This window comes from Triturus cristatus, chromosome 4_1 (genome assembly GCF_964204655.1).
Source record: "Triturus cristatus chromosome 4_1, aTriCri1.1, whole genome shotgun sequence".
NCBI lineage: Eukaryota > Metazoa > Chordata > Amphibia > Caudata > Salamandridae > Triturus > Triturus cristatus.
In genome coordinates this window covers 1,167,339,873-1,167,585,838 of record NC_140585.1, presented here as the reverse complement: position 1 = coordinate 1,167,585,838, position 245,966 = coordinate 1,167,339,873, and the positions used below count along the sequence as shown (strand labels likewise).

The window sequence follows — 245,966 nt, the reverse complement described above, 5'->3', positions numbered from 1 at the left end:
CCCATGGACATTTTAGGACATTTCCTAGTGGTAACTTAAAAGCATTAAAGAGAACAGATTTACGCCTGGAAGAAGTTTTATTCTGCCAAGTCAATCAATCAAGCATTTATAGAGCGCGCTACTCACCCGTGGGGGTCTCAAGGCGCTGGAAGGGAAGAAAAGGTGGGGGGGGGGGGGGGGGGTGCTGCTACTGTTGGAAGAGCCAGGTCTTGAGGTGTTTCCTGAAGGTGAGATGGTCCTGGGTCATTCGCAGGTGTGCGGGGAGGGAGTTCCAGGTAACGGCTGCCAGGTGGGAGAACGATCTTCCACTGGCGGTGGTTCTGCGAATCCGTGGGACAGAGGCGAGGGCGAAGCTGGCGGATCGGAGCTGGCGGGTGGGCATTTTAAAACCGCACTCACAGGATGCAAGGGCAGACCTGTAAGCGATTTACAGTGCTACTTTAGTGGGGGTAAGAGTGCTTCAACCATTTCACAGGCCCTGGGTACATAAAATACCACGTACATTGGAATTATGGGTAAGTTAATTGGACAAATCCGGTGCATTTCAATTTTAAAAGGAGAGTACAAGCGCTTTACCACTGGTTCGCAGGAGTAAAGTGTGCAGAGTCCTATGGCCAACAAAAAAAGGTTCAGCAAAAGAAGGCAAAAATCTGGGGTGACCTTGCATAAAGGGTAAATTTACAACAAGGGGTCGAAAGAAGAAGGTTTATACTTTTTCTTCATTCTGGGTGCAACAACCCGGGATTTCTCTAATCCTTTGAATGTCCTAAGGGTAACACTCATCGACAAGGGAAGGAACTGGAGTGAACGCTCCGTCCTAAACAGTGTCTCTACCAAGAGGTTGTTCTCCTCAGGAGTGGTGTGCATGTCAACCTTGTGGTAGAATGCAGCATGCTGAATGACCTGCAGGTTAGGTAGTGATGTTGTCTGGTGGAGAAGCCCAGACTGGGACATGCTTACGGTCAAGATTTCCTGGGGACTCTGCATCATAGTGTCCCAGTAGTCATCAGTGGGTAGAGTTGTGGGTTGACATCCTCTATTGGGGAATAAGGACTCAAGTGACCCCTGAGGAGATCTAGACGGATGAGTCATGGGTGTAGTGGTGGAGGTTTGGGTGGAGGTGAAAGACTGGGGGCCTTGTCAATGAGAGCATTATTGGACACAGAAGCCAAAGGTTCGGAAGAAGGATCTGGTCCAGGCATATCCTCAAAGGCAATCCTTCGTTTCCTTAGCACTACTGTGGTGCCATTAGAAATCCACCCCTGTCTGGGGATGGATGACAGCAGTCTTTTGTTAGTCACCGAGTTTGTCTTCTGGGCACGATTGATGGGAGGGGACGTCTCCTGAAACTGCATCCTCCTGCTCTTTGGCAATGAGGCAGTCGACTTTGCCGAACTCTGGTGTTTCATCAAAAGATCGCTGCACCTTGAGCTGGGCCCATCATCTGTTTCTCTAATGTCAAAGGGTCTTTTTGCCCCTGAACGGGACTCAGAATGTGCAGCGGGTGTTGTGCTACGGGAAGAGACACAAATTGCAGACTCTGTGTGGCCAGTCTGGGGATATTTTGTGTGGCACAGAGGGCTTTTCCTGAACAGTGTCTGTTCCATCACTTCCTGCGCCTCTTCATTCTCCTAAGTCATTACAGAAGGGAAGGAGCCCAGAGCGGTGGTGACATCGACTGTTGGGCACACAAGTTTTGCTGACCATCTCTGATGTGTATCGAGAGTTAAGAAGGAATGAGCCACAAGGACTTTTTCCAATGATGGGAAAGTAGAAGATAGGGTTCCAGTGACATCGAAGGTGTCAAGTCTGGAAGCTGTGTTGAAACAAGTCCGAACCAATGGGAGAGTAAAACAATCTAACAGTGGAGCCATGTGCATTGTCAACTAAGGGTGGACTCACCCTACCTCAAAACTCAAAAGACATCTTTGAACAAAATCAAGCTGCAAAAGTCTGAGACCAACACTACTAGCTGGTAGGAATATGCAAAGCATGTGTATGTACAGCCACACATACTACGAAGAGCCCTATCAATGCATTCTGTACTGCACTCATCTTCTATCTAGTGCTGAATGGTCCTTTTGCACCAAAAGAAGTGGAATCATTGTGGTGCCTCTGGAGGCAGAGATTACAGACCCAGCGCTGGTTCAACCACAGGAACGCACTATTACAACTAGGGCAGAATTTGAATTGCGTTCTCCCTGCCCTCACAACAGCCAGCCATGTATGATCAGGCCACTGGAACTACCAAATGTGTCAGCAATTAACAAACAAACAGTAGACATTTCTCAATCTCCTGGTGGGGAGAGGGCATGTAAAAAAATAAATATATATATAATGTACACACACACACACACACACACAACCTCCCCCCACCCCTCTCCCCGCCAGGAGATTGAGAAATGTCTACTGTATGCTTATTAATCATTTACATATTTGGGATATATTTATATATATCCCGTCACACTTACTTTCATTCTATGCAACACATCAGGAAACTGTTGCACCACGTTTCCAAATATGCCATTAATATGTGCTCCAGTCAGGAGGTTTGGAGTTTGGACTAGTATTGCCATGCAGTTTAACCTATGCAGACAGAGTGCATTTTTCCATCACCGTGGCCCAGCCCTCACAAAACAGATGACTCAGTCACTTGTTCTTCCCAGAACAAGTGGACTAGGGTAGAATTTGACATCCACATCGTCACGTCCAACACCCCACTTTTATGCATGCTGGCAAAACTAAAAAAAACTTTTAGCAACTCACCCTCCCCCCTTTTCTCACCCGCTGGAATGGATTCAGCTAAGATTCCTTCTTAGTAAATCCACTTTCTTAGAGGCAGTCAATGCACAGAAGTGTCCTTCAAAGGCATACATTTACTATCACAATCTACAAAGAATTGGATCAGTTGAGATGGAAGTCCCAAGCATGCGCATAGTCCGTGTTCTCCTGAAGCTTTCCGACCGACTCTGTTCCTCCAACCAGGATCCAAGAGGGAATAAACAAGCTCCCGAAATAGCTACGGGCAGCATATCAACAAGGTTTGACTGACACACACACCGACACACACACGCTAACACACACACACACAACCGCACCCTCCTAAACACAGCAAGAACACGAGAGCGTTGTTAACTCAAATACACTCCGACAGACAATCTTATAGACATGATCCTTTAGTGTAACTTTAAAAACTACATCCAGATATACAGACTGATTAAAAACAAACATGTTACATTTGCCTCTGTTGAGGAGAAACTCTCCAGGGACGAAGCACATCCCTTCCTAAACAGGCCCTGCCACGTCGATCTACAGCTGCACCACTAGTAATACCACCAACAGTACAATGGTAATTCAGATAATTGTGGGTGATAACATGTAGATCTACTATTATCATAATCCACTGTGGCAGACTCCCTAATTGGCACACCAACTTTTTCAGTCAGATTTTCTATGTAGGCGCTAGATGGTTTCTGTGGCAGTGAAGTTACAAAGGCATTTCAATGCAAGAGTGAAATTTAACAAAACATGATAAAACACTAAAAATGGCAACGTGTTTTTAACGTCAGCAAAAGCTTAATTAATTCTACAAGCCCATCACCATCCCACCCAAAGAAGTGTACATTGTGGTGAGAGTCTGAGCTCTGGTAAACGTACCCAAAATTGATATAATGGAATAATGTTTCATGTTCTCAGCCCACCGTCATTTGGGAGAAAACATGGGAAACATGTTGAACAATACGTGTGAAATAAAGACAGTCTAGGACAGTTTACATGCCTGCCCTTAGGTTATATTCAGCAAACTTGTTAACAAGTGTCGCCAATGGTAGACATTCCTCACTAGAAGTATCACCAATTGTATTGGGGGGAGAGTAGTGAAGGGAAATGCTTTTCAAATAGGAGTTATGCGACATCATCCTGTATCTCAGTGTGCATTATAGTGCATTAGGCAATCATCCTTCAGTAAACTATATAAACAAAAAAAACCTTAGGTCATGTACAACCCACATTTGTTACAATAGGTATGTCACATTTAAGTGTGAAAACTACATTTGGCTGAATATGAAGTATTGTAATGGTTTAAAAGAACTACCACATATAGCAGTATGGGTTAATCATTGTGCACATAATAGCAATGAAATGTATAAGGACACAGTCAAACTGGCAGAGGTGCTTTCTCCGACCAAGAACGCCTCATACTATGTTCACATTTTGTAATAAAACGTTTGAGTTAAAAGGTACATTAAAAACAAGTATGTTTCAGATTAGAGCACACAGATATGCCAATCTCAGCCATTGTTTAAAAAGGGGGTAATGGAGTGATTTTGATCAAGGGGGATGCTTTCTTACACAAGTTGAAATAGGTTTCAAACTGATTAATCAAATGCTCAGCTTCGCTCTACAGAATTCAAACTGCAGTTTGGGCTGCATGAAAACAAAATATAAAACCCCTATATTTCTTCATAAAAATTAAATAGCAAAGGTCAAAAATGAAAAGTGTTCTCCAAGCACAGTCAGGGCAGACAGTTCTGTGTGCAATTTCAAGTAAGCCCAAGACATAACCTGGGTGCCCACTGTACACATACGGTGTTTTCTCCACTACGCAATAAGCCAAGCAGGATGTGGAAGCAAAGCTATCGCTTTATAATTTGGGAGACAGAGGCCAGTTCTACTAGCAGCATTGCCTCTGTACTAACACTTTTTGTAGCGGAAGGTGGGGTGGAGGTAATTGGCAACATGTCTGGATGTCGCTGGCCTTTGTCAGTGTTCACTTGGGGTCGCGAGGCCGAGATTGAAAGTACTTCTGACACGTCAAATTCCAAGATAAGGTATGTGTGTGGTGAGTACCCAGCTTCATGCTTATATATGTGCTGAGGAGTCGGTATCCAGAACCCAACACTGAAGGAATGCTATTTGTTCTGGAGAAGTGTTTGGAGTGGGCAACACCTCCAGTACTAAATGTTTAAGACTGGCATTCGAGACACACAAGAAGTCCTCCTTCTTCCAGGATAAAAAGGTCCGATCCGGAATCCGTTCTATGAGTCACAGCTTGGGAGGGACTCCACCTTCGAGATTGGATATTGAGAAGCAACGCTGGCTCCACTCAGAACCTTAGAGGGGACGGAGGTTATCAGTCCATCCTGCACAAACAATTAGCTGAGAGGCAGTCTTGGAAGATCAGTTGATAACAAGCGTGTCATCGTCCACGGAAGATCTGCTACGGAGGAAGCAAAAGAAAAAAGATCTATGACAGCAGTTCTAGTTATAGAAGCTTGACTTACAGCCATACCCACCTTCTCATCAAAGTGCATACCCTTTTCATTGTACTAGATGTGCCCTTCTCCAAGAGGCCTCTACAGTTCCTACTTCCCCAGAAAATACTAAAATTCCCAGAATCCATTGCATCAGTACAAATGCATCGCTGTCAGTCATCTTGCAGTCTACCATGCACTGCACCTTAAATTTCCACCATAAGTTTAAATACCAAGGGCTTCATTTTCACTGGATCCATTCCCTTCCATTCTAATTGAATCCTTAGCAGTGGTTCTACCATCCATTTCCCCTTAACATTCTGCATCTGTCCATACAGCCCATCTGTTCTTCATGAATCTTTGTAGCTTTCCACTGTATTCTAACAGAAGTCACCATGCTTCATGATTGTTACATTCTTGATGGGACATGACTACATCAAGCACTGGCGCAAAATACAGAAAACCTATTATTAGATTAATTAAATCTGTCAGTGAATATCAGTGAAAATAGACACCTAGCACATCTGGTGAAGAACATGGAACCTTCAGGCTCCACCAGTGGGTGAAGGAGCAGCCACTGCTATTGGTGATACCCAGGACTCTTGTCTTCACACTCAACTTTGAAATAGACAACCTAAATTACAATGCGGACTACAACAAGACCACTCCTACTACCATACCTCTAAAGCAAAAGGTAGGCCCTAATATCGGGGCCAGAGAACATGCACAGTAGCCAAAGCCTACTTCAGAACATTTCCACCATACACCAAACCAGCTCAATAGATACCCACAATACAAAGGCTTGTTGAGATCCTTAACTACTTTAGGGGCAAACGCTGGATGGACAAATTTCCCGGATCAATAAGAAAGGAATAAAACAAGGTCTCACATCAGCAGGTGGTACAATAATAAACTCGACACCGTCGTGAGATGTGAAAGGAATCTGACACTAGTATGTTTACAGTGACATGACGAAGACATGGTGCAATGCAAATTCTATAGAACATATGACAGATATGAAAAAGAGAAAAGAGCAAGACAGTGTCAACCACATTAATCAGAAAAGGTGACTGAATGAAATATCCAATGCCTCACGCAAACTAACCAAAACTGAAGCAATAAGAAAAGGAACCATGATGAACAGCTACATACCACAAAAACTCCATACCCATTGAAATCAGAATAAAAAAATGTCCACGGGGACATAAAGAACTCATTAGACTTCCCCAGCGCTCATTTCTCCACTATGCTTTGTCACTTCATTTAGTGCCCTCAAACTCAAGCTGACACCGGAGGTAAAGCTGCTGCAGACATGAAGAAATTCTCTTGTATAGTTTGAGCAAGGCTTCTCACATCACAGATCTCTTCAATGCATCAATAGCCAAGGGGATACTGTGTTGGTTGGAAAAGGATTTTTATCCGGTTATATTTTTTACCCAAAGGTTTTTTTAGGTTAAGCAGTTGGTGGGATCTTCTGAGTTTATGATATAATAAATACAACAGAAAAAGACCTTTAAAAGAGTAGACTTGTATCACTGACACAGTCTTCGACAGGTTCCAATCCTTCCGTCTCAATCAGAGTCAACTAAAATGGTTCACTGGTATAAAACTTACATATGGGTTCCACAGGGCCCTGCCATCTCACTACTACTTCCCGACAGACACATGCTCCCACTGACCTTAACAACTGAACAATTGCACCTTAAAATTTTAAATGTATGCCAAAAACACTTCTTTTCACATTTACCGGGAAATCAAAGATGGAAATTTAATCTGACATCAGAGTGTGCCTAAACCACACATCGCCAGGTAACGAAAGCTTTGCATGACTGAAACCAGAACTACAATGTGATCACTGGACACAACGAACAGCAATGGCCTTCCTGTCAAGAGGTCTCTGGCCTTACACATTACCATTCCTAGTCCAATGAATGAGGGACCTGTGTGTAACATCTGATGCTGCAAGGGGGTGTAAAATGAGTCTGCTTTCAAAAGCCACAAATTCAAACAATATTATTGCTCTTTCAAACAAAACTCCAAGAGGAGCTTGCCAGCCCTTTGTCACAACAGACTTGCAATGTGGTCTATACAGGGTTCTGAACTAAAATGGAAAAAATTAAATGGGACTACATGAAACTTGCATTAAAAGCCCTCTATGATCTTTCGTGGAAGCTAAGTTCGGCGCAGCATGAGCAAAGCATATGGAGTTATGGTCTAAGTCACACGTAAAGGCATGGCACATGCTACATTCCACCGAGGATGCCTGTTCTGCTGATAAAAGTTAAAAATCTTGACAGGAAACATGGGATAGAACTGTCTGGGAGATCAGAGAACAGAACTATGCAAAACTCTCTTCCAGGCCTGGTAACGCAACCAAACTACCTATTCTTCATGGAAACACTAAAACCAGAAGAGTGGAGTCTAACCGATCACTAGGAGTCAAGGAGCCTAGAAAGTAACACAGGATTGCTATAGTGACATACAATAAATCAGCTTCATATACTATCCATCATTTACTTTCCAGAGTACCACTTTGCCCCCCAAAAATGTAAAATCTACGTGCAACTGTCTGTTGAACATTAACATATCCTAATCACAACCTTATTCTGTAATTCAGCACTTATAAAAGGTATCTACCACCCTGTGAACCCATCCTAATGACTGCTTAACCTGTAGATGAGTCATCCAATTTAGAATCTAGTACAGCTGATTCCGAGACAGAGAATCAGAATAACCAACCGTGCACCAGATTTCCATTTAGTGTAGATATTCCTGAAAATCTTGCATTTCAGTAGCTCCTGGCTCTGCTTCCCACCCCCAATTCTGGCACATTTTCAAGATCATTGACCTTCAGTGCATCAGAACCCTATGATAAGGGTGGATATAACATACCGTTGACAGCAGCAAAACATGGAACAAGCAGAGGTGCTTGGATTTCGGAATTTGCCAGATCCAGGGCTGTCCTTACACTCGGCAATGTACGCATAAAGGGCAGTCACCTGCTTGTCTTCCATGCTCTGGAGCTAGAATAAAGAAACAACGTAAATAAGCAATTCAGATTGCGGACTGCATTGAGCATAAAACCAAGGAGTCATGGTACATAAGAGCCTCACCCAGTGTGTAAATAGTTAATGTTCCACCTAGAATCACTACTTATTACCATCAACAGGTGCCTACAAATTAAACTAAACTCTTATGATTCTGATCAAAATTAGAACCAACCCCAAAAGATGTTCAGAACCACATTCAGCTAGCAAGTCAACCAAGGCGCAATGCTATTGGGATGCCTGGTGGAAAGAAATGACCAGTTTTTCCTACGTCTGATAAATAAAAGTTAATTACCAGTATCACCACCATCTCCTGAAGAATGCTTCACCCTAACCATCCAACTGGAAAGTGTCCAGACATAGGTCAGCTACATGAACAGATCCAAGATGATGCCGGGTCAGAGTGCACTACAGAAATCTTCTCAAATGTATGATAGCCCACATAAGGCTCTTCCTATTAAATATGTAAAGAGGCTAAAAAAGTTTAAATACATTCTATAAAGTGTTCTTTGTTTCTTGAATCTGATGGTTGATACCATCATGCATAAATTCAGTTACTGCTTTTCAAAGGCATTATGGCCACTAAAATATGGATTTGATAGCTGTTTTGGGGAATGACTGCTAAGTGCCTTCTAATAATTTGGAGGCACACGCAAGTCTCAAGATGGCTATGCACGATTTGTGCAGCAAGCCAGCCCACACTAATGTCCCAGTCTTTCAGAATGGAATCAAACTTACATTATGGACACCAATAGTCAGCAAAAAGGCACTGGCAGGAATGGTTCATATGGGGGATTGAGTAGACTGAGATAATAGAAAAACTAATTCAAACTCTTTGTTTGCCTGTATTTTAACATCATTGTGGAATAGCTTCACTACCGCCTTTAAAGTGACTGATTTTGATATTTCATAGAGCCCTGATGCATTATCTCATAACAAACAGATGTGACATAACTCACCCTGTCAGACGCTCCAGCTGTGCCATGCAGGCCTCTAACCCAACCTTAAAATGGCATTGTGTCATCCCAGCAAGGAAAACTATTAACCATCCTGTTAACCATCTTGTTACTTCACAGTTGCAACAAACTTAACTCTCACCACACCACTACTAGCCTAGAAGCCAGCAGCAGTAACTTCAGCTGCATCCATCTGGAAGCAACCTGTCCAGAGCGGCAACTCCAATCTGGTGATCCCTCTAAACTCTCCACGCCAACTAAGCTAGAAAAATAATTTCATTTCTTATGACGTTCAGTTTTAAGGGCCTACACAATTAATATAGCAAACACCTTGCTGGATAAAGCAATTAAAGTATTCACTAATCAGAACAAACCATAATTTTCTTTCTTGCACCAAAAAGTACACAAATAATATACATCTACACCACCAGCCCCACAACTGTAATGCTAACACAACATACAACCAACCAGGCACTGGTTGGTATTTAGAGCAAGGATGCCCTGTGCCCTGCTTGCTGGTCCTGATCTTGATTAGAGAATGGTGAGACAAAAAACATTATTTTGCCCTCTCTTGGGGGCTCAGAGGGGAAGCGAGGAGCATTCACTAAACATCTTGTCAAGCCAGTGGCTCAAACAGGGCTGATGAGCAATGTCTCAATCACATCCGATACCCCTGCACCACACTGGGTCTGGTCATATAGGTGGACAGCTATCAACATACTCACCTTAATAGTTTCGTAGGAGCCAGTGATTACGGCAATGAAGAGGCTGAGCACCATATAGATAAAGAGGCTGATGAAGGTGTAGAGGTAGACCTGGCTGAAAAGCCACACCAGGTAACTGTTCTGCTGCATCTCTGCAAACGTTACAAACATGTCGTCACCATTGATGAGCGAAAAGAGGCACTCTGATACCATGGACAAGGAACGGAACTGCAAGAAATGAGAAGGAACACGTAATTGTATAAGAAGCACACAGAGTGTGGAGGGGAGACAAGGCTAATCTGACACTGTGGACAAGGAGTCTAACTGCAAGAAAAGAATGGGGAAAGGTCAGTGTAAGGGAAGCCTGGCAGGGATGCACAGAGCAGAAGCAGACACCCAAGCAATACGGATAAGGAGTGAAACTACAAGCAAAGAGAAGATGTGTCATTAAAGAGCAACTGACATTATAAATAAGGGGCAGAACTGCAACTTAAGAGATTGGGCATGTCACTAAACAGGAAACAGCAAAAAGGTACATTGAGAGGGAGAACAGGGGCATGCAATTGTAAAAGAAACCTCGAACAGATGCATGGGGAGGGAGAAAATGGCACTTTGACATAGACAAGAAGTAGAACTGGAAGCAAAGGTAAAGAGGAGGGACAAACCATTATAAAGGAAACCTCCTGGAGATGCATGGAGTGTGAAAACAGGGCCCCAGGACAAGAAGAAGAAAGAGCAGAACACAAGAAAAAAGTGACTCCCCAAATATCACCCACTTTCTCTGAATCACCACGCCCATTAGACAAGCCAAAAACATCATGTCCCAATTTACAAATCTAATCATGAGCTAAATGTAGCTTTGAATTGATCATCATGACCATCCTGCTGAACGGGAGCAATCATTGGCACTCACTACTCGGGGGGAAGAGAATGGAGGGGGTGGGAGGCTGAGGTGGGGTTATAAAAGATCTGAAGATTCTGTTAGGCTAAAACATCAACCAGTCAAGCAGCTCAATACAATGCGCCAGGAGACAGTTTCAGCATTTTATGAGCATGTCAGTGGCATACCAGTTGAAGCAAGGTGCCCAAAGCCTACAATGCTCCAGGACAAAGCCTCCACCACAGACTGACAGTTTTTCCCCCAAAAGGGTGAGTGAACTTATGTTAAGTGAAGCAGGACAGTATTGTTCTCTACAGCTGTAAGGAGAACATGTTAAAAATGTATGCGTAATAATGGGAAACATCTGAAACATAAGCACGTATCCCAGGAGGTGGGAGGAAGCATGTAAATCCGCTACAAGCTACAAAATTTCTGGTAATATTTACCACTTGCAGCATGTGTAGATGTAGATCACATGCTTGGTTAGACTGAAAAGGAATATGCTACTTACCAGTATGCATCTGTTCTTGGCATGTAGAGCTGCAGAGCCACACACTTAGGATAAGATCGCCATCTGGTGTTGGGCTCGGATGCTTGCAGGTTGTTGTTGTCTTCGGAAGAAATCTTTTGGTCACGAGATAGGCGACTCCTCCCTTGGACTACAGTGCGCATGGGCATCCACTCCATCCTCAGATTGTTTTTCGCCATGATGGGAAATGATGGAGTGTGTAAGAATAAGAAAGGATGTCCATGTGTAATGTCTAATTAAGACAATGCTGGAACAGATACAGGTCCCGGGGAGGTGGGCGGGCGTGTGTGGCTCTGCAGCTCTACATGCCAAGAACAGATGCATACTGGTAAGTAGCATATTCCGTTTGAGGTATTTGAGCTGCAGATCACACACTTAGGATAGACTATACAGCAGTGTCTCACCTAGCGGTGGTCACCTGTATCGGTTGCAGCAGTTTGGAATAAAGTTTTAAGGACAGCCTGACCCACAGAAGCTTGTTGTTTGGCTTGTACATCAACACAGTAATGTTTAGTGAAGGTGTGTGTTGTAGACCATGTGGCTGCCTTACAAATATCTTCTAAGGGAATGTTTCCTAAGAATGCCATGGAAGCCCCTATTTTGCGTGTGGAGTGCGCTCTAGGGGAACTGTTAGAGTGCGTTTAGCTTTTTGGTAACATATATGCATACATTTAACTATCCACCTGGCTATCCCTGATTTGGAAATGGGGTTGCCTTTATGTGGCGGAGAGAAAGCAACAAACAATTGTTTGGTTTTGCGGAAAGATTTGGTTCTGTCAATGTAATACAGCAGAACTCTTTTAACATCTAAGGTATGAAGAGCTCTTTCAGCTACCGAGTCCGGATTTGGGAAGAACACTGGTAGCTCGACTGATTGGTTAAGATGGAATGGAGAAATGACTTTTGGCAGGAATTTTGGATTTGTTCTAAGAACCACTTTGTTATGATGTAGTTGTAGGAATGGTTCTTGTATGGTTAAAGCCTGGATTTCACTTACCCTTCGAAGGGATGTGATAGCAATAAGGAAAGCCACTTTCCATGTAAGGAATTTTAGTTTGCATTTATTCAGAGGTTCAAATGGGGGACCCATGAGCCTAGTGAGAACAATATTCAGATTCCACACTGGAGAGGGTGGTAATCTGGGAGGAATAAACCTTTTAAGACCTTCCATGAAGGCTTTGATCGCAGGCACTTTAAATAGTAACAAGTGTTGTCGATTTTGTAAGTAGGCTGCTAATGCTGCTAGGTGGAGACGTATGGATGAGTACGCTAAATTACATCTTTGCAAGTGTAGTAAGTAGCAAATGATGTTCTGGATGGATGCATCCAGTGGGCGTATATCGCTGTTAGTGCAGTAAATGGCAAATCTTATCCATTTTGCAGCGTAGCAGGCTCTAGTAGTAGGCCGTCTGGCCTCCTTTATGATATTCATGCAGTCTGGTGGTAGGTTGAGGTAACCGAACTCTAGGACTTCAGGAGCCAGATCGATGGTTCAGTTGATGTGGATCGGGGTGTCTGATTTCTCCATGGTTCTGGGTTAATAAGGACGGGGAGAGGCGCAGTCTTTGGTGTGGAACTAGAGAGAGTTCCAGTAGTGTTGTGAACCAGGGTTGACGTGCCTATGTGGGAGCTACTAGTATGAGCTAGAGAGTGTTGCCTGAGCTTGCGTACCACGAATGGAATGAGTGGGAGAGGCGGAAAAGCGTACGCAAATCTGCCTGACCAGTTCATCCATATCTCTTCGACTGTGGGTGGGGAAACCTGGCGGCGATGGTTGGGCACTTTGCGTTTTCGTGTGTGGCGAACAGGTCTATGTCTGGTTGGCCCCATTTTTGGAAGAATGGGAGTAGGACTTGTGGGTGTAATTCCCATTCGTGGATTTGTTGGGTTTGTCGACTCAACAAATCGGCAATCTGATTGTGAACTCCTGGAAGGTGTTCTGCTAGCAGGTAGATGTTCTGGGGAATTGCCCATCTCCAAATGTTCTGTGCGAGCTGGGACAGTTGGAGAGAATGTGTGCCTCCTTGTTTCTGTATGTAATACATGGCTGTCATGTTGTCCATCCGGATGAGGACAGTTTTGTTCTTTAGATGTAATTGGAATGACTTCAATGCTAGAAACACTGCCAGTAGTTCCAGGTAATTGATATGGATCACTTTTTGTTGAGTGGTCCATTTGCCCTGAGTGGTGTGTCCTAGGAGATGGGCTCCCCACCCTGTGAGAGATGTGTCGGTTGTCAGCACTATCTGTGGAAGAGGCTCTAAGAACGGCCGCCCTTTGGACAGGTTTATGGTGTTCCACCATTTTAGTGAGCGATGTGAGCGACTGTCCACTAACACCAGATCCGTAAGTTGTCCGTGAGCCTGGTTCCGCTGACGTGCTAGACATTCTTGCAAGGGTCGCATTTGAAGTCGTGCATAAGGCACAATGAAGATGCATGACGCCATCATGCCTATGAGTTGCATGAACACTCTTGCTGGGAGAGAGTGTTGGGATTGAAATTTTAAGGTGAGAGCTTGTATATTGGCTATCCTGGCTGGGCTGGGATAAGCTATGGCCTTGGAGGTATTTATGATGGCTCCCAGATATTGATGTATGTGGGAGGGTTGTAGTTGAGATTTGGGATAGTTGATGGTGAATCCCAAGTTGTGTAAAAGTTGAATAGTTTGGTGAGTGTGTAGAACGCATTTGTTGAATGAATTGGCTTTTATGTACCGATTTAGGAGTCTGAGGTCGAGTATGGGTCTTAACGTCTCATCTTTCTTGGGGATTAGGAAGTATAGAGAGTATACCCCTGTGCCCTGATGTTGGAAGGGAACTGGCTCTATTGCGTGTTTTTGAAGCAAGGAGAGAACCTCTTGCTTGAGGAGTGAAAGATGGTCTGGCGACATGGGACGCTGTTTGGGTGGTATATGTGGGGGGATTTGCGAGTTCCAGGCAGTAACCATACTGGATAATTTGTCTTACCCACTTGTCTGTTTTAATGGAATTCCAGACAGGTAGGAACTGTAAGAGTCTTCCCCCGACTGGAGTGGAATGGTCTGGGGGGAGTGGAGGAAAGTCACTGTTTAGTGGCGGGGGAGGTGCGAGTGTTGGTATTGCCTCAACCTCTTCCCTGTTGTTTCCCCTATATCCTCCTCTAAAATATCCTCTATTGGGGGATGTTTGTGTAGAGGTTTTGAACGAGGAGGAGGTGTCTGCTCCAATATTTTTGGGTACTCCTCTGTAGAAGGGGCGTCAAAAGGAGCCACGTGGCTGTGCAGACTGCAATGCTCCCATGGACTTAGCAGTCTCGGTGTCTTTCTTCATTTTTTCAAGTGCAGTATCTACTGCTGGTCCAAACAGTTGCTCTTGGTTAAATGGTTGGCTAAGTATGGTACTTTGTACTTCTGGCTTAAAGCCTGAAATACGTAGCCATGCATGGCGTCTAAGAAGTACGCTTGTATTGATTGCTCTAGAGGCAGTGTCTGCGGCGTCAAGTGCACACTTAATTGAGGCATTAGAGATGAGCTTTCCCTCTTGTATAAGGTCATTTGCCCGGGTCTTGTATTGGTCTGGTAGGTGTTGTATGAGATCTTCTAACTGATCATAGTGAGCCCTATCATAGCGTGCCAATAGGGCTTGTGTGTTGGCAATACGCCAATGGTTAGCTGCTTGTGCTGCTACTCTTTTGCCCGAGGCTTCTAATAGTTTGGATTCTTTGTCTGGGGGCGGTGTATCTCCTGTCGTTTGGGAGTTGGCCCGCTTCCTTGCATTGGAAACCACCAAAGAATCCAGAGGGAGCTGTCCTTTAATATAAGAAGGATCTTCTGGGGCAGGTCTATATTTTTTTTCGATTCGAGGGTTAAGTACCCTAGCCCGTACGGGGTCCTTAAAAACTTCTGTGGCGTGTTTTATGACCCCTTTAATCATAGGTAAAATTTGAACTGATTTTTGAGATTGCTCAAAAGTGTCTAAAAGGAAGTCTTCCTCGGGTGCATCTGAGTGTATGGTGACGCCATGGTAAAGTGCTGCTCTGTGTACTAGTTGTCCAAACCCGGAGTGGTCATCTGGAGGTGAGGGTTTGGAAGGGTATGTAGTAGGATCAGGTACATCAGGCAGAGGGTAAGCCCAGTCGTCCAATGGTACAATATCCGGATTTGTGAAAGGATCATTAAGATCATCCGGATCCCCCCCTCCCCCTAGGTCATCATCATCATCCTGTGGAGGTGGTGTATGTGAAGGAGATGGTGGAGGTAATGGTGGTGGAGGCAGGGGGGGGGGGGTAAGAGGTCGTACAGGAGAGGAAGGAGGAATGGGTGAAGTGGCTGAGTCCTTCTTCTTTACAGGAGCAGGAGAAGGTGTTGTGTCAAGCTTCCTTTTCTTACATGGCACAGCAGTGACATGTCCAGTTTTTGGATTAAAATAGATCCTTTTTTGCGTTGGATCTGGGTGGAAAAGTTCTTGGTCTTCAGGAACAGGCTTTGGCGCCGATTTTTTCGGTTCCGATCTATGTTTTGGGTGTTCGGTAGAGTCTTTAGGAGGTGTAGTATAGACCTTAGCCGGTTGTTTCGGTACCGATGAGGGTTTCGGTGCCGATGAAGGTTTCGGTGCCGATGAAGGTTTCGGTGCCGAAATGGGGTCTTTAAGCTTGGGAGCTTTCGGTGCCGGCTTGTCTACGGGCCTCGATGGTTTCGGTGCCGGAGCCGGCTTCGGTGCCGAGAGGTCTTGTGTCTTCGGTGCCGAAGGTACAATAATATGTTTGCTCGGGCCAGAGCCACCTGAAGGCTTGTATTTCTTCGGAACCGAGCCGGAAGGCAGGGCTTCAGAAGGTTGTTTTCGGTCGCGACTGGGGCCAGCTGGCAAAGTCATGACCAATGCCTTTTTTGGAGGGGTTGGGGTAGGGGCATCGGTACTCACACGTTGCCCCGGAGTAATGGGGTTGTCGGAGTCGTCTGCTTCTGATATAATGTGAAGTTCCTCGGAATCTTCTTCCTGGACATCGGAGTCCTCATCAAAGATGTCCTCTGGTTCCGGAGCTGGTCTGTGTGCCATGATATGGCGTCGAACTCTCCGATCCCGAATGGTCTTCTTGGATCGGAATGCGGCGCAGGCTGGACAGCTGGACTCGTCGTGTTCCGGCGACAGGCACAGGTTGCAGACCTTGTGATGGTCACTGTGCAGGAATTTTGCTCCACATTGGGGCATTTTTTAAACTGCGTCCTTTCCATGAGCCGCAGGCCTCACGGCGCGGATGGGTTTAATCGCCCGCGTCGACGTCCGGAACCGGCCCGATGAATTCGATGTCGAGTAAAGGTGTATCGAAGAAAACTATAAAGGTTTTTCGCTTCGAAAAGCTTGGTTTAGAATTTTTCTACCGGAGTGGAAAAGTTTCATCCGAACCCAATGGCGGAAAAAGCAGTCTGAGGATGGAGTGGATTCCCATGCGCACTGTAGTCCAAGGGAGGAGTCACCTATCTCGTGACCAAAAGACTTCTTCCAAAGACAACAACCACCTGCAAGCATCCGAGCCCAACACCAGATGGCGATCTTATCCTAAGTGTGTGATCTGCAGCTCATATGCCTCGAACACAGTATTCGCTCTATAGCAGTTGCTTGCGAGCATGATTGTTTGGAACAAGGTTCTAATGACTGTTTGTCTGACCATTATTTCTTGTTGGGCAGGAATGTGTACAGTACAGAGTAATGCTTGTAAAGATGTGTGGTGTAGGCTTTACGGATGGCTGCAAGCAATAAATTACCAAGAAAGGCCATACTGGCTCTTCTGTGTGTGCAATGCGTTGTAGGCACAGCATAAAGTGTTTATTGGGCTTTAGCAAAACAAACCTGAATACACTTCACTGTCCATCTTGCAAGCCCGACTAAGAAACAGAATTACCCAACTGGGGTTTAGCAAAAGCAATAAACAGTTGTTTTGTTTATATGTTTGGAGTGATTGATACATGCACTCAGAATGTGTATAATATGCTCTCTCTACAACTGACTGAGGGGGTGGAAAGAAGATCAGTAGGTTAATAGTCTGATTTACACGGTACGGGGTACTATCTTCAACAAGAAATTCTAGTTTACCCTCTGGATCAGTTGATTTTTTAAATGAACTTGAATGAAAGGCTACTCCATTGTTAGCAGCTGTCACTACACTAACTCTAAACAAAGAAATAAGCTTTTACAGTAGGCCTATGAGCATCCCGCAAAATGAGCATACACCCCTCAGGAAGTTGCAGATGTTTAGAGACTTGGATCTCAGATGCAAAATCTTAAGATACATTCCCTTGAGATTTGGGTGCCATAGTTGCCCCCGATGCAGCGTCAAAGTATGCTCTCAGGATAAAATCTTGTGTGGCTGAATGGACATATCATGGTTGTCTCACCCATGTTGAAGCAATAAGAATTAGTCTCATGGACGTTTGTCTCATTTTCCTCACAACATACAGAATAAGTAGTAGTGGAGGAAAAATGAATGCCAATATTCCTGAACATTTCACCCACAGAGTGGTGCAAGTAGGCTGCAGACATGGGTACCTAAAGGCAAAGCTTGAGCATTTTGTGTTTAAGGTGGTCAACTTATCAGCAAGGGTGTTCTCCATTTCCGATAGTACTCCTGAAGCACATTACAAGTTGTTGTTCTTCCACCATCTTAGATTGTGCTGAACTGTACACCTTCCCACTGACCTGTCACTTGTGACCATTGCCTGGACAGACACTCCAGCAGCGAGTGCATATAAAGGCAAGCATTTTGTGCTAATGCAATTCAAGATGCCATCAAGCCCACCGCGTTTTGAATTATGCGACAGGGGAGGAACAAATTATGCGACAGGTTTGACTAAATAATGCAGCAACAAAAGGAAAGGAATATGCTACTTACCAGTATGCATCTGTTCTTGGCATGTAGAGCTGCAGAGTTGTACACTTAGCATAGATCGCCATCTGGTGTTGGGCCCGGATGTTTGCAGTTTGTTTTTGTTCTTTGGACAGTCTTTGGAAGTCACGAGTTCGGTGACTCCTCCTTCGGTCCGTACTGCGCATGGGCTTCGGCTCCATCCTCAGATTGTTTTTCGCCAACAGGGAAATGATGGAGCGTAGTAATAACAGTGAGAAACCCATGTGTGTTGTATCTAAATAAGATGTACTGGAACGGATACAGGTAGCCGGGGAGGCGGGTGGGCGTGTACAACTCTGCAGCTCTACATGCCAAGAACAGATGAATACTGGTAAGTAGCATATTCCGTTCGAGGCATATGAGCTGCAGATTGTACACTTAGCATAGATTATATAGCAGTACCCAACCTTAGCGGCGACCACCGGTATCCGTTGCAGTGGTTTGAAAAAGTGTCTTTAGTACAGCCTGGCCCACCCTAGCTTGCTGCTTGGAATGCACATCTACACAGTAATGTTTTGTGAAGGTGTGCGGTGTAGACCATGTGGCTGCTTTGCAGATGTCATCTAAGGGTATGTTCCCTAGAAAAGCCATCGAAGCCCCTAACTTTCTTGTAGAGTGGGCTTTAGGCGGAACAGATAATGTTCTTTTTGCCTTTTGATAGCAAATTTGTATGCACTTTACAATCCACCTAGCTATCCCTGATTTAGAGATGGGGTTGCTTTTATGTGGTGGAGAGAAGGAAACGAACAATTGTTTAGTCTTCCTGAAGGGTTGCGTTCTTTGTATGTAGTACAGCAAAGCCCTTTTAACATCGAGTGTGTGTAAGGTCCTCTCTGCAACAGATTGAGGTTGCGAGAAGAAGTCAGGTAATTCCACCGATTGATTGAGATGGAAGGGGGAAATGACCTTGGGCAGAAACTTCGGATTTGTGCGAAGTATGACTTTGCTGTGATGTATTTGTAGGAAGGGTTCCTGGATAGTGAACGCTTGTATTTCACCAACCCTTCTAAGGGAAGTGATAGCTACAAGAAAAGCTGTTTTCCAGGTGAGAAACTGTAGCTCACATTTATGCATTGGTTCGAAGGGCGGACCCATTAGTCGTGTAAGAACTAAATTTAGATTCCATACAGGGGAAGGTGGTGCCCTGGGAGGAATTACTCGTTTAAGGCCTTCCATAAAGGCTTTAATAGCGGGCACTCTGAAGAGTGATAAATGCTGTCTGTTTTGTAGATAAGCAACGATCGCTGCTAGGTGTAGGCGTATGGATGAATATGCCAGGTTACACCTGTGAAGATGGAGCAGATAGCATATGATGTGCTGTATGGATGCATCTAAAGGGTTGATTGTATTGTTACGGCAGTAAATTACAAATCTTTTCCACTTTGCGGCATAGCATGCTCTAGTGGTAGGACGTCTGGCTTCCATGATGATGTTCATGCAATAAGGGGGAAGGTTAAGGTATCCAAATTCTAAGATTTCAGGAGCCAGATCGCAAGGTTGAGCTGAGCTGAGCTGGGTCCGGGTGCCTGATTTCTCCATGGTTCTGGGTTAGGAGGCATGGGGATAGGTGCAGTTTTTGATGTGGTACCACTGATAGTTGTAGTAGTGTGGTGTACCACGGCTGCCTGGCCCACGTCGGAGCTACTAGAATGAGTGTGAGGGAGTGTTGTTGTAGCTTCCTTACCACTAATGGAATTAGTGGGAGAGGTGGAAAGGCGTATGCAAATCTGCCTGACCAGTTCATCCATATCGCATTGCCCTTGGACAATGGGTGTGGGTATCTGGCGGCGAAGCTTGGGCATTTTTTGTTTTCGTGGGTGGCGAAGAGGTCTATCTGAGGATGCCCCCACTGTTGGAAGAATGGGTGAAGAACATGTGGATGCAGTTCCCATTCGTGTAGTTGTTGCGTTTGTCTGCGGAGCAGATCTGCCATGGTGTTTTGTACGCCTGGAACGTGCTGTGCCAGGAGAAAGATGTTTTGAGGAATTGCCCATCTCCATATGCTCTGGGCTAAGCGGGAGAGCTGGGGAGAGTGTGTCCCCCCCTGTTTTTGGATATAATACATTGCAGTCATGTTGTCTGTGCGAATGAGGACTGCTTTGCCCGAAATCTGTTTTTGGAAAGATTTTAGGGCTAGAAAGATCGCCAAGAGCTCCAGATGGTTGATGTGGAGCGATTTTTGCTGTGGAGTCCATAGACCTTGCATTGTGAGGTGTAGGAGGTGCGCTCCCCAGCCGGAGAGCGATGCGTCCGCTGTTGGAATCACCTGAGGAACCGGGTCCAGGAACGCCCGCCCTTTGGAAAGGTTTGTGGTGTTCCACCACTGCAGAGAGTAATGTGTGCGGCCGTCCACCAACACCAGATCCGTCAGCTGACCCTGGGCCTGGTTCCACTGTTGTGCTAGGCACTCTTGAAGTGGACGCATGTGGAGTCTTGCATGGGGCACTATGAAAATGCAAGACGCCATCATTCCTATGAGCTTCATAAACACTCTTGCTGGAAGAGAGTGTTGAGGAAGGAATGTTTTGCGTAAGGCTTGAATGCTTGTGATTCTGGCTGAGTTTGGATAGGCAATACCCTTGGAGGTGTCTTTAGTGGCCCCGAGATATTGCTTTGTGTGAGATGGTATGAGGTGGGACTTTTGGTAGTTCACCGTGAAGCCTAGCTGGTGGAGCAGTTGGATGGTGCTGTTTGTATGTTGCACACATTGGTGGTAGGACGCGGCTTTTATCAGCCAGTCGTCTAAGTAAGGGAAGACGTGAATATGTTGACGTCTGAGGTGTGCTGCTACTACCGCTAGGCATTTGGTATACACCCGTGGTGCGGTGGTGACCCCGAAGGGGAGAACCGTGAATTGGTAATGCTGCCCGTCCACCACGAACCTGAGGTACTTCCTGTGAGAGGGGTGTATTGGAATGTGAAAGTATGCGTCTTTCAGATCCAAGGTAGTGAGAAAGTCTCCCTGACAGAGGAGCGGGAGGACTTGTTGTAGGGTGACCATGTGGAAATGGTCGGAATGTATGTAGGCATTTAGAGGCCGGAGGTCCAGAATGGGCCTGAGGGTCCCGTCTTTCTTTGGTATTAAGAAATATAGGGAGTAGACCCCTAGATTTTGCTGATTGACGGGGACCTGCTCTATAGCGTGTTTTTGGAGGAGGGAGAGTACCTCCTGTTTGAGCAGTGTGGAATGTTCTTGAGACATTGGACGGTGCCTTGGTGGGATATTGGGTGGGGTAGATGTTAGCTCGAGACAGTACCCTGACCGAATGATTTGGGTCACCCATTTGTCCGATGTTATGGACTCCCATGCGTGGATAAAGTTTTGTAGCCTGCCCCCGACCGGAGTGGGATGGTCTGGGGGGAGCGGAGGGAAGTCATTGTGCGGGTGGGGTAGCAGAACGGGTGGTGTTAGTTTTGCCCCTGTCCTTGTTGTTGTTGCCTCTGTAACCACCCCTTTGGTTGCCCTTTGAAAAGGTATTTTGAGGAGGGGACTTGTAGGAGGTAGAGAAGCCTCTGCCTGTGCCACGAAAGGATGAGCGTCGAAAGGAACGTTTAGAGGCTTGTGTTTGGAGTGCCCCCATAGACTTTGCTGTGTCTGTGTCCTTTTTCATCTTTTCCAACGCTTCGTCTACCTTTGGCCCAAAGAGAGTTTGTTGGTCAAAGGGGTGATTTAGTATGGACGCCTGGACTTCAGGCTTGAATCCTGAGATCCTGAGCCAGGCATGGCGACGAAGCAGGACACTGGTATTTATGGCTCTAGAAGCAGTGTCGGCTGCATCGAGGGCACACTTAATGGAGGTGTTTGTAATTAGTTTACCCTCCTGTATCAGGTCATGAGCCTTGCGCTTGTGTTTTTCGGGAAGGTGTTGCATAAGAGCCTCAAGTTCGTCGTAGCGTGCTCTGTCATAGCGCGCAAGTAGCGCTTGTGTATTTGCAATGCGCCACATGTTTGCAGCTTGGGAGGCGGTGCGTTTGCCAGACGCGTCTAGAAGTTTGGATTCCTTGTCTGGCGGTGGGGCTTCCCCTGAGGACTGGGAGTTAGCCCGCTTTCTAGCTGTGGAGACAACTAGGGAATCTAAGGGAGCAGGGCCCTTAATGTATGCAGGGTCTGTGGGTGCCGCCTTGTACTTTTTCTCTATTCTAGGGTTCAGTACCCTGGCCCTGACAGGGTCTTTGAACACCTCTGCAGCATGCTTGGTGACACCCTTAAGCATGGGCAAAATAGACGTGGATTTGTCCTGAATGTCAAATGTGTCCAGTAGGAAGTCGTCTTCCACTGGTTCGCTGTGCATGTCCACCCCATGGTAGTGTGCTGCTCTCTGCACTAAGTGATGAAACCCTAAGGAGTCCTCTGGAGGAGACGGCCTGGATGGGTATAGGTCGTCCTGAGGCATATCAGGTATGTCAGGGTTGTGGTAGTCTTCCCATGGGTCTGGGGTCCCCGGTGGAGTGGGGTCCATTGGGGCGTCCGCCGGGTCATAATCCAGGTCCCCGTCATCCGGATCTGGGGACGGGGCTGGGGAGTAATGAGGTAAAGGTGGCGGAGACCTGGGAGGGGGAGGGGGTGGAGGAGGTGGAGGAGGCAGAGGAGGAGGTAGTGGGGAGGGCACTCTGAGAGGAGAAGTAGCAGAGTCCTTCCGTTTGGGTGGTGGAGGAGGAGCCGGAGTGTCAAGGCGTCTTTTCTTGACAACTAAAGTTAATAGCCCAGTCTTTGGATCTTTAGATAGAGTCTTTAGCAAAGGGTCTGGTGTAAACAGAGCCAGTGGCGTCGAATCGTCCGCTGGCGCCGATGATTTCGGAACCGAGGGCATCGATGGTTTCTGTGCGCCATGCTTTTTTGGGGCCTCCGGTTTTTTCAGCGTCGAAGGAGTTTTCGGCGTCGGTGCCGACGGATTTGTGTTTGGTCGGCACAGAGAGTCCAGGCTTCGGCACCGGTGGCTTCGGGGTCGAGCTGGGTATTACTTTCTTCGGTGCCGGATGCTGTTTTTCGGCACCAGGCGTCGGCTGGCTCGAGCCCGAGCTGCCGTGAGACTTTTGAGGCTTCGACACCGGGCCCGAAGGTGGGGTGATAGAAGCTTTGTGCTTGGTTTTACCCAGGCCTGCAGGCGAGGGTGTAACCTGAGTCTCTTTGGTTTTGGGCGCGGGGGTGGGAGGGGGTACAGTACTCACGACCCGCTGCGCCGGTGTGATGTCCTCCACATCGGAGTCGTCGGCCTCGGAAGCGCTGACGACGTCATCCTCCTGCTCGGTGTGTAGTTGCCCCGAAGCTTCGGCGCCGTCTCCGAAGATGTCCGGTGGAGCTGCGGACGATGAGTGCGCCATGGTGCGTCGAGCTCTTCGATCCCGGATGGTCTTCTTTGATCGTAAAGACTTACAGGCGGGGCAGTCTCTGACCTCGTGTTCTGGAGAGAGGCAAAGGTTACCCACCTGATGGAGGTCGGTGTGGGGAAATTTAGACCCACATTTTGGGCACTTTTTGAACAGAGTCCTTTCCATCGGCCGGGACCGGAGTCGAGGAGGGCCCGAAGGCCGGTGCCGATGTACGGGATGGAGAAAAGTGCCGCTTCGAGAGATGAAGATGATGATGAAGAAACTCGAAGAAACGAGGATTTTCCGTCGAGGCTGGAACCGTAGAAGTTCGAAGCTGGAGCACGAAGTATCACATCCGAGCCCGATGGCGGAAAAAAACAATCTGAGGATGGAGCCGAAGCCCATGCGCAGTACGGACCGAAGGAGGAGTCACCGAACTCGTGACTTCCAAAGACTGTCCAAAGAACAAAAACAAACTGCAAACATCCGGGCCCAACACCAAATGGCTATCTATGCTAAGTGTACAATCTGCAGCTCATATGCCTCGAACATTATGTTTCACCTCACTAGAACCACTTTGACAAAAATTTTGAAAAAAGCAACAGAAAGATGACTAGTCTACCGTTGTAAGGGGCCTTACGCTGTGTAGCAACATGTGTTGCAGTGTTTTTAATAACATTTGATCTGTTGGAGCTCAAGATTGACTTTTTTGCTGAAATCTGCAGATTACGAAGTAGGTGATAGAATATTTGGCAAATGCCACAAATGCATAATTATGCAGATAACACGACAGTCGCAAAATCGCATAAATTCGGTGGCCCTGATCCTACTCAACAATTTCATAATCATTATCACTGTCAGAGGACACAAAGTCTGGTAATGGGAAAGGAGCCCTTCAAATGCAATCACTCTTGGTTGGGTTAGCTTTGCCGGGCACTCGTTCGTTGTGGCTCCCAAGAAAAGTCTTATCTTTTATAAGCATAGATGTCATTTTTGGGCATTATCTGTCAATCCCAGTCTGTGCAGAGGCAACACCACTTGCTGAGTGTGTGGAATGCATTTTTGATGGCTGCTGCTCTTTATCACCCAGTTACTGAAGACATTAATGACACCTGTAGTATATCAATAGGGGGGAGGGAAAAAGAAGCAGAGGTCCATTCGGCTTCCAGAGGTTAGTACAAAAATATCAGGGTGGGGAAATGGACCACTTGTCCTGTGTACCAGGGTCTTTTAGTTTACGTGGTTGGGCATCCTTAAAAAACCCTCATATACGTACACTGGCGCAAGGCGGTATATCTTGATTCTCCGCCGTAGTGTATCGTGATAGCATGATCATTGGGCTTTTTATTGTCCAAATGCTAACCTCCCCATGGAGGAAGACCAACTGGTTGTGCAGTAGTGGTCAGAAATAACGGAACGAGGGCGTGCTCGTGCTCTGTGAACTGTGATGTTAAAATTCCTGAAGTCAAATCCCGTGTCCTTTATTCTTGGGGTACTTGACAAAGGGAAATTAAAAATGGTGTTCGTGCATGTGAATAAACTTAATTATTAGTTTAATGCACTGGTATGAATCTAGTGTTATCTGGTCAACATGTTTCAGCCCCATGCAGGGTCTAGAGGCTTTCGTCAGGACCAAAAGGTGAAGTGGGGGGCTTTAGTAAGCTCTCCACTATTATTCTGGAGGTGGAGATAAGTACTCACCACCTTCGATTTAAGGAGGTCAGACCGATTGTATCTGCTCCTGTAAAGACAATCATGGATTATATGACAGCCTAACGTGATACTATACAATGCTAAAACGATATTCAAGTGCTCTTTAACCTGTTGACATCAATATCATTAATCGATGGTCTGCGATGCTGTCGCGCTTTTATTCACTCACCACATGGTGCACGCTTATTAAACAAAGGGGGGGTGGCTAACTACAGAAGGGTTTTGTGAACGTTATCTCGGTTCTTTTAATGGTGTGGTTCTTAGTTGTGTTGAAAAAGGCCGCTTAAGTAGTGCGGTTAGTTTATCGTTATTGTTCTCATAACAACTCGTTGTCCTATGATAAAGCGAGCCGTGGTTGTTAACTAAGCAGTTTAGTGTGTTGTGTCGCAATATAAGCTTGTCGGGTGATATTAACAAACTGAAGGTTCAGTGCAATGAAAGCGTAAAACAATGTGGACTCACGGCGTAGCCGTTTGCTGATACAGCGTTAAGAAACCAGAACTAAGAAACAAAGTGTCTTGGTCATTTACCTTGTTTCGCAAGTTGGACATCTTCATTCAGGGTGTCAACTAAGAACCACACCATTAAGAGAACAGAGATAACGTTCACAAAACCCTTCTGTAGTTAGCCCCCCCCCCCTTTGTTTAATAAGCGTGCACCCTGTAGTGAGTGAATAAAAGCGCGACAGCATCGCAGACCATCGATTAATGATATTGATGTCAACAGGTTAAAGAGCACTTGAATATCGTTTTAGCATTGTATAGTATCACGTTAGGCTGTCATATAATCCATGATTGTCTTTACAGGAGCAGATACAATCGGTCTGACCTCCTTAAATCGAAGGTGGTGAGTACTTATCTCCACCTCCAGAATAATAGTGGAGAGCTTACTAAAGCCCCCCACTTCACCTTTTGGTCCTGACGAAAGCCTCTAAACCCTGCATGGGGCTGAAACATGTTGACCAGATAACACTAGATTCATACCAGTGCATTAAACTAATAATTAAGTTTATTCACATGCACGAACACCATTTTTAATTTCCCTTTGTCAAGTACCCCAAGAATAAAGGACACGGGATTTGACTTCAGGAATTTTAACATCACAGTTCACAGAGCACGAGCACGCCCTCGTTCCGTTATTTCTGACCACTACTGCACAACCAGTTGGTCTTCCTCCATGGGGAGGTTAGCATTTGGACAATAAAAAGCCCAATGATCATGCTATCACGATACACTACGGCGGAGAATCAAGATATACCGCCTTACGCCAGTGTACGTATATGAGGGTTTTTTAAGGATGCCCAACCACGTAAACTAAAAGACCCTGGTACACAGGACAAGTGGTCCATTTCCCCACCCTGATATTTTTGACATTAATGACACTACATCTCAAAGGCAGATTAACCAATACTTGACAATTGGTAAACACCCTCCGAGCTGTTGTGACCCCCAAAGGGTTGTACTTCAGTCCTGTTTGCTGCAGTGGAACAGTTTCTTTTGCACCCTTGTTGAGTAGTGCTCGAAGTTCCTGAATGATGGACAACAAGGTGGAATGTTTGGTGGTGTGGTTTGGAATGTCAGGCAGTAGCCATGATGGACAACTGATGTGACCCACTTGTCCAGGGTAATTTCCTCCCATCGTGGAAGGTATAACCTTATTATTTATCTGAAATGATGTGTGATCAGAGGGAATGAAGGGCAAGTCACTTTTTGAATGTAGAGAAGTCCTTCCCCGAAGAGGCACCTGCATCGGAGGCCTCCTTTGAAGAATATTTTGGAAGCCTGTCCCTGCTGAAAGAACTGAAAGTTGAGGCACTGCATTGTTGCTGCCGACTGGACACTTCTCATTTGCTGGCACCAAAAACCAGGTGTGTCGATTTGGGTTTGAAGTACCTCAGCTGTCTATGTGTCCTTCTTGATTTTCTCTAGCACAGACTCCACTTGAGTCCCAAAAAAGTGTTCTTCATCAAAAGGGTTGTTAATGAGGTACAGCAGTGCCTTTGGGTGAAAGCCTGAGAGCCTACAAGAACTTCCTAATATGATACGTAAGTTTTTAAGTAAAAATACTTTGCAATATTTTCAGAACAGTTCAATGTTATCCTATGGGGAAAACAGTTTTGCGGTTAACCAGGTAAGTACACAACTTACAGTTCCAGTCTTTGGGACTCAAGGTCAGCAGCGGGCAAGGAATAGGCAAGTACCAACACTGCACCACCAGCAGCACAGGTGCAGCCGGGTGCAGAGGTAAAACTTTGAGTTGGGCCCAATATGTTTCAATGGAGACTGGGGTTCCATGTAGCCACGCTGCCTGTGGGTAAATGGACCGGTTGCAGGGGCCAAGTTTTGGGTGTTAGGACCAGCACAGGGGGGACACAAAGCAGCACCACACATACAACACCAGCGGCACAGGAGCGGCCGGGTGTAGGGTGCAAACAGAGCATAGGGCGCTCAATGCAACGTAGGGTCCAGGCAAAACACCATCAACAGCACAGGCAAGTTGAGGTGTTGGGGTTCACAGGGACGGCAGTTACCCTTCAGATTCACTCTGTGAGCCCCGTCACAGGGGTCAAGAGAGGCCGTGGGTGTTTGGTGCAGAGTGGGCACCAGTCACAGATCTGCCTGAATCTAGAGTCTGTTGTTGTTTTCTTCTGGACAGGTCCGCGGTTTACAGGAGATTAGTCTTTGTTGAAAGCTGCAGTCCTCCTATGGTTTTCAGAGGTTGCTGGCTGAAAGACTGGTCGCAGGTTCGTAAAAGCTGAAGACAGGCCGGTAAGACTGGGGCCAATTCAGTCATCGTCTTCAGTCTTCTCTGCAGGGTGGTCGTCTTTCTTCGTAGGTCATCTCAGATCTTGTTTCCAGGTCTGGGGGAGCCTCCTAAATACTAAATTTAGGGACGTTTTAGGGGCGTAGCAGGTAGGGCCAATGGGCACCTTACCTGGAGTGACTACACCGCCAATTATGCTACCCTCCTGTGGGAGGGTGCATAGACCTATCCCTGATTGGAAGGGTCCCATCATCTTCAAGATGGAGTGGACTGAAAAGTGTAATTAACTTCGCCTCCTCCACCAGAGAGGAGGAGTTCGCAAAGGTGGGCACATCTCCCAGCCTTTCTAAGTTTTCCTGCTGTTTTTCCCACCCAAAGTGGGGGTGTACACTAGGGGCTGCCATCTGAGGCTGGTGGGTGGCACTGCAAAGGAAGCAGGCCTTTGAAGCTTCCCTTTCGAGTACTGGCCCATTCTGGGGGAGGAGGTTTGACACTTTGGCCCAGGATGTGCATGGTTTCTGGTTACAGAGAGCAGAGGCTCTTCACCCGGGGGTCCATAAACAGGTCTGTATGTGACAGACTGCCTAAAGCCAGTCAGTGCCCACACCAGGGTCAGTAGTAGTCAGGGGGCACCTCCGAGTACATGCTTCATTAAATCTCACAGGGGCATCAGAGTGGATTTATTACAAGGAGCTGTTTAGTACCCAACACTCCTGGGCTCAGTGAAGCCATCATGGTGATCTGGAACTCGAGTTGTCAAGTTCACAGCCCATCTAGTCTCTATGGCTTCCCTGGCACATACAATATTAAGGAATAGACCCTAATACCATTGGGGCATATCTGCTCAGGCAGATATGAGCACACCTGGGATATAGCGCACCCTGCCCTAGGGCTGGTAAGGCCTACTAGAGGGGTGACTTACCTAGATCTTAGGCAGTGTGAGCAGGCAGGTCCATTGTCAACTTGGCCATTTTTTCACCTTACAGGGACATGGTCAGAGTGAGGGATCCCAGGGGACCCTCTTTAGCCTCTAGGCCCTAGGTACTCAGGATACCACTTACTAGGGACCTACAGGGGGCAGAAGTGCAAATTGTGGGTATGTTTTTAGGGAAGAAAAACTGGTACTGGGAACCAGGACAACAGGGACCCAGTAGTCTACAGTCTACTCCGCCACTTGCAGTACTCCGCAGTGTTATTTTGTCACTTGGCGGAGTTCCGGGTAGCGAAACTCCGCGAACTACACCCAGGCCTGAGCATAAGTACATTAAAGTTAAACGGTGGGACCCGACCGTGTTACGAGGTGTTGCTGGGAGGACATGCACGCTGAGAGGCCTTTAGCGCTTACATTTCAACCGCTTAAGTGTCTCTGCTTCAGTTGCATTTAACACCTTTTAATGAACGACAATGTGGCAGTTGGGTGACTTGCGAGAGCAGAGACATGGATTGGGAAAAGAGGCAGGTCGTTGTTTTGATGCAAGGAGGGTTTTGCATTTGAATGGGAGTGGGTGAGGACGTGAAGCACACAGCAATGCATGAAGCTACTGAAAAAAGACTTGTCCGTCGCAGAAGTCCCTGCCCGCACAACCCACCCACCTCTGGAGTCAAACTGTCTAAGGCAGCCCCTGCCCGCACTCACCACCGAGGGGGCAGGGTGACAAAAGAGAACATTAAACTGCCTAGTGCCTTCAGCGCTACAGAGGTATTGAAGGCCGATTTTAGAATCGCTTTAGCCTCCCTTGCTGTGATCCACAGGCTGGCAGCTCAGCTCTGAGTGCGTTCGCACCACAGAAGTATCATTTTTTATTCTGTTCCAATAATAACTTGCTTTATTAAGCGCTTCATTACCACATGCCTGTTGTTTCGAATCGCCAATAAAGGCCAGGTGTAACCATTAACCCCTGTAAAATAGTTCTTAACTTAGCAACTCTATAATGCTTGGAGTGGCCTAGCCAGGAGTCAAAAATCTGATCGTCAGAACATGGCATGTAATGGGATTACATTTAATGCTCTCTACATCTCTGCCAGGGTAACGACTCTGTCTGTGACAACCAGCTGCCCCCGTCAAGCTCACTGTACCTCAAATATGACCTAGCAATGAAGGACACTGCAGTGTGCGGAGAGGAACTCAAGTAACTTTGGGGTTGGTGTACTGGGATCCGCAGCAGCCAGGGCGAGCAGGTGCTGTTAACTGCTGGGGAGCTCTTAATGCAAGAACGGCTGCACAGCCCCAAAGCCGGGAATGAGTGTCTGAACACCAAGGTGTCTGGTGGAGCAGGCTCAGGCGCTGTTCATCGGTGCAACTAAACTCTGTGATGCCCATAAACACAGCCAGATGAATACACGATGTGTGGGTGATATGTGCAGGGAGAGGGTTGGTGGATGCAGTGGTCTGGCAGGGTTTGTAGGGAAAAGGTTCCCCAAAATAAATACATCGAAAATACATCGACACACTGGGTTATTAATGAATCTAAGCAGTCCATTAAGGTTCACAAGTAGAGGAAGTGGACTCTTTTGTACTATAGGATTTATAGAGCGCGGGGGCCTCAGAGGCATCCCAGCGCTAAGAGAAGGAAGATCAGTCATCTCGAAATCAAAGCTAAAAGAGCCAGGTTTTAGCGGTTTTGCGAAAGTGCAGCTCATTGTCTAAACACCCAATGGCAAAGGGAGGAGAATTCCAAAGCCTGGCAACATTGAACCGAAAGGAGCGTCCTCCTTTTCTGGCTCTTTTAGTTGCAGGAACAGTGACCAAATGTAGGTTGGAAGACCGGAGGGCCCTATTAGGGGTGTAATGAGTGACACTACTCACGGCATTCACACACTAGCAATCACACACTACTAATATACTAATAGCACTCTTAGACTTCACAAACTAGAAGTCACAAAGTACTGGAAGCGCTCACCTCTCACAGACTAGAAGTGGCACTAGAAACAGCGATCTCGCATCCCTCACATAAAGTAGAAGCAAAGTCAATTAGTATGGCTTACATATTAACTCATCTCTTGGCACGTTAATACGTTTTTGGTATTGTGGATAAGTGGGTAGGTGGATGCAAGAACAGATGAAAAGATGCATGAATGCAAGAGTGACAGTGCACAGATGAGTGTCTGGATGGAAGGATGACAGACTAATTGGATGGAAGCAGCCAGGCACTTTCAGTTAGAAGCCTGACACATTGTATTTGCCAATGCTTTCCTCATATGGCCACAGCATCCCAGACTTCATACTAAGTTTTACATCCTGCAGCACTATCGCCCTCTTTTCTGAATCCAAGACAAGGATCGGGAAGATTAACATCTATGGGTGTTCATGGTGCAGGTTTAAGGACCACCAAATTCCATAGGTGTTCAACCATAACCAATGCTGAGTGGCAATCCAGAGGCATAGCCTACTGAGCAGCTTCTGAGAACGAAGGTCTCGGGGTTCCAAGTGGAGTATGGTGCAAAGCTAATACTTAAATAATGAACTTACCTTTGCCAGTTTCAAGCATCTTTTCACATCTTTCAAACAAAAGTGGACCTGAATATGAAAGGGAGACCCACACTGTTTGTCCCAGTATGTCTTGCACAACAATCTTTGTTAACACTCGTCACTGCATTAATGAGTAACTTCCAAGTATAACTTCTGTATTTGTAGAACTATATTCCAGCATGGCAAGATCTATCAAGCAGACCCTGGCGAGAAATGGAGGGGCAAGGAGTTAACATCAGATGGTCGGATAAATCTCAGGGTAGAAATTCAGCTGTACACAAAAAGTCTTGACAGGACAGGACTTGCAACATGATCAGGCCATCAGAGAAAGTAACGAAAAGTAGTTTCAATGTCTGGTCAATTCACTGTACAAAGTGTTGTAGAGGAACCTGAACAGCTACAAACACATGAAGGGATACAAGTTGGACAAGAAAAGCCATCAACTAAGAAGCGACCATATGAGTGACAATAAAACAAACCAATGGTGAGCAGCAGGCTTTAAGAGCCTGTTAATTCTTGCCAAGCCCACAAAAGGTCTGCATGATCTAGCAGGATACAAGTATGTGAGACGGCATTGGTCATTGTGTGGTGTCTTACCCTAGCATAATCTGAGTGTAGAATGAATAGACAAGTGCCGGCATTGCGCCCATCTAGAGAGGCTATTTGGCATGCTATGGCCCAAGCCTGATATATCAGCAAAGGCAAGGGACAGAAGTGAGCAATGAGTCAGTCTGCAGAATTGTAACTTCCATCGAACAATCCCAGGGAACAAAGTGGGGCATTCTGCAGGGTCTCACTGGGTATACCACCACCTCCAACTTGATTTAGCCTTAGAGTAAAAACTGCTCCTAGCCAGCGGGGTTCCGGCTGATAAATTCTTACCTTGGCATGGTACGGTCCCAACACAATCCACCCACAGAAGCAGTAACCCAGGTAGATAACAGCAACACAGCAGCAGAAGCGGATGACGTTTGGTAGGGCAACACGCATGGTGACAATCAGGATCTGATGAGAAGAGGAAAAAAAAAAAAGAATGTGTCTGGGCACTTCTGAGTTCACAGAACAGTATGCACAGTTCTTAAGATCTTACAAAGGCACAGTCTCACCGAGACACAAGTACACTTCAAGGGGAAGGTGACGTGGGAGAAAGGCAAGGGAACCCAGAGTAGCAGCTCTTCGAAAAAAAACCTCACGACGGTAGACATGATCTACTACATAAATAATCTGATTACAATATGAGGAATAGTCAGTGGAGTCGGTGACACTCATAATATATAAACAAGCATTTACAATGCAATGGTCTCGGCATTGGTAAAGTTAGAGCTATTGGCATGGTTCATGACATTATTTTTGTTTATGTTTTTGTTATTAAAACATTTAAAGAAACGGCATTGTTATTTACAATTCACAAAGCAAGTTCTTGAGCAGGTCCTCGTACGCGTGGGGATTTATGTGTGTAGTGCAGGATTCACTGCTGGATGGGCCCTTTATAATCAGCCCTTATTCTTAGCCGTCTGGGACTGTTACTGGAGTTAATGCTATTTTTCCCCAGAATACACATGTTGACATTCAGATGACAGGTATGCTTTTCCCTATGGAAACACTGCGTGCTGTGTAGACGCGTGGTTCTTTGTACTGTGTGGATTATGATAGACTTACGTATGAGACTTCAGGAGCATCCTTTAACTCCTCAATATTAAGTTTGGACCAGATGCGATTCCTCTTAGTAACCGGTACAGGAGAGTGATAGGCATGGCAAAGCGCAGCATCCGCATTTAACACCCACTGGCCTTTCTTTGGCCCAAGAGCAAGCCAATGCTCTGTGAGTCAGGGTGGTTAAGTCTCCCAGCCAAGGATTTGTATTCAGCACTGAAGGTGGCAGAACTGGTTTTAAGTCAATTCTGGCTCAGGCAGCCTTAAGTAATTTTTTTATAAAGGTAATTTTCTGCTTAAGTTATCTAAAATTTGATTTCATCATTAAGTCAGATTGTAAAAATAATCAGAAAACTACTGTTTTGCCCGTTCCTCAGTGGAGATGGGAAATAAAGAGTTTGATCCGACTCGTACCTATACGAGAAAAGTGAAGTTCAGCCTACTGACTTAAACAGCACTTGACTTTTATTTAACTGTGAGGGCACACTAACCCCAATAGGTGGTGTACCCTAATTTTATTATATATTAGCACCCTGATCTATGGGCTAACTAGGCACACTTTACTGGTGATTTATGGTTATATATAAAAATAGCTTTTTTCCACATAGCAAAGGCAGTTTGTCATGTGTCACTGCAGTGCATTTAGGTATAAATGGTTTTTACCTGCATTTAGTTCTTTAAGTAACAGCCTCAAGGTGGCCAAAACAATTCCATGCATGCCTCCCATTAACATGAGAGCCACTCCCTCCTCCACGCCCTCCGTCCTCGCAGACAGAACCTGGAATCATTGCCACCCTAAATAAGTCCTCATTGTCCACCCTGATTTATCAAACACATTACTGGGGCTGAAAGCTATTTTTTGACCTGAGAAACTATATAGTAATAGTTTTCTACCTTGGAAATGACAAGTATCTTTATCACTCTGAGTCTACTGCAGTGCATTTAAACTGCAGCATAGGCAGCGAACAGTGGCACTGCTGGCCGAAATATGTTAAGTCACTTATGTGGGTGGTGTGAAAATACACTGCAGCCCATGTATGACGTTGAACTTTCCATGCCACACATACACTTTAGGTACCATTTACAACGGACTTATAGGTAAGTTACATAGGCAAAATAAAGAGTTTCAATGTACAGCACATGTTTTAATTGGGATGCAAGGACACTATATAACTAGTTAGCAGTGGTCAAAGTGCACAGAGAGGCAACAAATCTGGGGGTGACCTTTTAGAAAAATGCAAATTTGATACAGTCCAGAATTGTTTAACTCTATTATGAATCTGTACCCTTGGCACACTAATGAATGAAAACTGCTCCACCTTCCATCACATCTCCCATAATTAGACCCGCTTGGTCACGTTTGATGTTTCCTACATGAAACTGTGCCTAAGCGAGGCTTCAGTTAAGGTTACCTTTGGTAGTGAGGGCCCCAGAGTAAACACTATGCCCAATGCTCGCAGAGGCTGCATCCGATCCTGGACCAGGTTGGGTCACACATCTAATATCTATATAGACGACAGGATGTGTGGTACTCTTAAAAACTGTAAAATGTTGATAACCCATAAAACACATAGGGAATAAAACTCTCAGAAATATCTGTCATTTAAAAAAAATCTATCATAATTTGCTTAAGGCATTTCAAAAGTAGGGAGAAAAACTGGTAGATTGGAAGGCATTGAGAGCTGAAACCCTGAGTCTATGCCCTAGGGGCAAGGCCGAACAGTAGCGAAGCAAGGGTGCCATCGCCCCTAATGCAAAATAGGGAAATGGGCCTCCAGTGCCCTAGTTTGGAAGTTAAAAAAAGAAAAAAACTATAACTGACCTGCAGTGGGCCCCTCAGTCCTCTGGGCCCGTGTGTTTTGACTTGCAAATGGTGCACTATTGATAACTAGGCCCCTGGAACTAGCAATGTCACACCTCTACCCTTCCTTGTACTGATGAGGGACAAAATATCCACTAACTGTAAAGACTGCAGCAGATTTCAGACGACAGAACATATTGAAAAATAATCAGCCCCGAGGCGATGCACATGAGAACAGTTACTATCTGCACGGGGCTGGCAGGGTGATGAGAAAATGTAATATTAAAGAGAACATTTACTTCAAGCCTAAAGATAACTGTTCTATCAGCTTCACTTTTATTGTTCAACCTGAGCTTCCGAACTGTGTAAAAATGTTTTACTACTTCCATAAATCTTACAAAGAAGCAGGGGCGCCTGGATTGCTACAGAAGTGGAGCGCTGCTATTCAAGGAGTGTTATACCCGTGGTATGTGTATTATAACGTCTCCATGAACCAGAGGCGCAACTAGAGCCAAATTTCGGGGGGGGGGGGGCTAAGCAAAAATTTCGGGGGGGGGGGGGGGGGGCTGAATCTTTAAACAGTCAGCAGAGTGGCGCTGATTTCGGGGGTGGGGGGGCTGAATCTCGGCAGAGTGGAGCTGCAGGGGCTCTTAGAAGGGGTGAAACAACAGTGAGGCCTCATTAACATGTAAATGGTCTTTTAAAGACCTGTGAAGTGCTCGGGCGCGGCTTTGTGTGTGCCTGCGAGGCTGTCTCATCCCGGGCTGCCGCACACGACGGGGTGGGGGGGCTGAAGCCCCGTGAGTCCAATGGGTGTTGCGCGCCTGCCATGAACTAATGCTCTTGGCTAGTCAGGTCTGTAGGAGTATCAACCGTTGTTGCAGGTTGCATGTAATACATAATGTAATAATTTTTAATGGGAAAAAAATTATAAAAAGAGGTTAAAAGATTCACGAGTGCACGCCACACACAGATGTTTGCAGGGTGGGCTAGAGCGCAGAAAGCAGAAATGTGGTGACCGTGCGCATTGATTTGCATCGCAATGCCTGCATGTGTCTAAGTTGTGCTTTTAAGCCGAGTATCTCTCATATGCGATTACATACAAAGGATTTGCACTGGAAGCACAAGTAAGACACGCACAAATGTGAGTCCCGTGGCAGCAGTTGCACGTCAACAGCGCGGAAGCAGTCCCACGTCTACCATGTGAGGTTCGCTCGGGGAGAGAGAGGGCGCCTCTCGGCGGCCGACATATCCCGCCAACTCAAAGACAAAATTAGAATCCAGGGGGCAGACGCTCTGCCATGGAGATACCCCCTCCCAATCTCGCTGCTTCAGCGCAGCCGCGGGCTGACCGGACTGTGGAAGAGGGGCTCGCTAGTGGCGAATTAGCACTTCCTGGCACAGTGCCATCATGTGGCACAAAACCGTCAGCATTGTGCCCTAAATAAAAGTATTTTAAACAGTCCCCAACTGCCCCAGGCAGCCCAGAAAGCGAGTTTGTATCTCGCCCCGGCAGCAATATCCCCGGCTTTTAAGGAGACCAGGATCCGCAGGAATTTAATTCTATCCTCCCTGAAACAGATGTATCCACCAACCAGCCCTCCACGAGATGGGCCTGGCGGCGAGGGTGCGTATCGCGTTCACCCAACCGCACTGGATGTTTTCTGTAGATCAGACCGCCTTCCCATAGAATGGAATCCCAGCTTTCAACAGTGGTTACGGACGTCACATTTTTTCAAGTAAACAGGCAAGAATAGTGAAACCCCTGGTATACCTCGTCCTCTAGTCCCCACAGATCTCACCCCTTCGCTCTGCATGTGTATTCAGCCAGTCTGGGTTAATATCGTTACTACGATTCATGCACGAGCCCGATTTCTAATTGTTGCTTTCTCAAGAGGACGCGCCCTCAATTAATCTCACTAACAGGAGCAAACAGTGAAAGCCGAGGGCACCGGAAGACAGCACCGCCTTTCTCCGAGGCAGAGTAGAAATGCCTCGGAGAAACGCAGCCTCCTTTTCGGATTCGGGGGCGTGTTTTGCTGTTGTCTCCTCCCTGAGACTTTTCGCAAAAAACACGCCCCCCGATCCGAAAAGGACGGGGCATGATTGGAGTGACGGGACCTCTTCTCCAATGGCTGGCCAGCATTTACGAGGCCAGCCAATGAAGAACAGGGCAGAAGAGGGGCGGGTTCAAGCCCCTCTTCTCCCAAGTCATTAAATCTCCGGACTTCCGGTCTGCCGACCGGATGGTCCCGAGACCTAAAAAGGCTGCTGAAGCAGTGTGTGTCTGTCTCCGGCGCTGTTGGCTGAGAGCTCCTTTACAGGCCTGCTACCTAGTAACAGCTTTTTCCTGTGCGTTCCCATGGAGCAGGCGCACCCCTAACTGAGCACTTCAGGTGATATGCCAACATCAGTTCTGCCACCTTCCTTTCCGTGACCCCATCTCTAAGTGCCTTCATGTAAACCAGCCTGCACTAAAGCAGCTTCAGCCCTCACACTTTTCTGCTTTCCCTCTTAGTCCCCTTGCTTATGCGGCGTCTTTTTAACAGGCGTTGACTCTGTCCTGAAGCCCTGCAGCTGTAAGAAGTGAAAATGGACAGTTACGTTTTACATACCCTATCTACTGGTCCCCAACAGGCCAGAAAAAATACAACTAAAAAGTGAGATGAACTAATACTATTATTTGATTTAGTGGATAAAAGCCACATGCTTAAATAAACCCAACCAGAATCCATGCAAAGGGCTAACACAGGCTGGCAGGATCTTTTCTTGTAAGAAACTAGTGCCCAATTTCTAGCTTTAATTTCTCCACCAAATTCACTGTGCTCACCCGTCTGCAACAGGCTTTTCTGTCAGCTGTGTGACAGGGATACAGACAGGCGGGTATCTGGTGGTGTGTACGTGGGCTTTACTTGCAGTAAAATAAACTCATGTCTTCTTGCAGGTTTGTGGAGAGATTTTAAGCATATATTGGTAAGGGAGATATGCTAGACCTTTGGGAAATAACTTACATTGTACTTCTGGAAGAAGCTGAGGTAGCGTATAACCCCGACCCACACCAGGAGCGTGGATGTGCCCAGCAGGATACTGCACACGTCGTAGCTGGCAAAATTCTGGAAAGAAAACACACAATAAGGCTTAACGGCTAAAATATTGATGAGCAGACCAATGACAAAAGGGTTGTTGAGTATTGGGGGGGGGGGGGGGAGGGTGCACAGGGCTATTTGCTCGGATCCACCCTATGTGATTTGAAAAGGGGTAGTGAGGGGATACATCCAGGTGCGTAGTTTAGATTTCTGAAAATCATGCTGGCATATAATATTTGAATACATTATATGACAAGCAGGGCACATGAGAGGGGATTAAGGGGCAGTGGTAAGGGAGAGGATTGCGGATTGGTGGGAGTACTAAGTGAGAGAAGGACTTTCAAAACAGAGACGAGAGAATGTGCGTTTTTTTGATGGAGTGCGCATGCAAAAATACGAGGTGAAATCCGACAGACACCTCACCGTAGAAGACTGAAAGCACCTGTATCCAACTATTCATCAAAAAAACACATTAGGGGGTTTAACACCCGAGACAACCCCCTAAACCTACACCCCTAGATACATCCCAATTCCTTACCACCACTGGGATAGTCCACCCAAAAGCAGAAGGCTCCCTGGAATACTGAAGAGGAAAGCAATGGAGGATGGCCACCAACATGAAGACACCATTGTTGAAGTGAATATTGCAGCATGTTTCACATACACAAAGTGTGGCGCTCCTCAAACACACACTTGGTATGCAGAGAAGGATTTGCTTTTTCAGTAAACAGTGCTAGAGTGACAAGACTCAAACAGTGCTCCAACAAGCACATCCGCCAGACCAGGATGGGGATGCTGTTCCAGGACATTTCCCCATGATATGAAGAGCAAATGACTGTCCTAGAGTGACGCATGCAGGCAGCGATGGTAATTCAAGATGGCTCACTTGCCATTCCTCACCTTGGACTCTATCCCAATCTTCATCACCGTCCCAGTCACCGTCAGGATGTCGCTGATGATGAGGAGCATGTACCAGCCATTCACAAACTCCAGACGATCAGAAATCGAGATGCCCTGGTTGTGCCGAGTCAGAAAGAATTTTGCAAACTCCTAGAAAAGGTGCATTTCAAGAAATAAATTACTTGACTTGAGGATTACGTTACTACGCCACCAGGAGCCGGTCACTCCACCGTACCTTTGAAAGTCCAGGCCCCCACAATCCGGTGTGCAAAGATGCAACTAAAGGAAACTGTAGTTGTGCAGGTGAGCCCTCTCACCTCAATGGGTGAAGACCGTGCAGCTTCAATTATCCAAGACTGATTCAACCCTCCTAACAGTCATTCATTGCATATGCCTGTACAAAGGAATCCAAGGTTACGTTACCAGACGGCCTCAGAAACCAATGCATTCCTCCGGAGACCGCGCCGTGTCAGATATTGACATGGTGGGAACAGTTAGAACTGGAAATGAGGGTATCTGCAGTCACAGATACTATAAAGAAAGTAAGATCTGGAGCCCAGCTACTGGGCCAAGCACTACAATGAATGAATCTGAACAGCACGAAGCGCTGAATGACCTGCGTGGACTGAACTACTGGAGCATAAGTGCCTGCAAACAACCTATTTTCTAGATGACATTGCACTAAGTAGTAAACCGTGGTAGTTCTGCACTGTGTACTTTAAAGCAAGCAGCTGCTACAGGCACCCGGCTCCAGACAGAGTCAGACACACAAGGACTGAACTTTTCACACAAAACTTGGCCTGCAGGCTGCAGCAACACTCCTAACCACCATCTCCCTTCAGGTATCTGAGCAGTCAATTCCCCCCCCCCCCCCCCCCCCATCTGCCCACTCAGTACTTGTAGTTAACAGTACAACAAGCTGGAAAAGTACTCTCTAGAAATGCACACAAATGCATGCCCGCCCGCAGTGACAACAAGACACAGCCAGCAATAACATGACCATACAGTGATCTTTGTATAAGAAAGCTGGCGATACCTGCCACGAAGCACATGCACCATGCAGCAGTGCGTCCACAGAAAGGTGCAAGAGCACAGGATGAAGGGGGTAAGATCCGGGTAAGTATCTAACACGCAGCACAGGCTTATATGGCAGTGAACCCACAGAAAGGTGCAAGAGCACAGGGTGAAGGACAGGATGCGGGGAATAACGACCAAGCAGCACATGCATACTGTGGCAGCTCACCCCAGAAAGGTGCAAGAGCACAGAGTGAAGGGCAAGATCCGGGTAAGTAACTGCCAAGCAGCGTTTGCATACTGTGGCAGCCCACCCCAGAAAGGTGCAAGAGCACAGGATGAAGGACAGGATGCGGGAAGAACTACCAAGCAGTGCATGCATACTGTGGCAGCCCACCCCAGAAAACTGCAAGAGCACAGGGTGAAGCACAGGATGCGGGAATAACTACCAAGCAGCACATGCATACTGTGGCAGATCTCCCCAGAAAACCGAAATAGCACAGGGTGAAGCACAGGATGCGGGGAATAACTACCAAGCAGCACATGCATACTGTGGCAGCCCACCCCAGAAAGGTGCAAGAGCACAGGGTGAAACACAGGATGTGGGGAATAACTACCAAGCAGCACATGCATACTGTGGCAGCTCTCCCCAGAAAACTGCAAGAGCACAGGGCGAAGGACAGGATGCGGGGAATAGCTGCCAAACAGCACGTTCAAACTTTGTGCTTGCTTTCTTCTGGGGCAGCTGCTACTAAAGGACGTAGCTCTGGATGTAGTTAATGATCACCAAGCAGCACACACAGGCTGCAGCAGTGCTCATGCAGAAAGGATGTAGCGCACATAGTAAATACAGGATGAGGTAAGAATCAACATGCACTACTTACATGCTGCAGCACCAATCCCCTCAAGATGGAGCGAGCACACAGGATAAAGGACAGAATGCAGACAAAAATCACCAGAATGTCAAACGCCAGTCGCAGATGGTTGTCTCCTGTAATAGAGGTAAAAAAAAATGTTAAAGTGTTGGACGTGAGTATAAGTTTAAGGAGTCACAAACATCCTCAACCTTTGCAATATCAATAGGGATCAGCAGGAGAAAGGGTCCTATGAATAGTTTACTTTTGCTGCTGCTGCTGGTTGGCAAGAGCTAGCTGCCTGATCTGTGTGTGCGCATGCGGCAATAACGACACCTTGTGACCACAATGAGCAGAAGATTTTGTGACGATTTAGTCGAAGCTTGCTTAAGAGAGACGAGCAGAACAGACTAAGGAGAACTCTAGAAACACTTGCTTGATTGGTACAGGACAAGCCCAGATAGGAATACACGGAGGGCTGAGACTTTGGGGGCTACAGGAACAAAAGAGCGAGACCGGAGCTAGTGGCATATCTTAAACCAGCATAAATTCGTTTTTCACACATGCAGAGAGAAGGAAGTGGGCTAGAGAGAGGAAATATGCAGTGGTTAAGTTACACCAAGCAGGAGTAAAACACTGCGTTAGGCGCATGACCGCAAAAGGAATCACAGCCACAGGGGAAGTTGCATCTGAGATGGATGGGGCTGCAGACAGCTTTGTGAATTTGTTAACAACACAACGAAGCAGCACACAAAAGGAAATGACCACAATAAGAACAAAACAGGGCAGCAGAGTTCAGCAAGGGCTAGCTAAGCGCTTTTGGTGCCAAACATCAAGACTGAGCCTACACCAGTCCAATCCACGTAAAAATAAAGTACAGAATCCTGGGGTGTTTCCCATGCCACTTCACACTAATTAGACTGAGCAAACGCTGTAATAGACGTTAGATCTACACAGAGCCAAGCACTGTGCTTGCTTCTGAAGGGTAAAAAAAAACATACATACTAACCCGTAGCTCGATAGAGTTAAAAGCAGAGTTTGCATAAGAACGGGCCCTCTTTCCTAAGACAGTTAAGAGAATAACCGTGACTGATTGGGCTCGGACGGTGAGCGGCCCCCTCCTCAATGACAAATCAGCAGCTCCTACCGTGCGGTCAACGACTGGAAGCCCTATCCCCTTTTCTACCTGCTCGCGATTAACCATCGGCAGTATTAATCCTACTGCTACCAGAGACCCCTGGAATCTCCTTTCCTAGTAGGGCATAAACTGCCCCGCCCGCTGACGCCCCCTTACCGTGCCCGTACACACTGGGGTCCTTGCACTCCTTGATGTGCGCCTGGTTGTCCAGCAGGATCTTCACGCGCCCGCTGTGAGCTTTGTTGTCAAAAGTGATCTGTGGGACGAGACAAAACAAGGATTCCAGTTGTTTCAGCAGGAATTCAACCACGGCACATAGGAATGTAAACAATTTCCACTCAATAATCTAAAGCCTTGTTTGTGTGTGTGTGTGTGGGGGGGGGTCGATTAGACTTATGTTTGCTGAAACAGAATGACTGGGCCTCACTGAAATTAATATGTCCATGCGATGACCATTCAACACAAAGTAACATTCACATCATGTTCTTTTGTAATCTGTATACCAGCCCGAGGAAATTATTTCTTCTACCCTTACTTAAACGCTGGGGAATAAGAACATGTAAACCTGCATATTTAAAACTTTTGCTTTTAGAAGATGTGGATGTCATCTTTGCTGTTTCTCGCTTTTTAATGTCAGTGATGAAATTTAGAAACTCAATGAGTTAACTAATACTCGTTAATATTGACTGATTAGTGTAAAACAAGGCCCCTCATCCAAATGACTGCTGTAGATTTTAACTTTTGGAGAAATGTTTTATCCATTTTTGTAATTTTGTTCATATGAAAACTGTTCTTAAATTATCCGCATAAATTGTATTTGTATGCTTTTATGATTTATTGATAAATCGAATAAAGCTTATATTTGATTTGATTTGACTTATGTAAATAGAAACAGTTCTGCAGAATAATATGTGTGATTGTGGGATCTGTAACGAAAAGGTCTGCCCAGAGGGATCTGTTTCTTTGCGCGTTTTGTCTAATCTATAATGTGTAGAGCTGCAGTGTTTGTGTAACCCCAGTGCTAGCTCAGCAGCACAAGGAAGGGAGGGTGCATGATTGGCATTACAAAATGGGAGGTTTGCACTCATATCCAGCACAAGGCACAACACAGTTCTGAAGGCACAACACAGTTCTGTTTCATGTTCTTTCTACAGGACAGGCACCATTTCTACAGGGTAATTGCAGCAGGTTGTGAAGATGCTGGCTTCTATGACGTGTGAAGGCCCTGCACCTCGCTGTCATCAGCCTGGTTAAGTTGTACTCAGGGAGAGAACAGAGGGGCAGGCCCTGCCTCAGGGCCGGCTTTAGGGCTGTGCCTGGTGCGGTAGCACTGGGCGCTGACCTGTGGAGGGGGCGCTGTGACCTCAGGGGGGTGGGGGGGGTGGGGGGCGCTGTGTTTAGCAATATTTTATGATAGGAGAGATATGGGGCACTTTTGCAGGTGGTAGTGAGAGAATCTGAGGAGGCGGTCCTGGGAAGGGGGAAACAAAAATTGTCGCACCTGGCGCCACCAGCACTAAAGCTGGCCCTGCCCTGACTAGAAGCTTCCCTCTCTCTAACAGAAACTGTTGGCACACCCTTCTCCCCCACCATTAACCCAAATAACAGTGCCCAGGACGGGTTAATCAGCAATCCCTTGCAAAAAAAGTTTACCAAAGAATCTTTCACACTTTTATTTTTTCAGAACCCCATCTCCCCCCCTCCCACCAGCCATACCCCATACCAAACTTACGGGGAAAAACCCAACCCAATCAACTAATGTTCAAGCATGAAAAACACATCAATAATACCAAAAACAACGCCAATTGAAGTGGTGCGTCCGCACATAAGGGGTGGCAACACCAAGCCGCAACTCCATTGTATTGGCACAAAAAAGACTATGAAAAACCATATCTGACATCCAATCCCAGGGGTGAAGATAGTGAATAACAATTTAAGTATACAACGGTCTATACCAGGTAGTACAACGAGCACATGGTGCAGGTCCATTAAACACTGTACATGGGGCACTGAGTGTGTTCAGCTAGCTGCGAAGAGATCTGTGCTGGTACCAGAGCTCGGAACACTCTGCGACGGGGAGGGTGTGTTACGCTGCCACCCTGACTTGGAGTAGGTCTGTCAGAATTCCTGGGCCTCGTGAGGGGAATCAAAAATACAGGATCGTCCATCCACATAGAGTCACGCGGGGTACAGCATCCCGTACCGTAGACCCAACTTGCGAAGGCTCGCTTTCACTCCGGTGTATTTCCTCCTCGCCTCCTGCACCATGGCCGTGAAGCCCAGGTACAGGGAGATGGCAGAGCCCTGCCACTCCAGCGCACCCTCTTCACGAGCCATTCTCAGAACAGTGTCCCAGTCTCTGAGATTGAGCAGATGTGCAATGATCGGCTCGGCAGGCAGCGATGGTTAGGTCGGGGCCCAAGAATGCGGTGCACACGCTCCACTACGTATGTAGTGGTGAAGGACTCTGCTCCGAACATGTCGGTTCCATAAACCTGTCCAGTCGCACTGTACTTGTAGATTCGGGCACACCCATAAAGCGGACATTATTGCAGCGCCCCGAGCTTCCAAGTCCTCATTCTTTACTGCAACAGCTTTAAGGAGCTTCTCCATGTGTTCCAGCCGCCTGGTGGTTTGAGTTGTGCCATCCTCTAGGTCCGAAATTCTCCCTTCTGCAGTGGTTAAGCGACCCTCTGGGTTATCGACCGCCCCCCCACCCCCCACAACTCCTCCAATATCTTATCCAAGCCATCAAAGCGTGTATCCAGGGCCCAAAATCCAGCCCTCAGTTCCGCAAAGACGGCATCAGGCCCCCCGATTTCTGCAGTTGAGGATCCACCCCTCCTCCACCATGCTTGCTTGTTTAGTGGCTGCCGTGCTTCCAGGTGGTTTGAAAGAGTGTGCTTTGTTTGGGGTCCTTACGACCCATGCCACACCCGCTAGGCCCCACCGATCATGTGGTGCGAGCCTGCCCCAGTAACTGGGCTCCTGGGGGTGCACCATGCAGGTTAGTCTTAGATGCCCACCGTAGTGACATGCTACGTGGAAGCCACAGAGCCCGTGCTGAACCAGGGGAAGGGGAGGACGCTGGCAAACTGTTGTAGTAGAATGGCGGTGGCGGTCTCTTCTGGCGCCCAGAATGGCTGATCCTTGTGGTGAAGGGGGAGGGAGCTACCAAGCACCCACACGACGCACCCGGCCCGCCGGCCGGCTGCCAGGCACACCCGCGGCCCCTACCGCCACGGGGCCTCAGGGGGTGTGCTCGCCTGTCTGTGGGTAGTCCAAACAGCACACACCAGTAGCTCCCCTCCACCGCCCCTCAGCTGGAAAATAGGCGCTCACCGCAGCCACACAGATAGGATTAACATGCCCCCATTGCCCTAGGTTATGTTATTTAGATTTGTAGTGCGCATACTCGGATACTCCGAGGTGTGTCCCGGCGAGAGCCTTCAGGAATGCGGGAATCAAATGAAACAAAGAGAAATAGTTTCAGTTTGTTTTTTTTAAAACAGAAAGGGTTCCTAAATGCTCCGGAGAGCAAACGGCAACGAGTTCCAGGCTAAAGCAGCTTTCAGGGCAAGGGAACTGCCACCCATCCTTTACAGCCGGAAACGAGGAACATGAGCCAAGAGTTGTGTGGTGGAGCGCAGATGTCTCGCAGGTGTATAGAAAGAGAAGAGCTTTCATAGGTAGTAGGGGCCTGAGGCATGAAGTGCGCGGTGAGCTCTAACTAAAGACTTGAATTTAACCCGTTTGGCTACGGGCAGCCAGTGTAGGGCGCGCAGATGTCTCACGCTACTTCTGACGGGGATGTTGAAAAGAAGCCTGGCTGCCGCCTTCTGAACAACCTGCAGTTTGTTAAGCAGATATCCTGTGTTGCCAACATGCAGGGCATTGGCATAATCCAAGCAGGATAAAATCAGGGATCGGGTGACAGTTTCTTTAGCGGCCCTAGGAAGAAGTGGAAGGAATTTCAGAGGCTTTTAAGTAGCCCTGAACAGTTCCCAGCTAACTTCTTGATCTGGGTCGTGAACGTAAGATTCTCTTCAAACCAAATACCAAGGTTCTTGGCGGGTTGCCCCATTGAGGCTGACATAGCGAAATCAGACGGCCAGAGTGTTTCTCTAAACTAAGGAGGAAACTTTACATACAGTCAGATTTCGGATTTCTCCTCCTTACATTTAAGTTGTGCAGAGGCCAGCCACTGAAAGACTGGTCAAACAGATTTATCGGAGGAGGTGGAGCACTCATTTTTCTCCCATGTGAACAAAAGCTGGGTGTCGTCAGCGTAGGCAATGATTTTGGCCCCCAGATCCTGGGCCAATTTGACCAAGGGAGTGACATAAATGTTAAAAAGGAGGGGGCTCAAGGAGGACCCCTGAGGGATCCCCGTAGTCACCCACTATGGTGATGAGGGGGGGAGCCATACCGGTTGCATTCGGTCCTCCAAAAAGGATTTGAGCCAGCCCCAATCAGTGCCAGATATGCCAATCTCAGCAAGTCAGGTAAGCAGCAGCGAGTGAGGGCCAGTGTCGATGCCACCGAGAGGTCAAGCAAAATCAAGGCTGCCCTCCCGCCAGCATCCAAGCAGTTTCGGATGGCCTTGGAAACTTCCACTAACGCCGCCTCGGTGCTATACGAGGCCCTGAACCTCGACTGGGCCGGGTGTAAAAGGCCCCAGCTTTCAATGAACTCAGTCAGCTGTTTAGTAACTACATTTTCAAATACTTTTGCCATGCTGGGCATAAGGGAGATGGGCTCAGAGGATCAAGCGATGGCCTTTTTTACTAGAGGTAGAATTTTGGCCTGCTTCCAGGCTGCCAGAACACAAGCCTCCTGAAGGGACAGGTTATCGAGTCTGTTAACTTCCAGGTTAACAGGCTCTGCAACGTCGGATAAGAGTCTGGAAAGCCTGATTTCAGGCTCTTAAGGATTCTGAGTGAGCTAAGCAGGTCGATAGAACCAAAGGCGGACAAAGATTGAGAGGGGAAAAGAGGTTGAGTCCCTGATGTCAAGGGCGCATCTGTGTCCCCTCTGCAGGAACTGAATGATGTCTATATCATGCGAATTTTAGCCATAAAAAAACTGGTGAGATTTTCACACCAGGCGTTCGAGGATGGAAGCAAACAAAATTGGGCTGTGGGCGCCATAAAGCTCTGAGCGAAGGAAAAAATGTCCTTGGTGTTATTCCTGGCTAGGTCAATATGTGCCGAGTAGTAAAGGCTTTTTGCACGGGCTATGGCGGTGTAGTAGGTTTTTTGTTTTGTCCTGAGCATGAGCTTTGCCAAAGGGCAAAATTCCTTCCACCAACCACGCTCCAATTTCTTGCACTCCTATTTTAAGTCCTTCAGACTAGGCGTGAACCACGGTTTAGAAGGAAAAACCCTGGAATGCTTATGGGGGGTGGCAGGGGATAAGAGACCCACTGTTTTTGGAATCCAGCTTGTGAAGCAGGCGAGGCACCCTTCAAGCTCATTGGCGGAATCGGGTCTGGAAGCAGCCAGGGCCCAGCTAAACGCTAGCGTGTCAATTTTGGCGAGGGCAGGTTCACAGTGAAGCCGTGGCAGGGAATTGATGCCAGCTGTCGCCCAGGAGAAATAGGTCAAGAAGTGGTCAGACCAAGATACCGGGAGAGAATCTTCAACAAGGGAAAATTCAAGCCAATTAGGTCGAGGATGTGTCCCCCAAAATGCGTCCGGAGGCTGACCCATTGGGCGAGTTGGGCAAGGCTCACTGTATCTAGGAATTCTATAGTATCCCCAGCAACTGCCTGGTCAAGGTGTATATTCAAGTCCCAAAGAACAATATAGTGGGTGAAGCGAAGTGCCTATAGATTATAGAGCCTCCCATGGTAAAGTGTGCCGAGAAGCTGATGCTAAAATCCAAGACTTCACATTGCCCCCACGACATAGCCTCACCCGATGGAGGACCCACTTGTCCCTATATATAATAGCCACCACTCCCCCCTGAGCGGTCCGCTCTAGAGACTCTGTATCCGTCAGGGATAGCCATTGCAAGTGTGGGATTGGAAAATTCATCTAGCCATGTCTCTGTAATAAACAGGAGATCAAGTGGCTTGTCCATGAGGAGGTCAAAAACATCTTGATGGTGCTTCCTGAGCGAGCGAGTGTTAATCAAGGTAGCGTGAATTAAAGGCCTCTGCTTGCCCATACTGGACGGGGCACTGGGACGAGCTGAGTCGGCAATGTCAGATCCTAACCCAAAGCCACAGGCTGAACAAATGGAGTCATGACACACGAGCAAATCCCACCTGCTAAAATGAGGGCAAGGGCGAGAGCAGAGTGTCTGCAGTTGTTTGCTAGTTTAGCACAACCTGTTCACAAATTGGGGAACGTCACAGGCAGCGTGGCTGGCGCAGGCTGCTTCCAGGCGCAAACGGGCTTGCCTTAGGTGTGCCTTCAGCGCGCACGCTATACGTGTCCGCACAGCGCGCCTAGGTATATAAAAGTTCTGCCAACAACTAGAGAGCGCAGTGCCCAAACATGACGTCTCTAGTTGTCATGCAGGAGAACTAGGAAGAGGTAGCCACACTGAGAACAGTGCAGCAAATTAAAGCAAAACAGCGGTAAAACAGTTTTTAAAAAATGGCTATGATGGAAGTTAAAATGAATATTAAAACTATTGTGCAAGAGTAGCAGCAGCAAAGTGTGCAGAAAAGCGCTAATTAAGGTAATGATCGGAACAAACCTTCAAGGCTCTATGGGGGAGGGGGGGGGGGGGAGTGAGGCAGTACATTATTTCTGAGGTCCCCAGGGTGTCGAGGAGAGGGGACATGCAACTCTGTGTGCCCAAAGATTAATTCCTGTAGGCGTGGTCCCCAGGCTTGCCCGTGGCCCCTGTCGCTGTGGGGCCTCGAGCGATGTGCATGCATGCCAAGCAACAAGAGCACAGCGTGCTATGGCAGTTCCCCACCTCCTCTCCCTACCCCCACCTTCCTGTTGCAGTCGTGCACTCCGTCTCCGGTTCCAGCTTTTTCGGATGCACGGCAGCGCCAGCTGCGCGAGTCCCTGGCTATACCTACTCCAGCCAGGCCGCGACAGCGAGCGGCGTCTTCTGTCGGTGTAATCCTACACTGCACTGCACTGCATAGGAGGCCTCCGACGGGTGCTGGAACTGCTCCCGAGCTCTCACACACCATCTCCAGTTCATCAGGCACCTGGATCTTCCCCCGGGCAGTCTCTACGCCATGGAATCGCGGCGGAGCTTCAAGCCAGCACGACCATGTTGGTCGGCGGCTTGGCCACGCCCCTCCATCTTCCACACTTCAGTGTCTAGGGTTACACCCTTCTGCTCAGCAATAAAGACAATGGTCATATCACAAACAAAGCCACAGGTCTAAAGTAAACGGGAGGTCAGATAAGTGACTAGCTGTACTCTTACACGCAAAGGGAAATTTCCTTTTAAGGACGGTTCCCCTCACACACCAGAGGTCTCATGCTTCATCATAGGGGTGCCTCCTCGCGTGAGAGACCTAGTCTCCACGCGGGCTACAACCCACTTGCTGCGAGGGAGGAGCTCAGGGATGTTTTTATTGGAAGGGGGCAGGTGTACTAAAACCCAATGTGAGCCTGGTGTGTTGGAAAAGGTGCAGTGCTGTAATGTGAGTGATTAAAACTGGCTACGGGTTAAGCTATGCTGCAACTTTATTCAGCTATCCGGTGTCAGGATTAAAAACAGAAAATAGCTGGTAACGCAGGTGCTGTCATTAGAGGCATCTGTGTTAGTGCAAGACCAACATGTTTCAGCCAAGGGACCTCAACTAGTGACACAGCCTCCTTCAGGGTCAATAGATAAGCTACTGCAATAAATAAGCTGTACCTGCTCCTCCTAGGCGGCATCTGATTAGCCTGCCTATTTAACGACAACAGCTCTGAGGCACTGTTCCCCTGCTCCGCGGACGTGCGCCACCTGGTCTCTGGATTTCACAACTGGTGGTCAGTGCCTCTACGCCGCCTCGCCGTCAGTTTAGCGATGCTCTGCTCCCTCTCGAGGTTGCATTGAGTGCAGGCAGCGTGAGCCCATCATTGCTCCCTCCACTTGTCCTCCTCCTTTCTCCACCCCTGCGGCACCCCCACCAGAGTTTGCTCTGCCACGAGCATTGTCAGCGTGAGCTCACACTGCCCCAATGCCTTACCGCCAGTGGAGTTAGTTCTTTTCCTTACGATGAACCAGTACCCCACTTCATTGGCAGTTTAGGACCATTTGCTGCTGATCCCTGCACGGTCCTCCATTTCTCCCCTTAAACAACCCTTTTGCTGCCCGGCCCTGCCAACGGGTGTCCAACTTTCCCCGCCTGACGGGTCAGACATCTCTGAACCCCCTGCCTCTCTCATGGTTTTCCTGGCCTTCAGGAAGGCCCTCGCAACAACCAACCCCCAACCCCCCCCCGAACGACACGCAGACTGTATTTGCGGTCCTAGTCGTGTACACCCATCTCTGTTCTTACTTCAGTTTCTCTGAGGCAGTGAGGTTGCTCAGACATGCAGAGTCGCCCTACTTCAATAGGACAGATACATTTCAATCCCCTGGCTGTTTGAGTTCCAAACACTGTCATTGCGTTCTGTCTCAACTTCACTTTTTTTTTTGTTTTTAATGCTACAAACCTTCATTGACCGGTTTTGGCGTACGTACCATATGGCTATTATGCCGGGACAGATGTGGTGAACTTTATAAACCTAAATTGGTGAGTCACGCATTGCAGTTTATTACACATCGTTCTAATATGTGAATGTGTTTCAGTGTACTACTAAATGGGAGTATGTTGTACTCACAATACACTTTATCTACAATTTTGTATGCAAATGTGACATTTTCTTGGTTTCCACTATAGGTTGTGCATTGAACATACTGAACAGCCGATTTACTGGTTAAGTATTACACCATTATTTTTTGCACATGTTTTATCATGTTTTTTCATGTTCTGTACACTTATTTATTGCAGTAGCTGAACTATTGACCCTGAATAAGGCCGTGACGCTAGTTGAGGTCCCTTGGCTGAAACATGTTGGTCTTGCACTAACACAGATGCCTCTAATAACGACACCTGTGTTACCAGCTATTTTCTGTTTTTAATCCCGACACCGGGTAGCTGAATAAAGTTGCAGCATAGCTAACCCCGTAGGCAGTTTTAATCACTCACATTACAGCACTGCACCTTTTCCGACATACCAGGCTCACATACGGTTTTAGTACATCCGCCCCCTTCCAAAAAAACATCCCTGAGCTTCTCCCTCGCAGCAAGGGGGTTGTAGCCTGCGTGAATACTAGGTCTCTCACGCAAGGAGGGGAACCGTCCTTAAAAGGGAATTCCCCTTTGTGTGTAAGAGTACACCTAGTCACTTGTCTGACCTCCCGTTTACTTCGGAAGCTTGGCCTTGTTTGTGATATGATTAATGAGTGGGGAGGTGGCCCACGCAGGTCCTTAAATCTCCTCTAACCCCCTTGTATGATTACTTAATGGAATAAATAGTACCACAACCTTCGCCTTGTACAATATAAAACAAGGTGCACTCCAAAAGTGATCCTGCTGATCTCATCCTCATATACCCAAGGAGTCCTGCTCCCATGCGCACACAATACACAACATGGGCTCAACATGCATGCAGGATATCAGTGCAAATGTCTGCTTGTCTTATACAAGCGGAACTTTACAGAAGTGGAACCAGGAGGTACCACACTCCCCCTGAATCAAAATGTCTGTTCAGTACTACAAACATAAAAACTTTACACTGCCACCACCACTAAACATTGAAATCCCCGGGCATGACACTATCCACTAGAGGACATGCCTGGTGTGGCCCTTCAGGTCTCTGAACCAGGCTCTGGACCTCAGAGTCAAAGGAGTGGCCTAGGCCTCAGCGAGCACTCTGGATTGTCATGTGCGCTAGGCCACAAAATGTTAGAATACCAGATATCATCACATACATGCGAGTCACTCAGGACAGGGGTACATGTCAGATTATCACCCAGGGGAACATTCCTGTCCTAACACTGGCAATCACACTTGAGGCATCACTATAGTTTCCAGCCAAGTCCACAGCTGTCCATGAAGCAGTATCTTACAACCATGATTATGTAAGACTGTAGTGATTGTCTTGGGACTCCAGGAGCCCCATCATCTGATGCATGTTTTGGGCGCATTTGTGAAGTCATGTGATTTACTGCAAAGTCTGTGGTGAGGTGAATGAAGGAATTCTGCTGTTGTCACATTGTGAATGTTTCCTTTCTCTCCCATTTCCCCAGTTAATTCCCACAATCTCCTCTGTTACCTTTGTGCATGGTGATTTTGTAAAAAAGAATTTGAGGGTTTCATGGGCGGAGATTGCATATCTCCTAAAATTGGGCAAACAAGTGATTTTATTTTCAGGATGTGCATTTGTTTGACATTCTCTTTATTCAAATTTTTTTTTCTTCATAAAAAGCTTTTCTGTGCTAAACGTTATTCTGGTGTTTATTGATTTTGACATCTTTCTAGAGATGTCTCTGAATTCTACGCACCTCAGAGTTTGATGTTAATTCACAAGAGGTTTTCCGCCGGCCTCATATCTATGTAACAAATACATGAAGGGGATAGATAAATTGGTATACCCAACGTCTTGAAGAAGAGGGTGATTTATGAAACAAGTTCAACCTTAAAAAACGCATCTCTGTACAATCTTGAGTTGACTCAAACGTAAAAAAGATTACACCTTTATGTTCCGAATGTGTCATTGCAAAGTTTACTGGCTTACAATGCCAGATTTATTCAGTAAGAACATACTTTCATCACCACCAGCCAGCCCCCCTTGGCGCTATCTCAAAATGAAGCTTCTAACACAGTCATTTGTAACTGATTTAAGTGTTTTATACTGTAAAGATTTTAAGCAATCGTACGGCTAATAAAATGTACTTACTTAAAAAAACGGATTTAACACTGTTGATAAATCAGATTAGACATTTCTTTCCAAAAAAACAGACTAAAATCTATGCTTCCAAAGGCGAAGGTAAGGGAGGAGAACAAAGTCAAACAAGAGGCAATCATGCACTTAAAATGATCTCCCATGTGGAGCGGATCACAAGTGCAGTACTCCACGTGATCTCAGCTAATCATTCACTGTGCTTGGCAAACTGCCTTGATTTAATCTGCAAATCAGATTCTGAAATCAATTGTACTTATCAGAATCTCACATGAATGCAAACTACACCATAAATTATCCAGTATAGATGGCCTCTAGTCCTAACTCGTTATCCTGTTCTAAAAAAGGCCTTTAAGACCAACAATCACTCGTCACAAGCTTGGTTACAAGTCGTTCTATTTCACTCTCTGAAAAAAAGCACTTACTCTCCAGAATGCTAGAGTTTGATATGGAGCAGACAAGGATACAGACAGTGCAACCTCAGATAACACACACCAATGTAAGTGGCACAAAAGAAGCATTCTTCACTGGAACCAAAACCCGCGCGGGCTCATAACATGTCTCTCACTTACATGTAAGGCACTGACAACAAACTACCGTGGTGGCTCTCAGTACCCACTAGAAGGGCCATGGTAAAGGCGTAGAATCCACGAGACACCAATTTGATAACTGTGATCAACCTTGAATTTAAAATAAACGTGTGCAAGAAGGCCAGCAATAGTAGAATTTTACACATACCAATAGGATACCATAACTACCCATTTGTAAAGGGCTGGTAACACTGCCCAACACTTTTTATTTAACCTTGTGTTCATATAATTCCCATTATATATTGAGCGGCTGAGATTACACAAGGTGTTCCCAGACACACGTTCTTGAAGTCGGCTGAATAGACCCACTGCTCTCCAGTAACCACCATGGCTGTGGTCCAACCGCATCTTTTTCTCAAAGGACCCTAGCCTCAAATCACAAATAAGCACTGCTACATAAGTTTGTGCTCCAGCCAATGGCGTGCTTCTTTCAGGGCTGACCGCGCATGGATTAAAAAAACAAATATATATAAAAAAGAAACGACAAGAGGCTGTAGGCAATCCATCAGAAGGGAAAATGTTCCACCAAATTACCATTTGTAATGCAGACGCGAAGCCGTCGATAAGCAAAATCATAGGGTTTGCGACCACATAAAACCTTTTTACTATTTATGAAAGCCCATTTAACAGTGGGAAACGATTACAAGTCGTAAAATGCCTTAGGCAACCCTGTAAGAATCAGATAGGAGGGGGTGTGAAAGGGGCACCCATCCTCCCATTTGTGATTTGGAAAGTGATTATCAATGGCTCGTGACGGATTGCAAACCACTGATCAGATAGCACCACCTCTAAAGGGGTGGTATCTGATCTGCATTTGGGAAGGCTGTCCTTGAGGGACAGTTTCCTCTTTCAGAATTGTGCCGGCAGCTTCACTGGTGCAGGCAGTGGTCCACAGATCAACTGCCTGCTATTACTGATGTGCTCCTAGACAGGAAACATTTTGATTATTTTTCTTTAAGCAGCACCAATCCCTATAATGGACGTGGGCTCTTTTAACAAAGATGGAAATGCCAAAGCCGGACATTTGCGGAATCTTGAAGGCCTCCATCCCTAAATTTGCAGCCCATACTGGAGGATGGCTCGGTAAAGGGTGGGGCGAAGGTCGAAAATTGCGACTTAATATTCATTAAGCAGGTCATTTTGCCACCCCTTCCGAATGGACAATTTGCAATGTGACGAGTCAGTAAATATGCTGCATCGCAAACTGCAATCCCAAATTACAATCCCTGTATTGGGGATAGTACATCAGCCCCTATTAGCTAAAGCAGTAATAATATTTCATTACTTCTAGACGTAGTAGTCAGCCACATTACGTTCATTAGCTGAGCAGGATCCACAAATAACACTGGAATAACCAGTCTATAGATTTGGCAGGATGATCACATGGTGTTAGAGCCGTCGATTTTCCAAAAGAACTCAACCTACATTTATTGAGATGCCCCATGTAAGTCGCTCATTTCTTCCTTAAAACTACCACTGCCTGAGTCACCCATATGCCTTTTCTAGCGGTGTGCTCAGAATTTAAAGCAACAGCACATTTTTACCATTAAACTCTCATGTCCCTGACCCCTATACACCATGCTTTTTAACTGCAAGCTATATCTGTCCACTGATAATGTTGTATCATGCATTCTTCTAGCCCATTGACAATCAATCAAGGATTTATAAACCATAGCAAATCACTCATTATTGCTGGGATTGTCAAGAATAAGGAATATGCTACTTACCAGTATGCATCTGTTCTTGGCATGTAGAGCTGCAGATCTACACACTTGTGCATAGATCGCCATCTGGTGTTGGGCCCAGATGTTTGCAGTTGTTTTTCCTCTTGGAAAGTCTTTGGAAGTCACGAGGTCGGTGACTCCTCGTTTGCATCGTATTGCGCATGGGCTTCGGCTCCATCCTCAGATTGTTTTTCGCCAGCAGGGAAATGATGGAGCGTAGTAATAAACAGTGAAGATGCCCATGTGTGTTGTAGCTAAATAAGATAGACTGGAACAGATGAAGGTAGCCGGGGAGGCGGGTAGGCGTGTGTAGATCTGCAGCTCTACATGCCAAGAACAGATGCATACTGGTAAATAGCATATTCCGTTCGAGGCATATGAGCTGCAGATTACACACTTGTGCATAGATTATATAGCAGTATCCACCGTTAGCGGCGACCACCCGTATCTGTTGCAGTGGTTTGAAATAATGTTTTGAGTACAGCCTGGCCCACACTAGCTTGTTGCTTAGTTTGCACATCTACACAATAGTGTTTAGTGAAAGTGTGCGGTGTTGACCATGTAGCTGCTTTGCAGATATCATCTAATGGGATGTTTCCTAGAAAAGCCATTGAAGCCCCTATTTTACGTGTAGAATGGGCTTTAGGGGGAACGGATAGCGTTCGTTTTGCTTTGTGGTAGCAAATCTGAATGCATTTGACAATCCACCTAGCTATCCCCGACTTGGAGATGGGGTTGCCCTTGTGTGGTGGAGAGAAAGAAACAAATAGTTGTTTGGTCTTACGGAAAGGTTGTGTTATCTCGATGTAGGAGAAGAGTAAGGCTCGTTTGACATCTAGTGTGTGTAGAACACTTTCTGCAACAGTTTGTGGTTGCGAAAAGAATACTGGTAGTTCTACAGATTGGTTTAGGTGAAAAGGAGAAATGACTTTAGGGAGGAATTTTGGGTTGGTACGGAGAACAACTTTGTTATGGTGCATTTGTAGAACAGGTTCTTGAATGGTAAATGCTTGTATCTCACTGACCCTTCTGAGGGAAGTGATGACTACGAGAAAAGCGGTTTTCCAGGTTAAAAATTGGAGTGCACATTTGTGCAATGGTTCGAAGGGAGGCCCCATTAGTCTGGTGAGAACGATATTTAGGTTCCACACAGGTGAGGGTGGCACTCTGGGGGGAATTATTCTTTTAAGGCCTTCCATGAAGGCTTTAATGGCAGGTGATAGATGTTGCCTGTTTTGTAGGTAAGCTGCTATAGCTGCGAGGTGCAGGCGAATGGACGTATAGGCTAGATTACACCTTTGTAGGTGGAGTAAGTAGCCTATGATGTGTTGAATGGAGACGTCTAGGGGATTGATGGTGTTGTTGTGACAATAGACAACAAAACGTTTCCACTTGGCGGCGTAGCACGCTCTAGTGGTGGGTCGCCTAGCTTCCTTGATGACGTTCATACACTCAGGGGGAAGATTTAGATACCCGAATTCTAGGACTTCAGGAGCCAGATCGCAAGGTTGAGCTGAGCTGGGTCCGGGTGTCTGATCTCTCCATGGTTCTGGGTTAAGAGGTGTGGACAGAGGCGTAATTTTTGATGCGGCACTACAGATAGTTCCAGCAGTGTGGTGTACCACGGTTGTCTGGCCCAAGTTGGAGCTACTAGGATTAGTGTGAGGGAGTGTTGCTGTAGTTTGCGCATCACTAGTGGAATGAGTGGGAGAGGCGGAAAAGCGTACGCAAATCTGCCTGACCAGTTCATCCATATCGCATTTCCTTTGGAAAATGGGTGTGGATATCTGGCGGCAAAGCTTGGGCATTTGGTGTTTTCGTGGGTGGCGAAGAGGTCTATCTGTGGATGCCCCCACATCTGAAAGTACGGGTGTAGAACTTGTGGGTGGAGCTCCCACTCGTGGATTTGTTGTGTTTGTCTGCTGAGCAGATCTGCCATAGTGTTTTGGACTCCTGGGACATGCTGAGCTAGGAGAAAGATTTTCTGGGGTATGGCCATCTCCATATGCTCTGTGCTAGCTGAGAGAGCTGTGGAGAGTGTGTGCCGCCTTGTTTTTAAATATAGTACATGGCTGTCATGTTGTCTGTGCGAATTAGGACTGCCTTGCCTGAAATCTGTGTTTGAAAAGATTTTAGGGCTAAGAAGATCGCTAGTAACTCCAGATGGTTGATGTGGAGTAACTTTTGTTGAGGTGTCCATGTGCCCTGCACGGTGAGATGTAATAGATGAACTTCCCAGCCGGAGAGCGATGCGTCTGTGGTTAGTACTATCTGGGGAACCGGGTCCAGGAACGGTCGACCAGTGGAAAGGTTTGTGGTGGTCCAACACTGCGGAGAGAGATGGGTGCGACCGTCTACCAACACCAGATCTGTTAATTGACCCTGGGCCTGGTTCCATTGGCGCGCTAAGCACTCTTTGAGAGGACGCATCTGGAGTCTTGCATGAGGTACTATGAAGATGCAAGAGGCCATCATCCCTATTCGTTGCATAAACACCCGAGCTGGAAGGGAGTGTTGTGCTATGAATTTTGCGCGTAGAGCCTGAATGCTTGCAATCCTAGCAGGATTGGGGTAAGCTAGCGCTTTTAAGGTGTCTATAGTGGCACCTAGATATTGTTTTATGTGGGATGGTTGTAGATGGGACTTTTCGTGGTTTACCGTGAAGCCTAGCTGGTGAAGTAGCTGGATCGTGGTGTGTGTGTGTGTTTTACACACTGATTGTATGAACTGGCTTTTATCAACCAGTCGTCTAGGTATGGGAAGACATGAATGTGTTGTCTTCGCAGATGTGCTGCCACCACTGCTAGGCACTTGGTGAATACTCGTGGTGCGGTTGTGACTCCGAACGGGAGCACTTTGAATTGGTAGTGTTGGCCGCCCACTACAAATCTGAGGTACTTCCTGTGAACGTTGTGCACTGGAATGTGGAAATAAGTGTCTTTTAGGTCCAAAGTGGTGAGGAAGTCGTTTTGGGAAAGCAGCGGAAGTACCTGCCGAAGCGTCACCATATGAAAATGGTCTGAGTGTATGTATTTGTTCAGGGGCCGAAGGTCTAGGATGTGCCGTAGAGTCTCGTCCCTTTTTGGTATGAAAAAATATAGGGAGTAGACCCCCATATTTTGTTGGTTGGTAGGAACGTGTTCTATTGCCTTTTTGTCTAGGAGGGAGATTACCTCCTGCTTGAGTAGCAGTAGATGTTCTAGTGACATTGGGCATTGTCTGGGTGGAATGTTTGGGGGGGGTAGATATTAGTTCTAGGCAGTAGCCTGACCAAATTATTTGTGTTACCCATTTGTCTCAGGTGATGGTAGTCCAGACCGGAAGGAAATGTTGGAGTCTGCCCCCGACCGGAGTGGGATGGTCTGGGGGAAGTGGAGGGAAGTCATTGGGTAGGCGCGGTGGCAGAGCGGGCGGTGTTTGTTTTGCCTCTGCCTTGGTTATTGTTGCTCCTGTAGCCGCGTCTTTGGTAACCCCTTATAAAGGTGGACTGAGTAGGGGATTTGTATGAAGTGGAAGCGGTGTCTGAGGAGTAGCCTCTGGATGTGCTCCGAAATGAAGAGCGGCGAAAGGAGCGCCTGGGAGGGTGAGATTGTAAGGCTCCCATGGATTTTGCCGTGTCCGTGTCCTTTTTCATTTTCTCTAGGGTGTCATCCACTTTTTGGCCAAACAAATGTTCCTGGTCAAAGGGATGGTTGAGGATGGAGGCTTGTACCTCCGGTTTAAAACCTGAAATCCTTAGCCAGGCATGGCGACGGAGGAGGACACTAGTATTGATGGCCCTAGAGGCTGTGTCTGCTGCATCTAAGGCACAACGTATGGAGGTATTAGTAATTGTTTTGCCCTCCTGAATTTGCTCATTGGCCCTAGCTTTGTATTTATCAGGGAGATGGTGCATTATGGCTTCTAACTCGTCATAATGGGCCCTGTCATACCTCGCTAGTAGTGCTTGTGTATTGGCGATACGCCATATATTGCCGCTTGAGATGCAGTACGCTTGCCTGATGCGTCCAAGAGTTTAGACTCTTTGTCAGGTGGTGGTGCGTCGCCTGACGCCTGTGAGATGGCCCTTTTCCGTGCTGTGGATACTACCAGGGAATCTAGTGGCGCTGGCCCTATGATGTAGGAGGGATCTGTTGGGGCGGCTTTATATTTCTTTTCAATGCGCGGGTTAATGACCCTGGCCCTGACTGGGTCCTTAAAGATCTCCGGCGCATGTTTTAGAACACCTTTAAGCATAGGCAATATGGAGGTGGTCCTATGTGTGGTGTCAAATGCATCTAGGAGGAAATGCTCCTCCACTGGGTCGGTATGTAAATCTACCCCGTGGTAGTGTGCCGCCCTTTGCAGTAAATGGTTGAACCCCAAGGAGTCTTCTGGTGGAGAAGGTCTGGAAGGGTAAAGATAGTCTTGTGGGACGTTAGGGATATCAGGGATATTATAATCGTCCCATGGGTCTGGGGATCCTGTGGGAGTGGGGTACCGTGTAGGTATATCTTGGGGCACATCCCATATGTCATCATATGGATCCCCTTGATCATCATCATCCGGGGATGGGGTCTGGGAATGATGAGATGGGGGTGGAGAAGGTGGAGGAGGTGGTGGAGGTGGGGAAGGTAGTCTGAAAGGGGAGGTAGCAGAGTCCTTCCTTTTTGGAGGTGGTGGCGGAGCAGGCTTCTCTAACTGTCTCTTTTTGATAGAGAGCATCAAATGTCCAGTTTTGTGATCCTTAGTTAATGTTTTTTGTAAGGGATCCGTGCGAATAGTTCTGGGGAGGTTGGTTGGTCCGTCGGCGTCGAAGGCGTCAGGGCCGTTGGTTTCTTAGGTTTATTGGTGTTGGTTCGTTGTTTGGAATCATGCTTGGAAAGCTCCGATTGTTGAGTAGGTGCCGAGATGGATTTCGGCTTCGAAGTGTCGGTGCCGGTGGCCTTGTGTGCTTTTGTCGGTACCGAAGATGGGGTCGGTGCCGAGGAGCTGGGTCTCGACCCAGAGTGTTTCGGTGTGGGGCTCGGTGTCGAGATGGAGGCCGGTTTCTTTTTCGGTGCCAAAGAGTGTTTATCGGCTCCGACGGCGGGCTGGCTCGAGCTCAAGCCGCCCGAGGGCTTAATTGGCTTCTTTACCGGTCCCAAAGGTGCGCTGTGGGAAGCAGTGTCTTTGGTCTTGCTTAGGCCCAAAGGCGAAGGCGTGACCAAAGCCTTTTTCGGTGCCGGTGAGGGTGTGGGGGGGGGGGTAGATTAGTACTCACGAACCTCTGTGCCGGAGTGATGTCCTCCACATCTGAATCATCGGCTTCGGATGCGTTGACGAGTCCCTCGTTGGTGTGTTGTTCTGGAGCGTCGACGCCTTCCCCGAAGATGTCGTCCGGGATCGCCGTCGAGGAGTGTGCCATGGTTCTTCTGGCTCTTCGGTCCCGAATAGTTTTCTTGGACCGGAAAGATTCACACGCCGGACAGTCTCGAGCCTCGTGTTCAGGGGAGAGGAAGAGATTGCACACCTCGTGGAGATCGGTGTGGGGGAATTTGGACCCACATAGAGGGCACTTTTTAAATGGAGTCCTTTCCATTAGCCAGGACCGGAGCTTGGGTAGGCCCGAAGGCCGCCGTCGACGACTGGAACCGAAGGTGTTGCCGATGAGAGGCGCGTCGAGTGGGGAGATCGCGATCGAAACAATACCGCGAATTTGGGGTGCGGATTGCGTGTCGATCGTCAAACTGGAAGCTGTTCGGAACTGGAGCGCAAAGATTACATCCGAGCCCGATGGCGGAAAAAAACAATCTGAGGATGGAGCCGAAGCCCATGCGCAATACAATCCAAAGGAGGAGACACCGACCTCGTGACTTCCAAAGACTTTCCAAGAGGAAAAACAACTGCAAACATCCGGGCCCAACACCAGATGGCGATCTATGCAAAAGTGTGTAATCTGCAGCTCATATGCCTCGAACACATATTTACTTGTATTTTTTGTTCATAATACACTTGCTTTGATGCAACAGTTACACGTCATCGCCCAAACATCAATATGTAGGGGAAGACCCCAAGGTTTAGCAACAGTCTGAGCTAGAAGGAAAACAAAGACAGCAGGAAACAGTCACTGCCTTCAAGGTATAGGATAAGGCGACCAAAGCGCTGTACATGGTGGCCCAAAAGGGTGCTGATACAGAACAGTTCCTGAATATGTTTAACTTGAGATGGCATGAAAACAGTAGGGTAGATGTGGAGAATGTGAACACTGAAACAAGTCCTAGGCTTGGGGCACTGCTGCAACACCAATATGGGTAAGAAGTTGAGATCACAGGGATGAGATAGCCCAAAGACAACACAAGCAGCACAGACATATTTCCAATCTCATGAATTGAACACCACCACTCGAGACATGCTCTTGCTCTCCTGATATTTCAGATACCAGTAGTGAAAACCTCAAGACAGCACTCCTGGTTTCATGAGAATAAGAAAAATTGAAATTTCACAAAAAAAAAAAAAATCATAGAAGCATCAGAGTTCTTCCTATAAGACTAGAAACCACTGGTTCATACATGGTGTTTCACAAGAACTCCAAGACACCTTATCAGCTACTGAAAGACATATACTAGTCACCCCAAAAGACTCTTAACCACCGGTCTCGTAATCCTCTGGCCACTAGCAACCATGAACTCTTATTTCTTCACCAGGAGAAACAATCCTTTGATTTGTAGACAGCGCAGTACACACTTTGATCCAGTACTTCTCTTCTTACCACCACATCTTCGGTACGGTGGCCCCATGGAGAACATGCAAAACTAACAGACAGGACAATAGTGGAAGCAACAAAAAGGCTTTCAATACTTTACTCCGAAAACAGCTCTGTGGACACCCATCGTGGCCAGATTCCCATTCATACACTGAACAGCTGAGCACAAAGTGCTGCAGTCAAGACACACTGTAGGTCATTGAATATTTCCTAGTTGCAGCTCCAAAATAAGGAACAAACTCTCTCTCGCCATTATTACAGGAGGCACCTATTTCAGTTTAATGTCTGGCTTCTACAAAAACGCTTTCTCCTGGAGGTCAGTCTGAGAGTAAGCACTAAAGTCGTTAGAAGATCATGGGATTGAGGAAGAAGAAGAAGAAACATGTGAGACCCACATCATATGGTCAAGTGTGGCAATCCTAGTCTCCTGGGGTCAAAGCGTGGAGTGCAGTAGTATCAAGTGCAGTGGCATAGAGTCAAGTGGCGCAGAATAGATAGTGGGGTAGATCCCAAAGGTGCAGAGTAGAATACAGTGGCGAAGGGTGGGGCAGAGTTCAGTACAGAAGCCTAGAGTGTAATGGCGTAGAGTAGAGTGGTGCAGATTAGAGTGCAGTCGCGTAGAGTGGCATAGAGTAGATGAGTGGCGTAGAATGCAGTGGTGCACCGTATAATAGAGTGGCATAGAGTGCAGCGGAGTAGAGTGGTGCAGAGAAAAGTGGACTGGTGTAAAGAGCAGTGGTGCAGAGTAGTGATGCAGAGTAGAGTGGCATACAGTGCAGTGGTGCAGAGTAGAGTACAGTGGCGTAGAGTGGGAGAGTGGAGTAGTGTGCAGTGGCATAGAGTGGTGCAGAGGAGAGTGCAGTGGCATAGACTGGAGTGGTGCAGAAGCATACAGTGCAGTGTGTATAGTGGTGCAGAGCAGAGTGGCAGATAATGCGGTGGCATATAATAGAGAGGATTAGAGTGTAGCGGCGTAGAGTAGGGTGGTGTACAGTAGAATGACAGAGTGCTGTGGCATAGAGTGGTGCAGAGAAGAGTAGAGTGGCCTATTGCTTGTAGTGGCACAGAGTAGAGAGGGTAGAGTGGTGACTAGTGGTGGAGAGTGGAGCAGAGTGGCATAATGTGCCACGGCATAGGGTAGAGTGCAGTGGTGTAAACTAGTGCAGAGCAGAGTGCAGTGGCGTAGTGTAGAGTGCAGTGGCGTAGTGTAGAGTGCAGTGGCGCAGCGTAGAGTGCAGTGGCGCAGCGTAGAGTGCAGTGGCGCAGCGTAGAGTGCAGTGGCGCAGCGTAGAGTGCAGTGGCGCAGCGTAGAGTGCAGTGGCGCAGCGTAGTGGCTCAGCACAGAGTGCAGTGGCGCAGCGTTGAGTGCAGTGGCGCAGCGTTGAGTGCAGCGGTGTAGTATAGAGAGTGCAGTGGCATAGTGTAGAGTGTAGTGGCATAGTGTAGAGAGTGTAGTGGCATAGTGTAGAGAGTGTAGTGGCATAGTGTAGAGAGTGCAGTGGCATAGTGTAGAGAGTGCAGTGGCATAGTGTAGAGAGTGCAGTGGCATAGTGTAGAAGGTAGGGGGTTGGGAGGGAACAGAAGCTACATGGGCGGGGATGAAGACAGCCTGAAAACACCAGCACTCATATGGAGTGCTTTAAACCAAAGAAAATAGTAGCTCCAGAAACGAGAGCAATGGATGGACACAAGTCCTTGCTCCAGGGGATACCCACATACAAGAAGACAACGCTTGCATGCCGTGACAAATAGGAGAAGAGGAAATGAGAGAGACTTTGAAGCTAGCAAATGGTAAGCTATAGGCGGGCTGTAAGCCCACTGTATATAAACAACATGTCTTGCAGAGACAACGCATACACAGTCTAGACGAAACCTAAACAACGTAAACAAAAACATGTCACTTACTCTCTTCACACACTGGTGTTTTCACTCTGCCGAGATGTGGCTGGCACAAGGACAATCCTAGTGTTTGCTGTATGCCAGAGGGCACTGACGGTCCTGTGGGGGTATGTGGTAAAGGGCTGGCTTGTTGAGATTTGTGGTTTGAACATGGAGTGAATGGTGTGCAGTCCTCTAAAAATATGACACACATCATGCTCCAAAGACACAACCCGGGACATGACCTCACAATGCAGCCTTCTGTCGGTCAGCGGCATCAAAGCCTAGGGCATTGTTTTTGACAATTTAAGTGGAAGAGCCTCGACCCCATCAGACCTCTGCACATTTCTACTAAAGTTTCCCTCTTTACATAGAGCACATTCCACTTTAAAAAACTAGTAATAACCCAGACAACTTTTCCAGCACTCCTGTAGAACGATAAAACCCCTCTCAATGGGAAAACTAGCTCGCTCTGTCAAAGTACCTCTAGCTAAGTATTGAGACTACCACTGGTGCATCTCAAACATGACCAAGGGCACACACTATTTATGCACACACAACCGCAGCATCGGGTCTAAACCCTATATTTAGCATAACTTACTAGAAAATCATTCACTCGTACCACTGAACCTCAATCCCTCTCAGCACTACCCACAGCTTTTGAGAATTAGCAGTCAAATTGACGCAATACATCCATTAAACCAGGGTTCTTCAAAGTCAGTCCAGGAGGGCCGGAGCCATGCCAGATTTTTAAGATAACTACATTTATCTAAATGTGGATACGCTAAAAATCTGACATGGATCCGGCCCTCCAGGACCAACTTTGGAGAACCCTGCAGCAAACAAAACGGTTTGTTCACCTAATGCACCTTAGCCCACAGCACAAGCAACATTTACTCTTAAGTGCTTGGTTACTGCACAACTCTGCATTGGTACACAAATCCAAACAGCACAAGTCATTATTCCACCAATAGAGCCCCAACCACCTGCACAGCTCTACCACACAGCACTGAACAGAAGCACCCACTGATATGTCTGTACTGGGATCACACAGGTCTGCAAATGTGTCTCTATCTTGATCCAACTTCTCCACTAGCTCTGCTCAAAAGCGGATTCATAGCATTCTGAATATTCCTTTAGAGGGCCAAATGTGGGATGTTAAAAGGCAAAAGGAGGTACTGTTTCAATAAAAATGCAACCTAAGCCTGGCATCCACGTAGAACTGCAGCATGGAATGCATCACAGATACCACATTTACAAACAGAAAAAGCCACATGTGAATGTGGGCCATGATGTGCAAGCGCTCCGTTGCTGCACAGTGCCGACATGCCCTTGTAGTACTTACAGTGATGGTGAATGTGTAGCAGTCGGGGATCTCATTGTTTATGATGGTCTGAATATTAATAGCCTTAAGCTTGAACTGGATGGTGACGTTGATGAGCCTGCAGAAAAAATACACTATTCATTAAATCAAAGAATATTCAGAGTCAAAGCATATTTACAAAATTAATAAACCAGAAACATTTCCATAAATTACAAATGTAGATCCAGAAAACAATATGATAAAAGTTATTTGTTACAGGTTCCCCAGAAGAGAAAGTAGCAGTTTGAGGCGCGACAGCATTTGAGCAGAGATTAATCGCAGAACTAGAGAATTATGGAAGCTTTCCAACATCAGTGCCCACAACATAAAACAGCCTCCTAGTAGAAGTGAAAAACTACAAATGTGAGACAAGTGAAAGTGTTCTTCGATCTTCGTTCTGATTCTTGCGAGTCAGACAAAAGCATTACAGTACTCTAAAGAGCCCAGATTGGGGAACACAAGGATTTTAGAAAGCATTCATAGGAATAATTAGGCACATCATATGGAATAAATATGACATTCACAACCAGAAGCTGATATGCTACAGAGATTAGACGAAAAACTAAGGGGCAATAAATTACCAAGAATAAATAAATGAGCAATGCAGACGGAGAAGATGAGGCCCAATGGACGATAAAGGTGAATTCACCCACAGGAGCTGGTGCAGCAGAGTAAATCAAGGTTAAACTAAAATCCGGAAGATGATGTGTCATAGTGCAGTAGAGAAAATTTAGACCCCTAAAGACTATTCCACAGCGGATAAAGGAGAACCCATTGAGGCCAGCACAATTCACAGCAAGGAACTCTTCACCGTCGTGAGGGAGTTCACAAATCCCGCAGCCACTGAGAACATCACACCTTCCCAGGAACTGGGCAACAACCTCACAGACTACTTCCATGACAAATTCTTGGCCATCTACGAAAACTTTGCACGCCACCCCTTCGCCCCCGCTGACCGCATCAACCAGCTCACACCGACAAACACAAATCAAGAAAACTTGCTCACCCACTGGAACCTCCTCATCACGAAAGATACTATCTCCATGATGAACTCCATGCACTCGGGGGCACACATGGACCCCTGCCCCCACCACGTCTTCAACCTCGGAAGCAAGACAATTGGGGACGAGCTGAGGGAGTTCCCGAACACCTCCATCAGCGTGGCCTCCTTCCCTGAGGAGTGGAAACATGCTAAAGGAGGTCCCTCCTAAAAAAACATCCGTCGACCAAGCCGAATCAAAGAACTACCCCCTCGCCATATCTCTGATCCCCTATCAGCAAAAGTTCTCGAGAAAGCAAATAACTAGCAGCTCACCCAACACCTCAAAGACAACAACCTCCTGGACCCCTCCCAATCCAGATTTTGAGCTAACCACAGCATCAAGAAAGCTCTGTGCGCAGCCACTGACATCAGATTCCTCCTGGACTTGTGAGAAACGGCAGCCCTCATCCTCCTGGACCTGTCAGCTATGTCTGACACGGTCTCCCATCACATCCTGCTCAACAGACTGACGCATCGTGATCCGGGGAGACGCCCTCAAATGATCACCGATAAAGCCCAAAGGATCTGTCTCCCGCCGTTCACCTTGGAGCCCATGAAGATAATCTTTGGAGTCCCCCAAAGCTCGTAGTTCAGCACCACCCTCATCAATCCCCTACATGATCCCCTGGCTGACACCATCAGATCAAAAGGACTCAACATAATCTGCAACGCTGATGACACCCAGCTCATTCTCTCACTGTCCCCTCCACCACCAAAGCCAACTTCCACAGATGCATGATGAACGTTGCAAACTGGATGAAGGACAATTGTCTCAAACTAATCACAGACAACATGTAAGTCCTTATCTTTAGGAACACCACCTCGCCATGGAAAAATGCATGGTGGCCTGTGGAACTCGGCCCACCCCCATGCCCCAACAGTCCACGCCCGCCCGCCACCTCACCATCACCCTGGATAGCAAGCAATCCATGAAGAAACAAGTCAACGCAGTCTCATCCGCCTGCTTCCATACCCTCCACAAGATCTTCAAGTGGCTCCCAGTCAACATCGGAAGGACCGTCATGCAGGCAGTCATCACCAGCAGACTGAATTATGGAAAAACACTCTACATAGTAATCACTGCACTCGTCCTTAAGAGACTCCAGACAATACAAAACTCCGTGGTAAGACTCATACTCAACTTGCCCAGAAGGACCCACATCACACCACATCTCAAGGAACTACACTGGCTTCAGATTCAGAAGCGATGCCAGTTCAAGATGCTGACCAACGCTTTCACAATGAATGGCCAGCATACATCAACAAATGCCTAACCTTACACCAATCAACCAGACACCTTCGATCCACTTCCCTCTCCCCCCACAGACACACCACTGATCCACCGTACCACCAATGGAGGACACTCCTTCTCGCACCTGGCCGCCGCGGCATGGAACAACCTCCCCCTGTACGTCAGGCCTGCACTGTCCCTCCAGCAATTCAAGAAAGAACTATAGACCTGGATGGTTGACTGATCATACCACTATGCAGCAGCCAACATCTTCAGCGTCTTGAGGCACTCATGGGTGATTTGCAGCGCTCTATAAATGTTTGATTAATAAAGGTGGAGTAAGCTTCATTAATTGCCTTGAAGGCAATGTAGGGTGACAGAGAGACTTGGAGTAGAGTTGTTCTGAGCAGCCCCCTCTTCGACATGTAGTCCGCTAAGATGAAGTCTGTTAAAATGGGAAACTAGCTCTGGGGTCTGAAAACTTGCCCACTGAATGACTCGCTGAAACTGCGAGGGAACGGTGCTGTGTGGACACTGCTCAGCATAGCACATCGTAGAGTAGAGCTGGTCTGGGAGAACGTGAAGAGAGGAAAACAGACCGGCATAGATGAGGTGGCTAGATCAGATGGCAGCCTGATAAGCAGATGTTCTACAAGAAGGAGCAGCTGTCATCGCAAGTGAGACAGAAGCTGATCCTGGATCATTTTGAGGAAGGAATGGAAATCTCTGGCGTTTGAAGGGGCTCACGACAGTTCAGACTTGTTGAACTGGACCGAGAGTACCACAGAGCGAAGATTATGAGGAGACAAGAGTTGGTGGCTGGTTGCACCCTGGGTATGGAAAGGCACTCTTCACCTCACCTGAACTGGTTCTGCCTTGTAAGGGCTGGCCCTTTTCCCTTCCTCTCAGTCACTAGCCAGACCGCCCCCTTTACCGCCCACCAAAAATGAATAGACCTTCAGGTGCAAGTAGATTCACACCACTACACATACTGTTCCATTAACAGCATGAGAGGGAAAGAGTTTTTTATTGCTTGAGTGTAGAGCATCTGGATGCTAGTAGTGCTCTGTGTGTTGTGCGCATCTATATAACGAAGCCACTGGGATCCATCATGGATGGCCTTGGTTTAACGTGGCACAAGGTGGAGGATGAAGACAGGTTCCCCAGATACAGGAAGATTTTTGCCTGCATTCCTGTAGCTGTAGAGTGTAGACCAAGTTACTAAAGTGAAAAAGGACGAAGGTAGGGCTTCCCTTAGAAATTAAATGAGGACCTTGTTAACAGAGGGCTGCCGACCGGTCCTTCCGAAGCACTGGCATTTGGTAGATGGCAGAGGTGAGGAGTTGGACTGTTTCTGTATGGTCAAAATGTGAAAGTTTCTAGGGCGGGCCTTCTTTTTCGTCTGCTTCAGAAAGAATGAGGACAGCCAGGAGCAGAAATCTTGTACTTCATTGTGCCTTTAGTTTGGATACTATTACTGACTGCCACCTCCCCCTGCTACCTGCTGATGAAGACATCACCTCACACAAAGCCTGGATCTAAGTAACAGCCAGGTAAAGACACATCCAAAAGAGAACCAACACAAACTTGTTCTGATGCTTTACACAATTGTTATACATCCCGTCCGTAAAATGTGTATAAAAATGGGAACCAAACCACTCCACTTTGCTCCAGTCCCAAGATCTTCCGGACCACAGAAGTGTGTTCCACAGGGTTCTGAAAGAACTAGTTGTAGAGTAGCTAGAATGTTTTATGTAAAGTGGAATATGGAACTGAGGGACTGGAATGTTTTCTGATGAAGAAAGGGGAGTTGGAGTAAAGAACCTATAAGAGGATGCTGGACGCAACTTAATGGAGAAAAAAAACTTCATAACTAACCACTTAATGCGTGGTGGATCTTTACACTAGTGTCTGTCTGACAGCAAATCTCCTAGAGATCAGCGAAACCGGGAGTGACCCCGTGCTTCTGTAGTAAAGGAAGATACAAAGTCCTTCTGTATGGTTGAATAATCCTTTATTGTAGCTTGGTTCTAAGATAGGTGAGTAGGAGAGGATAGAAGGTACAGATGCAGCCCCACCAGGAGCAAGCTCCTAACAGCTCAGCCTGAGATGATCAACTGACACACTAAACACAGAGGGGCACTCTGGCATTCTATGATGTCATTATACATTCCAACAGAGCAATACAGTAGGAATAGCAGAGAAGTAGTTTACTACACATCCTCCTTCCTTGGGGAACAACAGCAGAAATAAAGAGAAAGACAAGTTAGATACCTCAGAAATAACATTGACATAAATTGAAAACATTGAGATGCAAATACCTAATGGTGTAGTACATGAGGTATCGGGAACAACACTGGCATGAAAAGAAATGCATTAAAATGCAAAACATCATTGAATGCATCAAAATTGCAAATGTCAGTACTTCACGCCCCATCCCCCTCCCTTGGGTAAAGAAATAAAGAACAAGGCAAGACTTGGGTGGAAAAACCAAAGCAACAGAGAAGGGTGGTCACCCCCACAGTCTACCCGTAAACGAGTACACCACCAGGCAATCACCCTGGAAGACAAGGGAACAACCGCCCTTACAACTTTCCCATAAAGGGTATGCCAGAAAACAACATCTCCAATAGAAGAGTACCCAAGGGGGTATAAGTGACTCTAGATGACAGGAAAAGTGCAACCTCCCAAAGAAGAATACACCAGAGAGTAAACACTCTGGGAAAAGGACAAAAGTTCCCCTGATTAGGGTAGGCGGCATGCTGACACTTACAATCCGTTAAGAGTAACGGAAAAGGTCTAAACACTAGAGAGAAACTTCCCACTCAAAGTCCTATGAACGTGACATCCTTGGCCTCAAGTTCCAAGCAGGAAGACATTGACTGGAGCATAGTGTCAACATGAAAGGAAAACCCATGGTAACGCTAGGAATTAAGCCAACAACCTCCACCAAAAACAAACAACACAACCTCCTCTAAGTAGGGTACACTACAGGGTACTCACCCTGGAAAACTAAAACTACGACCTCCCCTTAAATAGGGTACACCGCAGGATACTCACCCTGGAACACTGAAAACTAAATTAGAGGCATTGACTACCCCCACAACCTCCCCAAAGAAATGGGTATTGACATGTATTTTGTTAGAAAGGGGATTACATTGCACACCTGGCATAGTGTCAACATGAAAGGAAAACCCATGGTAACGCTAGGAATTAAGCAAACAACCTCCACCGAAAACAACACCACCTCCCCTAAATAGGGTACACCACAGAGTAATAACTGTGGAAAATAACACAACCTCCCCTAAGTAGGGTACACTACAGGGTACTCACCCTGGAAAACTAAAACTACGGCCTCCCCTTAAATAGAGTACACCGCAGGATACTCACCCTGGAACACTGAAAACTAAATTAGAGGCATTGACTACCCCTCAACCTCCCCAAAGAAATGGGTACACTCTATGTATGAAGACTAAGAAATTAAAGGCATTGACTACCCCCTCAACCTCCCCAAAGAAATGGGTACACTCTATGTACAGAGACTAAATCAGGACACACACCGTCTAAAGGCACACTACACTTGTGAGCTGAACGGAACGCTAACTGTCTCACAACACACTTAAATTACAACTAAATTAGAGGAATAAACGCACCCACAACTTCCCAAGAAACACCACAGAATAATCACCATTGAACACCCCAGGGTGCTCGCCCTGGAAAACCACCCAACCTCCCCTAATACAGGTACTCAGAGGGTACTCACCCTGAAAAGACGAAAGCGACAACCTCCCCTCAATAGGGTACACCGGAGGGTACTAACCCTTAAAACCCCACCATGTCTGAAATGAGACATTAAACACCCCCCACAACCTCCTCGAAAGGAAATGGTACACTCAGTGTTCACTCACTCAACACACATCATGAAAATTGAGTAGGAGCACTGGGGCGCTACCCGCCCGCTACAGACACTATGTTATGAAGTGAATTTACACACCAAAACAGGAAATGCAATAATTATAGGCATAATGATCAAGGAAGAAATGTTAGGCTCCGGTGAACGATCTTTCACCCGAGGTCTCCACGCAAGGCTTCCTGCAGCTACCAGCATACAAAGTAGAACACTAGGATTCCTTCAGTGTGCAATCTCTTGGAACAGGAAAGACTGTATGAGTCCGCAAACAGACAAAGTAAGGTGATAGCACTCACCAAAAGTCACACAGCCACAGTACCTGCCCTTTCAAAAGTGTGCAATGGCTCGCCAGGGAGACTGTTCCTCAAATAACAAAATGTTCCACACAACCTTTGTCCACTCCTATTTCTGAGATGACCTTTTTTCCCACTCCTTGATCTGGTACTATGCTTTCCCGATATTGGACTGTCTTCTAGACCTGGGTTCTGCGTCACAATCTTGGAGTATCTCCCCTCTGCTATAAATGACTGGTAGTGCGGCAAAAACAGTGAGGGCAAATGAGCTGACAACTTTTTTGGCCCCTCCTGGTTCTTGGACCTTGGGACGATCTTATTCTCCTCGTGGTACTGTGACGGACCTTTGTCCCCTTGAGGTTCCAGGCTCTCTGCTCCAGTTCTTGGATTCTCCGCTGCGGTTCAGCTCTGGTCTCTCTATCCTAGACCTTTGTCCCCGTTGTGGGCTCTCTGTCGTGGTTAAGATCGACTGTGCCAGTACTGGGCTCATTGACCGGGTTCAGAACTATCTGTTCCTGGTATTGAGCTCCTTTGGACTCGTTAACCCAGTTCTGCGAGCTGTTCTCAGATGTTGTTGTGAGTGACGTGATGTACAGTAGCGGGTGTGGGAATAAATTAAATTCGAGCAGCAACATCTAATGGACTCTGCAGATTGATAAGAATGACGCTTGTTGGTCTTGATTCCTGTCACTGTGGTCAGAACTAGATCTGATAGATTCATGCATATTGACATGTATTTTGTTGGAAAGGGGATTACATTTCGCACCTGGATCCCTGGTGCACCAGTTTTGTTAGATTATTTATTACTTATTGGACTGCCACCTTTGCTTCCTGTTCGTTCAATCCACTATCTTCCGTGTTTTTCCAAGCTCTCTTTACAATAAGAGATTGCGGTTTGATCTTCAAGAAACAACTTTAATGCACTTTGGCAGAGTTTCCCCATGTTCTGCTTTAAATTTCTCTAAACTTAGATTTCACCAAACTTAGTTTACTCGTCTGTTCAAAGGAATGCTTTGTCCTTGGCGTCAATCGCTACCCTTAATGCACGCTACCCTTAATGCACGCTGCACTTAATGTCTCTTCGGCTTATAAGTAAGCCGCCTGCTCAAGTCTCCTTTGGATAGGTATGCAAACAACTCTTGAAAGAAGAAAAAAAACAAAAAAACAACGAGGCTAGTTTTAATGGTTGGCACGAGACTAGCACTGGATGCACGTTCTTACCTTCCTGAACAATCGTGCATCTGTCTCGATTGCACCTCCGCTTCATACAGCGTGATCACTCACTAAAATTCCGCTGCAACGAATGATATCAGTGCAGTGAAAGTTGACACTTACGTTGACGGGCCCACACTGCATCAACGTCGCTCCATGGCAACGCCGCATGACAACACCAGAGTGTGCCGGAGTGACGCAAGAGAGCGTGTGACACCACTGTCTGGCAACGTTTCAAACATGCTGAGATCGCGCAAGAGAAAGCACGCACACCCGGCAACCGACTCACGATTTTGGTGGTGAGATCAGGAGTGTCTCTTGAGGGTTTCCGCTCTTCTCTCGACATACGCCAAAATTGCCAAACAGTCTCAAACACCACCAGGGCTCGAATTTTGCCCGCGATCAATACATTTCAGGAGCAAGTTGTCACGAAGTTTGACCTTCACACTGGGGCCCGAACTTAGCTCCAAATTTACTCCGTTAAGAATGTCAATGTCACTGCAACCAGGATTATTTAGCGTCGGGGTAGACTTTGCTCTCGCTCGGTACTTACACAGTGTAGGTACACCATCTTGTGGCCAACATTTCATATGACACATGCAGTGAGGAACACAGACAGACCAGCAGTTGACTCAGTCGTGGCGAGTTACTTGTAGAGTACTTGCTTCTTCATTTCTTTTCTTAGTTTCTTTCTTTATTTTCTTAGTTACACCACAGTAGACAAACGCCCAGGCTGCAGGCTGTCCGGATGGTACAGGACACTGGTGGGGCTGTTCAGGGCGTTTTACAGGTTGGCACAGATGAATTCTCAAGTTTCAATTGACGTGTTGAAAGTCTTTGATGTCCTTGGATCCTTGTCCTTCAGTACCACAGTTGTCCTTACTCCATACACAATGCGTAGGTTCAAAATCGTCGCCAAATTGTAGTAAAGGAAGATACAAAGTCCTTCTGTATGGTTGAATAATCCTTTATTGTAGCTTGGTTCTAAGATAGGTGAGTAGGAGAGGATAGAAGGTACAGATGCAGCCCCACCGGGAGCAAGCTCCTAGCAGCTCAGCCTGAGATGATCAACTGACACACTAAACACAGATAGGCACTCTGGCATTCTGTGATGTCATTATACCTTCCAACACAGCAATACAGTAGGAACAGCAGAGAAGTAGTTTACTACAGCTTCCTGTTCAGTTCCCCTGGTTTACTGCACTTCAACTGTTATACATAACATATACAATACTTTGTGTCTGCTGCCAACATTGTAAACTTAACAAGCATGGTTTTCTAAATATGGTCTGGTCATACAGAGTGGTGATGGTTTATTGGTCAATAGTAGTGGGCAAAGGGAAATTAGTTTACTTCAGCACTAAAAACATTTTATCCTGTCTAGGCGGAACCTAAAAAACGTAAAAGACATGCCACGTATCGTTTTCACACACTGCTGTTTTCACTTGGCAGAGAAGTGGCTGGTACAAGGACAATCCTAGTAGGATTGCTGTATGCCAGACGGCACGGACGGTCCTGTGAGGGTATGTGATAAAGGGCTGGCTTGTTGAGATTTGCTGTCTGAACATGGAGTGAATGGTGTGCAGTCCTCTAAAAATATGATATTCATCATGCTCCAAAGACACAACCCAGTACATGACGTCACAATGCAGCCGTCTGTCAGCGGCGTCTAAGCCTGGGGCATTGTTTTTGACAATTTAGGTGAAAGAGCCCGGACCACATCAGACCTCTGTGCAATTCTAAGAAAGTTTCACTCTTTACATAGAGCACATTCCACTTTACAAATCTATTAATAACCCAGGCAGCTTTTACAGCACTCCTGTAGAATGATAAAACCCCTCTCAATGGGAAAACTTGCTAGCTCTGTCAAAGTACCTCTAGCTAGGTATTGAGGCCACCACTGGTGCATCTCAAACATGACCAAGGGCACACTATTTATGCACACACAACCACAGCATCATGTCTGTACCCACTATATTTCACATCATTTAATAGAAAATCATTCACCCGTACACTGCATCTCAATCTCGCTCAGCACCAACGACAGCTTTTGAGAATTAGCAGCCAAATTCATGCAATACATCCATTAAACCAGGGTTCTCCAAAGTCGGTCCTGAAGGGCCGGATTCATCCCAGATTTTTAAGATAACTACATTTATCTAAATGGGGATATGCTAAAAATCTGGCATGGAGCCGGCCCTCCAGGATCAACTTTGGAGAACACTGCAGTAAACCAAACAGTTTCTTCACCTAATGCACCTTAGCCCACAGCACAAGCAACCTTTACTATTAAGTGCTGGGATACTGCACAACTATGCATTGGCACACAAACCCAATCCAAACAGCACAAATCATTACTCCACCAATAGAGCCCCAACCACCTGCAGCTGAGACACAGGGGGGTATTTGATACATGTCTGTGGTGCTGGGTCTCTTACCGGCAAAAAAGAGGAGTAATGAAATGCTGGTTGCAAGACAAAGGTCACGTTTATAAATCCTGATGTACAGACCTAGAAAGTAGGCTATCGCCATCAGATGCATTGAGTTAGCACTGATGAGAAATTGATGATGACCCAAATAGTAGAAGAGATGACTGATAATGTGATTCATGGAGTAGAGGAAAACGTCGGGCCTAAACTGTGTCATTATCCTGCTGCTATTGTGCCAAAGTGATTCTGCATGGCCTAAGAGAATGCCATGATATTTGCGGAAGACACCAGGACCCCTTACAAAAGGTGCCTTCTAAAAATATGTATCAAACATAAACCGCTGCAGAGTCTACTGAGCATTACATCGTGATATTCATGTCAGAAGGTAATAGGATAAAGAAAATAAAGCTCTACTCATGAGATCTATAAAGTCACAAGATGCAGAGAACATATGTGAAATTCAAACCCAGATGATGAAATGTCTCAAGATTAGTGTAGAATTCAGATCCAAAAGAGTATACGAAAGGATAATTGAAGTAACACTCGGAACCAGATGATATCGCAAGGAGCAAAAACTAGGACTGTCATGTACAGAAGATATATGTAAGTGAAGTGAAAAAAATTAACATTCAATCCCTTGATAACTATACGTACAGCATAGAACAGTACAAGTAATATCTGGAAAACAATCTGCAAAGTGAGTAAAGGAGAAATTTACTTGCAAAAATTAAAATGCACGATGAGGAATTCAACTGGTGAAGGAAAATAGGAGTGGACTTCAGTACACGATATGGAATTAAGCACAAAGAAGCAGCTAAAACTCAGGAGATGTACCAAGATGAAAAAACGAGTAATGACAATAAAAAGCTATGCTACTGTGAATAAAGGTGAAATTCAGACCTAGACCACTCACCAAAACATGTTTATGGGGGCATCAACCAGTGAATTTTAGATCTAGAACAAGATTAGGTTTGCTTAACCACACAGCCCAAATCCCTGCAAGCATTGCACAGGGATTACATAAATGTTTTTGCTATGCTTTCTAAATCCTACTTGAAAACCGCATTTTACACGAACGTTCAAAATAAATATTAAGATAGTCTTAAAACATTACCATTTACAAAGTAATTTCCTAAGAGACCTGCTTGAATGTTGCAATCATCGCATTCAATGCAGATCCCCCTTGTTCATTGCCCTTTGGAAGGCTTACAGTCATGCAGCGAGAGGTACTTACTTGTGAAACTTGAGCGTGAGGTTGCTGTAAACTGCTGCATATTCATCAGGAGATGAAAGATGCGCGAAGGGCTCCACTCCAATGCAGTCTGCAGGGGTTGGGGGGAAAATATGTAGTGTAAGAGGTAACTCATACTACAATCCCGCAAAAGATAGAGGTCAGAAACTCCCAGCAGGCTGCCCACTTTGACAAACTGTTTGCTCTTAAGGCAGCAGAATCTACTAGGTCTGGAGCTGAACTCTTGTTGGAAGTATCACTACTCAGACCAACAAGACTTTGTGGACTACGGCTCCTAGTTAAAGGAAGTGCCTGGCATTTGTCTCACTATTTCAGACTAAATACTGCACCATATATGATCTCTCTATAGCTCCACTCACTCATCACAAAAGGGCAGTTTGTGGTGTGCACGGATACTCCTGCTGAAGGATATATGGGATAAAGTACCCTCTGCTGTACATTATAAGGATATTGCATGTTGAGTAGTTTCGTGACCATATAGAGGCCGGAGGCCAACTTTCTTTATAAGGTTGTGAAACTCAGAGACGACTTGGAATATCCTTCCAAAGTATGGCAGAGGGTATGTTATTCCTTATAATACATGTACACACCGCCACCCTTCCCACCAATTGTTTGAATCCCTGGGTTCCACCCCTTTCATATGAAAGAGTATGGGTACAGACACGAAGAATAAAAACAGAATGGGTTTTGAGAAACTTAACACACCAAAAAAACATTTATCCATTTGTTCCAAAACAGATTAATATCAGTTTCATCTAATTCAGATGAAAAATGTGGCAGCTTAGGATGTATGGAATATTCTGAGGTTTTATCTTTCTAGTGATGAGCTTTAAGATGCAAACAACAAATGTTGTGATAAATATCATCTCAGAGCTGATCACTGTTAGAAAAGAAACCAGAAGAAAGAAAAGCCATTTCTCGAGCTGTTTTTCAAACTGTAGATGTAATTTTACTCTGTGAACTGCGTTTTATCCTGGCTGCTGGAAGGAGGCATTAGAACACCCCAATTTAAATGCAATCATTTATTACAGTATAGTAGCTATGTCAAGTCGTTATTACAGTTGACTAAAAAAGTTACAACTCCATAGTAATAAGAAAATTAGAGTGGGCCTTCATACAGACACTGCAGAGCCCTGTGTATAATCCAGTTTAATCCAGTCTGGATTGGAAAATTACAACTAGAGGTCAGGATGAGGGTTGGTAGGAAACTACAGCAACACTGATCGTCATTCATGGCCAGCAGCACACAGAAATACAGCCGAAGGTGCGAGGCTGTTAACTAGTGGACCACCTCTGCGCAAGGATGGTCACTCAATTACATTTTAATTCAAAAGAAAGAGCATTAAAGCTCATAGTGAGAGGTGGAATTGTATGCTGCATTTTTTTTTATTGTAGCTTGTGATACACGTGATGTTCTTCCCAGTGAAAGGTGACAATGTGGTGGTTGGCTCTTTCACAAGCAAAGCATTGGGGATAGTTCTTACTGAAAAAGTGCAAGAGGCTGACTCACATGGAGAGATGGTGAGCACTGTTGGTTATTCCCAATGTGTTATGGCATGTGTTGAACCTCGTACACACAACAGGGCTAATGAAAAAGTTAATTCAATACCTGGAGGGTTGAGAGGATTCTGGGTCAGAGTAACAACTCGCAAGTTAAATCAATAAACCTCGACAAAATTACTCCAACTAACCATTCAGTGGTCAATGAAGATGCACTTTGATCGGAAGATGTGAAGAATGAAGTGTGGGGATATATGTGTAACTTCACCGTGAGGTGAGCAAGGAAACAATTCCTTTTTGTTTAGTTACCCTCACACACCCTAGTGGTGTCATGCTTCATCATCGGGTCACCCCGACGCCTATAAGTCGGGGAGGGCTCGACCACAGTGTTAGGAGCTCTTTGGAGAAGTTGAAGACCAGGGGGGCTGAAAGATAAAACACCTCAGTCAGATCCCCATTTTCCCTTTATTCTTGGGTCTGCCTGGGTTATTAAAAAATCTTTAAAAACAGGTCAGATGGGAGTGTTCTGGTCCTATGACCCTAGTGCCAACATGTTTTAGTCCATAAGCGGCCGTGAAGGTCCTGGACTTTCTTCAGGGCAATGGTTGACCTTCCTGGGGAACAGAGAAAGGGAAGTCCCTATCCTGTCTGTAAGTCAAGGGCAGAGTAGCTGCTCCTTGTATGTGTGACAGATAATTAATCTATCATGCGTAGTACTCCATCTGTAAAGAGAACAAAGAAATACAATTGTATGAGCACATAGTGGTAATTCCAAAATGCTGTTTCCCATATATGTGCTTTGGAAAAAGACCGAGCCCACATGTGCCTAGTGACTGTGACATAGTGGTGTTCAACCTCTTCCAAACATGTGCAACTCACATCTGTATTTGTACATAATATTGCTACGTGACAGATTATCGTGTGGTGGCGATTTTGCTCGCATACTGACACTAACTTCATGCCAGATGGTGCGTGTTACCAAAATATAAGTCACTGTATCTCAATCTCATTCATCACTCACTCCGTATCCATAGTGAAGATTTTTTTTAAAAAATATAGCAATGTGTGATTGCCATCACAAACACTCTCCAAATACAGTATACACAAACTTATGATCTTACCCAAACTTTGGAGAGTCACCTTATCTCAGGGGACCGTATGGCCTGTAGGGGTAGCTCTGTAGTCAGACCGTGTAGTTTGCCCCACGGGGGAGGGAGAGGAAGTGTAAGAATCTAATTTAAGGGAACTGCTCCAAGAGACGCCGCCAAAAGGCGGCGCTCCATGTGAGGGGAACTTAATGAAATCCCGCGTCCCTGCGTTCTCACGCAACACTTACTTCATCAAGAGTCCTGCCCCGCCTGCTAACCTGCTTGATTTCGGTCCCCGACTTGTGCAATACGATGGCGGAGACTGGCGTATTTGTACTTCCGTATAGTGCGGGAAGTTGCTTGTCAATTGTCAGTGACGCCCAACGCATGATGTCTTCGCGTCGTTGATACGAAGCGTGCGTTACTGCGGGTTCATGGGAAATGTAGTTATGAGCGTCACAGCTAGTAACTAAAGGTAGTCCTGTATTAAAATCGGCACATAGATGCAATATAAGATTGCCGTTACCAGGCAACGAGACGTTTAGGAATTGCATCGGATGCATATGATGTTGGCATGCGTGGGTGCCACTGGTTTCTAGGTACAAATATCAATTAGGGCGTATATGTATAAAACGGGGATGTGTTCATTACAGGTCACAACTAATTACAGGTGTAGTGGCATTCATGACGCCCACTGTATTAGTATATTCTGACATTACCCACCCCACGGAGGCAGTGGGTCATGAAGAGGTAGCGAGAATATAGAGACCCTAATGGAAGGAGAGAAAGGTCATTGGACGATTCACCTATTTAGTTGACTCCAAGGTATGCAGTCATTAAGACCCCTTTCATGGGTCTTCAAACGATACACCCACCGCTACTCTCGTTCAAGGAGTTTGCGCTGTAGGTTACCAGTGCTTTTGACCTTCTCTATTACAGTCCATTTGATTTCTGTATCTTTGTGCATTTACTCTTTGTAATGTGCTGTGAGTTTAGTCGCTGTCACTGCACGTCGTATCGTGCTCCCGTGTTGGCTGATGCGGATTTTCACTTTACAGCTGGTCATTCCGACATACATCAGATTGCACGGCACTTTATTAGGTAGACCACTGCTTCAGAATTGCAGTTGGTGTGTGATCTTTGTTCCCAAGGCGAGTGTAAGCCTAGATCCAGGATTTGTGTGTGTTCTGTGAAGGGGCATGCTACAAAAGACCCGCAGGGGTAATGTCCCGTGACCGATGGAGTGTTCCAAAGTGTCAGCTGATTGGTGGTTATAGGTGTCAGTGTATCAGTATGTACAAGTGAATCTCTCAAGCTTGTGTTTTTCTTAAATGAGAACATAGGTTTCTCGTAAGATAGTTTGTTAGATGTTAGTATGGACCATTTTTTGTTGATTCTTTTTTTCACGTCATTGAATGATGAGTTGTACGTGGTGACGCATATCAATTGATCAGGCTGTGTTTTTACATGCGTTTCTAATAGGGCGTCTCTTGGAGTGTTGCGTGCTCTTTTGTTTGCTTTCTCTATGATCTTGGTAGGATATTTCTTTTGTTTTAGTTTTGCTGCTTCTTTCCTGTAGGTATGCAGATCTGACTGAGGAAATATATAGGAAACAATTATTATAATAACTGCGGCGATGTACCAATAGATCCAAGTCCAAAGTCAAGCATAACTATCACACTTGAAGGTTCAGTTTAACAATTCATTCTTTAATGTTTTTGTGAATTTATACTTTTTTTTGGTTTTTCTTTTTCCTTATTTATCCAACACAATATTCATGTACGTGACATTATGACATCCTAACATGATATATACAAAATTAATTCAAGATTTACAATTTATCAAACGATAATATTTTCTGTTTTCAATTGTATTGCAAAAATGTCAAACAAACTTAATACATAATACACATGGCTATTTTTTATCTATTCCAGTCTACGCGCGTTTCGGCGATCAGCCTTCCTCAGGCAGCCATGATATTCAAGAGTTCCTAAAGCATAATAAAGAAAAAGAATAATCTATGACCAAATTGTACATCTACCGCATTAATCAAGTGCATTTAGTATTAAAAATGGCCCTATATTAGCCCTATACATTTATACATTTATATACATTAGGATCTCATCTTCCTATTTACACATTGATATTTTGAATAATAATCATCTCAGACCAAGAAACCATATGTGTCTCTATCAAACATTTTTACAGTTGTAATCCATTCCCAACGACAAAAGTTTACACCCATAGTAGCTAGTGACCCTGTAAATCTAGTATGCCTTAATTAAACATTGCTGCAATTTTAGTCTTTCTCTTGGATTGTGCTAAAATCTAGAGTGTTATATCAATGGTGACTAGTGACCCATTAGAGATGAGGAATAATCTCATATCCGTCGCTTCATGTGCCTACAAACAACTGGAGACTTCAACATAATTTGTAAACCAAACTAACTTTTAGCTTTATACTAGACTGTCGTTACCTGATGAGTATTGAATGTATCTGCTATCAGGGATCCCTCTGTGTAGCAGATGTTCATCGCTATATTTTTGGTGGCGTTTAGAATAACCGCATGCTATATATCCATACTTTTTTGTTGTTGGGGTTGCTTTACTAAAGAAACGAATAAAGTAGATTGGTATAGTATTTACTACCAGAATTGAACTGAAGGTTACCTATCTAGATAGCTAAAAAGTACTTACTTAGGGCAACACCGTTGTTGTACACGTATTATAGTATTGTTCTGATTTCAGATGAAAAAATACAGTCAAAGTTGCTCCCTGCTGAACTTACAGCGTGTTTACGTGGGTTCTGTTCAGGGAAATATAACGAATGGTGTGTTTTAATATTTTATCGTTTAAACTTGTTGCTGTAATTTAAACTTGTGTGTACGTGTTAATCTTGTCTTACCCGGTCAGGTCGGCTGTTTTTATATTGTGGCGCTAGTATCGACGTAGGCGTTCAGTATTCCAGCAACGTTTTTAAAAGTTTAGCGGTCCTACTCAGTCAGACCTATGAGCAAATAATGGAAGTTAGTCAATGTGCCCCGATTCTGAAAGTTTTAGTTTGTTTTGTTATGTTCCAAAAAACGCGCAGCTAATTCCCCATTATGGTCGCGTAACACTCACCTCGTCCTCAAAGTCCTTTCTCCCAGTTGCCAGCCAATCATAAAGGTAGAAAGGGGACTGGTGATTGTAGCGCTGCATATATACTCAAACATGCTCAACCATTGGTCAGTTTGCTATGTCAATTGCAATCTGATTGGTTGGCAATCAAGCCTCTATTTTGTTAACCGAAAAGGCTTGGAAATGTTCTGTACGGATAGAAACAGATTTTTGATGCGTTCATGGCGTTGTTGTAATGCATAAACCACTAAATTTAAGGTCTCTAATTATATGAGTCACTAAACCCGTCATTCGCCACTGTTTATTAGGGCCAAAATCGACATCAAAGATTACAGAATATTCACTAGCTAGAACAACACTAGTTATTATATCGGATGGCTTGACTCCATGGTATCTCACTGTTCAATCCTCTCTTATAGGCGTCCAGTGAGAAAATCCAAAACACTTCTCTCCTTTTGCGGATCTCAGTGCCTTGTGTTCCACTTATGTTGATTTTTTCGAGGATCAGCCATCGTATATTTTTTGTAGTATGTCTATGCTCAATAAAGTGTTGAACCAATGGCGCTTGGACCTTTTTGTTTTTGATCGCTGACCTATGTTCCGTCAAGCGAGTTGCCATCGACCTTGATGTTTCCCCTACGTATGGTTTTTCGCAAGGGCACAAGATGGCATAAATAATGTTGGTGGATTTGCAATTAGTTAGACACTGTAAGTTTATTTCAACTCCATTTATGGAGTATTGTCTGACTTCCAGAGCTGACTCACAAGCTAAACAAGACCTGCATTTAAAATTTCCTTTGACAGGCGGTAGGCCATCAATAGTAGTCTGGATGGTTGTGGAAATTTGTTTTGGCATACGTGATCTTGTTACTAGATCTTTAAGATTTTTGTTTTTGCGGTATGCGAACATTGGCCTCGGTAACTGTTCTGATTCTGCTCTTGTTGCATTTAAAATATGCCAGTTTGCATTGATGATCTGGCATATGCTGCCATTCATTGTGCTATGCCGTGTCACCATAACTAGTCGGTTCTGCTCTTTGGGGGTTTTTTTTCTCAATAGGCTTTGGCGATCATAGTATCGAGCTCTTTTGTAAGAGTCTCGTACTAATCTTTTGGGATATCCTCTGTTGGTCGTAATCACTAATCCTTCTGCAGTTTACTGATTTTGTTCTGCATAAGGTAATCCTTGTGTTCACTTATTTCTTTGTTCACCTCTTCAAGTTTCTTTTTGTATAGAGTTAACTTAATCTCTGTTATCTGCGAATCCTCGCTGATTTTGATTTTCACCAGTAGAGCGTCAGAGAGGCGTTTTGGATTTGGAAAGGAGATATGGCTAGTCTCAATGATTTCAAGATCTGGATCAACAATCTGAACCTCCAGCTTCATTTTACCATGAATATGCACAAAGAAAAAATCTCTTTCCTGGATGTCACCTTTACAGCCACAGAGGGCACCCCTGTAAGCTCCCTTTACACCAAACCCACTGATAAACAGCCTACTAAGGTTTGATAGTGCACACCCACGCTCTCTTAGAGAAAAACCTGCCAGTAGGCCAATTCTTGAGGGGGCGCAGAAATTGCTCAGATCTGCATACCTACAGGAAAGAAGCAGCAATTCTCACCACTAAACTAAAACAAAAGAAATATCCTACCAAGATCATAGAGAAAGTAAACAAAAGAGCATGCAACACTCCAAGAGAGGCCCTATTAGAAACGCATGTAAAAACACAGCCTGATCAATTGATATGCGTCACCACGTACAACTCATCATCCAATGACGTGGAAAAAATAAATCAACAAAAAATGGTCCATACTAACATCTAACAAACTATCTTACGAGAAACCTATGTTCTCATTTAAGAAAAACACAAGCTTGAGAGATTCACTTGTACATACTGATACACTGTCACCTATAACCACCAATCAGCTGACACTTTGGAACACTCCATCGGTCACGGGACATTACCCCTGCGGGTCTTGTGTAGCATGCCCCTTCACAGAACACACAAAAATCCTGGATCAAGGCTTACACTCACCTTGGGAACAAAGATCACACACCAACTGCAATTCTGAAGCAGTGGTCTACCTAATCAAGTGCCCGTGCAATCTGATGTATGTCGGAATGACCAGCTGCAAAGTGAAAATCCGCATCAGCGAACACAGGAGCACGATACGAGGTGCAGTGACAGCGACTAAACTCAGCACATTACAAAGAGAAAATGCACAAAGACACAGAAATCAAATTGACTGTAATAGAGAAGGTCAAAAGCACTGGTAACCTACAGCCTAAACTCCTTGAACGAGAGCAGCGGTGGGTGTATTGTTTGAAGACCCATGAAAGGGGTCTTAATGACTGCATACCTTGGAGTCAACTAAATAGGTGAATCGTCCAATGACCCTTCTCTCCTTCCATTAGGGTCTCTATATTCTCTCTACCTCTTCATGACCCACTGCCCACGTGGGGTGGGTAATGTCAAAATATACTAATACAGTGGGCGTCATGAATGCCACTACACCTGTAATTAGTTGTGACCTGTAATGAACACATCCCCGTTTTATAAATATATGCCCTAATTGATATTTGTACCTAGAAACCAGTGGCACACACGCATGCCAACATCATATGCATCAGATGCAATTCCTAAACGTCTTGTTGCCTGCTAACTGCAATCTTATAATGCATCTATGTGCCGATTTTAATACAGGACTACCTTTGGTTACGAACTGTGCCGCTCAGAACTACATCTCCCATGAACCCGCAGGAGCGCATGCCACGTTTCAACGACACGATGACATCACGCGTTGGGCGCTAACACCATATGAATCACATGTATTTCCTAAACATCTCGGACACATGATAGATTATATAGTATTTTAACCAGACGAAAAAACAACTATCTCATCGTTAACAACACATGAGAAGGGAACTTTCCATTGTTGCCTGTTGACGTTGATTTTTAAAAACGCATCTAGGTTCCGAATTCCATACGGGACTATCTTTAGTTACTAGCTGTGCCGCTCATAACTACATTTCCCATGAACCCGCAGTAACGCACGCTTCGTATCAACGACGCAAAGACATCATGCGTTGGGCGTCACTGACAATTGACAAGCAACTTCCCACACTATACGGAAGTACAAATACGCCAGTCTCCACCATCGTATTGCACAAGACGGGGACCGAAACCAAGCAGGTTAGCAGGCGGGGCAGGACTCTTGATGAAGTAAGTGTTGCGTGAGAACGCAGGGACGCGGGGTTTCACTAAGTTCCCCTCACATGGAGCGCTGCCTTTTGGAGGCAACTCTTAGAGCAGTTCCCTTAAATTAGATTCTTACACTTCCTCTCTCTCCCCTGTGGGGCAAACTACAGGGTCTGACTACAGAGCTACCCGCACAGGCCATACAGTCCCCTGAGATAAGGTGACTCTCCAAAGTTTGGGTAAGATCATAAGTTTGTGTATACTGTATTTGGAGAGTGTTTGTGATGGCAATCATACATTGCTATATATATATTTTTTTTAAACTTCACTATGGATACGGAGTGAGTGATGAATGAGATTGAGATACAGTGACTTATATTTTGGTAACACGCACCATCTGGCATGAAGTTAGTGTCAGTATGCAAGCAAAATCACCACCACACGATAATCTGTCACATAGCAATACTATGTACAGATACAGATGCGAGTGGCACATGTTTGGAAGAGGTTGAACAACACTATGTCACAGAGTCACTGGGCACATGTTGGCTCGGTCTTTTTCCAAAGCGTGTATATGGGAAACAGCATTTTGGAATTACCACTATGTGCTCATACAATTGTATATCGTTGTTCTTTGTTCTCTTTACAGATGGAGTACTACGCATGATCTATCTGTCACACATACAAGGAGCAGCTACTCTGCCCTTAACTTACAGACAGGATAGGGACTTCCCTTTCTCTGTCCCCCAGGGAGGCCGACCACTGCCCTGAAGAAAGTCCAGGACTTTCGCGTCCGCTTATGGACTGAAACATGTTGGCACTAGGGTCATAGGACCATAACACTCCCATTTGACCCGTTTTTAAAGATTTTTTAATAACCCAGGCAGACCCAAGAATAAAAGGGAAACTGGGGATCTGACTGAGGTGTTTTAACTTTCAGCCCCCCTGGTCTTCACCTTCTCCAAAGAGTTCCCAACACTGTGGTCGAGCCCACCCCGACTTATAGGCGTCGGGGTGACCCGATGATGAAGCATGACACCACTAGGGTGTGTGAGGGTAACTAAACAAAAACAAGCATTGGCATAGCCAATAGGTCTCGCCTTTGGGAACTTATAAGTGTTTAGCCATGCAACAGTTGCATAACTAAATACTTATATGGTCCCAAAAGCTAGACCTATTGGCTATGCAAAGCGGCCGCGAAAGTGAAAGTGATCGCAATCGCGATCACATCAAACATCAAAGCGGCCGGCCGTGCGGCCGCGAAAGTGAAAGAAATCGCGGTAAAGCGCGGCGCGCGCGCCCGAGCACATGCACTGTAGCTCTAGGCTGGCCTGGTAGCACTTTTTGGATCCCCCTCAATAAGTCTCGCCAGACCAGCGCATGCGCTGGGTCAGGCGAGACCTAATGAATTGTTTCCTTGCTCACCTCACGGTGAAGTTACACATATATCCCCACACTTCATTCTTCACATCTTCCCATCAAAGTGCATCTTCATTGACCACTGAACGGTTAGTTGGAGTAATTTTGTCGTGGTTTAATGTGTTGAACCTCTCCACTGTAAGACAGCAGTGGGAGGTTAGTTCTCGGAGAAATGGTTCAGGAGACTGGCTCTTACTACAAGATGGGTTTCTTCAGCTTAGTGGAGGGACATGGTAGAAACTTCATTTTTCGCTGGGTGACAGACAGCGCGGAGGTCCAAGTTTTCAAAGTGATATGTAGCAATACTTTCAGATGCTAGCAGTGTGGCCTTCAAAAGTCCTTTATGTTATTCACTGCCATACAGTACTTCTTTCATGAAGTACTGTGAATTAACATGATCCTGCTTTTTATTGCCGGAATACAAGTAGTGATTCCAGCAAGGGTGGGAAGATATTTCATATACTAGTGCAAAATTTCCATCCAATATAGCAATTCTTTTACCTGAAATGATGCTAGGGTCGATGCTGAATGTGTCATTAGCTGGGTCGATGCTACCTTTCCGGTAGTACTGTTGGCATAGCAGGAGAGCAGACTGATTAGGGCCATTCCCGTGAACATATGCATAGCGCCCTGTCGTCTCATTTGGAAGAGCCAGATACTGGAAGGAGAGAGAATGAAAGACTTTGGTGAGGATAATAAGCTGCACAGAAAAAGAAGATGGTTAACTAGCTTATGATACAAGTCTTAACACCAGGGCTGAAAACATGCCCCCCCCCCCAAAGTGTAGCTTATCAGGCAGAGGAGACGCTTACCTAGCTCCAAATTTACACACTAATTCCATAACTGGTACAGCATGCCTTCATATTGTACGAAAGTGGCTCTGTATATACTGTTCCCAAATAGGTACAGTGTGCACAGAGTCTACACTCCCCAGAGGTTTGGCAGAGGTTAAAGTTACATATAACCTTACTCTCTAAAGTGGTAGCTTGGTCGAGCAGTAAGGCAGTATCAGAGGACAGTGTAAAGCATTTGTTGTAAACACTCAGTCAGCAGATAGTCTCACACACTCAAGAACTTAACTCTAGGCCAATGGTTTTGTATAAAAATATATTGTGTTTTATTTTAGAACCAACAATAGGTATCAAAATATACTTTCTCAGAATGAGATGCTCTAGATAAATACTTTCAATATGCAATAGACTTTTGAATGCAATAGATACAGTTGTTGCAATAGGCAACACAATTTCAAACACAATATAACATTGAGCTCAATGGGAATTTCTAGTTAAATGCAATTGATTACTTTTTGGATTACTTTTCTTACCACAGGACTGGATCCTGGATTCAGTCCTGGGACAGTTCCTGTAAACAGTTGAGTAAAAACGTTTTGGTTACATTAGTGATTTTTAAGGAATATTATTGTATTTTAAAAGTTGACACTTAGAAACTTTTTCACATGGAATCACCAATGTTATCCTATGGGAGGAAATTCACTTAGCAGGTAAGTGGGGTTATGGTTACTTTTTCTAACTCAGTGTTGGATCCTGGATCCAGCACTTGGGCATCTCCTGTAAACAGTTGAAAGAATTCGTTTTTGTTATACAGGCGATTTTTAACCAATATTTGTAAGTTTGCAAAATCGACAGAAGAATTTCTGGTGAAAACCAGGCAATGTTATCCTATGGAAGGAAAATCAAGTTATAGGTAAGTACGGTTATAATTATTTTTCAGGGTCAGTGCTGGGCACCAAGATCTAGCACTGGAATCTCTCCTGATAACAGGTGAGTAAATTCGTTTTTGTAATTTGGCTGATTTTAGACTAATATTTTAAAGTTTCAAAACTCGACACTGAAGAATTTCCAAGTGAAACCAGTCAATGTTACCCTATGGAAGAAAAGTGAGTTATCGGCTTTTGGGTAAGTACTCGACTGGCAGAGTTAAGGTTCTGGGCATAGACTCAGGGGTCTCCCAGGGTCAGGTAAGTACAGTTGTTACACCCTCAGCGGCACAGCGGCAGCTGGGTGCAGAGTGAGTTAGGCCCAATGTTATCCTATGGGAGGCAAGGGGCCTTTGGTTGATGGCTGCTGGCTAGCAGGCCACGCAGCTGTGGGAGCTGGGCTCCTGGTCACTTGCTCAGGGCAAATGGGGAAGTAGATTAGGACAGAGGTTGCACTGCCAGGGGCACTCGGGCAGCTGGGTGCAGGGTGCTTTTGAGCCGTCGGGCGCTCAATGGATTTCAATGGAGAAGCTCAAGAACGAAAAAAAGGCTGCAAGCTCGGGGACGAAGATTCTTCAGGTGCGACCACCACTTCAAGAGGTAAGTTGGGTGGTTGGAGGATAGGTAGGCACCCAGGAGTTGGGCACAGGGGGGCGCTGGGTGCAGGGGTGCCTTTTGGTGTCGGGAAATCTTACCCTCTGCTGGTCGCGGTTGGAGGGGTCCCTGGTTCTGAGGCTGCAGGCGTCATCAGGAACGTCGAGGTGGGTCCTTGGGTGCAGGATTCGGGGTCACAGTCGCCGGGGGGGGGGGGGGATGTCCTCGTGGTCTTTGTTCACTCCGGCACAGGCCAGGGTTGGCGGGTGCAGAGTGTGCAGGGTTCGCGATTCCTGGCTGATGCCAGGGGTCAGTTACTTGCTTTGAGCAGTACCACTGCTCGTGGGAGTCCCAGGTAGTTAGAGTCACAAGGCAGTCAGGTCCTCCGGGGTTTTTGAGGTTGCTGACCACTGGAGATGCCGGGGTTTAGCAAGAGCAGGTTCGAGGGTCGACAGGCCGGTAGGGCTGGGGAAAAATCAGTTGGTGTCTTCCTCTTGTTAGCAGCTACACGGCAGGTCTTCTTGTTCCTTGTTCTTTCTTGTTTCGGAATCTGGATCTGAAGAAGGAAGGTATAGGGTGCCCCTAAATACTACATTTAGGGGCGTTACAGGTAGGTAAAGGGCAGGGACCTCGTATCCTGCCACTCTCCTGTGGGAGGGGGGCAGTAGCCTAGTCCTGTTTGGGCAGGGCTTCCCAGCTTCAAGATGGTGAGAGCCCGGAGATGTTGAGACTCTGTTTTGTTCAGCACCCAGACACTCAGCCTGCAAAGGCAGTGTGTGTGTGTGTCAGGGTACAGGGCTTCTAAGGGTGGCACAATAAGGGTGGCACAATAAGTGCTGCTGCCCTTAGGGGCCTTCTCTGGTCACAAGGTCCTGGGTACCTAGGGTACCATTTACCAGGGGCTGACATGTGACCAGAGATGCCAATTGGGTTTTGGCTGTTAGGCAGTTTTTAGGGAAGGAATACAGGACCTGGGCACCTGATTGGCAGGAGCCCAGGGCACACCAAGGAAAAGTGCATCAGTTATCAGGCAAAAAGTGTGTGTGTGGGGGGGGGGGGGGGGGGTTACTGCAACAGAAACCCACTTCCTTACACATATTGCATATAATCTATTCATCACAACAAGGAGAAGCTCAATCTAAACACAGAAAATATGTTACCAGGTTAGAAGGCCTGGATCTCTGCAGTCATATGGACCAAGACATTTAACCACGTCAGCACACACAATAATATCATAAGGATAGAAAGTGTTCGTCTCACCCTTCTGAATATAAACAAATGTTGATCCTGCGAGGCGCTCAATGTACTTATCATATGTATGTAACCACAGACAGGAAATGGTGCCTCCCATCTGCAAATATCAGAATGAGGACAATCGCCTACTCCACAATGCATTCATCTTATTAGCAGGACTTAGAAAGAATGTCTTCCAGTAACAGACATCAGAATGAGGAACTGCTAAATGAGGAACCTCCTTGCGATACACACCCCATGGTACTGGAGCAAGCAAATCTACCCCCCTTCTACAGATATCAGATTGAGGAGACAGTGAAGCTCCTCAGGATGGACACACACACGGACAGCACTGGCGAGTTTGACACCATCCTGAAGATATCAAAACCAAGCGACACTCAATCACCTCACGGTGCACGAACACTTTCATGGCAGCAGAGAGCGTACCTTCATAAAGCGTGCACAAGATATTCTAACTGCTCACGATACACACAATACCGGTGCTGGAAAATTTACCTCCATGCTACACATCACAGCAAGGCAATACCGAACCAGCTCACAATATGTAGACAGCAGGTGCTGGAGAAGGAGTCTCAGATATCGGGATGGGAAGTGAATAGGGGGAGGGGGGGGGGGGGGGGGTAGACACTGGAAGTTGAGCCGCAAACAAAGGCTTACAGAGATGCTAGGTCCAACTTCACAATCCAAATTATTGTCTCTTTAGGAATCCCATAGGAAGGAATCCATCAAGGGGTTCTGTACATAGACCACAACTTAACATCCTGACAGGTAAAGGCAGGTAATGTTTCCAGCTTATGCCAACTCAAACAAGGTTCATTCCGGTCATCCAGTACATGAAAACATAACTCAGCATAGAGGTGGACCCTGTGAAGCTAACCTTATTTGGTGTTCTGCAGTTACAATTCAATGATTTTGCTATTGCTGATGACTGGCATACAAGGCTGAGCAATGTGAAGTAGAGTTGTGGTATTTCATTCATTATTTATAGAAATAAGATGTTCCCTAACATCAAATTTCACTGCTCAACACGCTGTTTATACCTGGAGATGGAGACACCTTCTCCGATCTCACGGATGACAAATTTGCTCTTTGCGTCCCCTGGGACCCAAGGCCTTCCATCCTCTGATCATAGATATTAAAGACTCTCCACAGTAATGACTCAGAGGCTGGGTTATAACCCAGGATCAGGGACTCATGTGGGGGCCAGATATACCTCTCAGATCTCAATCAGGTCAGTAGGGATGCAGCTATCGTCCTTCACCGTAGACAAAGGGCTCGCTGTTTATTAGGAGCCCAGGTCAGCCAATGATCATAGACAATAAAGAATCATAAGCGCCCAGGACTCACTATTCCTGATCCCAGGTATCCTCTCCTCTACTTCTCTTCTCATTCCTGCATAGAGGTACAAGATCACGGGGAACTGAATGTTTAATCAGTACAGAGGCTCACATATCTGATGTCATCCACACCATCCTGTACAACTGCTTTACAGACAAAAAGCTTTAACTCCCAAAAGGTTACATGTTGGCCAGAGTCTTCACTGTGACAATTGTACCCATGTGCAAGCAGGTGCGGAGGACATAAGAAGCTTAGTTTTTTCTTCGCTCAGTCGGAAGCCTCCACTCACAGATCAGTTCTGTTTAAAGTGGTGGACATCCAAAGATAGTAACATCTCCAAAGACAGCACCCAACTCAGGTTTACCTGCATCATACCTAGGGCTCCAGGTTTTACGGTAGTTATTTTTTTGACATTTCCGTCTGTATTTATCCATACTTATTTTTTGCCAATTTTATCTGCATTTATCCATATTTATTTTGGGTTTTGTGGGAAAATTAAGCTGAAATTAGTATATTTCCACATTTATTTAACGGGTAAATATGCACTCATGCTTGAATGCCTACTAGGTTTAAATGTAAATCCCCACAGAAGATAAATTAATGCAACGTTAAGAAAATATGCATATTTTAGTATCAATTTTGTGCAGGTCTACTGCTGTTAAATCCTCTTACTAAGATACCTTACTTTTTTAGCCCCCTTACCTATCAATTCACACAGCAATTGGCCTGGCAGTCATGGCAGACAGCTTACCGAATTGCTCAAAAAGCAATCCAATTTCCGTTTTTATCCACATTTAAAAATAAATACAGACAAGAAAAGAAATGTTTTGTCTGTATTTATGTGTACAAATCAGTAAATACGGAAAACAGGGAGCCTTAATCATACCTTCACACGAGGACGGCTGCTGAAACATTGCGAAAACAGAGGATTGGAATGCACTACACACTCCATTTTGAAAAATGGAAAGGGCTACTGTTCCGTGAACTACTTTCCCGTTACTGTTACCATTCAATTATTCCAGTTTTAGTGATCCTAGCACGAAGTTATGACCCTCAAATGACTATGCTTTCAAAGTAAATAAATACGCAGTGATGTGTCGCAGGAAGCACTGCTAATATGTGAATGACAACTAAATGCGCTTTCTTCTACTAACCTGCTTTGTACTTGATCACGGTAATCTGCGTCCCCATGAGGTACACTAATAGTGCAACCAACACAATTCCACACATTTTCTGAGTCCGAGAAACACCTCAACAGCCTTTGCAGGACACGTCCTCTACTACCCCCAGCATACTGCCTTTGAACTCGTTCTGAGTTGCCTTTTTTCCTCCAAGCAAAATTATTTGTTTCTAGCCGACTCCCCTATCCTCAAAACCGCCACACTTTCTACACAACTGTGACGCTATAGGTCACTCCCCCATTAAAAAAAGTATTTGCCCCTTTAAGTGAGTATCCTTCACTTGCCACCTATGAACAGACATTTATTCCTCTGCCACTCCTCTTTGAGTTTGGGTTGAAGAAAAACAACCAATAGTTCAGAGAGGTAAAGGGTGAGGATGAGGGACAGGAGTCTCTTGAGAACAGATACTACAATAAATTAAATAATCTCCATTAACACTTTCTCCTAAACATGTGGATTCTGGTAGACGCTCAAGCCCAGCTGCTTGGCCGATTATGATAGAAGAGTAATAATTTGCAGGGCACTGTAGTGAATGATAATTAGTGCAGCTGTTACCATGACAGGTGCACCACAATTAACACTTGCAAGTACGCCACCATTAACCATCTTTAAGTACACTGCTAGTACTACTTGCGAGTATTCTGGTGCTACTGGCGGAGCAAGACCCCCTCTCACGTTAAACATATTGCCTCGGACTTCAGAGACCTACATTAGGCACCAATATCATTCATGCCCAATCGAAGTTGGTCACCTGGGTCTACAAAAGCCCGGCGGAGCATCGACTCGATACTTGGCCTGCCGCTTGAATCAGAACGTAAACAAGCGTGACTCGCCTTGTCTGGTTGGTGTGCCTCTAGTTAATCACCTAGGGTTGGAAAATCTGTAAGCGTGGTGTTAAGCATAAGGTTAATATCAAAGGCTAGGTGCGAGTTCTTATGCCATGCTCATGTCTTCTGATAAGCAGCCAGTATGCTTTATTTTATTGTGTGTGTGTGTGTTAAATTGTACTGAGTTCATATTTTCCACTACAGGGTATTTGGTTGTCCTCTGGAGCCAGAAGGAAAATCATACTTCTCTCTAATGGCCAGTTTTGAGCCTGATCGACAAACTGACTCATAGGTGCCCAGCAGGCTGGGAGCTACCCATACGATGTACTTCCTTACACTACATCAGCCTGCCAATAAGGAAGTGACACTTTGAAAGCGAGAGCTACTGAAAGAGTAAATCGGGGTCACAGTGAAATACACATACTGAGGAACCAAGAAAAGGAAAACCTTCAAACCAATAACTTCCAAAATTCGATTTTAAGTTTGACAGGCTGAGGAGCGGGAAAGAGTGTGTACTGAGTAAAGTCAGTGATCCTACAGCACCGAGGCTAATGGACAGTCTTGATGCGGCTGGTAGTGCTGGGCTGTGATCAGTGTCTGGGTGTCAATGGAACTGTAGGGAACCACAGGAGACCCGCAGAGAATTGCTTAATAAGGTATAAGAGAAATACAAATTAATGTATCACGTTGCCAAAGTTATATTCTCATTTCCCTGCAGGCCTTGCCCATGATGGTTCAGCTGACGTAAGCAGCTTTGAAGTGGTTAACGCCGATGTAAGGGATATCCTTTTATTTTTGTCTGTGCATGCCCAGCCACAAATGGAGTCATGCTGCTGTGTCAGCGGACGATTAGTGGTACAGCTGACGAGTAGTGTTTACTCTGAATAATGCCCTGATGTGAACCACTAACACTAGGGTGAGTCGACCTACCTACCTTTTCCACAGTTGGTGAAGTCACATAAACAAGAAAAGGCTGTGCGCGGAGCATAATGAGAGCTTTGACATCATTCTGTCAGCCTAAAGGAGGGCTGTCCAACATAAGCAGAAGAGAGCTGGATCCTCGTCAGACATTCAGGGTAAACATACTATGTTGGACCAGGACATGACAATCCCTTTTCACTTTGAACTTATTTGAATGTCGCAAAAGAAAAGAAAGTGACAGAATTCTGAATACATATAATAGCTTGGAGAAGCACATACAATCCATTCAGGGATACAAGCTGCTCAGCCAGAGGCAGCAGCATCAAAGCCCAGGAAAACATATAGGCGTGCGCCCAGTTAACTTCGTTATTTAACAGAACACATGGTTATAATACATCGGAATGTATATGGGATGAACAGGTGTGTCCAAGATGTCTGAACTCGGAACCCTGACTTGTGCACACACTCAGATGAAAGCGGAGGAGACTCAAAAGTTCAACGAAATATACATTGTACGCTCATATTAAAAACCCTGCAATTTTATTCTTTTCTGTCAACCCTTTGCATTCCAAGCTTTATCAAGTGCAAAAACATGATGGTGTAAAAAATTGGATTATTTGGGGTGGGCGGAATAATCACACCCATGTCAGGGTAAACCCTCCAAGTCACTAAATTAACCTGCAGAAAGCAAATGACCACAAACAGCAGCAATAAATGGCAACATCCAGTGAAAACAATACATGGAAACTTCCAGGGACAACCCAATTAGGAGTTAAAATCGGAGCCCGACTTTGACAACACTGTACAGGTCAAAGGAACCGCAGAAGAGGAACTGGGTTAGGAGGGAGTTTCCCCGACACAACAATAAGGTGAAGCACGTGGGAAGCCCCAAGGTTAGCGGGCGATGGATTTCCCACGAGCCACCACCGTCCACCTGAGAGGTTAAGGACTATCGGGTGCTGCCCGACTTCCAACGGAGCACTCTTTCGGGGCGGGCTCCCGCTCCTCGCTGGCAGTGGAAAGCCCTTTCCGCCGACCCTTTGCTGTTTGAGTGGCTCCTGCTAACCCCAGATTTAACCTGTTAACTGCTGGGTTGGCAGCCCCTTTCTGCGACCTAAAACAAAGCCCGCCCCTAGCCTTGCTCCGCCTGTTTTCCTCCTATTTCTCTGCTGCGTCGAGATGCTTTTAAGGCGGCTAAGGGAAAATAACGTTGTAAATAAAGGAACTGTTTATTTTCTTAATGTATTCTTCTTTTCTTTTTCAGCCTTTCTCTGTTCTGTGCGGCCTTTTCTCGTGTTGAGTAATATTTGCTGTAGTGGTTGGAGGGTAGACGGTGTTTCATGTTAAACTATCCAATGTGTGACTCATTCATTCACTAAAGTTCATTTTACCATGTTTTTCACTAAAGTGTTGCTATGCATCTTGACTATTAATTATAAAAATGTCTGCTATTAACAGGAGCACGCCACCATGCTCTGAAGGTGCCATGTATTATGCTTTTTGATTGCTTAACAGTTACCTGTTGCAGCAATGCTGTTTGCGGTTTCTCGTGCTTTTGATTTGACTTTCCAGGGCTTACCCACGGACATGCACACCTGAGTCAGAGAACATGTGGCACAAGGGCAGGAAGCAGGGGTCTGTGTAGCCAGGAGATGAACCAGTCCAAGGAACAATGGGTTATCTGCGAGTGATATACTGAAGCTGCTGCGGGGACTGATAAAGGCGGGCGGGCTTAGTCTTGCTTAGTGTAAGGAAGCCAAATAAATTGAAATAGGCCTGAAAGGGCGCTGCTGTTTAGGTGCTTTATGGTGGGTTGTCGGCACACTAGGGGGGGGGTTCCTCCGTGCCAGGAACCACAGTCCCCAGTGTTGTCAGGCTGGCTTTAATATGCAGTTATTTCAGGAGGATTGTAAAAAGCTGTATCAGTGTGCAGATATCTGATAAACAACTAAGCTTAGCCAATAAGACTGTACTCAACTGTATAAAGGCATCGCTCTAACAAGTGTGAACAGTGTGTTATTTTTTTTCCAGAATTCTGCAGGCAGGCAGAATTGGTTTGGGCTGGCTTCCTTTCAAAGTAGCTCTTTATACAGTTCTGTGGACATGGCCTTTGTGCGGGGTGATGCTTCTCACAGCGGGGTAGTCTCCAACCTGGAACACCCACAACAAGCACAAAGAGGGGTGAACTATCTGCATCTGGCTATGAAAAGCCATAAATAGACAAAAGGGTGGTTCTACTTAGAAGACCCTTCTCACTCTGAAAAACAACCTGCAGCTGCCTTTACCCCTACCATCTACCAAGATACAGTGCCACAGGAAGGACCTAATCAAATTTCTATTAGAGCCATGTCTCCTTTGTCCTCACTTCAATGTCTAGGTCTCTCATCGTCTGCATCCTAATACACTTCCACTATCTGGGGGAAAAAACATCAAACCCAACTTGTGCACAGGAACAGGCCAGGGACATTCAAAAGAAACCTACAGACCTTCATCGCCCTGCTTCACTCATACATACAATGCATATATTACAATAGCCGCATACACTAACACGTACAACATACACTTGGATGAGGGTAAGTGACAAAACAGGTTATAAATCTGAAGGCACATTGGCAAGACGCTCTCAGCCAGTGCCAAATATACCTATTTGGCAAGTGAGTGAAAAAAACTTTAATGTACAGAATAGTAAGACAAGATCTTCAAAATGAGACCTTTTCTTTTCCTGCGACAGCTTATGCAGCAGAAAGACCTGTGCCAGGGTTGGAATCCTCCAGACTGTTTAAAAGAAGAGAGCCCAGGCTATCGCTCTTAATGTTTAAATGATGTGTACACTTGAAATTACATGTTTAAACTGCCTGCCCCGGATATGGAGCACAATGTTAAATGTTCTTGGTTACTCTCTGTTTGCTTGCTATCTCAGAAAGCCTTCTCCCATTATACTCCTAAAACCCTCCATGAAAAATTGACCTTTCTTTAGAATGACCCTCTCCTAACTTTCCATCTTCAGAATGCCTTTGATTTCCAATTACAGCCTCGTTTCAGGTTACCACCAGTCTGCCTTAATCCTTCTTATTTGAATGATGCAATTGGCTTATTTCATAGATCACAACCTCTCCTCTTTAAAACCCTATCCCCGGTAATCTAACATTACCTAATCTCCGCCAGCTTTCTATCGCACCAACCATTCACCTAAAACCACATAGCCCCCACTAATGAGCACACCAAACTGGTAATAATATATCACACAGTAACTGGAGTATGCATGCGATTTTTTTCCTGGAGAATACAGGACTAATCACTATAACCAATAATAACCACTTGATTAACCGCTAACTTTGGGTTCCGGAGAAGCGTGCTATTTGCCATTGAGCACATTAAAGCCTCATCAGGGGTATTAAGAACTATATTAATCCAATTACAGGTACAACTTAATGAGCTTTGTCATAATAACTTCACTACTTCTAGCTAAATTATAGTAGCTTCAGACAAAGACAAATGATTTGCTCCAGCGATGCCACATCTTAGCCATAGTCTACAACCTTGCAAGTTCATGCTTTTAACTTGCCATGAACCATCAAACCGCAGCAGTGGAATGTACAGTAGCCTAAATCTCATATACTTATTTTTTATAAGTGGTTTCAAGGCAGAAGGTAAATAAGCCTGAGAACCATAAAGGTACGTATCTCAGCATGTTTAAAGAGGCTCACAGGTTGCTGAAACGATTGTTAAACATCATGGTCTTCTTTGTAAGTTGTTTACGTGACGCCAAACTCATTGAACAAAGCAAACAGAGAAGGAAGGCCGTGTTCTGTTATGAAGTTGGTGAAAATTTTCACATTTAAATCCAGGTTGCCAACTTGTTTTTGCTTCAATTCAGAGAAGATGAACCCTTTCAGAGTGCTGAACGGAGCATTCGCACAGACGAAGAAATAATTCAAGACAGCACCAGCATGCCATAGAGTGAATAACAGACTTAACTCCAATCTAATTAAACAATGTGGAGTTGCAGACGTTAGTTTCAGCAAAGATCAGATAAAATGGATATATATTTTATTCAAATTACTTATGGAATTTGGTTTCAGTTCTGGAGATGCATAGAGAAGAAAAGGATTTAATTTGGCATTCAGAGCATTCAGTGAAGGAATTATATCTCTTTCCCCATATAGCTGAGCAAAGCACTCAATCGATTTGGTGACAACAGCCGTACAGTCTCTCTTCTTTGCCGCATTTACATTCACAGATTACTTGTCATCCATTGGGATACCCAAATAGTTATATCCAGTGACCTGGTCAATTGGTTTGTCACCCAGTGTCAGTCTTAAGTTTCTGACTTTGGTTCTAAAGGCCACGATTTGTGTTTTGGCAAGGTCAACCGTAAGCCGATTGTTGGAGTTAAAAGACACAAGTTTGATAGTTGGTATTCTAGGCCGGCAGGAGTTAAAGAGAAGATCACGAGGTCATCAGCATAAGCTAAATAAGTTATGGAACATCTATTGAGTTTGGGAGGCATGCTTTCTGGGCCTTCCAGGTAGAGGTCTGCAATATAAAGAAAAAAAAACATGGGAGCGAGAAGGCACCCTTGTATGACTTCATAAAATGTTGTCATCTTTGAAAAGACATGGTTACTTGTAGAGAATTTATTTGCAGCCAAGTGACACTGTATAATGCCAATACGAAATATAACTAGTGATCAATACCCCAATCCAAAGAGCTTGGCCAAGAGACGACTTCGATCCAATTTGTAGAAGGCAGTACTGTAATCAATAAAACCAACATAATGGGGTTTCCCCATGGTAATGGCGTAGATGATTTACAGGGTTCAAATCACAATATTATCTATTGGGGAAAATCTTTTCTTAATCCAGTTTGATTCAACAGTAAAAGACCAGTATCCAACACCCAGGAGGTAAACATTTTTTGCAGAGATCTTGCCATCGGCATCCAGAAGCATACTAAGGCGATCATTTCTCATGCCCTATTCTATAAATAAAATTCACAATAAACCTCTTCCACAACAGTGGAAACAGGCCCACTGACAAAAAATTATTAAAAAAACATGAAGTAATGTGATTCATAATGTTACATCAGTTTTAAGGATGCACAACTGGAATCCCAATCGGGCCTCCTGCTCATAAGGGCCTGCTGCGTTGTATTAGTCTGTATACTTCTACTTGAGGAATGGAAAGCATAGTATTACACTTGAGGCTCAATGGCTCTTGAGGTATCTGGTTTATTTGCAAACAGGACTCACATATAGATTTCCCATTGAGTGTTGGTAATGAAGAAATAATTGTTTGCCTTGCAATCTTGTGCCCCAAGACAGACCAAAGACAAACTTTTACTAGGATGATTTGAGTTGATGGCCTTCTTTAGGTCGGTCCAGGCCATGTCGACCTGAATTGCTTTGATATTTCTTATTCTAGTTTTAGAAAAGTGTTTAGCATGTTTGATCCGCTTATTGCGACGGCCAGTAAAGGTATTTTTCGAAAACTTCCCAGTCTGCCAGTGATGCAATTTGGCTTTTGTGATTTACCAGCCATATGAATTCCTTGGGCGAATATCTGATCCAGCATTAATACTGCCCAGAAAGGTTGAAGAAATAAAGTTCAGGATGGCCAGGAGGAGCTGTTCCCAGTCAGATATCCAGGGTTAAATGGATTGAACAGCATTTGCGATGGACACCAGGTAGTGAGTTATGAAGGGCTCAGTGCTAACTGAAGAGAGCTTAAAATTAACATCATGGTTCCAATGAATACACAGTTTCTTGATTAGAATGTTCTTGTTGGACGAAAGGATTGACATGCCTAATATTGGTCGAAGGTGAGGCTTAGTGTGAAATGCTGTGGATTATGATCATTCTCCATTCTGGATATAATTTCAAACTCAAGTCACGGCTCATGTGAGCAATGTGTAAGAACGTATAATCAATAGTTGTTGAGTTATTTCCTATAGTAAAGGTTGGTTTGGCAGGCCGGTCGTTTGCAAATCTGCCATTTAATGACTAGAACCCATTGTCCCAGAGTAGGTTAAACAAATGGCCCTCACTGCTACTTCCAATTTTTTTTATTTCCTGTAGTATGTGTGATTGAGTGCTTGGTATGAATGTGAAAAGGGTGGGGGTTTGATGTTCTGCTTTAATTCATTCCTCTTTGAGTTTGATGAAATTGTAAGATGAATAAGCTTTGTATTTTGAATGTACTTTGAGGAAGTAATTATATCGAATGTACATATCAATGACGTTTGTCTATGTTTCTGTCATGAATTTTCTGTGAACAATCAAAGCTAATGAAATAAAAATATTTTTTGAAGCAACGGTGGGTTAGTAATGATTAAAAGATTGATTCTTTGTAACTAAATAGGCTAGCAGATTCTTGAGTGTATATTTTGATGTGCTGCCCCCTGTGCCAGAGCCTTAAGGAAATACCAGAGGTACCTTTCACTAAATAGCTTTTTAAAGTTTGGTCTTATTTGTCTTAAGAGAAGCGATGTTAAACACTATATCATATTATTGAATTATCCGCCATGTCCATAGGTCTGTACAAGAATACGTTGTTGTTAAAATCCCCTATAATAACCATGTTCGCCCAGGAAAGCAGCAATTCTAGCACCAGTTTTGCTTAAACCCCTATGGAACAGAGCAGACAGGCTTAACTCAGGGCAAGGTGTTCACTTATTTATGGAATGCTGAAACAGTAATAAAGTCAAAATGCAAAACAATCAAAATCCCAAAGTGAATTATAAAAATAGAGTAAAATGTAATACACAAAATTACCGCATTCCAATAAGAGGAACCAGAGAAATGAATTTTAAAAGTTTTAATTAGAAATAGCGCTAAAAAGCATCTATGGTAGTCATTGGTTCTAGCAGACTAGGATCTAGATGCAATTTGTGAATGACCGAGATGGAGCACAAGTCAGGTACACCATTCAGGTTCATGACGGTCAAAGACTTTACCATCTGACTTCGAAGTAGTATTCTTCTTCCTCCTCTTCGTCAGCCGGTTCTGGGGTTGTAGGAACCTGTAGTTCCTCAAGGTCTCTTTCGGGTAGTGTCAAGGTTTTCAGCGGGATCTTGAATTGCCTCATCGAAATCTCTCTTGCACTGCAAGATACTTGCCATTTCGTCTTCAAGTCTTTTCTTTTTCTTCTCGAGCTCCGATGCTGGTGCTTCTGCGTCGAGATTTTCGGGCTCTCTCTTGGCGGTCGTCGACGTTTAAGTCGAAGCCTGCTTTGTCCTCTCTTTTTTCGACGTCGAGGAGTCCTTCTCGTGACTGCTCTTCGACGACTTGGTCTTATTGAGGGTTTTCACCGTCTGGGAGTCCCTGTCAAAGGAACAGACGGACTCCGTTTGTTCTTGGACGCGCTTGCGGTTGTCGAATGCTCCGATGCCGGGGCTGTTTTTGAGGACTTAGTCACTCTTTTGGGGCTCGGTGAACTGTTTAGGGGTCGCTGTTTCCCTTAACTTCTTCAGAGTTCTCTTTTCGGCATCGATGACCTAGACGTGTGCGTCCTCCTCGCCCTTTGGCGACGTTGTCCTCCTCCTCGCTGGAGAGGCACAGGTCTCGAAGCGACGGTGATGGTCCTTGACCCTGCATGTTGTAATTCGCTCTTCTTTGCCTTTCCCTCACCCTCAAGGTCTTAAGGGTGAACGCCGAGCACGCATTTCAATTTTAGGAGTGGTGGTTGAGCGGCAGGCAAAGGTTACAGACCGGGTGGTGGTCCATCTGTGCGGACTTGTGGTGGCAATTGTCGCAGAACTTGAATGGTGTCTGGTCCATTACAGCGCCCAGGGAGCCCATGAGCTCCTGTGTGCGCATTCTCCGTAGGATGTTGAAGTTTTGGTGTTTTACCCCCTTCTCTGCGTCCCGGTTCACCGTCTCGAAGGCCGGTGTGTCGATAAGTTGTTTTCCTGCTTTTCTAAATGATTTTCGTGGATTCTTCTCTCCAAAGCTCCAGAGCTCCTTCTGTCTCCATCCAGCACATCGACGTCACAGAAGGACACCAAATGGTGGTATGTCAATGCCCACCAGGCCACGAAAAAAAAAAAGAAGAAATACTACAATTCCGGACCCAACCACTAGATGGCGGAATGATGCATAGCATAGTGAATCCAGAAAAGATTCACGCTGCAAAACTAAATTGGTATCCTGTTCTTTCTCTATCAAGTGTACCCCAAGTGTTATTTGTGAACCCAGCAACAGAGGTCAGGTAGGACAAATGCAGGGTCCTTCAGCAGTCAGAAAGAGTATCCACTAGAATTGTCCTGGCGTCTCTTCTCTCCCTTTTAAGAGTGCCCTTAGTGTTATATATGGCTCAATAGACCTGTCAGGTAGAATTCGACACATAAATTTCAAAAGGAGCCCCATAGCCCACCCTTCATATTCTGTGGAGCTCAGCAGAGTCATCTTCGCCCATTAAGGTCAGCCTAGTGTTTGATCCTGTGAGGCATCATTTGTTCACACCTATTACATGTTACTTTTTTCTTAAACGTGATTTCACCATTGAATTTAATTTTTTATAATTAGTTGTGTAATTATTGTACTAGCTGGTCCCATTGCTGAGATAGTGTTATAATTTAATATTGCTTCTCATTGTCTCTATAAACCAGACAGATTTCCTACAGCGAAAATAGCTTTTGGGTTAAGTCACTTAAAAAAAAAAAAGTATGCATTTATTTATTGAGTTTTCCATACTTCAACATAGTACATACATAAACATTATAGCAATTCCACAGTGCATAGGTATAAAGCACACTCAAAACAGTGCAACTAAGCAACCTCACCACAGTACAACGTATACATTGCCCTTTGTTTTTGCCAGTCCCATAGATAGCAAGAAAGAAATGGTACTCATCAAAGCTCTGAGCGTTGCAGGTGCAGACTCCATACCTGAATGCATCTGACACTTTTCATTGCAGTACATCAGGGTGTTACAGAAGATATATCCCAACAGGACTCCAAATATCCTTGGGTCTTGAGGCGATTGGCAGTTCCTCAGCATAAATGTTTAGTTGCTCCTTACAATATGCAATGTACTTAAACCAAAAGACCACAGTAGGCGCGGCTCTACCCCCAGCATTTAGCCACCACTCTTTTCGCCAGCAGCAGCGAAACAGCCGGCAATCTACGATTGCACACCTTTAAGGCCGTACAGCAGCCCAGCAGACACATCACCAGAGTACATGGCACATCTTCCATCAATATCTTAGTTAGATGTAGTGTAACACTACCCCAGAATCTAGACACGAGGGCACTCCCAGGCTAGGTGTTTCAAATCCGCATCCACCACCCCACATCTCGAACATCGGGAGTCCTCCCGCAACCCAAATCTATGTACTCTAGACAGGGTAAAGTACATTTGGAGTAAGAACTTGAAATTAATTATTCGTAAATTACAGTTCGCCGTGAGTCGCCCAGTCAGCGTACAACATGTCGTCCAGTCCTCCCAGGATAAAGGTTCAGTCAATTGCGCTATCCACTTATCATACGCCCCAGAGGTGACCGGATGGTTCTCCTCCATTGATGCTCTGTATAGCCTTGTTATCAAGCCCCTTCTGCAAACCCGGTCAATGGCATCTGAAGCGCCTTCAACACCCGCGGTTCCGCGGGATACTCCGGTTATTCAGCCCGCAGAGCCGCCCGCAATCTTACATGTAAACCCCAGCATTGTCAAATAGGCTGTCTTGGTCGTGAGATCTCCCAGAGTGACAAAAGAGCCGCTCTGATACATACCCCCCCAACTTAGTTGTCCCAGCTCCACCCAGTAGTTCTAAAGCCTTTGGCTCCTGAGTTACAGAGATACCTGAGAGCGAGCTAATAGGCAATGCTGGCGCATTTGGCGCATATAAATGCTCCCTTCCCACTCTAGCCTGTAGCCCCTTCTATGCTCGGGCAAAGCATGTGACCGTATTGATCTCCACCTTGGAGTTTAATGGCAGAGTACGGAGCAGCATGGCTATTAGTGGAATTGGGTGAACGTCATCCGCCTCCACCACCAAGTGAGGAAGAAAACTCTGCGGAAACTGCCAATAATGAGCAAACTGAGCTTGTGCACATAGGTAATATAGTTGCATGCCCGGTGCCTCAAACCCTCCCCTCTCATATGGTTGCGTCATGACATCCTAACTGCAGCGTGGCTGTTTGCCAGCCCATGTCAAAGTAAATAAGCACGACTGCAGTGTTTTGAAAAAAGCTTTGTTCTGTATGATAGGGATATTGACAAAGAAGTACAGAAATTTCGGTAGAATATTCATCTTGATCACAGCGATCCTATCCGCTAGAGAGAGCGGCAACCTTTTGGGTCAAGTCACTTTAAGGACATGTTAATATTACATTTCTGTATGTCCTAGTTTTAAATCCCAAGCACTATTCCATGTGGGCTACAAGACTACATAGGGTGACGTTATTAAAAACAAAGGTTTCTACCTGTGAAAATGGGTGTGACAGGTTGCAGTGCGTGTGTGCACTGTTAGTCAGGGCACCTTAAGTGCTGCAATTTCCAGGCCCTGAATTCATTTTGTACCATATACTAGGGACTTAAGGGCAATTTACATATACCAATTTTGAGTATGCCAATTCACCCATGTTTAAAAGGGAGCACAGGCACTGGTTAACAGGGGTAAAAGGCACAGAGGTCTAAAGCCAGCAAAACAGATAGGGATAGAAATAGGTGAAATATAATTTCTAACAAGTGAGATCACTTTACGAATGTCTACAAACTGCAATTGTTTGTATCCAGCGAAGGCACGAACGAGATCCTCTTAAGTGATAGGATGCGTGCTTCAAGAGTGCTACTGGGGCAAGTGTGCCACAGGGGACAAGAAAAGTAAGCCACTGGAAAATGCAAGTCACTGGGGGGGATGTCAAGGGCACGTGACTCACATAAGAACATACATAGTTAAGAAGAGAGGCGTGCATGTGGGCCTGGAGGCACAAGGATTTAGGGTAGCAGCAGTGGGAAAGTATGGCAAACACAAATATTTGCAAACACAAAGCATTGCAGGACAACCAAACTATGATTTCACCTACATGATGGATGTAGGAGCAGAACAGCTGCTCTTAAAGTATCAAATCCATGGACAAACCCTTGTGCCATTCAGTGTTTTTCTCACATGACATATCCACTAACATCAAAACTGGTGGATGACATCTTTCATTCAAACTTGATTTAGACTGATCAAGTGATGCCCGGTTAGCCACTAAGGCCCCACCATTAAGAAGATATTAAGCACAAACATTTTACAGTGACTGAAGTGTAAGACAAAAAGAAAGAACAGAGAAAATCCTACAGTTCTTGCCCTGGTGCAAGGAGAAACATTCCCAGGTCATACACCAATGCCATGAAGGCGTATGGTGTACTTCACCAACCCAAAGCCATGACTAAATCCCATAGTAGTTGGAAGGCCAATTCTGTACTTTCCCCTAACTATCCAGAGACCAAGGCTGCAGCTCTGCCCCTTCTACTTACTTGATCCACAGTATACTTTATGTAATCATAGAAGTCACTCCGTGTGTAAATGGCGTACGTGTCATCTGAGCCGTCTGTGTAATCCTTCAGGAACAAGTGCCGGAAGGCAATAGTGTTCTCTTCTTTGAACGTTACCACCATCTGGTTGCTGAGTCCAAAGAGAATAAGCTGCAAGAGGGGTGGAGAGAAGGATATGCTAATATTAACTGATACACAAGGTGTGAGTCAGATTAAGAAAACATCAGTTAAAGATCAATGGCACCGAAATTAGGACAAGCATAAGTAAATCATGTGGAGAAACATCAAGCTGAACCAAAGAAAGAAGCACACAGGAGGCCAGGCTAACATATAAAATAGAGTATTTACGTTCTTCATTTTGCTAAGCATCATTGTGACATTGCAAGCTTTCTAAAGTGCAAAAAGAACAGAATTTAGGAAATATGGTCCATCACAAGAAACAAAGTATTTTGCACAAAGTTAGCCTGAAGGACAGCCAGCGTAATATAGGAGTTTTCTGAAGAGTAGGCGGTAGGGCGTGGCCCCTATCCCCTAAGAAACAAACCAAAAGCTTAGGAGTCATTACAGATGGAGAGCTCTCCTTGGACCCCAAATTGGAGCAGTGATCACCTTGTGCTTCTTCATACTTAGAACGATTACAAAGATATCTATGATGCGCAAGCGGGATGCCCTAACTACAGTAGTAATTGCCCTTACATCTATGCTGGACTCCGCAAACTCAATATACATCAGCCTACCAAAGATCCTACTCTACAGACTGCAGATGGTTCAGAATCACTTACCTAGAAGCTGCCAAGTCACCTCTCTGTTGAGGGACCACTGGAACAGAGAATCAAATTCATAATATGCTGTATTACTTTAAAAATCCCTGAATGGCAAGGGCCCCATGTTCTTAGCCAACAGGATCAACAAATACTCCCCAGCTGACGGTCTTAGCTTTTCGTCACTCAACCTACTTCTCATCCGAAGATTCAAGAATGGAGCTCAGTTTTGTGGTACAAGCACCATCTTTATGGAACTCTTTACCCAGGGGCAACTCCTCCATTTGAGAGGAAGAGCACTGCCTGACTGAGAAAGCCCCAGGCCGTCAACCCACCTGTCCTTAACTGAGTGACAGGCCAGGGCGGGACCAGTGCTGCCGTGCTAAGTGCCAGCAGGAAACAGCTGTGCTCTTTAAAATGCGCATGTCTATTTGGCCAGCCGTCTTGCGGCAGCCAGCCAGACATGTGCATTTAAACTTCTCCAACCTAGCTGTCTTAGACTGCTGGGTTAGAGAAAGGGTAGGCCTCCAGTGCTCTTAGAAGAGCCGAGTGAGGCCGCTCCTAACAATCCTTGAGCTGGTCTCATGCTGGCAAGAGCAGCGCCAGGATTGATTAGAGAAGTTTTATGCTGGGTTGGCGCCTAGCCGAAGATAAAAGGACATTGCGTTGGAAAGTAAGCGCCACTGTAAATACCACCGACTGTACGCTTTCGCTGAATGATCTTGGATCATTCAGATAGAACCTAAACACTTGGCTCTTAAGACAAGCTTATCAATAGTGCTAATCACAGTGGTGTGTGTTCCCTCTGGATAATTTACCCGATAGCGCCAAGAAATCTTTGCTGAACGTGTGTACTAAAAATTTCAATTAACGTAGCATTACCATAACAGGGCTGCACTTTAAGCCACAATATGCAGCATTTCAAAGTACATTGCTTCACCTTATTGTATGCACATCTGGAGCTCACTTGGTGAACTCTACCTTTATTTTGATGTCCATCCTTATCCAAGGCTCCTGGTTTCAGCATGCAACAAAAAGACTAGTTATTGGAAGACTGAGCTGCTATGTTAACCCTGTGTTCCATAGGAATAATTTTACATCATGTTTAATGTCATTTTCTTCCTTATGTTGAGCTGCACTTTTGGTACCCTTGGGGTTTTTGAAGCAGACATATGGAGGTTGTTTTGCACCCGTCTAGGAGAGGACTGTTGTGAGCCAGACAGTCGATTATTCGTGCTGTTGTCAGATGCTCTCGGTTTGAACAGGTGGGGACCCCAACTACCTTTGGGAGGGCATTTCACTCACATTCAAATAATAGTGCCCAGTTTCTTTACGTCTTATATGGGGTGTCACCATGAGCAAGTGTGGCAGAGGAAATGGAGTACTTATTACTCTCTTTATTTGAGTTACACTCAATCAAGTCATTAATGACATAGGTGGTACAATAGGTGGTACAGGCATTCAGAAGTGATGTTAGACTATCCAGATCTGCATTTATAGGATGGTGGAAAAGTCAGGATTCCAGACCGTGCACTTGTACCTACAGAAAAAGAGGGAGCAGGTATGACAGTGGTCCCATGGGAAATATCTCCTGAGTTAACCCAAATTGCCCTGGAGGACTACCATAGGCCATTTACTATCTACTTGTTGTTGCTTAGAAATAATGAGACAGCCCAGTCCAGTTAGGACCTCAAGCTCCCACTGAAATCTAAAGCTGGTGTAGGAGACCAGTGTCATAAGCCAAATACAAGTAGGGTGTGTGCAGTCTCACCAGGGCACAGAATACCCCCGGAACACTTGCAAGTGCATGCTTGGCTGATGCATCAGAAAACAGATTGACCCTTAAGTTGCAAAACAAGAGTGGTTTTACACATTATAGGGGATTACCTATCCAGCATCAGGCATATTTGGAAGTTATGGTAATATGTTACTTGTGTCAGCCACTGAACACTACGCTGATAGGTGTGCATTAGTTCAGTGATATCAGATGTCAATGTCATGCCAAATCCCTTCCGAGAAGATGCAGAAAGGCAGCTGGCATCAGTTGGGATGCTTTGTGGTTGTTTGCTGCATTCATCACATCGTCCCTGATCAGAGGACTTAGATTGGTAGTGAGGATTGAGGGAAGGTGGGTTTAAGGAATGGTAGGGTGATATACATATGGGTAGCAGAGTTGGGCTAAGTCCCAATATCGTCATCCTTGTATGCTGAATGGCTGCACTTTTCGGGCTCTGGTCAGCTGCCACCTGGGGAATTCCACATAACCCAGACATTTCTGAAAACTAGACACCCAGAGGAGTCCAGGGTGGAATGCCTTGCATGGATCCCATAAGGTTTTCTTACCCACATTGCCCTGCAAACCTCAAATGTTGCCTACACTTGCACACTTACCTTACATTTCGGTGACGTAAACTTCCAAAATCAGCAGAAATCCGCTAAATTCCTACCATCCAGCATTCCTTCACCGGTCCCGATAAAAATGGCAATAGCCTCTACCACAGACCACCTTTAACAACTATGAAATGACTACAGCGGATTCAGAACTCTGTTGCCAGACTACTCTTACATATAAAACCACAAGTCCTCATCTTCCCTGCCTTGAAAGCTCTACATTGGTTACTGGTTGGCAGGAGATCCAAGTTCAAGCTGCAATGCGATACATGAAACAGGACCGCTCTTAAATCAGATATAAAATCACAAAATGCATTCAACAAAGGAACCTCCTCTCTAGTATGGCACCTCGCCTCAAAATGCAACTTTAATCTACGTATATTACCTTTCTTATAATATATACCTTCCATGTATTTATGATATACCTTCCATGTACTTAAGTATTGTTATATTTATTACTTTGCTTCTAATTCAGCATATCCAATGCACTACCCTATAGCTCTCGCGTTATATCCTCTACCTCCACTCAGACTCATCTCAAACCTCATTCTACTACTCTTTCCAATGCACTACGATTTTCACACCCTATAGCTCAAATAACAGCATAACATGTCCACCGCTCAAATCAAATTAATTTCATGTTTCCCTACACTAATTCACCACTAATCCTTTTTGGGTTCCAGAGTAGCCTGCTACTCACCGAAAGGGCTACAACACCTCATCAGGGGAGCAAGCGCTATATAAATGAAAACCCTTACCTCTTCCATCCCTCCACTATCCTTTTCAATCTAAATTGCAGACTAACAAGCCCACCACTCAAATAAATTTTCATATTTCCCAAGACTGACTCACCACTAATACTTTTCTGATTCCGAAGTAGCGTGCTACTCGCCGAACAGTGCTTCAACACCTCATTAGGGGTGGCAAGCGCTAAATAAATGCAAACCTTTTCCTCTTCTGTCCCTCCACTATTCTTCACAATCCAAATAACAGACCAACATATTCACCACTCAAATTAATTTCATATTTGAATATACTAATTCATCACTAATCATTTTTGGGTTCCGGAGGAGCGTGCTACTTGCCGAAAAAGCGCTTCAATGCCGAATCAGTGGTAGTAAGCACTATATAAATTCAATTACAATACATGAATGACAATAGCACGTCAGAAGGTCTTTTATTTTGTTCACAAAGATACTGGAATGTAGAAATTTACACAAACTGACTTAACACTGTTCTATTTATTACAGCACAGACAATACTAGTTGTGTCCCATTTTTCAATCATGCCCTTTGACCAGTACCTGAATGGTGACAATGAGAATCTTGATCACTTGCAACACCAACTTGTAAGGTTTCCTTCCTTTTGCGCGAAACTTATCACAGGGGCTCATAAAGAAATACTTGAGGCGCCGCCGGAGGACCTCCTCGTCAGGGTGCATATGAGGTGGGGTCAGACCTTGTTTCTCTCCCATGTAACAGCCATAGTTATTCACCCCAGTTAGGAGACGCTCTCGCTCTGTTAGAGAAGAATAAATGAACGGGTGCAGTGAATTACAATCAGAAAAGTAAACAAGTGTTCTCTTTTGAGATCCATATTATAGGAGTTGGATCAGAAGTCTCACTGTAGAAGAGAGACAGGGCAGAGGTTATTGTGAGTGTAAGCGGGTGAGAAAGAAACAAGAAAGTGAGAATATACCGCATTCATTCACCTTGAAAGCACTTTTCTCATAGCTTGCTTGATCCAAGTAGTCGGCTCACTTTCACCCATAGGTGAGCCAGTGATAGAAAGGGCCTTATTTCTCTCACCAGTGGGAGGCTGGGCCTTTTCATTTACAAGGACAAGCACAGAAACAGATTGAAGCAAAGGTAAGACAAGCATTTGCAATGTAGAAGGTATCGCATTTGTTAAAGTTAAAGGTGTTTGTGTTGAAAATAACAATGTTTTTTTATTCACAGTGGCGTTATTATATTTGTATACCACTATTGCCAATGGCATAAAAAAGCAAAAGTCAAAAACATTGTCCTTTTCAATGCCAACAGTTCTAACTTTAACAAATGCCAGACCTATTGTATTGGAAATGCAATCGGTCTCGCAATTGTTGGAGTTGGAGTTATTGGCATTTTAATGCCAATGTTTTCTACCTAGCCATGTTGTAGGGTGCAGTACCATATGTGGCCAAAAGAGGTTCCATGTCGCCTCTTTTGGCCACACATGGTTCTGCACCCTGCAGAAGATATGGTAAATCCACACTACCCATAATGCATTGCATGCAAGACAGTACCACAAGTACATTCAAATAGCTATGTCCATATATACAATTAGTAGCTTAGAAATGCGACAAAATAATTATTGTATTAATTCCGGATTAGGGATTTTTTTTCAACAGAGTTTTATATAGCCCGAACTTGACCTGAATCAGGGATCAGAGAGCTTTACATAGCACCAGTTACGTTACATGAGGACACACATTCATTTTTGTTAGGCACGGGGAGATTAAGTGATTTGCCCAGAATCACAGGATGTTCAGCGTCATTGCCGAGACTCAAACCCAGTTCCCTAGATTCGAGGTCGACCGCCCTAGCTGTTAGGCCAACTCCTCTCCACTCTGGGTGGAGCTGATGAAGGGAAATTTATAGAATGTCTCATATAAATGTGAAATGTGCTAGTGAGTAAAGTAACCACTGACAGCCTTGCTTAGAAATAAGTGCGTTCTGCCTGAAGAAAATAGTGCTCCAAGACTGTAATTAAAACCTAGGGAGTAACAACACATGTAACAGAGGGTGTCCTAATGGAAGGTTACAAGACGAGACAAGGTGCTGCTAAGGAGGGACTACTAAGCCTATTGACCAAAGGACAGGGACAGAAGCCAATTAAAACAAGCAAAAATGCAATAGGTCTCGCCTTTCCTTAACTTAAAGCCATTTGCTTTGCTATACAATACCATTAACAAAGCAAATGGCTTTCACTTAAAGGCGAAACCTATTGCATTTTCAATGCTTGTTTTTTCAGTCTTGGCACTGTACTGGGGTCGGTGACAGTAATGTCGTCTGCTTGCCCACTTTTTTCTCGGCTCCTTTCTTGGCATCACCTTCTTGTAATCTTTAGAAAAGCGGCACTCTTCTTGCCCACTGGGTTTGCCCTAGTCACCTCGAAGTTATGAGCACGATGGGTAAATACGAGTCTATACAGACCATTCAATCATTAGCCTCTCTTTAGAAACACTACCCCCCCCCCTTTCTTCGGGCAGGTAAGTCGTGCCATTTCCAGGGAATTCCAAGGTTAGGAGACAGAGACGACCGTTGACATGACAACGTGTCAGCCCCTACGCCTAACCTACTCCTGCTATTCCTCTTTTTACCTCACCTGATTGTGCCCCATAAGCCTCATCTGTTTGTGAGTTGCTGGGCCTCAACTATCCGCGCTGCCAGATGTCCCTCACTGCCCCTCCCATGCCCACATGTTTTTAGTCTATCACAAAAGGGGGTACTATCAGGGCTTGTTCAACGGAGTCCAGAAAACTTGCCCATGCCATACATACCCTAAAGAGTATGCTGTTCCCCACGAAGTAAGTGGACAAAATGTTACAGAGGCGGAAGGAGGGGAATCCTCGTTTTCGGAACTGGAGTCCTCACACACCCAGCAAGCTAGGTGTCATGCTTCATCATATGGACTTGCTCCTCATCGGGTCGGCACTGCAATACCAGACGGGCACCCATAAAGGGGCTCTTTGGCGGAGAACGTTTGTTCCTTGCCGTATGGTGCTGTGGGTGTGAGGGCCATAGGGGACAGTGTAGATGTGAAGGGGTGAGTGGTGTTAAAAAAGGCTGGATAATCCAAATACATTTTTATTGGGGTGGTTATCCACCTTATTAAAAGAGAAATGGAGTGGCTGCTCTCTGGCTTCATGGTCCAGCAGTGGAGCTACGCTCAACTCGTGGTCAACATGTTTCATGCTTCACGGCCAATACTGATCCATAGCATTTCATCAGGACCTAAGTGCTAAAACTATCTACAGAGGATGGTGGGTGGAATGGTTCCTACCTACCACTCTTCACAGGTGCGAGCACGGTGTCCCGCCAATCCTAGTAGTAACCTAAAAAAGAGGGGGGTGACATGGAAAGCAGTGTGAAGTTACCAGATAGAAATATCCAGTATACAGGTCATGTCATCCCACATGCCTAGTAACAATTGTCCATCCAGTGAGTGCAAAGGGGTCAAGGTAAAAAAACATGTAGTGACAGACAGGGTGACTGAATTAAAAAAAACGGGTAGCTGGGTGAGAGACAGAGACTAATGTATATAAAAATGGTCCCCTGATAGGTGAGTTAGATTGTTGGCTACTGCTCCCTATCTGGAGGGAAAAACTCACTCCAACGGTCTTGTCAGCTCCAGACACCAAAGTTGTGGTGTCCTGAAGCACAGGGGGTGAAATAAACCAAGTATCGCCCTTCATAGTTATTAAAGGTTTCTATGGGGCCAGGCCCGGAAAAATGTCCCAATGTAGTGGGGGAATAGGCAACCTCACAGGCTTAGAAGTAATGGGGTCGGAGGGCCCCCCCGTGGGGCAGAAGCATACTGTGGTATCACCGGCGGAGCCAACCCATGCCCGGAGGCAGTGGCAGCCCGCCCGGGTTCCCCACCATCTGCTGCCGTACCCACGAGAAAAACCCTCGCATTGTCCGCATGTATATCCCGGCCGGGGGCCGTGCACTATAGTGGTTGCAAATCCACCCTCCAAACAAGGACCTGGGGCCGGTGCCGTCTGAATGCGGCCACTGCTATCAGCAAAGCACTCGCCTGTCCAAATGAGGACGTCTGCCGGAAACCTACCCAGCAACGAGCCGAACAGCCGGAAAATCCCACGGCTGCCACTCGTGCAGTGTTTTGTAGTCCTGCGCGTCTCCCGCGGCACGGTGCGCAGCTGGGCCGGCGTCCCCCAACGTAGAGTCACGTGGTGCATCGAGCGCCTAGGCTGACTGCGCTGGGTCCACTGGCTGAACAGGGCGACCATCTTAGAGTGTAGAGACTGGTCATAAGAAGTCTGTCATAAAGACCAAGACCGAGTGTGTAGTTACACATGCTTCATGAGCATCATGTACCTGAAATATCTCTTGTCAACAAATCAAAGTCGGGGGTGAAACCCAACATTCCGCGGACGTGTAGTCTAGAGTAGTATGTGGGCCGAGTATGGCTGCACATTTAAATGGGCATCACTCACCTGAAGTACCCCTTACCACTAACTCCTAAATCGGGAGACCACACCCAACAGTCCGCACATGTGGTCTTGGGTAGTAAGGTGAAAGCCTCCCATCTGTAGTAATACACTGCGTGGGGAATGAACACCATGGGCTTTGTGTGTTCAAGTTACTCAATAAAGTCATAGAATTGGGGTTGAGTGTTAGTAGTGTAAAATATAACCACATCTATAACAACCGATCCGTTCATGAACCCAAATACACATATGGTGTCCAATGTGAAAGGAGATGGTGGGTTCCCAAACAAGGGGAAGGGATATATCCACAGTGCCCACAGTTATCTATTCTGAGTGGTCATACACCGGTAGCGGCGATTGGGCAAGTGATTCTCACCGGAAATACTAGCCATACTGAATTGCATGTTAGTCAGGTGGTAGGTGTATGTCTACCTCCCTGCCAGCGCGGCCCAAGGTATATCATCATTAAGGCCGATCGTGTTGGTGGACAGGCGGTGCACCCACCTCTGTTCAATTCTGAAGAGGGCATGTTGTGTAATCACCGGGTGTGCCTCAAGTACCACCCATTTCAAAGACTCTGCAGGGTGCTTAAGATCTTTACAGTGTGTGTACATTTTAGTGGTTGTTCTCATACACCGCACATTGCTCTTATGTTCGGTGATGCGTATCTTGACAGGTCTCATCGTCATCCCTACATATTTCCTATCGCAAGGACATGTGATCATGTATATACACTTCGATGTGTTGCAGTTAGTGTGTCGCTTGAGCTTCCATAGGAATGTGCCAGTCAGCGCGATCTCCCTGACGGAGCTGGTCTACTCGCACACCGAGCACAACCAACAAGGGTGGTGTCCCATCACTGGTGATAGGTCCCAGAGGATTCTCTGGGTTCCCTGCTCTTTGGTTTGAGGCCTGGTGTGAATTAAGATATCCTTCAGGTTTTGAGTACGCTTGAAAGCAAACCTAGGTCTTGGGAGGTTAAGGTCCCCTGTATTCACTATTCCCCAATGCTGATTGATGACCCTCTTGATCAGTGTAGAGTGCGATGTGTAGGATGTGACACGTTATGGTTTCAGCCTGATCTTTGGTGTTGGCCTGTAGAAGTGATTCACGTGGATTATTCATAGCACTCGTGTAAGAGTTCCTGACCTGGTGTGCCGTGTAACCTCTTCCCTTAAGGTTGTGTTGTAGGTTCTGGGTCTCCGATTTGTAGTCAATCAGGGTGCTACAGTTCCTCCTGATACGGAGGAACTGCCCAAACGGCAGATTGTTCCTGAGGGCCGTGGGATGGTGGCTGTTATACAGGAGGAGACTGTTCCTGTCTGTAGCCTTCATGATGACTTCCTCCTCGAATGTGGCCATGTACAGGCAGGCCACACTAGTGGCGAACGTGCTCCCCATGGAAGTCCCCTGGGTCTGATGGAAAAGCTGTTGCTCATACTCAAAGAAGTTTTCCATGAGTGCCAGTGTAGCACATCCCATAATGAAGGAGACCGGAATGGGGGAGTCCCATTCCTCCTTCAATAGACTGGCCTCAACGGCTTCCAATGTTGCCTGTTGATGAATATTCGTGTACAAAGCCTCCACGTCCAATGTCACTAGGAGGTCTACCCCGTTAAGGCTTTCAACGTTGTCAATGAGGCGGAGGACGTCAGTAGTGTCCTGCACATAGGAGGGTATCTTTTTCACCAAAGGCTGGAGGAAGTGGTCACAGAACCTCGACAGGGGTTCAATAGTGACCCTATCCCTGACACTATCTGCTTCCCTGGAACCGGTGTGGGTTTTTTGTGGATTTTGGGGAGTGTATAGAAATATGGTGTCAGCCTCATTCTTGGTGATCCAGCCATTGTTCTCAGCTTCGAAGACCAGGGCCGTTATCTCTGAGGTTAGTCTAGGTGTAGGATCTGTGGAGAGAGGTGTGTAGTGTCCGATATTTCCAAGTTGGCGTCTACACTCTTTATCGTAATCCACAGTAGATTGAATTACAGTGGCCCCGCCCTGGTCTGCCTGCTTAATGGTGATGCTGCTGTCATTAGCCAATGTCATAGCTGCATTCCTCTCTTCGTTGCTGAGGTTGTGGAAAGGGTGCGTCCTAGGTAGAGTGGACAGTTCTTTAAGTACTGCTACCCCGAAAATCAGAATCTCGGGTGGTACCATGCTGTTATTTGGGGTAAAAGTAGAAGGGTTGCGCAGACCGGTGTCGCCGAGGTCGGGCGAGACGCTGTCTTGAAAGAAGGCCTTGAGGCGCACCTTCCTAAAGAATTCCTGTACCTCGCCCAGTTCACTAAATTTGTCAGGTTTATGGGTGGGGACAAACCCCAGACCTTTCTCAAGGACTGTCTTCTCGGTGCTAGTTAAGGTCCTGTGCGGTAGGTTGACAATCAAGCCCTTTTCCCCTTGCTCATGCTCCTGGTTTCCACTGAGTGTGGGGTCTGGTCTTGCCACTGTACTCCCTTCTGTGCTCCTCTGCTTCGCCCTCTTCCTCTGCCCCACCCTCTGCCTAAAAAAGGTGGGGGGGTTGTTCATTGGGAAGTATTGTGGTGGTCCTTGAGGGTACATAGGGTACTGCCATGGGGGCAGAATCTGTCCTTGGAAAACCGGGCCATTGTTATAGTTGGGGTACGGCTGGTAGTTGGGTCTACGTTGGTTAGGGTTGTCCCAGCTCCCACTACTCGAGTCGCTATTTGTGGAACCCCTTCTGCTGGTGTCAGAGCTATCGGGAATAGCTGTTCCTAGGTGCAGCATAATCATCCTTCAGATAAGGGCAAACTGTCTCCTTGTCAAACTTAGCTACATCCTTTTGCAGCTTAGTAACCTTCTGTTTAAGGAGGTACTCCCTATTCTCAGAAATCTCATTGTTTATCTCCGTTAATTTGGAGGAGAAGGCCGTTTTGGGGATCGAGGACTTCAATGCCGCCTCAGCCACCTGTATTCTGGTCAGCAGGGCATCGGCCAACCTCTTGGCGGTGTTAATGATTAAGACTAATAGGTCTTTGGTGCACTTCCAAGATACTTGGCACCAGTCTTTTTTGAAGGGACCATCCTCCAGGAAAATCCTCGGTAAGATGTTGACTATGAGGCCAGGGGGTGCAATGTTTGCTCTTAAATACTCTGTCATGAGGGCCCCATGAAGAGTAAGCCTTAACAGGGTAGACCTCCTAGAGACATTGGACATGGAGGCTTTGTACACGAATATTCCTCAACAGGCGACATTGGAAGCCGTTGAGGCCAGTCTATTGAAGGAGGAATGGGACTACCCCACTCCGGTCTCCTTCATTATGGGATGTGCTACACTGGCACTCACGGAAAACTTCTTTGAGTTTGAGCAACAGCTTTTCCATCAGACTCAGGGGACTTCCATGGGGAGCACGTTCGCCCCTAGTGTGGCCTGCCTGTACATGGCCACAGTCGAGGAGGAAGTCATCATGAACCCTAACAACCCCAACAGAGCGAATCTGACTCTGTGGAAAAGGTTCATAGATGATATCCTCATCTTTTGGAGGGGCTACCAAACAACTTGTGAGGCGTTATGCCGATGGGTCAATACACAAAATACGTACCTTAAATTTTCCAACACAATATCAGACACAACTATCCCCTTCCTGGACTTAAGGATAAGACTCACCGATGAGGGATTGAGCACAACACTTTATAAGAAGGCTACAGACAGGAACAGTCTCCTCCTGTATAACAGTCACCATCCCACGGCCCTCAGGAACAATCAGACGTTTGGGCAGTTCCTCCGTATCAGGAGGAACTGTAGCACCCTGACTGACCACAAATCAGAGGCCCAGAACCTACAACACCACCTTAAGGGAAGAGGTTACCCGGCACACCAGGTCCGGAACTCTTACAAGAGGGCTATGAATAATCCACGTGAATCACTTCTACAGGCCACCACCAAAGATCAGGCTGAAACCATAACATGTGTCACCTCCTAAACATCGCACTCTACACTGATCAAGAGGGTCATCAATAAGCATTGGGGAATAGTGAACACAGGGGACCTTAACCTCCCAAGACCTAGGTTTGCTTTCAAGCGTACTCAAAACCTGAAGGATATCTTAATTCACACCAGGCCTAAAACCAACGAGCATGGAACCCAGAGAACCCTCTGGGACCTACCACCAGTGATGGGACACCACCCCTGTGGGTCATGCTCGAGTGCGAGCATACCAGCTCCGTCAGGGAGATCGCGCTGACTGGCACATTCCTATGGAAGCTCAAGCGACACACTAACTGCAACACATCGAAATGTATATACATGATCACATGTCCTTGCGATAGGAAATATGTAGGGATGACGATGAGACCTGTCAAGATACGCATCACCGAGCATAAGAGCAATGTGTGGTGTATGAGAACAACCACTAAAATGTACACACACTGTAAAGATCTTAAGCACCCTGCAGAGTCTTTGAATTGGGTGGTACTTGAGGCACACCCGGTGATTACACAACATGCCCTCTTCAGAATTGAACAGAGGTGGGTGCTCCGCTTGTCCACCAACACGATCAGCCTTAATGATGATATACTTTGGGCCGCGCTGGCAGGGAGGTAGACATACACCCACCACCGGACTAACATGCAACTCAGTATGGCTAGTATTTCCGGCGAGAATCACTTGCTCAATCGCCGCTACCGGTGTATGACCACTCAGATTAGATAACTGTGGGCACTGTGGAAATATCCCTTCCCCTTGTTCGGGAACACACCATCTCCTTTCACATTGGACACTATATGTGCATTTGGGTAGATGAACGGATAGGTTGTTATATATGTGGTTATATTTTACACTACTAACACTCAACCCCAATTCTATGACTTTATTGAGTAACTTGAACACACAAAGCCCATGGTGTTCAATCCCCACGCGGTGTATTACTACAGATGGGAGGCTTTCACCTTACTAACCAAGACCACATATGCGGACTGTTGGGTGTGGTCCCCCGACTAGGAGTTAGTGATAAGAGGTACTTCAGGTGCGTGATGCTCATTTAAAATGTGCAGCCAAATGTGGGACTTTAACAAGGAAATACATCGGGCTCATCGTTTTCCTTTGATACCCCCCAAACGAACGCAGAATTCAACATAATACCCTCGTGCGTTCCTTGTTAATTTCGGAAATTTCCTGCTACGTGAAGCTGTTTTTGATCTTGCACGCCCAACAAAAAAAAAAAAGAGAATTCAAAGACTTTGCGTTCTTTTGCAGACCAGATTTTGCCCACACTACGGTCGAAAGAAGGTGGAGGATGAGACAATTATTCACACCGTTTGAAAAGATTGGGGCTACTGTTTATTTGCAGAATCCTGCACGATTAAAGATTATCTTTAAAGGCAACACAAGAAGCTTTACCAGCGAGATCCAAGCAGAAGCATATTTAAGAGAAATCTCAACCCTAGCAAAAAAACAAACCTAACAAATAACTGCAACCTCTCTGAACTTTCTAATCCAAACTTAGCTAGATATATGGGGACGGTTAATTAAAAAATATGATATAAACGACTACTAGGAGGGGTGTACAGAAATATACATAGGAATGCTACATAAATCAGGTCAGCCGCCGTCTGCTGCCCCCTGATTACAATGATGTCCACAACCCGGCTCAGCCTGAACCGGGTAGCCTCACTTAAGGGAATTGGGGGGTGGGAACCGGGGGTGGGGAATGGGACACGGGTTTTTTTTCCTATAATTACACATTCAGTTTATTTGTTTTATGGGGTTCGGGGGGGGGGGAAGCAAGACAGGGAGGGATTACAGACGTAATGATTTGGACCGGTAAACCGATACTCTTAAAAGCTTCAAAATGAGCGAAATTAAAATCTTAACCATTAATATATGTGGCCTAAATGACCCAAATAAAAGACAGAGAACAGCCGTAGGTCTCAACTCAATCGGGGCAGACATCGTCTGTCTCCAGGAAACTCATATTGAAAGGTCACAAATTTCAGTTTTAAAAACTCTTGGATACAAAGTGATCACGGCGACAACTCAGAGCAATAAAACACGGGGAGTTGCAATTTTAGCCCGTAGCGGGGGGTCTCCAATTCGGCAAATCAATAGAAGACAAATTTGGGCGTTGGGCAATCACCGAATGCAAATATGGTATGGGGAAAAAACTAACCATCTGTTCAGTATATGGGTGTGTTGATGATGACCCAGGACCTTTAGAATTCTTATCTAATGAACTGGCCCATTGGCCATTACCTTTGATTATTTGCGGCGATTTTAACTTCAATCTTCCTCAAAATTGGGCATTGGGGTGCAATAAGTTTAAGTATGTAGGTCGAAATCCGAAAGTTTTCAGAGCACTTGATGAATTATGTCATACACATGGTTTATTTGACTGTTGGCAATTGAAGAACCCAAATAATCCAGGCTACACCTTTTTCTCAAACCCACATCTCAAATTTGCAAGATTGGACTACATATTTGCTTCACATGATATAGCCATACATAGCTCTATTGATCGACTACCCAAAGTGTTGTCCGATCACAACCCTTTAATTATATGTCTTGACACCTGTAAAATAGAATCTAAACACAATCGGTGGACTTTTGAAAGGGCACTTCTGTTGAACACAGAATATTGTAAAGTTATAGAGAAATGGATTCCCGAATTTCTAGAAAATAATCTTGGCAGCGCATCACTTGAAATCGTTTGGGACACCCTCAAGGCGGATATTAGAGGAGAAACTCTGAGGTTTTCTATTAATAATAACCTAGAGGAAAAGCAAAAATTAAAAAATCTACAAAATGAACTAGCCGAAAAAGAGGAAGAACTTATTACGGCAATCCAGCATAATATTAATATTGAAAAGGCAATCAGGGATGTAGCCATTTCCAAAAATTTAATAGTAGAAGTGTTCTCTAATAAAGCAGCTAGGAAAGCTACCCATTACAAACAAAAAATCTATGAGATGGGGGAAAATATCGGTCATCATCTTGCAATTCGGGCTAGACAAGAACAAACCGATTGTAACATTAAAGAAATTAACGATCCGATTAAAGGCCTCATTCAAGATCCCAGAGAAATAAGAGACTGCTTTAAAAGATACTATTCAGATCTTTATACAGAAACTTGTAAAAACCAATCTCAAATTGATGATTACCTGGATACGGTTATATGGACCGAGCTTTCCCAACCCGATAGAGATAGCAATATTTCGATCCATTGCGGAGCCTCAGCTAGGCTATCTATTAATAGTCTTCCCCCGGGCAAAGCAAGTGGGTTTGATGGAATCCCCTCTGAATTTTATGCTAGATTTAGCAAACAGTTAAAAGGGATACTTACAATGTTGATGTCCCAGGTCTTTAATGGTGGACGGCCACCAGGATCCTGGGCACTAGCAAAAATAATTGTATTTCCAAAGAAAAATAAAGACCCAACTGAACTAGGGGCTTATCGTCCAATAACCCTAATCAACAACGATTCCAAAATCTACTCTAAATTACTTGCCAGTCGGATTGCCCCACTTATACATAAAATTATATCGGGTCGGCAACATGGATTTGTTCCTGGCAGATCTACCATCGATCACATACAGAGGGTTATCACACTCTTTGACATCACCGAGGTGACAGGAGACCCTATGGCACTGATATTACTCGACGCTGAAAAAGCGTTCGATAGGGTCTCCTGGCAATATCTATGGACAGCCATGTCAAAGAGTGGAATAGGGGAAAACTTCATCAATGCAATTCGTATGATGTATCTTAATCCAGAAGCAGCAGTGATGATAAATGGTGACACATCAGAAAATTTTAAAATAACAAGAGGAACGAGGCAGGGCTGTCCCTGCTCTCCTTTGCTTTTCGCTATATTCATAGACCCTTTTATTCGGAAGCTAGAATCAAACGTCGCAATAACACCGGTGAGGACGCCTCATGGGGACACAAAAACATTAGCATATGCTGATGATATTGCCCTAACCACAACCAATCCTACCAACGCAATACAATTAATTGAAACAGAGGCTAAACATTTTGGCGAAATCTCAGGTTATAAATTAAATGAAAAAAAAACTCAGATAGTTATTAATAATCAAATTAATTGTGCTGATGAAAGGATCGTTGAAAATGCGACCTATTTGGGGGTAAACATGACAGCTAATCTCAACAATCTAGTTAGTTTAAATTTGAAACCACTTTTGAAACAAACAAGTTCATCACTGAGGAGATTACACAATTTACATCTAACAATTATCGGAAGGAGTAATTTAATAAAAATGGTATTTTTCCCTAAATTCTTATATTTTTTTAGAAGCATCTGTTTAATTTTTGACCAACATATTTTTACAGAACTGGATCATATCTTTTCCAGCTTTATTTGGGGATATAGTAGACCACGAAGAGCAATGAAATGTATTAATTTACCTAAAGATAGAGGCGGTCTCGCCTTGCCTAACTCTAAGGTATATTGGTGGGCTTGCACACTCAATTATTGCAGAAAGCTCCTAATCCCAAATCCCACTCTGAATTTTGCAGGTAGAATTCCCACCCCACAAGAACTTATCTTAGGGACCGCTTCGGGAGACCATTTATGGCGCTTGACCTACGACTGTCACTTTAAAAAGGTTCGGTTCAAAACCCTTAAAGGAATCTACACAGTATGGTGTAACGTACGTAAATTATTGGGGATTGGTAGATTTTCATACTATACTACCATCTATGGTAATCAAAACCTCCCCCCAATTTTTACAGATTCATGTATGAAACGCTGGGTTACATCAGGAATTACAAAACTTGGTTTACTCTTTAACACATCTGGGATTAATACATTTGAAATACTAAAGAATAAATTCCAATTAGACCATCGTGATTTTTATAAATATTTGCAAGTCAGAGATTTTTTGGTGAAAAAAGGGGGCGGTAATTCAGCTTTTCAGACAATACCAATTATAGATATCATTATAAAGAACAATACAATTAAAATTGGTGAAATCTACAACAACTTAATCACTAATTTGCCTGATGATCTTGACAAACATTTTCAGATATGGCAGGATAAACTAGATATTACCAATAATTCAATTCGGATGGCATTCAATCTTTCGCAATCAATTCTAATTTCAACAAAACTACAGGCTCAATATTACAAGACCTTCTTTCAGCTATATTACACCCCTAAAAAAAGAGCAAAATGGAGTCATGGAAAGGGGACGAAATGTCCAAGATGTGCGTTTCCCGAAGCGGACCTAATACATATGTTTGCTACTTGTAATGAACTCTCTGCTATTAGACAGGATATCTCGATCATTCTCTCCAAAATTATTAAAAAAGATATTGAAATAACAACCGCAGAAATAGTTTTGGGCGTTGTGGGGGGATTCCCGACCGATCCGAATAAGGGGATTTATATTTATTTCAATGTCAATATTGAGAATTTGTCTAGCATCGGCTTGGTTAGATCCACAACCACCCTCATTCCACCAATGGCGGGCACGCCTACTTGCTACTTATAGTTTTGAAATCGCAATTTATAAATGTAAGGGTTTGAATAAGAAAAAGAAAGGTCTAACTATTTGGGATCCACTAAGAACTTGGATTGAAGATGCTGAATAACTAAGATCAAATGAAGCTGCGTCTACTTCTGTTAAATGTATATATATGCAAACCAAATGTAAAGCCTGTAACCTGTCGGGTGGGGGGTTTAGGGTTATGTCTTAAAAACTCAATAAAGATTGTTTAAAAAAAATAAAAATAAAATGTGCAGCCATACTCGGCCCACATACTACTCTAGACTACACGTCCGCGAAATGTTGGGTTTCACCCCCGACTTTGATTTCTTGACAAGAGATATTTCAGGTACATGATGCTCATGAAGCATGTGTAACTACACACTCGGTCATGGTCTTTATGATAGACTTCTTATGACTAGTCTCTACACTCTAAGATGGCCGCCCTGTTCAGCCAGCAGACCAAGCGCAGTCAGCCTAGGTGCTCGATGCACCACGTGACGCTACGTTGGGGGACGCTGGCCCAGTTGTGCACTGTGCCGCGCGAGACGCGCAGGACTACAAAACACTGCACGAGTGGCAGCCCTGGGATTTTCCGGCTGTTCGGCTCGTTGCTGGGTAGGTTTCTGGCAGACGTCCTCATTTGGACAGGTGAGTGTTTTGCTGATTGCGGTGGCCGCACTGAGACGGCACCAGCCCCAGGTCCTCGTTTGGAGGGTGGATTTACAACCACTATAGTGCACGGACCCCGGGCCGGTATATACATGTGGCCAATGCAAGGGTTTTTCTCGTGGGTATGGCAGCGGATGGTGGGGAACCCGGGCGGACTGCCACTGCCTCCGGGCATGGGTTGGCTCCCCCAGTACATTGGGAAATTTTTCCGGGCCTGGCCCCATAGAAACCTTTAATAACTATGAAGAGCGATACTTTGTTTATTTCACCCCCTAGGCTGCAGGACACCACAGCTTTGGTGTCTGGATCTGACAAAGACCGTTGGAGTGAGTTTTTCCCTCCAGATAGGCGAGTTGGATTGTTGGCTACTGCTCCTTATCAGGGGATCTTTTTTTATATACATTATTCTCTGTCTCACCCAGCTAGCCGCTGTTTTAATTCAGTCACCCTGTCACTATATGTTTTTTTAATATAGGAGTTCATACCTTGACCCCTTTGCACTCACTGGATGGACAATTGTAAATAGGCTTGTGGGATGACATGACTTGTTTATTGGATGTTTCCATCTGGTAACTTCACACTGCTTTCCATGTAACCCCGCTTTTTAGGTCTCGCTGAGCCCAGCTGGCTTGGAGAGACATTTTGTATGTGAGTTTTTTATGTGTGTGCTGCTGGCTGGCCTAGCGCTTGCATGCACGTGAGCGTACATGCGCGCAGCCGCCATGCACCAAGCCAGCCAGCAGCACTCATGAACGCCTTTCTGCGCTGCGTCATCGCGATCACTTTCGCTTTCACAGCGATCGTGATCGCGATGACTTTCGTGGCCAATGCTTGTTATTTTATGCACCTTGAAATAGCAGAAGTTTTGTTGCACTCCCACTGCCGTGCCGTCTCGAAGCCCTCTCCTACTGTCAAGAGAATACATATCCACATCTGTGCAGAAAACATTTAGAGCGCACTGGTTGACAAGCAAGCACGCCCGCTGCTCTTAACGCGCATTATTTCCTGAAGCCAGTCCCGGCTGACCACCAATCGGATGCCTGCTTTCACTTCCGCTGCAGCGGTGCATCTGCAGCGCCGTCGTTTGTGTTGAGCATTTAGAAGACCCCCTACTCCGCAAACAGCTGTTTCCATGATGGCTGGCAGACAGCTCTCTCTTATAATTGGCGAACTCTTACCACTAAAGCTTGCCAGCTCCTGGTTTTGTAGACTGGAACAACAAAAGAAGTTATAGCTCCAACTTTTTAATTGGTGTTTATTTTCCTGCAGTGCGTCTTCAGCAGTCACTTTGCTTCCGACGTATTTGCTAAAAGCGAGCGGTGGACTTTCTGAGAAGTCTGCGTCTTAGTTGATGTGTTATTTGGAATGCTTTTGAGGAAAGTAGCAAGTGTAGTTTTGCTTAAAAAAAAAATCTATGTAATAATTTTATGGCTATCTAATAAATCTCCTTCTCTGATGACATATTTCTTAAAAAATAGATCTCTGAACTACGACTACATTTATGCTTATTTGTGGAAACAAAATGCACTTGAAGTGAACAAACTGCTAAGTTTATAAGTGAGTGCTGGTTTTTAGGTCTCGATCAGACCTAAATCTAACAAGCATTGGCATAGCCAATAGGTCTCGCTTTTGGGACCTTATAAGTATTTAGTTATGCAGCACAATATCCTTGGTGCAACAACAACAACTGTTGCATGGCAAAACACTTATAAGGTCCCAAAGGTGAGACCTATTGGCTATGCCAATGCTTGTTTAGGTTACTACTAGGATTGGCGGGACACCGTGCTCGCAACTGTGAAGAGTGGTAGGTAGGAACCATTTCACCCACCACCATGTGTAGATAATTTTAGCACTTAAGTCCTGATGAAATGCTATGGATCAGTATTGGTCTTGAAACATGAAACACGTTGACCACGAGTTGAGCGTCGCTCCAATGGACCATCAAGCCAGAGAGCAGCCACTCCATTTCTCTTTTAATAAGGTGGATAACCACCCCAATAAACATTTATTTGGATTATCCAACCTTTGGATTATCCAACCTTTTTTAACACCACTCACCCCTTCACATCTACACCGTCCCCTAGGGCCCTCACACCCACAGCACCATACGGCAAGTAACAAAAAATCTCCGCCAAAGAGCCCCTTTATGGGTGCCAGTCGGGTATTGCAGCGCCGACCCGACGAGGAGCAAGTCCAATAATGAAGCAGGACACCTAGCTTGCTGGTTGTGTGAGGACTCCAGTTCCGAAAAGGAGGATTCCCCTCCTTCCGCCTCTAACATTTTGTCCACATACTTCTTGGGGAACAGCATACATGTTTGTTGTCCCTGGACCTTCAGATTGTGGAAAGCACTCTGTCCACACTCCTACCTACTCTCACGTGACCACCCCTCCAGTACCCAGTTTGTCCACCCAGATTTCGAGTCACGTAACAAGGCTGTCACCAACTATAGCTCAAGTTAAGAACAATGGTCCCCAACTCACTAGACAGCAAACTTTTGAGGAGTTTTATATAGTACAAACTCGACCCGAAGGTATCAGAGCGCTTTACCAACTGCGTTACAGACAGACACACATTTTGTTATTTGCCCAGAATCCCAGGATGTTGAGTGTCCCTGCCGAGACTCGAAGCCTGTTACTCAGCTTCGAAGTCGACTGCTTTAGCCGTTAGGCCACATCCTTGAATCCATGCATGGTAGGGTCATGAAACGCCCCCCGTACTCCTGGGTCCCGGTGCTACTGCAGCTGTTGCGCCAGTGATACCTATGCATTTGTATCAAGTTTTTGCCCCATACCGTACTTGAACCCTCAGCAGAGATCACTGTGGTGCCCACAATTCCGACCTGCCCCCGGGTACACCCCCCGATTGGACACTGGCAGGCTGATGAAGAGTGCGGACTCGCAGGTATACGATCCTGTGCGAGCTGATCTCCGTTTGTCCCTTACTTTTCCGCATTGCAATGGTGTGTGCCCATTAAAAAGGAAAACCTACCATAGGACAAAATGCCGTAAAAAGCTAGCAGTGTCCAGTGCAATAACATCCCGGACCCGCGAAAAGCTCCACAATGTCCAACAGCACAAAAATAGTACAAAAGACATACGCTTGTGTGCGCTTCTTTTTTTTTTTTTTGCAGATTTATATAGCGCAAACTCGACCCGAAGGTATTGGAGCATTTTACATGATCACCGGTTACGATACACAAGGACACATTCAGGAACGGGGAGATTAAGTGATTGGCCCAGAATCACAGGATGATGGACGCGACCCGAGGCTCGAAGCCTGGTTTCCAGCACCAAAGTCGACAATCTAGCCGACAGACCACATCCTCATCTTAAATAACGTACCGATAAACAAAGCGCTGTGAAAAGCTCCACAGTGCCCAGCGACACGTAAACAGTACAAAAAGCATATGCTCGTGTGTGCGCGCATCTTTAAAAAGCGCTGTGAAAAGATGAGCAGTGTAAAAAACATATGCTTGTGATAGCGCATTTAAAAAGGGCAAATCTACCGGAAAAGAAAGCTTGGTGAAAAGCTTTATGCTGTCCGGTGAAATGATATCACCGAGCACAACATTTATGACAGCTTTAAACATACAACCCCAATAGTATACCGATGCAGCTGCCTACCGAAAAACAAAGCGCCGTGAAAGCTTATCAGTGTCCAGCAGCACGTATAAACAAGCTAATCGCAGCAAAAAGACAGAAGTGGATGCCTGCTTGTGCCCCGGGGGAACTGCAGGGTGCGCGCAGGTTCGGAGCTATGAGTGAGGCGGCATTTTCGTTGCTATAGCAACAAAATGGCGTGGGACTGTCCACAGTCCCTACGGACACACGCATGCTGTCTGCTATAGAGAAATGGCAAGAGCAGCCATGTTTGTCCATGCAGGCGCGTGCATAAAAGCCCTCGGCAGAATCGATTCCAAAAGGTACTCGCAATAGCGAGAGCAGCGCATGCGGTGCTTTCTCTTGGCGAGACCTAAAAATGGGCAGAGAGTGGGCGGAGCTTTATCCCCATATCATGAATATAGCATGTCTCGAAGGGACAGCACAAGAACTGCCTAGGCAATACGTAATAAAATAGGATGCTGACAAATTCAAAAGAGGGTCTGGTTTGAGTCCAGTACAGAACCAAGACATCAGATCAAAGTGAAATTTAAATAGTGTTTTCAGAGAAGCTAAAGGTAAGACCACAGCCCTCTGGGTGACCAGCAAAAACCTTTGTTCACAAATGCAGAAAAAGACTAATTCTGAGCTTGAGAGTTTCTGGAGATTAATGGTCTCAATATATTACACTCTGAGGCTAGACACAAGTCACCAATTGTGTTACCTCTGAAGGTTGCCTAGCACAGCTGGAACTCCAACCCACTTTCCTGTTAAAACCACTTTTGCAGCTTCTTTACAACTTGTTAAAAGGACTACACATTCAAAGAGAAAAAAATAGACAGTTTGATGTTAGTTGGGAAGATTGACAGGCGGTCATTTAAAGTGTTGAGCTGGCCTGGTACACTTAGTCCGAGTGAAGGCTTTTGAGGCAAGCCAACATCATCACAGTGATTTACCACAAAATGAGCAATGCAAGCCTCCGATTACCGAACATCTCTGAGATAATCATGGGCTTTGTCAATAGATGGAATACAAAACACTATGTGACCGCCTGGATAGCAGAACAAACATGTTCAACTGTTTTAAACAAGAATTAAAACACGCAGCACTAAAAACCTCTCTCTGTAGCCTACACTATCTGAAAGTAAGGCTGTTATTTTAATCCACCAGCAAATCTAACACAGAAACTGCTAGCAGCATCTCCCAACCTTGCTCCAGGGGGTCAGCACTAAACAAGGAGTGCGCAGAATAGCAAAGTACACACTAAGAAACCCTACATACCCAGACCTCTAGTCAGGTAGCATTCATGCAGAGAACGTACTCACATCGTTTAAGTGCATCTGGTACTCAATGTCCAGAAGTGTTACATTCAATATAGTGACCCAACCCCTCGTCCTCCCCTCCGAAACACATACGGCCCAACAGGGCAAACAAAATATTTCTACTGAGTTCACGGCTGGAACCTAGGAGCAACGTCAGTTCCCTGAATTTCAAGAGGTGAAACCACATACTTGGAAATACATCTCAGAGGAACACAAATCATGCAGTGAAAACTCATAACAGACTACTGGAAGAGACAGAAGTAGCAAAACAAAAAGCGAAATGCTACAAAACACCTCGCAACAGCCTGAAAATATGTCACAGGCCCGTTTTCACAAAATACGGGCTGATTAGCACAGACAATACTGGGAACGTAGAAAGCCCCAGTGAACTTGAAAAGAGTTTGATAAACATTTCCTATTAAGGACTAGCATTGTCAAAGCCAATAAGTCTGCATATGTGGCTTTGTGAATGTATTTTAGCTACGTGGCAAATGGCTGAAAGTAATGTAAAAATGGTGTATGACACAGCCAGCGCTGTCCACATTATTGTGCTTTTTTTCAAATGATGGTGCACTGAAGCTAACGCTGCTATAATATAGCTAAAAAAAATCATTGACAAAGCCAATAGATCTCGCCTAGGCAGGACCTGTTGGCTTTGAGAATTAATATTATGGAATGCTATATGGTAAGTTATAAGTATGTAAATACTGTTTACAACGGCTGCAGTGCTAATGTTATAGAATGGAGAATGCCTGTGCCACGGTGTTAGTGTGTCCAGATTCCGAAGCATATAAGGACCACAAAAAACTGGGAAAATCATCCATATAGATGCGCCGCATGTAACATAAGCTGTAGGTAGACAGAAAAGTCCAATAAGTTACAGCTTTTTATTACAGCGATGCTTTAGGCTATGTGTTACTTTGGGTGCAATGGTAAAAAAAGAACCAAAAAAGCACTCCCGACTGCTTGTTTAGTAGTAAAATAAAGCACAAAAAAGCCATGTTCAGTGGGTTTCCTGGACGTTTTGGCCCGTGTCACTGCACCTGCTGCACTATTCAAATCATGACCCTAGTACCTGCAAGGTAACTGCACTTGTGACTGCTTGTTTAATAGTAAAATATATCAACATCGGTGTTCAGTGGGTTTCCTAGACCCGTTGGCGCCGGTGCCACTGCACCTGCCGCACCATTGAAATCATGACCCTAGTGCCTGCAGGGACAAATGAGGAAATCGTTTATATCCAGTAATTATATGTGTTCCTAAAAAAAAAGGCACAGTTGCAGACGGAGTACATAATTATTGTGTAGCAAAACAAACACAAAAGCTTAAATTAAAAAAGCCTTTAAACGTATCCTACTCTCTCAAATGAGATGCCACAGACGTCATATATAAAGCTTATGCTTTACACAATAAAATGTAATCCAACCATTGTTAAATTGTGTTACAATCTGGTTGGGTTTTTCTTGTGAAAAGATCTTATCCTATGCTTGACCTTAAATGATCAATAAACAGTGTAAACTGCCCAAGATCACCATATGTTAGGCTGAAGCGGAGACTGAAATGCGGTTTTGTTCCTAAAACGGGAGTTTCACAAATTAGATGGACTCGCCAAGGAAGAGGAATTTACCAAAAAGTATGCAAATGTTTTGTGCAGATGAAGAACGAGATACCTTTTGCAATGGATATGTCTAAAATAAAAAAAAATAAAAAAGGGCACAAACAGGCTTCCTAGAGAAAGCAGGCTGAATGTCTCTTTCCTACAAACATCCTCACTTTAAAGTTAGCTGAAACTCTACCATGAAAACACAGCTTGACATTTGACCTCGGTCTTCAAATGCCCAGAAATTGTTATGAGACAAATGTGACAAGTAAAGGCCTGTTTATTAGAGAAAACGAGTTTGTGGAAGAATACTGTAAACACAGCTTTAGCATGGAGAAGTACGAATTCAAGCTGCACAGCCTGAAAACGTGAGTTGCAAACCCCAAAGCCAATAGAAGGCCACAGGTAGAATGCATTCCTGGGTCAAATTTCTGAAAGTCTCCAAGATGTCTTTCGCATTCCAGACAGCTCTGCTGTCTGGGAGGCGGCGACCTAAAAAAAAAAAAAAAAAAAAAAAAAAAAAAGAGGATTTAATGCACTGCATCTTCCAAAGGTTAAAATAATGGAAATTACGTAAAGGTCGATTAAGATATGAACTTTATTGACTATTTATGAACTACTGTTCCAACTGTAGGGTGCAGACAGACACCCATGTGCTTAAAGATAAAAAGGGGAAAGATTCTAGATTAAATGGACCCACCAAATGAGGGAAAGAACGTGTCTTGCCTCTTGTTGCCCTCTCATACCCCAAGAGGTGTCATGCTTCATCATCAGGCAGTTGCTCCTCGTTGGGCCGGCGCTGCAATCCCCAATGGGTCCCCCGAAGGGTCACTTTGGCGGAGATCTTTTGAGACATGCCGGATGGTGCATGTGGGTCCAAAATGAGTGTAGCAAAGTGTGTGCATCGTGATTTTAAACTGACCAAGGGTAGCCTAAAAAAGTTCTAGTGTATAGCATCACCCTTGTCAGAATAAAAGCTCATAAATAGAGTAAAATCCCATGGGGCACATTTGTAGCTCGGTATCATAGAAATAGTCAACATGTTTCACGCCTCTGTTGCCATAAACGGTCGTTGGCGCTAGGGTACCCTAGGTGTGATTATACAATGTATTATGGTTTAGGCTGGTATTCATCCTCCCCAAAGTTTGGGCCCCCTGACAATTTTGGCCCACCGTATTACGGCCCTGAGCCTTCCTTACATGTCCCGTGCTCAATTAGGGGATACTTTACCCCTGTCTGGTCTCGTGCTGTGTACTTCTTTCCTTGGCATTGGTATGTGGTGCACACAGCAGTGGCACACTATGTTGCATTAAGCAAAGCTAATGCACATCCGATGTACTTCCTTTCTTTTCTTTTCTGTTCTGTTCTAGGTTTTGATCAGGAGCAGTACAATGGCCCGCCCTGACATGTACTATGGGTATTTATCTATTTTTTTATATTTCCTCATGTGCACTTCACTATACTTTTTAATCCTGGTCCTGAAGAAGCGCCAACGACCGTTTATGGCAACAGAGGCGTGAAACATGTTGACCATTTCTATGATACCGAGGCACAAATGTGCCCCTTGGGATTATACTCTATTTATGAGCTTTTATTCTGACAAGGGTGATGCTATACACAATAACTTTTTTAGGCAACCCTTGGTCAGTTTTAAATCACGATGTACGCACTTTGCGACCCTCATTTTGGACCCACATGCACCATCGGCATGTCTCAAAAGATCTCCGCCAAAGTGACCCTTCGGGGGACCCGTTGGGGATTGCAGCGCCGGCCCAACGAGGAGCAACTGCCTGATGATGACGCATGACACCTCTTTGGGTGTGTGAGGGCAACAAGAGGCAAGACACGTTCTTTCCCTCATTTGGTGGGTCCATTTAATCTAGAATCTTTCCCCTTTTTATCTTTAAGCACATGGGTGTCTGTCTGCACCCTACTGTTGGAACAGTGTCCTTTTATTTTTATTTTGTCTATTTATGAACTAGACATGACCACTGCCTCTCAATAACAAGATAATGCACCGCTAAGGAGCCATAAGCCTGCTATGTTTGTCACTAGAAAGGTGCACTCCAAAGAGAGCACAGGGCATGCTACACCAGGCATCCGGAGAGTACCCTCCTCAAAGGTTAAGGTTAAACCAGTCACCATAAGGATGTACTTCTAACACAGTAGCTCTTGTCGGCTACACCAGGAGCATAGAGTCCTTAATGAGCATTGGATGTGCGCAACAGGATACTAAGAAGTACACTTTCCTTGGGGACTATTTACACTCATCTGGCGGTGAACCCAACTATCCAAAAGCTGCAGTTTGAATAAGGGCTACAATGTGCTCTTTCGAATGTTTTAGAGAGACATTCATGTGCAAAGTGTCGATAGCAAGAAGCACGTGCCACGACCTCTTAATCTGCACCACAGGAAGCTGCTCGGCCTAAGATAACCACCAACAGAAGTAGAGGTTAAGATAGGACTACGAGATGAGGTGGGGAATAGGGACTCACAGAGACCGTGCTTGTCAGAAACCGGTAGTCACGAAGTAACACATAAAGGTATTGTAGCATTTGTATAGGATCTCCTATCCCTAATGAAGCCCTGAAAGCCTTCCAGATCGCCAAGGCTATTATGTATCTTGTGCATCGCTGGCAGATTTTGGGTTCATAAAAATGGTCTACAAGGTAAATCATGTTTTTTCTGCATGAGGTTCTGTAGGCTGCTCAAAAGGAGAGAAAAATAAGAGACCTGTTTTGCTGACATTTACAATTGTATGGGTGGCTCAGTAAAAAGCTGCATCAACTCTTCTTCGGCTTGGTTGGTAAACCACTAGTTTGTATTCTGTCTTAAATGTGAAACAATGAAATAATACAAGAGGTTCAGGTGGGTATTCCAATAATGACGCAACAATCTTGTAGCAGTGCTCACACAAAACAGAAAACAGAATAGAGAGTGTGTATTTGTGCTATCCTCCTTGAAACTGAGCTGTGTGTGGCCTAATCATCTGTTTGTGAACAACCAGGTCTATAAGCATGTCCCCAAATTCAATATAGCCATAGGATCCTCTCCATCCACCACAGCCAAGCAGACGTGTGCCCATAACACATAATTACCAACCTGGACTTCCTGTATTTCTGCATTGGTATAGGTGACATATGAAGAAGTCCATTCGGTCTGGGGCTTTCGTATTGTCGAGCTACACTATATACCTGCAATCGTCTTTTCCTCATTTTCTTTCAGACTACTTAAAAAATGGTCTAAAAAAAAAAAAACAGCTTAATTTTTAATGTGTAATAGTCGTACATATCATACAAACGGGCATGGACATGGCTATTGGCTTCCCTTTGGTTTCCAAAGATGAATCAGGAGGTCCAGAGAACCAAACAGACTACAGTTAAGTGCCTGGAACATGTCATATGTTGGACTCTCATACTGTTTCCAGACTTAAATTACAACCAGAGACTGGGAGGAGATAATATACTCATGAGTCAGTCTAGTAAAAAGGTTGGCACTTGTTTAAAAAAAAAAAAAAAAAAAAAAAGCATTGACAAAGTCAATAGGTCTCGCTTCAGGAGAGTTATTGGCCTTGTCAATCTTTTTTTTAGCTGTGTTGTAGGGGTGCGTTCTAGCCCCCTGTTTATTTAATATATATACAGCTGACCTAGATAAAAACTTTTGTTCAACACCAGGTGATCCCCCAAAACTGGGGAATGTGAGAATAGCAAGTCTGCAATATGCCGATGATATTGTGCTGCTATTCCAAACGCATCGTGGCCTCCAACGTTTGATAAACAAACTAGTAGAATACACAGCTTCAAACAAATTACACATAAACTTAAAAAAACACAAAAAGGTCATGTGTTTTTTGAGCCCACACAAAAAACAAAATCAAAATTCACTTGGACGATCAACGGCAATTGCTTGGACCAGGAAGGAACATATAAATACCTTGGAGTAACTTTGGATCGCCACCTCAATTACAAACAATACCAAGAACAGCTGAAAACAAAAAGCCAAACAGCTATTATTTGCATTCAAAACCTTGCAAAAAAAAAAAAAAACTCAGTGACTGTTCGACGACCTATTTATTAAAGGTCGTGGCAGCAACATTTTTACCTTCAATTACTTACGGCTCAGAACTCCTAAACACAGAGGATGCAATAGCTCTGAACATCACCCAAACCAGTCTCTTTAAAAATCTATTTACAATTCCGCGCCATATTTCTCAAGCCCGGATCAGATTAGAATTTGGGCTAAAAAAACAGATCATGTCAAGACAAGGAGCACTGGTTAAATATTATTGGAGAATGCGGGCAGCAGAGGAAGAGTCTCTGGCACACTATTGTTGGCTGGAGGTCGAAAGGCAATCCAGATTGAGTAACTCAGTTTATTCATTCTTAAAGCAATCGATTGAGGCCTTAAAGTTAGAGGAAGCCTGGCACACAATACCATCTTATCTGGAGTTTAAACAAATAGTCAACAAAACAACTAATCAAATATCTTATGAACAGGACAAAGCCTTAGTGAAGATGAAAATCAATGCATGGATTGTTGTGCCAACATACAAAATGTTAAAGCCACAATCATACCTCTCTGAACATTTTTCAAATCAAATCGAATGAAGCAGCAACTGAGCTTACTGAGACTGGGAGTATACTCATCCAAAGACCTAATCCCGAAATGGAAACAGACCTGGCCCTCAACGGACTGCCGCCTTTGCGGACAAGGAGACGAATCACTGCTCCACTTACTTTGTCCGACACTAATATCCAAACGGAAAGAACATTTGCGGCCACTAATGAAAAAAGAACAGATAAGGACCTGCAGATCAGCCGTGATAAAATGCTTAGGAGGGTCGACTGTACAATTGGCATGCAAAGCATTAAAGTTCGTGAGTCTAGCTGCAAATGAACTAGAAAAGAGAGACAGAGAACTTTAACTGGCAAAGCATGTAAAGTGAAAAAGTTGAGACAATTAGCCCTAATACTGAATAAGAACTGTATAGCGCATAGTTAGACTCACTATTACAAGTCCGAAGGAATCAACTGCACTCTGTGTTTTAAAAAAAAATAAAAAAAATAAACTTTTATCATAAATTTTAAATGAGTATTATTAATTAATTTGTACTTTGCTCATGATTTTTATGTGTTTTAGCAGTTAAGCCGCTCTTTTTAGGATTTAAACCAAATCAAAAATAAAAGTATTTCTCTCTCTCTGTGTTGTAGAGCAGCGCAGCTGAAAGTTAGGGGGAAGAAGTGCCATGATGCGTCAGCACTGGCCACTGCATAGAATTTTGTTTCTTTTTTTTTTTAACTTTCAGCCATGCTGCACAGCAGCCACACTGATGTACAGGCTAAAAGCCATCTCTCTTATGAGAAAGCAATCATTGCCGCAGTGATCCCTACCACAAACAAATGCACTACTTTTTTGTACAGATGTGCATACTAAGTCAAGAAAGCTTTATTCGACAATTGTCATAAAAGCGTACAAAAATGTATATATGTACAAAATAGTCAGAACATATTAAAATGGTTTAAAACAATAAATAAAGGTATTTGCAGAAAGATTAACATTTCAGGGTCTAGGATGATTTACCCAACCAACATTTTACTCCTAATCACCCAGGCCCTTCCAAGGAACTTAGCGACAGAAATATAAACAAGTGGGATTTCAGCAGAACGCATAAGTCGCACTGCCACTTTGGCATTTCTCGTGCCCAACTGCCGGCACATTGATTTTAACCAGGTCCGGCGCGGAATTGCATAGGATGGACATTGAAACAAGAAGTGGTTGACAGATTCAACAGATGCAGTACAGCCAGGACAATTGAGCACATTAGACAAGGCCCATCTAGATGAAAACTCTCTTACTGGGAGACTGCCTACTCTGAATTGAAAATAAAGCTTCCTATCCAGAGGATTTGTAATGTCATCCCAAAAGGTTGCCAATGAGGTCGTATCCTTGAAATCAAAGAATACACCAGTCAAAGAGAGCGGGGCTGTACTTCTGTAAACTAGAGTAGCCACCATTTCCCAATACAAAGCCTTCAAAACTTGCTTAGGCGGAAAGCTAGCATTAAGTGGATCCTCCCACAAGGTTGTTAGGCCCAGGTCCTTAAGCGACTCATATATCCTACGGAGCCACTTAACCTTATGGAAGGTGTCCAATCTAATAATATCCATAAGGCCAAGAGGCTAAGTTCTGGAGTGACCCATAAGCGCCGCCAATGCAATATGGGGCGAAACGAGGCAATTAAAGCTATTGGTCTCATTCCTAGGTCATAAAACAGAGGGCACAGGGGAGTACTCTGAGGTAGTTTAGTAAGGTTTCGTAGAAATCTATTTTCAGAGGTAGACAGTTTGTGTAAATTATCAAATCCCCATAACTCAACTCCGTAGAGCACAGCACCAACCACTTTGCCATCATACACACGAAGTGCAGGATCAATAGGTTTGGTCAAGGATTGGATGTGTTCTTTACTCAGTGCACCGGAGAGTTGTGAGTGTTTAAGAGTTGCCAAATCTACTTGCTTTTTCCATCCCAAATCATGTTGGATACAAATACCTAGGTAAATAAAATCTTGAACCTAGTCCAATGGCAGATTGTTCATAAATATTTTGCCTTTGAAAGATTTGGACTGGTTGATGGTCATAAATTTTGATTTTAAAATATTTATTTCAAGCCCGCGGGCTAAACAGAAGTCCTCGAAAATACCTAAGGAGTTCTGTAGACCACTCGGGGTTTTGGCAATAATGAGACAATCGTCGGCAAACATTAAAATAGGGATTTTAGCACCTGCCAATGTGGGGGCGTCTACGTTTGCATCAATTAGTAATTTGGCCACGTCATTAATATACAAGGAGAATAAGGTAGGAGCAAGAACACAGCCTTGCCTAACCCCCTTCTGGATAGGGAACTGGCTAGTCACTTGACCTACACCACCCCACCTAATCTGTGCAAAATTATCTACATGAAGTCTAGCGATAAGGGAAATTAGCACAGGTGGCATACCCATCTTATCGAAGACAGCCCATAGAGATGCCCGGGGGACAAGATCGAAGGCTGCCCTAAGATCAATAAAGGCAGCATATAGACTGCCTCCCCCCAAGTAAACCACCTTCCAGTACAGCATAGCAAAATGCAACACCTGATCAATGGTGCTTATTCTGGCTCTAAAACCTGCTTGTAAATGGGAGAGAATTGCATTTTCAGAAGCCCAATCCAGCACTTTGTTCAAGATCAGCCTGCCTAGGATTTTTTGCATGGTATCAATCAGGCTGATTGGTTGATAATTTGCAGGGAGGGACTTATCCCCTTTCTTGAACACCGGAATTATTTTGGCGCCTTTCCAGGAAGTGGGAATCGGGGCACCTCTGGCAATCAGATTAGCTAAGATTAGGATATAGTTTCCCCAAAATTCGCTATTACACAGAAAAATATCTGCGGGGACTCCATCCATCCCAGGGGCCCTTCCTGGAATCAAAAGTTTGAGGGCGTTAGCAACGTCACCCAAGGTGAAAGGATCTTCCTTATAAAAGGTAAATTGATACTTGGGGGATGCGGACAAATCCTCTACAACAGCATAGAGTGACTCAAAGTGCTTGACCCATGCGTCTTGCGAAACCCAATTTTGGGGTTTATCAGGGTTACCCCCATTCCCCCACTTTAGGACGGACCAGAAACGTCTCATGTCCTTTTGGGCACCTGCTTCCCTGAGATCCTGCCATCTTTGGTAGTCCCACGCTCGCTTAGATTTTAAGATTGCTTGCTTATAAGCATGTCTAGCAGAGCGAACTTTCATACTATCGCCAGTTTTCAGGGCGATACCCAGGTTCGCGCGAGCATCCCTACACTCGACAGTATACCATCGTGGCGAGGGGTCAGACTTAGGCGTAGATGGTTTGCAGGGCCTTACAAAGATATCTTTAAGTTCTAAAAAGGAGTCATGGATCGATATTCCAGGTATGCAGGATGGTTCCAATGGACATTGGTTGTACAAGACCCCTAAATCCTTAGTGGCAAGCTTTAAACTATTAAAAATGCGGGTAAGACATTCTTGACTTTGAGCTACCTTGGCCCATTTCACGTGGCACATATCATTTGCGACAACTACATCTTGGTGATACTGAGGAGAGAGATCATTAGGGGCAAAGGGGTTCACCCAAAACAAGGTAGACAGAGAGAGAGGAATATGATCACTCTCCAATCTATCTATAACCACCATACCCCCTCAGGACATCCCATAGATCTAGTGATAGCAGGATATAATCAATTCTGCTAGCACGTGAGCCACTCTTAAAAGTATTGGACCCTAATTTATCTTGCTCAGACCTGCCAGTTGTTGCACGAAGCCCTTTATTCAAACAGAGGGCGCTGATCTGGATTGCCAGTTCAGACCAACGAGTGACAGGTTCGAAAAATCTAGTTTTGGAACACCCCATAGACTAACCTCAACCTCCGAAATGCTCCAATCAACACCAAGTAGGGGTTCAAAGGTAGTATTAAGATCTCCACCTAAAATTACATGGGAGTGCTGGGAATAAAGAAGCATAAGTTCATCCAGGCGAGCTACTGTGTCAGACTTTTTTCCACCGGTACTTCTAGCATAAACATTATAGATGTCCAGTGATTTTCCATTTTTAAACTTGAGGTTGAGGAGCTGGATGTCTAGATGCGAAGTAGGAAGCTCTTTAACAACAATGCCAAGGTCCTGTCTGATCCAAATAGTAAGACCGCCAGAAGGGCGCCCTTTTTTGCCCTTAACTGCCAGAACATTGAAGTTTAAAAATCCTGGAAGAAACTGGGCCTCAAGTAGCCAGGTCTCCTGGAATAAGCAGACGTCATAAGAATTAATAAACAATGCCCAGTATGGATCCTTCAGCTTAGATTTTAAACCTGCAATGTTCCAGGACAAGAGCGTCCCAAACTCTGGATAGGTTACACTATCTACCTGATGGGCCTCTGAGATGCTACTCAGTTGGTTTATCCTTGCCAAATCTACTGTAAGACCATGAATTTCTGCACTGGCCGAAGTACCCAACTCAGTATTTTGGGTTTTGTTAAATAAAGAAGAACAAGCTGGGGGAACAGGTAAAGTGGGTTCTTTAGACAGTCAGTCATTTTGTTCTAGACATGACTCTCCCACAGACGGGCTGGAAAGATCATCTGGGCGAGATAACCGAGTAGGAGTGGACCTCATTTGGATTGCAGAACAATCCGGGGAACAGCTTCTGAACTCGAGATTAATTAAGTTCCCTGCAATGGTAGGGTCAATAAAAATAACCTCTATATAATCTACCGCACTACCAGCCTGAGAAATCCTGCATGCTCCAGCTATATCAGCTCTAATTACTGATCGGCAGCCCCTCACGTGTCTAATCCAGTGAATAACCTTGTTAATCAAGGATTCACTGCTTTCATGGTCGGACCCAAAAGGCAAACTAGGGACATTCACCATATAAATTTTTTGTGAGTGAGGAGTGCGAGTGTGTGATCCATAGGTTTGGACTCGGTGATAAGGGTTACCCCTAGGGTTAATACTAGATCTCTTGTTTACAGAAAGAGGACCTCCAGCGCGCTTAATAGCCTGACAAATACCAGGTGGGGCTCTAATAGAACGTCCAACAGTGGTCGGGGTACAATGAGAGGATTGATCAACCCTTGATGAGACTAAGAAACTAGATTGATTACTCGGGGGATAACAGTCTTGTGGTGGATTGGAAAGCACGGTGTGCCTAACTGCCACATTTAAAGGGGCCTTGGTCGAAACCCCCCTAGGCGTAGGGGAGTCGGTTTTAGAATAGGTGCCAGAACCCAACTTAGATTCAAGTTTCCTGACAGTAACCGTTAGGATTTCGATCTTGGTTTGCATAGACTCAATCAAGGAGCAAAGATTTTTCACTACCACCAATAGAGATTTCATATCAGGATTACTTGATTCAACAGCAGTAAGACCCTCAGAAAGATTAGTGGTAGAACTACCTTCAAGTAGAGAGGTACCCGAAATGGAGTCCAAAGGTACAGAGGAAGGGAGGGCAGAACTACAAGTATCAGTATCAATTTCACCCAAAAGAGAAAACCTATAACTGCAGACAATGTCAGGTGATAGATTGGAGACAGGTAGAGTCTTATGAGGAAAAGCTTGCCCCTCATCCGATAATACAACAGGAGCACTAAAAACGGACAGTTTGCCCCTCACCCCATTTGTCTGTTCCTCTCCACCCTTTTTCAAAAGAAACATGTCAGGGACCGTAACAGAACCTCTAGTAACCTCCCTCCTCCCACCTACAGCAGGCGTTGGGGGGACATTGAGCAACTCCCCGCATTCATCCATAATGTCATCAATGCGATCCATTACACAGTTACCACCCGCATGGTGGCGATTTTTCTTAGATTTAGTCCTCCTCATTTTGGGCTTGACAGGTAATGAGCTAGTAAGATCAGACTCGCCCTCCGGGTGTTTCCTTTTGCCCATAGCTCAGAGATTTATTCAACAATACACAAAGTACCTTAGATTTCCGTGGAAGCGATGTCAGAGGGTAGGCCGACCCGACCCTGGTCGACCCCGGACGGCCACAGACGGCACGCCCTCTGCCCGGGCTCAGCCCGCGCGCGTCCCGCGAGGCGGTAGGGCTGGCTGCCTTTTAAACGCCTCCTGGCGCGCCCTCACTAATTGGCTCCTGCCCCGAGGCACCTGGGAGCTGTAGTCCTCGCTGCTCCGCCGGGATGGAGAAAGGCAGCGGCAGCGGGGAACTTACAGACACGGCTCGCGGGTCAACGGGGTGCAGGAATCAGGTACAGTTGGCCAGAATGCTCTCCCACTCGTCAGCAGGGCTGGCTGCCTTTTAAACGCCTCCTGGCGCGCCCTCACTAATTGGCTCCTGCCCCAAGGCACCTGGGAGCTGTAGTCCTCGCTGCTCCGCCGGGATGGAGAAAGGCAGCGGCAGCGGGGAACTTACAGACACGGCTCGCGGGTCAACGGGCTGCAGGAAACAAGTGCAGGAATCAGGTACAGTTGGCCAGTTGGCCAGAATGCTCTCCCCATGCATACTTTACAACAGTAGAAAACAGTCCTGGTGAAGGTATACAATGGATGACGTGGGATGACACTGTGCTCCATAATGAATGCTATAGCACAAAAAGAAAAGATTGCCTGACGGAGGAACAGACCGATAGATAAAGAAGAATAGGTTAAAGCTCCTTTAATTAAGTATATTTGTAATTCAATAAAAATCAAAAGGCCTTAAGGAACGCCATATGGCAGAATGATTTTGAAATGCACATAATAGACCAGTAATCATTGGCACTACGTTGAAGTCCTTTTTCTGAATAACTGTACATTGTGCAAGAGGAGAATACAGTCACTCGCACTGAGGTATGCAAATGGCTGAAGGGGAATCACCCGGTTCCCCATGCTGTAGGCTCTAGTAGGTGGTTCAAAAATGCAAATGGCATTACAGACAAGTGGATGAAGAGGGCTGAATGAAATCCCCTATAGCCAAGTACATTATTTATATATGTAGGTATATGGCATTTCTATAGTGCACACCTAACCACAAGATAATGGAGCACTGTACAGGGTTAAAGACAAGCATAAAGTGAACAAGTAATAGGACATGTGGCTGGATTCTAGATAGTTAATGCATTGTGATGCAGTGTTCTTTAAAGAGGTGAGTTTTAAACTTGTTCCTAAATTGGAGCAGTCCTAATAGATATTGGGAATGTTGTGCCAGATCCTGCATAGAAGGTAAACGCCTGCTGCCTTGGTTTTTTCTTTTCTACATTTCTTTGTATGCAGTCTGATGGTGTCCTGGCTGCAAGAGTGCCGAGAAGCATTCGATATGGTGAGCTTGTCTGCAAGATATGCAGGGGTGCTGATCGTAATGGATTTGTAAATAATGTCACTAGTTTTGAAGATGGTGTTGGCAGGCAATGGGAGCCAACGGAGTTACTTCAGCATTGGGGAGATGAGATCACATTTCTTCAGGCCCTGGCAGAGAGCAGGATGTCCTTAAGGGGTGCAAGTGTGGAGTCTGGGGGCCATGGAACAGGGAGTCACACAATCCAGATGCAGATCCAGAGTATGAGGACTAGAAGAGCAGTTCTGAAGTTAATTTCTGGAAGAAACGATTTCCCTTTCTTTAGAAGTGATAGCTGCTATAACTTTACTAAAGTTAAAATGTCTTTGATAAAACCAGATCTAAAAGAAAATTTTGAAATTCATACCAACTCTAATCAAAGATACTACAGACGTAATCTGGCAGCAATCCAAATCAGCAGCAATGAAAGTTTGACTACAAACTTATATGGTTCAATTCCAAACACAGACGACTTACAAGCTACTGCATGCATACTTCAAAAACATCTGGAAATTAAAACTTCAAACTATCCTGTACTGCCATTACAACCATTTAATGATTATTACATTTTAAATGGTAAAACCTTAGCTACAAACAATTGGAACAGTGATGAGCAGCAACACCACCAACAAATATCCAAGTGCATTACTTGAAATAATATCATACATTACAAAACCATAACTGAAACCTATGCTAAAACAGTGGTGATGTTATATAGAGGACATGCTGGCAATGTGTAAAGGTATACTTGAAGAATTATCTGATTTTTCCGAATTTCTGAAAGAAGAACACTACTCAACTAAATTGACAGCCACAATTCAAAAATCAGAGCTACACTTTTTATATACATGTCCCTAAAAGCATTAACTTTGCATCGATATATCCAAAACAAAATACATTATATATCACCCAAAAGTGTTCACACCAATCACAAAATAAGTATCAAACATACAGGCAACTACAACAAGTGGTATGAATTGCTTCAGAACGGCATTGTTTGAACAATGTATAAGAGAAATGTTATAGAGGTTTAAACAGGGCGGAATTACTCCATAAATCCTACAAGAGATTCAAGGAAGAATAACCTGTAAGCAAGCACTAAAACCAAAAAAAAAAAAACACAAGATCAAGTTAATTGTAAACTTCCAGAAACAGCACAAACGACGTAGATCAAACAAATACTGGGAAGAAAATAGAAAATAGAAAAAAGCAATCCTGAAACACGTGTAGTTACAAAGAACAAACCATTTTTTGTTTACAATAGAAAGCCGAACTGTGAGACAGATTCAGAGACTCGGACACAACACAAATATCATGTCCAGTAAGCACATCAAAACTTTCCAAGCGTCCCAAGCATCAATCATTTAATTTGGCCTGGTACAATCAAAGAAACATATGCATCTCATCCAAAGACAGATGGGCAAATCCCATTAACACTTAAGCAAATGTCAATACCGAATCTATAAGCTATATGATAAAATTGCCATCTTCCAAAATTATCATTGGACAAATAGCAAGAAAGTTCACAAATGGATTGGACAGCATAAATCATCCATCTGCAATAAAAAGCATAAATCTTCCATCTACAATAAAAACCTCTAATCAAATTTGACCAAGAAATGCTCACAATATAATCACCAAACCTCAAAAATGAGAAATCAAATATGTGAAAAACAAATGTATCAACCATTAAAGGAGGTGACATTGAAAGGAAATGGTGACAGCATGAAGTATATTCGCTTGAATGTTTGAATTTCTAGAGCAGTGGTTCTTAGCCTGTACCTACCCTGGGGGGGGGGGGGGGTTCGAATATTCACACAATTAAATAATATTAGCAAATCAATAAAATATACATACATTAAGCAAAATTAAATTGGAGGCTAAAAAATTAAATTGGAGGCTAAAAAATGAAGTTGGTATCCTTAGCTTGGCTTAGGACAGTAAAGCAAGTGCAGAAAACAGAATCTAGCACAGACAATTGGTGACCTCAATTAAAGCACTGGTAGGCTATGACAAAAAAAGAGCATATATTAGGAGAAAAAAGGCTAAGTCTATTGCTAGAGTTCAACATCTGGCTTCATCTTTCAGAAAGAAAAAAATTAGAAAAGCTCCAACCTTCCCTTTGAAATTACAATGTTTTAATTCTATTTCTTGTGAATTAAATATTTAATTATGTATAAATGTGTATGAGATTTACTTTTTTCTGGCTTTTGTGTATTTTTTAGAGGTTCAAATCATAGCTATCGCTTAGACTGGCGTCCCAAGCTTCAAGTAGTCACTGGGGTCCACAAAAGGCACATTAAGAACTGCTGCCCTAGAGCCTCACTGCCTAAAAAATATGCAACAGTTATGGTTTCTGTATCAAATATATGGATATGAAAAACATGAATTGAACAAAGTAAGCATCCACAGCCTGTCTTCAAACCAATTTGAATGGCATAGAAAAGTTACAACTCTTGCAAATTGTCTCGGGATATAAACTAACACCATTGGGACAAGAACGAAACTATTTATTCCACACACTGGTGAAAAAATCATACAGGATATATAAACTTAAACACCAACAAAGCAAGATTTTTTTTTTGATTTTTCGGATTAAGTACAACGCACAGATGAATGTATGAAATCTACTGGTTTCCGATTTTCAACGGAAGAGACAGTTATGTTTAAAACTAGCTGGCACCAACCACAGGGCATAAGAACACCATAACTGGTACATGCTAGAAAACTGGGATTTTTCAAGTTGTTAATCAAGTAAAGTCCTAACTTTAATAAAGACACTAATGTGAGAATTATGCATCACGTTCTTGCTACTTTTCTTTGCTAAGAGCAGCCAAAATTAAAACATTCAGATAAAGAAAAAAAGAACACATGAAAATACTGGAGCAGAATTACCTAGCAACACAATATAGGTGTATTAATAAAGAACCTATAAATAGTCATAGGAAAGCCAGTCCTTCCTCTTTCTTGGTGCAACTTCTTATCAAAACTTGTGTAGAAAAAGGATGGAAAAAAATTGCAACAAGATGAGAAGCCGGGAGACATAGCTTTGTCCTCTAAGTGGGAACTAGTGGAATTGTAGTTTGTACAAATCTGAGGAAAACAGTGAAAAGCAATAAGGAAAATGCTGTATCAGAATTACCAGGCCAAGATTTTCAACACTGCATCCCAGAGAGAAGAATATTTAGATAAAGGAGGCCTACTCATCCTAATTCCTGGAGTGATCTGCAGATTAACCAGTGTTTGCCAAAAGACTGACCTCCATTATGATTGTGATTCAGAGATATTGTAGACCTCTGAGTTGTGATGATTCTGTAAGACCTGCCTTAAGTGACTACACTACTTAAGAAATTAGCAATGATGGATATAGCTACTGTAAATGGGCCAGAGTTGATTCCGAACACTAGTGTGATGAGACCGCCCATGTAGACTTGCACATTTGATTGCTCGAGGGGCACCACAAACTTGCAACGAGTCTGTCAATAGCTGTCGAAAGTTAGCCCAGGGAGGCAGACACCTACCAAGGTGCCAGCTGAAGAGGGGCCGAAATGATCAGGCTCCTAAAGGAGAGGACTGAAACCGAGTAGGACAACTGGAAAGTCCACCAGCATCTGGAAGAGATATGGGAAACAAATTTGAAGCAGTAAGAAATCAAAAACTTCTAATACTGTGTTTGATGTCTCTGATCCATCTTACCAGCAGTTTTCTATGCAACAGCAGGGGAAAAATACATTCTTGTACTCACTGATGCTGTTAACCGTGTTCCACTGTAGCCATGTTTTTGTCTTGCCCAGTGTTCTGAAGCCTTATGGAACTGGACGACCCCAACAGCTTTAAGGTTGCTTATGAATAATCAGCAAAGGGATGAGGCATAGTAAGAGAGGGTGTTGTACGTGAATCCTTTCCTGCGCTGTTGAATGTTTTTAGTACTGACTAATCTGGTCAAGAACACTGCACACAGGCTCTTGGTGCGCAACTACACAACCTAAACCATACCAGGTTAAGGTGTATGTTAAAAAAAAAAAAAAATTAAAAAAAAGTTTTGAAGAAGTGCCATATTAGTCTCATAACAAAAAATCTTGCACATTTTGCTCATGGACTAAGTTTTGGAGGTAATACACATTCACGTATTATTCAATCTTTGAGTCAGCTGGCTGCTAAGAGACGTTTATTCTCCTTTTGTAGGGTGCACAGCTACATAGGTATGTAAACGTGGTGCTTAAGGGGTCAGATCCTAGCCAGGATTACATGCATCACTGCTATCACCATTTGCCACCATGCACAAAATTGTACTGCAGCACATCCTAATGTATCCCTGCTGCCCAGTATGGTATAGATGTGTGCTAATTCACCAGTGATTGCCAACAATGCAACCACGATATGCAAGCAATCGATGCAAACGATGCTGCAAGGAAAGATCACCAATGCCGTTTTGGTTTTTTTTTAGACCCCATCTGATATATTGTATGGGAGTCATTTTAATATACATTTCCCAGTAAAACTTAAACATTTACCTTCATACACACATCGAGACTAGTATTACTACAAGCCACGTGTTACAGAACTCACAATACCAATGAGACTGCAGAACAACAAAACTATTACCCCAATGTACCAAAAATTACAAGGCTCGTGAGAAATCAACACGAAAGCAGCACTACCAAACAAATACAGAAATCACTTTCTGCTGAAAAACAGACAACAAGAAAGTGCTATCATACACAAAATACAGAAATTAAGAGCCACAAGAAAGTCACTGGATACCAGCACCACCAGTCAAGTCCAAAAGAAATCGTGTGATCTGGGAGATGGCAGGATAACAAAACTTCTAACCAACGTGCTACAGAAAGCAAAAGTGATGAGTACTCATGAAGAAAGCAGCAATCAAATACAGAAAAAAATGTAACTGCCAGAGTATCATACGTTATCTATACTACATCCCAGGCATAAAAGAGCTACTGTATCATGCATTGAGAGCATTACTAACAACCAGGGTCAGGGATGTGGGTTCATTGCTGCCTGCCAAGAAGAGAAAGAAACTGACTGGATAGCGAATCTACCAATTATTGTGAAAGAATTACATGAAATTAGTGCCCGCCAAAGCGTTACGGAAACCACAAAAAATGAGAGACTGCTGGATAACAATACTGACAAATACAGTGTTACAGAAATTGCAAAAACTTAAAGAACTTGAAAGGATAACTGCATAGCCTAACAAAGTTATTGAAATCGCCACTGTAGTAGATCGGTCAACCAAACAAAAGAAATTTGAGAAATGCACGAAAAACAAAATGGCAATTATCACAACAAAGGGTTACAGACTCATGAGACCTGATAAAACCAGACAATACAGGTTTGCTGCCAGCCTAAAACTGAATCACATGATGTGTCCGAGGACGAAGATAAAGTTATACAGGCACCTACTAGGGGAATCATAAATCTTGAGAGCTGAAAAAGATATACAGGACAGTACTAGTACTTACCAAATAGAGACATTACAACAGTTTTGAGAACGTGTCAGGATTGCAATTGGCTAATCAAGAGTTACACAATTCAGAACACAGAATGGTAGGTGGCACCGTATGCAGTGATGGCGCCCGCTAACTGAAATACCAACAGCGACTACAGACCGACTAAATACTTTAAGTCGCGTCTGCAACAGATTGTTACAAAAATCCCAAGAGCTGAGACAATCGTTAGATAGCGGATCTGCCATCAGACGGTCACAGAAATCAAGAGATCAGTGACAGGATAGCGTATTGCCTCATAATGTGTTACAGAAGCAAAATGCAAGCAAGCTACAGGACTGCAGCACTGCCAAGACCGGGCGGTAGTAGTACTACTAAGTAACATATTAGAGCAAGAGCACTTACAGGAATTCAAGACGCTAAGCACGGAGTTAAAAAAAAATGCATGTTATGCCAAAACAGAGTGATTACACAGACTTGTTTTGATTATACCAGTCACCACAGACCAATGACTTTTGTGAGTTGGACAAGACAATGCTTTATTAAAACGTTAACTCAATTACAAAAATCCAGTGTGGTGAGTACTGGCAGCTCCACCCTCAGGAATGTGCATGGTTCATATAATGACGTATCACTTTCCTTGACGTGAAGGCAAGATCGGTGTAGCTAATTCGCCGCTCAGTGTGCACGGCTGATTAATGACTAATATGGCCCAGGAATACGGGGTCAATCGAGGCCAAAAACAGCTGTGCTTCAAGTCCATATTTGTAACCTTTATTTTCCCTCTCTATTTAAAAAAATTTCAATGCATAATTTTCTGGCCTTTCTTCCAGTTCACCCATCTGTTATCCACTTACCCTGCCCACCACTCTCTATACCAGTGGTTTTTTCTTATGTATTTACATACACAGTATTAACCTATTAATGTTATTTCATTCTCTAAGCAGTCATGGACCCCTGGGTAGGCTTCGCTGCCCCCAGTGGTCACCGTACCACAGGTTAAGAACCGCTCCCCATATTTCTCCCCACCACGCCCCTTGGCGGTTCTAGGTGCTATTTATCCCCAACACGTTCACCAACCTCTCCCCCATCCTTTCCACCTAGTTTCCCCAACACCACCTCACTCCGTCTCTGCCCAACAGTTTCAACTCGGTTTCTTCCCAACAGATTTCCCTACATCCCTCCAAGTTCCCCCTACATTTCCCCTACTAATGTCCCTTCCTCTTCAAGTTTCCCCTCATTTCACACTATATCCCACAAGTCTGTCTATATTGTTTTTCTTTATCACGCCCCATTTCCTTTTGTTTCCTCCTAATGTCTTTATGTTTTCCTAGCCATTCTTTTATTTCTCTCCACTATGTTCCAACTACTGCTCCACAACATTCTCAACGGTTGTCCTCCGCTATTTCCACTCATCTCCTTTTTCTCCTCAAATGCTCCCTTTATTATTCCTGCTATCTCCCTCTATTTCTTCCGGTTCCTCTAATTTCTCCCGACTATTTACTGTTATTTCACGCCTCTGTACGCAATTCCTATTCCTCGCAGTTCCCCACGATTTTGGACTACTCTTGCTCCCCTCCATTCACCTGGGTATTTTTGTATTTGCTCCCACCAATTCCCTCGTTCGCCTCTGCATTTTCACCTCTTCTCACCCATTTGCCTCTTACTTCCCAATATATTTCCTCTATAACCTACAAACCATAATACTTGTTTATCCCCACCACGACCTCCTATTGCTCCCCGTAACTCACCCGAGCCTTCACTTGCGACCGCCCTGGTGTTCTCCGTGGTGCCCACAGGGCTGTACCCCAAGCTGTGACTTCTCTTCACCGTAGTCAATGAAGTCATGGTTCCAGGACTGAAGGCTGCTGGTGCCTCTGTCTCTGGGGACCCCAGTCTTGGTGGTCACGTCCTCTGAGCCCTTTAGGATCTCAGCCCAAGTCCCTGATGGTCTGACTCTACGACTACCGGGATGTCAGCATCTAACCGGCTTCCGTCGCCACCGCCACCCGGGATGCTTTTCTGCCTGTGCATCTCTCTCGATCTAGCTCAATCTCCCTGTGTTTTCCAAGGTACGCACCGCCTCCACCCCCTCCTTGTTTTCGAGAGTCCCACCTCTCGCTGCGACCGGCGTCATCTTAGAACTTTTATCTTGTTCTAGAATAAACGAGTCGTGACTGAATCAAATTGTAAGGTGCGGGTGTTATCTACAATCTCATGTGAAACAGTATTGGTTAAATATGAATGTATATTTTATTTTCCAAATTAAGAAGAATAAACGTAAACATACAGGATTCTTGATTCTTTAGTAGGAAAACATTAGTTTACTTGTTTTCTATGATTTCATTTTCACTTAGGTTTCTTTAATAAGTATCAAACGTTTGCAATAACATTCCAAGATGGCTGCGCCATTTCCATCGAGTTTCCGGCTACAACTAGAGGCTGTCCCGCCCCTTCCATAGTCCGTCTTTTGGTTTTAGTTTTATGCATTCTAAATCAATCTCGTGTGCAGTGTGTGTAAATCGATCAGTCGCTAGGCTGGCAGTTCGGGTTCGAGAGTAAACGCCGTCTACCCACTATCAACAGAGGGTAGACGCCGTCTACCCTGCGGCAAAGCTGGCCACTTTCAGTGGAGTGGCCAGCTTTGCAGCAGAATTCCCAGTTGTTAGCACCCGCTAGTAACAGTCCACTACATGGTGGCGCTTTCTGTCTAATTTTGAGATTATCACAACAGCAGTGTTTAATAAGTCAATATACATTTAGAAAGAACAATACCTGTCGCTCACACCACTATCATAGCTTTGGGTGGCCTGGAATTGTCTGAATTGTAACACTTGTAGGAGTGCCGCCGCTAGTAGTTGTGTGGGTACAGTCATTGGCAGTGTTCGCAGGGGCGATGGGTGGTGCAGGCTGCCGTGGGCTCCAGAGAAGAACCCTGGCACCTACTTTTTTTTTTTTTCAGGTTAAGCACTGCACCCTCTAGACTTGAATATTCCAGGCGAAAGCACAGAAAATGCAACATGATATTGAAAATGTGAAATATCTCCCTGCTTATTTTTTTTACATTCACTATAAATTGCAGATCCTAGTGCATGACTATAATATAAGGCACACTTTTACCGTTCAATGCAGCTTTAATTATAGTTGATTAATCAGCATGTGCTATTTTGAAAGCCATTCGTCCAAAGTGCTGTGCAGGTAAAAGCTAGCGATGATTACATGAAAAGTTTAACACCTAGAGCTGCAGAGGTTTATGATCCCAGGGTGTGGGCTATTTTATTTAATTAAGAGCTGTGTAGTTACGGAACTGGATTATCATAGGTTAAGTTAGTACTTTGATCCCTCCAGACATATGCATGATGTTTGCATATTTAAATCCACCTACTCACAAATGAAATTAAATGAATGAAGGGGTTTTGTAAAGCGCGGCTGCTGCCCGAGGGCGTCCAAGCGCTAAGTAGAGGGAATAGAACTCTAAGGGACGGGGGGAGAGATCCAGGGGCGGGAACTAATTTCTGAAGAGGAATGTTTTTAACTCTTTACGGAAGGACGAGAGAATAGGGTTGGACCTTAGTGAGAAGGGAAGGGAGTTCCATAATTTAGCAGCGTTGAGCGTGAAGGACCTGCCTCCTGCTCTGGACCTTTTGACTCTGGGAACTATAGCAAGGAATGCGTTCGTAGATCGAAGTGGTTTACCGGGACAATAGGGGGTGAGAAGTGTGTGGTTAATCTCAGGACTAGCTCTATGGAAGGCTTGATGCGATATGCACAGGGTTTTGAATTTTATTCTTTCCCTGACAGGGAGCCAGTTGAGTGACCTGATCCCTGACTTAGCCGATTCTCTGCGAGGGATCTGGAGTAGCGTGCGAGCTGCACAGTTCTGCGTGCGCTGTAGTTTCTGCAGCACGTATTCAGGGGCTCCCAAGTAGAGGGCGTTGTTAAAGTCGAGTCGGGACTGGATGAGGCCCTGAATAACAACCTGCTTAGCTTCCAAGGGCAGAATCGGCAGGATCTTTCTCAGCATTCGGATGATCCCGAAGCAGGTTGCTGCTGTTTTAGTTGCCTGAGTATTAAAGGTAAGGGTTTTGTCCAGCCAGACTCCCAGACTTTTAATGTCCTCCTTCGGGGATGGAGGTGGGCCTAAACTGGACGGCCATAGCTGGTCAGTGGGGATGGGAGTAGGGGGGCCGAGGAGCATAATCTCGGTCTTGTCGCCGTTGAGTTTTAATGAGGATGCTGTCATCCATCTTCTAACATCCTCCATGCAGGCTGCCAGGTTGGATTGGGGGAGCCCGCAGTTCTTCTGTGCCAGAGAGACCACCAGCTGAGTGTCGTCCGCATACGAGATGATCTTGATACCGTATTGTCGGACGACCTCAGCCAGTGGCCTCATGTACACATTGAACAGCGTGGGGCTCAGGGAGGAACCTTGGGGTACCCCACAGTTTAGAGGTCTGCTAGTGGAGCAGGAGTCACCGTCGAAGACCTGAAAGGTCCTTCCGCTCAGAAAGGAACCCAACCAGTCAAGAGCGTCTCCTGAGACTCCCAGATCGGCTAGTCGAGACAGCAGGGTTTTATGGCACACCGTATCGAACGCGGCGCTTAGATCGAGGAGGACCACTGACCCCCCTCAGTCCAAGATCCTCCTGGTTTCTTCCGTCACGGCTAGAAGAGCCGTTTCTGTGCCATGTTTAGGACGGAATCCTGTTTGGATGGAGTTCAGTAGAAGATTCTCCCCGAGGAATTTAGTGAGGTGGAGATTAATATGCTTCTCCAGAATTTTGCTTGCCCAAGGCAACAGGGAGATTGGACGGTAGTTGTTAGGGTCCGTAGGATTGAGATTGGGCTTCTTAAGTAATGCTCTCACCATTGCCTGTTTCCAAGAAGGGGGAACCACTCCTGTTTGCATGGAGCTATTGAGTAGGTCCATGAGGGTGGGGAGGATGACTTGGTTGGCCATATTCATCATCTGAGGGGGCGCTGGGTCGAGGGGAGAGCCTGATTTTACCTGATGTGCAAGGGATTTGAGTGATTCCAAGTCTAGTGGTGGGAATTCATTCAAGGAAACTCGCAGAGGGTGTTCTGTAGCGCTTGGAGGTGGTGGTTTGGCAGTGATAGTCTCTGGGCTGGGGGCTGCGAAGGATAAGTATATTTTATTGATCTTTTGAAAGAAGAATTCAGCCAGCTCGTTGCATCGAGCTATAGGATTGTCGGTTGGGGCTGAGGGAGGGGAGATCTTAGAAAGGCTTTTAACTACTTGGTATATTTCTCTTGGCTTAGATCGAGCTGCCATAATTTTCTCTTTGTAGTAATTGGTTTGAGCTGAGTTTATTTCGAGTTTGTATGCCCTAATAGCTTCCCTATACCTGTTTTTTTCGGTGAAGGCGTATCCTAGGCGCCACTTCCTTTCCAGCTTTCTACACTGACGTTTTAACTCCCTGAGCTTCTCCGAATACCAGGGGGCAGTTTCTCGTGCTCTTTTTAACATGGTTTTCCTGGGGGGGAGGATGGAGTCGATGGAGTCCTCGATCCATTTATTGAATGTCCTGCTATCGGGTATATGGCTCTGGGAGAGAGCGGGTTTGGATGTGGAAAGGAGGCTCGACCACTGCTCTAGCGAGAGTCTCGACCAGTTTCTCATCTTTCGTGAAGTGGGGGAGGAGGGAGTGAATCTGTGGGTGGACCAGTTAAGGGGAATGAGAAAGTGATCAGTCCATCGGAGGTGAGTAATAGTGCCAACCGTGAGGTTGGGGCAATTGCTAAAGACTGGGTCGAGCAGGTGACCTTTGTTATGAGTGGGGGACCTAATCAATTGTTCTAGTTGAATAGCGGCTAAGCTAGAAACTAGCTCGTTAGCGGTGCTGTCAGTGCTGTTGTCGAAGTGAATATTAAAGTCACCCAGCACCGTGAAGTTGGAAGAAGACATAGCAGATTTGGCCGCTAACGAGGGCAGTGAGGAGTGGAAGTGGTTCAATGGGCCTGGGGGGCGATATACAAGTGCCCCTGTTAGATTGTCGTTGGGGGTGAGTTTGAGGCAGAAAGACATGCTTTCGCAGTCTGGGATTGGATCCAGGATACAATGGCACTGGTATGTAGATTTATGGATAATGGCAAGGCCTCCTCCTTTTCCGCATGTGCGGTCCCTGCGAGAAATTTGGTAGCCCGGTGGAGGGGCTTGAATCACATCTGGGTCACAGTCTGGGGTTAACCAAGTTTCTGTTAGGAAGACGGCGTCAGGAGTCCGCTCATCTAAAAGCAGGAAGATTTCTGCGCTATGTTTTGGCAGAGACCTGCAATTTAGGAGCAGTAGGGTGTAGTTTTGCTGGGCCGGTCTGAGCCGGGCAGTTTGGAGTTTAGTGTTGCAGTGTTGACAATAGGTGGGAAGGTTCAGGGGATGGTGTTGGTGAAGGCCCCTATCTTTCGTGGGGGGTTTAAGTGTAAGGAGGGCAGCAGCGCTATATTGAGTCCTAGGAGGGGGGGTCAGGGGGAGTGGCCCCTGTCCCTGGCCGGGCGCAGACGGGCTTGCCTTTTGCGCGCCTTCGGCACGCTGGCGGCACGCCCGCTGCACGCGTCCGCTGCGCGTCCGGGGGATACACATTGTTTTGAATGAGGGAGAGGGGGTGTGGCCTCACGTCCGTGGGCGTGGCCTGTGGGCTTGGCGAGAATGGCGGCAAAAAGAACTCCGACCCGCGGCAGCGTTTACATCGGCTGCGCGGGGAATTCAGGTACAGGTGGGGGGGAGTGCTCAGGGGGGAAGTGCCAACATATAACACAGAATTTGTTAAAAGCAGTTTTTAAAAACACACAAGCGTGCTCCCGGCTGTTCACCTCAGGAGCGTTATTACCTCTAATGCGAGCTTTCAATCAGCGTGCCTTAAACAGGATCCAGGAGGGGGCGTGGCCTCATGGCCGTGGGCGTGGCCTGTGGGCTTGGCGAGAATGGCGGCAAAAGAACTCCGACCCGCGGCAGCGTTTACATTGGCTGCGCGGGGAATTCAGGTACAGGTGGGGAGAGTGCTCAGGGGGAAGTGCCAACATATAACGCAGAATTTGTTAAAAGCAGTTTTTAAAAACACATGAGCGTGCTCCCGGCTGTTCGCCTCAGGAGCGTTATTACCTCTAATGCGAGCTTTCAATCAGCGTGCCTTAAATAGGATCCAGGAGGGGGCGTGGCCTCACGGCCGTGGGCGTGGCCTGTGGGCTTGGCGAGAATGGCGGCAAAAAGAACTCCGACCCGCGGCAGCGTTTACATCGGCTGCGCGGGGAATTCAGGTACAGGTGGGGGGAGTGCTCAGGGGGGAAGTGCCAACATATAACACAGAATTTGTTAAAAGCAGTTTTTAAAAACACACGAGCGTGCTGTTCGCCTCAGGAGCGTTACAAATAGTGGAGTAGCTTGTGTGTCATGGGCTCTAGTACAAACAAGGAAATGTGACCCCAGGAAGAGGTGTGGCGCCGCGGCCAGGGCGACTGCCTCCGGAATCTGGGGATCACGGTTCGATCCCCGGCGGCAGATTAGCCCAGCACCATGTGACTCTGGGCAATAGCTTGCTTAATCTTCCCGACGGCCCCCAGCGCCTAGAGACCCTTACGGGTGATTGTTCGCGCTTTACAAATGTGGATTATTACAGGTTACTGTTTGAACTTTGAAATGCAGCAATAATCACGGTTCAGGGGGCCACTGGGCTCCAAAGCTACTGCACCTACGGCACCAATGGAAGCTACGCCCTTGCTCACAAGTTGTAACAGCATTGCACAGATCACATCGGAAGTATAGGTAGCAGCCAGGGTAGATATCTGACAACAGGGGTTGAGAAAGTTGGAAAGCAATATTCTGAAAATGAGCAGTGTGGGGGCAGGGAGAACCGGGGGCAGCTCCTCTGCTAAGGCGGAGGAGCGTCGCCCCATTGCCTTTCAGCACGGCAAAAAAGGAAAAATAAAATGATAATAACGCAATGTTATCATTTAATTTTTCTGTGCTGGGGCAGTTTTTTTTATTTTTTTATTTATATAGTTTTATATAGCGCGAACGTGACCCTTGGGTATCAGAGCGCTTCACAATAACAAAAGGTAAATTGAGCACGAATACAATATGAGTAGCAGGACGATTTACACGGCTATGAGGTAGCTTAGGTATGTAACTATACATTATTTAACAAGCAAAAGAAAGAAAAATACAATGACAGGATTAGGTTACCGTGTGTTGTCAGTAATCACATATATATTGTTATTTCCCTGAACGATTAACTTCAATTTTCCCAATCACGTATTGGAAACTGCTTATTGTACAAGTGAACTGGGATATCCAAATACGCATGATTCGAAGCGTCTTTTTCTGAGCGTTCTACGTCTGTGCGCTTCAATAGGAATAGAATCGTATGCGTATATGAGCTTATCTTTACATATTCCGAATGACTGTTGTGAAAGCATCTATATCATAGTGCTCTGATGAGCCGTCTTATTTACGAAAGGAACTTACTCATCAGGAAGATCTTCGCTTCCCTCTTAAATGTTGCTGTGTTAGGAATCTTCCTAATGTTTGGAGGGAGTGAATTCCAAATTCTGGGGGCTGCTCCAGAGAAAGCTCTGTCATATGTTTTCTTCTTCCGGAAGATCGGTGGTCTCAGCAGCATCTCCTTAGCACTCCTGGCAGGTCTGTTTCCCCCCGATAGTTCAATTTTCTTGGCCAAATATTTCGGTGTTCCAAAGTGGAGCGCTTTGTGTGTAATACATGCCATTTTAAGTTGAATTCTGGCTTCGTAAGGTAACCAGTTTAATGCTTTTAGGTGTGGGGAAATGTGGTCAAATTTCCTCGATCCGGTTATAAGTCTTGCGGCTGCATTAAGACATGCTTTTAGTGGTGCTGTGGAAGTTTTAGGTAGACCTGCTAAGGTTGTACATCCATATTCAATCCTTGAAATAACTAAAGACTGGACTGCCAATTTGAGGTCTGTCATAGAAATGAATGGTTTCACTTTTCTAATGTAGTTCAAGTGAAATCGAGCACTTTTTGCCATTGCTTTAATGTGGGCTTTCATGTCTAAGTTCTTGTCCAGTGTGATTCCTAGTGATTTCGCTGAGTCGACTAGCGTAGGTTTGCAGTTTAGTGCTGTGATCGTTTCTGTCCATTCTTTCGTTTCTGTCTGATTCTTTGGTGGTGAGATTAATAGGAATTCAGTTTTTTGTGCATTTATCTTCAGATGATTGCTAGTTAACCAACGTAAAGACATTTTTAAGGCCTCATTCATTAATTTGATGTCTTCCAGCGACTTGATCTTTATGTATATCTGCGTATCGTCCGCATACATGTGGTACGCTATTCTTGCATCTCTGAGAATTTCTGTAAGGGGTTCGACATACAGGTTGAAGAGCGATGGAGAGAGTGTGGATCCTTGAGGGACGCCAATTGAGTTTGGGCATGATTTGGATAGTGTCTGGTTGACCAGGAATCTTTGCGTTCTGTTCTGGAGGAAGGATTCAAACCATTTCAGCACAATTCCTGATAACCCCATCCTGTCATGCAGCCTGGCTAGTAGTTTTTCATGATTTACAGTGTCAAAAGCTGATGACAGGTCAAGAAGGATTAGTAGGCATGTTCTATTGTGATCTAGGGCCTGTAGCGCATCGTCTACAATATGAAGGATCGCTGTTTCCGTGCTGTGGCCTGTTCTGAATCCAGACTGGCAGTCGTCTAGCAGCTTGAAATTTGCGATGTGATGGTTCAGTTGATTTTGTACACATTTCTCAATTAGTTTGGCTAGTATAGGAATATTGGTTACTGGGCGGAAGTTGTTTGGTTCTTCTGGGTCCGCTGTGGGTTTTTTGATGATGGGGACGACTTGGCCTGTTTTAAGGCATTCTGGAAGGATCCCTTGAGATAAAGAGGCATTTATTATTTTTGTCCATATTGGGATGACTATGTGGCTGATTGATTTTAGGCATTTATGGGGGAGTAGGTCATTATAGTGGTTATTAGGTTTGATATCCGATAGCGTTTTGGCGATGGTATTCTGGTCGTAGAGCTTGAAGGTATCCCATTGTGCTTTGTTTTTTGACCATTCATTTTTGATTGATGTGATGGCATTGTTCATCGTGGGTGGTTGATTGGGAAGGTTGTTGGCTTCTGTCCTGAGCTCTCTTTCAAGTGTGTTGGCCTTTTCGGTGAAGAAAGTTGAGAATTCTTCACAACTCAACTGTGTTTTAGTAGAGTCATGGGCCGATTTTGCCAGCTTATTAGACTGTTGCTTTAAGATCTCGAATAATTTCCGTGGCCTGTTTTTGGTGTTGTCCAGTTCCGATCTAATAAATTCCTTTTTCGAGTTCATGATCTTTTTGTTGTACTCGTTTCTGATTTTTCTGAGAGATTTCAACGTGGGGGATGACGGGTGCTGTCTCCAGATTCTTTCAGCAAGTCTTAATTTTCGCCTATCTTCATTTAATGCTCCATTAAGCCATGGATTTTTTTCTTTCTCAGTGACACTTTTCAATTTTTGTGGCATGGTCGAATTGACTATGTTCGTTATTGATGTAGTGTAGTGTTCCGTTAGATCATTCACATTGTGCAGTTTGTTTGGCGGCATTAAGTCCTTCTCACATCTTTCTATTAGACTATCGGTATTAGAGTCTCTGGTGTCCCGAATCCACTTCTTGGTTTTGGTGGGCTGCGTGGTTTTGTTCTTTTTCATGGAGGGTATTAGGAAGGTAATGGCATGGTGATCTGACCAGTCGCATGGTACAATTGAGCGTATTGTTTTGTGGGCGGGGCTGGGCTGCGCAAGGGGGAGGAGTGGTGACACTCTCCTAAGTGCACATGAATGTTAGGGCCGGCCAAACATTAATGCGTACTTAGCATGTTCTACACCCAGGCTGCATTACAGCCTAGGTGGAGAACATACCCAGACTTCCAATCCCCATATAAGTGCCGAACCATGGCTCTCAGACCAATCACAAAGCTGCATTGTAGCGTTGTGATTGGCTTTGGGGAGCCTGTGTGCTTACTGTTGGACTTGGCCCTTTTTGCAGGTTCATCCCTAAACTTTTGGCCTCTCTCCCCGCCTTATTTCTGACATGGTGTTGGTGGTTTTGGTCCTCTGGGCACTTTAGCACTGTGGTCCAGTGTAAAGTGCATGCGCTCTCTGTGTACATTTGTTAAGGTTGGCCTGCCCTCCAATAGGAATGCATTTGGGATTCCCTGATCAGTGTGCAGTGGCAATTCCTGGTATGAGAGGCGCAGCGTGGTCGAGGTTAGTATATTTGGATTGGTAATAATAAATGCTGCGCAATGATGTGCGCAGATTTATTGTGATTATTTTAGAAATGCCACTTTTAGAAGTTGGCACTTCTGTGTGCTATGTGTCTGCCTGCCTGATGTGAATTTCATGTCTGGCTTGTGAGTGACAGGGGCTGGGAGGTGTGTGTGGCTCCAGGAGGGGCAGGGTGAGTCAGAGCTAGGCTGAATAGGACATCTGCATTGGGAGTAGTGGAAGGAGTAATCCCCTGACCCTGAATAGGTCTGTGCCTAGCCTGGACAATGCTAGCTCCGCCCCCTGTGGTGTGTCTGATCACCTAGCCCCCACCTGAAAAGGGGAAGAGGAGCTTGGAAAACAAAGTGCTCCAATTCCCCTCTGAACCAGTTGCATCTGGTTCCCCCATGCCCTGCACTGCAGACAAAGGCATGCTTGGTATAAATATAGGGGCTGTGACCCCATGATGTTGTTTCTATATCGGTGTGCTGTTCCTGACGTGCTGGGGGGCTTGCTGCTGCTGGGGCTCAGGAGGAACCAATTTAAATCAGGTATTTCCACTTGACCCTTGCGCACTGTATCCTATAGCTGTTTCTACAACATTTTTAAACTATATTTTAGCATCTCAACAAAATACACTGTGAACTTTAATCAAAACGTTTTGATTAAAGTTCACAGTGTATTTTGTTGAGATGCTAAAATATAATTAAAAAATGTTATAGCAACAGCTATAGGATACAGTGCGCAAGGGTCAAGTGGAAATACTTGATTTAATTTATGACCTGTTTAGACAGCATGTCAACCTTTGCAGCACGCCGTTTTTTCTAAAACAAGATATAAAAAGTATAAAGAGTTTAGTTCTGAAGGAGTGCTCCTCGTTCACAAATTAGCCCAGGAGGAACCGCCATGAGTGCTTGCCTCCATGGGACCAGCATTTCCCCCTTAATCCCTAAGGACTTTTTGCTGTTGGAGCTTTGGCTCCTTGCACCCTGGGAACGCTACACCTTTTACTTTACTTGTGCCCTGTGAGCGCTATACTTGATTTACTCAAAGAGAGGGAAAACGTGGGCTGCCTTTGAGAGGGAATCTCCATCATAGGGATTTCCCTGTGATGCCGAGGAGCGGGTGCCTACCCCACGTTGGGAATTGTTGGCGGGTGCCCACCCCGCATTGACGATTTTATTTTGGAGAGTGGGTGCCCACCCCGCTCTCATGCTATTTTAAACACAGGTGCACACCCTGCTTATGCTGCTATTATAGCGGGTGCACACCCCACTTCTGGATTATTATTTACTGCGGGTGCCCACCCAGCGTTGTTTAGTTTGGCGGGAGCCCACCCTGCATTCTCATGTTGAAAGTCACCGCTGCGGCCCGGAGCGACCAGGAAGCCAGGCAGCCTTGCCTGACGAGGGGCGGGACTTCCGCATCAGCTGAGGGAAGCCCAACCAGAAGCTGGAAGTCCGGAGCCTCGCGGGCTCCACATCAAAGTCCTGGGTCCCAGGAGGGGGCCCGGGTGAAGTGAGGAGAAATGGTGGCACTGGTCAGCAGGGCTCTCGTAGCGAAGAGAGAACCCTGCATATTGCTGAGCCGCCTGGGTAAAGGAGAATAGGTGCCGGTGTTGCGGACTCGACGGGGCTCCCGTGAGCTGTTGGGAGCCCTGGCGCTAGAGGGAAGGAGAGAGAGCCCCGCATGCTGCCGCAGCCACCACCGAGTCCCAGATGCAAACCGATGCAGCGCCTGCAGACCCAGTGAGTGGGGCAGCTGCCTGGTTGTTGTCGGTGCCTTCGATGCCCATTGCCGGTGCTTGGGGTGTTCTGAGCGGCCCGCCAGCGAGCGGGCTGCTCCAACGCGAGCCACAGTGTTCCTAGGGCCCCCGTAGGGGTCTAGAGGGCCCAGGGGTGCCGTGCCTCCCCGCATGGCTATTTTTGTACAGCTGTCCCACTTGCTAGAGGGCAGCTGCATGAATGGGGCACTTTCATTTTCTAAGAGTCCCGTAGTGGGGCTCAGACGGCACGTGTAGTGCCAGTGCCAAGGCTGCAACGATGGGGGCATTTTTAATAGAGTCCCAGTGGGGGCTGGAAAGGCACAATGGTGCCAGGCTCTTTACCTTGTTCTCAGCTGCGCCTCACCAGTGCGGTAAGCTGCATCGTTTTTACATATTTAGTCAGAGGGCACAGTGAGTGCCAGGTCTTCTTTGCATCACAGCTGCACAGCAATTAGCGTCAGCTGCTACGTTTAGGCCAACATTTCTTTGGGGGCATTTTTGTATGAGGTAGGAGTGAGATACACTCCTCTGCCCCAGCGCAATTGCGCACTTGGATTCTGCTGCATTGGCAGCCGCCCTGACATTTGGACATAGGGCATTTGAGCCCTCTGCGAAGGCCAGTTGGCCAGGGGGGACTGTTAGGTTGATAGGGCACCAGGCCCTAATGTGGTTTACGTGGTGCACAGGAAATGTGATTCATGTACTGTGATTTATGCACCCTGTATTATGCCTCTAAGGGGCCGATTCTGATCAGGGCCGGAAGGGCACCGAACGCGATCCGGCCGGAAAAACTAAGAGGCATTTGCGTGTTTTCCGGCCGACTCGTACAGCTGTACGTGTCAGGATCCGACCATGGCCGCGCCTCCCCAAATAAACCCTACGAACTACAATACCCAGGAGCCCCTGAGGCTCACAGGATATAGGGAGTGCGGGCGCACCGGAAGTTGCGCGTAATTTTGAATCCAAGATTGAACACGTCCTCGGCGAGCTGCGGAGGAGTGAGGAATCAGAGCGCCGTTGGGGTTGCGGACGGAGAAGAAGCTCCGAAGGAAGACGCGAGCGGACACGGAGAGGGCAGTACGTGAGTACGTGTGGCACCAGTGGCGTGTCCGTCGAGTACTGAAGAGTTGCCGCGCAACTCCTTAGAGTGATAGGCATCAACCGGCAGATGAGCAAACCGCGGTTGGGTGCCCCGTTGCCTGTAGTTATCGGAGCGGGAGCTGTTACACATCGGGGAAGGAATGTGCACCGTCTCTGGTATCTGAGTAGACCCTAAAGGCAAGTAGCCTTACGGAACCGTTATTAGGGAAACCGTTTCGAGACTTTTGGGGGAATTCATTCGTGACTTTAGGGAGACAGCCTGGGAGAGCTTTCACATCTCCAGTGGATTTTGTGTTTATATCCTTTTGGGTGCGGGACTATTCTTTTCCACAGCGTGTCAAGGACGCCGGACCGCCCCTCGAACAAGCTGCTTATGTAAGGGAATGCTAGGGTAGACATGGTAGACATGGTAGCGCTGAGCGTGACTGTAACGTGAAGCGTGTGACTTCAGTTTGTCTTCTTTTGTTTTACTAGGTTCGAGGAGAGCATTAGGCGGGCCAGCTGTGTTCAGAGGTTGTGGCTTTTTGGTTGATACAGGTATACTCGCATACTAGTGAGACCTTATTGAGAGTAGACATTCTTGCTGTGTATTGTCATTGTCTGTTTTGTCATTTCAGATCCTTTTTATTCACTGCTGTCCCTTCCCTTCCTTTCCCCCGCCTGATCTTTCGCACACCCAGTTCCCCTTCGTGGTTGGGTGTGGGTCATATCAGGAGGTGGACCATATTCTGCTGCGACCAAATCCTGCGAAGCTGGGCTTGACAGAATTACGCGCCCACGAATTATAGCTTTGCCCGGTTCGGTTGCGGTAGACCATGGCCACCCTAGATGAGGTTCTTCAGGCGCTGTTGGCTGTTCAGCATGAGTTGGCCGCTTCTAAAGCAGAAGCCGCTGCCCTAAGAGATAGAGTAGAGCGGTTGTCACGGAATCCATTTGACGTCGCCTCGGCGGCTTCGCAGATTCAAGTCACTGTACCTCCACCCATACCCCTGGCAACACCTGAGAGGTATGCGGGGGATCCCTTGAAGGTGCAAGTCTTTTTGACTCAAATCCTGCTTCATTTTTCCTGTAAACCCGCATCCTTTCCGACTAATCACTCCCGAGTGGCATTCGCCATTTCGTATCTGGTAGGGGATGCAGCTAATTGGGCTGTCCCTCTTGTCAGAAACAATGACGAAGTATTATCAGATTGGGATGCTTTCAGATCAGAGTTTGAAAAAGTGTTTGACAGACGAGCTACCACGCTTAGCGCAGATAAGGAACTTCTCGAACTAAAACAAGGGAGAGGGGATTTGATTACTTATCTAACCACATTTCAACGGCTGGTAGCAGAAACTGCCTGGCCGGAAGAAAAACGTATGTCCTTATATTATCAAGGACTACGTGATGAAATGAAGGACGTGCTGGCGCAAATAGACCCTCAGCCCAGCACCTGTACCGACATGATTAACTTGACCTTGCGCTTAGATGGGAGGATGATGGTGTAACGCCCTGAATGTCTCAGGATCGTTTAACAGACACGACAATGAGGACGCAACCACTAGTGAAGGGTTAGTTGTTTTAATGAAGGCAAATATAATACAAAGAATAAACAAGTTATAGTCACTGGAATCCTCCAGGCTAAGTACGTTACCAGCCCACAGCACGGATGGTCCTAACCGTCCTCTGCATATACGCCGGTCCCGGCGTATGCCAACAGAGGGCAGAAATGAAATGGCCGACAATGCCAATCGGTAGGCTGTGAGGGGCACGAAGAGTGTTGGGGAGAATCGAGGAGTCAGGGAAACACCCAGCCGGGGTCTCTACCTGAAGGGAGCAGCCGCTCAACCTCTTCCTCAGACTGCACCGGGACGCGGAGTCACCTCCTGGTGATGCGTCACCGATACCCCAATCACAAGCAAGAAGACTGAACCGAGAGCAGCCGCTCGATCGATCCTGTGGACTTTCGAGTCTGTAACGCGGCAAACACCTCCTGGTGTGCGTTACAGCTGGCAGTCCCTGTGTCTCTGGTCGGGCTGGGAGTTACGACTCCAACCAGCAAAAGCGCCACTGCGCTTGGACTCAGCCGAGTCAAAAAGCGAAGCTCAATGGTTGACCGGTAGAGCTTCCGGGTCCTTCACAGGTGACGATGGGGCAAGACACGGCCCAGGGAGTAACGACTCGACCTACCTCCGTTCTTGCCTTACTGGAGCACCACTCCGGAACACTGCTCTTCACGAAGCAGGTACGTCGGTGTGAACACAATATCCGACAGCGTTGTACCTCCCGGTTCCTCCCTTTATAGGGCGTGTTTTCCTTGAGTTATGTAACAGCTCTCCTGTTTACATAAGGGCGTGTTTCCTTGAGTTATGTAACAGCTCTCCTGTTTACATAAGGGCGTGTTTCCCTTGAGTTATGTAACAGCTCTCCTGTTTACATAAGGGCGTGTTTCCCTTGAGTTATGTAACAGCTCTCCTGTTTACATAAGGGCGTGTTTTCCTTGAGTTATGTAACAGCTCTCCTGTTTACATAAGGGCGTGTTTCCCTTGTATGACAGGAATTCTTGACAGATGGAAAGGGGAGAAAAGAAAAGATGGGATAGGGGAGCGTACAGAGGTGAGAGACCGCAACGCAAGGTGGCGTTAAGCTCTGAAGCCCCTTCTGAACCTATGGAAATAGGAGTAGTAAAGAGTCCGTTAACCAGAGAAGAGAGAGAGAGCCGAAGGGTACAAGGCTTATGTATGTACTGTGGCAAAAAAGGACATTACGTCCGGGACTGTCCCACAAAACCGAAACCCAACGAAGTTTGGACTAGACCAAAGAAAGTAGCCGTGTCCACGTTGGCCCCGATAGGTACTGCAGAGACGAAGATAACGGGAGAACAAGATAAGGAATCCGGCTGGCTTCTGCCATCCCTGGCAAAAACCGATGCCCACGATACAGAAACACATATCGTGCTCCCCAGTACACTCACTCAGGGAGATTCCTGTTCTCCGATTACGGCTATGGTGGATTCGGGAGCCACCGGGAACTTTATTGACAGCGGGCTGGTGACGAAACTGGGGTTACTTAGGGTACCGAGGAGGACCGCGGAGGAAGTCTTCGCGGTGGACGGCAAACCGTTAAAATCGGGGCTAATTGTAGAGCAAACCGATGAGCTGCTCATGAGTGTGGGAGTAGGGGAGGAGAAACACCAAGAAATGATCTCACTTAACATAATTGATGCCCCCCAATATGAGGTGATTCTGGGCATGCCATGGTTAAGACACCACAACCCTACGATAGATTGGAGAAAAAAGACGGTGCTCTTCGTTTCCGACCATTGCAGGGACCACCTCGTTTCCAATACTTGCAGCTCACAGAGCGAGTCTTTGACCCATTCTCACTCAGTAGCCACTGCCGCTGAAAAGGACGTTTCATTACCGGCAGAGTACTCACAGTATCAGGATGTTTTTAGTGAGAAGGAAGCCGAGCAACTGCCTCCCCACAGGGACTACGATTGTCGGATAGACCTGGTAGAGGGGGCCACCATCCCAGCTTGTAGGGTATATGCCCTTTCGGTGCCCGAAACTAGGCACCTAAGAGAATATTTAGATCACTACCTAGCTATAGGGTTTATAAGACCATCACGTTCCCCTGCGGCTTCTCCCCTGTTCTTTATACCGAAGGCGAACGGGGAATTGAGAGCGTGTGTGGACTACCGCGTTCTCAATAAAAACACCATTCGCAATAGATACCCGTTACCACTCATCCCGGTCCTGCTGGACCAAGTTAAAGGAGCCAAAATATACACACGTTTAGATTTACGTGGTGCATACCATTTGGTGCGCGTGAGGGCCGGGGATGAGTGGAAAACGGCGTTTAAAACCCGATATGGGTTATTCGAATATACTGTAATGCCGTTCGGGTTGTGTAACGCCCCGGCGGCATTCCAGTACTTTCTAAACGACGTCCTGAAAGACTATGTGGATCTTTGTGTCGTAGTGTATATTGACGACATCCTTATATACTCGGACACCACAGAAGAGCACGTTCAACATGTACTTCGAGTACTACATACCCTACGATTGCATTCACTTTACTGCAAGTTAAGTAAGTGCGAATTCGGAGTAACGCAGGTAGAGTTTCTAGGAGTTATACTTAGTCCAGCGGGGTTGTGCATGGCTGAGAGAAAGGTGGCGGCAGTCCAAGAATGGCCTATTCCCATGAACGTACGGGAGGTTCAAAGCTTCCTGGGCTTTGCGAATTACTACCGCAGATTTATCCAACATTTTACCCAGGTAGCCGTACCTATCACGAGACTGCTCAAAAAAGGAGTGCCGTTCCAATGGACCGACGAAGCGAATGCAGCGTTTGAATACCTAAAAACCGCATTCACGACGGCTCCCATACTAGCGCACCCAAACCCAGAGCACCCTTTCGTGGTTGAAGCGGATGCCTCAGATGAGGCAGTAGGAGCCATTTTATCACAAAGGGATAAAGACACCGGTCAGCTACACCCCGTGGCATATATGTTCAGAAAACTCAACCCTGCTGAAAGAAACTATACTGTGGCCGAAAAGGAGCTTTTAGCAATTAAGAAAGCCTTTCAAGACTGGAGGCATTATCTATGGGGAGCCAAACATCCTGTCACAGTATATTCAGACCACAGAAACCTCCAATATATGAAATCCGCGAGACACCTTTCCCAAAGACAAATGAGGTGGATGTTGTTTTTCGCAGAGTACGAGTTTGTGGTGACCTATCGTCCAGGGGTGGACAACAAAAAGGCGGACTCCTTGTCCAGACAGCAAACCACCGATCAGGCCCCTCGGGAACACAAGATGGAACCCATAATCCATCCCTCAAAGGTACTGTGTGTAGTACGAGTTGAGAATTTCCTATCGGATAAGAAAACAGCATCCACACAGGAATTGGGACAACTGGGCGCAAGACAAGGAAGAACGGTCAGTAAAAGACGGGTTACCTTTCTATAAAGACAAGTTATTCTTGCCGTCTAAGGAACTACAGAAAAAGGCGTTCGAATGGTGTCATATTTCCCCACTAGCAGGACATCCTGGAATAAGAAAAACCTTGCAATTAGTACAACGCCACTTCTGGTGGGAAGCTCTCCCAAACGACATCAAGTCCTGGGTAGCGCAATGCGAAGTATGTGCAAGAGCAAAGACCGACACAAGGGGAAGACTAGGAATGCTTCTACCGTTACCCACTCCCCGTCGCCCATGGCAATACATCAGTATGGATTTCGTCACCGGATTACCCAAGGAGAAGGGAAACTCAGCCATCATGGTGGTGGTGGATGGACTCACGAAAATGGGGCATTTTATCCCTTGCGTTAACCTCCCAACAGCCAGCGCCACGGCACAACTCCTCTTAACCCACGTGGTCCGGTTGCACGGCCTACCGGAAGTCATTATTTCGGACAGAGGCCCGCAATTTGTAGCTAGGTTTTGGAAAGTTTGGTGTAAAGCATTACACATCGAATCTTCTCTGTCAACCAGCTTCCACCCTCAGACGGATGGACAAACGGAGCGGTTGATCCAAACCCTGAAGAAGTACCTTCGATGTTACGCCAGCGAGGCTCAGGATTCATGGACCGACATGCTTTGGATGGCGGAATTGGCCTATAACAATACATGGCATAGCTCCACTGGCCTCTCACCGTTCCATGCCACGTTTGGATTCGAAGCGAAGGTTATGCCCATCTCCATCCCCGAAGAAGTAAGAAACCAACCCACGGTTCTGTCACAAGCCAGGAAACTTCTTTCGATACATCGCCAGGTAAAAAGGCATTTGCAACAAGCTAAAGCGACTTACAAAAGATGGGAAGATCGACACCGACGGGAGGGACCACAATACCAAATCGGAGATCGAGTCTGGTTGTCAACTAAGAATATACGATTTAAGATGCAAAGCATCTTTCATCCGCGTTACATAGGACCCTATCAGGTGCTCCGTCAGATCAATCCAGTAACATATAAATTAAAGTTGCCCAGTTCACTTCGCATACATCCGGTGTTCCATTGTAGTCTTCTAAAGCCAGCACGTGGGGCCCGCCAACGAGCACCACCTCCGGTGTTGCAAGATGAAGGCCTAGAATACGAAGTCAGAAGCATCAAAGATTCCAAGCTGAGGAGAGGAGAACTGTGGTATCTCATCTCCTGGAAAGGTTATCCAACAGAAGATGACTCCTGGGAACCATGGAGGAATGTACATGCACCCAGAGCCATACGTTCCTTTCACCGCAGATTCCCTCGGAAACCTGGGCCTGGAAGGCGCTAGGGGAGGGGGACCAACTGTCAGGATCCGACCATGGCCGCGCCTCCCCAAATAAACCCTACGAACTACAATACCCAGGAGCCCCTGAGGCTCACAGGATATAGGGAGTGCGGGCGCACCGGAAGTTGCGCGTAATTTTGAATCCAAGATTGAACACGTCCTCGGCGAGCTGCGGAGGAGTGAGGAATCAGAGCGCCGTTGGGGTTGCGGACGGAGAAGAAGCTCCGAAGGAAGACGCGAGCGGACACGGAGAGGGCAGTACGTGAGTACGTGTGGCACCAGTGGCGTGTCCGTCGAGTACTGAAGAGTTGCCGCGCAACTCCTTAGAGTGATAGGCATCAACCGGCAGGTGAGCAAACCGCGGTTGGGTGCCCCGTTGCCTGTAGTTATCGGAGCGGGAGCTGTTACACATCGGGGAAGGAATGTGCACCGTCTCTGGTATCTGAGTAGACCCTAAAGGCAAGTAGCCTTACGGAACCGTTATTAGGGAAACCGTTTCGAGACTTTTGGGGGAATTCATTCGTGACTTTAGGGAGACAGCCTGGGAGAGCTTTCACATCTCCAGTGGATTTTGTGTTTATATCCTTTTGGGTGCGGGACTATTCTTTTCCACAGCGTGTCAAGGACGCCGGACCGCCCCTCGAACAAGCTGCTTATGTAAGGGAATGCTAGGGTAGACATGGTAGCGCTGAGCGTGACTGTAACGTGAAGCGTGTGACTTCAGTTTGTCTTCTTTTGTTTTACTAGGTTCGAGGAGAGCATTAGGCGGGCCAGCTGTGTTCAGAGGTTGTGGCTTTTTGGTTGATACAGGTATACTCGCATACTAGTGAGACCTTATTGAGAGTAGACATTCTTGCTGTGTATTGTCATTGTCTGTTTTGTCATTTCAGATCCTTTTTATCCACTGCTGTCCCTTCCCTTCCTTTCCCCCGCCTGATCTTTCGCACACCCAGTTCCCCTTCGTGGTTGGGTGTGGGTCATATCAGGAGGTGGACCATATTCTGCTGCGACCAAATCCTGCGAAGCTGGGCTTGACAGTACGAGCGAGCAAGTACAATGCGAGCTACACGAAATTTACCGACCCAGTCGTTTCCGGGTCCGAACCGCTCCGTAAGTCTCGGTCGTAAGCTAACCGTGGCGTGCAATGGATGCGATTCACAACCGAGCCAGTATGATGCACGGGTCGGACGGCCTGTGCGAGCCGGAGTGTCTGGCTCGCAAATTGTCCGAGGTGGTTGCCTTTGGGGGTCCGCGTCGGACCCCCTGTCACCCGCAGCCCTACGACTCGGACATGAAACCCATGGGTCTCCCCAACACAGGCATGTACGGTGAGGATGGCACCGACGCGCACCCACTGTAGGGGGCGCACTTGTCCGCGACGTACACATTCAGTCAATGGGAGCCCATGTACGCGTTGTACGACCGGCTCCCATTGACTTCTATGGGAGTCCCACCGAACCGAGTCCGGCAGCATACGTCCGCATCGTACTCGCTGGGTCGGACTGCAGGACTCCGGCTCGGTCGGAAAACACTCCGGATCCGGCTCGGTCGGAGTGCTTTCCGACCCGGATCGGAAGCGGCCCTTAAATGTGGTTTATGGATGAGGTTATTTGCATACTGTGGTTTATGCTTGTGAGGTTATCCTCTACTGTGGTTTATGCCCCTAATGTGAGTTATGCTTAGGAGGTTATGGTCTAATATGTTTAGGCTTATGAGTTTGGCGTATAATGTATTTTGCGCCTGATGTGATACTGTGCATAATATGGTTTATGTTGCAGGATAAGGCTGAGTACAGTGTTTGCCAGTAATTACTGGTTGTGTTCTACGCTTATTATATGTTCTACATTTACTTCGTTCACTTTGGGATGGTACTGACAGTGGTCCAAGTGGCCCTGTCGTGTATATAATCCCTTGTAAATATTGCTTAGTGCCAGTTGGCAGAGTGTATATTATGTGATTACTATTTTAATGTGTTTTATAATAATACAGAGGCTATTTTTGATATAACCTTGTGTGGAGTTCCTTTTGTGGTGTGCCTAGGGTGTTGTTGCTGTGTGTGTGTGTGTGTTGCACAAACGCTTCACACATTGCCTCCAGGATAAGCCTGATTGCTCGTGCCAGGCTACCAAGGGGGTGAGCAGGGGTTATCTTTGGCGTGTAACTCCCTTGCCCTGACTAAAGTGGTTGTTTCTTTCTGGTTTTGGCGCAAGCCCTAGCCAACTAGAAATCCCATTTCTAGCAATTACCAATAACAACACTGTATTGCAGCGTTGTGATTGGCTCTGGGGAGCCTATCCTGCTTCCTGTTCCAGCTGAAGCCAGGAAGAGGACTGAAGACAGCCGGCGGCCGGCCGACAGACAAGTGATTTTTTTCCTCCCTGTAAAGCGCTTTACACAGAGGTGTCTCATCTGGAGACAGTCTTTTGTCTCCGCACTATATCAATATGTCGTTAATTTCTTTTCTGATGCATTATATCAGTAACTCTTTCCAATTCTGGGTTTCATTTTCCTCTTTCTTTTGTGTGTGCCAACCCCATTTCTGTGCTATATTTTCCATATGGATACAGTGTACTCCACTATGTCATATATATGCATATACAAATGACCCAATATACTCTGTAAATAGGTCTCTAAACATCTTTTTAATAAACAAAGCTCTTATTGATTGCTGAAATTACATGTATGTCTATGTGTTTATAAATTGTTTATACAAACCGATTTTTGTTATTTATTTGGAATTGTTTTGGCTTTTTCCTGAAGAAGGCATCTTAATGCCGAAACGCGCGTAGAAAATTACAACTCTCTACTGAAATTAACCACCTTCCCCCCAGCTTTTCGCTTCATAAGCCAGTATATGTATCACTTCTTTCCTGTCATTATGTATTCTGTTGGAAACACTGTTTTGTTCCAGTAATGTCCATTTTATGTGGTTGTTATTCATGTTGCTTCTTTGTACATATCGTCTGATGTTTTATGCAATATAAATAAAATGATTTAAAATTATCTTTACTGTAGTGAGAGTACACTGTCTCAATCAAATTAGAATTTTGATATTGCCTCGTAACTTTATAATCCATGTTTACTGCCTAGATTTGTTATTTTGTTTTTGAACTATTTCCCCGTTCTAGGAGTACCTATTATTTACGGGGGGCCCTTCTTCATACCTTGGATGTGACATAATGGCCAGAGCTGACAACTTTGGAGCTGGGGAACCAGATTCGAGTCTTGGTGGGAGCTCAACATCCTGTGATTCTGGGCGAATCAGTTAATCTCCCTGTGTCAACCAAAATGAATGTGTCCTTAATTGGTGCTCAAGCGCCAGAGGGTTCACTGATAGAAATCAACCCCAAAAATATCCCTATACACAAATATCGAGTTATATATATATCGATGTAAAAAATATCGACGTAGAAGATATCGCCATCCTATATTTATAATGGTAAGTACAAAAATATTGGACAAAAAATATCGATGTAAAAAATATAGGTGCTGATTCGGATCCTGGAGAAACCGGGTACGAACCGTCGGTCGGAGCGTTTTCTCCGTCCGACTCGTACCCGGGAAATAAACATTACAAACATGTACGATTCCCATGGAAACACCATTTCCGTACGAATCGTACCAAACACCGACCGACGAAAATATACATACGAATGTGATCCGGGAATGCTCCGACGTGACGTCGGGACGCATTCAGGCTGCGGTTCACGAACCAGGAAGTACGATCCGCACCGACGTCACCCCGCACGGATTATATTTTCCGGCTGCCAAAAACTGCCGGGAAATCCGGACGACGCGCACAAGGAGCACCTGTACGCGACGGACAGCCATAGACCCGAACCTATGTGTCATCCCAGCCCTCATAGCAGTCCACCTGCTCTACAGGCACCGACGCAGACGGCGCAGAAGGTCAGAATAACACCCAGGGGCAAAGGGGGGGCAGGGGCAGGACACATAACCCCCACACAAGTCACAAATTACACATGCCCTGGACATACCTGACCTGTAGGACCTGGTCACCTCGAGGGGGTGGGGGCGTGTCCAGCAACGCAAGCATCCGCCACAACGGAAGTGGATGTTGACGCGAACCGGCAACACAACAATACCGGTACGTACCGTACCCAGGCCTTAAGAGCGTGGGTACGGGCCGTACCACGCCCACCACTACGTCACCCCAACAATGGTGGTACGGCCCGTACCCACATACTAAAGGCCTGGGTACGGGCCGTACCGCCATTGTTGAGGTGACATAGTGGTGGGCGTGGTACTATTCGTACCCACGCTCTTAAGGCCTGGGTACGGTACGTACCCAGGCCTGCAAATCGTGGGTACGGGAATGTACGGAGCGTACCCCCACCTGTGTATGAATGTAGCGTACCCACACCCCACCAGTGTATGTACGGAGCATACCCACACCCGTGTATGAATGGAGCGCACCCACACCCGTGTATGAATGGAGCGTACCCCCACCCGTGTATGAATGTAGCGTACCCACACCCCACCAGTGTATGTACGGAGCGTACCCCCACCCGTGTATGAATGGAGCGTACCCCCACCCGTGTATGAATGTAGCGTACCCACACCCCACCAGTGTATGTACGGAGCGTACCCACACCCGTGTATGAATGGAGCGTACCCCCACCCGTGTATGAATGTAGCCTACCCACACCCCACCAGTGTATGTACGGAACGTACCCACACCCGTGTATGAATGGAACGTACCCACACCCCACCAGTGTATGTACGGAGCGTACCCACACCTGTGTATGAATGGAGCGTACCCCCACCGTGTATGAATAGAGCGTACCCACCAGTGTATGTACGGAGCGTACCCACACCCATGTATGAATGGAGCGCACCCACACCTGTGTATGAATGGAGCATACCCCCACCTGTGTATGAATGTAGCGTACCCACACCCCACCAGTGTATGTACGGAGCGTACCCACACCCATGTATGAATGGAGCGTACCCCCACCCGTGTATGAATGTAGCGTACCCACACCCCACCAGTGTATGTACGGAGCGTACCCACACCCGTGTATGAATGGAGCGCACCCACACCCGTGTATGAATGGAGCGTACCCACACCCGTGTATGTCCCGACCGTACATGCCCAGACACAGGAGGGGTGTGTGCAGAGTCCTCCCAGCAGTGCCCAGATGCAGGAGGGGTGTGTGCAGAGTCCTCCCAGCAGTGCCCAGACACAGGGGTGGTGTGTGCAGAGTCCTCCCAGCAGTGCCCAGACACAGGAGGGGTGTGTGCCTATCACTCACAGCAGTGCCCAGACACAGGAGGGGTGGGTACAGAGTCCTCCCAGCAGTGCCCAGACATAGGAGGGGTGGGTGCCTATCACTCCCAGCAGTGCCCAGACACAGGAGGGATGTGTGCAGAGTCCTCCCAGCAGTGCCCAGACACAGGAGGGGTGTGTGCCTATCACTCCCAGCAGTGCCCAGACGCAGGAGGGGTGGGTGCAGAGTCCTCCCAGCAGTGCCCAGACATAGGAGGGGTGTGTGCAGAGTCCTCCCAGCAGTGCCCAGACGCAGGAGGGGTGTGTGCAGAGTCTTCCCAGCAGTGCCCAGACACAGGAGGGGTGGGTGCCTATCACTCCCAGCAGTGCCCAGACACAGGAGGGGTGTGTGCAGAGTCCTCCCAGCAGTGCCCAGACATAGGAGGGGTGTGTGCAGAGTCCTCCCAGCAGTCCCCAGACACAGGAGGGGTGTGTGCCTATCACTCCCAGCAGTGCCCAGACACAGGAGGGGTGGGTGCAGAGTCCTCCCAGCAGTGCCCAGACATAGGAGGGGTGGGTGCCTATCACTCCCAGCAGTGCCCAGACACAGCAGGGGTGTGTGCAGAGTCCTCCCAGCAGTGCCCAGACGCAGGAGGGGTGTGTGCAGAGTCCTCCCAGCAGTGCCCAGACACGGGAGGGGTGGGTGCCTATCACTCCCAGCAGTGCCCAGACACAGGAGGGGTGTGTGCAGAGTCCTCCCAGCAGTGCCCAGACACAGGAGGGGTGTGTACAGAGTCCTCCCAGCAGTGCCCAGACACAGGAGGGGTGTGTGCAGAGTCCTCCCAGCAGTGCCCAGACACAGGAGGGGTGTGTACAGAGTCCTCCCAGCAGTGCCCAGACACAGGAGGGGTGTGTGCAGAGTCCTCCCAGAAGTGCCCAGACACAGGAGGGGTGTGTGCCTATCACTCCCAGCAGTGCCCAGACACAGGATTGGTGGGTGCAGAGTCCTCCCAGCAGTGCCCAGACATAGGAGAGGTGTGTGCCTATCACTCCCAGCAGTGCCCAGACACAGGAGGGGTGGGTGCAGAGTCTTCCCAGCAGTGCCCAGACATAGGAGGGGTGGGTGCCTATCACTCCCAGCAGTGCCCAGACACAGGAGGGGTGTGTGCAGAGTCCTCCCAGCAGTGCCCAGACGCAGGAGGGGTGTGTGCAGAGTCCTCCCAGCAGTGCCCAGACACAGGAGGGGTGGGTGCCTATCACTCCCAGCAGTGCCCAGACACAGGAGGGGTGTGTGCAGAGTCCTCCCAGCAGTGCCCAGACACAGGAGGGGTGTGTGCAGAGTCCTCCCAGCAGTGCCCAGACACAGGAGGGGTGTGTGCCTATCACTCCCAGCAGTGCCCAGACACAGGAGGGGTGGGAGCAGAGTCCTCCCAGCAGTGCCCAGACATAGGAGGGGTGGGTGCCTATCACACCCAGCAGTGCCCAGACACAGGAGGGGTGTGTGCAGAGTCCTCCCAGCAGTGCCCAGACGCAGGAGGGGTGTGTGCAGAGTCCTCCCAGTAGTGCCCAGACACAGGAGGGGTGGGTGCCTATCACTCCCAGCTGTGCCCAGACACAGGAGGGGTGTGTGCAGAGTCCTCCCAGCAGTGCCCAGACACAGGAGGGGTGGGTGCAGAGTCCTCCCAGCAGTGCCCAGACACAGGAGGGGTGTGTGCCTATCACTCCCAGCAGTGCCCAGACACAGGAGGGGTGTGTGCCTATCACTCCCAGCAGTGCCCAGACACAGGAGGGGTGTGTGTGCAGAGTCCTCCCAGCAGTGCCCAGACACAGTAGGGGTGTGTGCCTATCACTCCCAGCAGTGCCCAGACACAGGAGGGGTGTGTGCCTATCACTCCCAGCAGTGCCCAGACACAGGAGGGGTGTGTGCAGAGTCCTCCCAGCAGTGCCCAGACACAGGAGGGGTGGGTGCAGAGTCCTCCCAGCAGTGCCCAGACATAGGAGGGGTGTGTGCATGGAAAGAAAGGGGATGAGTACACACAGATACAATGCCCACAATTGTCAGTCAGGTGCTCAAAGACCCAGCAGAACACGAAACACATATGTGTGAGGCTGGGAGTACACACATGCATAGTGCGGAAAAGGTAACATGTACACATGAAGTCCTGTCAATATACTCCAGTCACAAGTACAGTGACCCCCAAGGATGACACAAATGATGCAGGTGGAGACCTTGCCCAGCATGCATGGCCAAAGTTGAAGGGGTCCGTCACACACCCAGCAAATGTAGACACAGCACTGCACAAATGTCTTCACAACACCCTGCAGGGAAGATGTCAGGGTCCACAGAGGAAGGTACACACCTTGGGACAATGTCACCATGCAGTAACAGCTTACATGAGCAAAGTTTGATAGCAAATACCGTGTGATGGCACACAGATAACAGTGTCCACCCCACGAACAGCACACTACAACATATCCCAGACACCTAACACATTATCGCCACCCCAAATCATGGAGCAGCACCACCAACAGCAATGCCAGAAAAGCAGTAGTGTACAAAGGAAAATAAAATCGCTTTATTCAGCAATGTTCTAAAATGAATTGTATGAAGAGTTCCATATGCACAAGGCCCATAGGGCAGTCCATAGTTCCAATCCAGGTGGGTGACACATTGGGATGCGTGTCCCCTAGCTTGCCTGCACAGTTCAGACTACCTTGTCATCCACGGGGGGGCATCATGTGGGGGGGAAGGACCAGGCACCGCAGGGACAGGAGGGGCAAGGGTAGGTGTTGTGGGTGCAGGGACGGACGACTCCAACACAGGGGGTGGGGCAGCGCCAAAGGTGGATTTGAGCACGGCAATGCACACTACTGCCAGGTCGCCCAGCGTCTCCCCTGCACCCGAAGGAACCATAGGCCCCAATGAGGGGGGGGTGTCGCAGGGATGGGTCGCAGCGCTACTGGGGGAGGGTGTGGACAGGGGGGGGACTCAACTACCCTGACCGGGGACTCCTTTGACCGCTTGCGGGGTGGTGTCACTTTGGGGCTCAGGGTCAGAGCGGCCATGAAGGAGTCTTTGGTGGAATCCTGGCCAGGAGAGCTGAGGGGAGTGGATTTGGAGGGTGGTGGTCGTGAGGAATGTGGACTCTCTGGCTGCGTGTCTTCCGTTTCCCCCCGACCCAGTGGGTGTGCCTACTTCACCCTGTGTGTGCGTGCCAGGAGGTGTGCGCTTTGCCTTCCCTGGTGGTGTGGTGCCTGTGTCTGGTGGTGTGCGTGCATGGGGACGTCTGGGTGTGCTTTGGACAGGCATGGGAGTGGGAAGTGTGGATGGTTCAGGGGTAGGGGGGGGGACGTAGCGCTGCAGGAGACCCACTGCTGCAGTCAGTGTCGAGTCTATGGATCTCAGCAAGTTGCGTTGGTCAGACTGCGCAGCTGAAATGCCCTCCATGTATGCCTCCATCTGGTTGAGCACTCGGCTGTGGCCATGGAGGACATTAAGCATCGCAGTCTGACCAACCTGCAACTGCCGCAGGATGTTCACAGACTCGGCATTGGTGGCAGCAGTGGAGACAGGGGCAGGGGGTGCGGTGCCTGGCAAGAAGGAGACACGTGGTGACCTAGCACGGCGGGAAGGGACACGAGCAAGTGGGAGGCCGGTGATCGGAATGGAGGGGGCGGGTAGTGATGGAGTGCTGGTGTCAGCTGTGGGAGCAGCCTCCGCCCCCTCGGAGTGCTCAGCCTCGGACCCGTCAGCGTCATAGTCGGTGGTGGTTTGACTGGACAGGTCCTCCGCTGCACTCCCGTCGGCCTCCGTGCCACTCGATGTGCCAGCCAACTCAGCACTGCTGGCACTGGTGCTCGCTCCCTCCTCACGGTCCGTGCCAGTGTCTCCCTCGTAGTCCCCCGACGATGCTGCGGGCAAGGTGAAGAGACAGGAGAAATCAGACACCTGTATACATATGTCACATGAGTCAACTCTACATAGGTCACAGTGCATAGCCTGAAAAGCAACAAGAGTAACATCTACAATACAAGGTACATATGTAGTCCCTGCAACACACAGTTTGTTGACCCACCATGCCACTGTTAAAATATGGAGAGCATGACACAATAGCAAATAACTTGATATCAAATTGTACAGAGGAGCCAGGCTCTGGGGACAATCTAGCACAGCATCAGCGACACAGAGCGTAGCCAAGAAAGGGATGAGCAGGAACCATGTCTATCAACTCTTGGGACATGCTGCAAAGGTAATACTGAAAACCATGGCCAACATGACTGGGGCACTGCACCTTGAGTGTTTGGCCACACAAACATCACACACTGCCCAGACCGAGCAAGGAGACTTCAGGTTTGGACATGTAGGCCTTGCCCGCACCAACCCCCCCCTACCTGAGACAATGTGATTGAGACAGAGGAAGTACTTACACCTCTTAGTCTGGGATGAAAACACATGGCCTGCAATTAATCCTGATCGCACACAAACTACCCCTGGTGCGCCTGTTCACATATATCACTGACAAACAACCATCATCAGATAGTTGTACCAAGACACACAGGCACTGGCCCCTTTGAGCATGCTCCAGCTAAATTAGGTCACCCTGTACAGTGGACACATGTAGCACAGTATACGTCAATACAAATGAGGCCAGGGTACTATGCCACAGGGCCCAAACTATGCTGAAGACACAGGGAATGTCCACATTGTCTGATGACACACATGATACCTAGGAAAAGGTGCCCCAGGGGACTGTAGTGGCCACACTACACCATGGCCCTGGATGGATATGACTGGAACACAAGCCAACATCCCTGCACTATGCATATCTCACACTCAAGCACATCATGTCAGAGGGCACAACATTCGACATTCAGGCAGTAAGGCAGTACACATGAAACACACACTCCCATGTCGGGACTCAGCATCAGTGCCAACTAACATGGACCCCACAATGACAGAACTGGCCAGGGCACAGGCAACGTGCAAAAACCTGTTACACACCACCCCCACACATGATGCTGCAAGCATTGAGCACTTGGAGTAACTGCCAGCCTAGATGACCTTGTGCAAGAGTGACTACACACAGACCAAGGAACACATGGCAAGGAGGGGAAGGGAGGAAGAACAGCACCGCTTTACTTTGGGGAACAGGATATGCACTGCACATTTAAACCCTGGCAGTGTATCCATGCAACTGCGCACTTCCAAAAGCTGGTCACACACAACAAACACACATGTACCTACCCCCTTCCTGCTGCTGCTTCTCCGCTAGGCGCCTATCCAAGTCAGGGAAGACCACCGCCAGCACACGCTTATGGATGTGGGTCAGACGCCGGCGCCCACGTTTTTTGTGGCTCACAGGTGAGTCCCCCAGCAGGACCCGTGCAATCCTCCGCGTCCAGCACCGGATGTCCTGCCAGCGTTTCCTCACATGGGCTAGGCGCCGCTTCCGACCCTCCGTCTTCCTCACGGCACTGACGGCTTGCTTCCAGATCTCCCACTTGGCACAGACGCCTACCTGTGAGGATGCAAAAGTGACAATACATCAATCCACCTTATCAATGATACAGAGACACACATATTACAAATTATGCACGTTTGAACTGGCCATATTATGCAGCCAACTCATTGCACCTTTGTCATGGTGACATCATCCTCCTGGGAATGGGCAAATGCAGTAGGTGCCATTGAAAGTACACAGGTGGCATGAGGGGTGCAACACAATCAATGATGCAGGCTCACACTGTGCATCCCAAGCTACAACAGGAATCTGAACAGTACCCCTAAGCCGTCACATGCCCCAGCCCACTTACGCTACCTCAGCAGAGTACACAGACACACACAGGCACTGAACAATCACCTGGCATTGGCAACTGCCGCTACAAACCTCACTCTGCACATGTGTCACTAGACTGGCAGTTCGGGCTGGACTGTTCCCATGAGGCACAGGGTCAAGACTGATTTGCATATGGCCATGTCTAAACTGGGGTTTGGCAGTTCGGGCTGGACTGTTCCCATGAGGCACAGGGTCAAGACTGATTTGCATATGGCCATGTCTAAACTGGGGTGGTGTAGTGGGCAAAAGAACGATGGATTTAACCCAGATCTCTTGACTGGGGGAGAATGTATGCATTGTCAGCATTCCGTCCATCATTTGTTTGTTGTAACGCTTTTCGCCCTAAGTGGGATGGGTATTCCCAGACGTGGGACCCGTGCTCACTACGCCACTGGAGTCAAGCTATCCTGGCTGATGACGGCTGATAGCCAGAAACCGGTCCTAGGATGCTTGATTCCGGTCCAGGGAAGACATGGCTTGGCAATTCGGGCTGGACTGTTCCCATGAGGCACAGGGTCAAGACTGATTTGCATATGGCCATGTCTAAACTGGGGTGGTGTAGTGGGCAAAAGAACGATGGATTTAACCCAGCTCTCTTGACTGGGGGAGAATGTATGCATTGTCAGCATTCCGTCCATCATTTGTTTGTTGTAACGCTTTTCGCCCTAAGTGGGATGGGTATTCCCAGACGTGGGACCCGTGCTCACTACGCCACTGGAGTCAAGCTATCCTGGCTGATGACGGCTGATAGCCAGAAACCGGTCCTAGGATGCTTGATTCCGGTCCAGGGAAGACATGGCTTGGCAGTTCGGGCTGGACTGTTCCCATGAGGCACAGGGTCAAGACTGATTTGCATATGGCCATGTCTAAACTGGGGTGGTGTAGTGGGCAAAACAACGATGGATTTAACCCAGATCTCTTGACTGGGGGAGAATGTATGCATTGTCAGCATTCCGTCCATCATTTGTTTGTTGTAACGCTTTTCGCCCTAAGTGGGATGGGTATTCCCAGACGTGGGACCCGTGCTCACTACGCCACTGGAGTCAAGCTATCCTGGCTGATGACGGCTGATAGCCAGAAACCGGTCCTAGGATGCTTGATTCCGGTCCAGGGAAGACATGGCTTGGCAGTTCGGGCTGGACTGTTCCCATGAGGCACAGGGTCAAGACTGATTTGCATATGGCCATGTCTAAACTGGGGTGGTGTAGTGGGCAAAAGAACGATGGATTTAACCCAGATCTCTTGACTGGGGGAGAATGTATGCATTGTCAGCATTCCGTCCATCATTTGTTTGTTGTAACGCTTTTCGCCCTAAGTGGGATGGGTATTCCCAGACGTGGGACCCGTGCTCACTACGCCACTGGAGTCAAGCTATCCTGGCTGATGACGGCTGATAGCCAGAAACCGGTCCTAGGATGCTTGATTCCGGTCCAGGGAAGACATGGCTTGGCAGTTCGGGCTGGACTGTTCCCATGAGGCACAGGGTCAAGACTGATTTGCATATGGCCATGTCTAAACTGGGGTGGTGTAGTGGGCAAAAGAACGATGGATTTAACCCAGCTCTCTTGACTGGGGGAGAATGTATGCATTGTCAGCATTCCGTCCATCATTTGTTTGTTGTAACGCTTTTCGCCCTAAGTGGGATGGGTATTCCCAGACGTGGGACCCGTGCTCACTACGCCACTGGAGTCAAGCTATCCTGGCTGATGACGGCTGATAGCCAGAAACCGGTCCTAGGATGCTTGATTCCGGTCCAGGGAAGACATGGCTTGGCAGTTCGGGCTGGACTGTTCCCATGAGGCACAGGGTCAAGACTGATTTGCATATGGCCATGTCTAAACTGGGGTGGTGTAGTGGGCAAAAGAACGATGGATTTAACCCAGATCTCTTGACTGGGGGAGAATGTATGCATTGTCAGCATTCCGTCCATCATTTGTTTGTTGTAACGCTTTTCGCCCTAAGTGGGATGGGTATTCCCAGACGTGGGACCCGTGCTCACTACGCCACTGGAGTCAAGCTATCCTGGCTGATGACGGCTGATAGCCAGAAACCGGTCCTAGGATGCTTGATTCCGGTCCAGGGAAGACATGGCTTGGCAGTTCGGGCTGGACTGTTCCCATGAGGCACAGGGTCAAGACTGATTTGCATATGGCCATGTCTAAACTGGGGTGGTGTAGTGGGCAAAAGAACGATGGATTTAACCCAGATCTCTTGACTGGGGGAGAATGTATGCATTGTAAGCATTTCGTCCATCATTTGTTTGTTGTAACACTTTTCGCCCTAAGTGGGATGGGTATTCCCAGACGTGGGACCCGTGCTCACTACGCCACTGGAGTCAAGCTATCCTGGCTGATGACGGCTGATAGCCAGAAACCGGTCCTAGGATGCTTGATTCCCGTCCAGGGAAGACATGGCTTGGCAGTTCGGGCTGGACTGTTCCCATGAGGCACAGGGTCAAGACTGATTTGCATATGGCCATGTCTAAACTGGGGTGGTGTAGTGGGCAAAAGAACGATGGATTTAACCCAGATCTCTTGACTGGGGGAGAATGAATGCATTGTCAGCATTCCGTCCATCATTTGTTTGTTGTAACGCTTTTCGCCCTAAGTGGGATGGGTATTCCCAGACGTGGGACCCGTGCTCACTACGCCACTGGAGTCAAGCTATCCTGGCTGATGACGGCTGAGAGCCAGAAACCGGTCCTAGGATGCTTGATTCCGGTCCAGGGAAGACATGGCTTGGCAGTTCGGGCTGGACTGTTCCCATGAGGCACAGTGTCAAGACTGATTTGCATATGGCCATGTCTAAACTGGGGTGGTGTAGTGGGCAAAAGAACGATGGATTTAACCCAGATCTCTTGACTGGGGGAGAATGTATGCATTGTCAGCATTCCGTCCATCATTTGTTTGTTGTAACGCTTTTCGCCCTAAGTGAGATGGGTATTCCCAGACGTGGGACCCGTGCTCACTAAGCCACTGGAGTCAAGCTATCCTGGCTGATGACGGCTGATAGCCAGAAACCGGTCCTAGGATGCTTGATTCCGGTCCAGGGAAGACATGGCTTGGCAGTTCGGGCTGGACTGTTCCCATGAGGCACAGGGTCAAGACTGATTTGCATATGGCCATGTCTAAACTGGGGTGGTGTAGTGGGCAAAAGAACGATGGATTTAACCCAGATCTCTTGACTGGGGGAGAATGTATGCATTGTCAGCATTCCGTCCATCATTTGTTTGTTGTAACGCTTTTCGCCCTAAGTGGGATGGGTATTCCCAGACGTGGGACCCGTGTTCACTACGCCACTAGAGTCAAGCTATCCTGGCTGATGACGGCTGATAGCCAGAAACCGGTCCTAGGATGCTTGATTCCGGTCCAGGGAAGACATGGCTTGGCAGTTCGGGCTGGACTGTTCCCATGAGGCACAGGGTCAAGACTGATTTGCATATGGCCATGTCTAAACTGGGGTGGTGTAGTGGGCAAAAGAACGATGGATTTAACCCAGATCTCTTGACTGGGGGAGAATGAATGCATTGTCAGCATTCCGTCCATCATTTGTTTGTTGTAACGCTTTTCGCCCTAAGTGGGATGGGTATTCCCAGACGTGGGACCCGTGCTCACTACGCCACTGGAGTCAAGCTATCCTGGCTGATGACGGCTGATAGCCAGAAACCGGTCCTAGGATGCTTGATTCCGGTCCAGGGAAGACATGGCTTGGCAGTTCGGGCTGGACTGTTCCCATGAGGCACAGGGTCAAGACTGATTTGCTATGGCCATGTCTAAACTGGGGTGGTGTAGTGGACAAAAGAACGATGGATTTAACCCAGATCTCTTGACTGGGGGAGAATGTATGCATTGTCAGCATTCCGTCCATCATTTGTTTGTTGTAACGCTTTTCGCCCTAAGTGGGATGGGTATTCCCAGACGTGGGACCCGTGCTCACTACGCCACTGGAGTTAAGCTATCCTGGCTGATGACGGCTGAGAGCCAGAAACCGGTCCTAGGATGCTTGATTCCGGTCCAGGGAAGACATGGCTTGGCAGTTCGGGCTGGACTGTTCCCATGAGGCACAGGGTCAAGACTGATTTGCATATGGCCATGTCTAAACTGGGGTGGTGTAGTGGGCAAAAGAACGATGGATTTAACCCAGATCTCTTGACTGGGGGAGAATGTATGCATTGTCAGCATTCCGTCCATCATTTGTTTGTTGTAACGCTTTTCGCCCTAAGTGGGATGGGTATTCCCAGACGTGGGACCCGTGCTCACTACGCCACTGGAGTCAAGCTATCCTGGCTGATGACGGCTGATAGCCAGAAACCGGTCCTAGGATGCTTGATTCCGGTCCAGGGAAGACATGGCTTGGCAGTTCGGGCTGGACTGTTCCCATGAGGCACAGGGTCAAGACTGATTTGCATATGGCCATGTCTAAACTGGGGTGGTGTAGTGGGCAAAAGAACGATGGATTTAACCCAGATCTCTTGACTGGGGGAGAATGTATGCATTGTCAGCATTCCGTACATCATTTGTTTGTTGTAACGCTTTTCGCCCTAAGTGGGATGGGTATTCCCAGACGTGGGACCCGTGCTCACTACGCCACTGGAGTCAAGCTATCCTGGCTGATGACGGCTGATAGCCAGAAACCGGTCCTAGGATGCTTGATTCCGGTCCAGGGAAGACATGGCTTGGCAGTTCGGGCTGGACTGTTCCCATGAGGCACAGGGTCAAGACTGATTTGCATATGGCCATGTCTAAACTGGGGTGGTGTAGTGGGCAAAAGAACGATGGATTTAACCCAGATCTCTTGACTGGGGGAGAATGTATGCATTGTCAGCATTCCGTACATCATTTGTTTGTTGTAACGCTTTTCGCCCTAAGTGGGATGGGTATTCCCAGACGTGGGACCCGTGCTCACTACGCCACTGGAGTCAAGCTATCCTGGCTGATGACGGCTGATAGCCAGAAACCGGTCCTAGGATGCTTGATTCCGGTCCAGGGAAGACATGGCTTGGCAGTTCGGGCTGGACTGTTCCCATGAGGCACAGGGTCAAGACTGATTTGCATATGGCCATGTCTAAACTGGGGTGGTGTAGTGGGCAAAAGAACGATGGATTTAACCCAGATCTCTTGACTGGGGGAGAATGTATGCATTGTCAGCATTCCGTCCATCATTTGTTTGTTGTAACGCTTTTCGCCCTAAGTGGGATGGGTATTCCCAGACGTGGGACCCGTGCTCACTACGCCACTGGAGTCAAGCTATCCTGGCTGATGACGGCTGATAGCCAGAAACCGGTCCTAGGATGCTTGATTCCGGTCCAGGGAAGACATGGCTTGGCAGTTCGGGCTGGACTGTTCCCATGAGGCACAGGGTCAAGACTGATTTGCATATGGCCATGTCTAAACTGGGGTGGTGTAGTGGGCAAAAGAACGATGGATTTAACCCAGATCTCTTGACTGGGGGAGAATGTATGCATTGTCAGCATTCCGTCCATCATTTGTTTGTTGTAACGCTTTTCGCCCTAAGTGGGATGGGTATTCCCAGACGTGGGACCCGTGCTCACTACGCCACTGGAGTCAAGCTATCCTGGCTGATGACGGCTGATAGCCAGAAACCGGTCCTAGGATGCTTGATTCCGGTCCAGGGAAGACATGGCTTGGCAGTTCGGGCTGGACTGTTCCCATGAGGCACAGGGTCAAGACTGATTTGCATATGGCCATGTCTAAACTGGGGTGGTGTAGTGGGCAAAAGAACGATGGATTTAACCCAGATCTCTTGACTGGGGGAGAATGTATGCATTGTCAGCATTCCGTCCATCATTTGTTTGTTGTAACGCTTTTCGCCCTAAGTGGGATGGGTATTCCCAGACGTGGGACCCGTGCTCACTACGCCACTGGAGTCAAGCTATCCTGGCTGATGACGGCTGATAGCCAGAAACCGGTCCTAGGATGCTTGATTCCGGTCCAGGGAAGACATGGCTTGGCAGTTCGGGCTGGACTGTTCCCATGAGGCACAGGGTCAAGACTGATTTGCATATGGCCATGTCTAAACTGGGGTGGTGTAGTGGGCAAAAGAACGATGGATTTAACCCAGATCACTTGACTGGGGGAGAATGTATGCATTGTCAGCATTCCGTCCATCATTTGTTTGTTGTAACACTAGACTGGGGGTGTCACAGATGTGGGGCTGTCTCAGCACAGCAGACATCCAGCACAGCTCCCTGCTCACATCAGATGGCCAGGGTGTATCCATCCCACATGCAGCTGGGGTGCAACACTCCACATATGCACACACCCACATGACAGGGGACTCACACACACACACCAATGTCCAGGGGACGACCACATCATTTGGCCACTCTCACCACAGGTACACTGAACAGACACACATCTGTGGGTCCTGGCACCTGTCACCATGGGGGGAGCACAGACTCACATCAGGACTGTAGAAACAACATTTCCAGGAGGATTAGGCAGTCCGAAAGCGGCATGCACCATGCAGTGATCGTCACAGTAAGCACCATGCTAGTGCGTTGTGCACACAGGAACTACAGCATGCTCTGCATGGGAGACATGAGCCCTTCCCCCCCCCCCCCGGGAACCACTATGAAGAACCCTGCATGTCTGTCACACCTGGACACAATACCAGAAGTCACAGTCACAAAAAGGGGCACAGTTTAAGCTAGTGGAGTCTGCACTCACCTGCTCCCCTGGTCGACTATACAGCATGGTGTACTGTGGGAGGATCACATCCACCAACGCCATATTCTCCTCCATGGTGAATGGCTGGGCCCTCTCCACAGACCTGGACATGGTGCCAGAGGAATCACGAGCAGCAGCAGTGTTGTGGAATGAAAGGATGTGCAGGCAAGTGCTCTCTCATGGGACCTGGCTGCCTTATATCTTCCTTGCTGGCCTGTTTCATTTACAGGAGTACAGAGTGATTGGCTCAGTCACATTTGCATCCTACGTGTCCTCCAATCATTTAAAAACTACCCCAGTGACAGGCTTTGAATGTTTTTAAAATTGAGCATGATGTAATGTCAACAACCACATTGCAACAAAGTATATTGTCTCCAACCGACTTCTGCTGGCCACATGATGCAAAATTCAAACCTGAAACTCGGTCTCCATGACAACCAGCATGCATTTAGGCCCCTATACTTGTCCCTCATGTGTCCCCTATGTCAATCCTATGTCACAACACAGGTACGGTACGTTCCACAGCCCTAGGGTACCCCAAATGCATTGCAACGGACCGTACACGTGTGTGTACGGTCCCCATCACTATGGGAGTGCTGGCGAATGCGTACGCCATAGTGATACGGACCGTCCCTACACACGCGTGTGTATGGTCCGAACTACTATGGCGTACACGTACGCGAGCACCCCCATAGTGATAGGGACCGTACACACGCGTGTGTACGGTCCCTATCACTATGGGGTGCTCGCGTACGTGTACGCCATAGTAGTCCAGACCGTACACAAGCGTGTGTATGGTCCCTATCACTATGGGGGTGCTCGGGTACGTGTACGCCATAGTAGTTCGGACCGTACACACGCGTGTACGGTCCGTTTCACTATGGCGTACGCATACGCCAGCACCACCATAGTGATAGGGACCGTACACACGCGTGTACGGTCCGTATCACTATGGCGTACGCATACGCCAGCACCACCATAGTGATAGGGACCATACACACGCGCGTACGGTCCGTATCACTATGGCTTACACATACGCCAGCACCACCATAGTGATAGGGACCGTACACACGTGTGTACGGTCCGTATCACTATGGCGTACGCATACGCCAGCACCACCATAGTGATAGGGACCCCACACACGCCCTCGGAGCGTATGTACGTTGGGATTCACACCTGACAGTGGTGACAGGCGGCACACAGGAATGAATTGAGCTGTCATACATGGGCAAGGCTGGACATCAAGGCATTGTCTGTGCAGTACTACATGTGTCGGGCACAGGTGGGTCAGGCTGTGATGTGGCACCATACTCCTGAGGTGTGAAGCTAATTACAGTATGATGAGCTGTGTACACATGTCAGGTGTGATGGTGCCCTATGTGCCACACATCCCCTTCACTCCTTTGACATGTGTGCATGTAGTACTGACTTGGTGGGCCATGCGTCACTGGCATGGCACAGTCACCGACAACCGCAAATGTCCCCTGATGCCAGGTACACGGAATGTTACCCCTGACAAGTGAATGCCCGTGTTGCACGCTGTAGCTATGTCATGTGTGTGTCATGTGTTCCCATAGGTTTGCTGTAGGTGTTTGGTCATATGCATGTGCAGTTGCTGCAACCAACATGTGTCTGTGTGTAGATGGGCATGGCACACTGTTACGCACACCAGCACACATGTGTAATCCGACGTTAGGTGTGTATGTATGCATCGACACGGAGTTCCAAAACAAGGACATATCTGCATACTCTCAATGTATGTGTGATCAGTCTTGACATGTAATCCTTCATGACAAGGTGTGTGGTCTGTCCTGATTCTATGACATGTGACCTGTGCCTCTAGTGTTCCGCAACCTGTCTGTACAATAAACATCCTTCTTCTGCACATATTTGGATGTCTGTAACTCCTGTAATGCGTCTGCCTGCTCACTTACACTGGCCCACAGCTAGTTTCATGGCATGGCATATTGAGGTTGAGAATCAACGTTTGTAGCTGGCTCTTGGTAGGAGTGTCACATGCCTGGCATACGTGTCCAGGGCATATTGCACAGACCTGACTCTGTATGTAGCATATGTGTATTGCCTGTTGAGCATGTGCTCTGTACATTGACATTGGTGGTGTACTGTACTCACTCTTCGTTGTCCCTTCTAATTCACTGCAGGGGTCCTCCTCTCCCCCGACCAATTCCGGACTTGGCTGACATGCGGGAAAATGACTGTATACGCCACTACGGCTTCCCCCAACGCTTGATTGAGGACCTGACGACACGGCTGGCACCACACCTCCAACCGCTACACAGGTATCCTACTGCACTGACACCCAAGATGAAGGTGATGGCAGCCCTACATTTCTTGGCCACGGGTACCTTTCAACATACCATTGCCCATGTCGGTGGCATGTCCCAAACCATGTTCAGCCGTGTTCTGCATGATATTTTAGATGCCATGTTGGAGCACCTGGATGAGTTCATTAAATTCCCAACTCCTGAGCAGTTGACAGCTGTCAAGCGTGATTTCTATGCCCTGGGAGGGATGCCCCATGTCATTGGGTCCATAGATGGAACACATGTGGCTTTGGTACCACCACAGGCACAGGAGGTAGCCTTCCGTAACCGCAAGCATTACCACTCCATTAATGCCCTTGCGGTGTGTCTTGCCAACATGGTGATTTCACATGTCTGTGCTCGTTTTCCAGGATCAGCACACGATGCGTACATCTTGAGGCGTAGCAGGGTGCCTGAAATGATGCTGCAGCTGCGCAACGAACGAGCATGTATTGTTGGTGGGTATACTCTGGCAGTCCTGTATTTAACGTCATCTTCCTGTCTTACTGCTTCTCCTGACCCACTCTTGTCCATGATGTTTCCATGTAGGGGACGCTGGCTATCCCAACATGCCATGGCTGATCACGCCTCTCCGCAACCCCAGCACGGCTGCCGATCACCGCTACAACAATGCCCATGGGCGGACCAGGCGAGTGATAGAGAGGACGTTTGGCCTCCTGAAGAGCTGATTCCGTTGCCTCCACAAGACCGGTGGCGCACTCCCATATGCACCGGTGAAGGTCTGCAAGATATTCCTCGTGTGCTGCATGCTGCACAACATGGCAGTGGAGAAAGCTGTGCCACTCATCCTGGATCCAGATGAGCAGGACCATCCACCCGTGGAGGATGAAGGGCTTGGTCACGAGGCAAGTGATGTGGAGTAAGAGGAGGCGGTAGAGGACATGCGGAGTCGGCTCATACGCAACTTCTTTGCTTAGTGGTGAGTTCCAGTGTCTGAGTGTGCACGCATTGGGCTGTGTGTGGCAAGTGTTGCAATGTGTGTGTCCATCTGCATGTCTTCCAAGTGAGTCAGAGGTGTGTTTGGATGTGTCACTCGAGTGATGGTGCAATAGAAGAATGTTTTTCCAGAGTCATCATTGTCCCCTAGCATGTTGACAACCTAATACGTGTCGAGTACATGCACATGCATGCGGATGTGCTTCTTTTGGCTGACTTCTGGTGTGTCTCCCATCCACAGGTACTTGCGCATGCTGTCTGCTGGTGGCATTGTTGTGCTCCTGCAATTCCTCATGAACACAGCAACATGTGCTGAATCAGCATTACATGCACGGACAAGTTCGAAAATCTCCTTCGGGTAAGGGATGCAGCATGGCTTTTTGGGAGTGGTATTTGTTTTGAATGTGTGTGCACTGCTCCTGTTCATGTTTGGATACTTTACATACATGTAGAAGCACCATGGGGCACATGACATGGAGCAGAATTCACCTGAATTGATGGTCAGACTTGGTGACAGTCATCTGTAATGGGATTGTGGATTGTGATGGAGCCATCAATGTGTGTAACACTGCCCTCGGAAACATACGGATTGCACCGGGTTGACATGGTGTGTGAATTCCCCATTAGGGGCTCAATGGTGTATAGCAGCCTCTCCGTGAGCAGCAGGGGGTGTTTAGCTGTAACCCGTCACTTGTGTGCCAGTGCCATGGATTTCCAGCATCTGTGGTGGTAAGGGCGGTGCCAGTGTTGATCCCACATGTTCATCCACATGACCTGTGTATGTGTTGACAGAGTTGCATTAGCATTCCGACACACATGAGTAATAAAGGTGTCCCTCTGCCTCCAAGGTGCCTCATCTCTGTCAATGGTGGTCTGTTGCCACTGTGCATGCGGCATGTCTGGCATTGTTCTCAGAGATGGTGCATATGAGTCTATGTGTAGAGTAGCAAGATGCAAGCTGTTTGTCAGGGATTAGATTATGTATTGTGCATGATGTCCATGGCTGTGTAGGTATTGTGGCATGTCAGTCTCCACGACGGCCACTGTGCTGCATGTGAATCCATTGTGTGTGTGTGTGCCATGTTGAACCAGACATTCCTTCCTTGACATACACCTTTTGCATAGTTCCTTCCTGAGATCCTTGTCTTTGTGTGCTATTTGTGGCATTGTTTCCTTGACATGGAGCATGCTGCTGCAGGCCCTGCAGCAAGGGCACCCAGTGTCCACGCAAACAAGCTGGTGTTCATCATGGATTGCTTGCTGACATGTGCTATGCTGATCAGCAGCATCTGTGCCTCATGCGGCAGCACACTCTGCATTATGCACAAGATCCCCAGTTCCATCCACCTCAAGTCAAGAGGGAGACCATCCCCCAGGTCAACTACGACATCCGTGTCTAATCCTACCCTGCACTCTACGGACATGTGCGTTAGAAATCCCATGATACTTGTACACATCCAGGGTGCATCTGCACAGCTCTGCTACTACATCCGGCGACCAGGCCACATCAACGTCAAACAGAGATGGGGGGAGTGGATCACTGCCAGCTGCAGGATGACCTTCTCAATCCACGCACACACTCAGGATGCAGCCCACTACCACAACACAACCTTGTGGCACTGTGATCCAACACCCAATTGTGCCATCTCCATGCATCCAACCTTGGCTGGCCCACCATTCTCCACATCCACCTGACTCAAGCATGCAGGACATGGTTCTGCCACGTGTCTACACATACCTGGGACTCCCACCCCAGGACACTCCACATGATCCCTGACCTCTGCGCATGACTGTTGCTCTTCTGAATAGGTCTGTAGGCACAGTTGTGCGGGCACCCCCTCAGCTGGTTGGGCCCATCACGGGTGAGTATGGTGCTCCATGTCTGTCTTGGATGGTACATTGTGACCCATGTGTGTCCTGTGCCAGACTCAGACCCCAGGGTATGGATGTTTGGAGTTACTTCTGAAATCAGGCATGGTTCGACTTTACAACACACACATGCAGTGGAATAATGCAAACTGACGGCATCATCTTGTGATTGTGATGATTTTTATTGGTGCTGGGGTACGTGTTTGGGGGGGTGACAAGAGGTGCTTGGCGGGAGTGTAGAATCCAAAGTTCACAGGGGGAGTTGGTATCCTGCCATTGAAAGTCATCAGAGTCTGTGCCACAGTCTTTGTCAACATTGGTCAGACAGTGACCAGCAAGGCCATGTGGCAGAGAATGGCAGTTGCTGCTGTGCTGCTGTTGGGCCAGAGGGCCAGGTGCCAGGCCAGGTGACCTGGGAGATGGTGATGTTCCGCTGACTCTCACGGTCTTTTGCGTGGACGACCCACCCTCCTGCGGGGACCCTCAGAAGCAGGCCGTGACGATGCGTGGGATGCTCCGTCGGATGAATCCTCCTCCTCCTGATGCCTCCCTGTGGGTGGTGATGTTCTTCGCCTGGTGGCACAGGGAGGGTTGCCCATGTTTTTGGCAATCCGACGGAGTACACGGGTCATTTCCGTTTGCACCGCCACAAGCTCAGCCTGTCTTGCCTCCATCCGTCCTTGGTGTCGCTGTTAACAGGCATGTTGCTCGGCCTGCAGGGTCTTCATCTCCTCGAGGGTCCCCTTGATGTCTGTGAGAGTGGACGCAATCTGGACCATGCCCCTGGCGTCACGCCGGTATGAGTCGAGGATGTTGCTGACGTGTGACATTACCGGTTCCTGAGCCAACTGGTCAGGTTCGCGCCTCCGCCGTCCTCCACTCCCACCACCCCTGCCCACTTGCGCCTGGCCTGCCATTGTGGGCACATCGGGTCTCCGGGACCCCTGGGGGATGGCATTTGCAGTGTCGCCTGCCTCCTCCTGGGTGCCCGGAGAACCTTGTCCCTCCTGGACAGACTGGCTGTGTTGTTGTGTGCGGGCAGGGCTCCTGGGTGTCTCCTGGGATGTGGCAGGATTGGGGGTGGTGGTTGGCACAGTTGTACCTGATGCAGGTGCTGCAGGTGGTTGGACACCAGAGGGGCCAGGTTGGTCTGGGTCATCCACGGAGTGGTGAGAGTCGTCGCTGCCGGTGGGGTCCTCTTCATGCAGAACCTGGTCCTGTGAGTCTTCGCCCCCAGTATTGGGGGGAGATCGATGATGTTGACCTGTGTGTGAGAGAGGCAGTGTTAATTGTGTTACATGCGACATCCATGTTTCATTCATTTTTGATTTGGCACAGTTCCTCTGGGTGGTTGGATTTGGCTAGCATTCCTCTCACAGTGCACTTGTGCATGGGTATTTCCCTTGGCCACAGCTTTCAACACTTTACCTATGTGTGACACAATCTTAGTTGATGCATCTTTTGGGAACGCAGTCAGCAGTGTAGTGAGCAGGCGTAGCAAGCCATGCAGAGCCGCCTTACGTGTTGCAGTGTACCTGGCCAAATGTTGTTTTTTCAATGCTATTTGAGAATGCAGGTAGGTAACTTAACAATTTGTGACAGGGTTCTGACAAACACAGTGGGTGGGTATACTGGGTGTAAGGTTCTGTTTGTGCCTGCAGCACAGATGTACTCGTGCACAGATTGACACATGGCCCAGTGTTTATCAAAGGTTGAAGGGGGGTTCACGCACTGCCAAACCTTGTCTACATGCACACAGTCCACCTGCTGACGAGCGGACATGGCCACACCACCCAAGGGTGATTTGGTCTCCCTCTGTCTCCCTTTCTCCCTCCCTCTGTCAGCCTCCTCCCTCTGTCCGTCTCCCTTTCTCCCTCCCTCTATCAGCCTCCTCCCTCTGTCCGTCTCCCTCTATCTCCCTTTCTCCCTCCCTCTGTCAGCCTCCTCCCTCTGTGCATCTCCCTCTGTCTCCCTTTCTCCCTCCCTCTGTCAGCCTCCTCCCTCTGTCCGTCTCCCTTTCTCCCTCCCTCTGTCAGCCTCCTCCCTCTGTCCGTCTCCCTTTCTCCCTCCCTCTGTCAGCCTCCTCCCTCTGTCCGTCTCCCTCTATCTCCCTTTCTCCCTCCCTCTGTCAGCCTCCTCCCTCTGTGCATCTCCCTCTATCTCCCTTTCTCCCTCCCTCTGTCAGCCTCCTCCCTCTGTCCGTCTCCCTCTATCTCCCTTTCTCCCTCCTTCTGTCAGCCTCCTCCCTCTGTCCGTCTCCCTTTCTCCCTCCCTCTGTCAGCCTCCTCCCTCTGTCCATCTCCCTCTATCTCCCTTTCTCCCTCCCTCTGTCAGCCTCCTCCCTCTGTCCGTCTCCCTCTATCTCCCTTTCTCCCTCCCTCTATCGGCCTCCTCCCTCTGTCCGTCTCCCTCTATCTCCCTTTCTCCCTCCCTCTATCAGCCTCCTCCCTCTGTCCGTCTCCCTCTATCAGCCTCCTCCCTCTGTCCGTCTCCCTCTGTCCGTCTCCCTCTATCTCCCTTTCTCCCTCCCTCTATCAGCCTCCTCCCTCTGTCCGTCTCCCCTTCTCCCTCCCTCTGTCAGCCTCCTTCCTCCCTCTGTCTGTCTCCCTGTGTCCACCTCTGTCTCTGTCCCTCTCTCTGCCCCTCTCCCTCCCTCTGTGTGTCACCCTCTGTCACCTCAGCCCAGCTTCCTGGGCACACACAGTTTGCAGGTCTTTCAAAGGCCATTGGCTTGTTCATGTGGGTTTGTATCTTCTCTGCCGGCACCATTGGGCGGAGTGTCTGGGTCTGCGCTGCTGCTGTGGCGATGTGTGCTGACACTCTTTCAGTGTGATGCGTCTTCATTAGCTGCTGTTATGTGCAAATTGTGCCTTCATACCCATGTCGTCATGCAACGCAGCCACCATTAGCAGGCAACACAGTACTGTGTGGGGACACACTGTTTGTATGGCTGTGCCCTAAGCCATATGGGCTGAGGGCATTGTTGTGTGCTTCAGAGTTGCTCTATGTTAGTTTTGAGGCCCACCCTCCCGGCATCGGGGACATCCTGCCTTGTGTTGGTGTTTTGTGTGGCCTGTGACTTGGCATGGCCTTGCTTGGGGCATGGGGCATGGAGGCGCTAGTGGCATGTGTGTGTTTTTGGAGTGTGGTTGTGTACGGTGCTGGCTTTGGGGGGGTGGCGTGCATGATTGGTATTTGGGTTGTATATGGCGTTCCCCCCATGTGAGGTGAGTTGTTTGTGTACTCACCATGCTCTCGGACTCCTTCTAGTCCGTCTACTCCCAACGGCAGCAGCGTGGCCATCACCTTCTCCTCCCAGGGATGGTAGTGTACCGGTCTGCGGGACGGACCTCCTCCAGTGATGTTGGCCTGGTTGTGGTCGTCCGTCATTTTGCGGCGGACCGTCCTCCACAGATCGTACCACCTGGCTTGGCACTCATGCCTGGTCCTTCTGGTGGCCCCAACAGCATTCACGGAATTGACTATCCTCTCCCACATGGCAGATTTTTCGGATATGCTGGTCCGTCTGACCAATGTTCCAAAGAGCTGTGGCTCGACTCTGATGATTTCGTCGACAAGGACCTCCAGCTCGTCCTTTGTGAACTTTGGATTCTTGTTAGTGGGCATGGTGTGGGGTGTGGGTGTGGATGGTTGTGGGGGTGTGGGTGTGGATGGTTGTGGGTGTGTGAGTGTGTAAGGTGTATTGATGGTTTAAGTATGGTGCAGTGCGTCGTCTCTGGGGTCTGGCAGCAGTGGATCTGTTGCAAAGGATCATGGTTTGTGTGTGTTGGGCCTTTTTATTGCTTCATTTGTGGGTGTGGCTGTGTTTGAACTTTGGGTGGGTGTATTATAAGGAGTGGTAGTGGTTTGGGCCTCTGTTGAGCTGTTTGTCAGTTGCAGGTCAGTGTATAGGGTGTATTTGGCCTTGTTGGATATGTTTTGTGGTATTGTGTGCCTCGAATTGACTCTCCTTGTGTTTTTTTGGTTTGTCCTGGTTCAGTACGAGTGTTTTTTGCGTCTGTACGGTGCGTACATGGGCCATGTTGTTGTACAGTGCTTTCCTTTGCTATGGCTTAGTACGACTCGTACATGCCCGATGTTGGGTGAGGGTGCTGGTGTGTGGGCCTGGGGTAGGGTGCGTACGAACACGGGCTGGGTGTTGGTCCGCACGGTCCATCGGTGGTGGTGTTTCGCACCGTACATACAGGGGGGGCTGGGTGTAGGGTCCGTACATACACGGGTGGGGAGTTGGTACGCTCCATGCATACACGGGTGGGGGTACGGTTCGTACATACACGGGTGGGGGTACGGTCCGTACATACACGGGTGGGGGTACGGTCCGTACATACACGGGTGGGGAGTTGGTACGCTCCATGCATACACGGGTGGGGGTACGGTCCGTACATACACGGGTGGGGGTACGGTCCGTACATACACGGGTGGGGAGTTGGTACGCTCCATGCATACACGGGTGGGGGTACAGTCCGTACATACACGGGTGGGGAGTTGGTACGCTTCATGCATACACGGGTGGGGGTACGGTCCGTTCATAAACACGGGTGGGGGTACGGTCCGTACATACACGGGTGGGGAGTTGGTATGCTCCATGCATACATGGGTGGGCGTACGGTCCGTACATTCACGGGTGGGGGTACGGTCCATACATACACGGGTGGGGAGTTGGTACGCTCCATGCATACATGGGTGGGGGTACGGTCCGTACATACACGGGTGGGGGTACGGTCCGTACATACACGGGTGGGGAGTTGGTACGCTCCATGCATACACGGGTGGGGGTACGGTCCGTACATACACGGGTGGGGAGTTGGTACGCTCCATGCATACACGGGTGGGGTACGGTCCGTACATACATGGGTGGGGTGTGGGTACGGTCCGTGCATGCACGGGTGGGGAGTTGGTACGCTCCATGCATACACGGGTGGGGGTACGGTCCGTACATACACGGGTGGGGTGTGGGTACAGTCCGTACATACACGGGTGGGGGTACGGTCCGTACATACACGGGTGGGGGTACGGTCCGTACATACACGGGTGGGGAGTTGGTACGCTCCATGCATACATGGGTGGGGGTACGCTCCATGCATACACTGGTGGGGGTTCGGCGCGTACATCCGCGGCCGGGGGGCGTTTTGCGCGTACATGCGGGGTCTATGGTGGGGTGTTCGGCACGTTTGCGGGCACGTGTCTCCATGGTTGCTATGGGAGTTCCGTCCGTACGGTGTTTTTTCCATACAGTTGTGAAATCCAAAGGACGGGAGTGATCGTACCTGCGCGGTCGGACTTCATTTTTCCGATTCGTACGGTAAATCGTCCGGGGATGTGTCGGACACAATTTCCGACCCGAGGACGTGTGGGGAAATTTTCCCGATGTGATTCGTATGGAGTTTTTCCCATGCGAATCGTACTTGGCAGTTTGTACGCTACTTGTACGATTCGGACGGAAAAAAATCCAGATTCAATTCGGACAGGGGAAATTTTTCCAGGATCGGAATCGACACCATAGTTGTACAAAATATCGATTTTAATAAATGTATAAAAAATAATATTAAATATATATTAAATTATAAAATTAACTTAAAAAAATTAATTAGATTTAATATAGCTTTTAACAAACATAACAAATAAATGTTCTTTAAAAAATGTAAACATATATAAAATGTAATATATATATGTACTTTAGAACAATTATTAAACTATTAATTTTAATTTATTTTATAATTGTATATATGAAAATTCACAAATAAATATATATATATATATATATATATATATATATATATATATATATATATATATATATACATACACCAATAACATACAATCTAATAATTATAATATAAATTAAAACATTAAACTATTAAAAAGTCTTTGAACTTAAATTTTCCACTTCAGTTAGTGCAACAGTAGGTAAAGTGTTGGATAGCGGAAGGGTACAAATTACTATTCCCACTCCAGTGAGTGCAACAGTAGGGAAAGTGTTGGATAGCAGAGGGGTAAAAATTTATATTCCCACTCCAGTGAGTGCAACAGTAGGGAAAGTGTTGGATTGCGGAGTGGTAAAAATTACTATTCCCACTCCAGTGAGTGCAACAGTAGGGAAAGTTTTGGATAGTGGAGGGGTAAAAATACTATTCCCACTCCAGGGAGTGCAACAGTAGGGAAAGTGTTGGATAGCGGAGGGGTAAAAATTACTATTCCCACTCCACCGAGTGCAACAGTAGGGAAAGTGTTGGATAGCGGAGGGGTAAAAATGACCATTCCCACTCCTGTGAGTGCAACAGTAGGAAAAGTGTTGTATAGCGGAGGGGTAAAAATTACTATTCCCACTCGTTAGTGCAACAGTAGGGAAAGTGTTGGATAGCGGAGGAATAAAAATGACTATTCTCACCCCAGTGAGTGCAACAGTAGGGAAAGTGTTGGATAGCGGAGAAGTAAAAAAACTACTATTTCCACTCCAGTGAGTGCAACAGTAGGGAAAGTGCTGGATAGCGGAGGGGTAGAAAATACTATTCCCACTCTAGTTAGTGCAACACTAAGGAAGTGTTGGATAGCAGAGGGGTAAGAAATACTATTCTCACTCGAGTTAGTGCAGCAATAGGGAAAGTGTTGGATAGCAGAGGGGTAAAACTGTATATTCCCACTCCTGTCAGTTTAAAATTAAAAACAAACAAAATATCACCAACACAAAATATATAAAAAATATATATATAAAAATATTTTTAAAAATCTAAAAAAAAGAACATATTATAATGTTAAATAGATATGACAAACACCTAGAGATATTATATTGAATACATTTAAAAATAATTTACAAACAAATAACTCTTTTTAATTTGAAATTATTTATAAACAAAAACATTAATTATTACAGAAATGTAATCTTTAATTAAATTAAACCCTATACACCGCACAACTCACAACAAACATATAAATTGAAAAAAATATATAGCTCTATAATTAACTATCTATTAAAGAAATATTATTAATAAAAAACAAATAAAGCAGATAAAAATTAATGTACTTCCCATACGTTACCCCTATAAAACCAAAACTCACAACCAAAAAATAAACAATTACCCTAATTAATTATCAATTGATTAATTAATATTAATGATCAACTAAGTATTAATTAATTAAACATAACTTACTTTCCACCCTTTACACTTGCTAACCCCATAACCCACACCTAAAAATCATTACACAATTTCCATACTTAATTTGAAATAATAAATTAATATCAATTAAAAACTACTTAATAATTAATCAAAAATAAATTATTTGGCCACCCTTTACCACTATAAACCCCACAACTCAGATCTAAAATAAATTACACAATTGCCATATTTAAATTTTTATTAATTAATTAGCATTAATCAACAAATAATTACTTCCCACCCTTCACCCCTATAAACCCCACAACCCGCCCCTAAAAAAAATTACAAAATTAACATAATTAATTACCAAATAATTTATTAATAATAATTAACAACCAATTAATAATTACTTAATAATAATTTACTTCCTACAATTAGCACTATAAAATGTAAATTAAATAAATATTAATAAATGTGAAAAAATCATTAATATTATGAGAATTAAATTACTTTTCACCCTTTACACCTATAAACTCCACAACCCACTCCTAAAAAATAACACGATTACCATAATTAATTACCGATTAATTAATTAATATTAATTAACAACAAATTAATAATTAAGTAATAATAAATTACTTCCCACAATTAACACTATATAATCTAAATTAAATAAATATTATTAAATAAAAAATAATCAACCTATTATAATTAAATTACTTCCCACCCTATTCACCTATAAACCCACTACGGAACTAAAAATCGCAAAATTTAATTAAAATAAAATTAATACATTCTAAAAATGTAACACATATTAAAAAAACGAAAACAATACTTATACAAAAAAATAGATCCCATACATTTAAAATACGTACTAAAATACGTAACACTAATTAAAAAATCGATATTCTAAACTACTATAGTTTTGCAAATGATATTAATGACTTTGATATTTTTAAAAACAATATTTCTTCCCTCAAAGCCGATATTCTTGACCACAATATTCTTACTGTCAATATTTCTGTGTCACGATATTTCTAACTCTATATTTCTGTAAGTCGACATTAACGACTCGATATTCTGTCTGCATACTGCGCCGGAGCTGATGAACAAATGCCGGTGCTGAGCACCGGAAACCACAGGCTCAAATTAAGCACAGGATGAATCCCAGCTGGTAAAGAAGGAAATGCAACCTGCAAGAATATATGGAGGAGGAGGTGCCATATGAACGGGCATTTGGGAAACACTGGGAACTCTGAAAACCAGCTCCCAGTAAACAAGCTAGATGGAACTTTAAGTGTGCCTTTGCCTTGGAAAATGATATACTTGAGGGTAAACGACCTATAGCATAAGGAAGCAGTGTCCACTCAGACATATTCTTACTGATCACCGGGTAAATAGAACATGAAAGCAGCATGTTTGATTAGTTTGATTCCCCTGACTGTCTCTGCAGCTGGATACCTATTTAACTACATTTATAGAGCAAACTGCATTTTTAGGCTCCAAGCTGCACTGCCGATAAATAACAAAGATGGGAATCAGCATACAGCTAAGTCTAAGACTTCTGGCCATTAAACTTGAGTAAAGAGTTCACTTAGCCAATCCCAGGCCACCCTAGACTTTCAAAGCCAGAAATCTGTTTACATCTCACTGATTGGCTGTGATTACCAAGTTCCTACAGCTCTGTATGCTGCCCGTAATACCTGATGTAAAGGTGCAATGTAAAGGAATAAATATTGTAAAGTCACATATTTGAGATTGCAGTTACTAGAGGCTGGGGGGTACACTAAAGATGTCTTCCTGTCCGAAGGGCTAAGTACAGAGTTCGGCAATACAACCTTCAATACTCTTGGGCACTAAGGAAGATGAAAGGATTCCCAAAAAAATAATAATCTTGAAGACTGGAATTGGTCCCATCACACAGATATTAAGGGGGGGGTGTGGATATTAGTGTAAGGGAAGAATAACAAAAGATGCTTGAGAGTATGGTCAAGGAGAATGAAATCAAAGAACTTAGGGGCCCATTAGGATGGCGGTCGGAAAACCATCCCGACCGCCATGGCAGCGGGAAAATACCAACCGCCGGACCAGCAGGAAAAACGCCGGTCAGATTATGATAAACCGCCAAAATAGTCCGACCGTGGCGGTAGGATGCATTGAAAATCCGCCCGTAACCGGCGGAGCTGGTTAAAATCTGACCGCGACGGTCGGATCCGCAGCGAAAAAGAAACAAACCGCCGCCAGGCACGCAGAGTAATCGCCCGTGACATTAGGATATCCCCGATTCCACAGCGGTACGTTCTGCTGTATCCGACCGCCGCGGTCACGAACAGTAGTGAATGTGATATCCGGCAGATGGGCTGCAGCACAGCCATCGCTGCGGAGGCTCAGTGAAAAAAATGGCATCCGATGACAAAAACACACAATAAGGCCACCAAATGCACACAGGAAACTAGCCCTGCCCCCAAATTAACCTGAAACCTCACAACGACACATCCCCATGGCAAATTCAAACCAACAAATCACAGGATAACCCACACAACCCACCTGACAGCAATACACTAGCTTGCCACACCCACATAGCTGAGCATAAAACCAGCCCCTTCCCTGACCACAATCCTTTGCAAAACTACAGAGCAAAAATTAGAGGCAAAGCTGCACACATCACACCACAAACACACACACACACACCACCTTCACCACCCACACCACCCTCGCAACTGCACCCCAAAACATCAGCATAGCACACACCATGGCACCACATAAAATGCCAAAATTCACAGAAACAGAGTTGACAGTGATGGTAGATGAGATTATAAGAGTTGAACCACAACTCTTTGGTAACAGGGCCCAACAGACCCCACTAGCCACCAGGACCCAAATGTGGGTAAGAATAGTGAACAAGGTAAATGCCGTAGGGACCACCCCCCGCAACAAGCAGGAAAAACAGAAGCGGTGGCATGACCTGAAGAGTGTCGTCAAGAAGAAGAGGGCAAAGAACCGTGAGCTGGCTGAGGGGACTGGTGGAGGACCCCCATTCCACCCAAAACATACTCTGCATGGGAGGAGAAGGTGCTTGCCATACTGCACCCAGAGAGTCTTGAAGAAATAGCCAGGGGAGTGGAGGTTGGTAAGTACCAACAAATGTATACCATCACACTGCTATGTACTGCCTTGCACAACTACCAAGCTACACCTTCTAGGCTCAAGTCCATTATTCTGCACCACAATACCCAACACAGGTCTCACAGATGTAACCTCCACTCAACCTGATTCACCACAAAGGTACCCAACATCAACTTAGTAGTATGTGTCCAGCCAACAAGCACTACAACTCCCACCAGCCACCCCTGTCCCCCCCCTCAGCAGGATGGAGCCCTCCACCCCAGCCAGAAGCATGTGTCAGCCATTGTCTGCTTCACCATCACCTAACAGGTAGGTAGCCATCTTCACAGGGAGGGGGAATGTGCCTTGGGACCCAGCACTACAACTCCCACCAGCCACCCCTGTCACCCACATGAGCAGGATGTAGCCCTCCACCCCAGCCAGAAGCATGTGTCAGCCATTGTTCGCTTCACCATCACCTAACAGGTAGGTAGCCATCTTCACATGGAGGGATGTTTGAGGTAGGGAGGGCTGCTCCACAACTCACACCAGCCACCCCTGCCCCCCCCCTCAGCAGGATGTAGCCCTCCACCTTAGCCAGGAGCAAGTGTCAGCAATTGTCTGATTCACCATCACCTAACAGGTAAGTAGCCATCTTCACAGGGAGGGGGGATGTGTCTTGGGACCCTGCACTACAACTCCCACCAGCCACTCCTGTCCCCACCTCAGCAGGATGGAGCCCTCCACCCCAGCTAGAAGCATGTGTCAGCCATTGTATGCTTCACCATCACCTAACAGGTAGGTGGCCATCTTCACAGGGAGGGGGAATGTATCTTGGGACCCAGCACTACAACTCCCACCAGCCACCCCTGTCCCCCCACTCAGCAGGATGGAGCCCTCCACCCCAGCCAGAAGCATGTGTCGGCCATTGTCTGCTTCAGCCTCAACTCACAGATAGGTAGCCATCTTCACAGGGAGGGATGTTTGGGGTAGGGAGGCCTGCTCCACAACTCCCACCAGCCACCCCTGTAACCCCCCCCCCCCCCCCCCTCGGCAGGACGGAGCCCTCCACCCCAGCCAGGAGCATGTGTCAGCCATTGTCTGCTTCAGCCTCAACTCACAGGTAGGTAGCCATCTTCACAGGGAGGGATGTTTGGGGTAGGGAGGCCTGCTCCACAACTCCTACCAGCCACCCCTGTCACCCCCCTCAGCAGGATGTAGCTCTCCACCCCAGCCAGAAGCATGTGTCAGCCATTGTCCGCTTCACCCTCAACTAACAGGTAGGTAGCCATCTACACAGGGAGGGATGTTTGGGGTAGGGAGGCCTGCTCCACAACTCCCACCAGCCACCCTGGTCACCCCCATCAGCAGGATGTAGCCCTCCACCCCAGCCAGAAGCATGTGTCAGCCATTGTCTGCTTCACCATCACCTAAGAGGTAGGTAGCCATCTTCACATGGAGGGATGTTTGGGGTAGGAAGGCCTGCTCCACAACTCCCACCAGCCACCCCTGTCACCCCCTCAGCAGGATGTAGCCCTCCACCCCAGCTAGAAGTATGTGTCAGCCGTTGTCTGCGTCACCATCACCTAACAGTTAGGTAGCCATCTTCACAGGGAGGGGAATGTGTCTTGGGACCCAGCACTACAACTCCCACCAGCCACCCCTGTCGCCCCCTCAGCAGGATGGAGCCCTCCACCCCAGCCAGAAGCATGTGTCAGCCATTATCGGCTTCACCATCACCTAACAGGTAGGTAGCCATCTTCACAGGGAGGGGGAATGTGTCTTGGGACCCAGCACCACAACTCCCACCAGCCACCCCTGTCCCCCCCCTCAGCTGGATGGAGCGCTCCACCCCAGCCAGAAGCATGTGTCAGCCATTGTCTGCTTCAGCCTCAACTCACAGGTAGGTAGCAATCTTCACAGGGAGGGATGCTTGGGGTAGGGAGGCCTGCTCCATAACTCCCACCAGCCCCCCCAACAGGATGGAACCCTCCACCCCAGCCAGAAGCATGTGTCAGCCATTGGTCTGCTTCAGCCTCAACTCACAGGTAGGTAGCAATCTTCACAGGGAGGGATGCTTGGGGTAGGGAGGCCTGCTCCACAACTCCCACCAGCCACCCCTGTCACCCCCCACAGCAGGATGTAGCCCTCCACCCCAGCCAGAAGCATGTGTCAGCCATTATCCGCTTCACCCTCAACTAACAGGTAGGTAGCCATCTACACAGGGAGGGATGTTTGGGGTAGGGAGGCCTGCTCCACAACTCCCACCAGTCACCCCTGTCCCCCCTCAGCAGGATGGAGCACTCCACCACACCGCCTTAGCATGTGTCAGAAAGTCCCCCCCAAAATGACAACTGGACAGGTAAGCAGATAGTGCATGCACCCCACCATCCCTAAACAAAAGCATTGAGCCATATGACAACACAAGGCCTCATTTCACACCAAAATATGAGCAAACTAAATATATATTGACAGTATGCAGACAGCTAAGTGTACGGAACAGTGACAGAAACAGAACTGTGACTCTCCAAAAATCATGTTTAAGCAAATCCGGTAACATATATGCACTGCCCCGAATGTCATCTGTAACTTCCATGGGTGCTGAGCATGAAGGACCATAGGAAAAACAAACAAGCATGGTCTGTAGTACAAAGAAATGCAAGCACAGGACATGACCAAGGTATGCATGACATGACAATGGCTAGTTCATGCGCACATGTAATGGCTGCCAGGCAGAGTAATCAGCAAAGATGCCTCACATCAAGTTGTATTTCCGCCAGTTGTCAGATGACAACCTTTCAGCGTAATGACAAATCCTACACGTGGGGCATGGTATCCAATTACGTGTCACACCATTGAAAATAATGAATGTAACTCCACATCATGTCATGACGCACATCCCTGTGCAGACATACAATGTGTGAAATACTTAACTGTGTGTAGCAAAACATGTAAATAAGAAACATCAAACACAGCGAGCATGAGGGGTATAAGGCAATGACCATCTACCCTCTGTCCCACAGGTGACCAACAACTGACTGCGGAAAACGACAACCGCAACCTGCAGAGCCAGTCTCCTTTCCCGGAACATGGACACTTAGATGCTGACTACCAGGAAACTGAGGATGTGGCGGATCAAGCCGTACCATCTGGTGTGTCAGCGCACAATCTGTCCCAGGCCCCCACTGACCCACCCCCCTCAGCAACAACATCAACGCTGACCCCTGCTGGAACGACCTGTGCCGCCGCTACCACCACCACCACCACCACCACCACCACCACTACTACTACTACCTGTAACACTCGCCCTGCCCCAGAGGATAATCCGCTTTGGTGTCCTGGCCCCCCAAGAAGACGCTGGACGCGGAAGCTCTCTAATACGATTTCTTTATTTCTCGCGCTCCGTGCCGTTCTGCCTTTCTCCCGCTCCCGCCTCCCTCTTTGCCCCGCCTCTTCCTCCTTGCCTGCCCTGTCTGGTTACCAGGGTCAGGCATAACGATACGACACCTCCCCCCTTTGTATTTTAAGTGTTCACCGTATTTTAGAGTTCCTCGATGAGCCGAACATGTCTCCGGATTGTCCTCCGTGGTCGGCTGGCTTGTGTCTGGTCAGGTGGGCTCTTGTCTCTCCTGTCGTTAGACTCCCATGCTCGATATTGCACTTTTTGAAGTATGATACGTTTCTGGTTGTCCGCTTGCCTTCGGACTCTGCAGTGATCATGGTCCCTTTTCTTCTTGTTACCTGCAGGGGGTGGGCAAGGTAGCGACTGTCTGCTTTTTTTCTCTTGTCCTGTTTCACCAGCACCCAGTCTCCTTCGTGGATGTCGGACGCCTTTGCATGCCTGCAGTGATCAGCGTATTCCTTCATTTTGGATTTTTTAGTCGTGATCTGTGGTTACGACTCAAGATTGCGTGACCGCGATCGTAGTTGTGCGTGGAATTCTCCCAAGCATTAGAGTGGCAGGACATTGGTTCGTGGTGCTGTGTGGTGTGGTCCGATAGGCTCGCAGCACTTCATTTAGTGCTGGTTGAATGTCGCGGCAAGCCAGTTCAGCTTGCTATATGGTCTTTTTGATTGTTCCCATAAATCGCTCTACCATCCTGTTGGCCTGGGGCCACAAGGGGGTGATCTTTCGATGTTTGAAGTTTAAGTGTCTTGCAAACTCCGCAAATTATTGTCCATTGAATGGTGGTCCGTTGTCTGTCTTTACCACCGTAGGTATTCCCCATGCTGCAAATGCCTCGTCGATGACAGGTATGACGGCCGTCGCTTTGGTGGAAGAGATTTGATGAGCAATGGGAAAACGAGAATATTCGTCCATGATAACAACGATGTATTTCCCTGATTTCAACGGGCCGAAGAAGTCAATAGCTACTTGTTGCCATACACTGTCTGGGAGGTCTGACATCTGCAGTGGTGCTGGTGGTTCATCTCGTCCCACTAGTTGGCAGGATGTGTAATCTTGAAGTGTGGCTTCCACCATCTGGTCGAGGGATGGGAACCAGACACGTTCCCATAACGCTTTCTTCGTGGCCACCACTCCTCTGTGCCCTTCGTGTGCCAGGTTAACGATTCCTTGTCTTAGCCTTTGAGGGATTACGATTCTTCTGTCTCTCAGTAGTAGTCCGTCCATACTGATAGACAGTTCTTCTTGGACGTGTTTGAACGCTGCAAGTTCTTGAGTGTTGACAGCTTCATTTCTGTGGGCATCTTCTAAGTGTCTCCACGAGTTGGTACGAATTCGGTGCATAATGTTTTGAATTGTGGCATCTTGGGCGGACGCTTCTCGGATGGCTTCTTGCGGGGCAGCTGGTGGACAGGCGTGGTCGATGACAGAATGGAGGTATTCCTCTGCCACAGAATGTCGCACATGTGTTTGGGTTTGTGGATGTTGTGACATGTAATCCGCCGGGTTTTCCGCCTTTCCCGGTTTGTGGATAATGGTGTAAGTGTAGTCCTGTAGGCGAATGCCCCACCGTTCAATCCGTGGGGGCATCTTGGCCCGCGGGTTACCAAAGATGGTTGTTAGCACCTGGTGATCAGTGATGAACGTGAAGTGTTTCCTGTAGATGAAGAGATGAAAATCTTCACACGCCCACACAACCGCAAAGCTTTCTTTTTCCGGTTGTGAGTAAGCCTTTTCTGTGTCAGTGAGGCTGCGACTGGCGTATGCGACAATGTGGCGTTGGTCAGCTTCCTCATCATATTGTGCCAGGATTGCACCTAATCCCACTGGGCTGGCATCCACAGTGATTTCGGTCTTCCGTTTGGTGTTAAAATAGGCTAAATTGATTGCAGCGCTCACCGCGTCTTTGATTTTGTTGAAGGCGTGTTCACAGGTAGCTGACCATAGGAATTGCTGTCCTTGGCGTGTCAGTTCTCTGAGTGGATAGCTGATGGTGGCATAGTCTTTAATATAGCGGGCACAGTAGCTGGCCATCCCTAGAAACGAACGGAGATCACTAACATCACGTGGTTGTGGAGTGTCCGAGAGGGCAGACACTTTCTCTGGGTCAGGTCTCATGCCGTCCTTTGAGAAGATATGCCGTAGAATTTGAGTGTTGACTTATGAAATTCGCACTTGTCTTTGTTGAGTGTGAGGTTGGCATTGAGGAGGGCATGACATGTCCGATCAAGTGCTTTGTCATGTTCTTTCTGATTCTCTCCGAAAACCAGGATGTCGTCGCTGTAGTTGAATGCGTTCGGGATTTCTTGAATCACCCGCCGGACGGCCTCCTGAAAAATCTTGGCTGCCGAGGAGATTCCGAAGTTGAGACGTTTGTATCTGAAGAGGCCTTGGTGAGTGGTAAATGTGGTAATGTATCTAGACTTCTCATGTAGTTCTAATTGGTGGTATCCTTTGGTAAGATCCACTTTCGAGAAGACTGTCGCTCCGTTTAGGCGCGTGATCATGTCGCTGATATGGGGTCCTGGGTGCCGCTCTCTCTCAATAGCTGTATTCGGGGCTCGCATGTACACACACAGGCGTACCTTGTTGTCTTAACCTCTCTTGGGCATGACCACGACCGGTGACACCCATGGGGTGGGTCCTATTGATCGCTCTATGATGCCCGCTCTCAGTAGGTCTTGTAGTTCGTCATCTACTGCCAGTTGCAAGTGGAATGGTACCTTCCTGTGATGCTGCGCTATCTGTGTTATTTGTTCGTTGGTATGGAGCTTGACTTTGAAGTGAGTTAGTTTTCCAAGACCACTAACTAGCTTCGGGAATTTGTTGACAATGTCCAGCGAGTCATCGACCTTGTATAGGATTTCAACTAGCTTCAGACGTTCTGCTGTTGGCAGGCTGGGGAGGCAGTCTGCTGCTTCAGGGCCTTCAATCACATTAATGTGTGCTTGGATTTGTCGATCTTTGTATGTCAGGGTTGTGCGGAACTGTCCTAGACATGGCAGTGGTTTTCTGGACATCCACGTGTAAACTCGCACTGCTGCTGGTTCTAATTTCGGTTTGGGATTCATGCTCTGGTATTCTGTGGTACAAATGTAATTAACCCCTTCGATGCTCATGACGGAACAGTTCCGTCATGAGCATCGGATGAGCTGTGCTCATGACGGAACCGCTCCGTCATGAGCACAGCCCCTGGGGGAAGCGCTGGCGCTCCCCCCCTGGGGCATCGATCGTGCCCCCACAGAGGGGGATGGCAGCGGAAGAGTTTCCGCTGCCACCCCCGAGCCCCCCCACGCTTCCTGATGACGTCAGCGCGCACAGCGCGCGGCAGCGTCATCAGGAAGCGTGGGACGCGCTGGAATTCATTTCTTCCAGCGCGTCCAACGGGGAGGGTGAGTGTTTTGTTGCGGTGTGGCGGGGGGGGGGGGGCGGAATTCCAAGGCCTTGAGGCATCGGGGGAGAGGAAAGAGTATTTCCTATCCCCTGATGTCTCAATGCTGGGCATTCCTGTCCCACGATCGCGCACAGCGTCGCGATCGTGGAGCAGGGATGCCCCACTAGACCCCAGGGATGTGTATTTGGGAAGCGACCCCTTGGGCAAGGGTCGCTTCCCTGGGGGATATTTTTTGCACAGACTTTTCTGCCCCCCGTGGGGGCAGATCGGTCCACTTTCGGTCCGTATCTGCCCCCAGGGGGGGCAGAAAAACCCACTAGACACCAGGGATGTCTTGATATTGATATGGGAAGCGACCCCTTGGGCAAGGGTCGCTTCCCTGGGGGATTATTTTTTGCACAGACTTTTCTGCCCCCCCTGGGGGCAGATCGGTCCACTTTCGGTCCGTTTCTGCCCCCGGGGGGGCAGAAAAGCCCACTAGACACCAGGGATGTCTTGATATTGATATGGGAAGCGACCCCTTGGGCAAGGGTCGCTTCCCTGGGGGATAATTTTTGCACAGACTTTTCTTCCCCCCCTGGGGGCAGATCGGTCCACTTTTGGTCCGTTTCTGCACCCAGGGGGGGCAGAAAAGCCCACTAGACACCAGGGATGTCTTGATATTGATATGGGAAGCGACCCCTTGGGCAAGGGTCGCTTCCCTGGGGGATAATTATTGCACAGACTTTTCTGCCCCCCCTGAGGGCAGATCGGTCCACTTTCGGTCCGTTTCTGCCCCCAGGGGGGCAGAAAAGCCCACTAGACACCAGGGATGTCGTTTTTTTGATATGGGAAGCGACCCCTTGGGCGAGGGTCGCTTCCCAGGGGGAAACATTTATGCTCAGACTTTTCTGCCCCCCCTGGGGGCAGATCGGTCCACTTTCGGTCCCTTTCTGCCCCCAGGGGGGGGCAGAAAAGCCCACTAGACACCAGGGATGTAGTTTTTTTGATATGGGAAGCGACCCCTTGGGCAAGGGTCGCTTCCCTGGGGGAATCATTTATGCTCAGACTTTTCTGCCCCCCCTGGGGGCAGATCGGTCCACTTTCGGTCCCTTTCTGCCCCCAGTGGTGTTGTTTTGTTCATTTGGGAAGACTTTTCTGCTCCCCCTGGGGGCAGATCGGTCGACTTTCGGTCCGTTTCAGGCCCCAGTGGGGGGGGCAGAAAAGCCCACTAGACACCAGGGAATTAGTGTAAATAAAAATGGAAGTGACCCCTTTTGCAAGAGTCGCTTCCAGGGGGCAATTTTTATAATATGTATTCGGCCCACCCGCCCCGGGACAGAGTAGCCTTTTTTTTCCTGCTGTTTTCTGCCCCACCTGGCACATAACCCGATTGACCATTTGGGTAGTAACATAGCATGTTGTAATGTTTATTGTTATATTTTTTGTGAATTGCAATAGTAATGTTTTTTTTTTACTTTCTTGTTCTAGGTGAAGGCTTTTGCTCTTTTCAGTTTGCCGTGTTGTTACTGGTGGTTCTGCTGTTTGTGTAGTTTGGTAAGAGACTCTTTTTTGTACAATGTAAATGTGTTTGATTTCTCTGCATGAATTTTTTTTGCAAATGGTGTAATAATAGCAGTATGTTTGTTTTTTGAGTGTCAAAATCTTTTTGCATTTGGTTTTTTTTCTTCTTTCTAGTTTGATATCGTTGGTTTTTGCTGTGTCACTGCAGAGTTGGTTTCTGGTGAGTGCAGCTGTCTCTTGTAATTGGATTGTATAGTTTTTGAGTACATTGATCTTTGTGATAAAGGTACACATTTCTTTACTTACTTGGTTTGCACATTGTTGGTTGTTGTTGACTTGTTTGTGCAGTCTTCTATCTTAGTAAGTATAATGGCTAGCCGCAGGATTACTGCTCAGCAGGTTGTTGGTTTGCTGTTTGAGTCTTCCTCTGACCATGGTTCAGAGACTGACTCTGCATCTGAGGGAGAGGAGGCAGGGGACGATTCTGGCAGTGAGTTGTCTCTCCGTATGGAGTCATCGGATGATGAAGATACTCTTAGTGCGGATGAAGTGCCTGTGTTAGAGGAGGAGACTGATGTGCCGATAGTGCGGCAAGAGGCATCTGGGCTGCAGCCTGGGACTGCAAGGCTTCCCGTTGGTGTAGTGCGGCAAGAGGCTTCTGGGCTGCAGCCTGCGGCTGCAAGGCTTCCCGTTGGTGTAGTGCGGCAAGAGGCATCTGGGCTGCAGGCTGGGGCTGCAAGGCTTCCCTTTGAAAGTGATGACCTCTGGGTTGCCCCTGGCATCGTGCAGCCGGCATTGCCAGAGTTTACTGGTGTTCCAGGGTCTAGAGTGAATACTGAAAACTTTTTGCCGGTAAATTTTTTTCAGTTGTTTATGGACGATGTGTTTTTGGCAGAGATTGTTGAGCAGACTAATTTGTATGCCGAACAGTTTTTGAGGGACAACAGTGCCAGTCTTAAGCCACACTCTAGAGCTACCCGGTGGACTCCCACAAATGTTGAAGAGATGAAGAAGTTCTTGGGTTTAACTTTTTTGATGGGCTTGCTAAGGAAGCCATCAATGTCTTCATATTGGTCTAGCAGTCCCTTGATGGCAACGTCTATTTTTCCGGCAGTCATGAGTCGTGACAGGTATTTGCTTCTGCTTCGGATGATGCATTTTGTTGATAATGGTTTAGCGTTGCCACAAGATCACCCTGACTGTGACCGTCTTTTTAAGATTAGGCCTGTCCTTGATCACTTTGTTGATCGATTTTCTGAGATTTATGCCCCTGGGAAAGAAATTGCAGTGGATGAGTCTTTGGTGTTGTTCAAGGGCCGCTTGGTTTTTAGGCAATACATTCCTAGTAAGAGGGCACACTATGGAATGAAGCTGTATATGCTGTGTGACAGTAGGACTGGATATGTGTCTAATTTCAGGGTGTACACCGGTAAGGAATCTAGGATTAACCTCCCTGGTTGTCCGTCCACTTTTGGAGTGACTGAGAAACTTGTTTGGGAACTTGGTAGAGGATTTTTCAACAAAGGCCACCATTTTTATGTAGATAACTTCTACACTGGTGTGCGGTTGTTCAGGGAATTGGCCAAAGTGGACACTGTTGCTTGTGGCACAATCCGCTCTAACCGTAAAGGTTTCCCGAAAGAACTTGTTTGTCAAAAGCTTGTGCGGGGACAGTGCAGTGCGTTGCGTTGCCATGAGCTTCTTGCTGTGAAGTTTTCAGACAGGAGAGATGTCTACATGCTGACTACCATCCATGATGAAAGCACTGCACCTGTGACTGTTTGGGGTCAGGTCGCTGAAGCGCGCAAACCTGTGTGCATTTTAGACTATAATAGGCACATGGGTGGTGTTGACAGAGTAGATCAGAGGTTAGAACCTTACACTGCTCTTCGTAAGGCTTACATTTGGTACAAGAAGTTGGCTATCCATCTTTTCCACTTGGCAATGTTTAATGCTTTTGTTGTGTTCCAGGATTCTTGCCCTGAGTCAAAGATGACTTTTGCTAAGTTTCAGGAGTCTGTAATAGGCAGCCTTGTTGTAGTGGAACAGGCAAGTGTTCCTAGAGTTGGAGTGGTGGAGGATGTTGCTAGATTGAAAGATCGCCACTTTCCAGATCACATTCCTCCCACACCCTCAAAAGATTTTCCCAGTAGGAGATGTAGAGTCTGTTGGCGAAGAGGTACGCGGAAGGAGAGTCGTATGTACTGCCCCGACTGTCCTTCTCATCCTGCACTGTGTCTTCCTGCTTGTTTTAGAGCGTACCACACACGAAATAATTATTGGGAGCATTCATGAGTGGTAAAGTGAACTGCCTGGTCTGTATTCTTTGGATAATTTGATTCTGTTTCAAGGTTGGTGTTAGTGCAATGTATTTAGTTGCTGATTTTCTGTTAGAAGATTTGTATCTATTTGCGATTTGTTTGTGTTTTTATTTTTTTCTAAAAAAATCCTAAATGTGATGGCGGTGTGTTTAGGCTTGCGCTTGGCTGTTGGTGTGTGTGGACTGGCACTTGGTTGGTGGTGTGCGTGAAATGGTGCTTGGCTGGCGGTGAGCGTGGACTGGCGGTGTGCATGGACTGGCGGTGTGCGTGGACTGGTGCGTGGCTGGTGGTGTGCGTGGACTGGAGCTTGGCTGGCGGTGTGCGTGGAATGGTGCTTGGCTGGCGGTGTGCGTGGACTGGAGCTTGGCAGGCGGTGTGCGTGGAATGGTGCTTGGCTGGCGGTGTGCGTGGACTGGTACTTGGCTGGCGGTGTGCGTGGACTGGTGGTGTGTGCAGACTGGTGCTTGGCTGGAGGTATCCGTGGACTGGAGCTTGGCTGGTGGTGTGCGTGGACTGGAGCTTGGCAGGCGGTGTGCGTGGAATGGTGCTTGGCTGGTGGTGTGCGTGGACTGGTACTTGGCTGGCGGTGTGCGTGGACTGGTGGTGTGTGCGGACTGGTGCTTGACTGGAGGTGTCAGTGGACTGGAGCTTGGCTGGCGGTGTGCGTGGATTGGCGATTGGCTGCCGGTGTGCCTGGACTGGCAATTGGCTGGCGGTGTGCCTGGACTGGCGCTTGGCTGGCGGTGTGCGTGGACTGGTACTTGGCTGGCGGTGTGCGTGGACTGGTGGTGTGTGCGGACTGGTGCTTGACTGGAGGTGTCAGTGGACTGGAGCTTGGCTGGCGGTGTGCGTGGATTGGCGATTGGCTGCCGGTGTGCCTGGACTGGCAATTGGCTGGCGGTGTGCCTGGACTGGCGCTTGGCTGGCGGTGTGCGTGGACTGGCGCTCTGCTAGCGGTGTGTGTGGACTGGAGCTCGGCTGGCTGTGTGTGAGTAGTGACTTTCTGCTGGTCACTACACACACTGCTAGCTGAGTGCCACTCCACGCAATCCATCAGCATGTGTAGTTGCTGTGTCTGGATTGTGGGCGTGTGAAAGTGATGGGCCCTTGAATGGCGCTGTGTGCTGGTGTGAGTTTTGTTATGTGATGGGCCCGCGGCTGGCGGTGTGAATGCTTTTGTATGTCTCACACGTATGAAAGGTGTATGAATGGCCTGTAAAGAGGTTGGTGCCTTGTCGGGGCTTTACAGCTCACGAGCTGTGAGTCAATGGTTCAGTTTCTCGCCCTTTCAATTATTACCAGTGCATTTCATGTTTTGTGAAATCACTTGCTAATACAATTGTATCTACTGAACCATCACTCACCCTCGTGCCAAATCCAACCAGTATGTGTGTGTGCTTGCGGATTAGATGGCTGTGCAGTAATATTTGTCTTTCTGAAGCTGGGTGTACCTTGTCCCTTTTTGGTGAATTTTGTACTGTGTTGCTTTTGCACCTGGTGGTGCGAATGGTCTTGTTTGTATCACGTATGAAAGGTGTGGGAATGGCCTGTAAAGTGGTTGGTGCCTTGACGTGGCTTTACAGCTCACGAGCTGCGAGTCATTGGTTTGGTTTTTTGTGAATTTAATTATTGACAGTGCATTTCATTTTTGTGAAATCTCTAGTTAATAAAATTTAATACACTGAACCATGACTCGCCCTCGTGCCAAATCCAACCAGTATGTGTGTGTGTTTGAGGAATAGATGGTTGTGCAGCAATCTTTGTCTTTAGTTTCTCTGCCAAGGTACACTTTCCATGTAAGAATAACCCACCAACTGTAGATATTGTCGAAAACCCATGGGAGTTCATGGTGATGTCTCTCTTGTGAATTCCCCAAATTTTTTTTATCCCCAATGTCCTGCATACCTCAAAATGTCTGCCACATTTTCTTTGCAATTTTACTCCAAAATTCTCACGCTGTAGGAACAATAGTTAATCTGGTTTTGCAAGGGGGGTCACTTTGGTTTTTGGCCCGGTGCTCGGCGGCCATCTAGGGAAACCTACCAAACCCATGCATTTCTGAAAACTAGACACCCGGCGGCTTCCAGGGAGGTATGGCTTGCGTGGATCCCCCAACGTTTCCTTACCCAGAATCCCCTGAAAACCTCAATTTTAGCTGAAACAAATCACTTTTTTCACACATTTTGTGGTCGGAAAGTTGTGGCATCACCGGGCTCACACAAATTTACCACCACCCAGCGTTCCCCCAGGTCTCCCGGTAAAAATGGTGCCTCACTTGTGTGGGAGGCCCAAGTACCCGCGGCAGGCAAGGGCCCAAAACGTAGTGAGGCGACATCAAAATGGCCTATCGCAAAACCACCTGGTTTTGCAAGGGGGGTCACTTTGGTTTTTGGCCCGGTGCTCGGCGGCCATCTAGGGAAACCTACCAAACCCACGCATTTCTGAAAACTAGACACCCGGCGGCTTCCAGGGAGGTATGGCTTGCGTGGATCCCCCAACGTTTCCTTAGCCAGAATCCCCTGCAAACCTCAATTTTAGCTGAAAAAAATCACTTTTTACACACATTTTGGGGTGGGAAAGTTGTGGCATCACCGGGCTCACACAAATTTACCACCACCCAGCGTTCCCCCAGGTCTCCCGGTAAAAATGGTGCCTCACTTGTGTGGGAGGCCCAAGTACCCGCGGCAGGCAAGGGCCCAAAACGTAGTGAGGCGACATCAAAATGGCCTATCGCAAATCCACCTGGTTTTGCAAGGGGGGTCACTTTGGTTTTTGGCCCGGTGCTCGGCGGCCATCTAGGGAAACCTACCAAACCCATGCATTTCTGAAAACTAGACACCCGGCGGCTTCCAGGGAGGTATGGCTTGCGTGGATCCCCCAACGTTTCCTAACCCAGAATCCCCTGCAAACCTCAATTTTAGCTGAAAAAATCACTTTTTTCACACATTTTGGGGTGGGAAAGTTGTGGCATCACCGAGCTCACACAAATTTACCACCACCCAGCGTTCCCCCAGGTCTCCCGGTAAAAATGGTGCCTCACTTGTGTGGGAGGCGCAAGTACCCGCGGCAGGCAAGGGCCCAAAACGTAGTGAGGCGACATCAAAATGGCCTATCGCAAATCCACCTGGTTTTGCAAGAGGGGTCACTTTGGTTTTTGGCCCGGTGCTCGGCGGCCATCTAGGGAAACCTACCAAACCCATGCATTTCTGAAAACTAGATACCCGGCGGCTTCCAGGGAGGTATGGCTTGCGTGGATCCCCCAACGTTTCCTTACCCAGAATCCCCTGCAAACCTCAATTTTAGCTGAAAAAATCACTTTTTTCACACATTTTGGGGTGGGAAAGTTGTGGCATCACCGGGCTCACACAAATTTACCACCACCCAGCGTTCCCCCAGGTCTCCCGGTAAAAATGGTGCCTCACTTGTGTGGGAGGCCCAAGTACCCGCGGCAGGCAAGGGCCCAAAACGTAGTGAGGTGACATCAAAATGGCCTATCGCAAAACCACCTGGTTTTGCAAGGGGGGTCACTTTGGTTTTTGGCCCGGTGTTCGGCGGCCATCTAGGGAAACCTACCAAACCCACGCATTTCTGAAAACTAGACACCCGGCGGCTTCCAGGGAGGTATGGCTTGTGTGGATCCCCCAACGTTTCCTTACCCAGAATCCCCTGCAAACCTCAATTTTAGCTGAAAAAATCACTTTTTTCACACATTTTGGGGTGGGAAAGTTGTGGCATCACCGGGCTCACACAAATTTACCACCACCCAGCGTTCCCCCAGGTCTCCCGGTAAAAATGGTGCCTCACTTGTGTGGGAGGCCCAAGTACCCGCGGCAGGCAAGGGCCCAAAACGTAGTGAGGCGACATCAAAATGGCCTATCGCAAAACCACCTGGTTTTGCAAGGGGGGCCACTTTGGTTTTTGGCCCGGTGCTCGGTGGCCATCTAGGGAAACCTACCAAACCCACGCATTTCTGAAAACTAGACATCCGGCGGCTTCCAGGGAGGTATGGCTTGCGTGGATCCCCCAACGTTTCTTTACCCAGAATCCCCTGCAAACCTCAATTTTAACTGATAAAATCACTTTTTTCACACATTTTGGGGTGGGAATGTTGTGGCATCACCGGGCTCACACAAATTTACCACCACCCAGCGTTCCCCCAGGTCTCCCGGTAAAAATGGTGCCTCACTTGTGTGGGAGGCCCAAGTACCCGCGGCAGGCAAGGGCCCAAAACGTAGTGAGGCGACATCAAAATGGCCTATCGCAAAACCACCTGGTTTTGCAAGGGGGGTCACTTTGGTTTTTGGCCCGGTGCTCGGCGGCCATCTAGGGAAACCTACCAAACCCATGCATTTCTGAAAACTAGACACCCGGCGGCTTCCAGGGAGGTATGGCTTGCGTGGATCCCCCAACGTTTCCTTACCCAGAATCCCCTGCAAACCTCAATTATAGCTGAAAAAATCACTTTTTTCACACATTTTGGGGTGGGAAAGTTGTGGCATCACCGGGCTCACACAAATTTACCACCACCCAGCGTTCCCCCAGGTCTCCCGGTAAAAATGGTGCCTCACTTGTGTGGGAGGCCCAAGTACCCGCGGCAGGCAAGGGCCCAAAACGTAGTGAGGCGACATCAAAATGGCCTATCGCAAAACCACCTGGTTTTGCAAGGGGGGTCACTTTGGTTTTTGGCCCGATGTTCGGCGGCCATCTAGGGAAACCTACCAAACCCAAGCATTTCTGAAAACTAGACACCCGGCGGCTTCCAGGGAGGTATGGCTTGTGTGGATCCCCCAACGTTTCCTTAGCCAGAATCCCCTGCAAACCTCAATTTTAGCTGAAAAAAATCACTTTTTACACACATTTTGGGGTGGGAAAGTTGTGGCATCACCGGGCTCACACAAATTTACCACCACCCAGCGTTCCCCCAGGTCTCCCGGTAAAAATGGTGCCTCACTTGTGTGGGAGGCCCAAGTACCCGCGGCAGGCAAGGGCCCAAAACGTAGTGAGGCGACATCAAAATGGCCTATCGCAAATCCACCTGGTTTTGCAAGGGGGGTCACTTTGGTTTTTGGCCCGGTGCTCGGCGGCCATCTAGGGAAACCTACCAAACCCATGCATTTCTGAAAACTAGACACCCGGCGGCTTCCAGGGAGGTATGGCTTGCGTGGATCCCCCAACGTTTCCTTACCCAGAATCCCCTGCAAACCTCAATTTTAGCTGAAAAAATCACTTTTTTCACACATTTTGGGGTGGGAAAGTTGTGGCATCACCGAGCTCACACAAATTTACCACCACCCAGCGTTCCCCCAGGTCTCCCGGTAAAAATGGTGCCTCACTTGTGTGGGAGGCGCAAGTACCCGCGGCAGGCAAGGGCCCAAAACGTAGTGAGGCGACATCAAAATGGCCTATCGCAAATCCACCTGGTTTTGCAAGAGGGGTCACTTTGGTTTTTGGCCCGGTGCTCGGCGGCCATCTAGGGAAACCTACCAAACCCATGCATTTCTGAAAACTAGATACCCGGCGGCTTCCAGGGAGGTATGGCTTGCGTGGATCCCCCAACGTTTCCTTACCCAGAATCCCCTGCAAACCTCAATTTTAGCTGAAAAAATCACTTTTTTCACACATTTTGGGGTGGGAAAGTTGTGGCATCACCGGGCTCACACAAATTTACCACCACCCAGCGTTCCCCCAGGTCTCCTGGTAAAAATGGTGCCTCACTTGTGTGGGAGGCCCAAGTACCCGCGGCAGGCAAGGGCCCAAAACGTAGTGAGGCGACATCAAAACCACCTGGTTTTGCAAGGGGGGTCACTTTGGTTTTTGGGGGAACGCTGGGTGGTGGTAAATTTGTGTGAGCCCGGTGATGCCACAACTTTCCCACCCCAAAATGTGTGAAAAAAGTGATTTTTTCAGCAAAAATTGAGGTTTGCAGGGGATTCTGGGTAAGGAAACGTTGGGGGATCCACGCAAGCCATACCTCCCTGGAAGCCGCCGGGTGTCTAGTTTTCAGAAATGCGTGGGTTTGGTAGGTTTCCCTAGATGGCCGCCGAGCACCGGGCCAAAAACCAAAGTGACCCCCCTTGCAAAACCAGGTGGTTTTGCTATAGGCCATTTTGATGTCGCCTCACTACGTTTTGGGCCCTTGCCTTCCTCGGGTACTTGGGCCTCCCACACAAGTGAGGCACCATTTTTACCGGGAGACCTGGGGGAACGCTGGGTGGTGGTAAATTTGTGTGAGCCCGGTGATGCCACAACTTTCCCACCCCAAAATGTGTGAAAAAAGTGATTTTTTCAGCAAAAATTGAGGTTTGCAGGGGATTCTGGGTAAGGAAACGTTGGGGGATCCACGCAAGCCATACCTCCCTGGAAGCCGCCGGGTGTCTAGTTTTCAGAAATGCATGGGTTTGGTAAGTTTCCCTAGGTGCCGGCAGAGCTAGGGTTCAAAAACTACAGCTAGTCACTTTGCCAAAAAAGGGTCATTTTTCACTGCAAAATTGAGGTGTGACCACGTTGCGTTTTGCGCCGTTTCCTGTCGCGGGCACTAGGCCGACCCGCACAAGTGAGGTACCATTTTTCTCGTTGGACTTTGGGGAACGCGGGGTGGGTGGAAATTTGTGGATCCACGCAGATTCCAGAACTTTCCATCCCAGAAATGTGGGGAAAATGTGTTTTTTTTGTCATTTTTTTACGTTTGCAAGGGATTCTGGGTAACAGACCATGGTGGGAGGCAGTCAAGTCACCCCATCCTGGATCCCCCTGGGTGTCTAGTTTTCAAAAATGTATAGGTTTGCTAGGTCTCCCTAGGTGCCGGCAGGGCTAGGTTTCAAAAACTACAGCTAGTCACTTTGCCAAAAAAGGGTCATTTTTCACTGCAAAATTGAGGTGTGACCACGTTGCGTTTTGCGCCGTTTCCTGTCGCGGGCACTAGGCCGCCCCGCACAAGTGAGGTACCATTTTTCTCGTAGGACTTTGGGGAACGCAGGGTGGGTGGAAATTTGTGGATCCACGCAGATTCCAGAACTTTCCATCCCAGAAATGTGGGGAAAATGTGTTTTTTTTGTCATTTTTTTACGTTTGCAAGGGATTCTGGGTAACAGACCATGGTGGGAGGCAGTCAAGTCACCCCATTCTGGATTCCCCTAGGTGTCTAGTTTTCAAAAATGTATAGGTTTGCTAGGTCTCCCTAGGTGCTGGCAGGGCTAGGGTTAAAAAACTACAGCTAGTCACTTTGCCAAAAAAGGGTCATTTTTCACTGCAAAATTGAGGTGTGACCACGTTGCGTTTTGCGCCGTTTCCTGTCGCGGGCACTAGGCTGACCCGCGCAAGTGAGGTACCATTTTTCTCGTAGGACTTTGGGGAACGCGGGGTGGGTGGAAATTCGTGGATCTACGCAGATTCCAGAACTTTCCATCCCAGAAATGTGGGGAAAATGTTTTTTTTTTGTCATTTTTTTACGTTTGCAAGGGATTCTGGGTAATAGACCATGGTGGGAGGCAGTCAAGTCACCCCATCCTGGATTCCCCTGGGTGTCTAGTTTTCTAAAATGTATAGGTTTGCTAGATCTCCCTAGGTGCCGGCAGGGCTAGGGTTAAAAAACTACAGCTAGTCACTTTGCCAAAAAAGGGTCATTTTTCACTGCAAAATTGAGGTGTGACCACGTTGCGTTTTGCGCCGTTTCCTGTCGCGGGCACTAGGCCGACCCGCACAAGTGAGGTACCATTTTTCTCGTAGGACTTTGGGGAACGCAGGGTGGGTGGAAAATTGTGGATCCACGCAGATTCAAGAACTTTCCATCCCAGAAATGTGGGAAAATTTGTTTTTTTACGTTTGCAAGGGATTCTGGGTAACAGACCATGGTGGGAGGCAGTCAAGTCACCCCATCCTGGATTCCCCTGGGTGTCTAGTTTTCAAAAATTTATAGGTTTGCTAGGTTTCCCTAGGTGCCCGCAGGGCTAGGGTTCAAAAACTACAGCTAGTCACTTTGCCAAAAAAGGGTCATTTTTCATTGCAAAATTGAGGTGTGACCACGTTGCGTTTTGCGCCGTTTCCTATCGCGGGCACTAGGCCCACCCGCACAAGTGAGGTACCATTTTTCTCGTAGGACTTTGGGGAACGCAGGGTGGGTGGAAATTTGTGGATCCACGCAGATTCCAGAACTTTCCATCCCAGAAATGTGGGGAAAATGTGTTTTTTTTGTCATTTTTTTACGTTTGCAAGGGATTGTGGGTAACAGACCATGGTGGGAGGCAGTCAAGTCACCCCATCCTGGATTCCCCTGGGTGTCTAGTTTTCAAAAATGTATAGGTTTGCTAGGTTTCCCTAGGTGCCGGCAGGGCTAGGGTTCAAAAACTACAGCTAGTCACTTTGCCAAAAAAGGGTCATTTTTCATTGCAAAATTGAGGTGTGACCACGTTGCGTTTTGTGCCGTTTCCTGTCGCGGGCACTAGGCCCACCCGCACAAGTGAGGTACCATTTTTCTCGTAGGACTTTGGGGAACGCGGGGTGGGTGGAAATTTGTGGATCCACGCAGATTCCAGAACTTTCCATACCAGAAATGTGGGGAAAATGTGTTTTTTTTGTCATTGTTTTACGTTTGCAAGGGATTCTGGGTAACAGACCATGGTGGGAGGCAGTCAAGTCACCCCATCCTGGATTCCCCTGAGTGTCTAGTTTTCAAAAATGTATAGGTTTGCTAGGTTTCCCTAGGTGCCGGCAGGGCTAGGGTTCAAAAACTACAGCTAGTCACTTTGCCAAAAAAGGGTCATTTTTCACTGCAAAATTGAGGTGTGACCACGTTGCGTTTTGCGCCGTTTCCTGTCGCGGGCAGTAGGCCGACCCACACAAGTGAGGTACCATTTTTCTCGTAGGACTTTGGGGAACGCGGGGTGGGTGGAAATTTGTGGATCCACGCAGATTCCAGAACTTTCCATCCCAGAAATGTGGGGAAAATGTGTGATTTTTTTGTCATTTTTTTTACGTTTGCAAGGGATTCTGGGTAACAGACCATGGTGGGAGGCAGTCAAGTCACCCCATCCTGGATTCCCCTGAGTGTCTAGTTTTAAAAAATGTATAGGTTTGCTAGGTTTCCCTAGGTGCCGGCAGGGCTAGGGTTCAAAAACTACAGCTAGTCACTTTGCCAAAAAAGGGTCATTTTTCACTGCAAAATTGAGGTGTGACCACGTTGCGTTTTGCGCCATTTCCTGTCGCGGGCACTAGGCCGACCCACACAAGTGAGGTACCATTTTTCTCGTAGGACTTTGGGGAACGCGGGGTGGGTGGAAATTTGTGGATCCACGCAGATTCCAGAACTTTCCATCCCAGAAATGTGGGGAAAATGTGTGATTTTTTTGTCATTTTTTTTACGTTTGCAAGGGATTCTGGGTAACAGACCATGGTGGGAGGCAGTCAAGTCACCCCATCCTGGATCCCCCTGGGTGTCTAGTTTTCAAAAATGTATAGGTTTGCTAGGTTTCCCTAGGTGCCGGCAGGGCTAGGGTTAAAAAACTACAGCTAGTCACTTTGCCAAAAAAGGGTCATTTTTCACTGCAAAATTGAGGTGTGACCACGTTGCGTTTTGCGCCGTTTCCTGTCGCGGGCACTAGGCCGACCCGCACACGTGAGGTACCATTTTTCTCGTAGGACTTTGGGGAACGCGGGGTGGGTGGAAATTTGTGGATCCACGCAGATTCCAGAACTTTCCACCACAGAAATGTGGGGAAAATGTGTTTTTTTGTAATTGTTTTACGTTTGCAAGGGATTCTGGGTAACAGACCATGGTGGGAGGCAGTCAAGTCACCCCATCCTGGATTCCCCTGGGTGTCTAGTTTTCAAAAATGTATAGGTTTGCTAGGTTTCCCTCAGTGCCGGCAGGGCTAGGGTTCAAAAACTACAGCTAGTCACTTTGCCAAAAAAGGGTCATTTTTCACTGCAAAATTGAGGTGTGACCACGTTGCGTTTTGCGCCGTTTCCTGTCGCGGGCACTAGGCCTACCCGTACAAGTGAGGTACCATTTTTCTCGTAGGACTTTGGGGAATGCGGGGTGGGTGGAAATTTGTGGATCCACGCAGATTCCAGAACTTTCCATCCCAGAAATGTGGGGAAAATGTGTTTATTTTTGTCATTTTTTTACGTTTGCAAGGGATTGTGGGTAACAGACCATGGTGGGAGGCAGTCAAGTCAACCCATCCTGGATTCCCCTGGATGTCTAGTTTTCAAAAATGTATAGGTTTGCTAGGTTTCCCCAGGTACCGGCAGGGCTAGGGTTCAAAAACTACAGCTAGTCACTTTGCCAAAAAAGGGTCATTTTTCACTGCAAAATTGAGGTGTGACCACCTTGCGTTTTGCGCCGTTTCCTGTCGCGGGCACTAGGCCGACCCGCACAAGTGAGGTACCATTCTTCTCGTAGGACTTTGGGGAACGCGGGGTGGGTGGAAATTTGTGGATCCACGCAGATTCCAGAACTTTCCATCCCAGAAATGTGAGGAAAATGTGGTTTTTTTGTCATTGTTTTACGTTTGCAAGGGATTCTGGGTAACAGACCATGGTGGGAGGCAGTCAAGTCACCCCATCCTGGATTCCCCTGGGTGTCTAGTTTTCAAAAATGTATAGGATTGCTAGGTTTCCCTAGGTGCCGGCAGGGCTAGGGTTCAAAAACTACAGCTAGTCACTTTGCCAAAAAGGGGTCATTTTTCACTGCAAAATTGAGGTGCGACCACGTTGCGTTTTGCACCGTTTCCTGTTGCGGGCACTAGGCCGACCCGCACAAGTGAGGTACCATTTTTCTCGTAGGACTTTGGGGAACGCGGGGTGGGTGGAAATTTGGGGATCCACGCAGATTCCAGAACTTTCCATACCAGAAATGTGGGGAAAATGTGTTTTGTTTGTCATTTTTTTACGTTTGCAAGGGATTCTGGGTAACAGACCATGGTGGGAGGCAGTCAAGTCACCCCATCCTGGATTCCCCTGGGTGTCTAGGTTTCAAAAATGTATAGGTTTGCTAGGTTTCCCTAGGTGCCAGCAGGGCTAGGGTTCAAAAACTACAGCTAGACTCTTCGTAAAAAAAGTGTAAATTTTCAGTGTGAAAATGTGGTGCGTTTACCTTAGGTTTTGAGCCACTTCCTGTCGTGAGCACTATGCCTACCCACACAAGTGAGGTACCATTTTTATCGGGAGACTTAGGGTAGTTCAGATTTGTAAAGCAACTGTTATTACCTATTGATTTTTGATGCATTTCTCCCTTCCAAATGAAAGACATTGTGTAAAAAAAAAGTCATTTTGAAAAATGACCAATAATTGTCATGCAAGTATGAGTATTCCCAATTTCGAAAATATGCACTGTTTCTAAACTCTGTAATTTGTTCCCATTTCAGAAATACATAGGTGTCTTTCATACCGATTTTTCCAAGTATTCATTTTCCCAGAATAATTGCTATATACCCGGAACAAAAAAAAAAAAACATTACAAAATGCTGCTCAGTTTTGTACTCTGGGTTCGTTGGGCTCTTGGTGAACCTACAAGTCCTATATATCCCCACAACCAGGAAGGTCCACCGGATGTAACGGTACATTGCTTTTAAAGAGATGTCATAATTCGAAGAAGTTACAGGTGAAATCGTTGACTCAAAAGGCTGCTTTTTTCAACAAATTTTTTATTTTTCCTATATTTACCTGTTAGTTTCTATAAAGAAACCTTGATGGATCTACACAAATGACCCCTTGCTGAATTCAGAATGTTGTCTACTTTTCAAAAATGTATAGCTTTCCAGGATCCATTATTGCTTTTCTACCCATTTTTACCATTATCTGGAAGGAGGTTCAAAGCACAAAAAATAGCAAAAATAGGGTATGTCCCAGAAAAATGTCAAAACTGTGTAAAGAATGTTGGATTTCTGACAAAAATCTGTCATTCCCTAAAAGCTGGAGAAATTGTGATTTCAGCCCCACAAACCCTTTTTTGATATCATTTGCAGAGAAAAACCCAGACGCTTTCATTTGCAGCCACTTTTCCCCATTTTTCACAAAAAAAACAAATCTTTGCTGTATTTTGACTAATTTCTGGGAACCTTCTTGGAGAATCCACAAACCCTGGGTTCCTTTAGAATCCCCATGATGTTGGAAGAAAAGGACGCAAATTTGGCGTGGATACCTAATGTGGTCAAAAAGTTACAGGGGCCTAAGCGCGCACTACCCCAAATAGCCCAAAAAAGGCTTAGCACAGGAGGGGAAAAGGCCTAGCAGCGAAGGGGTTAAGTAATGCGCCCGTATCTAGTACAAACTTGGCGGAGTGGCTTCCTATTTAGATGTCTAGCCGTGGGTATTTCTTTAATCTGTCTGGGTCTGCCACCATGCACACTTATTCATCACTGTCTTGTGATATAGGAGTGAGGGACGATGATTCTTTGGACGTCGACCGCTGAGATCTGTAGGAGTTTACTGATTGAGCGCTTGACCTTGATGAGCTGGAGGAGCGGTCTCTCCGTCCCTGTACAGCTCTGGCATGGTGACGTGATTCCGTGTTCTGTCTGGTCTGTTTTACCTCCGAGCGGCGAGTTTGGCAGACAGCTTCAAAATGTTTCTCTCTTCCGCATCGATGGCACTGTTGACCAACTGCTGGGCATTGACCTGTGTGGGGGTAGTCGTGGCCACACCGATAACATTGCGCTGATTTTTTTCTGAGTTGGCTGTTTTGGGTCCTGTTGTGAGGAGAGTTCGCTCAATGCGTTCTCATAAGTCTTCCAGATTTGGGACGGTCAGGACGACGCCTCGAGTCGGTGTGGGACTGTACTCTAAGAGCTTGCTCTCTTTTCTCGGTTTTGCTAGCCTCCATCTTTTTTGCATGCTTTTCCGCTTGATCGTTGATGCGGGTGAGTTCTTCTATCTCCTCAAGAGTGTAGTGTTTTTTTAGTAGTCGACGACGTAGCGATTCTGATTGGCATCCTGCAATGATGCGCAGACGGAGTGTATCTTCGGTGTTGAACTTGTCGAATTCCCAGTATCGGGCAAGACGCCTTATGCGAGCGATGAAGTCACTCATTGACTCCTCCTTTTCTTGCGAGGCTAGGTTGAACGTGTAGCGTTCATAGTCCAGGTTCCGTTTGTGGAGGAACTTCCTGTCTAGAGCTTCTTTCACATCATCGTAGGATGCAGTATTGGCGGCCGGTAGTTCTTTGATGATTTGCGCAATGTCTTTACCCACTAGATTCTGCAGGGCTATGAGTTTCTGATTAGGATCACGAACTTGCAACACCATCATGAAATCTTCAAAATCTTTGGCCCAGCTTTTCCATTTGGGCCCCATGCTGTTCCCAGACGTCAGCGTTAAGGGCTCGGGGGGGGGGACGCAGGAAAGGTACTCCCATGAACACCGGTCCAAGTTGCAGGGCATTTTGGGTGGATCCAGTGGCGGCCAGCCTCGTGGAATCAGCCTCTGTTGACATCGTGGGTGATAATGTGACTCCAGCAGACTGTGGGGCTTCTAATCCACAGAATTTGTGTGTTTTTGCGAGGTTTGTGTAGCTCGCCTGACTCCAAAATGGCCGCCGTGATAGGGTCCAATGTTATCCAATGCAGATGCCTGACTTCAAGATGGCCGCCGGAGTGACGTGAATGCTTCATTCCTACTGAGTGATTTGCATGCTCATTTCTTTACCAGGGTAGTTATGTGGCTGGACTCACCCTGATTTTTGTCTTTCTAGCATCAGGGTCGCACTCTGCAGGTCGTGGGGCAGCTTCAGCAGGTCAGCCCATGCTCGCTCTGGTTTTTAGCTGCCAGAGTGCTCTGCAGCCTGTCTTCAGAGGCGCGCTCCTCTCGCACCGTGGTGGTTGTAGGGGACAGGTGTAGTGGGTCAGGTCATCCCACCTTCGTCGCCAGTTTGGTGTCCTGGCCCCCCAAGAAGACGCTGGACGTGGGAGCTCTCTAACACGATTTCTTTATTTCTCGCGCTCCGCGCCGTTCTGCCTTTCTCCCGCTCCCGCTTCCCTCTTTGCCCCGCCTCTTCCTCCTTGCCTGCCCTGTCTGGTTACCAGGGTCAGGCATAACGATATGACACCTGCCCACCTCAACAACTGCGGGTGTCAGGGAGAGTAAGCGGGTGCCTACAGTGGTGAGGCAACAGGTCCGTGACAGCAGGCCAGGTGGGAGGCCAAGTGTCACTCAAAGTCAACAGGACAGCTGCTGAGGTCCATAGACAATGGCATGGGCCAACTTGTGGACCGCATAGGCCAAATCGTGGACCTCTTGGGCCAGCTAATGGCGGTACTAAGGGACAGGCCTGCGGCACAACCAACACCTCCTTCCGGTGGCCCACAGGATGACAGTTCCACATCCTCCCCTGCAGTCACGGAGAGGGGGGATTCCTCACACTCCCATGAGCCTGCACCTGTGTCCCCCCCCTGCAAAAAGATCAAGGGGCTGTCCAAAGAAAACCTTGGGAGCATCCCGTGGCAAAGCACCTGCCAAACGCCAGTCAAGGAGCCAGCCATGATGGCACCCCTCTTCACCCTGCCATAGAATTTGTACACTGTCCTCACCCACACTGCCATGGAAATGGCATCCATCTGTTGGACTGTGTCACCACATCAATGTTGTGCTTATTCGATTGTCTCATCTACCATCCCTGCCAAATTATTGATTCACAATTCACATTTATGTAAATATCCACTTCCCTCTCACAGATACACATTGTAAATAAACACTAATCAGGCAACAATGTAGTTGTGTCTGCTCCATGTTTATCACAGTATGTGCAATGTTACCCATGATTACAATGTCACAGGAGCTGGGATTCTCTGCTAGCAAGTAGAGGCTGAAGGGACCTAAGAAAACACAACAGAACATTATTCGCTACTCAGGTGGTGGCCTTTCACCCATCGCACAACACTTATCTTCAAAGTACTCCAATCTGCACACATTCCAATGAGCAACAGTACCGACATAGACATCAAGTAGCTGTGCCAAACGAACCTGTTACCAACACATTTGCAGCCAACACTGACACAACAACAGGCTGCAGTCACAAAGCTCACATAGACCTTTTCACCAAGCACAACATAAGCAGACAACGTCCCCGTTGTACATTCTCACTCACTTTCAAGTGAAGTAGTTGTTGATGAGCTGCTGACGCAGGTCAACACCTTCCTCCTCTCCACTATCCTCGTCACTCGACAATTGGGGGTTTGCAGGTGAGGACTGCGGCTGGTCATCATTATCCAGGATCAAGGGGATTCCTTTCCGCAAGGCCAGGTTGTGTAGCATGAAGCATGCCACTACCATCTGACACACCTTTTTGGGTGAGTACTGCAGAGCCCCTCCAGTCTTGTCCAGGCAGAGAAAACGCGATTTCAGTAGTCCAAATGTTCGCTCCACCACCCGACGTGTCCTCCCATGGGCATTGTTGTAGCGGACTTCAGCTGGTGTCCTGGGATTGCGTAGTGGGCTCAGCAACCAAGGGCCGTTGGGATATGCAGAGTCACCTAAGTGTGAAATACACATACAGATTGAGTGTCTTAACTGTGGCCGAGGACAGCATAGCACACATACAGCACACGACTTGACTCTGAATACTCACCCACAATCCATGCTCGCTCTGGAAGCAGATTGTCCATCATCTGGGGGACAATGCTGTTGCGCATGATGTAAGAATCGTGGGCTGATCCTGGAAACTTGGCACAGACATGTGAGATGATCATATCTGCCTGGCACACCACCTGCACATTGATTGAATGAAAATGTTTCCGATTCCTGTATATGTACTCCCGTGCCTGTGGTGGAACCAGGCCAACATGTGTGCAGTCTCTTGCACCAACAACATTCGGGATGTGTCCAAGTGCATAAAAAGTCCCCCTTTACATTCGCCAATTCCTGCCTCCTTGGGAAATGTATGAATCGGTCCTTGTATTGCATCATAGCCGACAGGGCATCCCGTAGCACCATGGTGAAGGTTGGTTGAGACATACCCCCTACAATGTCCACTGTGTTCTGGAATGACCCAGTAGCCAAGAAATGCAGGCACGCCATCATCTTTTTTGTTGCTGTGAGTGCTGTTGGATATGTCCTACGAGGATGCAGGTGTGGCTCCAACATTGCACATAGGTCTTGTAGGTTTGTTCTGTCCAGACGGAATTGGCGTATCACGTCATCATCCTCCATGTCAGCCAGCAGGGTGAAGGGACGATACACATTCGGTCGCCTCCTAGGTGAGATAAAAGGGGACACTTCACTGCAACACACACTTAGATGTGCCAAAATTTGCAAACTTTTGCGATCACAGCGCTAAAATTGACAGGCATCACTTAAAGCATACAGCGCAAGTAAGATGTTATGCTACCTTGAGACGAAATAGTCGTACACCTGTTCTATATTTGCACAGTGAGCAGAACCAATATGGGAACTGTCTCTGTGAATGACAATAGTTAAATGTCAAGCTCTTGTGTACCCAGCCCTGAGACTTTATGATACAGGACATGAGGGAAGCAGAGACACTGCTGACTTTCACGTGGCTGCTGTACCTGCCACACCTTTTTGTGCACTCATGACAGGGGATACATTAACAACACAATGTGGAAAGTTCAGTAAGACTGTTTTTGGATTCAGTGCCACTTAAAATCCACACAAATTCAGAGACATTCACATACATATTCACAAGCATGTGCTAATATCCACTGCCATCAGTAGACATGCATTTGCAGAGTTTGTGTACCTGTGTAACAAGACACCATTACACCACTGCCCAATACTCTCAACAAGCACACAGATAGTCAATGTGGCACACAAAAAGTGGATAAGGTACGTGATCAGCAGGGAGTGTGGACAACCCTTATTCTGCTTTTAAGTAATAATGACATGCAGTATGAAGGTAGCACTGCCCAAAGACACATATGAACTACAACAGATGCCATGGAGATATTCATCCAGCTGCTTGGAGACACAACAGTGCCACTACACCAACCTACAACACTACCATGACAAACACACCCCAGTGTACCAACAAGTCAGCGCATGAATGGACTGGGTACCTTACAAATGCACAACAGCCTCAGACACATGACACCAGTGGATGTAATTGCACACCACATGTTCCAGAGGACATGCATCTAGAGCCACATTCCCCACAGACTGGCAGGACCGACACAGAGGACAATCAACATCCGTCCGCAGACAAAGATGCTGGCTGTGCATCACTTGTTGGCCACTGGTACCTTATAATGAACTAAAGTAGGAGTTGGATGAGTGTAACAGGCAGCACTATCAAGGTACATCTCACCTGTCTTGGATCCCCTCATCATCTTGATTCACCAGCACATTCAGTTCACCCACACTGTGCAGGAACAGCTGGTGAGCAAGCAAGGCTACCACGCCATAGCAGGCACATACACTCGTGTTGGTGGCAATTGACTGCACACGTGTCCTACTAGTGCAACCTACCAATACGCACACAATTACTGCAAATCAAAGCACACCCATTCCATCAATGTGCAGGCAATAGTGGACCACCGTTGACTGTTCACAAATGCCATATCAAATTTCCCAGGCATTGAGCACCATCCACAATTTTGCCTACAGTCCATCATCCAATGCAACATTCTGGATGTGAACCATCCACAACTCAAATCCAATATCAACTAACTCACTATTGTGGAAATATACATGTGACAAAACCACATACGACAGGCCCAACAACATGAGCACATTCCAAACAAAACAACACAAGTCACTGTGGTGACAGGTGGCAGACATGGAGACAAATCATCCACTAAGGCATATACCCAATTGACAATGAATAAGAATGTACAGTATGCCAAGTGTGGCGCTAATGTACTTAACATCCTTGAGTATGTAGAGCACCCACATGTACATGTGGACATACACTGCAGGAGTTGCTAGTGTGTCCAATAACATAACATGAAGGCTGTAATTGGTCTTACCAAAATAACAACAGGGTGACATATGTGTTCAGTGATGACATTCATGCTCAAATTATGAGTAATAATTGAAATTTAGGGTGACCTATGGTCTCCGATATGCAATTGGGGGTCATGTATGGTGTCAGATATGAAACTGGGGGTATTTCTTGTGCAACATGAGTAATTACAGTGTGGCATTTGGTGGGAGATATTACGTGAAGGCTGACATTTGTAACAGGATAACGTATCAATGACATTCAATGCTATGATTAAATGTAAATGTCCACTGTTCTAAGTCCATGTATTACCATTGATATTGACACAGCATGATGTGTCCATAGGTGCAGAAATGTGCTCCAAAAAACAACGCACAGTCAACAATGTGATGCTGCAGGCTTGCCGTAGTGACCGCGATTTTGGTGGCAGAGCATGCCTGCCGCCATTTGAAGCTATGTATATGCCTATCCCTACCGCCAGTGTGTCTTGTGCATTACAAGACACACTGACAGTAGGGATAGGCATATACATAGCTGTAAATGGCGGTTGGCATGCTCCGCCACCAAAATCACGGCCAGTATATCCAATGTATGGCACACATATCGCGGAAGCAACCGCCTGGCACCAGCGGTGTGTCACCGTCAAATGCCCGGGACACAATCGCGGTAGTGATAGGCATATGCACATTGTGAAATGGCGGTTGCCTTGCTCCGCCACCTATATCTCGTCACCCATGTCTCTGTATGGCACCCAAATTGCGGTAGCTATCGCCTGGCCCCTGCGGTGTGTCACCGCCAATGCCCGGGACACAATCGCGGTTGTGATAGGCATATGCACATTGTGAAATGGCGGTTGCCATGCTCCACCACCCAAATCCCGGTCAGCCATGTCTCTGTATGGCACCCAACTCGCGGTAGCTACCGCCTGGCCCCTGCGGTGTGTCACCGCCAATGCCCGGGACACAATCGTGGTAGTGATAGGCATATGCACATTGTGAAATGGCAGTTGCCGTGCTCCGCCACCCAAATCCCGGTCACCCATGTCTCTGTATGGCACAAAACTCGCGGTAGCTACCGCCTGGCTCCAGCAGTGTGTCACAGCCATGGACCATGCCGTTACAGCCAATGGGATCCGCTATCGCGGTGGCCTGATGCAATTTTGAAAATCGCGGTAGGCGGCTCCGCCACCGCGGAGCCAGTCATTGGATGCAACTGAAAGATGCACCACAGCGGTAGCGCCCGCCAGGCCCCTGCGGTGTGTCACCGCCAAGGACCAGGCCCTTACAGCCAATGGGATCCGCTATCGCGGTGGCCTGATGCAATTTTGAAAATCGCGGTAGGCATGCTCCGCCACCGCGGAGCCGGTCATTGGATGCATTTGAAAAAGACTGACCTGGAACACCAATTGCAGCAGCTTAGAACCTCTGAAACGACACCAGGGGGCTATATTTGTTTGGGAGAGAACCCCACATTTCCACTGCTCACAGAGCCTGCTGCCTGAGACCCCTCACCACCTGCTGCCTCCAGGGACTGCTGCCTGAGACCCCTAACCTGCTGTTGCCTCCAGGGACTGCTGCCTGAGACCCCCTCACCTGCTGCTGCCTCTAGGGACTGCTGTCTGAAACCCCTCACCTGCTGCTGCCTCCAGGGATTGCTGGCTGAGACCCCTCACCACCCACTTCCACTGCTGCTGACTCATGTCCACAGTGATGGCAATGACTGAGAAGTTCCATGCCAGTCCCTTCACAAGTGAGGAGCTGGAGGTCCTGGTGGACGAGGTGCTCACACCGTACCCAAGGCTATATGTGCATCAAATGTCGTGGTAAGTCTTCAACAGTGGGGGTGAGAGTGCAGGGGGGCACACATGTAGTCTTTCTGATGCAGTATGTGCCTGAGAGTGTGGGGTTGTGTCATGCACTGCATAACATGCAGTTTCCTAGGGTGAAGGGGGGTATGCCCTACTCCACACGTTTCCCTGCCAGCACATCAAGATTTGAGGGACATGTCTTGTCTTGACAGCCATACAATGACGCAGCAAGTTGGTAATGCAGGAGTCAGGACAGTGATTGCTTGTGTGAATGGCTGCGTGGGTCCCTGCTGTCCATCTCAGTGTGAGCCCACCTGGCCTGCACAGTCACCTGCCCAATCCGACATGGACACAGCACTGAATGTACAGAGTGTTACATGTGTGTTTTTTGCAGGACTCTCCATCAATGAGCCATTTCAGCCCTGTTGATAGCACACAACTGGCCCTGTGAGAAAGGTGTGGGTTTGTGAGATCATGTCCCTCAATGTGACATACATGACACAGTGAGCTATTCATAGTGCAAGGTCGTTGAGGCCTGCGCAGTGTTGGACAGAGTGAGGCTCCCCCCAACACATGTTGAAATGTGACGTATGTCTTGCTCTAACTGGAAATGGACAGTAGATGTGGGCAGACTACACATGGCTTTCTGTGCTGGCATCCTGCTTGTATATGAGATGTGCAGGTACTGTGTCCCCCCTCACACCTGCATGTATTTACATGTGCTTCTCACATGCAGATGTACCCTGTGAGATGCATTCCTGTCTCTGCAAGACATATCTGTGGAGTTGGGATGAGTCAGTATCATGCTACTGCACTGAGAGATTTTGTTACATAACAGTGTGTCACTGATGTTTTCCCCCTCTCGTCTCCCATGCCTGCAGCTCAAAGTGCACCAGCGTAAGGCCGTGTGGAGGGCCATTGCAACCAAGGTGCGGGCTCTGGGTGTCTCAAACCGCCAGCGCACCCACTGCCACAACAGGTGAGACGACATTTCACAGGTGGCAAAGAACGTTGCGGAGATGACACTGGGGCTGCTCCCTCGCACTGCCAAGGGTGACTTTGGCTGTGAGTGGCTGCACGTGTCCTAAGGCTGTGCCAGTGCTGTGCTATGTGATGTTGGTAGTGTGATGCAGTGGCTTGTAAGTGGCCTCTGTGCTGGGTGCAGCTGTAATGCATTTGTCCTACCTGTACTTCCTAAGGGAATTCGAGTACTGCGCATTTCAATGGCATTCTGGGTCGTGGGCTTCATGTCAGAGCTATTTGTGTTACTGTTTGAACGGAGCCACATGCAGGATGTTGTGCTGTGTGGTCATCATATGGCTCACTTATGCCCGCTTTTCTTTTTTACACGCACTGTTTGAGTAACAAAAGTGTGTTTGCACAATGTTATTGCACAGGGTGGCGTGCAACATGTCGATTTAGTCATCCTCAGTGTTGCTTTGCTTGCATATGTTTAGGCTGTCTGGAAATCGGCTAAAACCGATTGTCCCCGACAGTACCCTACCGGCTGAAAATCAGCTGACTCGGTTTAAACCGAGTATCGCTGATTTTTTACATTTGTTGCATTTAAATTTGTTGCACTGCTTGGCCACTTGAGGGAGCCAAAGCAGTACAAAAAAGCAATCCAAGCTACGCATCGGTAATTCCAATAACCCGTCCCGCCCTCCTCCCGCTGTTCATGGTGTTGTTTCGTCCCTTCCTCCTGCCATCTGTGGCCTTGCTTTCCTGTCCCGCCCTCTTCCCAGTGTCCATGGCTGTGCTGCTCACCATCCGGCTACCCTCCTGTGCTGATTGTTGACCTATGGAAAATGAAGTTATGCTTTCCCTGCCAAGATCGGGCCTGCTGGCTGGACACAGATCACTGCAGCAGGTGCCTTGATCACAATTCAGCTGAGCTCTGCTAGCTGGTAGTTTAATTAGAGTGCTCCTAGCTGTGCAGTTGTCTCCACACCTCCTCTTCCCCCAGTTTCTTTTATGATGGGCACATTTGGCCCTCCCTGGGGATCTTGTCTCTGCTGGGAGCAGAGTCCTCAATGTCAACATCTGAGAATCAAAGGTACCGTCAGTGCTGATCGAACCCCCGACTGATGTCTTTGATACTAATTCAAAGTTTTTGTTGATGCAACAATCGTATTCACCACTCTTTTGTTTCCTTTCTGCAGCATTTCATCTCAAATTGTAGCTGTTAATTTGGAATCATTGCCGATTGCTCGCCGTCAGCTGTTAGGAAAGGCACCATACACAGCCCAATGGCTTTGGTTCAGTTGATCACTCTGGACAGAGGCACAACTAGAGTCAAATTTCGGGGGGGGGCTAAGAAACAATTTCGGGGGGTGCTGATTCTTCAAACAAAAGGCAGAGTGGGGCTGCAGGGGCTCTAAGCGGTACAAAAGGGGTTGGTGATGGACGGAGCATCAGAACCAATCAAACACTCACACCCAGTCAACAGATCTGGGTTTGATCCATTACCGTTCTTTAGCCCACTCTGCCACCCCAGTTCAGACATGGCCATATGCAAATCATTCTGACCCTGTGCCTCATGGAAACAGTCCAGCCCGAACTGCAAAGCTATGCCTTCCCTGGACCGGAAACAAGCTTCCTAGGACCGGTTTCTGGCATTTCAGCCGTCTTCAGCCAGGCTTGCTTGAATCCAGTGGCAAAGTGAACAAGGGACTCACGTCTGAGCATACCCTGCCAACTTTTGGCGAACAAAGCGGTACAAAAGGGGTTGGTGATGGACGGAGCATCAGAACCAATCAAACACTCACACCCAGTCAACAGATCTGGGTTTGATCCATCACCGTTCTTTAGCCCACTCTGCCACCCCAGTTCAGACATGGCCATATGCAAATCAGTCTGACCCTGTGCCTCATGGGAACAGTCCAGCCCGAACTGCCAAGCCATGCCTTCCCTGGACCGGAAACAAGCTTCCTAGGACAGGTTTCTGGCATTTCAGCCGTCTTCAGCCAGGCTTGCTTGAATCCAGTGGCAAAGTGAACAAGGGACTCACGTCTGAGCATACCCTGCCAACTTATGGCGAACAAAGCGGTACAAAAGGGGTTGGTGATGGACGGAGCATCAGAACCAATCAAACACTCACACCCAGTCAACAGATCTGGGTTTGATCCATCACCGTTCTTTAGCCCACTCTGTCACCCCAGTTCAGACATGGCCATATGCAAATCAGTCTGACCCTGTGCCTCATGGGAACAGTCCAGCCCGAACTGCCAGGGGCTCTAAGCAGGGGGGCATCAAAGCCTCATTAACAGGCAAAAGGTCTTTAAAAGACCTGTGAAGTACTCGGTGCGGCTGTGTGTGTGCCCGGGAAGCTGTCTCATCCCGGGCTGACACACACGACGGTGGGGGGGGCTGAAGCCCTTTGAGTCCAATTGGCGTTGCACGTCTGGCTCTGGACATTTATTGAAATCGGGGCTCATGTTACACCAACAGAGTGAAGTTTTAGGAGCGCAACCTTATGTGCACGTGTCCAGGCCATTAAGTTAATCAGATCACTTAAGGAAGCCCTTGCCTCACACACCAGGATACTTCTTTTGGCTGTTGGCTCGAGGCAAAGACAGCTGTTGCATGAATGAGCATTGTGGGAGGTGCAATGTGATTAAATGGTGAAAACTGACTCAGCATTTCAGCTGCTTATGCTTGTCTTGCAGGAAGGATGGGGCCTTTTAGTTGTGGATCATGGGATCAACATTTCAGCAGTTCATCTACATCTTCTAGCTAGGCAAGCATGTTTTAGTTGGTAATGGTTAGCAGCATTTCATGAATTCAATGTACGTGTTACAGGAAGGAGGGCTTAATGTGTTTCAGTTAGTGCTGGCGCTCAGCATTTCAACTTTCTTTGCATGTCTTTTGCCCCTGCCACTCATAAAAATGTATTTCACTATAAACCTCGCCTGTTAATGCCGCGTGAATAAGAACAGAGATTAGGAAATATTATTAAAATGCGCAGGCAGAACTTTGGGTGCATTTAAGGTGACATCTGTACATTCTATAGCACCTGGAGGCAGCCTCAGGCCACATCAAACACCATACAGGTAGCCACATTGTCCTTAGAGTATACACACAAACCAGGGACATATTAGAAAGTGCAAACACAGCAGAGAAGCGAATCTCTATATAAAAAAAATAATATTAAAGCAAGTCAAAAGATAGGGGTGCAGTACAATATATTAACTAGTCAATAAGGGAGCATTGCAGCATCGAGGCACATCACAAAAAGGGGTACCTTACAATATACACGCAAGAAACAAGTGAAGGGTTAGTTGTGAAATATGGGCAGGTCAAAAGAGGAGTGCTGAACAATATGCTGGAACCCCAAAAGAAGAGCTTTATAACACGCAAGTAAAGCACAAAACGAGCTGCTTTATAACTCGAGAAAACCACAAAAGCGGCACATTCTATATAGGGGCACATAAAAAGGGTACATTCGAATATAGGGAAAGTCACAAAAGGGTTGCTTTATTGTTTATAAGCAGGGCATTATGGAGCAGGTGGCTGTCAAGTCACAAGAGTGGACGCATTTCACACGCGCATTTTGCCTTTACTTACAATGTTTGGTTTTAAAATTCTACCTCCTATGCTATCCCTTTGGATGGTGTTGGGGGTCGGAGGGAGCACAAACCTCCCCTCTTCCTTTGACAGAGAGGTGGGCCTGTGCCTTTTAACAATGTTAAAGTGAACAGCCAATTGCTGCCCAGCATCACTTAGGAAGAAATGCCACAGCCCCCGCCCCCGCCCCCACACATCTACCTCTCTTTTAACTGTACTTGATAAATACCGAAGGCAACAATCTCCACCAAGCTGGAGAAATAGGAGAGGAGAAGAAGGTGGAGTCTGTAGGTGGGCTGATAATAAGCAACGTGGGCTAGTTTCTTGAAAGAGCACTTGCCACTTTCTGGCCCTAAGTAGCATTTCAGAATCCCCCTCAAGTGGTTCTCACAAGGCAGCATTAATAAAGCGCCTGAGTGAGGCTGCCCATCCCCAGCATTCAACGCCAATACCGCAGAGAGGTAGGGTGTCTCGGAACTGGCAGTACTTGACCTGCTCCTTGAGAGGACATGGTGGCTGCTACCGATGTCAAACCACTCCATCATCTGGTATCAACAAATGTGCCATAATGAGCATTGTATTTGTTAGCAATGCACATTTCATATGCTGATACAGTTTTTATCTGTTGGCACAGTGCCTTATATCTGTTAAGGCTGTACCTTGCATCTGTTGCGCTTTGTATCTGTTAGCACAGTGCATTAAATCTATTTAGGGCTCCCTGCACTAAACAACTCTGAATTTATTATCTATTTTTAGCTCATTCACGCCCCCAGCAACTATGGTCGGATAATTATCAACCCTCTTCCTTGGCTAGCCTTTATTTGGGCCCATTGCTGAAACAAACCGCCTCTCTGGCCGGCAACAGAAAAGCCAGAAGACTAGATGTATAAACAAGATAGCTGCTTGTGGGCTAGTGCCTCACTTATGGTCCTGTGCATAGGGTGGGTGTTTTGTATGCTTACTGCACTCCTGTCTCAGCTCTATGGGGAAGAGGGATTCTAAGTCAAGTGGTACTAGACTGTGATCGTACCAACCCAGTCATGGAGAGGCCATATCATGTCTCTCTGCACAGCACTTTGACACTTAGCCTGGTCTCGGGCCTTACCTTGGTGAAGCGATCTCCAGCTGGAATGTGTCAGAAAAGTAGACAGACTAGTAATCCGACCAAACCTTGTGTGGTGTAGGTACTCTGTCAGCACCATTAGGCATACGGTGTTGATTGGTGTTTTTGTTTGCTGCACTGCCTGAGGTGCCCGGGACTGGTATACAGTGTCAGGTAGCACTAGACTGATCTTACCAAAATGGTAGCAGCTCTACAAGGTTGATGCAGTCAGAAAGTGAGCACAAAATGCCAATTTCCACTGAACATTAAGGGACACATGCTGATATTGCTCTTACAAATTCGGCATGTCACTGCAATCTTGATGCCATAGTGCTCTCCTACCTCTTGTAGCGGCCCCAAGGTGCTTTCTGGTTGATCGAGTAAGTAGCTTTACTTTGTTGTGAATGACCGCAGAGTTGCTTGAGAGGCCTGCTGTAGGCAGACCCTACTGAGGCTCTAATCTACAGTGGGGCATTAACCTTGGGGGGAGGGCCCTATGCAGTAATAATGTTACTGCAATCAAGAGGTGAATTGAGAATACAGGAGCAAATACATTTGATAAACATGCAGAACAGCTGTAGCTAGAGTAGGGCAGCCTTATGGTGCATTGAGGGCCTCTCCCTTGCCTCTGCTGTGGGTCAACCCCTCCCCTTCCCATGTGCCCTATTCTGAGCTCAGCCATGATCCGGCCACGGCCTGCTGCAGCCCTTGTACGAGGGTTTGCAGCCCAGGCTCATTCCTGTGAAACATCTGTGCATCCATCAATGTTGAGAGGGCCTTATCACAGATACAAGTTTATATGGGAAGGGAAGATAGAGCGCACATGACCAAAGACTCACTGAAGAAGTATTGTATGGTGTACTACAATAAGTTTGATTTGTAAAAATGTATTTGGATCTCATATACACTGGACATACACTGTCTATATATCATGCATTATCAGTGCAGAAAGCAGGCAATAATAAAAGTAAAAAGTTTCATCAACACCGGAAAAGCACTGTTTCTGTTGTTTTTAATGGTGCGGAAATGTGTAACCACTGATAACCACTGTTTTTTTAAGGTATTTAAATCACTGGAAAACACTGAAAAAAAAACACCAGAATTTACCAACAATAGAAACCGAAAACAGGAAAGCCTACATATGTTTGTTCTGTTGCTGACACTGAACTGACCCTACATCTCTCTCTCTCTCTCTCTCTCTCTCTCTCTCTCTCTCTCTCTCTCTCTCTCTCATGCAGCATCTCCCGTGGTCACGGAGGGACAGGGGACGGACACCAGTAGTAGGGAAACAAGCACAACAGCTGCACAGGAGCCCAGTGACACAGACGTGACCAGCGCCTGGGAGGGGGACAGGAGTCTGCTGGAGGAATCACAGCTCGAGACGCAAAGTTCTACATCATCTTATGCCAGCGGTGACGCATCCATGTTGCGGGCACAGTGAACGGGGACTCTGAATCATCTTCCACAATACAGCGAACAGTGCCCACCCTCCCAGCCACTTCCTCTGGTGCTGCCCGTGTTCGCACCAGTAAGAGGGGAAGAGTGTCCTTCACCCCAGGCACCGCTGCCCCTGCCCCCCCTGCTGCCATCAGTGCTGAGTCTGTGTACCTTTTGCGCCAACTGTGTGTAGGCCAGACAGCTCTCCACAATGCATTCATAGACCACGACAAAAAATTGGCACAGGTGGTTGCTTTCATGACGTGAGTGAACTGCACCGTACTGTCCAGTCAATGTCCTCCGCAGTGATGGCAGCCCTTCAACTGGCACAATCTCATAGTCCAGCTCCAGTCCCTTTGTCCACCCCCATGCCAGTGGCCACATCTGACGATAGTGACCACGCTCCACAGACCTCAAGGTCACAATACAGCACATATAGCACACAGCAGCAGCAGCAGCAGCCCTAGCGGTCCAGGGCACAGACACCATCCCCACAGAAAAGCAAAGCCACCCCAGAGCACAAAGACAAAACCCCATCAGGCGAAACCAAGGTCCAAAAAGCGAAGAAGCAGACCTCAGGGTCACATGCCTCAGAGCCATCCCCAGCCAAGGACTCTCCTGTCCCAAAAGCATCTCGCAAAGACAAGCAGACAGTTGCCGTGCCCACTGAGAAGGTGGTGCCTGCCAAGGCTACACATAAGAAGGGCTCCAAGGCAGATTCACCCACTACCTCGACTCCCATTCCAAGCCCAGTGAAGCAGGGAAAGTAGGGCACTGTAGGGGGAACACCGGGTAAACTGGGGATGGAGGGGCAGAGGCAAGGCCAGGCGAAGCGTACCACTGGATCCAGCACGTCCCCAGAAGGAGGGCCAGCATCTGCACCTGCTGCAGCCTTGGTGTTGATTGTGCCTGTTGTTTCCATACCGCTTCCCATTGATCCAAAGTCAGGCAAGCCATTTAGAATCCCCAAGAAGTGGAAAGGCACCCCTCCAACATCTCCCACCCACACTGTGTCTCACGTCAGCATGACTCCTCCTCCACGTGCCACTACACCACCTGGTCCAAGCAGCTCTCCGGCTTCCCAAGCCACTGATAGCTCTACCTCAGCTGGGCCTCTCTCTCACCAGTCCAGGTGCTCCAACTGTGCCCGACACACAGCCAGCTCCCAGTCCGACTGACAGCCAAGTCTAAATGTTGGTCAACCTCACACACTTGTCTCTCCCACAGCGGTGCCTGTGCTGCCCATCGTGACACCCCAGACTGTATTGCTGACCATGGCAGGGTACAGTCACGCACATTCCCTGTGCAGCTTCTCATGGACTCAGTCTGCACCTTGGACTGGCCACTGGCCTTGCTGTTTGCCCCCTGCCTATGCAGCTTTTCATGGACTCACTCTGCACCTTGGACTGGCCACTGGCCTTGCTGTTTGCCCCCTGCCTGTGCAGCTTCTCATGTACAGGCTCTGCATTTTGTGCCTTGCTCTTGTCTAATATTGGCGCCTATCTGTGCAATTTGTGAATAAAGACAGTTGCTCCTGTTGTGTATAAGTATAAGTATAAGTATAAAAGAAGCTTGTAAAGCGCTCGAATACCAAAGGTGTCTTGGCGCTGTGGTGTGCATGGTCAGCAAGAAACAAGTTAATACTGGGCCTGGAATAAGCGATGTTTCAGCATTTTTCTGAAAAGGGCATAGTTGGGTTGCAGTCGCATCTCCACAGGCAGGTGATTCCATAATCTTGCTGCACACGTGCCAAAAGAGCGACCGCCCCATCTCGCAAATTTAAATCTGGAAGTACAGATAAGGCCCAGGTTAGCCGACCGCAAGGCACGGGGTGGAATGTAGGGTCTGAATCTATCACTTCCATCATTGGCGCCACCCCCAAAACGGGTCCGGTGAACCAGACAGAGTGCCTTGAACTCGATTCTCTGTTGGACCGGAAGCCAGTGCAGAGATTTCCTACCCGCAGAGGTGGGACAACCCCTGGGCAGGTTCAGAATGACCCGAACCGCGGCATTCTGCAAGGACTGGATTCTTCCAACCTGAAACTTATCCATCCCCAAAAACATGGCGTTGCAGTAATCCAGTCTGGACATGAATAAAGCGGCCATCACAGTCTTCTGAAGCGCCAAAGGGATGTAAGGGAGAATTTTTCGCAGAGTTATTAACAGAAAAAAACATGATGAAGTTAGGCTGTTGACCTGGGCAGACATGTCCAGTTTCTCGTCGAAGATCACACCCAGGTTCCTTACCTTAGTGACCGGGAGGGGGCATTGCCCAGCCTCCGAAGGCCACCAGAAGGAATTCCAGATTGAGGGACCTTTCCCGAACTCCATCACTTCAGTCTTCTCGGTATAGATATTTAAAAAACTCAGGCGCATCCAATTCATCACGTCAACAAGACAGGCGTGAAACATGGCCGCTATTTGGTCAGGGTGGTCCACAACTGATATCACTAACTGTGAATCATCCGCATAGGACACCAGCATGAAACCATGTCTCCTGACCAGACTGGCCAGCGGTCTGACATAGATGTTGAAAAGGGTCGGAGACAGGGCCGACCCTTGTGGGACACCGCAAGGTAGAAAAATTGGCCGAATGTAAGCCGGCCCATTTTAGACTTTGTCTACGATTGTCCAGAAAGGACGAGAAGAGGGCCAGAGCCCGGTCCACAATCCCAACCTCCTTCAGACGCTGCAACAGCACCGCATGGTTGACGGTATCGAACGCAGCGGACAGGTCCAGGAGGACGAGCACCGCTCTCCCCCCTCCATCCACTGCAGCTCGAATACCCTCAGCTGCGGTTATAAGAGCCGATTCCGTGGAGTGTCTAGGTCGGAAGCCATGCTGAGACCTATCCAGCAAGGCATTATTATCAAGATACTCCATCAGGCTCTGGTTTATAGCCTTCTCGGTGATTTTAGCCACCAGAGAAAGGCCGGAGATGGGACGATAGCTATTAAATTCAGAGGGATCAAGCGAGGCCTTCTTCAGAAGGGGTTTAACACTCGCCATTTTCCAGGTACCTGGATAGGGTCCAGCGGCTAGTACCTGATTAATCAGAGCCGTGAGAGTAGGTATAATCTTATCAGCAACCTGATGTAAGATATGGGGAGGGCAGGGATCTGAGGCGGCACCCGACTTTATGGAGCCTAATAATGTCATGACCTGATCTCTAGATAAGGGAGGAATAGTTGACAGACTGCAGATAGGTGTCTCCTGTGGGGGGAGTAGTAGGTGCCACTGTATTTAACAGATCGTCATAGATGGTGGTGACCTTGTTCTGAAAGAAAACAGCCAGCTGATCACAGAACAACTGATACGGACTGAACCGGTTCGTCTGCTGGGTATTCGCCAGAAAGGACACCGAATTCCCTGCCTCCGAGATTTTCCGAGAAAAGTAATCCCTCTTGGAATTCTGGATGGCCTGCTTATAGTTAGACAACGCCTGGTTATAGGCTTGTTTGCAGACCCCGTCATAGTCCACTCTCCAGATCCGTTCCCGCCACCTGCATTCAACCTTAAGACGTTTCAGCTCCGGGCCATACCAAGGGGCACCAGGTGGACGTCTGTTCTGGGTAGCTAACTGGAGGGGGGCGACCTGATTGACTGCATTGATAATCCAGTCAGTGAACTGAGAGACGGCCGTCTCATTATTGGTGTCAAGGGTTGGGGGGGGTTGCCCAGCGCCTCGGAAAGGGATGAGTCTGTGACCGTACTCCATCTCCTAAACATAATCCTGGTAGGTCTCTGCGGACCCCCTATGGGCCTTGTCTTGACCCCTACACTGAAAAACACAGCCCGATGGTCAGTCCATGGGAGGACTTCAGTCCTAAGATATAGTAGGTCTGGGTGGCTGGAGAACAGACCATCTAGAGTATGTCCCCCGAGTCGGGTCGGAGACCAATTGCTGGAGTCCATATCCCTCCAGACTATCCAACAATCTGGCGGTGTCCGAATTTTTCTTGGCCTCCAGATGGAAGTTAAAATCCCCGAGAATAATGTAGGCCTCAAACTTAGTACAAGACTCTAGATGTTTTTGAAGCGCCTCCAAAAACGCGGCCCTTGGTCCAGGTGGTCTATAGACTAGTAGCCCATGGGAGACAATTATATCTTTTGAATATATACTGAATTGCACTGCTTCTGCGTGCAGATTTTCAACAGCCATGATCTGTACCTTCAAGTGGTCTCGGTAGATGATAGCTAATCCCCCCCCCCCTCTGCCATCCTTTCTGTCCAGACAATGTAGCGCGTAACCTGGGGGCAGGGCCGTATTCCAGTCAGGGCAGGAGGCCGCATTGGTCCACGTTTCCGTGATGAAGGCCAAATCAGGGGAATGAGCCGTTAGAAGCAGTTCAAGTTCTACTTTGTGTTTAGTCACGGAATGTGAGTTAAGGAGGAGCCCAACCAGGTGATTCCCTAAATTTTCCAGTGAAGCTGGGATTAAGGAGCGACTCTGAGTATCATAGGGACCAACCTGAGGTCCGACCCCCGCCCTCCTGCTATCCCTAATCCTACAGGGTGAGGTACCCAACCCTGCCCCTTCATTACTGGCCTCCCTGAAAACAGAGTAACGACAGCCCGGGCACAGATACTTGTGTATATCGTCTTGCCAGAAGATGGGAATGCACTGAGTAGAGTTCACCACCTGTAGATCCAGCAACATCGCCCGAGTATAGTGTAAGGGGTGCATAGCGGCAGGGGGCATGGCTCCTGGCGCGTTCCTGGTGCAGACGGGCGCAGACGGGCTTGCCTTTGGCGCGGCCTCAGCGCGCCGCCGGCGCGTCCGCTGCGCGCTCGCGCCAACGTGCGTTATACGGGCAGCAGAGGCCGGCACTAGACTGCTAACCTCTCCGGAAGGAGGTGGGCGGGCCCGCTCGCACGGACGGGCACCGCGCACCAGGGGAGTGGAACCGGGAGAAGTGCTCCAGGCGACAAGGGAGTGAAAGAAGGTGAGTTAAAAACCCAAGATTCTAAAAACAAAGTCCCCAATTAAAACTGAGGGTTAAAACACAATGCCGTCACATTAGCTAAAATAATTAAAATGGTCACACAGCTATCCAAACAATTCAAGGGTGCACTTTCGCAGCCCGTGCCCCACTCTCTTCGTTCTCTACTGCTCACAACACACACTGCGCGCTCGCGCCAGCGTGCGTTATATGGGCAGCAGAGGGCGGCACTAGACCGCTAACCTCTCCGGAAGGAGGTGGGCGGGCCCGCTCGCACGGACGGGCACCGCGCACCAGGGGAGTGGAGCCGGGAGAAGTGCTTCAGGCGACAAGGGAGTGAAAGAAGGTGAGTTAAAAACCCAAGATTCTAAAAACAAAGTCCACAATTAAAACTGAGGGTTAAAACAAAATGCCGTCACATTAGCTAAAATAATTAAAATGGTCACACAGCTGTCCAAACAATTCAAGGGTGCACTTTCGCTGCCCGCGCCCCACTCTCTTCGTTCTCTACTGCTCACAACACACGCTGCGGGCTCGCGCCAGCGTGCGTCATATGGGCAGCAGAGGCCGGCACTAGACCGCTAACTTCTCCGGAGGGAGGTGGGCGGGCCCGCTCGCACGGACGGGCACCGCCACCAGGGGAGTGGAGCCGGGAGAAGTGCTTCAGGCGACAAGGGAGTGAAAGAAGGTGAGTTAAAAACCCAAGATTCTAAAAACAAAGTCCACAATTAAAACTGAGGGTTAAAACACAATGCCGTCACATTAGCTAAAATAATTAAAATGGTCAAACAGATTTCCAAACAATTCAAAGGTGCACTTTCGCAGCCCGCGCCCCACTCTCTTCGTTCTCTACTGCTCACAACACACGCTGCGCGCTTGCGCCAGCGTGCGTTATATGGGCAGCAAAGGCCGGCACTAGACCGCTAACCTCTCCGGAAGGAGGTGGGCGGGCCCGCTCGCACGGACGGGCACCGCGCACCAGGGGAGTGGAGCCGGGAGAAGTGCTCCAGGCGACAAGGGAGTGAAAGAAGGTGTGTTAAAAACCCAAGATTCTAAAAACAAAGTCCACAATTAAAACCGAGGGTTAAAACACAATGCCGTCACATTAGCTAAAATAATTAAAAGGGTCACACAGCTTTCCAAAAATTCAAGGGTGCACTTTCGCAGCCTGCGCCCCACTCTCTCCGTTCCCTACTGCTCACAACACAAGCTGCGCGCTCACGCCAGCGTGCGTTATATGGGCAGCAGAGGCCGGCACTAGACCGCTAACCTCTCCGGAAGGAGGTGGACGAGCCCGCTCGCACGGACGGGCACCGCGCACCAGGGGAGTGGAGCCGGGAGAAGTGCTCCAGGCGACAAGGGAGTGAAAGAAGGTGAGTTAAAAACCCAAGATTCTAAAAACAAAGTCCACAATTAAAACTGAGGGTTAAAACACAATGCCGTCACATTAGCTAAAATAATTAAAATGGTCACACAGCTTTCCAAACAATTCAAGGGTGCACTTTCGCAGCCCGCGCCCCACTCTCTTCATTCTCTACTGTTCACAACACACGCTGCGCGCTCGCGCCAGCGTGCGTTATATGGGCAGCAGAGGCCGGCACTAGACCGCTAAC

The 245,966-nt window shown here is 47.1% G+C and overlaps 1 protein-coding gene across 3 annotated transcripts; it reads right to left on the bottom strand.

Annotated features, from left to right (window-relative positions):
- Positions 1 to 3,163: 3,163 nt before the first annotated feature.
- Positions 3,164 to 150,561, bottom strand: MCOLN1 (mucolipin TRP cation channel 1). Of its 3 annotated transcripts, XM_085654360.1 has the most exons (15): positions 150,239 to 150,547; positions 146,541 to 146,630; positions 110,610 to 110,824; positions 106,137 to 106,304; positions 87,341 to 87,497; positions 76,496 to 76,583; positions 65,127 to 65,223; positions 42,106 to 42,205; positions 40,842 to 40,948; positions 38,944 to 39,093; positions 37,969 to 38,070; positions 32,386 to 32,508; positions 9,981 to 10,187; positions 8,145 to 8,275; positions 3,164 to 5,218 (listed from the first exon to the last, which is right to left on the bottom strand). In XM_085654360.1, the coding sequence occupies exons 3-15, from the start codon at positions 110,778 to 110,780 to the stop codon at positions 5,179 to 5,181; spliced, it is 1,641 nt and encodes a 546-aa protein (XP_085510486.1). In that variant the 5' UTR covers positions 110,781 to 110,824; positions 146,541 to 146,630; positions 150,239 to 150,547; the 3' UTR covers positions 3,164 to 5,178. The 3 variants fall into 3 exon arrangements, with proteins under 3 accessions (XP_085510486.1, XP_085510484.1, XP_085510485.1); XM_085654358.1 differs by lacking the exon at positions 146,541 to 146,630 and having other exon boundaries at positions 150,239 to 150,561; XM_085654359.1 differs by lacking the exon at positions 146,541 to 146,630 and having other exon boundaries at positions 3,164 to 5,215; positions 150,239 to 150,549.
- Positions 150,562 to 245,966: the final 95,405 nt, after the last annotated feature.

Excerpts from the sequence above, each read along its gene's own strand:
- MCOLN1 (XM_085654358.1), bottom strand. The coding sequence starts at position 150,335 with ATGACTTCATTGACTACGGTGAAGAGAAGTCACAGCTTGGGGTACAGC. Across the intron at positions 32,509-37,968 it reads GCTTCTTCCAGAAGTACAAT|ATCCTGATTGTCACCATGCG; the intron begins GTAAGTTATTTC and ends TCTTCTCATCAG. Across the intron at positions 5,219-8,144 it reads ATGTTTTGCTGCTGTCAACG|CAGATCTTCCGTGGACGATG; the intron begins GTATGTTATATC and ends CTTCCTCCGTAG.